The following is a 223,812-nucleotide window of genomic DNA, read 5'->3' as shown; positions in this document are numbered from 1 at the left end:
GCCAAGTTTTTAAATCTTTCTTAAAGGCTGACAGGGTGGATGCTTGCCTGATCTCCCTGGGAAGGGAGTTCCAGAGCTGAGGGGCCATCACGGAGAAGGCCCTCTCCCTCGTCCCCACAAGCCCCACTTGCGACAGAGGTGTCCACAGCACCTGGTATTCCTTGGTGGTCTCCCATCGAGGTGGGATCCAGTGCCTTGTTGTTGTTGTTGTTGTTGTTGTGTAATCAATAGAGAAGTTCCAATCTCAGTGGTGTGCCTTTAAGTCCTGCCTCACTTCTGGTGACCCAGAAGTGAGATCTTGGAGTTCTCATGGACAACAAGTTAAACATGAGCTTACAATGTGATGCGGCAGCGAAAAAAGCCAATGGGATTCTGGCCTGCATCAATAGGGGTATAGCGTCTAGATCCAGGGAAGTCATGCCCCCCCTCTATTCTGCTTTGGTCAGGCCACACCTGGAATACTGTGTCCAATTTTGGGCACCGCAGTTGAAGGGAGATGTTGACAAGCTGGAAAGCATCCAGAGGAGGGCAACTAAAATGATCAAGGGTCTGGAGAACAAACCCTATGAGGAGCGGCTTAAAGTGCTGGGTATGTTTAGCCTGCAAAAGAGATGGCTGAGAGGAGACATGATAGCCATATGCAAATATGTGAGGGGAAGTCATAGGGAGGAGGGAGCAAGCTTGTTTTCTGCTGCCCTGGAGATTAGGACGCGGAACAATGGCTTCAAACTACAGGAAAGGAAATTCCACCTGAACATCAGGAAGAACTTCCTCACTGTGAGGGCTGTTCGGCAGTGGAACACACTCCCCTGGAGTGTGGTGGAGGCTCCTTCTTTGGAGGCTTTTAAGCAGAGGCTGGATGGCCATCTGTCCGGAGTGCTTTGAATGAGATTTTCCTGCTTCTTGCAGGGGGTTGGACTGGATGGCCCCTGAGGTCTCTTCCAACTCTACAATTCTATGACCCAAAGGGCGGACCTATAATGAGTTTTTTGCTCCCCGTTATTTGGCACTGGGGGCCCAATCCACTTTGCCTGGCGAGGAAGAAGAGGGGGTCAGGAAGCAGGAGAAGCCCCTGACTTCTCTTCAGTGTCCCATTTGGAGAAGGGCAGGAGGGAGGGAGGGGGAGGGAGCACCCCTGCCTTCCTCTGGGGCGGGAGAGAGAGAGAGAGAGAGAGAGGAAAGGGGGCGCCAAGGGTGCTCAGGCGGGGCTCCTTCAGGTGGGGCCTGGGGGCGAGGCTCTGCCGCCGAGGAGAAAGGAAGGCGGGAAGGCGGGAGGCGGCGCTGGTGGGACAGACTCGGGCGGGTGGGCGGAGGGGGGCGGGCGCCGTTGGCTGCCTCCGGGGGAAGGCTGAGCAGGCGCCCATTTCCTCCAGCCCGCTTTGGCCGCCCCGCCAGCATCCTCCGCCAGCCTTTGCAGCGGGCAAGGAAGGCAAGGCAAGGCGACGAGACCTGCGGATCTCCAGCCTCACCGCCCCCGGCTCCCGCGCCCTCCTCCTCCTCCCTCGTTTTCGGCGCAACAGGACGAAGAGTGGCGGCTCTGAGGCCAGCTGCCCATCTCCACTCCTGCCTCCCCCGAAAGGGCAGCGTCCTGGGTGAGTGGCCGGCTCCTTCCCGCCTTTTTCTGCCTCCTCCATGGAGAGGGGGGCTCAGGGCGGGTTGGCCAGGTTTGCAAGGCGAAGGTTCCTCCTCAGCTGCGGCGGCGGAAGGAAGCCCCCCCGAGCTCCCTTTCTGTCAGTGCGAGCCCCCTCTCCCTCCCTCCCTCCCTCCCGAGCGCATGGTGCTCCGTGTGCTCTCCTCAAGTTGCTCCCCCTGAGCTTAGTGTGGGGTTTGGTGCCCAGGTTGGAAGGGTTTGCCTCAATGCCTTCTGCCTCCCTCTCCCTCCCTGATCCAGGCTGCAAAGAGCCATGACCGCGGAAAAGAGCCTCCCCATCATCAACGGGAAGCCCGAGGATGCCCTGGACCCCGAGGCCTCCAGCACCAACTTGGTCCACAGCAACGACAAGAAGGTGCACGAGCGGGGCCACTGGAACAACAAGGTGGAGTTCGTGCTCTCCGTGGCCGGGGAGATCATCGGGCTGGGCAACGTCTGGCGCTTCCCCTACCTCTGCTACAAAAATGGAGGAGGTAAGATGGCACCTCGCCCAAAGGAAGATCTTGCACGTGCCCTGGGGCTGCCCAGGCAAACAAAAGCCACGCGTTTAATCCGAGGAAAGGAGGTTTCAGGACAGGGTCAGGATTGGTGAGGTGTGGGAATGATCTGCCCACCACCCAGTCAGTAGGAAAGCAGTTCCTACTTTTTTTTTGTATGTGTGTGTCAGGAGCGACTTGAGAAACTGCAAGTCGCTTCTGGTGTGAGAGAATTGGCCGTCTGCAAGGAGGTTGCTCAGGGGACGCTCTGATGTTTGCTGTTTTAGCATCCTGTGGGAGAATTCTCTCATTTCCCCTCATGGAGAGCTAGAGCTGACAGATAGGAGCTCATCCACTTTCCCTGGATTCGAACTGCCAACCTTTTGGGCAGTAGTCCTTCTGGCACAAGGGTTTAACCCACTGCGCCATCTGGGACATCATTTGATGGGAGCTGGCTTCTCTCATGACCTTACATAGGGAGCTAGAGCTAACAGCCTTTCAGTCAGCAGTCCTGCCAGCACAAGAATTTAACCCACTGTGCCACTGGGGGCTCCATCTGGATGTTGACCAATAGAAGCTTAGCCTCTATGGACTCAGTGGGGCTGGAGATATCTGACACCTCTGGGAGTATGGCTTTGCTTTAAAAGGGTGAGATCAATTTTAGCTCTAAAATTAATGTTCTACAGCTTGCAACTGAAGAATATTGTAAATCTGAGACAACATCTGAAAGAAAATTTATCATAGTCTTTTCAAAGAACAGACTAAATATTTCTCTTGGCAGGAGTATATTCCTCACATTGAGAGTGGACAAGAAAAAAGATGGATATTGGCTTGCCCTATGTGTAAACAAAACATGTTGAAGCCCCCAGGGATTTGATAAAAGATTGCCTGGACTCTAGGGGGTTTTGCCTGCAATATATTTGGTAGTCTTTGAAGTTCAAGTGAGCTTTTCAATCTAGGTTTTACTAAAATGCCTCTCATACTGGCACGTGTGATATGTTTCATACTCTGTTTAATGGTAGTTATGGAGATGTATGCCTACTTTCTCACAGTGTAGTAGAAGCATATTTATTTGGTGCCGTGGTTATGAGAACAGGGTTCAGCTTGGAAACCCACTGGGTGACCTTGGGTAAGACACATTCTTTCATCCTCAGAGGGAGGCAAAAGCAAAACCCCTTTGCATACATCATGCTTGGAAAACCCCATGATAGGGTTGGCTTAGGGTCGCCGTAAGTCAGAAATGACTTAGAGGCACACAACAACAAATGCTGCTAAGTTCATTAAGACTTTTATTTATTTATTTATTTATTTACAGTATTTATATTCCGCCCTTCTCACCCCGAAGGGGACTCAGGGCGGATCACATTACACATATAAGGCAAACATTCAATGCCTTAACATAGAACAAAGACAAGACAAACACGGGGCTCCGAGCTGGCCTCGAACTCATGATCTCTTGGTCAGAGTGATTTGTTGCAGCTGGTTGCTCAACAGCCTGCGCCACAGCCCGGCCTCCTACAGACTTAGTCTGTAGGAGGAGCATTTGGAACAGAAGTTCTTTTTAACTTTCATGAGGGAGAGGTATGTTTCAGATCTGGAGATGTTGTGGGATTTTCCAGAGCTTCTTGAAGTGTATTAGCCAATTCTTGAACACACAAATGAAATTATTTAAGATTTATACATCCATGCCTCTCAAAAAGGAAAGTTCCAGGCAAAGACAAGGAAAAAAGGGTGATCAAGTCTCATGACTGATGGCTTTAATTTTCCACCTGCAAATGACTTTACACTACTTTATGTACTATTTCCATAAAAAACCTAGAAAACCACGGAGAGTGGTATTGAATCTATCATTCCATATTTTAAAGAATTCGCTTATACTAAAGGCATTTCTCCTTTTGACAAATTATGTATCTTGGAGCATATCATTTTAGTACAACTCTCTCCAAAATCACTCTCTTCAAACTTCAAATACTCTCCTTGTACAAGTATGCTATCAATCTCAAATTTGTCAGGCTTTATCTCTCAAAAAATGATCTATGCCAGTAACTTTCATTGATTCTGCCAAGAAGTAAAAAAGTTATAGATGTTTTGAAAAACCACAACCTCCCCTAATTTGTAAAGCCATTAAGCATAGAAATCCCTGCAGTAATTTGTTTGATATTTGGCGATCTTCACACTTCACATTAGCAAGGACAGTGTGATATATGTTGATTCCCTCAGCCCTATGGTATACCTTATATTATATATACATCTAGAAATGTTAGTCAAAAATCAATCTTACCTGGGTCAACTTATTAATGAGTCAGTGTGCGGATAGTTTAGCTTTTATCAAAAAATGAACCATTCTCTTTCTCTTCTCTGAGTGGTGAAAGGAAAGAGCTTAATCCATCTCAGGAAAACATAAAAGAAATAATGACTCCTTTACCCTCTCCACTGGTAATAATAATAATAACTACTTTATTTTTGTACCCTGCCTCCATCTCCCTGAAGGGACTTGGGGCAGCTTACGTGGGGCCAAGCCCAGGTACTCACAATAAACAGAGGATAAAAACACATCAAAATAAAAGTGCAAAATTATACACATTAACATAGTAAATTAAAATAGTGACCATAGTATAGTTAAACATAATTTAGACATCAGACTAATTGTCATAAAAACGAGCTGGGCCGAAGTGCGCAGAGTGAATGTTGGAATGTAAACTCAGGGGATGAGGTAGATGACTAAAGTGCTACAATCAATAAGGATGGGGTGGGCACTGGAGCTATTTCCAACTGAAGGAATAGAATAAAGTGCATCAGATAAAGTAATGGTCATTGGTTAATAATACAGTAGAATCCCACTTAACCGAGCTCTGCTAATCTGAGCGTCTGTATTATCCAAGGTGCCAGAGGAAGTTCCAATGCAAGATTTCTTCTCCCCACACCTCCCTTGTTTACTTTTGAGGGGCTCAAAGGCAGCGGACAGCAGGGCGGGTTCCATGCAGATGTCACGCCCAGGGCAACGAGAGCACTAAGAACCGACACACGGAGGCCAAAAACTAACTAATATCTTTATTATGGGAATATGTAAGAATAATAAAAACAAGTAGGAAATACAGTCCAATAAAAGACCTTTCAGGAAAGGTCAGAAATAGTCCAAAATTATATTGTCCAATATTTTATATTAGAGTCCAAAGATGTAGCCCCAAACCGAAACACACTCTATTTGCAAGCAATAGAGTGGGGAAACGTCCAATTTTCTTCCAAAGTTCAAAGTAAGTCCACAGCAAAACTAGAAACAAGGCTTGATACTAGGAGCAAGGTCCAAGGCTGGAACAAGGCAAGATAGTTCTTGAATACTTGGCTAGACAAGGCAAGGCAAGGAACTGGAGTTGCAGACTTTGCGAAGTCCACACTTGGCTGGAACCACGAAATCACTCCCGAAGTTGATCTGTTGACTCCGCACGGAATTCTTTGTGTCGGGCACTTTTATCCCGGTTTCATTTCTCTGCAAAGCAGGTGTCCTGAACTTCCTTTCCCCTCCAGATGCGTTCCTCCCTAGAATTTCCCAGGGGAACATGGCTAATTAACGTCTTGTTTAGCTGCTATTCTCAAGCTCCTCCGAACCTGCTCTTTCTCGCCCCTGCCCGCTGCGTAGGACTGTTTCCTGGGAAAAGGAGGGGAGGTAGTGGGAAAGGCTGGTCAAGGTCTTCCTTAATGGGCTCTCGGGTAGAAACATCAACAACAGGCATCTGGAAAGATTCCGGCTCTTGCTGAGCCGGCAAAAATCCCCTGTTTTCCTCCTCATCAGCCACAATGGCACTGGGCCCATGGGACATCACAGCAGAAGAGGGTGCGGAGCTGCAAGGAGGCCCGAGAGGAAGCCGCTGTGCGGAGGGAGCTCGAGAGAAGAAGAGGGAAAGGGAGGAGGACTTTTCTCTCCCTCTTCCTCCGGCTGGAAGATGCGAAGGAGGAGGAGGCAGCGGAGGGGGATGCAGAGGCAGCCATGAACGCGGCGGCTTCCTCCCGGGCCTTGCAGCTCCATGCCCTCTTCTGTATGGAGCCCACCCTTCTGTCCACCACCTCAGAGCAGTTGGTGGGAGCCTTTGAGCTCCTCAAAGGTAAACAAGGAAGGCGTGAGAGGAAGAAATCTTCCCCTCACCTTCTCCGTGGCTTGGCCCAGCCCCCAGCTTGGATAATAGCCCCCCCCCCATTATCCATCAAATTCAGTTATCCAAGATTGGGCCCACCCGTTTAACTCGGTTAAGCGGGGCTCTACTGTAATAATAATGGTAATAATAATAATAATAATAATAATAATAATAATAATAATAATAATAATTTTATTCATATCCCACCACCATCTCCCAGAGAGACTTGAGACAGCTCACAAAACACTCAAGGTGTGACACAAAATACAACAAGTGCAAAACAAAACATAGACAATAAACAGTCAACACAAAATCATAAATTCAGTGTACCCCCTGGTAAAAACAATAAAATACAGCAATTGCTGTAGATAAAACAGCAGTTATCAATCTCTGAATTGTAAAGTGCTAAAAAAAGTCAATGGTCCTTGTATGTATTATAAGAGAGTCTAAACATGATATAAGGCTTGTCGGAAAAGCCAGGTCTTTAATTGTGTGCAGAAGGTTTGGAGGATAGGGGCTAGCCTGGTTCTGGCTTTTTTAAATGCTTGGATGAAAAAATGGCAGTGGTGACCAAGGCAGCTTGCCCTCTCAGTCAGCATTGGTGTTTTTCAATAATTCAATAGTTTTCAATAATTTTGGCTACAAAATCTGCTTTCAACTTTTACATGAGTATATATGGTAGGTACAGGCCACGTTCACTCAGTGAGTGTCATGGCTCAGCAGGGACTTGAACCTCAGTATCAAATATCTCTGTCCAACACTTTAGTTATGATATCATACAGGATTTTGTATGGCAGTAGTGAGATAAATTTATCTGTCAGCCACAATCCAGTACAGAACTTAGTTTGATATATAAACCCAAGAATTCCTCAGGCCATAATGTTTACAGAAAGGAAACCACTGAATATTTAGAGCACTCAGTGTTGCTTCTTGGAGACAGAGGTCAGAATATATTTGAGTTAAATTTTCTATTCCTCCTTTTAAAAGTAAACTATGCCATATATTAAAATTGCTTTGGAAACTGTTTCAGCACTGTTTTGCTCTGTGAGTACTCCTGTTTGAAAAAAAAATCAAAGCTGTCTTGGGTGTGCAGAATTAGTAGCATGTGGCTTTGGATCTTGGCCAGAAATGCTAAATGAGATGGACTGCCATACTGTCATAGCATGACAGTGCTTACATTAGTAATGGAAGAAGGAAGGCAGAGTAGATTGTGAGCCAAAGAAGGGACATGTGTACTGAAATAAAGTTGAGCACGTGGAGCTATGAGACAGAATGAAATGTTACTCGCGGTAGAGCTGTAGTGGAAATGAGATCCATGAAAATAAATTACATGCTATAGACATCGAATGCACTCCAAAAATACAGTATTGTATTTTTTTTTCTTTAATTCATCTCCAACTTACAACACCCTTAAGCCAAACTTATTATGGAGTTGTCTTTGCAAGATCTGTTTAAGTCTGGCACTCAAACCCCTACATCGCACTGGCTTCCAATGTGCTTGTTGTTGTTGTTGTTGTTGTTGTTGTTGTTGTGTACCATCAAGTCATTTTCATCAAGTCATTTCCAGCTTATGTTCAGAAACCTTTGCCTTCCTCTGAATCTGGGAGAGCGTGGCTTGCCCAAGGTCACCCAGTAAGTTTCTGTGGCCACATGGGGATCTGAATTCCAGAGTCCTGGCCTAGCAGCCTAACCATTTCACCAGACTGGTTCTCCCTAACATTACATTTATCATCTTACTTGTGAAGATTTACTTCTAAGTAAACAGAATCTTAGAGTTTAGACCACACAAGCTATCCAGTCCAACTCCCTACGTGGAGGAAAGTACAATCAAAGCACCCCGAGGCAGTGAGGTTTACTGTTAACAACTCTTACAGTCAGGAAGTTCTTCCTAATGTTCAGATGGAATCCCCTTTCTTGTAATTTGAATTCCAAATGCACTGATTTGAATGTGATTTCCTGCTTCTTGGCAGGGGGTTGGACTGGATGGCCTATGAGGACTTTTCCAACTCTATTATTCTATGATTCTATCTTCAAGAGATAGAAGTTATGCAATTATATGCTAGTGGTTTGTCATATGGTAACCAGTTTGGGTTGTGACATGTTCAAATGTAGGAGCAGTCAGGATTTCATCAGGTGTGTCCATGCATTTGGAGACACTTGTCATATCTTTTTCTATTGGGGCCTCAGATTTTTAAACAAATATATTTATCCAGCCCTGCAAGCACTGAAAATGTTTAGATATCGCCAAAAGACACTGAACTCATGAGACAAGTATACCAAGCAGTACTGATAATGCCTTTCTTTATTCTTGAGTTTTCTGCCAACTGTGGCGGGCCACAGTCTTACTTGTTTTTGGAATGAAAACCACCAAAATAATTTGCTGCTTTTGGTTTGCTACAGTACCAAAAAGTTGAGTGTATTTATTTATTTATTTATTTACAGTATTTATATTCCGCCCTTCTCACCCCGAAGGGGACTCAGGGCGGATCACATTATAACACACATAAGGCAATCATTCAATGCCCATAAACACATCAAACAGAGACAGAGAGAGACACGCAGAGGCAAGTTAACCTTCTTCTGAGGGGATGTTCGATTCTGGCCACAGGGGGGAGCAGCTGCTTCATCATCCACACTGACGGCACTTCCTCATACCAGGTCGTAAATTAGTTAATCTTGCCTCCCCACTTTTTATAAGTGGTACCTTATCTCCTACTTGATAGATGCAACTATCTTTCGGGTTGCTAGGTCAGCAACGAGCAGGGGCTATTTTTTTTTTATTTTTAATTGACGGGTGCTCACCCCGCCACGGGCTGGCCTCGAACTCATGACCTCATGGTCAGAGTGATTTAAGGCAGCTGCTCAACAGCTGCGCCACAGCCCGGCCCCGGAGTGTAGGTATCTTTGCTTTTCTGTGTTGCCTTCTGTTGCTACAGAGTGTCAGAACAGCAAGACATTAACTCTTCTGGTCTAGCCATAATTCTTGTAAGTTACTCTTAGTCTGTTTCTCAAACTGTTTTTATTATGACAGTGAAGAAATTGGGCACATCATTTTTATGCTAGTTGGGTAACCAAACCTTCCTCTTCCAAATTTAGGATTGTGTTGTCGAAGGCTTTCATGGCCAGATTCACAGGGTTGTTGTGTGTTTTCTGGGCTGTCTGGCCAAGTTCCAGAAGTATTATCTCTTGATGTTTTGCCCACATCTATGGCAGGCATCCTCAGAGGTTGTGAGGTACCTCTGAGGATGCCTGCCATAGATGTGGGCGAAACGTCAGGAGAGTATACTTCTGGAACATGGCCATACAGCCCAGAAAACACAAAACAACCCTGAAATTTAGGATTGTCAGGCTAAAATGAGGAATAGCATATTCTCTGTAAATTATGGCACTCTTAGTTATTTATTTGACTTTCTAAGCACATTTTTAGTACCTAGTTCAATATTTACCCATAATTTCTGTTCCCAACAGTTTTAAATCTAGGAAGCATTAGATTCATGGATTTTTTTTTTGTAATTTTACCAGCAACAGAATCTGGCCCCATTATCATAGTTCAAATCAGTTATTGAATGAAAAACTGAGTTTCAGAAATATCTGGTGAACTAGATTTCATCATAGAAAGCATTTATATTTATGTGACACAATTCATACATGTTCTTCTTCATGTGAATATTGTAACATGATTGTTGATAATGTTTGACTGTGGTCAAAATACACAATTTTGCTAGCATATTTGAAGAAAGCATACAGAAATATCTTTTAGACATGAAAACCAATCCCAAGGATGCAGAGATACGGCTTTTGTAAAATAGCTGAAAATACCTTTAAATGTCATGATAGTATTAGATGTGTTTCCAGTAAGTGTAAAGCAGAATCAAGCCTGAAGAGATGTGTGTACTTTTTGGCATTCTTTCAAAGATTTTACTTCCTTGATCTTTATCATTATTTTATAATTACCGTATTTAATTATCCACTCTGAATTGTAAAATTTCCACATGTTTCTTCACGTTTTTGGTTGTTCTTTGGCTGAACTCCCTCCCTTCATTTCTTTCTTTCTTTCCTTTGCTTTATATCCCACCTTATCTCCCTCACTGAGGGACTCAAAGCAGCCAACACTCAACAACAATTTGATGTTGTTAAACGTAATACAATACTAATAGAAAATACATAAACTTGCAAACACAAGAATTAAAACAGCAATCTATAAAACATTTATCCCCTTTTCAGTAGGTTTTTTTGTGATTAGATGGTATAGCTTGAGAAATCTCTAACAATAGCTTTCAGCCAGGACTCATTGTAGGTTCTTCCAAAAAAGAAACCAAGAATGGAAAGGATAATGTAAAAAAGATATCTGTGTAGTACTATTATGCTTGTTTTTGGAAAAGTAAGCTGATGATGCAGTTGTATATAAATGTGATTCCCTGTAATAGCATTTGATGTTTGGAAAGCTGTTACTATTTTTGCTAAGACCTGCTGATATATGTGATAGATATGAAGCCGATGCAGTATTATCAAATATGGAACCAAATCCACTGTCTAGCTACTGCGTGCTGTTTATTTTCCAAAATCTTTTTTTTAAATGATATGTTTAAAATAGTGGCTCAGTGTGTTAAAGCGCTGAGCTGCTGAACTTGCAGACCAAAAGGTCCCAGGTTCAAATCCGGGGAGCAGAGTGAGCGCCCGCTGTTAGCTCCAGCTTCTGCCAACCTAGCAGTTCGAAAACATGCAACTGCTCCACCAAACAAGGAGCCTCCACCATATATTGCTGTTATTACATGTATAGTTTATAGGACTCAATTAAGATAATTTTATTTTCAAAGCTGTTTATTTTCATAGTTAAATAATGATATGGCATGTGTCATGAACATAAAAGTGACTATAAGAACATTTAATAGTTTCCTTTGAAGTTAGCCAACTAGCTTCCATGATCAACAATTGAATATTAGTAGATTTTCATATGAAAATTAAACTAGCTTTTCATAATTCACCTGAACTAGTTATGCTTTTGTTAAATTTTTCATAATACACATTTGAAGTTGCTCTACTTCTTCTTCTTTAGTATACTGGAACATGTGCTACATTGGTTATCTGGATGCCATTTTTAAAATGTGACTTTTAAACAGAAAATACACAATTAAAGAACAACATTTACACAATGAACTACATAATTTCTCTCACCAACATACAGTTCTGCTCTAGCTAAATGTAAATCTAAACTACAGACATATAATCATAAATTAGCTTTAAAAGAGGGGTTCCTGCTCCCCTTTGTCAGTTTCTCTACAGTTTGACATTTTTTCTTCCACTTTATATTCAACAAGTTATTTACTTCTGCTTGTTTTTACATTAACAAATTGACATCCCAATTGTTTATATCTCTAAACTTGTACATGAAGGCTTTTTCTATCTCTCATATATTTATTGATAGAAAAATTCCCATTCTTCTAAAAATGTGTTCAGCAATTTATCCTTCAACAAAACTGTGAACTGGTGCATTTCTATTAGCTTCTACTTGACTGGCCAAGCTTTTATAGTTGGTTTTTTTTATTGTTGAGCATATATAATTCTTGCCACTGTTAACATTTACTGCAGTTCCAAACTCATCTTCCCTTTTTTATTTGATCGTCCAACATTCTTAGTAATAAGAGTTCTGTTTGAGGTTCATTTTTAAGAATTTCTTGGATTACTTCAAGAAATTTGTCTCCAATTTCTTTTTACATGTCCACTACATATGGTAATAGGAACCCTCATGAACTTCATATTTCTTACATTAATTATTTGATCCGTTACACCTTTTTAATATTGGGAGCTGTGGTAAATGCTAAACATCATTTTGTAAACATTATATTTAAGATTATTAGATAACATAAATTTTAGTTCTTTCCACCAGTTTCTCCTCATTTCTCTAATTCTGTGTTATAGCCAAAATTCTTTGCAAAACAAAAGATGCTTTAATTATTTTTCCATTTACATTTTCAATAAAAACTAGTACATTTCAATAGAAACTAATATATTTTACCAATTAAGTTATCATCACGAGCACATAACTGTAACTCAAAACTTCTCTTTTGCTCAAACCCAAATAGTTTTAAATCCATTTTATATCCCTCCCACAATTGCCTGTACCAGATCATATTCCATTCCTGTCCCTCATTTGGATTTTAGGTTGGCCATTTTCCCATTACAATCAATCTTGATGTATTGACCATCTTTCATTGTCATTTTTGTCTATTTTGTAAAATTATTCCTGTACTGATATACATAGCAGAGTTTTGGAACATTATCCAGATTTATATTAACCTCAAATTGTCAACGGAACTCTCCAGACATAATGATTAGCAAAATCTGAATTTATATTAGCTTTCTCAAAGTATAAGTACACATGCCAGTCAAATATCAGATTATGTCCCTCTAAATTTAACAATTTTCCTTCTTCCAGTGTTATGCAACCTTTTGTCCATGACAGATAGCATGCTGCAAACTACGTCTACAGGTCCAGCAATCATAAACCCCTTCTTTTCCAAATATCTTGTAATACCTTAAACTTTATTTTTGATTCTCTCCCTGCCATATGAATTTTGTTAAATCTTTTTGCCAATTCTTAGATACCTTGTCATTCACTATTATTGGGATCATTCGGAACAGAAATAGCATTTACAGTAGGATATTAATTTTAATTGATGCAGAACATCCAAGTAATGATACCTGTAAATCCTGTTTAATTTCTCCCCAGATTTTATTGTAGTTATTCCAGAATAAAACTGATTTTACATCAACAATGATGAGAGCATTGTTTTTTTTAGGAACTAGTAGCATATTTGTGCTCATTGGTACAAATGGTTGTTTGTTCCTTTATTGGAAATTTTGTGGGCTGGCAGCCAATGGATTGTGAACTGCACTGGTTTAGTAACCATTAAATATGACTTGTCTAGAACTATGAATGTATACCTGAAATAAAACTTGCATCTTTTTTTAAAAACAACTAGTTCTAATCCTTATTCAATGCTTGCTTTCTAGGTGCTTTTCTCATACCCTACGTGGTTTTCTTTATTTGCTGTGGAATACCAGTGTTTTTCCTGGAAACTGCATTGGGACAATTCACAAGTGAAGGAGGAATTACTTGCTGGAGAAAAGTGTGCCCATTGTTTGAAGGTACACATTCTTTTTCTCTTTCATGTCTGGTGCATAAATCAATGTATAGATATTGATACGTGGAAAGCAGAATTTATGAGTTTTGAAAATATTTTGCCAAACAGCTGAATATTATTATTATCACCAACAAATATATGTAGCTTATTAATTTCAAAGTGCCACCTTTTCTTATTGATGTCTATTAAGTCTTGTTTTGTATTTACTCTGACACTATACCACATGACTGACCCAGAATGCAGAACGTCAGATCAGCCTGGGGAAGTCTGTATAGCAAGTCCTAACTGCTCTCTTTCTATTCCTGTTGGATTGGTGACCACCAGCTGCAAAATGGCTGTTGGCCAGTGTTCATCATGTGGAGTGACATTGGCCAGGCCAACATGGAGTGACATGGGCGAGGGGAGGGAGAAACTAAGGAATTGCCCCCTCCTTTCCCCTTCCCTTCTCTGATTCTCTATGCACCCTGGCTGGGGGCTCCATTGTTTCCAATACAAAAGTAGCCTAGGAGTTTGGTTATTTCTGGGATTTTGAGGCAACCCATGGGTTGCTCTGGAACGCCATTTCTTAACATGGTTCTAAGCTGTGTTAACTTGAATCAGCTCTGTGTATCATATATATGACACAGAACTAATTTGCATCCCCTTCATGGTTAGGTGTTCCTGTAAATGTGACCTTGGTCTTATCCTATTTTCTGCTTCTGTAGCACTGAGGTTAGGAACATGAGATGATTCATATTTACTTCAACCATGACTTTATTAATGGCCTCAGGTATGCCAATGTACTTCTTCTCATCCCATCTGGTTATGAGGATTATGATGTAACATATCTCACAAATATCTGTTAGTTAAATAATGAAGATATTTTGAAAATTTAGGAAAGCAAACTTTGCTTTTACACTACACTGCTTTGGTTCCTGCTATTTCATGGATTTTCAGGATCTCTTCAGCGCTCACATGAGTTGCTTACCATTTTATTTGAGAGACTCAATTTTATTGCACCTTTACTATTATATTTTACTATATAATGGGGTTGAGCACCCACAGATTTTGGTATCTATGGGGGCTTCTGGGACCAAACTCCATTGGATATCAAAACCTCATTGCATGCTTTTATAGTATCTTGTCTTGGCCTTTAAGGAATCCAGGGCCCTTTCAGACAGGGCCTATATCCCAGGATCTGATCCCAGATTTTCTGTTTTAAATTGGATTATATGTGTCCCCACTGCCAGATAATCTGAAATAAACAGAAAACCTGGGATCAAATCCTGGGATATAGGGCCTGTGTGAAAGGGCTCCCAATCTCCAACAAAAATGTATACACTTAACCCATTTTGTAATTTTGATATTTAATAATCCTTGCTGTGTTTCCTATGTTTCCTATGTTAACAAATATATTTTGAGGATATTCACATCAGCTTTAAAGACTAGAAAGTGAATTGTGTTTCTAAGAATTAAAATCTTAATTCAATTCAGTCATTCATCTTTGAAGTGTATTCCTAGTATGCCTTAGAAGAACTAATGTGGTCTATCTTTTTTCTTTTTCAGGTATTGGATATGCTACCCAGGTTATTGAGGCACACTTGAATGTTTATTACATCATCATTCTAGCATGGGCTATCTTTTATCTGTTCAACTGCTTTACTACTGAGCTTCCTTGGGCAACCTGTGGGCATGAATGGAATACTGGTATGGAAACAATAACACTATCTCTTTAAATGCAGAGTAATTTTAAATGATTGACATCACAGGGTATAATGGTGGAAATGAATTTCATTGTTCAAATCTGTGGCACAACATGTAAAAATACTGAAATATCGATTGTAAGATTTATTATTGATTTATTAATGAATGTCCATATTTTTATACATTTTACTTCACCATTTGTTTAACATTTTTGTTGCAATATAAATATTGTGTTTGATAATAGTTATCATAGACTGTCTGTTTAGGATCAAATTTTTCCCTTCCCTTTAAAAAAATGGCACTGCAACATATTTCTTTATTGTTTATTACTTTGACAATTGAAAAGGTATATTTACATTTTTCATGTTTGGTGTTGTAAGAATTCAATTTAATTGATACCAAGTCATAAAAAATGTTAAGGCAGCTGAAAATTAATAACAATATACACCAACATGTAAAATCATATACTAACTTAAAAGCAATATTTTAACAGAAATTTTCACAGATATACATAGGTAGCTAGAACTTGTGTGAATATAAAAATAAAGGTTTTCACACATTCATTCAGATTACATGTGGCCCCCAAGTTCCGAACAAGATGGGTTCTGTAGGTTTTAAAGTTTAATTTGAATGTAAGTTGGAACAAGTACATTTTAAGTATAACTCCAGCCAAATATGTGTGTGTGTGTGTGTGTGTGTGTGTGTGTGTGTGTACATAGCTTTTAATAGCATAGAGAAGGGTTAACACTCCTGTGTTGTTTGTTTTGCTGTCTGAGCCCCTGTTCAGAAGATTTCACCTCCCCGTGACAACTGAATTTTGAAAATTTGCCTTGTTATGGAAACAAGGATTGGTTAGAAAAGCATCAGTGGAAACACCCATGATAACTCTTTTGGGAGTGAACTTCCCTTCAGAGGGGTAGATTTCTCTCACTTCCTGTTGTTTCACCTCTGTTCTTAATGATGAGTCATTTGTTAAGTCAAATGTTGTAACTCGGGGACTGCTTGTACATCATTTTTTTCTCTTTCACTTGTAGCCTTTGTGGTAGCTCTCATTTTTATGAATTTCCCTGAATTTAGATATTATTTTTTTTGTTGCTCCAGATAAAGACCTGGCAGAAGAGATATATCCTTCTGTAAAAGACCCCATACATATTTCTCTGGCAAATGTTAATTTTTCTTTGTGTCTAAATAGGAGATAATTTGTATCCTAGTATAAGAATTTTGAAATATATGCACAGTTTGTCAGTAACATTCAGCATCATAAATGAATTGGTTGATTGCATTTGAAATGTTAAGAAAATATCTTAAATGAGATAGATTCTTCATATGATCTCTATAATACTTTTATTTTGGTAAGAATAGTAATCACTTCTCTCTATTTTTGTATTCACTGAACAACTCTAGATTTTTGTTCAGTTCTCTAAAGTTTTGGTAAATTAAATGTCTTGCGCACTGTCCATTTGAGATGATCGCGGTGTGTTGTGTGCTTTTTGGCATCTGCAAAGAAAAGCATAGCCAGTATTAAACACTCTCCAAATGTTATGTGTCAGCTCAACAATGGAGAATGGCTTTGATCTCTTTCCACTATTTTGTCTGATGCCAGAGATTACAGTATGCCAAATGGTAGCTTTCTCACTTGCCATATTAAGGCTATTATGTAGTGACTGCTTGTAGAAAATGATTCCTTGGCCAGTGATAGGCACTGGGAATTCAGCTGCATTCAGCCATTTGACACACAGTGATTGCTGTAATTCTCTACAATGAGAGTAACTCAAAGTCTATTTCTGCTGTTAATTTTAAGAAAAGCAAATTGTAAGGGGAAAAACATATCTGTGGAAAATCACTGTGAATTTGTAGCCACATTTTTCAAAATTAAAGTGAATTTAAAGAATAAAACAAATATCATAACATTTTTTCTTTGTTCTTTTACAGAGCATTGTGTGGAATTTCAAAAACTTAACATCAGCAATTGCACTCAACAACATTTGAAGAATGCTACTTCTCCAGTCATGGAATTTTGGGAGTAAGTCAAAATCAGCTTTAGTTTTTAATAGCATTCATTTTTTTTTTTTGAAAAAAATGTAATTCATTCCTGATTTGAATGAAATTATGCACTGATTAGCAAGATTTCAGACTTCTGATGTTAACATTCTATGTGAAATTGAAAATTATGGTATTAAAAACTTCTACACTTTTGTAGTATGTGCATACAGTCCTAATCAACTTATTATTATTTTTCTGGGCATATCACAGTAAACAGTTACAAATTACTTTCCAGAATTCTGGCTTATTGTAAAACGTGTTGGTACTTGATATTTCCCACTTGGCAAAATAAGTAGTGATCCTTGTATTTGTTTGTTAAATCTTTGTCTTTGTTAAGCTTTGTGTAAGTGGTTTTTTTAGTTTTCCTTTTTCCTGATAAGGCAGACCCATGGGTACTGAGTGCTTTTGAGAGTGACCATTAAAAAGAAACAATAAGACAACATTGCAATGAAATTAAACTATTAATTATATTAAAAGTATACGTACTAAAATGATTTAAAACATTCAGCTTTCATTCAAACATTCAGTTCTAAAAGCCTTTTTGAATTAAAAAATGTTTTTAGATGAAAGGATAGCATGGAGGAGCCCAGGCTAACTTCCTTAGAGGGGGAATTCCAAGTGCAAGGGCAGTTACTGAGAATGCTTTTTTGGTGTTCTCAGCAGTTGTAGTGGGGCTAAGAGGAGGGCCTCTTCTGTAGATTTCAGGATCTGTATAGCTTTTATGAGGAGATTGTGGCAAATGTACACTGGCCTAATGGCCCAGGCCTGATCCAGTGTGGTGTATAGAGGGTTGGCTAGAATGAATTAGACAGGCATCTTCCTGCCCAGCCACTGTGGAGGCGCCAATCATGATTTGGCATTGCTGGGTGGCTACCCTTACTCTCTCCTGCTATTTTCTATGTCATGTGCTCTCTGGGCATAACATGGGATCTGTCAGGCGGTCAGATGAGGTGACGGGGCAACTAGAGGGAGAGAGGAGGAATTTCCCCCTTCCCCTACCTATTGTGGATTACCCCATTATCCTTACTGACAGCATTGGCCGACTGGTAGGACCCATGTTGCAGCCAGAGATGTTTGTGACATGGAGAACTGGAGAGAACAGTAAATTTAGGGGAACTAGGATGGCTGTGAAAACAGTTGTGGCTGTTTCCAACTTGGAACCAGCCCAACTGCTTACATGGGCCCAGAGTTGGGGGATGCTTGGAATTTTGATCCAAAATTCAGATTATTCCCTGATTTTGGTTAATGCAGGAGAAGGCTACATTAAGGTGGTCTTGCTCTGTGTTATCCTGGATCAGCTCTGTGTGTTGTTTGGCCATCTTAGAGCTTATCCACAGCCCGTCTGCACTAAATGCTCAGTATAGATGTGACCATGGTCAGATGGTCTGACCCAGAGTTGTATAAGATTTTTAGGTGATAATCAGCTATCTGAATTTTGTCCAGAAACAGATTGAAAGGCTATGGAACTGTTGGAGTTGAGGAGTTGTTTGATCAATGTAACCAGGCCAAGTTGAGGAGTACAGTGTTCCCTCACTACTTTGTGGTAGTGAGCCCAAAGGAGCCCAAGCGGCAATGGGAGGAGAAGGAGGCGATTTATCAACACACGATTGGTTGATAAAGACCTAAAATAGTGTATAACTACTAAAATAATGTATAAATATTAAAATAAATATAGCGTCCCTACTTTGCAGATTTTCACTTATTGCGGGTGGTCCTGGAACCTAACCCTCGCAATAAGTGAGGGAATACTGTACACCAAAACTATGAACTTGAGCTTATAGGGCAGTGGTTCTCAACCTGTAGGTCCCCAGGTGTTTTGGCCTACAATTCCCAGAAATACCAGCCAGTTTACCAGCTGTTAGGATTTCTGGGAGTTGAAGGCCAAAACACTGTTATAGTGGGAGTGTAGAGTCCATCCAGCACAGTCTTATTCCTATTCCTTGATCTATACACAGGGATGAGCACACTTGATAAAGAGGGATAAACATATTGTACATACTTCCATGCAGTAAACATGAAGTATGTAGTATTCTGTGAATCTGCTTGTAAAATACAGTTCTAGTCCAAATGCAAGCTGAAGAAAGAACAGTCATGTCTATTTTGACTATTTTGGTTACTTTCAGGAAGATTCATTCATGACAATGTATGTTTGAAAGATAGGGATTACTTTCCTAGAAGCACATTTTTGAGGTGATGATCTTAGATGAGCTAGTTATAAAATTATAGATATATGACAGTAAAAAATTAACCAATAAATAAAAATGTCAGGCAATGGTTTAAAATAATTGTTACTTTCTTCTATGGCTTTTTGTAATCTTTCCTCTTTCCTTCTCAGAATGTATTTTAGTTGCTTTTTAAATTTGGAAATGATTTATACTAAAGCTTCAAGACTTTCTTTGCTTGGTTCAGAGTTGGGCATGAGCTGTTGTGTTATCTATAGGTGATAAGAAAGGTTAATTTCACCTCATTTAAAAATCATTAGGAGAAGGACAGACAAGAATTTTATTACATGTACTTTTATTTCTGGACATTCGTTGCTAAGGATTTTATATGTAGTGTTATATTTGCCAGATTTTGGGAGATGAAATTCACATGCTCAAATTGAGTGGAGCTTCTGTTATCAGTTTGTCCCTCTGCAGTTGTTTACAGCTTTGTGTGTCACAGAACACTTACTCTATATCTTTGGGGGGTGGGGGATTACTTATACAGTTGTGTGTGTAACTGGTGTTGGAAAATGTGTTAATTAGTTACACAGTTTGCTATGAGTAGCTTCAACCAGGTTATGAAATAAGCTGTAATCATTCTGCCCAAGTGTTCAGCGTGATGGTGATTGTTGTAAATGGCAATAATTATGCTAATTTTTGTTGTCTGGGCAATTTATTTGCAATAAGTTGATATCCTGTGAAGACCTAAATCACTGCAGCATTTATTTGGTTAGAACTAATTTGTATGAGAGAGCTACTAAGTTCACTTCTTAAATGATTGATGAGAAATGCAAGCTCCCATTTCAGCAAATGTTAACCAGGTTCTCTGTGATTTTTACCCCTTTAGTCATGTTGTGTTCAGTAGATATAATTCTCAGAGCAAAGGAGGTATCTTATATTCAGAGAGCCGCATGTGATGGAATGTTGACCTTGTGTAAATGCCACAGAAATACAGACAAAGGGGTTAGGGAGCAAATTTAATTCTTGCTGAAAGGCAAACGCAGATGGTCTTATGAAATGCACAATAGCCACCTGTAAATACTGACTCGATCTATACTACCATATAATGCAGTTTGAAATCACATTATATTGTCATCGTATGTCCATACAATTCTGTTTAAATACATTGAACTATATTCTATGCATTTACACTGACCATATAATGCAGTTTGAAACTGAATTATGTGGCAGTATAGATCCAGCCAAAAGGCCCACTGCAATTTTAGTGGCAGTCAATACACATAGAATCATAGAATAGTAGAGTTGGAAGAGACTTCATGGGTCGTCCAGTCCAACCCCCCTGCCAAGTAGCAGGAAATCGCATTCAAAGCACCTCTTGTTTGCTGGTTGCCTGAGACCTCTGGTTGCTTGAGTTCTGGTTAAGTAAAAGTCTACTGTAATCTCTAATGTTTTCCGTTGTTAATGAGGCTTTATTTACCATTGTTGCTATGCCACTTCCCATAATCTGTTCTTTACTGAAGGACTCATTGATATCTAGAGAGTAACGGTAAGTTCAGTTGTTTCTAATACATTTCACATCAGCAGCCTTTTCAGAGGTAAACATTAACATTCACTGTAGTGGTTTGGAAAAGCTGGGAGCAGAGTCCTCACTGCTTCGTTGGGCTGAACCTGATTCAGCCACATTAGACAATGACCTTTATCTTTGTTGTTTTTCATCACCATAGTGGTGGACACAGAACTCCAGAAAGCTTCTGGTCATAGATTGGCATATTTATAGATGTAAAGTTCTATATTGGACTTGTTTTAATATTTTTGCTTCAAATTATGTTTATTTAAACTATGATCTGATTAATTAGCTTTTTAATGTGATGCTTGTTGTCTTAACTGTTGATTTTATGATGTTATGCGATTTGCTGGGCTTGGCCCCATGTGAGCCGCTCCGAATCCCCATTGGGGAGATGGAGGGAGCATATAAAAATAAAGTTATTATTATTATATAGAAATCCCCCTCCTCTCTCCATGTTATGCTGACTGGCAAAAGTGCCAAGTGAGGGCCAAGAGCTCTCTAGAACTCTGTGGCTGCTACCATGGCAATGAAAAACAACAGAGGTGAGTGGCATCCCATTATCCCCACATTGCAGAGCATGGCAAAAGTACAATAGTGGCTCTGGCCTGTGTGAACAGTTGAGCTGGTTCTGAATTAGAACTGGTCCAGTTGTTCAGATGCACACCAAAGCTGCTCTGCAGTTTCAGGGAATCTCCTAAGAATTCCCTGACTTTAGCTTGCATGTTAAGTGGCTTTGTCCCACATTGGAGGTGTGTCATGCAGACACCACAGAGCGACTTGTGCCATGTAGATGTCATGAAGTGATATCTCACCCACTTCATAGTATGTGACTTATGTAGACAGGCCCTTACTTAAAGATGCTAAAAGAATTAGCTTTGTAAACATGTAACAACTTTTACAGACAATACATGCCTTTTTATTTATTTATTTATTTCCATCATTTATATGCTGCCCTTCTCACCCGAAGGGACTCAGGGCGGCTCACAATCTGGCATAATTCAGTGCCACTATACAGTACAAAGAAATAAAACATGAGCAATTAAAACCATTAAACAATTTAACATAGTACAATAAATAAGTTTAAAACGGTACAATATAAAATACTTAAATATAAATTAAGATACTTAAAAATACTTTTTTGATATCTAGAAAAATGGAGGAAGACAGCATAGGGTTATAGAGTAAATATATTTTTTGAAATTCATAGTCCAGTGATTTGTAATGAGGTTTCACGTAAATATTGGAATATGAAAGAGGAGAAATGTCCTGATTCCAAGCAGGAAAAATTTGATTCACTGTCAAAGCAGTTAACTGCTCAAAGCAGTTAATCTGCATTCTGAAACTGGATTATATGGCAGTATAGCTCCAGCCTTTTACTTTATATAGCCAGATTAATTTTCTTATAATTGCCATGACTGTTCAATGATCTTGTAGTTTGTATCTCAGAACTAATATGTTGTTGAATGTAGAATATTACTTTTTAGAAGTAATTTATCCACGACTCATTACAATGTTTTAAAAGAATTCCTCACTACTGTTTACAGTGTTTGAAAAATTATATCTTTTGTTACTTGTTGAATTGTCTATTTTTGTTTTGTGAAAACAACTCTCAGCATTATTGAGAGAGTGTCATAGACAACAAATAATTGTTGTCAAAATGCCTTGTAAAACACCTAAAATGCCCTTAAAGATAACATTAAAAAGTAACTAAAACATTGTGCATCAAGCTAGTAAACTAGCTTTATTCCCCCTCATTTTGTTATATTTGAAAAGTAACTTCATTGCATCTTTGTTACAAAATAGCATGCAGCAGCTAACTTCTCTGAATCCCTTTCGGGGTTGCAATAGAGTGGGATAAAAATTCAGCAAATAAAAATTACTTCTAGCTTTTCCCTTCCAAGCTCTGGAGTTAAGGAGGCAAAGAGCGTACTTTCTATCAGATCTTTCAGGCTCCCTTAGTTATACAGGACATAAGAGCTGATCGGTGTACAAAGACCAGAATGACACTTGCCATTCCACATAAAAGCCTTCTCTCAGATTATCTCTGGCATCCTAGGTGCTTCAGCATAGTGGTGGAAGAGGTATTTTGAATGTTAATGTTTCTGGCTTACCAGATGCTGTACTTGGTGAGGTTCACACTCTCTTGAAAAGTGAGCATTTATGGGATGGAAGGGGATCTTCTACCAAGTGAATGGATGCAGCTGAGGGAACCCCTTGATACAATTTCTACTTAATGGCTCCATGCAAGTAATTTATCATGGTCTGGAAATAGAATTCACTTCTTTTTAGAAAAGGATTTGGGTAAATGGAGGTGACATGATTGTGAGGCTGTTCCCAATTCAATAGCCCCCTTTGTTAGCTAAGCAGCAATCCAGACCTCACCAAAAGAAGACTTAGTTGTTAGCCTGCCATTCATGTAGGAAGTGGTATATACAGTAGAGTCTCACTTATCCAAGCTAAACGGGCCGGCAGAACGTTGGATAAGCGAATATGTTGGATAATAAGGAGGGATTAAGGAAAAGCCTATTAAACATCAAATTAGGTTATGATTTTACAAATTAAGCACCAAAACATCATGTTATACAACAAATTTGACAGAAAAAGTAGTTCAATACGCAGTAATGCTATGTAGTAATTACTGTATTTACGAATTTAGCACCAAAATATCACGATGTATTGAAAACATTGACTACAAAACTGCGTTGGATAATCCAGAACGTTGGATAAGTGAGACTCTACTGTACTTCATGTTTTCAATTATGGTCCAATGAGAAAAAGCAAAGTCAAAGAGTTTTTTTCTGCTTCAATTGCAGTTATTTCATTGTACAAATAACTGTAGGAGACACATTGATACTAATCCTCCAATTCTATAAAAAGTAATTGGCAATGTTGGGCCTAATCCTGGTGCACTTATTTATTTACATCATTTATTTATTTATTTACATCACTTTTACCCTGCCCTTCTCACCCATAGGAACTCAGGGCGGCTTACAACAGTCGGCAATTTACATTGTCCAGAACACATTCAATAAAACAATAACAAAATTAATAAACATTACAACAATACCACATCAATTAAAAACTCTATTAAATTCTATTAAAACATGAATGATAAAATTTTAAAATGCATATGTAGTTACTCACTCATCTAGTTTATTTCTGGACTGGGCCTTTAGTGTCTTCAGTTTGAAGAACATTGTCCTGGGCTAGACTCTTCAGTTTGTGTTTAGCACACAGGCCGCCATGTGAAAACATTATTTTATTTGCAGGCACACAGTCTGAGCATTTGCCCTGAAACCACAGACTTTGCTGATTTTGTGTGAGGGAACTGAAGAGGGTAGAGCTACCTTATAATCATGAGAAATGAATGATAAGTTACAATATATTAAGAGATGAAATATAATTCCGGTTCCAGCCCAGCTTACCTGTCCAAATGTATCTTCCTCTATTATACACCTTGGAGGCTAAGATCACCAGGGGAGGCCCTGCTCTCGGTCCCACCACCTTCGCAAGCATGACTGGTGGGGACGAGAGACAGGGCCTTCTCAGTGGTGGCCCCTCATCTATGGAACTCCTTCCCTAATGAAATTAGATTGGTCCCCTCCCTCGTGGCTTTCAAAAAACACTAAAACATGGCTTTGGGACCAGGCTTTTGGTCAATAATGGGAGCAGTGCAACAATAGACTATAAATGATGACCTGGACTGGCCATGGATTATGTGATTTTAATTCTTATTTAAAAGTTATGTTTTAATTGGTTGGTTTTAATGTTTGTTTATTCATTAATGTACATGCCCCATTGAACTGTTGCCTTTGCAAGGCTGCCTTGAATCCCCTTTGAGGTTGAGAAAGGCGAGATACAAGTATGGTAAATAAATAAAGAAATAAAAAGATATACTCCAAATAATATGCGGGCTCTTCATTAGTTCTTTACACAGTGTCATTTTTAATGAACAAACATAGAAGATTATTTGGCAAAATGATTTGCTCATTCAGAAAATGACACTGAAATAACTGATGAGTGCTACTGGAAGGAAATGAATAAAAAGTACAAAATCTGTCTCTTTATTTCTGCTGAGTTTTTAAAAAAATTCCATCCCCTGGTTTGGGAAATATGCACAGAGTATCTTGGATGGTACAGAATCAAAGGTATTTTCTGACTTTCTTTGCCCATTCTCTTACCATAAAAGCAGGGAGACACCTTCAGCCAACATTGGGGTAAAGTGCTAATGATTACAGTACTGTGAATGACATACTCCTGACTCAGCATCCCAAACTACTGTAGCTGGAGATCCTGAACTTCAAGATGACTTTTTTATTGCCAGTCACTACTCGCAATAAAACAGAAATAGAAATGTCCAGATGGAGCTGCAGAGGCGGAATTTGATGCCTGTATGGGAAAACTTCAGGGTTTTTTCAGTTCTGCTCATGAAATAGAAGCATGCTCAGGATCTAAGCCCTGAGCAAATGTCATCTATAAAGCTACTCAGTTGAAGCCTAGTGATTTTGAAACACCGGCCAGAAGTCATGTTAGGACTACTGCATGCATCAACATTCCTTAGGTGCGTGGAGTCTTTTTGGGGGGCAGTTCAGTGGTTGGCATTCCCATTGTGTCAGTGCAAAGCCCACAGGCCACTTCCAATCTACTTTAAAGCCCCAAAGGTACATTATACAGGCTTTCCATGCTGCAGTTTGACCAGTCAGGATTGGAGAAACATCTGGCAATACCAGAGGCGCAATGATTGCAGAAACACTGAGCTCTCCAAAGGACCTCAGCAGAACTCAGAGCTGAAAACATTGTGCATCCCAGAATGAGGACGTGCCAGACTTTCTCCAATCCTAGCTGTTTAAATTGCAGCACAGAAGGCCTGTGTGAGGCTGCTTTAGGGCTTTAAAAGTTGGTGTTGGAGGTATATGGGCCATTATGTTGGATCAAAGCCTATATCTTTTTCCTATACAGTAGAGTCTCACTTATCCAACACTCGCTTATCCAACGTTCCGGATTATCCAACACATTTTTGTAGTCAATGTTTTCAATACATTGTGATATTTTTGTGCTAAATTCATAAATACAGTAATTACTACATAGCATTACTGTGTATTAAACTACTTTTTCTGTCAAATCTGTTGTATAACATGATGTTTTGATGCTTAATTTGTAAAATCATAACCTAATTTGATGTTTAATAGGCTTTTCCTTAATCCCCCCTTATTATCCAACATATTCGCTTATCCAACATTCTGCCGGCCCGTTTATGTTGGATAAGTGAGACTCTACTGCAGGGGTCCTCAAACTTTTTAAGTGGAGGGCCGGTTAATGGTCTCTCAGATGTTGAGGGGCCAAATTATCATTTGGAAAAAAAACAAAAACAAATTCCTATACACACTGCACATGCCTTATTTGTAGTGCAAAAAACACCCAACAACATTTATTTATTTGTTTATTTACTGCATTTATACCCCACTCTATCTCACCCCAAAGGGGACTCAGAGTGGCTTACAAGTTTTATGTACATACAATATATTATATTATTAGCAGAGCACAATATCAGCATTATATATTACTACTAGCTGTGCCCGGCCACGCGTTGCTGTGGCTTTTTTTTAGTGATGTTGGTCAATCTACATTGGGTTTTATTTTTGTTGTGACCGTCAACAAAAATTATACAGTATTATTTATTCATTTATTACATTAAAGACATATGATAGGATATTACGCTATAACATATACGACTATTTCACAATATTAGTAGTAATATATATATATATATATATATATATATATATATATATTGTTTTGTTATTAGTATTATATTGTAGTGTATTATAATATTATTAGCAGTATTATATGTATATACAATGTATTGTATTATATATGTATTGTATTATTATATATATTAATATATTGCAAATTGGCCCCAGAGTACGGAATGGCCTTGTAGTTTCAAAGCTTGGGTGGTTCCGTGTGTTAGAGGGGGGGAATGCTTTGTTGGGAGGTGCTAGGTGGTCCTGATTGTTTCCTGGATGGAATTTGTGTGTTTTCAGACTGTTGTTGTTTATTTACTGTGCTGAGATGAGAGAGTGATGAGTACGGAATGGCCTTGTAGGTTCAAAGTGTGGGTGGTTTCCTGTGTGAAGGGGGGAATCCTTTGGTGGGAGGTGTTAGATGGCCCTGATTGTTTCCTGGATGGAATAGCTGTGTTTTTAGAGTGTTGATCTTTATTTACTGTCCTGAGATGATATTGTTGTGTATTATTGTACCACAGTAATTATTTCATATTACAGTAGAATCTCACCCAACATTCGTTTATGCAATGTTTTGGATTATGCAATGGAGTCTGCCTTTTAATAGTCAATGTTTTTGGAGTGAGTGTTTTTAATGTATTGTGATATTTTGGTGGTAAATTTGCAAATACAGTAATTACTACAATAGCATTACTGCGCATGGAACTACTTTTTGTGTCAAATTTGTTGTATAACATGATGTTTTGGTGTTTAATTTGTATAATGATGACCTAATTCGATGTGTAATTGGTTTTCCTGAATCCCTTCTTATTATCCAACATATTTATTTATGCAACGTTCTGCCGGCTTGTTTATGTTGGATAAGTGAGATTCTAGTGTATATTTATAATGTGATATTATTTGTTTAGAAGTGGATTATATGAGGCGCCTTCTGTTATAACAATAATAATTATTATAGTCTTGAATGATTATCATTGTGATAAAAATAATAACTACTTATTATTAGTTGTTATTATATTGTTGAATGATTATCAATGTTATAATAATAATTATTAATTTGTGAATGATTATTACTATAATAATAATAATAATTTTCTATTATTACGATTTGTTAATACATTGTTGAATGATTGTCAGTGTTATAATAATAAGAACTGACTATTATTATGAATTATTATGTTCTCGAATGATTATCAGTATTATACTAATAATAAATTAGTATTATTATTGGTGATTATTACATTCTTAACTGATGATCAGTTATTATATTAATAATTATTACAGGGAAGGGAAAGGTGAGGGCGATAGGGTTTGAGAGGGGAAAAAGGGGGGCTTCTGAGGCATTGGAGGGGTTGTAATTTGTGGGTGAGAACAACAACAACAATAACAACAACAGAAAAGGGGGAAGCTCAGCCTGGGCCAACTTGGGCCTTCCCTTGACTTGTTTTGGGCGCCAACTTCCACCCTTCCTGGCCTGAGGCTCTTTCCTTTTCCCCATCAGCCGTTTAACCGGGTGAGGGGGAAAAGGAAGGGCCCTGAGGCCAGGAAGGGCGGGGGTTGGCACCCCAAACAACTCGAGGGGAGGTCCAGGCCTGCTCGAGGGCCGTGCCCTCCTCTTCCCCCCTCACCTTGAAGAGCTTGAAGACAACCGAGAAGGGAGGAGGAGGAGAGAGGGTGAGGCGGGGGGGGGCTCCGCGGGGCCTTCCTCGCATTGGGGGGAGGGGAGAGGGGCGGGAGGAGGGGGCCTGAACGGCAACCGGGGCCCTCCATGGGCCCTGAGGGGGGGGGAGATTGAGGGGGAGAGGGCAGAGAGCGACGTGAGGCCCGCACGCCTCCCAGCGCGGCCTCCTCCATCCCGCGCCCAGCAAGGAATCGGCCTCCCTGCCTTCCTTCCTTCAGCTCTGAGGCGAGGTGTGTGTGTGCGCGCGCGGGAAGGGATGGGGGGGTGCGCGCAGGCGCATATCGCCTGTTGCAGTTTTTGGCCGTTTGTGGCCCTGTGATTGTGTTTGGCATATAAATCTTACTGGAGCCGCGCGAGCGCCATAAAGGTTTGAAGCATGGTGTTTTTGCGCATGCGTACCTAGTTTTGGCATTTTTTGGTGTTGTGATAGTGTTTTATGTGTAAATTTGTTGTATCTTACTGGAGGCGGGGATGATGGATTGCGTTGCCAATTTTCGAGTTTGGGGGGGCTGTAGATTTGTTGTTTTGTCCATCGCCGTGATGCCATCACTCTTTTATATATATAGATAATAATAATAATAATAACTATATTTTTATACCCTGCCCCATCTCCCCAAGGGGACTCGGGGCGGCTTACATGGGGCCAAGCCCAGGCAACAAACAATATAAAACTCAGCAATAAAAAACAAATCATAAACAAATAAAATCACATATACCAATAAACAATAAACACACTTTGATAAAAACCTGGGTTGGCTCCTAAAAAGGGTTGTGGGCCAGAAAAGTTTTATACAGTACAGAATAGGAAAGAGGTACATACTATATTGTTCTATACTAATATACTATAATATTATTAGTAATATTACATGTAATATATAATATATAATTAATATTATTATATTACTAGCTATACCTGGCCACGCGTTGCTGTGGCTAGGACTTTATTTTTCTTTTCTTTTTGTTGTATGAACGTAAAGGCGTGAATGAGAGGTTGTGCTATCAATTTTCGAGGTTGTGGGGCGTTTAGTTTAGTTGTTTTGTCCGGTGCCGTGATTCCATTACCCTTTTTTATATATATAGATACAATATTATTACATTGTATTATTATTATTATTAGCCGCCCTGAGTCCCCTATTGGGTGAGAAGGGCAGGATAGAAATACTGTAATAAATAAATAAATATTGTATTGTATTACATCATAATATTATTATCAATACTATATGTATACACAATATATTATTACCATAGCACAATATTAGTAAATGAAAGAACAATACTATATTTAAAAATAAAAACAGTTTTAACCAACAGAAACCTATCAGGATTTCCATGGAAATGTGGGCCTGCTTCTGACCAATGAGATAGTCAAGTTCAGTAGGAATGTTGTTGTCGTGTGCCTTCAAGTCACTTCAGACTTTGGGCAAGCCTAAGTCTAAAACTGAGAGCGGGGGCCAGGTAAATGACCTTGGAGGGCCGCATCCGGCCCCCGGGCCTTAGTTTGGGGACCCCTGCTCTACTGTATAGGGAAATAGGATATTTCCAATTGTCTGGACTCAAGCTGTATAAAGTTTTAAAGGTAAAAAGTAGCATTTTGAATTGTTCCCCCAAACAACCAGAAAAGTTGTTACATTGTATGTGTGTACCACATGGTCCCTGTTTCTAAACCCAGTTATTTTCTCTGAAATGAGTATGCTTCATCCCATAGAAAGGACTAATTCATTTATACATTTCATCTAATTATGCGAAAATTAGAACTTAAATATCCTTGTTGATTTTCAGCAGTACAGATATTTGAATAAGGCAGCAATCTCCCTCACAGTGATTCACAAGTTAATTCAGGCTACAAATTGAAGCAACCCTCTGACTGAGTCTATGAGCATTTTTTGAGCACATTCTATTTAAAATTATTTAGAATTAATTAACGGGATGACAGTGGACGTGCTAATAACTTGTTGTTGCTTGTCGTGTTTAATAGAATTTCTTGTCACTAGTCTTAATAGAAACAGCAGGTCTCTTGTCTATCTTCTTGACTGGCACATTTTCTGAGCTTTCTATCAGGCTGGGAAAATAGTTTTTGTTGAAGGATGGATTTTCTTGCTGCCAGGCAATCTTAGTGGATTTTCAGTCGCTGTTGCTTGTTTCTGTAAAGTTTAGAGCTCTACAATTCTTTGGAGAGTACCTTCTCTATGTCTCATCACCATCTAGAGCTGTTTTGGTGGGATTAAGGGGAGGGACTCCTCAGTGACTGCTCCTAGTCTTTGGAACTCCCTTCGTAGAGAGACCAAAATGGCCCCATCCTTAGGCTTCCATCAGCAAGTTACAACATTTTTATGTCAGACTTTTTAAAAACTGATTGGGATGTACATTTAATGCTGTGCTGTATAGTTTGATAGTCTGCATAATTTTAATGAATTTTAATATTTATTTTTTAACTTTATAAATTGCTTAATTGCTTTCAATTAGCTTTCATATTTATCCTTTTATCATTTTTATACAGTTTTTTAATCTACATTGTTTTTAAAAATAGCTTCTTCTAGTCTAGTGGTTCCCAAACATTTTTGGGCTACTGCAGCCTTTCCAGAAAATATATGACTCAGTGCCCCCTGGAAAGGGGGGCGTGGCTCCTGCTCAAGAGGGCAGGGCTGAGCCTCCCCTAGTCCAAGATGCAGGGCTGGGAGGGGAGGGGGAGGTGGGCGGGGCCACAAATGGGTGGCCAGGACTGGGATGGGCAGAGTTATGAGCTCTGAGGCAGGGTTGAGCTTCTATCCCTTTCCTGCGGCACCTGCCAGGACACAGGAGGCAGGGCTAGAGGAGGGGGCAAGGCCTCTTCCTAAGTGTTCTAACAAGCATCTCAGGGGAGGTATACAGAGGCTCAGTCCTGTCTCACACTATTGGGAAGAGCCCTCCCCCCCCAGCCCCACCCTTTAGTCCTAAAAGGCCTCTCAGGAGTGGTATTGAGGCTCAGCCCTGTCTCGGGCTCTTAGAAGGAGGCCCCCCTCATTCCCTAGCTCCGCCCTCTGTGTCCCAACAAGAGCCTCAGGAGAGGTATAGATTCTCAGCCCTGTCTCGGGCTCTTGGGAAGAAGCCACGCCCAATCCTCTAGCTCCAGCTCCTGTGTATCCTAACAGGCGCCTCAGTGGCTCGGCCCTGTCTCCGGCACTTAGGAAGAGGCCCTGCCCGTCCTCTGGCCCTGCCCCCCATGTCCTAATAGGTGCCATCACTGCCCCCCTGGATCGCTCCAGCACCCACCGGCAGGCGGTAGTGCCCACTTTGGGAATCACTGTTCTAGTCCCATTACAGGACTAGAAACAGGATAGAAGTTCATCATTATTTTGCTACTGTCATTGTTATTAGGATTCCTTCTTCAGATGTTTGTTGACTTATTTACCTTGAGAAAAAGTAGAAGAAATGTATAGAAGGGTCTGCTTCAATATTTTTTTGGTGAAAATCACCACTTTGAGTTGTGGTCAAAAATGGACCACAGCTAACAGAGCTGCTGAAACAAGGGGGTTGTGTGCTTCCTGTAGCTGGCCGCAGTTAGCAGTCTGGCTGCACCTCTTTGGACCAATTGAAGCTTCCAAACACTTTTCAAAGGCAGCCTCATATAAATCAGAATCCCAGCATTGCTAGTAAATCTGCTGTTCTTGTTTAGTTTGAGACTTCTAGCAAAGTATTACACAAATGTTTTGAGTAAATAAATGCATGTGTTGGCAAGGATGAGCGGTCCAAATGTCCTCTTTAATTTTGACAGTTCTTGTATCTGCTTTGGACAGAATGGTTGTGTACATACATCTTTTTATCTCTGAGAGCTGCTCAACATGTCTTTCCTCCTGTTGCATGCAAGATGTTGCAAGCCAAGTGCTGAACAACTCTCTGTTTTTTTATTAGAATTTTAAAAAGCTGCCCCAGCTTGACTTCTGTATTACTATATCCAACTCTTTTCAAAGCCCGCTTTCCTGCTGTGATGTATTCACAAGAGGAGGAGAAAATGAAGGTGCATAAAGGCTCATTGACTCTTCAGTCCTGCTCCATATGCACACTTTTGCATGTTCCCTTTCATGCAAAATAAAATAACTTTTATTCTATTATGTTATTTTAAATGTTTATAGGTGTACTACATATTTTATATTTGCTTAGGAGGGAAGAACTGCTATTTTATTTAGAAATAGATTTATCTGTTAGACCACATTATATTCTCTGTTTCACTAAAGGCAAAGCATGATAAGTAAAAATTTATTCCATTTTTGTGGTGGGGGAATTCCACTATACATAGCATAGCTGTGCAGAAGTTTTGGATTAAGTTTGAACCAAATAGTTTTCATCTAACCAGTTCTGGTACACCCCAAAGAAAAGCATGAGTTTTGCTAAGGCAGCCAGGTCTGCTGCTGGACTCTACAAAAAACTTCATTGGTGAGTGGGACGTCAGAATGATGGGTGTAAAAAAATGGATATTTTAGGAGAAGGAGTGGGATTGAGTCACTAACAGGTCCACCTTCTAATAGTTTGACATGTTTTATGAATGGCTTTCTAGTTGCAGTGCTTTTAGGAGATGGATGTGAGGTACATAAAATATATAGGCATTCACTCTAATCCTGCATTTTGTTATGTTTTTCTAAAACAACAAGAAGTGATTTAATTTTTTAGTCCAGAGTTATGATGTAAAATTGAGGTAGCAGCATCAGAACTTGCCAGAATTATTGGGCTCAAATGACATAACTGTTGTTTCCATATCTGATCCATATAACTATCACAAACTGAGCATTTGAGTTTGGTGTCTCAATTAGTACTTTTGTGCCACTACAATTTAAAAAATAAACTGTATAGATACAGTATGTAACCATTGAAGCTCCTGTCATGGTCAGATAGAAGCAAAAGTTTTTGGAGGTCCCTATCATCTTAGTACAACAGTGGACAAAATGGAAGTCCTCAATTTTAGCAGTTATTAACACTTCAGTGTACTCTTTCTCTAGTAAAAAGTTTGCTGTCAATATGGTGCACACCTCCTATACAACATCTTTACCTATTTTTCAACACTTCCATCTGGGAGGGAGGGACATTTTTGGCAATCCATGATATTTTTTGCAATTCTAGAAGATTTCAAAGGCAAAAAATATTCCTGCAGAAGGTCAGAGGTGTAGATATGGATAGATATTTCTACAAATATGATCTCTCAGTTAAAAAGAGAACAGTTTTTTATTTGCATTTATTTCCGCTTTCAGTGTGGTTCCTGCACCTAACCTGAGTGTATGTGGAGGATTGACTGTATTTACATCTGCATTTAATTTTTTGTTATTATTTTTTCCTATGCCAGGCTTGGGATAGGAATAAAATCAGATACTAAACTTGTATTACTAATGGGTTAATCATGAAGGAATTTAGGTTTTGGTATGCTTTGTCCTTATGCTACCCAAATACATTACCCATCCTGTTGTTCAGACCTATTCTAGTGGTTTTTCCATTGTTTCTTCACAAGTAGAGCTAATCTACCAGAGAAGGATTCAGCTGGCATGTGTGGAACATTTGGCTGAAATGGGGCACATCTACTCTGCACTTAATGCGAAACACCTCTGAGTCAGTGCTATGGGAGCCAAACCATGCACAGAACTGATCTGAGTAATGCAGGGCAAGGTCACCTTTTGTGACCTTGAGCCAACTTTGTTAATCAAAGTTGTGAGTTGCTCCAAGTATTGTCCTAGAATTCATAGGGCAAACTGCAACTTTGAGCTCATATAAACCAGGTTGGATTGGGCACAACTGTTTACATGGCCACCACATTTCCCCCAGGATTGGATGGCCTAGGGACAGCAGATGACACTCAACATCCCCTTGTGCCCTTCTTGTTGCAGAGAGTGTCACCTGGTGTGGTCTGCATCTTCTTAGTGATGCTACCTCCTACAGATATCTTTGAAAGTTTATTACTACATTTGTATGCTGACACTGTGAGCTTTTACATAATGTCCCTTTCATACATAGCTGGATTCCTTCTATCTGTACCTAGTATTTCTCTATTCCTGGTGGTTGGATTGGAATGAAATAACTTCTGCCATTTGCTACTCTCCCTTAAACTTCCCATACAATTTGCTTCAAAAGATTGGAGGGATTCTCCTGCATCGCATGGACATGAACATGGAAAAATAAAGGGAACCCTTCAAGTGGTTTTCCTTCCTTCCACTGAATGTGTTGAACAAATGATGGGTAGAAGCAGCTATTTTTCTCCATGTCCTATAACAATAGGACTTAGGTAGAAGTACTTATTTTTCCCTATAAAGCTGTTTAGAGAGAAAGAGAAAATTCCAACTGTAGTACTATGTAAAGGGTCTGGTTAAAACAGTGTGGTTCTAGAAGTAATCCCTGCAAACTTCATCCTCAGATGAATTGTAACAAAAGGACAACTTGCATGGTGCTATAAAATAGTTAATAGGCACAACAGGACTTTCCCAAATAGTGTGAATGTGTTATTTCACTTCTCCAGAGCATGAAACAATGTGGTGAGCACTTTAGTACATTCCTTTCTACGAAATGCTGGCAGTGATTAAACCTCTTGCTATTCAGGAGTGTGCTACAGACAGCCGTACATGCTGGAAAGCCTTGTTAAAGAATCCTTTCCCAGGAAAATGCAGTGTACTCCAAGCCCATGGGAAATGTAATGCTGCGGCTATTTGCTCTAAATAAGCACACTTGTAGAAGATGAGGTAAATGCACCTTGGTGTTTCTAAAGTGCCAGTCTTATGGATTCAGGTGAATAAGTTTTAACACAGTGGGGTTTTATAAGAACCTCAGCGTCTGTAAGTTATTAGTATTGAACAATGTTGGTATAACTGTCATAAGGTCCTCATCTTATTCGTACCATCTTAACATATATTAATGTTGAATTTTAGTGTATGATTGGATCATATAGGTGGGCTTTCAAATAACCTGGATGCAATGTAGGCTATTTGAATTTACTTAAATGTTGAAGTACAACTGTAACTTAAAACAATAACATAAATTGTTTCACAATGATCAGTGGAGATCTTAGTTTATGGGCATGATCATATGCAAAGTTCTTTAGATACCCCTGTCTCAAACAAGTTTATTGAACACAAATGTTTTCTTTAAAAAACAGAATTGTACTGTAATTTCAGCTTTGCCTAGGGTAAATTGCATTCATCCAACCTAGAATTAAGCAATGCTTAATTGAGGACCATTAATGAAATATTAATGACATACTATTTCTTAAACAATTATTATTTATTATTTTTTCCTTTGACTTGAGGTCAATCACATTTTATTGATTAGCCCATCGGCTGTATCAAAGCATTTCACACATAGACATACATACAACATACAACCCGCAATATTACTTATTATTATAATTCACATCTTGTCTTTCAAAACTGATGTTCAACAGACACTGCATTTTGTAGCAGATGTCTAGATGGCTTTTTAAAAATAATACACTTACCATTTATTTATTTATTTACAGTATTTATATTCTGTCCTTCTCACCCCGAAGGGGACTCAGGGCGGATCACATTATACACACATAGGGCAAACATTCAATGCTCATAAACACATCAAACAGAGACCGAGACAGACAGATGCAGAGGCAATTTAACCTTCTCCTGAGGGGATGTTCGATTCTGGCCACAGGGGGGAGCAGCTGCTTCATCATCCACTCTGACGGCACTTCCTCATTTCAGGTCGTAAATTAGTTAAACTTGCCTCCCCACTTTTTTTTATAAGTGGTACCTTATTTCCTACTTGATAGATGCAACTATCTTTCGGGTTGCCAGGTCAGCAACGAGCAGGGGCTATTTTTTATTTTTAATTGACAGGTGCTCACCCCACTACGGGCTGGCCTCGAACTCATGACCTCATGGTCAGAGTGATTTATTGCAGCTGCTCAACAGCCTGCGCCACAGCCCGGCCCCTATCCATTTTATCCATTTTTGGACACAATTCAGAGTGCTGGTTATGACCTAGAAAATCTAATTGGTTCAGGGTTATTTAATTAATTTGTCCTATAAGAGCCTGTTTCAGTGCAGGACTCTTTCCCAGTTCTTTTAAAGAGGCTTCTGTAAGGTAAAGGTAAAGGCACCAGTAGGAGGTTGTAGTTCCTTCACTGTCAACTGTGCTCCAGGATTGCCGCAATATTATTATAAACACCAGCAAAATTACTCCAAAGTCAGTTTGAATTAACTGTTTTAATTTAATTCAGATCTCCAAGCAAAATATAACTTTTTAAAACTAGAAAATGATAAAACATATTTATTTGGGCTTTGTGGAGTTGGAGATGCAGAAAATGTATGCAGGATGTCCTGCGTTATCGTCTTGAGATCTAGTAAAAGTGCAGGAAACAGGATCCTCCTAAGATCATGTCTTTATGCTCTCTGGAGGATTCTGACAGGAGATTTTGAAGCAATTTTTGCTTTGTATATTCAGGAACAAAACCTGAATTTCCCACAGGCTCATGACAGATGTTGTTTTCAATCATTCATATCTTGAACATTTCCCCTCATAAGTGTGTATGTGTTTATTTCTCACTTGAAAAGTCTCCAGTGGTTTGGGATGATTCATATGCATTTAGAATGATTGGCAAGCATTTAGAAATACCGGTTTAATCACTGATCCCATTTCCTACCACCTTAATTATTTCCTCCAAGTAAAACAAATCAACAACCAAATAGATGTCTTAATTTTGGAAGGGAAAGAAATTAGCAGGCAATAAATCAGTAGCCCCAGGATCCCAGGCAAGAAATGACACTGCATATTCATTGTTGAGGAGTAAGAGCATCTATCGTGTGTTGAGGGAACCCTCTCTGCTACTTGCGATTTGTCTTTTCTAATATAAATGCATTTTTGCTCAGTGAAAAGAAAATATCTATGGAATGAAATACAGTTCACAGATGAATTAGAGATGCCTAAGAGTTAAGGAAGGGCCTGCTCAAGGTGGTAAATTAGGATTGGAGGTACAGCAGCTAATTCAGTCGCCTTCATTTCCCCAGGGACAATTGCCATCTAGCCTAAAACAGGCAATCGTGAGACCAGTGCTGAAGAAGGCGTCCCTTGATTCCTCTGTTTTGAACAACTACTGGCCAATTTCTAATCTCTCCTTTTTGGGCAAGGTTCTGGAGTAAGTGGTGGCTTCTCAGATCCAGGGATTCTTGGATTATCTTGATCCACTGCAGTCTGGTTTCAGGCCTGGTCATGACAAGGAGATGGCTTCGGTTGCCTTGATGGATAACCTCTGCAGAGAACTAAACAGGGGATTGTGTCGTTGTTGGTTCTCTTGGACATCATAGCAGCTTTTGATACTCGTCAACCATGGTATCCTACTGAGATGACTCTCTGGAATGGGTCTTGGGGGCACTGCTTTGCAGTGGCTCCACTCCTTCCTGGAGGATCGTACCCAGTTGGTGACACTGGGATACACCTGCTCAGACCTCTGGTCATTGACCTGTGGGGTCACGCAATGTTCCATTGCATCTCTTATGTTTTTTAATATTACATGAAACTGCTAATGAGGTCATCCAGAGTTTTGGAGTTCTGAGCCATCTCTATGCAGATGACACTCAGCTCTCTTACTCTTTTCCACCAAATTCCAAGGAAGACCCCCGGATCCTGGACCAGTGTCTGTCCACTGTGGTGGACTGGATGAGGGCTAACAAGCTGATGCTTAATCCAGACAAGACAGAGGTCCTCCTGGTCAGTCGCATGGTTGATTGGGACATAGGGTGGCTACCTGTGCTTGATGGGGTTACACTCCCCCTGAAGACACAGACCCGCAGTCTGGGGTCCTCCTTGACTCAGCACTGATGCTTGATGCTCAGGTGTCTGTGATGGCCGGGAGGGTCTTTGCACAGTTAAAACTTGTGTGACAGCTGCAATCGTACTCGAGAAGCCTGACTTGGCCATGGTGGTCCATGCCTTGGTTACATCTAGATTGGATTACTGCAACTTACTCTTCATGGGGCTGCCTTTGAAGATGGCCCCGAAACTGCAAGTGGTGCAAAGGTCAGCAGCCAGGTTGTTAACTGGAACTAATTGTAGGGAACAGAGGACACCTCTACTAAAGCAGCTCCACTGACTGCCAACATCATAATTCAAAGTGCAGGTTATTGCCTACAAAGCCCTAAACGGTTCGGGCCCTGCCTATCTTCACCACTGTATCTTCTCCTATGAACTGGCGTGGGCTTTAAGATCTGCCGGGGAGGACCTTTTCTAGGTCCCACAACCGTCACAAGCACAGTTGGTAGGGATGAGAGAGAGGGCTTTCTCAGTGGTTGTCCCCTGGCTCTGGAACTCCCTCCCCAGGTAAATTAGATTATCCCCCACTCTGTCCACCTTCCGCAAGGACTTGAAAACCTGGATGTTCCAGAGTGCCTTTGAATCACGGTTTTAGTCCATGATCAGGTCTGCCCAGCCCTCAGTGCTGGCCCTATAGTCTGTGTTTTGCACAAGTCCTTGCCCTGTCATCTTGAATTTGATCATGCCCACCATGTACTGGTTTACTGGTTGTTGATGTTGGTTGATCTATTTTTATGATGTTTTTACTCTGCTGATTTTAATTATTTTAATTAGATAGTTTATGTGTTATTATGTTTTAATTTCTGTTTTAGTGTGTAATCTTTCTTTATGCTGGACTTGGTCCCTATGTAAACCACCCTGAGTCCCTTCAGGGAGATGGTGGCAGCAGGGCCATACCCGAGGGGCGGGGTGGTGGTTGAGGGTTCAAACCTCTCGAAAGGATTCAACCCCCCCCCCCCCGAAACCTGGTTTACTTATGAATTTTCACTGGTTCATAAGTTATGAGTAATTATGAGTAACCAAGTTTATTTTAACCTGACACATTTGGGGGGGGGGGGTTGAACTCCCCCCCCCCCCCCCCACTATGGCCCTGGTGTGTTGGAATATAAAAATAAAATTATGATGATGATGATGATTGTGATGTACTACAGTGATCCTCTAATATCAGAAATGTACACAGAGCTTAATCATTTTTAAAGAGATACTTTAAAACTTATATCTCATCAGTATTTGATATTTGAAATCTTTAAGAATATTAATTTGTTAACAAACATGTGGTTAAAAGCACAGAAAAGAAATGTAGAAGGAAATCAGACTGAGTAACAAGTGATAGCATGGGAGCAAGTTGAGAAATGAAAAATGTTTTGTACTAGTTGGACTTGTACTGGGAAGACCATGGTTTATATTCTTACTACCTGTGAAGCCCATTGGGAGACCTTCAGCCAATATATGTTTTAAGTCTAAACTACTTCACAGGGTTGTTTTGGGCTATAATGAGAAACTGTGCATGCCACCTTGACCTTCTTGGCCAAAACCTGGAAGACAGTTATATATTGGGGCGTAAAATTCATCAAAAACCTGCCCTGTTTTCGGTCCCATTTTTGCTCCATCCCATTTCATTTCTTGGGAAGTTCCAGAAATTGGGAGGAGAGAGGGAAAATACCATTTTGTGATCAATCAGCTGGAAGTTTCATTTTCTCTCCGGGAAGATCCAGCCCATTGGCATCAATGGGAGAAATGGCAGGGCTCCTCTTTCCATCATTTCTATGGCTGTCGGGACAAAAATGGCAATGCTTGGAGGACACATTTATGACTGAAAGTCCCCCCCACCCCCCACCCCGCCAAGTTTCAGAACATTTGGGTCATCCACTGACTTTTAGGATTTTTAAAAAAATTCTATAAATAAAGTGTCTTTTAAAAAGAAGTAGCAGCATCCCCCCCCCCCCCCCCAAGATGTTTTTTGAATTTTGGTGGGCGTGGGAGGATCGCATTAATCAATACCACCTTTGCCTCTGCCTCTCCCACTCCCACTGGCTTTTGCTCACCTCAAAGGACCCTGGACCCTTGACTCAGCAGAACCACCTACACCATGGCCATGCCTCTTTATAATTGTTATTATTATAATTATATATTTATATTTACTAAATTAAATTATATTTATTATATATATATATTCCTATATTTATTATGTGTAAGAGTGTGCACGCGCGCTGCAGAACCTTTGCTAGCACACACAAAAAAATCAGAAAAATAGGGGAAAGGGTAACAGATTTGTTTGGACGCCTTCAGTAAAAGTGTGAGAGGGCCTGTGATATGGGCCCTGAGACAATCATTTTTAAAATAGGGCACTTAGTCTGTGAATTATTTATATATAACCAAAAGTAAGTGTACAAGACAGTATAATATATTTAATCTTATTCATTTAGGGAAGTGTAATTTTTAATCAATGAGTGACATAAGCTTTTTTCTTGGAGACTGTGGTGTATCAATCTTTTCTTCCATTGTATGAAGTTGTATTGTTTTGTACAGTAGACCATCCATTTTATATGCTAAAAGGCTGAAAATGTGATCCTTTCCTGCACTGTTGTATTTCACCTGCTCAAATGGGAAAGAGGAAGTGTATTGACCATGACTGATGGATAGAGTTAGAAAATGGGCATGGTGGGCATAATGCCCGCAAACCTTTAAGAACAGAACTGGCTAGGCTTCTGTCATGGTTCAGAGCAGCCAGAAACCCAGCAGGGGAGCTGAGGGGAAGGAATTAGGCAACTGCTGTGTTGTGCCTGCTGAGAGAAATCACTCCTAGACCCTATGTGAGCCTCCTTTCTCTTTCTTCCGTGTATTATTTGCATAAAGATTTTATGGGGTATTGTACTTTATGAATTAATTATATGTTCTGTGTCTTGTGCCAATGGCGCCCTAACAGAAAGAGGGGAAACTGTACTTAAAGAAAGACAAAGATTCTCGCCTCTCTTGTTTTGGAAAGCTTGGGATCCTGTTTAAAGTGAGTGACAGAATGCATCTTTGAACAGGAGAACTGAAAAGCTAAATAGGCACTGTAAATTTCATGCCTTGTTCTTTCACTTCCTCAATCAACTTGAAAACCAAAGCTGTGATTTAGATGCCCTATTGCTGCAAAAAGATTTATGGTGGTTTGTTTTGTTTCTATACTCAGATTATTATAGGATAGTCCACCAAGCCACTGGTTAATAGGATTTTATTTGTACTCTCTTTTTTTAACAGCAGTGATGGGCTGGCAATATGAGCATTTCAGGGCTCAGCATACATTAACTGGTGTCATAGGTCATTTCATGAAAAAATTTAATTAGTACAAAAATGCCTTTCTAACTATTTTTTAATTGAAGAAGATGTCTAAGTGCTACAATACTCAAGGGCTATCACATTAATTCTTAAAATGTGTGAAAAATATTTCCATTCACTGCTGTTCACAATGTTGCTAAAGTGTCAGTAACTGAATTAGCATCATTGTATCAAAGCAAAGATAGGGAAATAAAATTGGCCTTGAGGCTGAATTCCAAGTTGGAAAGTGAGTTTTTGAGTAGAGTTCAGTCATGGTGCAGGTCAGACTTTGAGGTCAGGAATCATGTTGAAGGGAAGCAAATTAAATTTGGCAGGAGATACATTGACTTTGCAGTAATCCCCAGTCTCTTTTATGGAGAGAAAAAGGGGGGTATAAATAAACATCATCATCATCAACAACAACAACAACAGTTTTTAAGCTTGCAAATCTGTGCTCAAATTTCCACATGTATAAATGAGCATCTATATCGTAGAATTTATGCAATTTGATACCACTTGAACTGCCATGAGTCACTGATATGGGAACATAGGAGTTGTATAGTTTGGTGAGGCATCAGCATTCTTTGGCAGAGCAGGCTAAAAACATTGCAAAACTCCCATAAGTCCATAGCATTGACCCCTGGCAGTTCAAGTGGGATCAGCCAGACTACATTAAATCTACAGCTTAGAAACACTCTTAGTCAGTATTGGTGCAATGCCCATCAGCTTTAGCCAGCATGATCAGTAGTCAAATAGAATGGGCATTGTATATCACGAATGCCAGGGCTCTGCCAGTATGCAGGCAGAGGTGAACCAAACCAAACACCCAGCTGGTGTCAAACAATTTAATTAAAGCAGCATTTACTGTCTGATTGTTTTCATAGTCCAAATACAAAACATAAAGATAGCATTCAGCCACAGGTTATAAAGACTGATAGCAAATGCCGATGCAGGTTCAGATGGACATCGTAGTCAAATATCCAGTACTCAAATTCCAAGAGTTCCATGATTAAAGTCCAAGGATCAAGAGTCTATATTGTAGTCAATAGCCAGTCTAGAGATTAAAGGTTCCAGGAGACAGTTCAGAATACCAAAATTCCACAAACCTGGGGGGGAAACCAGCAACATCCACAGCCAAATAGGACAAATACTTTTCACCGAAGATTGATCTCCAGGCTATCTCCTTATATCCAGTAACACCCAACTACAACCTATCTCTTGCATGCCTCCACCCCTAATTGCTTTCACCTGTAATTCTTACTTACATAATACTCAGCCCTTTATAACTAAGACTTACATTAACTCCTTCCATCATCAACTACTAGGCCTGACATAACCAACCACCATCAACTGCAGAACATGATACAGAACATGACATTGTAGGCCAGATGTTTGGAGGGAATCTCACAAGGAAAGGCTAACACCAAAAAATTTTAAGGGTGCTCCCATACAGTGCCAAAATGTGGATTTTAAAGAGGGGATAAACAAACCCAGGACCTCCGAGCAGATCCCCTGTCAGTCCCGGGCTTTCTTCCCCGTCCATCCTCACAGCACTTCTGTGTCTTGGGATGAAGTGGAGGGTGGATGGGGGACATCTGCAGGAAGTTTTTTTTAAAAAAAATCACTCAATTATGCACTGATCCTCACATACACACATATCTCAATATAAAGACCTAAAGATTCCCATTTGCGCATATAAGCATCAGAACACAACGGTGGGATATATATTTTTTAAAAAATCCACCTCATTTCCCTCTTTCCCAACTGCTTATTCACAATATATTTAATATTATAAAGTTTAAAATAAATACTTTCAGAGACCTCTAATGGCTCTCCACTTCTTTGGCAGAGGAGGCAAAAGACCTTGCAAAACTCCCATATGTCCATAGCATTGACCCGTGGCAGTTCAAGTGGGATCACTTGACCCCTGACAGTTCAACCAGCTAGAAATCAACTGTGTCTGTGTGGGAGCCCAAACAGCTGATCAGCTGACCAACATGGGATGGGAATCAGACTCCAAAGGTGGTAAAGAGGGAAATCTCAAACTTTAGATGACTGCAGGGCTACACAATCATGGGAAAATACCTTTTTAAAACCCAGAACCAGAATAAAAGAGGATTTTTTTGAAATTAGTTTTCCCTGCATTGCTGAGTGCACATTTAACGCAAATGACCCCCCCCCCCTTTTAACCTGTTCTCTCCCAGATTGTAGCTAGCTTCTGTGTGAAAGGGCCGTAAAATAAATCCCACAATGGTGGCATACAGGACCTGCTCCTGCTTTCAGTTCTGTGGCATAGCTTTTTCTTTGGATTCATATTGCACGCATATGCATTGATCAAATCTTTCAAAAAGTGATATTGTTGTGTTGCCGAACTCTAATACTATGGTCAAATAATACAGAAAAACACTATTTCTGCTCAGTGAAAAATACATTCTGATATCATCCAAATATAATGACATAAATAATAATTTGTTGCATGTTACACCATCTATAATGGTTAAATTAGTGGTTCTCAACCTGGGGTCCCCAAATGTTTTTGGCCTACAATTCCCAGAAATCCCAGCCAGTTTAGGATTTTAGTTGTAAGAGTTTCTGTGAGTCAAAGGCCAAAACATCTGAGGACCCCCAGGTTGAGAATCACTGGATTAAATACAAGCAGGAAAAAAACTAATGAAGTGGTAGAAGCAATGAAAAGCTATTTCTGTGTGTATATGAGATTTGTACTTCTTTTAAAATGCAATAAAATGGAAAAATGATATACATATTCCACTTTAGTCTTTTTTAAAAAAAATCAAGAATCCCAAAATGTAGGAAGAAATCTAAATATGGAAAATTCTGGAAAGTCAGTATATCAGGCCCGTGGTATTCAGTGGAATTTGGTTAAAGCCCCCACCTCCATGGATACCAAAATCCATAAATGCTCAATTTTCATTATATTCAATGTTGTAGTAAAATGATGCATTTTATATAAAACATTTAAAATGGCAAAAACAAGGTTTTCTTTAGAGATTAATTTTTTGGGGGGAGGAAGGATAGTTTTAAGCCATGAGTAGCTGAATCTGTACATGCAGAATCTGTGGATACGAAGGACACACAGTGTTTCATAACCTGGGGTCCCGAGATGTTTTTGGCCTTCAACTCCCAGAAATCATAACAGCTGGAAACTGGCTGGGATTTCTGAGAGTTATAGGCCAAAAACATCTGGGGACCCCAGGTTATGAACCACTGAACTAGAATAACCCCTCTAGAAGTAATATTAGGGGCAGGTTATGTAAGAGAGAAGATCAACATCTGCACATTATATTTTAGTACTAGGCCTATTCTTGTCTTTCCCCTGCCCATAAGATCTTATAAAAGGCATAATTCAGAGTAAGGGTTTGTTTGCTTTTTCTCAGTTCTGTAATAACTATGAACCATTTTATTTGTGACCGACACTAAGTACTTCCAAATTATTATGAAAAAGGTGCCTTTATATTTCCTTGTGGCTAATATATATTTGCTATTATATTTTTTGCTTTAGTTATAACCAAAATGGCTATAGTTTTACAGCACTGTGTAAAAGTTGCCAGTTTTTTCCGATGAAAAATATTCTATACCATATGTTATAGGCCATATTTCATAGGAAACAATTGGCAAAACCACTTCAGAGTATTTTTGCCAATGGAAACCCTATGAAAAAATCATGGGGTCACCATAAGTACACCACAAGTGAAGATATATGTATACAGTAAAATGCAAAACCAAGTATTTTTCCTATAATAATTTTTTAAAAATTATTATAACATTATTTACATAATTATCAAGTATTAATTGCTTCTGTTTAAAAATAATCAGAACCTGGTTGTAGTGTTTTTCTTTCTGGCAGTTTTTGATGCCTTCTCATCCCCAAATACAGAGGCTACATAAAACAGTCCAAACACTCTTTCAATACAACATGCTGTGTTCTAAGTCAGGGAGGTGAGGTTTTTTATATATGTCTTTCACAGATGATTCTTTTAAGAATTCTCAAAACACTGCACAGTATTCAGTAACCTCATTCTCTTTTCTTTCATGCAGAAGAATCAAGTAAAGATACTGTTCCTGACCTCTCACCATTTCAGATTGCTAAATGAAACTGAAATATTTCAACAGTTCACTTCAGAAATCTCATTGCTAATGTAGTAGCACTTGAAACACTTCAGAGTTATAGTGGCTCTGGCCCCTTCCATACTACCCCTGTATCCCAGGATCTGATCCCAGGTTATCTTTGAACTGGATCATAGAAGTCTACACTGCCAGATAAATAATCCCCAATAATAATAAACTGAATTTGAAGTGTGGATCATCTATTAAACAGAAATGCAGCTGCTTTTTGTATTAATATTCCAAGCTCAGACATAAGATCTACGTAGATAAAATGACCACCTACAATTAGGTGGATTGTTTGGAGACTAAACTACAGTGTTGATTTTCTTTACATGACAGCAGTTAAGTATTTATTTTCCTCTTTGTCTTGGTCATTCTACTGATATTCACTTTTGTTTTGTTTTGTTAGGGCTCTAACAGCTAATGGGTCTGTGTTTTATTTTAGACGCAGAGTGCTGGCCATATCAAATGGAATTGAACACATTGGAAATCTTCGTTGGGAGCTGGCGCTCTGTCTACTGGCTGCCTGGACTATCTGCTACTTTTGCATTTGGAAAGGAACAAAGTCCACTGGCAAGGTAAAAGTGGTGCTTTGGAATATTATCTAAGGGTATGGTATATTGCCATTGTCACTTAATAGTAGCCAGTAACTGTTCTGTTAGCATAATCAAATTATCTCTTTTTTCTTTTTCATGGACCTGTATTTGGGGAGGGGGTGAATACTTGAGTATGTACATACAGAGTCTTAGAATCATAGAATTGGAAGGGGAGCCATGGCCCAATCCTCTGTTGAATGTAGCATCTCCAGTACTGTCCAGTTTCTTTCTGAAGATTTTTTGAGAAGAAGACCCCCTATCACTTTCCTAGGCAATTGGTTCCATTTCAAAAACATCCTTATCAAGGAATTCCTTCTAATTTTAAGTGAAATCTGCCCTCCAATAACTTAAAACCAACAGATCTGGTTCAAATCCTCTCAAACAGCCAAATACAAGTGTTCTCCCTCTTCTTTATGGCAGCGTATGAGGTATTTAAAGAGTAATTGTGCTGCTGTTCAATCTTCTTTAGACCAACTGAATATGCCCAGTTCCATCAAAATGTTTTGTTCTCCATACTTACTATCACCCTCATTACCCTTTGCTGAATGCACTTTAAATCTACTATTTCTGCTTAAAAGCTAAAATTCATTCATCCAGTTGAGAACTGACTAGCATAGAATATAGGAAGATTATTATTTCCCTTTACTTGCAAATGATACAGGCTAAGATAGCATCTGACTTCTTTGCTGCATCTTCACACTGCTGGTTCATTTTCATCTTATAATCAACAATAATTCCAAAGTATTTTTCCCATGTAGTAGTGGTAAGCCAAGTACACCCCTTACACAAATCCTGTGTAATGTACCTGTGCATTTGGTTTTTTTTGTGCCCAAAATATGGAAGTTTGTATTTGCCTCTGTGGATTTTCATTTTATTAATTTCAGTCTAGTTTTCTAGTTTTCAAGGTCTTTTAGAATTTTATTCCTAACTTCCCCTGTATTAGCTACCACTCTTAGTTTCATATTATTTGCAAATTTATTAAGTATTTCTTGAAGGAGAAAAGTGAAGTCCTACCACAAATTAAGAGATGGCTGAGTATGGTGGAACGAGTGTTCATCAAAAATGTGGGAAAATTGATTTTTGACAAAGGAGAAGAAATGTGTGATAATAACATGGAATTTTTAAGTGGAAATGATATTGAGTTCAAGCACATAGGATCTTTTAAACCTTCCAAGGAAGGACTAGCAGAAAAGATAACAGAGTTACTCAAAAGAATGAAAGTATGCATGGAAAAGGATTATAACATTCCATCTGAGTTGTGGCCAGAAGCTTTGCATGCAGCCAATTTCATAGTTAATAATCTATGATGTGATTGCATAAAAGAAACCCTATTCAGAAAGATGTACAATAGACCTCCGAACTTGAAATATCTAAAAATATTTGGTCAGTATGCAAATGTAGTCATGCCACCTGATCAGAGAGCAAAAAGGGAACCCAAGTGGCGCAGGATACATTTTATCGAGTGCTTCTGTAATAAAATGAAATTTCATAGTTTAATTGGAAAAGTGAAATTTTTAAAAGTTGCATATTTTGACAAAGATGCTGATTAGGATAGAGTGCACTTGAATAAGGAGGTTCTGAAGGATGTCAGAGAAAGGACAGAAATAAGAGAAAGTTCTACAACTGGAGGGGTGAATGTTCCTGAATCAAAAGTTCAGAAACAGTTAGTCAAAGAGTAGAAACGTTTAGCTTTTGAGAAAGGAAAGACACAAACACTCATAAAACAGGTGTCAGACCCCTGGCAGCAGGGCACCAAGAACCATACACGGAGGCCAATCTCTATCTAATATCTTTATTAAGGAAATATATAAAAGTAATAAAAACAAGTGAAGAATATAGTTCAGAAGCAGACTTTTCAAATGAGGTCAAATATAGTCCAAAAATGTATTGTCCAATAAATGATATTAGAGTTCAAAGTTTAAATCCAATACCGAAACACACACTATTGCCAAGCAATAGTGTGGGGAAATGCCAGAGTCTTAGAAGTCCAAGGAAGCTTGACAACAAGGCTGGAAATAGTCTTGGTTCTTTAACAAGGTCCGTGACTAGAAACAAGGCAAACAGTGAATCTTGGAACAAGGTCCATGACTAGAAACAAGGCAAACTGTGAATCTTGGAACAAGGTCCGTGGATAACAGCAAGGCAAGGCAGTACTTGAATTCTTGATCCGGGAAGCAAGGAACTGGGGTTACGAAGTCCACACACGATCTCACTCCTGAAGCAGCTCTGTTGACTCCGCAAGGATTCTCCCGCGTCAGGCACCTATATTGGGGTCTCGTTTTCCCGCCAACAATCTCTTTCCCTAGAGAACGGGGAAGCGAAACCCAACTTTGTCCAGATGCAAGACTCCTTAGAATTTCCCAAGGGAAGCAGGTCTAATCAGCCTGTTGTTTGGCTGCAATCCGTAAACTCCTGCGATTCTGTTCCCTGACTCCTCTGTCAGCACAATAGGATTCTCTCCTAGGGAACGGAGGCGAGGAATGTCCAAGGTCTGTTTTACTGAATTCTTGGTTACAAACATCAACATCTGGCAGGTGAAAAGACTCTGGCTCTTGTTGAACCGGCGAAAACCCCATGTTTTCGTCTTCATCTGCCTTGATGGCACTAGGAACAGGACTACAAGGCCCATGAGGCATCACAACAGGTGACACCACAAAAGACACAGCAAGCTACAACACCCAAGTCTTCCATTAAGAAAGAGCTGAAATGGAGGGGGCTAGCTGGACTGTCCACAATGGTGACCTAGCAGATTTGCCACTACCTAGAATCCCCAGACAGGTTCAGAAGAGAGGGAAACTTAAATATCATTTAGCAACAAAGGCATATTGTGTTGTAGCGAAAAATGAAGGGGGACGAGTGCTCAGAGGGAGAATGCCTGAGTGTCACAGTGTGAAACAGTGAAAATGATAGTTTCAACAAGAAGGACAATAGTGAAATGTGTTTTATGATTGAAATGTGATTTTAAGAGTATTTGCATGATCAATGATACAGATGGGACATACAGTGAATCAAAAGATGAATAACGTGTAAGAGTGAAATAGATTTCCATTAGGCAGTTGAGAAAACATCCAACAGGTACACATTTTGGGAAGCATATCAGACACAAAGGAGTCAAAAAATGTTGATTTTTTAAAAATCAAAATTGTTTATGTTGTGAGTTTAAAATGTGTTTAAAAATGAAGACATGCAAAATGATTGTAATAATAAAGATGCATTGAAAGATTGTGAATGTAACAATGTGAATGCAAGAAGTTGTTGAAGAAGTAACATTAATAGTAGTCTGTGGAACTCCATGAGACAAAGTTAACAATGTGATTTAGGAATTAATAGAAATTATACAAAATGTGTTTGAAATGTTAACAAAGGGTTCGTGATATGTTAATCCTAGTATGTTTAAACTAACACAATGTTTCAGGAGGGGATTGCCAGTATGTAATGTTATCTGGTGTGAAAATTGCTTATAGTTTAAACAGTATGATTTAAGTAATGCAAGGGTTAAAACAGTAGAGATGTGCAGAATAGGTAGAGTGCCATTTTTGGAGTTTCTTGTACTGAGCGGAAAAGAAGCTTGTGCAGTTTGTTTCGTCCAGCGGGTTAAGATGTGATCGGACATGACCGGAGATTGTGCTGTATATTTTGTAAATGAAGATAAAGTACTGCTTTTCGTTGAAAGCTGAATGGATGAAGTTTGGTGTTTATTCAACTTTTGCCTTCAAGAATTTCCTTGCAAGGTCAAAGCAGCTGATATAAGAACAGTGATTTATCACAACTTCCTGATAAGAACAATCGAGTAATTTCATCAGAAATGGATGGAATAATGTCTTGTTCAGGAGTATATTTATTATAGGATCAAGCTGGCTGTGCTATTTCATCTAGGTTTTAATAACCAAGAAGAAATGTTGAGCAACAGCTGGTAGGTTGCCCATCTTCAAGTACTATGTCTGCATTGTAGACTGAAATGGCAAAAAGTCAAATTAAAATGTTATTCAAAAACTCATCAGTCTGATTTTAAAATCAATCAGCTATATTTACACTTGACCAAAATAAATGAATAAAGTTATACATTCTGTATAATTTATAAAATCATAGTCATAGTCATGTGTAGAGTTTCTTGAGTTGCCTCTGTTAGAGTTATAAACACAAAAGATATTCTTTTGCAAGAAGCCCTCATTTGATTGGATGCTACCATTATTTATCTGAAATTATGTTGCTACTAATGAATTTCAGCACAACAGTACTACACTGCAAACTATGTTGATAGTTCCTACAGTGTGATATTTCAAACTACTACAGATGGAAATACAGTGATAGAGAATTCTTTGCATATCCCCTATACATTAGAAAAGATACTAATGGAAACCTTCTGTAACTATGACCACAACTGTGCAAAGATGCATTCTGCTAATTTCACCAGTTTTTTCAAAATAATTTTGAACATATTTGTGCCATGTGTACAGGGATTGAGATAAGAAGTGTGACTGGATTATTGATTTGATGGGTTGTTTTAAGATTTCTATTTTTGTGATCAGAATTGTTATATTTTCTGCGTTATAAATCTGTTTGTTGTATGAAAAAACTCCACTGATAGGATTGAGGAAAAGGTATGGGCTTGTTGTGGAGTCTTTCAACTGTTCATCCTGTATTTTGTAAAGGGCTTTTGCTCAGAAGCACATTTAATGCTACACCAAATAAACCAAGAGTCCTTTGTCTTAATTTTCAGTGAACCAGGACCTGTATTCAATCCAACTTGGTTTATTTGGTGTAGCATTGAATGTGCTTCTGAGAAATAGCCCTTTACAAAATACAGGGTGAACAGCTGAACGACTTTACAAAAAGCCCATACCTTTTTCCTCAATCCTGTCAGTGGAATTTTTAAAATATATTTTTATTGAAGTTTTACCTTATAAAATAGAGTAAATTAAAATCGAAAGAGGGAGAACATTTGATTGTATAGAAAGTAGGAAAACTGAGATTTAAAAAGGATCAAAAAGGGAGAGAGAGAAAAAAAACCAAAAACAAAGCTAAAATGTCCATATTTATATAAAAAAGAAAAAAATCTGAACAAATGGCGATATAAAAATGCAAAAGTACTTGGCAAAGAAACACACCAAAAAGCAAAAGCAAAAAGCATTAGCACTGGCATTAAACACTTCGAAAAAAATTGCTAGGTTAGAAGCAGCTGACATTGGTAATGTAGATCTACTCAACCAGACTAACCAAACAGGCCAGTCTGTTATTTGTACTACTTACTACTCTGTTGTTACTTTCCATTTTTTTTCAATATTTTTTTGGCATTGGTAAGAGCACTGCTTCTTAAACTGTAACTTGCCTCTTGTTATATTACTTTTGAAATTTAACTTAATGAAAACTTGCTATCTTTAAAGTTAAACAGTTACAATAAGTATGTCATATGTTAATTCCCAGCTCTGTTTTTTTTCCTATCTAATTCCTTAAACCAAAAACAGTATTCTAGATATAAAGATAGAAAAGTAATTTAAGAGATATTGATTGATTTATTTCATGTCAAAAGCATTGCATAATAAATAAGTTTAAAAGTGATGAAATAAAGGAATCATAAGCAGCTAAATAGTTTTAGACCAAAATCGGGCAACAGCGACCATGTTATCGGTAGCTTTAAACAACTCCTCCTCCGTACATGATACAGGACATTGTAGGCAAGCATACATACATGGAGTTGTTTGTTCTGCTCCACAGCCGCACAAGGTGGAGGATTCCTCCAGGTAGTGCCATCTTGCCAAGTTGTCTTTTGATCTGCCCACTCCACTTCTGAGTCTATTTAGGGACTTCCAAGTTGCCCATTCTTGGTTTGCCCCTGGAGGCAGACCCTCATGGGGGGGGGGCATCCAGTTGGAATTGCCTGGTCTAGCTGCCCTGAGGGATACTCTTGCTGTTGCTGGAAGAACGTTAAGAGGAGTGATAGTCATGCAATGGATGGCTTTCACAATGTTTGATCTTATTTCTCTCACAGTTAGCAGCAACTTCCCATTGCACATTAGGGGGCAATGCCAGCTAACTTGTAGAGTTTATCAACAGGTGTAGGTTTAAGGCATCCTGTGATTATTCTGCATGTTTCGGTCAGTGCTATATCCACCTGCTTCGCATGGGCAGACTTGTGTCAGACAGGACAGGCGTACTCAGCAGCTGAGAAAGACAAGGCCAGGGCTTATGTTCTTATTAATTGTAGGTCTGCACCCCATGCACTGCCAGTCAGTTTTCACAGGATGTTATTACGTGCAGCTACTTTGTGCTTGGTGTTTATGCAGTGTTTCCTATATGTTAGTGTTCGATCTAAGGTGACACCAAGATATTTAGGATGGAAACAGTGTTTGAACACTTGGCCTTCCCAAGGAATTTTCAGTTTCCTGTTGGCTTCACGGTTACGTAGGTGGAAAGCACACACTTGTGTTTTGGCAGGGTTAGGTTTCAGGTGGTTATCTTTGTAGTAGCTGGAAAGATCTTTTAAGGCATTAGTGAGTTGGTTTTCAACTGTTTCAAAATCTTTTGCTTGTGTTGTTAGGCCAAGGTCATCAGCATATATAAAGCTCTTTGTAAGTGGTGGTAGTGGCTGATCATTCGTGAAGATGTTAAACAAGGTTGGTGCAAGAACGCTGCCTTGGGGTAAACCATTCTTCTGCCTCCTCCATCTGCTTTTCCTGGCCTGAAATTCCACATAGAAACTGCGGTTTTCCAGGAGGGTCTGGACAGTTTTTGCAAAGTCCTGGGAAGACGTTATGCAGCATTTTTTGATGTTGCACCATGTCATAGGCTGCCATAAGGTCCACAAAAACTGTTCCCGTAATGCAGATATTGATAGAAAAACAGGAAAAATAGCGTAAGATTTACTGATAAAGTTACCTTGAAGATAATCTCTGACATGAATTACAGTCATCCTTCCATATCCATGGTTTCTGTATGTATGGATTTGTGGCTTGCAAATATTAAAAATAGAATCAAAAATAAAAATCTTGCAATTTGTATAAGGGAGACCATTTTAACAATTTTACTATACCACTGTATATAATTGGGTTTAAGCACACATTGATTTTGGTATCCATGGGGTAGGAGATACCAAGGGCTCACTGTACAGCCATTCCACACTATTGTTATGAGGATGTAGCCAATTTACCACTTGGTAGCTGCCTTTCTGTTGATGATACTCTGCAGATGTAGCTGGGGTGATCCTAATAATAATAATAATAATAATAATAATAACTCAGCCGCTATCAGGACCTCAAGATTGAACTTCAAAGACTCTGGCAGAAACCAGAGTCTTTGAACACCGGTGGTCCCGGTGGTGATCGGCACACTGGGTGCCGTGCCAAAAGATCTCAGCCAGCATTTGGAAACAACAGACATTGACAAAATTACGATCTGCCAACTGCAAAAGGCCACCCTACTGGGATCTGCACGCATCATCCGAAAATACATCACACAGTCGTAGACACTTGGGAAGTGTTCGACTTGTGATTTTGTGATACGAAATCCAGCATATCTATCTTGTTTGTCGTGTCATAATAAAATAATAATAATAATAACAACAACAACTTTATTTTTGTATACCGCCTCCATCTCCTCCAACGGGGACTCAGAGTGGCTCACATGGGGACCAGGCCCAATCAATACATTTAACATCATAGAGTCATCAATTATACAGCAACATCATAATAAAAACAATTTTAACAGGTTGTGATTAAAAACATCATTAAAAACACAAAATAATTAACAGTCATCACATGCCAGTAAAAGGTCCAATAGGACATGAATGGGCAACAACCAAATTGGTAAAAGTGTCTATATCAGATAGGACGTACATGAAAGGTACAAAAGGGAAAGATGAATTCTGAGGTGGAAATCAGCTTTAAAGTGACCAAGCAAATTTTAATATAGATAAGGACCAGAATTATAACGGGCATGTTTAATCTAATGCATGACCAAACATCCATGTTTTTAGCTGTTTCTGAAAGACGGTGAGGGTCGATGCTAACCTAAACTCCCTGGGGAGGGAATTCCAGAGCCAGGGAGCCACCACAGAGAAGGCCTTCTCTTGCATCCCCACCAACCGCATTTGCGAAGGGGGAGGAAGTGAGAGAAGGGCCTCCTCAGAGGATCTAAGCGATCACACAGCTTTGTAGGGGAAGATGCAGTCACGAAGATAGGCCGCTCCCGAACCATTTAGGGCTTTATAGGTAAGCACCTGCACTTCGAATTGGGACCGGAAACTTAATGGCAGCCAGTGGAGCTGTTTAAACAGAGGGGTAGACCTCTCTTTGTAACTAGCTCCAATTTACAATCTGGCTGCAGATCTTTGAACTAATTGTAGTTTCTGAGCCGTCTTCAAAGGCAGCCCCACATAGAGTGCATTACAGTAGTCCATTCTAGAGGTAACTAAGGCGTGGACCAATCTGAGCAAATCAGACTTCTCGAGATACGGACGCAGCTGGCACACAAGCTTTAATTGTGCGAAGGCCCTCCCAGCCGCCACTGACACCTGAGCATCAAGTTTCAGCGCTGAGTCTAGGAGGACCCCCAGACTGCGGACCTGCGCCTTCGGTGGGAGTGTGACCCCGTCAAGCACAGGTTGCCACCCTATAGCCCGATCGGTCGAGTGACTGACCAAGAGGACCTCTGTCTTGTCAGGATTAAGTTTCAGCCTCTTAGCCCTCATCCAATCCATCACAGCGGCCAGGCATTGGTCCAGGACCCGAGGTGCTTCCTTGGAGTTGGTGGAAAAGAGTAGTAGAGTTGGGTGTCATCTGCGTAGAGATAGCACCCTCTCCAAAACTCCAGATGACCTCACCCAGCGGTTTCATGTAGATGTTGACTAGCATAGGAGAGAGAATAGAACCTTGTGGGACCTCACAGGTCAAAGGCCAGGGGTCCAAGCAGGTATCTCCCAGCTGGGTATGATCCTCCAGGAAGGAGCGGAGCCACAGCAAAGCAGTGCCCCCAATACCCATTCTGGAGAGTCGACCCAGAAGGATACCATCGTCGATGATATCGAAAGCCGCTGAGATGTCCAAGAGAACCAACAGGGACACACTCCCCCTGTCAAGTTCTCTGCGGAGGTCATCCACCAAGGCGACCAAAGCTGTCTCGGTGCTGTGACCAGGCCTGAAGCCAGACTGCGATGGATCTAGATAGCTGGTCTCGTCGACAAAACCCTGGAGCTGTGTGGCAACCACCAACTCTAGAATCTTGCCCAAGAAATGGAGATTGGAGATTGGGCGGTAGTTGTTTAAAACCATAGGATCAAGAGACGTCTTCTTCAGGCAAAGCCTTACTATTGCCTGTTTAAGGCTCGATTGCATATGTCCCTGATCAAATGAAGCATTAATGATTCCAACAGACCAATCTACCAATTCCGCACTGGCAAGTTTAATAATCCAGGAAGGGCAAGGGTCCAGAGCGCAGGTGGTTGCCCTCACAGCCCCAAGGATCTTCCCGACATCATCGGGCTGAACAGGCTGAAACGAATCCATCAAAACCAGACAAGCAGCTGCCTCGGTTACCTCTTTTGGTACTGTAACCAACCCAGCGTCTAAGTTGGAGCGTATCTGAGCGACTTTGTCTGCCAAATGATGTGCGAAATCGCAACATCGAGTTGCTGGGTGGTCGGGAACCCCCTCCCCCTCATGAGGATGGAGAAGTTCCCCGACCACCCAAAACAACTCAGCAGGTCTATTTGTTGCAGACGTGATGCGGGCAGTCGAGAAAATTTTCTGGCTGCCTTCATCACTGTGGAGTAGGCGCTAAGTGAGGCTCTAGCCCATGTTCGGTCAGGTACACTATGAGTCGTCCACCAGCGGCACTCTAGCCTCCTCAGAGAACCAAGGAGCTGGCTTGAGTTTGCAAGATGAGAGGGGACGTTCAGGAGCAATCGTGTTCACTGCCCTGGCCATCTCAGTATTATAGAGCTCGACCAGGGCATCAACAGGATCATCAGCCTTCATGACAGGTAATTCCCCAAGAGCCATCAGGAGTCCATCAGGATCCATAAGCCTCCTGGGGTGGACCATTTTAATAGGTCCTCCACTCCCGTGGAGGTTTGAGGTCACGGTTAGTCTAAAACTGACCAGGTGATGATCGGTCCATCACAATGGAAGAATATTTTGCTCTTCCACACCAACCATATTCCTGTCCGCAATGACAAAAGATATAAATCTTTATAACCCAGCATAACCTTTAAAATTACAGACTCACTTTTAGCCCAGGATTAGGTGCTTGAGTAGGGCATAAGTTCAGAATTCAGCAATGTGACATAAAGAATTACATACTTTATTTGGGATGTTTCCAAGACAAATTATGAACTCATTTGACATTTTGAAACATCATCACTTAGCTTTTACACTATTCCACCCAGCAAAGCAGACCAAAAATTAACCTTAAGAAATATGGAGGGACACAAATACTCTGGGATGCAGGAAAGACGGTAATGCGCTGTTACTTTATGCAACATTCAGCATGGAAGAAAAAACAAAGAAACATAAAGGAAAAGGAGTTAGAGGAAAAGATAACAAGGATGGAAAAACAACTAAAGAACAACCCAGAAATGGAAGAACTAAAATGCAACTTAGAAGCCCTACAAAAACAAAGAGAAATGTGGGAACAAGAAGAAAGAGCAAAGCAATTAAAATTCCTCAAACAATTCCATTTTAATAATGCAAACAAACCAGGAAAGTGGTTAACAAGAAAATTGAGAAGGAAAAAAAAGAAAGGACTTATATTAACTCAATAATAACAAATGAGACAAACTACACCTCAGAAGAAGAAATCCTCAATCAATTCAGATCTTACTACAACAAACTGTATAGACAAGAAGATACAGACGAAGAAAAACTCTCACAATTCCTGGACCAACAAAAAATAATGAAAAGTACAAATGACCAGAAAAGGGTCATTATACTATAAGACCTTCGAAGTAACCCTCATGCCACATTTAAAGAAGATTATGAATCAAGTAATGACAGATCGCAAACTCCCACAGTCTTGGCAAGAGGCCACAATCACTATGATACATAAAGAAAACACATTGGAAACAAATGTAAAAAATTATAGGCCCATCTCTCTGTTAAATGTTGACTATAAATTATTTGCAAATATACTGGCAAGTAGAATGAAAATTTTCTTAGAGAAATGGATTAAAGAAGAACAGACAGGGTTTTTACCAAACAGAAGAATAAGCGACAATGTAAGAACTATCTTGAACCTAATAGAATACTACGATGTAACCAAACAAAAAGAAGTTCTTTTCCTCTCGTTAGACATAGAAAAGTCATTTGACAATGTCAATTGGTCTTTTCTCAAAGCTATGTTAAAGAAAATTGAAATAGGAACAGAGATCCAAAATGCAATAGAAACGATATACAACATACAGGAAGCCAAAATTATAATAAACGGACTAGAATCAACAAAAATTATGATACAAAAGGGTACCAGACAAGGGTGCCCTCTTTCTCCCTTCCTGTTTATAACTGTTCTGGAAGTACTACTCAATAGCATAAGAGAAGATAAATATCTGAAGGGCGCAGAAATTCAAGGTCAAAATTACAAGCTGAGGGCCTTCGCGGATGACATGATATGTGTTATTGAAGAGCCGATAAGCAAGGTGAACAGTTGGTTTAAAAAAAAATCAGGGAATTTGGGGTCATGACAGGACTGAAGCTAAACTTAGAGAAAACCCAGGCAATGACGAAAAATATTTCTAAAGAAAAACAGAAGATACTTACTGATATAACAGGCCTAAAGATTACTACAAAAATAAAATATTTGGGCATTATTATAGCAACTAAAAACAATCATTTGCAACAAAATAACTATGAGCCCAAGTGGAAAGAAATCAAGAAAGACCTAGAAAACTGGAATGACCTGTGATTATCCCTATTAGGAAGAATCGCGACAATCAAGACATATGTCCTTCCAAAGCTACTTTACCTCTTTCAGAACCTTCCTATCATTCGGACACAGAAACCCTTTTTAGATTGGCAAAGAGACATTTCTAAATTTTTATGGCAAACAAGAAAACCGAGAATAAAAATAAAAAATCTGACGGACGACAGAACAAGAGGAGGGATGAATATCCCCGATCTACACTTATACTATGAATCTTGCACTATAACATGGTTCAGAGATTGGTTATTTTTAAAGAATAAGAAAATTCTAAATTTAGAGGGTTTTGACTTAAAATCCGGTTGGCACTTTTATATTTGGCACAATCAAGACAAAAAGGAGAAGAAAATCTTTGGAAATCATTTTATAAGAACTCAACCAAACAAGATTTGGGAAAAATACAAGATCAGGATGTTTCTGAAAACTCCAATGTGGTTATCACTAGAAATAATTCAGAAGGGACCCCAAAGAAATTTCGTCTGGCCAACATATAAAGATATCTTGATAAGACAAGGAAACGAATATATTTTAAAAACACAAGAAGAAGCCCTGAAACCATACAGTAACCCAACATGGCTTCACTACAGGCAATTAAAAGAACAATACAAGAAGGATAAACAAGAAGGATTTATGGAGAAAGACTCAGAATGGGAAAAAATTTTGGAATCCGAAAATAAGACAATCACAAAGATTTATAAGAAACTTCTGGAATGGAACATGGAGACAGAGCAAGTTAAGGAAAACATGGTGCAATGGGCCAGAGACGTAGGAAGACCAATTAGTTTTGAAAATTGGGAAAAGATCTGGAAGAAAAATATAAAATACACATATGCCACAGATTTAAAAGAAAACCAATACAAAATGATTTATAGGTGGTATATCACTCCGAAGAAATTAAGCCATTACAATAAAAACGTTGAAATAAAATGCTGGAAATGCCAAGGGCATGAGGGTAGCTCCTGCCCCGAAACAAAAAAATATTGGAAAGAAATCCACAAAGAATGCACAAAAATAATGAAAAAGAAATTCCTAATGAGACAAGAATTATATCTATTGGGTATAACGAATTCGAAGTTTGACACGAATGAGGAAAAGATTCTAAATTATCTGGTCATAGGAGCTAGGATTGTATTTGCCAAAGTATGGAGGCAGGACCAGACCCCTTCAATCAATCATTGGATATCAAAGATTTGGGAAATAAGAAATATGGATAGGCTGACTTTTCTGATGAAGAAACACTATGGGAAACCGATTAAAGAAACAGACTGGTTGATATTCGAAGAATACATAAAAAAAGACAAAATTAGTCTGAGAAAAGGGGAAAAGAAATTTCCTCAAGATAAATAAGAAACAATCAACCAAGGGCATAAAAACGACGCCAAATCCTCCACGAATAGAAGACTATACTGTACCAGATGGAACCCGGACAGACCATATAGATCCTCTCCCCTTTCCTTCCCCTTACCCTTTTTCTCCACCCTCCACCCACCCCGATCCCATCCTTTACCCCCCCTACCCAATCCCCCCTTTTTCACCACTACAATCCCCACGCCCAAGCTTTTAAAGTATATTCTAAAACCATCAATAAAAATGATTTAAAAAAAGAAATATGGAGGGAAAATCAGTTCCAGTTCCTGTACATTTGCTTTAGTTCTCATTTACATGACAGGTTTACCTAAAGAGACCTCGTGCATGCATTCCAGTAAATAAATAAATGTAGGACCATGAACACTTGTTGGATCAGTACTACTACTACTACTACTACTACTACTACTGCAACTAATGCAATAAGAAATATTGCTTAAATGACAACCTGTTCAAGGTGGATCACATTACACCTGCAATTTCCTGACAGTTTGGCATTTGTATGAATGTGGTGAGTGACAAACTGGAAGTGTTGTTGTTGTTGTGAGTGAATAATTCATCTCATTTATAATCTGCAATGCTATTGGCAGGCACAAGAGAACTAACACCATTTCACAAAGCAGTTGCAATAAATCAAGGATGGGCAACTACTGGAAAGTGCAAGGGCCAACCTTTCCTCCCTATGGTGGAGCCACACAGCTTAACATTTACCAACATTTCTTCCACTCCCAGCATTTAACAGATCCGGTACCAAATTGTCTTAAAGCAACATGAACTAGAGTTCTAAGCATTTAAACATTTTTGTTGTTTTCTTTTATACAATGGCTATCTGGGCTACCTTGCGTACTATCTTTTCATATTTTTATTTTGATATTGGCTTTTAAATAAAACAAAAAGAGGGAGAGATGTTGTGAGCCAGAATCCTTTGTCAGTTGCAGGATATAGTAGCAAAAGACAATGTTGTATCCACCCTTTTGATTAAAATTCCAAAATTGTAAATAGCCTCATGGATTCAGCTGGAACTATGACAGTAGAAAGCACAAGATACCTCTGCTGCCACTTCTTCTGGCTTCTTCTCCAAACATTATTTTTCTCCTTTTTGTGCTAGTAGTACTATTTAGAGAAGAATGAAAGACAAGAAAATCTCCCAAGTGATACAGAAGTAAGCAAGGATGGCTCATATAGTTCCCAAGCAGAGCCTGTGTATATTCTGCCTTCTAGTTCTCCAGTAGTTCCATCAGAAGGAGTTAAGTTTTCCCTGCCAGCAGTTAAGACTCAGTCAGTAGTTCCACAGAGAATTTTTTTCAATAGTAGACTACATAAAGGCTCTAATGGATTCAATGAGGCATAAAGAAAGTGTAAAAGGACAGCAGAAGAAAATAAAAGAGAAAGATGTGCGAAAAAAGGAGAAAGGAACTGAGCCCCATTGTAAGGCCCCAGGAAAAGGAACTAAGCAGCAATGATTATATCTCCTGAAGTGTCTTTTGTTTCAGCTTGAAGTAATAGCAGAGAATAGTCCTTCATAGTGAGACTTTAACATGCAGCTCAAGATTTATCTCTGTATTCAGAGGAGGAAAGTAGAACGTTCATGCAGTGCATGCAGAGTTTTAGCCTCCCAGCCTCTTCACTCTGAAGTTTTAAAACATTCATTTTCTTCCTTTAACACATTGCCGAGCATTTAAGGACATCTCTCAACTACTTGCTGTAGAAATCAGTGCACCAGGCTGGAACATGTTTTTTCAGGCAATAGTAAACTTTATATGCCCCCAGCCCAAAACTTCTATTTTGCAGGAAGCTGACTGTAAATGGCATACAATTTTTGAGACTAGATTAAATATTTGTCTGATAATCACGAAAAGCAATGCAGATTAATCTTTAAAGTTTCACAGGATATATTTTACTGTAAAAACTTAGGGTAGTCTGGAGGTCACCTCTATATAATGTGTATGTTAAATAATGTTTCTGAATGATGATGGGTGAGAGTAGAGTCATACTGCACACAAATATTAGTCAGTCCCAGTTATCCAAGTATTGTAATTATTTGATTATTTTACTTTTTCAACAGTATATCAATGCCTTTATGCTGCCCTAGTTTAGCAGGGACAGCCTTGATCAAGTCTTTGTAATCTCACATTTTTCCACTGTCTTTTACAAGTCTCACTTATGCTCGACTTAGCAGGAAGGAGTGGAAAACTTGATCCCTTCCAGGAGACTACAGCCAAAGCAAACTTCTGCAACTTCTCTTCATTAATAACTTCCTTGTTAATAATGTTTGCCAGGTTGACCATACTCTGATGTTGCTTGGCTACATGTACCTCAGTTTTGATCTGTGAAATGTTAATGGCCATAAAGTTTCAATTTTAAGAATGTGGTTTCTGGGGGAAAGGAGGTGAAGTAAAATTTAGAGCTATGGCCTGTGGATAGGAGGATCTGTGCCTGGTGAGTGTTTCAGATCAGAGAATACACTCACCAGGCGAAGACAAGTGACAGAGGCTTATTTTCAATCTGGCCAGAAAGGATGCAAGTAAGGTTGATGCCAAAATATACAAGCATAGACATAAATACAGACAGCATGGATTTTTAAGCAGTTCAGTTTCCATTCAAGCTTACCGCTCCATCCCCAGTTAGGGGGAGAGAAGAGGCCGGCTTGGGCCCTCTCTCTGATTGGCTGGGCTAAACTGATTTCACTGGTTCCAGTTGGGGATTCCCTCCCAGCTGGGAGGGGATGGCTGTGGTTTCTGACAGCATAATCAGTTGTGGGGGACGCCCTTCTAGGAGAAAACAACCCTGGAAATTTCCCGTGACAATGTTTGGAGGGCTTAGTGGGCTTCTGGCTAGCATAATGGTCCAGCTTTGGGTGATAAAGATGGGTTTATGATAGTCAAGTGTCTGGTGTCCCTGAAATAAAGGATAGTGATCTCTGCCATTAGGGTCCAGACTTGGATGTATGTTGTGAGTCCTTGTCTTTATGCTTGGCAGTCTCTTAGCCCATAAGAGTACACACACCTGGGGCTTATCTCTGATAGGTGCCATGCAAAATTGTGGGGCAGTCTGCCAGGACTGGGAATTCGCCTGGGACACAGCTGGACATTCCTGGGCTCTTATAGCCCCCTGCTAGGTCAGGCAGAGGTGATGATCTTCTGTGCTTATTGGGATACATTTCATATACTTTATATAGAATAGACAGAGGCGAGGATACAAAGCAGACACAAAAAATCAAATTCAGATTCATTTTATTAAGGGTTGAAACAATATCCAAGGGGGTCAGGAGCTGCGTTAAGTCGCTGTATCAAAATAGTGATATAATGGCAAAGATGAAAAATGCATATTAATGTCCTCTTGCCCTTGGGTGGGGGGTGCCATATTCAACAACAGGGGCAAGGCACATGTTTATTTGTCTCTTCACACTGGTCATAGGTTTACAGACTTTGCCATGTTACTTTGAATATTCTAAGTGAGAAATATTCTAATATCTACAATTTTGTATATCAGTAGTGCTTCAACACATAATCATAATTGTTGTTTGTAAAATTCCTTTGCAGTTGTAACATACTATTTAGAGACAGAGTGATTGAAACAGCAGATGTTATAACTATGGCAGCATCATTTTAAAAATGAACTAGCCTTTTACTAATGCTTTACCTTCAGGAATTTTAAAAGATGTCTTTTAAATTGAAATAGGATATTAAACTGATCTCAGCAGGTCATATCATCTCAACCTTAGTTGAGGATATGGTAAATCACTGTCAATGCACTTGGTTTAGTGATATCTGATATCTTGTTTTAGATTTTCGAAATAGCATTTCATGATAAAAATAATTATAAGGAGATTTTGGTGCTTATTTTCTTTTGTATATAGAATAAACTTGTAAAGATAAACTTGTAAAGACTCATTATTTTGCTCTTTTTTGAAAAATAATTTAAGTTCTTTATTACCTGTTTTTTAAACAATGTCACATTTGTCATATGTTAATTATAAATTATTTCAAAATGCATCATTTTTACAAGAATTTTTACAAAATATTGAAATACAGTCTACAAAAATGCTTAAAATATGGCTTTGATAGACCAAAAAAGAAAGCATTTGATACCTGTAATGGTAAAAAAAAAAAAATCAACGGCATCATGTTTGCTATTTTTAAAAAATAACATCTTTTTGCCCTTGTTATTCCAAAAAAGCGACACATTGCAAGCAATATCTTTCTGTGTGAATGCTAATGAGTATTTCTTTAAAGGAATATTTAAACAGGCAAGGAATACCTGTAGCAGAAGAGATGAATGAGCTTACATGCAAGTTGAATATCAGGGATTCTGAAATAATGCCTCACATTATTCCAAATAGACTTGTTCATAAGGATGAAGAAGACAATAGGAAGCCAGGAAGGCAGGCAGCAAAATTGCTGATGGGCAGAGGGGAAGGACGCAAGGCTGTCGAAGAGCCTGGGCTTCACCCTTGCTGCTCAGCCCTTCTAGGAAGGCAGGCAGGGGATGGGCCAACCAGTGAAGTGGATACTCAGCCTCTACCTTGGGCTTCAGGGCAGCCCTTTGTGGGCTGCATCCAACACATGAGTTGTATGTTGTGCAGGTGTGATCTATAGTGTAGAAATAATGTAGTTTGACACCACCTTAATTGCCATGGCTGAATGCTATGGAATCATTGGCATTGTAGTTTTACAATATCTTTACCAAAGAATGATGCTAGAAATCCATAGTATTGAACCATGGTAATTAAAGTGGTATTGTATTAATTCTACCATGTAGATTTACCCTATATCATGATAGGGTTGTGTGAAAGTACTTTCGGGAACTAACTGATTTCTTTGTAACTTATTTATTTTATTTATTTATTTACAGTATTTATATTTCGCCCTTATCACCCCGAAGGGGACTCAGGGCGGATTACAATGAACACATATATGGCAAACATTCAATGCCAACAGACAAACAACATATATAGACAGACACAGAGGCATGTAACTTTTTTTTCAGCTTCACGATTCCGGCCACAGGGGGAGCTGCTGCTTCACTGTCCACTAGTGGCTGTACTTCCTCATTTTTTCCTCATGTTTTGCTGGCCATTTTATGATGTTGTAAATTAGTTAAATTAGCCTCCCACATAAAGTGTACCTAAATTTCCCAATTGACAGATGCAACTGTCTTTCGGGGCTGCATAGGTCAACAGCAAGCCGGGCTATTTAATGGTCGGGGGCTTAACCCGACCTGGTCTTCGAACTCATGACCTCTCGGTCAGTAGTGATTTATTGCAGCTGGTTACTAGCCAGCTGCGCCACAGCCTGGCCCATGTGACTTTGGTGACTTTGACTGAATCTGCCCACTCCAAGTAGCCAGTGGATCTTTAAAATATAAAATATAAAGAAGTATAAAGCTAAGCTTTGCCTGAGCAACACAGTCTTTTTGACTTCTGGCATGTATTTGTATATTTTGTTCTGCTGCTGTTCTTTTGTTATTCCTACATTTTGGCTTGTCTTTGAGGTTTAGTTTAGTCTTCAAACTCAATTTCTGCATGAGCCTTTGTTCTTTCCTCCTGGATTATCTTCAGACTTTCACTGATCATTTTGTTTGCCCAATGGCTTTTATTCCCTACTTTCCTCTGATTGATTCTTGTGGCTTAGCTCTGACAATTGGAATATCAAGGTTTGCTGAACTATTAAAGAAAGAAAAATCCCAGTACAATAGGCCAAGGAGAACTGGTGTGCTGAGGTGCTACAAGAACGCTAATCATAGAATCATAGCATAGAGTTGGAAGAGGCTACAATGGTTATCCAGTCCAACTGCTTGCCATGCAGGAACTGAATGGAAGTGTGGGCAGGTAACAGTAGGAGACTGGATGGAACACTCATCTTAAAGACATTTATTATAAAGTTCTGTGTACTTGTTCAAGTTGGATTTTAAATGGCCACAATTAATAGGGAGGAACACTTGCAGTTTCTGAACTACCTCCCTGTGTCTTGTGAACCTTTCTTGAAGCTGAGAGCACAAAAATGTCAGAAATGAGATATACACATTTTGCTTATAATATGCCATTGGTGTTGGTGAACTTGCTTGGATGTTGCTTTAACAAGTCTGCCTTGAACAGATGTGAGGAATCCTCACTTCTCCTCCCATAGACTCCACCACTGATCTTACTGCTTCAAAGATCTCCTGAAATTCTTTCACAGATCATGTACGCATCTCCCTGGCATTTTCTGAGAGTCTGTCAACATGTTGCAGACTACAGAAAATGTCCACATCTATTCTTTGTAATGTTTTGCTAAGCTGAAGAGATGACAGAAGCTTTCTCATGATGTGTATGGTTACTACAAATTCAGCATTCAGTACAGCTAAAAGGTGTCCAGCTTGGGAAGAAGTCTCACTGTGGTAGAGAAGCCTTTCTTTTAGTTCTTCAAATGTTCTCACCACCATACTGTACACTTCAACAAAATCTAAAACTGCATCATGTTACTCAACCCAACGGGTTTCACAAAGTGGCAGCAGGTTGTTTGCTCATGTTTCAGGGAAACAGTCTTTTATATTTTTCTTCAACAATTCCAGTCTGATATATAATGGTCTGAAGAAATTGCACACAGCTGATATTATTCCTTGGTAGTTTCTGACACTTGGAATCCTGTAAGTCTTTGCTAATGTTAGATTTAGTGAGTGAGCACTGCAGTGGATGTAGACAGCCTTTGGATATTTATGTGATATAATTGTCTGTGCACCATTAACATGCCCTCTTATATTAGCAGTTAATAATAATAATAACTTTATTTTTATACCCCGCCCCATCTCCCCGAAGGGACTTGGGGTGGCTTACATGGGGCCTAGCCCGATAAAACAATATCAGTAACACGACTATAAAACAATTATACCAGTAAAACATCAATAGCAATAAAGCAATCGTTAAAATCGGCAAGAAGCATACGAAAAACATACAATATTAAAACAGGACACTAATTCATAAAATCTAGAACAGAATGTGCCGGTAGAAATGAACAATAAAGTGCAAAATAGCATTGGCAACATCTCGAAATGGGGGCTATTATAAAATGGGCAGATGGATCAGTCCAACATCAAATTAGGTATCAAAGGCCTTTTGGAAGAGCCAGGTTTTTAAGCTCCTATGAAAGGAGAGGAGGGTAGGGGCCTGCCTGATCTCTCTAGGAAGAGAGTTCCAACATAACCCTGTCCACACAAATATTGCAAATTTCCAATGTTTTCAAAATAATGCCTGCAAGTTCTTCGGCTGTCATATCACTTATCTTCACAAACCCAATAAAGTCTTCTCTATTCATGCAGCTTCAATATCAACCAAGAGCGATAACTGTTCTGAAACTCGCATCCAAAGTTTTATCTGCCAAAACAGTGATGCATTGCATCTTTCAATTTTTTTTATTGTCATCATTGTTTATTGGATCATTCTGTATTTAGGACTAGTATGCTGGGCATTCATAGCAGCAGATTCAATATGAATTTTCAGATCAGTGTCTCCTGATCTGGCACAAGATCTCAACAAGGCCCGGAAATTACTATCATTGTGCAAAGGTTCATCACAGATAATAGCTCCTGAATCATTGCTCCCTCTTATATAATATAATACAACTTTATTTCTATCCCACCCTATCTCCCGAAAGGGATTCAAGGTGATTTACAACAAAAATTGACAAACATTCAATGCCAAGAAAAACATAGCAAAACACAGTTTTTGTCGGCTACAAAGGACAATAATTTCCATAGTCTCTTTCTGTTTTCTTCTGCTTTCATGTTATTTCCTTTATTATAATTCTGTGTTACATCAAGACATTTCCCACTGTGAAATAGTAAGATGTTTTCAGCCACGCACAAGTTATTCTGATGGTACTCTGTTTTTTGGTGTCCACTGAAGACTTGGTTTGCATTTTTCATTTGCAGAAATGATTTAGTATCCAATGCACTAAGCTGCTGATGACCTCCAAACACCACACAATACTTATAGAGTATACTTTCTATATAAAATGAGTAGCCTAACCAGGGAAATCTGTTGAAGCATTGGGGCTGAAAATTTAGATGCCTCTTCTTATCCACCGGAAATATATATTCTGGATTTTGTACTAATTGAAATTTCATACATACTGTTGTCAAGCCAGGCATTACCCATTCTGTATCTTTGCATTTCATTTTTTCTGCCTAAGTGTAGTATCTTACATTTGTCCTTGTTGAAATTCATTTTGTTAGTTTTGGTCCAGCTCTAATCTGTTAAGGCCATTTTGAATTCTAATCCTGTCATTTGGAGTATTAGCTATCCCTCCTAATTTGGTGTTATCTGCAAACTTGACATGCATGACCTCTAAACCTTCACCCAAGTCATTAATAAAGATATTGAACAGTACTGGGCCCAGGACTGAAATTTGCGGTACTCCACCAGTCACTTATTTCCAGGATGAAGAGGAACCATTGATGAGCACCTTTTGGGTTTGGTTGCTTAACCAATTACAGATCCACCTAATAGTAGAATTGTCTATCCCACATTTGACTAGTTTGCTTGCAAGAAGATCAATATTATTTTATTTTTAGAAACTACATAAAAATACCTTAAATCTGGTACCGAGTTATTCAAAAATACTTGGTAGTTTAGGTGAAATTAAAGTATAAACCTTTAAGACAAGCACAAATTATCATAGTTATTATATACCAGGAAACATCGTAAATTGTATTTAAATTTAAGTTTTTCTTATGGAGTTTAACCCAGGGAGTCTGATTCTGATGTCAGTTTTGGTGGATTGTGTTATCTTCACATTGAAAATATTGATTAAATATCCATGATATCAAAATTTGGTCTCTTTCACTATGTCAACTATTGCTATTGTAATATAAATTGGCGGAAAAGTAGGTAATGATAGTGTGACTAAATTAACAAAATTTGGTTGAGATAGTGCTTGTAGTTCTGGAGGAACTCTAATTTTTGCTTCTCATGGCACAAGGATTTAATCAGTTAAAATTTATGATTAAAAAAAACCAGGTGTTTTTAAACCTGAAAAATGGTAGAGGGGAGGGTTGAACCTGCAGCCCAACCCCCACCCCCACCACCCCCCTTGGCTATGGGCTTGAGTCCAACACATTTGAAGGGAAATGGTAGGGAAGACTGATATGCAGTTTTTAGAAAGAGCATTTCAGGAGAAAGACGCCTTGTACAGATTGCTTCTCATTTCAAAACCTGTGTTGAATTGCAGACACAGACAGCACTACTTTGCTTTCTCTTTATATCCCCTTCTGTATACAGCTCAAGGAAAGTGTTCTGTGTTACTTTCTTCTTTTTCTTTGCTGTTTCATTTTGAACCAGCCATTAATACTAAGGGTCCTTAAGGAGGCTGGGATGGCTCCCTCCTTGCTCTCCTTCTATCAGCAGATTGAAACAATCTTATGCTATTGCACTAACTGGGATGAGCTGAACATAGTGTGTTGTGCAGTTTCGTGCTTTTTTACAGACTTTTAAAAATGAATTTAAAAGGTTTTAACTTTATAAATAATTTATTTGTCTTTTACATAACTTTTATATTTGTAAAAAAAAAAAAAAAGGTAAAGGTTTCCCCTGACGTTAAGTCTAGTCATGTCTGGCTGGGGGTTGGTGCTAATCTCCATTTCTAAGCCAAAGAGCTGCCGTTGTCCATAGACACCTCCAAGGTCATGTGGCCGGCATGATTGCATGGCGCACCGTTACCTTCCCGCCTGAGCGGAACCTATTGATCTACTCACATTGGCATGTTTTCAAACTGCTAGGTTGGCAGAAGCTGGAGCAACAGTGGGTGCTCACTCCGCTCCCGGGATTTGAACCTGGGACCTTTCGGTCTGCAAGTTCAGCAGCTCAGTGCTTTAACACACTTTGCCACCGGGGCTCCTTTTCATTAATGTTTTTGTATGACCATCATTGGAGGAAAGATGAAATATAAACAAATACAATTTAAAAAATACCAGTTACAGAAATTTTTCTGTGGGGTTTGCTTAGCAGTCTGGGAGCAAATCTGTGGGGTTTACTGTTGAGAAGTTATGTAGATATATTTTATCCAGTATTTTTAGATGCTTACAGAATCTTAAGAGTGGATTGCTCTATTCATTCAGAAAATGAGGGTATTTTTATATTATTGTACAACACTTTTGACTAGACCCCTTCAAAGAATGCTTAGCTGCATGTGTGTATGACTTGATATGTGCCTGCTGGAAAAAAAGGACAGATCAGAATGTACTGTGAATGGAAGTGCAAATACCAATACTAATACTAATACAAATAATAATAACAACTTTACTTTTATATCCCATCTCCATCTCCCCAAAGGGATTCAGGGTGGCTTGCATGGAGACAAGCCTGATCCAACAAAAATTAAAACTAAACATAGATTAAAACATATCTCAATAAAGTCAACAACAATACAACAAGACAATAACAAAAACAGCACCATCAGCAGCCAATAGTCTGAGCAGTAATGGGTACTGAAATTCGGGGGGAAGGGAATTTTGCAATAGAATTTCAGAACAGGGCTGGTGGGCAAAAATGCAAGGGACAATAATAAATTAGAAGTAAAAGAGCAATGTCAGTTTAAAATGCTAAACCTATAGGAGGAAGGACAAGGATAAAGCGTGGGAACTGCTGGTAGATATAGTTGGGGGCCGAATATCTGTGAACTTCTTAATTGAAAGCACAATGGAACATCCACGTTTTTAGCTCTTTATGAAACATGGACAGTGTGGGTGCCAGTCTAATCTCCCTGGGAAGAAAGTTCCAGAGCCGGGAGGGGGGCACCACAGAGAAGGCCCTCATCTCCACCAAATGTGCTTGAGATGGAGGTGGGAGCAAAAGAAGCGCCTCCTCTGCAGATCTTACAGCCTGAATGGGTTCGTAGGGGAAGATGTGATCAAGAAGATAGGTCCCAAACCATTTAGGGCTTTGTAGGTAATTACCTGCACCTTGAATTGAGACCGGAAACTTATTAGCAGCCAGTGGAGCTGTTTAAACAGGGGGATTGACCGCTCCCTGTAGTTCGCTCCATTTAACAACCTAGCCGCCAACCTTTGTACCAACTGCAATGTTTGAGCTGTCTTCAAAGGCAGCCCCATGTAGAGTGCATTACAGTAGTCCAATCTAGAGGTAACAAAGGCATGGATTACCATGGCCAAGTCAGACTTCACAAGGTATGGACACAGTTGGTGCACAAGCTTTAATTGTGCAAAGGCAATGGCAAGGTCACCACTGATAACTGATCATCAAGCATCAGTGCTGAGTCCAGGAGGACCCCCAGACTGCAAACCTGCATCCTTAGAGGGAGTGTAACCCCATTGAGCACAGGTTGCTATCCTATATCCCAATTGGCCATATGACTGGAGGACCCCTGACTTGTCAGGATTAAGCTTCAGTCTGTTATCCCTCATCCAGTCCATCACAGCAGCCAGGCACTGGTCCAGGATCCGGGGGGCTTTCTTGGAGTTTGGTGGACAAGAGTAGTAGAGTTGTGTGTTATCCGCATAGAGATGGCACCGAACTTCAAAACTCTGGATGACCTCACCCAGCAGTTTCATGTAGATGTTAAAGAGCATAGGAGATAGAATATAATCTTGTGGGACCCCACAGGTCAAAGGCCAGGGGTCCAAGCAGAAATCTCCCAGATTGGGATGTGGCTTTCAGCAGTTTAAATATATCAGAACATAAGATTCGTTATATATTTTTTAATTAAAAACATTTAAATGCTTTTTGAAATAGATGCTGGATATATTTGATTACTCCTTTGGTGTGTCTAGTAAATAATCACAGGGGAAATGACACAAGAAAAATTGACTTATTTGCTAAAGAGGCAGATGGTGTGCATGGAATCATACAGAACACGGAATTTTCTTCTTGATCTGTTGTCATTTCAGATGCTTTGTTAAAGCTATCTAGGTTGCGCTGTTGGACATTTCCCAGTGCATGAAATCAAGTATAATCTGCTCAAAAATAACATATAATACATGTAACATTTCAAAAGAACAGGTGCATAGCTTCTATTATAATTTTATTTTGATGGTGATATGATAGGACTAGTACTGAAATGAGCGGAGAAATCACACTGTAAGGTAGTGGTGTTAGGGAAAAAAGTGCTAAATGTGTTTGGGCATAATATAAAGCTGGGCAACAGAGTGAAGTTGTCTATAGTTTGCTCCATTTTCTTGATTTCTTCTTGATTCGAAGTTGAAGTGATGTACTATGTGAGCATTGAGCTGACAAGTGTGTTATAGTGGCAGCATGACTTCTATTTTTAACTTTTCACCAGTTCTAAGTGCTTCCAATTTTCAACTCGTTCCTCTTGAGGTTTGTCAAACTTCTGTAATTTTGCACTGCAGTTAAAGTTGCTGCATTGCAAACTGTTCACCGTGATTTCTAAATGAAATAACCTAGAAGACTACAGTTAATGTAATGACTCTTGTAGTTTAAACACAGACAGGCTACATGTTTGTTTTGGTTCCTCAGCAAAGACATTGACATTGGGTGATGTGGAAGAGCTATTTTGGGCATTGACATGCAAATTAACACACTAAGCAATTAGAGGCAATTAAAACTCTACCTAGTGTAATTGGAAACTGTTTTGTTCTAATTTTATTCAGAGAAGCTTGACATGTTGGGGAAAAGAAACCAAGTGCATGAAGCTTCCATTGCTTATTGAGATGTACACTGTCCAAGAATGGAACAATCATCCACCATAGCAGTAAATCTTAGCTTGAAATCCCAGGTCATTAAGTGGAAAATCAAAGAGCAGTACTCGGACTTAAGGTGGGGATAAGGCAATAAGTTCAGACAAGTGGATGTAGTGAGCAGACTCAGGTTAAATGCATTTTAGATAATGTGAAATAAACATGTACTGTAGAGAAACTGCACCATTACTGGTACTGATCCTGATCAGGAGTGGAAGATACTTCATCTGTGTATGACTAATGGGAGAGTGACCTATAGTTTCCCCACAGCACAAGACTTTATCACATGAAGGAGGCAAATCTCCATAGAAGCAGATTGTCACCTTTGGTATTGATCCCTATTAGTCTTGTGCATTTGTATAAAATTGCTATCCATTTTTGTTTGTCCCATTCGTATGGCCCCATTTCCATTTCTGTCCGCCACTTCCAAAAACGGCACCCATCCGAATGAGCTTTTTCATTCCACCATCCAAAAAGATGAATACTTTCATTCAATTGGCGGCTATGGGTGGGCTGCCCAGGCTACCCTTCCCCTCAGTTTTAGGGCTAGAGGGGTGAAAATCTCTATACATGGAGTGGACATTGACTACTTTTAGCCCACCAACTCTTACAACATTTGGGTCTTTCCCGAATTTTAGGGATTTTTTTTCTTTCTGAAAAGGATATCCCCTTTAAAACATTCTCTCTTTTCTCCACTCCCCCCCCCCCCCCTCTAACTTCTCCATCAGCTGCAGCAGCAGGGAGGCAGGGCACCATTCCTTCCTGCCAAATGTCAGAAATGCTCCACACACCACACACACAGCCCAGTCCCTAGCCCCACTATTTCACTTCTGCAATATAACAACACCAAGCAACTTTTCCCAAGCTTTTGGAGCAGCAGCAGCAAGCATTGGCAAGCATAATCCCCTTATTTTACAAACACTGATCTGCAGGGGGAAAAGAAAGAATCTGAGCAGCTAGCTAAGAGAGATCCCCTTCTCCCCAAAGCCCCCTGCATGTGCGCCAGTGCCAAGCCTGGCACAACCCATTCTCACCCCTTCCAAACTCCAGTCCCTTCCCTTTAAATAAAAATAAAATTAAAAGATTTAAATCAAAAGATGCCAAGCAGCCAAGAAAAGGCAGGAATAAATCTTTTTCTGCTGCAAGTGCAGCAGGCAGGAGGGAGCAGCAGCAGCACCTGGCTGCTCGGAAAGAAACGCCCGCAGTGAGCTCTTTGGGGGCAGTTGCCCCATTAAATACTCACCATGCTGGTGACATCACTATGTTCAGTTCCTCTGATTGGCCCAAACTGGGCTCAGAGGAAAACAGGAAATGCTCCCAGGGCTGCATATTGGGAATGCCATGTGGCCCAAAAAGCAGCCCAGCAAACAGCTTTTGTGCTGCTTTCTCTTTTGTTTCACTGCTTTTTCTGTTTGGCATGGGGTCTCTCGTATCATGCCATACAAATGAATGACACGAAACAAAAACATGAATCAAACAAATGAGATGAATTTCAGGCCTGTGACTAGTCCCTATCACATAAGGCTATGTGTATTTTGTTGCTAGTCTGCCTCCTCATGATAAACCTATTTTATTTATTTATTTATTTACTTACTTACAATATTTATATTCCGCCCTTCTCACCCCGAAGGGGACTCAGGGCAGATCACAATGTACATATATATGGCAAACATCCAATGCCATTAGACCAACAACACACAAACAGACAGGCAGACAGACACAGAGGCTATTTAACTTCCCAGTTTCTGGCTTTGTGAAGGTATGCTCGATTCCAGCCACAGGAGGAGCTGCTGCTTCATCATCCACTGTGACAATGAGTCCTTTTGATGGAGTACTTCCTCATCCGATGTTGTAAACCAGTTAAACTAGCCTCCACGCATAAGCTGTCCCTAAATTTTCCTACTTGATAGATGCAACTGTCTTTCGGGTTGCTTAGGTCAACAACGAGCAGGGCTATTTTTTATTTTAATTGTCAGGTGCTCACTCCAACACGGGCTGGCCTCAAACTCATGACCTCTTAGTCATAGGGATTTATTGCAGCTGGCTACTAAGCAGCCTGCGCCACAGCCTGGCCCATCAATAGTCACAAATCATGCCACGTTACCATCATGTAGCTTGTGTGATGGGGCTGTTCTACTTCTTTGCTGGCATGCCAGGATGCCAAAGGATGGTGCCAAAGTGATGCCAAATGGTGGGATTCACCTCATCTCCCATTCTCTCCTCTTCTCTTTCCCTCACCATTCCCAAAACAGTAATATTTTGATTTTAAGTTTTATTGGTAATTTTAGGAGTAAACTCAGCTGGAATTATAAAATTCCCTTGAAATATTTTTTAAACTTTACAGTGTAAGTGCTGAAGGGTAGAGTTTACAAGGTTAGGTGGAAATATGACAGTGGAACCACAGATAACAAATATGCACAATTCTACCCTTTTAGGATGACCTTGTGTCAACCAAGCATTACTTTGTGTCAGTGTTCAAAATGTTTAGTCAATACATGTGAATATTTCTTGTTTGTAATTATTGTCAAGTCAGCTTTGACTTATGGAAACCCTATGAATGAAAGCTTTCCAAGTTACCTTGTCATCAGCTTCTGTCTTGCAAGCAGCTCTCTCCAAGTACGACATTTCAAATAGATACGAAAAACCTGTTAATCCTATTATACATCAATTAAAACTTTTGTCATTTTTAAAATTACTTTTTTAATATTAATATAATTTCTAGTGAACGTTAATGGACTTGATTTTCAGTTCAGTAAGCAAATGTATGCCATTTTGCATGGATATTTTTCAGTTTCTGAAGACCAAAAGTGTTTACAAGGTCCTTGGAGGAGTGAAACAAATGAACTTTGCCCTTAGTGACTGAGTAAAAGTTAATCATAAGGGTAATGATAAATGCCTCACTGAAGAAAGGATATTATTTCAGCTTACTAAAAATAAGCATGTGTAAAATGTTCTTGCCAGGCTCTTACCAATATATTTGAGTTTAACAAAGATCCATATTCTTCACTGCAGGGAACACAAATGTTGGAATGGGGAAAATAATTGTCATAGGTGAAAAAATGTGTGATAGCAGAAAAATATACATATGTTGGTCCAGATGCATGAGTGTATGGTAGACTTTACAGTCCATTCTCAGTCTTTTGTTTCTTAGATCAGAGAATATCTGTATGCCAATTCAATTGTGTTTTTTCTTTCCAGTTGCATCTATGCCTTTAGTGTTAAGCATTTATTATTTCAAGGAGAAGAAAAGGGGTGTTCTGAAGTAGGAACATTCAAGATAAAATCAATTAATTTTCTTGTGTGGAGTTTGTTTCCAAAATGTACCAAATCCACAAAAGAAAGAAAGAAAAGAAATGCCAAAAAACAAACAAACAAACAAACAAACAAACAAACAAACAAACGTGTTGTCGAAGGCTTTCATGGCCGGGATCACAGGGTTGTTGTATGTCTTTCGGACTGTGTGGCCATGTTCCAGAAGTATTCTCTCCTGACGTTTCGCCCACATCTATGGCAGGCATCCTCAGAGGTTGTGAGGTATGGACCCCCCGAGAGTTATAGGCAGAGGCACATTGTTGGCTAGTAGTAGAATATTATGTACAAATCAAAACTATCAAAATGTGTCAAATCCCTTTGGTACAAGGCTTGGAAAATTGCATTTATTGCAAAAGAATGCACAACCTCGGCACATTTATTTATTCCTATAAATTTTCTTCATATTGATTTGGTACCTTTTGAAAACAAGCTCCACAAATGTATTATCTCTTGTGGAACCATTTTTATTCCATTTATTCCCTCTCCTAAATTTTGTTAGACTAGCACAATAATTCAGATATTTTGTGATAAACTCCAAATCTCCTGACCCATTCAAACCATCCAACCATGGCTGTTTTGATATGCAGTGTGCTGCCCAGAAGTGTAGTTTAAAAAGATGTATAAAAATATTGAGGGAAAACAGACTCTACAGAGAATTGTAGCTCCTTTATATGTCAGTGCAGAAAGTTTAAAAACCTATTGCACTTTTAAAAAAATGAGTATGTATAAAAGTTGGGTTTGGCAGCTATGGTAAGACATTCAGCTAGATTCTGGACTTGACAGTAAAAGGGTTTGGAAGATGGATTAGTTTTTTATATAATGAAGTTACTACATCACAATAATACACTTTTTCCCCTCCATTAATAGAAAGCTTGCCCTTGCCTTCCTCTGAGGCTGAGTGACTATGTCTTTCCCAAGGCCATTCAGACTCTATCTACACTGACCATTTAATGCAGTTTCTCAAACCAGAATTGAAAGAACTGTGCAGATGATTACATAGGAAATCCTGGAATCAGTTTGAGGCCCAGATGGTGATTACACAAACCACAAAACATTGATGCACAATAAGGGTTTTGTGTGTTTGTGGGAGTTTGCTGTCTGGCCACTTCAGTTAGAAGCTGGTTTCAAACTGCATTAAATGGCCAGTGTAGATGGAGCCCCAGTGGGTTTCCATGGTTGAGCTAGACTTTGAACCTTTTACCCTGGAGTCACCTAGTCCAACATTCAAATACTACATCTTGCTGTGGTTTTCAATGGATGGTGTTGTGATTTTTATCTTCTTTTATATACAGGATTTTTAGCCCTTTTAATCGAGTATTGCTTTTAATGTGATGGCTTAATCAATTTTTTTATTGTTTCTTAGTATTGTAATTGATTTTTGCTGTGTTCTGTTTTGGTTTGTGCTGTAAACTGCCTTGAGTTCTGCAATGGGAGGCAGGTGAAAGAAGAAATTATGTAAAACATTTATAGCAAATTAATCTTGCATTGGTTGAACTTTCTTTGCATTTTACAAAGGTAGTCACATGGTAGCTAGCCTACAAATAGTTCTTTCTGATTTCTGTTTGTTTATTTGATGGCATGCAGTGGTTCAGTTTTACTCTTTTTCTTCATTAAAACTTCCACAATTAAGAACTAGGTTAAAAGATGAGAACCACTTTATTTCAGTAATCTGTACACAGTTTATCTCAAGAGCATAATTGTTGTACATAATAAGATCAATATTCATCAACATGTTCATCCATTCATCCAATGCTTCTAACACACAACACAGACCAATATGCTGCGTAGCACATGCAGCTGTAAGACCAAAAAGTGTCCCATTCCGCAGAAGATATAACTTCAATAAAGCTAACTGGACAAAGTTTACAGAGACCTTAGAAGCTGCTATTTCTGATATAGAACCTTCTACAGAAAATTATGACCTGTTTGTAGAAGCTGTGAAAAGATCCTCAAGGCTCTCAATCCCTAATAATAATAATAATAATAATAATAATAATTTTATTCTTATATCCCGCCCCATCTCCCCGAGGGGACTCGGGGCAGCTCACAACAATAATAAAAACAGTGACAAATTACACATTGTAAAATCAAACATGAAAAGCAGTCATACAATCAATACATACATCACATGTTAAAAACAAGGAGATAAAACAGTTCTAGGCCGAAATAGAGGGCTTCTGTAGCTTCGTGGCAGAAGTACTCAGCAAGGTATTAATAATCATGGCAGAACACTCTCTAATTAAATTAAATGGGCAGACAAATCAACCCCCAAAAATTAGTCGTCGAAGGCCCTCTGGAAAAGCCAGGTTTTAAGGCTTTTTCGAAAGGCAAGGAGGGTGGGGGCCTGTCTAATCTCCCTCGGGAGTGAGTTCCAGAGGCGGGGGGCCACAGCGGAGAAGGCCCTCTCTCTCATCCCCACCAGCCGCAACTGCGAAGGTGGTGGGAGCGAGAGGAGGGCCTCCCCCGAAGAGCGAAGAGATTGTGCAGGTTCATAGGGGGAGATGCGGTCTCTAAGGTAGGTGGGTCCCAAACCGTTTAGGGCTTTGTAGGTGATAACCTGCACCTTGAATTGGGCCCGGAAAACAAACGGCAGCCAATGGAGCTCCTTAAACAGAGGCGTAGAACGCGCCCTGTAGTTTGTTCCTGTTAGAAGCCTGGCTGCCGAGCGCTGAACTAATTGCAGTTTCCGGGCCGTCTTCAAAGGCAGCCCCACGTAGAGCGCATTCCAATAATCCAGTCTAGAGGTAACTAAGGCGTGGACCACCGTAGTCAGATCAGACTTCTCGAAGTATGGTCGCAGCTGGCGCACAAGTTTTAATTGTGCAAAGGCCCTCCCGGCCATGGCCAACACCTGGGCCTCAAGCGTCAGCCCCGAATCCAGGAGGACCCCCAAGCTGCGGACCTGCACCTGCAACCCCGTCAAGCACAGGTTGCCACCCAATACCCCGATCAGACATACGACTGACTTGGAGGACCTCTGTCTTGTCAGGATTAAGTCTCAGCTTGTTCACCCTCATCCAGGCCAACACAGCGGCCAGGCACTGGTCCAGAATCCGAGGGGCTTCCTTGGATTTAGGTGGAAAAGAGTAGTAAAGTTGGGTGTCATCCGCGTAGAGATGGCACCTCACTCCAAAACTCCGGATGACCTCTCCCAGCGGTTTCATGTAGATGTTAAAAAGCATTGGGGACAAAATAGAACCTTGCGGGACCCCACAGGTCAAAGGCCAGGGGTCCGAGCAGGTGTCCCCCAGCTTCACCATTTGGGAACGCCCCTCCAGGAAGGACTGGAGCCACTGGAGTGCAGTACCCCCAAGGCCCATCCCAGAGAGCCGTCCCAGAAGGATACCATGGTCGATGGTATCGAAAGCCGCTGAGATGTCCAAGAGAACCAGCAGGGTCACACTCCCCCTGTCCAGTTCCCTGCGGAGGTCATCCACCAAGGCGACCAAAGCCGTCTCGGTACTGAACCCAGGCCTGAAGCCAGACTGTGATTGGTCCAGAAAATCTGCATCCTCCAAGAATCCCTGTAGCTGCGAGGCAGCCACCCGCTCCAAGACCTTGCCCAAAAATGGAAGGTTAGAGATTGGTCTGTAATTGCCTAGGTTGGTCAAATCCAGAGAGGCCTTCTTCAGGATAGGCCTAACCACAACTTGCTTTAGGCTAGATGGAAATTTACCCTGTGATAACGAAGCATTAATTATAGGCATAAACCAATCAACTAACCCGCCACTGGCCTGTTTTAAAAGCCAAGATGGGCAAGGATCCAGGGCACAGGTGGCCGCCCTCACAGCCCCGAGGATCTTGTCCACATCATCAGGTTGCACAAGCTGAAACGAATCCCACAAGATCGAACAGACAGATGCCTCGGTTACCTCACCTGGCAATGCTTCAAGGCCGACGTCCAAGTCAGAACGGATCTGAGCGACTTTGTCTGCAAAATAGTGAGCGAACTCGCTGCACCGAGTTGCCGAGAAGTCGGGTGGCCCCCCGCCCCCAGGAGGGTGGAGGAGCTCCCCAACAACCCGAAACAACTCCGAGGGTCTGTTATTTGCAGACGCGATGCGGGCAGTCGAGAAAGCCTTCCTGGCTGCTCGCAACGCCACGGAATAGGACCTAATAGCGGCCTTCGACCGTGTTCGGTCAGAGCCGTCCTGAGTTTTCCGCCAGCGGCACTCTAGTCTCCTTCTCGCACGTTTCATCTCTGCCAGCTCCCCAGTAAACCAGGGGGCCGGGGTAACTCCATGCTGCGAGAGGGGACGTTCAGGGGCGATCATGTCTATTGCCCTAGTCATCTCACTGTTGTAGCGAGCGACCAAGGCATCGAAAGAATCGTCAGCCTCCATGGCAGACAGAACCCCAAGAGACGTCAGGAATCCCTTGGGATCCATTAGCCTCCTGGGGCTGACCATCTTAATCGGTCCACCACCCCTGCGGAGGTTTGAGGGCGCGGTGAGTCTTAGACTAACCAGATGGTGGTCAGACCATGACAATGGAAGAATAATTTGCTCTTCCACTCTGACCAACTTGTCGCCCGCAACAAAAACCAGGTCGAGTGTATGTCCAGCTTGATGAGTGGGACCCGATATTACTTGGGACAGTCCCATGGTCGTCATGGCGGCCATGAAGTCCTGAGCTGCACCTGTCAAGGTGGCCTCAGCATGGATGTTGAAGTCACCCAGAACCATGAGGCGCTGGGAACCCAGCACCACCCTAGAGACCACCTCTGCAAGCTCAGGCAGGGAGACTGCTGTGTCGCGGAGTGGACGGTACACTAGCAGAATCCCCAAACTGTCCCGGGTACCCACCCTCAAGTGGAGACATTCGAACCCAGCGGATTGCGGAACGGCGCATCTGACCAGGGCGATGGACTGCCGAAAGACCACCGCAACCCCACCTCCCCGCCCTCCAGGCCTGGCCTGCTGGTGCACCCCGAAACCCGGAGGACAAAGCTGGGTAAGATTTACCCCACCCAGCTCATCCAACCAGGTCTCGGTGATGCAAGCCAGATCCGCCCGCTCATCCAGTATTAGGTCCTGGATAATTGAAGATTTCCCATTAACGGATCTGGCATTAAGCAGCAGTACCTTCAGCCTGGAGGGGCTGCCATGGGGACTACCACACCTATCCTTCTCCAGGGTCGCAAGACATCTGTTGCGCTTCTCCCTGGGAAACCGTTGACCGCACAACCTCCTCCCCCACACGACCTCGATGGAACCTTCCCCCTCCCGGTCCCCACCCCCCAGGGATCCCAGTTCAATGGGAGCATTATTAGCCAGGCCTAGTCAACTCCTGAGATCCGAGCTGTTGCAATGACTTCCATCCGGACAAGTGTCTAGAGGAAAAGGCGGGAAAAGCTTATCAGAGGGGGAAGATCTCTCAAGCTGGCATGGTAGGGACGTAGGTGGCAGGGAATATGGGTAGGGAATGGACATAGAATGGGTAGGTGAATCAGAGAAACTAATCACTTTGGGAGGGGACCCACAAGGAGAGGTCAACAGCCTGTTGCCTCTAGCCCCAATAGAGGCTCGTGTATGTAAGGGCAGATTGGTTATTAAAGGTCGAATTACGGAGTCCACAACAACCTTCCTGAGTGTGATACCACGTGAACTCAACCAGTATCTAAAAGCCCACAACTCATTTCTAATTTGTCTATCCTCAAGAGTGATAATAAGGCCTACTGAGTGGTCGGGAGACTGGAACCCCTTGTGGAGCCAGGTGATGGTCTTGATCTTAATATCTGAAAGGCTCCTTGACAGTATACAAGCCATAGATCTCCGAATCAATCTCTTTGTATTCCATCTACTCTTATTCCATTGGTTATCTTTAATTTCGAGTGCAAGTTGTTCCGTTAGATAAAAAAGGTCGTCCGGGCACTCTACGTCAGAAGGCAAAGGGTCCGTCTTTGGTGTAGTGTTCACAATAAGCTTTGATGCACTCAGGTCTATGTCCCTATCCCCAAACCCGCCCTGTCCATCTTGATCAGCGAGGAAGTCTTCCCTTCCCTCAATTAGTCCATTCTCCAGTTTTTTCGCCTTAGAATACTTTTGCTGCTTGGGCCCTCCCGCCTCACCCACCCCTGAAAGCCAACTGACCTCCGATCGATTGTAATCTGTAAAGTTCTCCACTCCTGGAGCATCATATTGGGTAGAGTTCTTTGCCAGTAATAAAATCCCTTTCAGGAGATGGTCGATTTTGTCGTTTAAGGTTGCTAATTAGGACAAAACGAGGCTGAAAGATCTGCCCATAAGATGACACAGTTGTGATGTTTCATAGTTCCCAAAAATATCTTCTTGGAACATTTCTACTAGTCAAATTATCCCTCCTTACTGAGGACAACTGTCAATTTGATCTTGCAGGCAGTGACGGCTCATAGAGTCAAATAGAGCCGCGACTTATATCGGACCCAGCCTTTAGTGCTGCCCCCTCCGGCCGACCCAGTAGTTGGAAAATGGGCCACCGGCTCTGGCGCGGCCTTCTGAGTCAAAGAACGCTTAAAAGAGGTTGCCCGGTCCGGCCCGACCTCCAAGGCTACTGGAAAAGCTAATAAAAGGCTGGAAGACTGAAAAAGGCCACCCGGTCCGGCGTGGCCTCTCGAGTCAGGGAAAGGCCGAAGGGGCAGGAAGGAGGGGAGCCGCCCAGTCCGGCGCGGCCTCCACTACTGGAAAGAAGGCCAAAGGAGGCCACCCCGTCTGGCGTGATCTCCAAAGAAGCCGACGAGGAAACAGGAGAAAAACCAACCAATTCGGCTAAGAAAGGCGGATAAGGCCGCCTGGTTTGGTGCGGCCTCCAAGGTCCAGAGGTCCAAGGTCCAGAGGAGAGCTGAGGCGAGATGAATGAGGCCGCCCGGTTCAGCGCGGTCTCCTGACCACCGTAACTTCAGGCAAATTTCTAAGGGAGCGGGTTCCCGATGGAAGACAGTTCACTGAGAGTGCAGCTCCTCTGACCCAGGCTACAGGCTCGTTGCCCTCCGGTCCGGCAGGGCAGCGGCAGATGGCAAGTAAAGAGGTAGCGGTAATGCTGCTCCAACTGGCCCAAGCTGAGGGCTCACAGCCCTCCGGTCCGGCAAAGCAGTGGCAAATAGTAGATGGCTGAGACAACCTTAGGCAAGTTCTAACAAGTTCTGGCAAGTTCTGAGGGAGCTATTTCCTCGCCACCAGTTGGATGGTAATGGTGGCGATACTCAACCTTCTTCCCTCTGATCAGTCTCTTTGGGGATCTCCTCGCTTCCCTAGTGGGGGCGCACCGGGGCCCAGTCAAGCGGAGCAGAGGTAGGAATAAGGTGGAAATAAGGAAGGAGGGTGAAAAGGCCACTAGGCTGGAGAATGGTGGCCAACAGCTCCCTTCAGATCTTCCTCCTCTCCCCTCTTGCTTTGCAGCTCTCTTGTGCCACTCTCCTCCACCCCCGACCCCCAGATTGAAAGGGTGAGATTTGGGGTTTAGGTGGGAGAGGCCAGTAGCCAGTAATTGGAGAGAGAAGCGTATACCAAGTGGCTGATAGCAGGCAACTCCTTGCAATAATAACTAACAGCACAACAGCGGCAGTGTCCTTGAAGACGCCAGGGCTTGCCAATGGAACCGCTCGTCCCTCTCTCTCCTCCTTTGAAGTAGAGGTTGGGGAATAGGGCAAACCTTTTAAAGTCTTTAAGTTGTTAATTACCTCGGTAGCCGGGTTGTTGACAGGGTAAGGAACTGATAGAGCAGCCTTGCTGTAAATCACGCTGATGGAACGGTGTGTGGCATTGCTCTTCTCTTCTCTCCCTCTTTCATTTTAATCTCTTCCTCACCCAGCTCCACACCTTCTTTGACTCTATAGCTTAGGACTCCCCTCTGGTGACCTCCGTCACCCTCAGGTTTCAAGCCCAATTTATAGCTCAGAGAGGTGTCAAAAGAGCAATAGTTTTATAGCTTTTTAAAACAAACTCACGGAGCCCCGCAGAGAATCAGCCTGCCTTGCCGCCATCTAGAGGCTGTCGCACAAGCTACCTATCAGGCCTAAACAAAGAATCGCTAAATCAGCTACAGGAATATCTCAGACTATTTCAAGAGAATCCATACAGTGATGGGACTATAGCAGCAGGCCAAAAACTATCTACAGCCTTAGCGAATGCTAAGAAAGACCGTTGGATAGAGCTGCTTGAGAACCTTGACATGTCCAAGAGTAGCCGAAAAGCCTGGCAACTGCTGAGACGCCTGGATAGTGACCCTCTGGTCAACCATGGACACGCAAACGTGACACCAGACCAGATAGCTCACCAGCTAATTCAGAATGGGAAAACCAACCACAGTAGAATAAAGATGAAAATCAACAGGGTGCCAGAACTTGAAACCCACCAGTTGTCTTCTCCTCTAAACCTGAAAGAACTCAGAGAAGCCATCAAGCAATGTAAGACTGGGAAAGCACCTGGCCTAGATGACCTGATGATGGAGCAAATCAAACACTTGGGTCCCAAAGCTGAAAACTGGCTTTTGAAATTCTACAATCAATGCTTGGCACACAAACAGATTCCCAGAGCATGGAGGAAAACTAAGATCATTGCCATTTTAAAACCTGGTAAAGATGCCTCCAATGCCAGGAACTACCAACCAATCTCCCTCTTATGTCATCTATATAAAGTCTATGAGAAGATGCTATTAAATCGACTAGGACCTGTTATCAAACCCAAGCTTATTGCACAACAAGCAGGTTTCAGACCAGGGAAAAACTGTACAAATCAAATTCTTCATCTGACTGATCATATCGAGGAAGGCTATGAGAAAGGCTGCATCACGGGAACAGTTTTTGTGGACCTTACGGCAGCCTATGACACGGTGCAACATAGAAAAATGCTGCATAAAGTCTACCATATCACCAGGGACTTTGATTTTACAAAAACTGTCCAGACCCTCCTAGAAAACCGCAGCTTCTATGTGGAGTTTCAGGGCCAGAAAAGCAGATGGAGGAGGCAAAAGAATGGTTTACCCCAAGGCAGCGGTCTTGCACCGACCTTATTTAATATCTTCACGAACAATCAGCCACAACCACCACTCACAAATAGCTTTATATATGCTGATGACCTTGGCCTTACAACACAAGTGAAAGATTTTGAAACAGTTGAAAACCAACTCACTAATGCCTTGAAAGACCTCTCCAGCTACTACAAAGAGAACCACCTGAAGCCTAGCCCAGCCAAGACACAAGTGTGTGCTTTCCACCAACGTAACCGCGAAGCCAACAGGAAACTGAAAGTTACTTGGGAAGGCCAAGAGCTTGAACACTGTTTCCATCCTAAATATCTTGGTGTCACCTTAGATCAAACACTAACATATAGGAAACACTGCATGAACACCAAGCACAAAGTAGCTGCACGCAACAACATCCTGCGGAAACTGACTGGCAGCGCATGGGGTGCAGACCCACAAGTAGTAAGAACATCAGCCCTGGCCTTGTCTTTCTCAGCTGCAGAGTACGCCTGTCCTGTCTGGCAAAAGTCTGCCCATGCGAAGCAAGTGGACATAGCACTAAATGAAACATGCAGAATCATCACGGGATGCCTTAAACCTACATCTGTTGATAAACTCTACAAGTTAGCTGGCATTGCCCCTCCTGACGTGCGATGGGAAGTTGCTGCTAACGGTGAGAGAAAAAAGGTCGAACATTGTGAAAGCCACCCACTGCATGATTATCAGCCTCCTCCCACCAGACTTAAATCAAGGAAGGGCTTCATGAGAACCACCACTCCTCTTGATGTTCCTCCAGCAGCAGCAAGGGTGTCCCTCTGGGCAGCTAAACCTGGCAATTGCAACTGGATGGCCCCCCTCGAGGGTCTTCCTCCTGGGGCAAACCAAGAATGGGCAACTTGGAAGTCCCTGAACAGACTCAGAAGCAGAGTGGGCAGATCTAAAGACAACTTGGCGAGGTGGCACTACCTGGAGGAATCCTCCACCTTGTGTGACTGTGGAGCAGAACAAACAACTCCGCATATCTATGCTTACCCACAATGCCCTGCCTCATGCATGGAGGAGGAGTTGTTTAAAGCTACGGACAATGCAGTTGCTGTTGCCCGCTTTTGGTCTAAAACTATTTAGTTTTTTGTGATTTCCTCTATTTTTTCCCCATCATTTTTAAAATGTATTTGTTATGCAATGCTTTTGACACGAAATAAATAAATAAAAATCAACATGTTATCTCATTTGTGAAATACCATTCAACATTATTTATATTAGAGCGAGACTAGAGTTTGAATCTCCATTCAGCCATAGAAACATATATGGTGTTCTTGGACAAGTTATTACCTAAGAGGAAGGCAAAGCCTAATCTGCTCTGAACAAATCTTGTGTCCCCCCCCAGACACTCCATGATGGGTTTACCTTAGAGTTGCCATACGTTGGAAGGATTTGAAGCACACAACAGCAACAATTCATATTTACTCCAACAACAAGTGCCTTGCCAGATGAACTTCAGAGATATTTTATAGTCCCTGATTAAATGTTTGGTATTTGAAAGTAGGGCTGGAAAGATTGCTGTCTGAAATCACCTGAAAAGAAACATAGAACATAATTAATATAAAAAGGACATGCAAATAAATATACTTCAAGTTAGTGTGAAAATGTAAAATAAAATTCTTGCAAAATTTAAGAATTTATCACACCTCGCCACAACATAGAAACTATTCATTATCTTCTAGTGATGCAGCTTTTACTTCTTGAAGGGATTGGGTGTGTCTTTGAGCATTCCTTCTTGATGTTTTAAAAAAGTGCTTTTAGGATGTTTTAAAGATGTTTTTTAAAGATGTTTTAAAGATGTTTTTTAAATTGTTGATTTTAGCCGGTTCTTGTAAGCCGCTCCGAGCCCTAGGGGAGTGGCGGCATATAAGTTTGAAAAATAAATAAATAAATAAATCATACAAGAAGAGTAGACTCCTAATAGAATGTAGCCTCCTGGATTTTTTAAGTCAGGTTTTCAACTCCTCTTACTGTATTAGAATGTGCATGCATGGTAAAATAATTTTAAACCACCCTAAACTGAATTTGTTTATTTACAGTACACTTTATTTGTTTATTTACAGTATACTTCTAACCCCAAGATCCTAAACCAAATCAGACCAAACCGTTAGGCCTCAGGAAGAGTCTAGTATCAAATTGTTGGAAAATAAAGTCCAGCTTTGTTTGACATCTAAGATGCTAAAATGTCAGTGGCAAGCCCTTACAAAAATGTGGGGAAAACACAGGATGTGTTTCTGGATTGTACAACAAAAACCAATTTGATGGCCTCTAGGATAGAGGCCAGGAAGCTTTGCGATTAGGCACCAAATGTGAAAATGCTGCAGGGTGTACAGGCCTGATGAATTTGAACATGCCTCTTCAATTTGTCTGGTGTTAGAAATATCTTCCTAAACTCTTCCTAAAATGTGAAACAAACACAGAAGAGGCACAGTTCTGAATTTCCATTCTTTAAACAGTGGCTTACAGCAGAAATGCTTATGGAGCTTGAAAACCTGGCTCTTCACTCAGGCCTTTGGATAAAGATTGCTCATCCCCATAACAATCCTGTATCCACGACCATTTTCGTACGGGTTGCACTTTTTACCTTTGTCAACTTGATATAGACACAGGGTCTATTCCCATCCCAATTTGTACTTCCAAGAATTTGCAGCACTTATCAGTTACCTCGTGTTTACAATATTTATATGGTGCACTTTATCCAGTCTATTTTACAACCTCTCCATTTTAATCCATGTTTTTATTAAGTTTTTGTCATTTACTTTATTGGTTAATGTTTAAATTTTTAATTGTACGTGTTTCTTGTCTATTGTTGTGTTTTAAATTGTTATTGTTTTTATTCGGGTTTGGCCCCATCTAAGCCGCCCTGAGTCCCCTTTGGGGAGATAGAGGCGGGATATAAAAATAAAGTTGTTATTATTATTGTTATTATTATTATTATTATTATTATTATTATTATTATTATTATTATTATTATTATTATTGTATGACACAGCAAACAAGATAGATATGCTGGATTTCGTATCACAAAATCACAAGTCGAACACTTCCCAAGTGTCTAGGACTGTGTGATGTATTTTCGGATGATGCGCGCAGATCCCAGTAGGGTGGCCTTTTGCAGTTGGCAGATCGTAATTTTGTCAATGTCTGTTGTTTCCAAATGCCGGCTGAGATCTTTTGGCACAGCACCCAATGTGCCCATCACCACCGGGACCACCTGTACTGGTTTCTGCCAGAGTCTTTGAAGTTCAATCTTGAGGTCCTGATAGCGGCTGAATTTTTCCTGTTGTTTTTCATCAATGCGACTGTCACCTGAGTTGGCAACATCAATGATCCAAACCTTTTTCTTTTCCACAACTGTGATGTCTGGTGTGTTGTGTTCAGAAGTCCCACAGTATCTGTGTGCTCATTTTCCAATACTTTTGCAGGTTTGTGATCCCACCAGTTCTTTACTGCTGGGAGGTGGTATATGTTCCAATGAATCATTTGGGCCACATAGTTGTGCCTCTGTTTGTAGTCTGACTGTGCGATATTCTTACAGCAGCTGAGGATATGATCAATGGTTTCATCGGTTTCCTTGCACAGTCTGCATTTTGGGTCATCAGCTGATTTTTCGATCTTGGCCTTAATTGCATTTTTTCTGATGGCTTGCTCCAGGGCTGCAAGGATCAGGCCTTCTGCCTCCTTCTTCAGCTCTAATTTGTAGTGCGGTTTTCTTGTACTGGTTTTTTGTCTGCTGTGCTTTGAGGAGTTTCTGATTTTTGACTTCAATCAAAGCAGGTTCTTCACTTTGCTTTACATATTCTGCCAGGGCATGTTCTTCTTCTTTGACTGCTTGTTTTACTTGCAAGAGTCCTCTGCCTCCTGATCTTCTAGGCAGATATAGCCGGTCAACATCACTGTGAGGGTGCAGAGAATGATGAATGGTCATGAGTTTTCTTGTTTTTCTGTCCAAATTGTCCAGTTCCGCCTGTGTCCAATTTATAATGCCAGCAGTATATCTTATGACAGGTATGGCCCAGGTGTTTATGGCCTTGATGGTGTTGCCTCCATTGAGCTTGCTTTGGATAATTTTTCTGACCCTTTGTGTGTATTCTTTGCTGACCACAATTTTCACATGTTCATGCTTGATGTTGTTGTTGTTGTTATTATATTATTATTATTATTATTATTATTATTATTATTATTATTATTATTATTGAAAGCCAACAAGAAAAATGCAAGAAAAAGAACATCCCACCATTCATATTCCCCAGCCTACTGCTTCTGATTCTGGAAAACATAAGCCTTGCATAGTTGTCATTAACTGTAGTCTTTTCATTTATAAGCTTGAACTGAAGCTATATATACTATGCAGTGCTTTGTATTTTTGAAAGACTAACTGCAACCTAATTCCTATAATAATGTGACATATATTCCTTTGTGTTATTTTCTTCATAGGTTGTATATGTAACTGCTACATTTCCTTACATCATGCTTTTGATTCTGCTGATTCGAGGAGTAACACTACCTGGAGCTTCTGAAGGGATAAAATTCTACTTGTACCCTGACTTATCTCGACTTTCTGACCCACAGGTAAGAACCAGTTACAAAAAACTTAATTAACAGGAATGTAACCAATTTTGTGCATTGTGCTTTTCTTTGACTTCTATATTTTCTTTGATTTCAAAGTTTTCTTTGATATCCAGTGGATAGTATTTTTCAGTTCCAATATAGCAGTAGGGCCAATTTTAAAACATTTAATTTAATTGCACTTTTTATTTCCAAAGCTGAGTTATGAAACTTTCAGAATTGAATCATAGCTGCATAAGCCAGCTATTAGATGATACTTATTAGTTGGTGTCCTTTCATATAATGAAGCTACTTCACCTCCCTTTCCCTTACTCAATTTTGCAGCCATCTCTAAATTGTGCATGGGATTTTTGAAGCAATAAATTAATGTTTGAACAAATGAATCTTCATGTAGTAGAGTATTTGGAAGGGGAAATGGTGGGAGATGTGAATAAATGAGTGACAGAACAAGAATGGTGATCCTGTTTTGAATTCACTGGAACATGTAGCTAATATTGCAGTTGGAAAACTGGAGAGAAGGCAAGCTAGGATGGAAGCTTCTTTATATAATTTCTGTCCCATCACTTTTGTCAGGTCAGACTGGCTAATATTCTCTAGGTCTGTTATTGGCAATGATACAAAGTTTAGATGTAGCTCATAAAAAAGATCAATATTCAAGTTTTCTTTTCAAAGAAATACCATTTTTTCCCCTTTTTCCAATTTTAAACTGTGGTAGGCAATTAGGGAAGTATATCAGTATAACATATACTAATATTTTCATCCATTAGGCTTTATCTGAAATCAATATAGTGTTTGCTTCCTTGTATTTCATATTCAGAGGGATTTTCCTACCCTCCTTTATGATTATAAAATCATAGCTTCATGGGCCATTGAGTAACACTGTTTGGTGCAGGTAAAGTATCCCCATGAGATAGCTGTCCAGCCTCTTTTTGAATACATCCAAAGGAGGAGACCCCACCACCTCTCTAAGCAATTAATTTCATTGCTGAAACTATAATTTTAAGTATACCTAAATAACAACAACTACTACTACTACTACTACTACTTTATTCTTATATGCTGCCCCATTTCCCCAAAGGGACTCGAGATGGCTTACATAACAAGTCCAGTTATGCAACAATAAAATACAACAACATAAGATAATAATAATAATAATAATAATAATAATAATAATAACTTTATTTTTATACCCCGCCCCATCTCCCCGAAGGGACTCGGGCGGCTTACATGGGGCCTTGCCCGATAAAACAATCAAATATCAAAACACAGCAATAAAACAGTTATCCAATAAAAACATCAATTACAGTAAAAACAATCGTTGAAATCAACATAAAACATACAATATTAACACTGGAGACTAATTCATAGAACCCAGGCAATGTGCAACATGTGCCGAAATGGGCCGAAATGGGGAAGGTAATTTCACAGTTAAAATGGACAAAGTGCAATATAGCATTGGCAACACCTCAAGAATGAGGCTATTATAAAATGGGCAGATCGATCAGTCCAACACCAGATTAAGTATCAAAGGCCTTTTGAAAGAGCCAGGTTTTTAAGCTCCTACGGAAGGAGAGGAGGGTGGGGGCCTGCCTGATCTCTCTAGGAAGCGAGTTCCAAAGCCGGGGGGCCACGACGGAGAAGGCCCTCTCTCTCGTCCCCACCAACCGCGACTGCGAGGGTGGTGGGAGCGAGAGGAGGGCCTCCCCCGACGAGCGAAGAGAACGTGCGGGTTCGTAGGGGGAGATGCGGTCTCTAAGGTAGGTGGGTCCCAAACCGTTTAGGGCTTTGTAGGTGATAACCTGCACCTTGAATTGGGCCCGGAAAGTAAACGGCAGCCAGTGGAGCTCCTTAAACAGAGGCGTTGAACGTGCCCTGTAATTCGCTCCAGTTAGAAGCCTGGCTGCCGATCGCTGTACTAGTTGTAATTTCCGGGCCGTCTTCAAAGGCAGCCCCACGTAGAGCGCATTGCAATAGTCCAGTCTAGAGGTAACTAAGGCATGGACCACCATGGTCAGATCAGGCTTCTCGAGGTATGGTCGCAGCTGGCGCACAAGTTTTAGTTGTGCAAAGGCCCTCCTGGCCACGGCCGACACCTGAGCCTCAAGCGTCAGCCCCGAATCCAGGAGAACCCCCAAGCTGCGGGCCTGCGCCTTCAAAATACATTCAGTTTCGATGAATTAATACATACAAACATACAAAAACATAAAAGCATAAACCCAACAGCAACCAATAACTAATAACCAATCACCAGCACAATGGGCATGTTCAAAAATTGGAGGCAAGGCAATAAATTATACATGTGCAATATATTGCAAGGTCACTAATAAGATGGGCCAGTAATGAAGTGCAGTGCTTGGGTATAGGTGGAGGCACATTGAAATAACCAGGTTTCAGGTCTTTCAAAAATGTGGCCAAGGTAGGGGCTAATCTAAAGTGTTGAAAGTAGCATGTTCTATTATGGTCTAACTGCTTTATTATGTTTCAATTGTTATTTTTTAATTGTGTCTACTTCTTTTATCCCATTCTGAATCTCCAATGGGGAGAAAAGCGGGATATAATTAATTAATTAATTAATTAATACTTTCAATGAGTTACTTCTAATATTAATTTGAAATTTATCCTCCGTAACTTAAAACTATTAGACTTGGTTTTTGTCTCTGAGCAGTAGAAATCAGGCCTGTTTCCTTGTGACAGTTCTTAAGGGAGTGGTTCTCAACCTGGGGTCCAGGGATGTCTTCACAAAATTTTATGATTTTTTTTGCAGTTAAATCTAAATGATAACCCATAAAACATGGAATTTGAGAGAAAAGTTATTGTTGTTGTTTTTGTTGTTGTTCCGTTTATGATTACGTTCATACGTTTAATTACTATTAATACGAAGTACCAGTAGATGTAGTAGCAGGATAATTAGTGTTATTACTATTACTGTCTATTAATGTTTCTGCTATCACTACTACTATTATTAAATTAAGTATTATTAATGTTGATTGTTACGAGTCAGATGCCAGCCAATATAAATAACTCAGTTTATTGCAAAAAAAAACAACACAAAAGAGCCTAAGAAGCAACTAAAAAAGGGCTCAAAACACTTTCTCTTCAGTGTGAAGTAACAATGTCAAAAAAGAACTCGAAAAACCCAAACTCAGGATATAATCTGGATTATCCTGGGAAATAATCCAGATTAAAACAAACTTAGTTGAAAAGGCTGGGAACTCGCTCCACCTGCTGGTTGAAGCTAAACAAACACAGGAAAGCTACCAGCAATTACCCACAGTGTCCAACGGCCACACAATGCCCCAAAACGTAGTTAAAGCTAAACTGCATCGTAAAGAAGAAGTCACAGCCGCCACATCCAGTCCGTGTCATCAGGGAGAAGTCACGGTCATTGAGTTCCAGTCCAAGTCATCAGGGAGAAGTCACAGTCACCGAATTCCAGTCCAAGTCGTCAGGAAGAAGTCACAGTCATCGAATTCCAGTCCAAGGTAAACACAAAGAGCCAAAGCGACGGAGACAAGCCGGCAGCTAATGCATAAAACCAACACAGGACAATCCAGCGCAAACCCACACAATGCCAGCCCCCATTGCCACTAAAAACCCTGGTTAACATTTACGTCCCAAAGCAGTTTTCCAAACACGTCTTCTGAAACAGCTCCCAAAAGCGCCCAACAAACACCTTGCCGATTGAAAGGCCACATTAGCAACAAACTTACTTTTATTTACAAATCCTCCTCAGAACTTGAGCAAGCTAACGTCCCATCCACAGCTGAACCTTGGTGCTGCAAATCCTCATCAGAGCTGGAGCCGCCCAATGCTCCATCTCCAGCTGCTACCCCTCTACAATCTCTCCAGCCAGTCCACCTTCTATCCAAACCCATAACTCCCCAGGATCCATCTGTATCTTCTCTGTGCTATCCCTCAAATGTTCCACTGCTTGTGGGTTCCTCAAGAATCTCCCAGAGCTTCTGAATCTTAGTCCAATCCATCATTTCACTCCCAGAGTCTGGCATCCCATCCTCCTGATTCCCAGCCCCATAATCCCCTTCAAAGCCCTCAAACGTATCATCATCAGTGGGCTCCATAAGTATTTCCCGGATTCTCTTCCTTTGTTGCTCCTCATCAGAGTCTTGCTCATGAGCAATTTTCCTGCCTCTTCTAATACAACTAGTAGGATCTCTACTCGAAGACTCCATCACAACACTGATACTTATTTTTAAATTCTTTCACTGAAGAGATATCTTCAAAGTTCATATCAGTGTGATGGATTTGTCATACTGGATTACTCAGTTTTTCAGTAGTCTGATTTTATTTTTATTTTTAAAGAACAATAAGATTGATTACTGGAAAAATACCAACTTTTTTATAATACTGCAATTTTCATATAAAGTAAAGGATTATCATTATGATCCTTATGGATTGTATTGGTTTTACTGTAAGCCTCTTTGGGATATAGGGCCTATCTGGAAGGGCCCCTTTTTGCCTTTCTTTGAACCTACTCTAGTGTGTTTATTTCATTCTTGAAATGCAGTGTTCATAACTAAATGCTGAATTTCAAATGAGGCCCTGCCAATACAGAATATATTGAGATTGTGTTGCAGCCCAACCACCTTTGTGAACCCTTTTCACCCATAATGAAGAGCTGTTTATTTATTTACTCAATTTATATCCCACCCTTCTCACCCCAAAGGGGACTCAAAGCAGCCTTACAAAAAAGCAGTAATTTGATGCCATAATTAGCCCAAATGTATCCTAGCCAACAGGAATCAATCAATTAATTAGAAGTTTATTAAAGAAAGGAGTGTTCTATAGAAAAAAATAGTTCAAAAATACATTCCAAGGTAAAAATTACAAAAAATATTTCCAAGGTATGTGCAAAAGGCAAAAGCGAAAGTGTATCCAAAATAGTAACTCCAAAAGTTATTCCAAAATATATGTTATAGTCAGAGTTCTTGAGGCAGCAATAAACGAAGTCCCACACTGACAGTAAAGCCAAAATTCACAAAACCTAGACCAAGAACTGTATCCAAATGAGTTTCCCCAATCCCAAACAAGAAAACAAAACATGAAAGCAAAGCCAGAATCTCTGATCACGAAACACAAGGAAAAGGTGAAATTATTCTGAAAATGCAAAGTTGCTCTTACATAGAGTAATCCAGGGGGTTAGTTTAAGAAACTGAATTGGTTTCCATAGACACTATTTATCTAACACCTGGAATCCCTCTGTTTACATTTCAAATGCTGAGAAAACTTTAATTGCCTCTGCCTGGAACTATCTCACCATAACTGAAGGTGCTGAGTTATGGGCAACAATCCAGCATCTTCCATCTCCCTCACATCTTTCCCAAGGTCAGAGGGAGCCTCTGGAAGCAGATCCTCTGGCTGCGTTTCATGTGAAACATCCTCACCAAAAGCAGATCTCTCTGTAAAGTCATTCTCATAATCCAAGGAAGAACTACTTTCTCCCTGAGGCACTACAGACATGGTGGGCTCCAGGCTCCAATTCAGGAGCACAAGGCCCTACCAGAGGCCCCCCCCCCCTCCTCCTCAGACCAGACCTCAACAGACTGTTACTTCCATTGATTTTAAAATTATGCTTCTGTTAATGCAGATGAAGATAGCATTTCCCCACTGCTGGGTCATTTTCAGCATGTGATCCTTGGAAAGTCCAAAGGTTCCTTTCACATGTAGTACTACTGAGCCATGTATCCCACATCCTATACAGTGCAAACATGTCAAGAGTCAGACGCCAGTTAACATACAAAACAGAGTTTATTCCGAAGATAAGCCAGAAAATAACATAAACACAGGAAATATCCTTGAAACACTTCACTTTTCAGTGTTTCGAGAGTAGATTGGACAATAATAACTCAAAAACGAGTCACGCTAATTTCCCATGCTGGCATTCAATAAAAAACTAAATAACGCTTCAATTCAGCTTTGGAAAACAAATAGAGTTAATTGCTGGAAAATAAACAAACTAGAAAAGCAATAAAGCTGCTTCCACAGTGCAGATAAGCCGAAAGCCTCAAAGGGATGATGAATAGCGTCGTCAGAAGAATCCAAGGTCAGGTCAGGAGGCAGCAGAAATTCTGAAAGACAAACCAATAGTCAGAAGCCGGGAGTAGCCATCAGTCAGAGGGAGTAGACAGAAGCCAGGTCAAATTCAATCCAAAGAGGGTGCAGTCCACGATAAGACACAGGTCCACGATAAGACCTGTCCACGATAAGACACAGCGAGAGCCAAGCTAGGTGATATCAGCAGATTCAAATCATAGTCCAAGTCCAGTCTTCATGGAAACACAGAGATCCCAATGGCGCCTCAGCAACACCTTGCCACACGCAAAGTGCAGTGGCCAAACATTCCCATTTTATTCCCCTTCCTCCTGGGTGACCAAACACTCACACCCAAACACCAGGTGTCCCAAATCTACTCAGAGTCTGAACTCCACACAGCTAAAGCTCGTGGATCTGGAGTACCTAGCAATTCGTCGGAGTCCCAATCATCCTGCCCACACTTAGCCCCATGAACACTTAAAGAACCATCCTCCCTTCTCCAAGCATCCCAATTGGGATCAGCTCCTGCAGAAACCCCAGGTTCAGAAGTATCCATAGGCCCCAAATCCCCAGACATCTCCGGTGGCTGTGCCCATTCAGTGCCCGCTTCCCCAGCCACCACCTGTTCCTCAGCATCCATCTCCCCATCTGAATCTTCCTCAGAAGATCCCCCATATAGCTCTCTAAGTCGCTTCCTGCGCAACTCCTCCAGTGAACCCTCATCACGAGGGTTTTTTCTTCCTCTTCGAATTCCATCACCATCAACCATCATCCCCGAAGGCGCAGTCACAACAAAACATGTAAACTTAATTTGATGAACTCCTTTTGAATATGAGCCTGTTTTAAAATATTGGTGCATTCAGAAAATATAATGTGTTGTAGTAATAGTGATTTTTAATAGAGAGGAATGCAAAAAGTAATTGAAAGTGGACAAGAATTCTGAGGATTCCTTGTTTTTTAATTGTTGTTTTAAAAATCATGCTATAGAAGACCAAATAGAACTTTTCCAAGTTTCTGTTGAAATGCATTACTTTCTGTTCTTTATTTAACAGAGTATTTTTAGTAGCCTGATGATGGACCTTCAGAAAGAGGATTGCACTGAAAACGTGCAACAGAATATATTTAATGTTGAAATGGAACATCACATAAATATTTATTGTTTGGCTCATATCCAGTACAATTGTTCTGTCAAATCAACTTTATGTGATTTTGCAACTTCAGGAAGGAAGGAACTTGGGAGAGTGTTTTTCTTTTATTATAATCTTTCTATTGTGCTTGGTTGCCACTTTTAATTGGTTTCAGCAGTAGATTAATCAACTCATTATTTAATGTATTTATTGGTGGAGTTCAACTTCAATTGGTGAGGCCAAATTTTAACAGACTGGGCTGTGAATATAGGTTTGAGTCCTCCTTGGGGTAGAGAAAGGCAAAATAAGGAAAATAATAAATAAATAAATAAATAAATAAATAAATAAATAGGCATGCTTTTATTGTGCTATGTTAAAATAATAGGGAAGAAAGAAAATATTTAAAATTACTTTATTAAGGATGAATAGCAACCATTCTTACATATATAAACTGTGATTTATCTTATACTTTTATCAGATTTTCAGAGGTGCCTTTATTGAACTTTTGGTAATAATCCTTATTTAAATGTATTCAGTTCAACAATTGTTTAAAAAGCAGATGATGATTTACTGTTTGATTACACTAATTTGATTTGATTCTTTTGTATTCCTCTTGTTTATTGCTATTCTTAATGTGTTTCTAAAGAAAAGTTAAGTTGTCATTTTTGTGCTTTTTAAAAAACAAATAAGCGGCACATTTATCATCTGAATAAGAAAAGTGTTTCCATAAATAAACAAACAAGCTAAAAACAAATACCAATTAGTCTTAAATTGGGTATTATTTCAAAAATAAATACTTAGGAGTAATTATAAGACTTTGGATCCCATCCAATCATGGATTCCTATAAAACAACTAATGCTTTTCAATGTCATATTGGAAAGATTTTTAAAAAACCTTTGACAGGTGCCAAGCTATTTCCACAACTTCCATATTGTGTATAGTCACAGGCATACAAAAATGTAAGGCTCTGCCTTAACATATTCTTTCATCTCTCTCTCTCTCTTTCTCTCTCTCTCTCTCTCTGATGTAATACAGTGATTATGCTGCAGCATTATCATCAATTTGTAGAAGTACTCTACTTGCACTTTGTTTGCACTTTAAACTTTGTCATGGTCTCACATTCCTCCCTTCCTTATATGGATATTTTCAGCTGGATTCCAGGCTGCTCTTCTATGGATGGAAGGATCCAGTAGAGACTTCTATGAATGGAAATGAAAGGGAGGAGAAATGTTATTGATTCCCTTTTTTCACTATACCTCTTAAGCTGTTCTAGAAGAACACCCCCCTCCCCCCCACACACACACACTTTGAATCAAATATTTAGGGAATGCAAGGCAGTACACAATTCTAATCTTTGTAATACACAACTCCATGTGGCAGGCAAATTCATATTGCTTGAACATACTATGACCTTGGCTCAAGCAAGGTTGCAAGACAGAAAGAACTTTGGTTGCCTTGATAGATAGCATACTAAGACTCTTTCATTCTTTAACACTATGACTTTAATATCCTACGGTATCCTGTGATTTTCAGTTTAAGGAATAGAGTTCACCAGACTATGAAGCTCATTATTGCATAGGATGTTCCCATGACAATTAAAGTGGAATCATTACCCTATAATTGTATATTGTAAAATAATCCTGGTTAAAAGGAGTATGTTTCTATTCATTCTGTCTGTTTCAAATACAACCAACATCAGTTTCTGATCTTTTTTGGCTAATGTGGGACTTGGTGGCATATTGACTATTAGTTTATTGATTTCTATCATGCTTGGTACCATTCTCTTTACTTTTTAATACCTACATGAATTTGCTGGGGAGGTGAGTTGATTGCAGCCTGAGTTCTAGAGGAACTTTGTCTTTTTTTCAATGCCAAGGATATTGAATGCAGAGAGCGACTGCATGTTAATAAATGCTGGGTTAATAAAGCATTTCCAATTAGAAGGCAAAGAAACAAACTGTGTATGTCAACGAGAGAAGGGATCCTCTATCTATGGTCATGTTGCCTTTCTCCTTTCTTCTTAATAGTACATAATTGAAAGGTGAACATTAAAAAATCCATGGTGGATCAGTGTGCACATATTATGCTTCTTTAACAGAAGTGATAATTTGACCGACTATTTTTGTAGTGATTGAAAGTGCGTAATTTTTTAAATAGGGAAGTGAATTGTCTTCGCCTGTTTTTATTCTTTGTGCACTTTAAAACATTTGTAATATTTACAGGTGTATTCTCGTTAATTAGCAATCCAATTATATCTTTTTGTTTGTCTGAATCTTGCTGTTGTGTTTCAAGCAGTATTACAAGGTAGCATTACATAGGTCTGCAGTCAGAACAGCCATTTAAATGCAATTGTCTTTATTGTTAAAGTACGGGTGCACAGGAGCCCTTTCCAAAGAACTTGTTAAAGAACTTGCTCAGCACTTGGGTGAAATCCAATTGGGACTATCCATTGACAGAAAAAGAATCCACGGAAACCAGCACTTTTTGTCTGATCATGAAAACAGTATGTGCAAATGGACTGAATTCATCAATAGTGCTAATTCGTTAACTATAAATTTACAAGATGTTTTTAAATGCATATTTGCTCTACTGATTTTACTTTGCAAAGACTTGCTTTGTTACCATGACGATTCCCTAGTTCTCTATTTGTTTTTGAAGCACAGACTAGCTTTTAAAAAGTGGTTTATTCACTACAACTTCAAGAATGTTCTTGGACATATGTAAGATCTGTCAGTGGTATATCCTCATGTAAGGCACACAAACTCAGGCTGGATCTACACTGCCATATAATTCAGATTATCACAGCAGACTATCCAGATTTTATGTGGTAATGTAGATGGGGCCTCACTAGGTGAACTTGGCCAATCACATTCTCTCAACCTTAGAGGAAGGCAAAGGCAACACCCCCCCTCCCCACCAAACAAATCTTGCTGGAGAAAAGGAGCAGAGAATTTTGTGTACAGAGTAGTTTTTTGAAGACAAATTTCTGTATTTTGTTCCTTTGTCTGAAATATATTAATCTCTATGATAAATACTAACATATCAGCTAAGGCACACTATTTCAGCTACAAAAACAATATAATAGTGTAAAATGCATATTTTCTTCATATATACATGTACATGCCCTCCAGGAGAAAGGATTTCATAGATCATAGAATTATAGAGTTGAAAGAGTTCACAAGGACCATCTAGTCCAGCCCCCTGCCATACAGAAATACACAGCTATACATGCTTAGTACATGTAGCTGGCAAAACTGCATTCATTTTCTTTTTTTTCCTTTTTTTGGGTCTGATGTTTATTAAATACATTACCATTGGTACTTTGTTCCATAATCTTCAGATCACTCAGGGACAGATTGGCTTAAAAAGGTTATTTCTTAGGGAAAAAATGCAAAAGACTCGCAAATTAAAGCTAAAATACTTATTACATACACCTCTGAATAATCCATTGACTTATGTTTACAAAGAATGTATTTCAGTCAATATTTCAGTCAAACTGCATTCATTTTCAATGTCATGAATTAAATACTCAGCTTTTTAAGGCACTGTTATGCTATGTTAGAAATCATTATGAAAAATAGTGTGTTTGTGTGTATTTTCTTTGGGCACTTCCAAACAGTGCCGAAATACACATTTTAAAACTAAGGCAAAAAATTCCAGGAACAGACAGCAGGTGCGCACACAGGTCTGTCAGCCTCGGGAAATGCTCCCCTGCCATGCTCACGTCTTCCTTTGAAGTGTATCAAGATGAAGGGTGGACGAGGGACATCCATCTGAAGTTTGTTTGTTTTTTAAAATCCTCATCATGCATTGGACCTCATATGCACACATATGAAAATCTTAATGTACACATATACGGATTTCTTATCTCTCACTTCACCAAATTATTAATTCAAGCTCCGTTTAATATGATAAAGATCAAAAGAACAGAGTTCTTTTAATACGTTTCCTTTCACTACCTGTGTGTTTGTGGCTCCATTTTTTGACAGCCTGATCAGCTGATCAGCTGTTTTGGGCTTTTAAAGTGCCCATGTTCACTGGAGCAGTTCACATAGGGGAAAGGGAAGGAAAGCATGTGTTTGGCATGACCGCAGAGATATATAGTCATGAAGATGCACATCTTTTTGGATGGAATCGGGTTTTAAGCGCACCTTTCTAACACATGCTTTTTAGCTGATAACCCAGTTCCATCAGCACTTCGTTGAGATGTCATGTAACTCCCCCTCCACCTTTTATCCCAGTTACTTCCTAGTTTTTAGCCAGGAAATGCCCTTGGTCGCTGTAGGGAGGGAGTTCCAAAGGCTGGGAGCAGCCATCAAAAAGGTCCTCTCCCTTGTTCCCTCAAAACATACTTGATTTTTTAAATCGTGTCAGAAACAACTTGAGAACATACTTCAAGTTGCTTCTGGTGTGAGAGAATTGGCCATCTACAGAAACGTTGCCCAGGGGATGCCCGGTTGTGTTACCATCCTGCTTGGAGGCTTCTCTCATGTCCCCGCAAATTATAGGTGACAAGAACTCATCCCATCTCGCAGCTTTGAACCGGCAACTTTCAGGTTAGCAACCCAACCTTCAGGTCAACAGTCCAGCTGAACATACTTGGTAGGGTGGCGAAACAGAGAAAAGGCCCTCCCCAGATGATGTTAGTGTTCTCAAAGGCTCATAGAAAGAAATATTGTTCTTTAAATACCCTGGACCCAAGCTGTATAGGTCAAAACCAGCACTTTAAATTGTGCCCAGAAACACGTTGGCAGCCAGTGGAGCTGCTGTAACAGGGAAGTTGTATACTCCCTAGAAAGAGCATTAACATGTACACAGCCTCTAGTTCTCTTTTAATGTTACACAATATCTATACTTCAGCTAAATACTGTATTATATATATATATGTGTGTGTGTGTGTGTGTCTGTCTGTCTGTCTGTCTGTCTGTCTGTCTATCTATCTATCTATCTATCTATCTCTAGGTGAAATAAAATAAAGTGCTTGCTGCTTGATATGCAAAATAAACCTGAGGTCATTGACAGGAAGGAATTGGCTGGTGGACTAGAATTAGAATAAGGACAAATGCTGCCCCCTCCTCCATCTGGTAGTTGACCGCCTGATTCTTGCTCACAGCAGAAAATGCTGAGTTCAGAATACCTTGTTTTGCTAAGATATATGTCTACAGAGTTTTCTTAAAGGGAATGTTTTGACATTGTATGTGTTCAGTAGACCGTCTTCACACATGAGGATATCATGCATTTTCAAGCAATGGAGTCATTTAGCAGAAGAGTACATTTTCGTGTTTCTCAAGTTGCTTTATTTAGCAATGTCAAAACATTTCCTTTCAAAAACTCAATTTAATTGAATATCAACATGTTTTGAAAGCAGCAATGCCACCTTGAGGTAAAGATCAGTTAAAACAATCTGAACCATACAATGGGGTTTTCAAAATGGCACAAAAACGCTTCTTTCATTTTACTTTGATAGGATATTACTTGTGCTACTGTCTGTCAATAAGAATGGTATTGTTTACTATTTTTTTTAGTTTTATATGTATTTTGTAGAAATATGTTTTAATACGTATCTTGTGTAGAAATACATTTTAATATTTGTATTTGTGGTATTTTAACAACGTTTAAGTGTTTTAATTATTTTGTCACTCGCCTTGAGCCACAAGGAGAAGTGGGTAAGAAATAAAATTATTATCATCTTCAACCTTAGTAAAATAGTTATATTTGGTTCAATGTGCATTGTTTAGTCATATGACAGTAGGTATCTTTTTATTTCCATTCTCCTACGGAAAATGGAAACCTCAGCAATACTTGTCCATTTTTTAAAGTTGAAAATGCAGAAACAATGTTACTACTATATGGGTAATAAAAATGGAGAAAAGTCAGATCTTAAATATTAAAGTTTGTTCCACGTAAAATAGTAAATTGTGATAAAGATTACCTCCTTTACAAATTAAATGTATAACTTTTTAAATTTTTAGTAAGATAAACAGCATAACTGGCAACCTTTCCTCAGTGGCAGAAATGGCTGGCAGGCACATGTTCTGCTTCCATGAATACTACTTGTATCACCATTTTCTTCAACTTCATTTTGTTTTGCAACACTGTGCTTCATTTTGCAAAATAAAAGTGTGTTTCTCTGCTGCTTTTGGTACAACTACGATTTGTGTATAATTGCATTCATGATTTATTGAATAATCATGCATGATGTGTATAAATGAAGACAACTGCTATCACAATTTGTTTAAAAGCAAGTTACATTTAGAGCCCAAATTATGCAAAGGTGATTCAGATTACCTGTATGAGTGATGACCTAGGACTTCAGACACAGAGCTGGATTCAGAACCATAGCATACTTCTTCTTCTTCTTCTTCTTCTTATTATTATTATTATTATTATTATTATTACTATTAATAGTAATAATAATTTGCATCTGTTATTTGCTTCTCACAACTCAGCTCTAGTCACCACAAAATTAAAATGTATTATCGTAAAATTAGAAGTGTGCGAAACACCAAAAATCCGCTTTGTTTGTATTTACAAAATTTGGGCGACCCCTGTTTAGATTCTAAAGTGTTTTGAAAAATTAGTAAGGGGCCCATGTCATATCTAATATGAAGTTCTGAAAATTTTATTAGTTTTTCATTAAATTATTCACTCATTCACACCAATGGGGACACTTCTGGGACTCCTCATTTTTATGGCTATCAGGATTAAACTTGCTACAACTGTAACACATATTTACCACTGTAACCCCCTCCCCAACTAAGTTTCAGAACATTTACTAATCCACTGATTTATAGGAAATTTTATGAACTTAAAAAAAACCTACAAGAGCTATCCCCTTGAATTTCTCTATAATGACATAACATAAACAGGGCACAATCCCCCACCCCCACGTTTCAGAAAGATTTGCACACCTACTGATTTTTAGGGAATTTTAAATGTTTTGCGCTCTCTCTCTCTCTCTCTCTCTCTCTCTCTCTCTCCTAACTCCACTAAACTCAGACACCGGGGAAGGGGGGAGATGCTCTGCAGATTTCAGAAAACATGAAAGTACACACACAGCACTTTGCATTGTATTGAATCAAACTTCTAAAACCAACTGAAAGCAAGAAGACTTGACTAGAATTAAAATAGTCTAAGAAAATAAAAAAGCAGTTTGTAGAATTTTAAATTAAAGAAATCCAAAGGGGGAAAACTGAACCCCTCCCAAATGAATCCTAAACGTAACACTCCCACTCACATACGCACAAAGAAAAGGGATTCTAAAAGGATTCTAAACTTGGCTGAGGCAATCCTAAAAGGAATCCTAAGCTAAGGCAAACTAATCTTACATGGCACACATCGCTACTGAGCTTAATAGCACATGGTTATAACAACTACCTAAAATTACCTCAAATTATACCTAGCTTTGCTATTCCTAAGCAAACTTTGAAAAGGCAGGATAATGTGTATTTGATTGGACTCAAGGGGGCGTGGGTATAGTTTAGCTTTCTGTCTTTTCCATTCAATCATATCTCTCACAGTAATGTTCCTAAAATGATCATGAAACAAAAAAAAATCAAAATACTGTATAAAATAGCAAATTGGATATTCTAGTTGTAGGCTATTCTTCGTATTTCAGCCCATTTTGATATGCCTATGATATATGTTGATATATGTCAGGGGTCCCCGAACTTTTTAAACAAGGGCCAAGTCCATGGTCCCTCAGACTGTTGGAGGGCCGGACTAGAGTTTTTTTTAAAAAAAACTATGAACAAATTCCTATGCACTCTGCACATGCCTCATTTTGAAGTAAAAACAAAACGGGAACAAATACAGCCTTGATGTTAATAATAACAACAACAACAACAACAACAACAACAACAACAACAACAACAACAACAACAAAGAGGGTTGGAAGAGAGCCCTTAGGCCACTGAGTCCAGCCTCAGCACAAGCAAAGAAACCCTGACAGATGGCCACCCAGCCTCAAATTTAATAATAATAATAATAATAATAATAATAATAATAATAATAATAATAATAAAGAAGGTTAGAAAAGACCCCTTGGGCCATTGAGTCTAAGAAGAGACCCCTTGGGCCATTTAGCCCAACCCCCTTCTGCCCTTGTGCTGTGGAGGCCAGATAAATGGCTTTGATGGGCCGCATCCGGCCCCCGGGCCTTAGTTTGGGGACCCCTGATATATGTTATAAAAAGTCTTCTAGCTAATTGCTGTAATTGTTTATTTGAGGCTTGTTTTTCTGCATTTTAAGGCTGCATCCCTACATGACTCCAAATTTTCTGTCAGTTTTGACAACCCCAACAATCCTCATTGTTTTCTTAGGCATGTGTATGGAAAGATACATCCATTTGCCATATGCTTTATTTCGAAGAAGGCTATTGCAAATCACCTGTTTTCAATAGCCTTCCTCTAAATAAAGCATACAGCAAATGACTATTTTCATACACATGATGTTACCTTACATACATTTATATTCAAGCTTTCTAAGCGACTCTTTGAAGATATATTTTGACTGTGATTATTGGATTTTCAGGTGGAAACTATATTTACCTCATGTCAGTTATGAAGATTAGTTGAAACAACTCCACATTCCCAGGAGTCACAATATCTATTCCTTGGCAATTATTACGTAGTATCATGTTAGAATATGTCTTCAAAATTATTGTTTAATTTACTATTTTATGCCCAGAGGTTGCTATCATTCCATATCAGTGGTTCCCCTCAGAACCATTGGGGCTCCATGAAGCATACTGAGGGGATCCGTGATTCCTTCCTCTTTCCTTTTCCTCCTCCTTTTCCTCCTCCTCCAAGCTTTCCCTCCTCATTCTTGCTCCTTCCCCACTTCACTAGCTGCCAAAAGCCCCATTTCCTCTCCCCAAAAGTCTTTCCCCCTGTCTCTTTCACAAAAGCCTTTTTTCCTCACCTCTCTCACCCTAAAAGCCCTTTTCCCTTTATCCCCCTTGCCCCCAAGAGCCTTTTTCTTCACTGCCCAGATTATTTCCCTCTTGCCTTGCTTGCTTCCAAACCCTACTTTTCTCCCACTACTCAGGAGGGGGTTTGATTGTGCTTTTCCTGAATGGCAGAAGGGAGTTGAACTGGATGGCCTCTGCAGTTTCTGCTATTTTTGTTGTTGTTGCTGCTGTTGATATTGTTGTTACTACTACCGTGTTTCCCCGAAAATAAGACAGTGTCTTATATTAATTTTTGCTCCCAAAGATGTGCTAGGTCTTATTTTTAGGTGATGTCTTAGTTTTCCATGAAGAAGAATTCACATTTAATGTTGAACAAAAAAATGAACATTTATTATATACTTTACAGTAGTTGTCATCACAAACCAGCATAACCAGACAAACTGTGAATCCTATTAATAATTTCTTGTTACTACCATTATTTCCATGTATAACACTCTATGATACGTACATTTACCAATCCTGAATGCTCTGGTTCGGCGGGCATGCTTCCAAACAAAAACTTTGCTAGGTCTTACTTTCGGGGAGGCCTTATATTTAGCAATTCAGCAAAACCTCTACTAGGGATGTCTTATTTTAGGGGAAACAGGGTACTACTACTACTACTACTACTACTACAAAGGCTGGGTGGTCATCTTTTAATTGTACTTTTCTTGTATGGCAGAAAGGGTTGTATTGGATGATCCCTGGGGTCTTCCACTGAAATACTGTTAAGTTTATGTTGGTTAAAATTATTCTTCATTTTAAATATTGTATTGTTTTTTCCTTATTTTTACACTACAAATGAGATATGTGCTTGTGTGCATAGGAATTTGTTCATTCTTCCAATTAGTTCACACCAACACTCTCCATCAGTTGAAAAGGTTTGCCCATGCCTGATGTATATACATTATATTTAATCTAATATTTAATATATAAACATTTATTTGGGCTCCACGAGAAACCTTTGCTTCAAAAAGGACTCCACTGCTGAAAAAGATTGAGAACCCTTGTTTTATAGTTTCTTGTGGTTTTCATTTTTCTTAGTACAATACATTGGGTTATGTATATTTTGCTGGCTATTTGCCTGAAGTATTTCTTTCTTTTCCTTTTGTTCCTTTTTGTGAGATATCTTCCTTAATCTTAATATACAACTGCTAAGTAAAAATGTTTTGTCAAAAATATTTAGCCTCTGCCAGATTTTCACCATACAGTAGGGGTAGGGGTTTGTGAATCAAGTAGTATTAGGGTAATAACAGATGCTAAAATTGAGATAAATGGTAACATTTCTCAGCAGATGAAATAGTACTGGCAGTCCCTGTCCTGCCTCCGTGCGTAACTAAGTAAACTGGAAGGCACCATAGCACAAAGGACAGATTGGAGACTGTATTTGACAAATTAAAATGTTTTATTAATAAACAAATTGAACTTCTTTTCCCCTTGGTTGCCACTATAAAGTCTCTGTGGGGAAAGGAAGTCTATGCAGTCCTAGTTCTCCAATCTTCTTTGTTTCTGAATGGTTATTGCTATATGGTATAAAGTCTTGACGTGACTGGATTCTATGTATCATTAATACAATGTTGACATGACTTTATATCACTGTATTATTTGGCTCTTTAATTTAATACAGTTCCGACATGACGTGAATTCCAGTGCATTTTCAACCTTCCTATGCTTCCTTCCAGTGCTAAACACTAACTGACAAAAATAACTGTCATTTCAAAGCTAGCAGAAGCCGAGGCTAAGCTCCGCCCCTTCAGAACCTTAAAGAGGCAGGGCAGTAGGTTGAGAACCTTTTGGTGGCATGACAGTCCCCAAGTTGCGAACGAAGTATGTTCTGTAGGTTTGTTCTTAAGCTGATGCAACCACACACACACATACATACACACATGTACAGGATAGCATAGGGAAGTGGGATCAACACCCCTTTGGCATTTACTTTGCTGTCTGTACCCCTGATCAGAAGATTTCACCTCACTTTCTGTGCCTATGATAATTGGATTTTGAAAAATGTAGCTTCTCTTAGAGAGAAGGATTGGTGATAAAGCTTCAATGGAGACACCTTTTCCCTATGAAAACTCTTTCAGGTGTGAATTTCTCTTTTTAGGTGCAGATTTCTCTCACTTTCTTATGTCTCAGCCATGTCCTTAACTATGAGTCATTTGTAAATCAGATGTTTGTAACTCAGAGACGTCTATATATTGGGTTCTCAGATGTTAAGTCTTACTTTGTTAGAGGAAAAGCAGCAAGCTCTTTCAAAGTAGATACTCTTTCAGTTTATAGACGATCGGACGTGGATCTAACAATGGAGTGCAGTGAAAACTTGATTTATGAGGGTCCCAAGTTGCGAGCTTTTTGACTTATGACCCGTCGCAAGCCCAATTTTTGATTGGACATGCGAACCAGATCCGAATTACAAGCCCTTTCAAAGATGGCAGCTGCGCTGGGAGACTGAGGCGGAGAGAAAATGGCCAGAGTGTTGACTGGTCCATCCACCTGCTGAGGAACCCTGCTATCACTTGGGCCTGGAGTAGGCCATGCAAGGCCAAAGAAGGAATTTGAGGAGAGGCTCCGTGGCTGTCAGAACCCTGGCAACAGGGCACCAATAACCTTACACAGAGGCCAGTCTCTATCTAATATCTTTATTAAAGAAATATATAAAATCAATAAAAACAAGTGAAGAATATAGTTCAGAAGCAGACCTTTCAAATGAGGTCAAATATAGTCCAAAAATGTATTGTCCACTAAATGATATTAGAGTTCAAAGTTTTAATCCACTTGACCGAAACACACACTTTGTCAAGCAATAGTGTGGGGAAATAGCAGAGTCCTAGAGTCCAACGAAGCTTGACAACAAGGCTGGAAATAAACTTGATTCTTGACTAGATCCGTGACTGGAGACAAGGCAAAACATGAAGCATGAAGCAGGGTTCGTGGTAAAACCGCGAGGCAGGACAAGGCTTGAAGCTTGATCCGGGAAGCAAGGAACTGGGATTACGAAGTCCACACACGATCTCTCTCCTGAAGCTGATCAATTGACTCCGCAAAGAATCCCTTGCGCCAAACACCTATATTGGGTCTCGTTTTCCCGCCAACAGAACTCTTTCCCTAGAGAACGAGAAGCGAAACCCAACTCTGTCCAGATGTGTGACTCCTTAGAATTTCCCAAGGGAAGCAGGCCTAATCAGCCATTTGTTTGGCAGCGATGCATAAACTCCTCCGTTGAGCTTCTCTGACTCCCCTTTCTCTGGAATAAGATTCTTTCCTGGGAAACGGAGGGGAGTTCTGCCCAAGGCCTGTTTGGCTGAATTCTTGAGGGCAAACATCAACATCCTGCAGGTGAAGGGACTCCGGCTCTTGCTGAACCGGCGAAAACCCCATGTTTTCCTCTTCGTCTGCCACAATAGTACTAGGAACAGGACTACAAGGCCCATGAGTCCTCACAGTGGCATTGCGAAGAGCCAGAAATGGCCCCAAAGGCAGGCCAAGCTTGCAGGGAGGGGGAGAAAAAGAAAGGGAGGGGCATTTAGAGGTCTCCTTTCTCTCCATCTTTGCCTCTGAAGGGCAGATGGTGATGGGGAGGCTGAGAGGGAGTCAGTCGGGAGAGGTGGGAGGAAGGAAGGGGCCTTGGTGTGGGTGACTGGAGGTTTCATTTCTCTCTGTCTCTGCTTCTGAAGGGCAGGCAGTGGCATGGAGGTTGAGAGGGAACTGCTCAAGGGAGGGAAGGGCCTTGGTGTGGGTGACTGGAGGCCTCCTTTCTCTCTGTCTCTGCCTCTGAAAGGCGGACAGCAGCAGGGAGGCCAAGAGGGAGCCGTTCAGGGAAAGAGAGAGGAAGGAAGGGCCTTGGCAAATGGGTTTAATTTGTTTTCTGGTCAAGCTCTGGAAGAGATTAGTAGCATTTCAATTGAGAAATTTGCTTTAACATACGAGTAAATTGAGTTAGGAGGTTGGTCACAGAACAAATTAAACTCATGTGTCAAGGTATCACTGTATATGGTTTTGACTACAATTGAAATGAAAGTAACAGAATAGTGAACAAAGCCAAAGGCTGAAGAAAGCACACTGGTGATTATGAGTCAAAGAAAAGGGGAGGTATTAAAGGAAATATAAATTCCTACTACATTTTAGCCAATACTTTAAGGTCGAGATAGGAATGGATGGGGGATTAATGAGTACCTGGAATGATTCATGGCTTGCAGAAGATTTACCAATAAACTGCTAAATGTTATATGACTAATCTGGACCTGGTGGACTGAAATGCCAGATTTCTGAAAGATTAAAATATATAGCTTGTGTCAGTGAGAACCAACACATTATTTCCCCTGTGTCATACACATTCACAGAAGAGAGGAAGTGTTTGATGAAATTCTGCTGCTCATGTTGTGTGTGAAGAAATACTAAAGTGAGACTTTTAAAAAGGGAGCAACATTAGTGGAAACTGTGATTTCCTGAACCAGAATTTGTAAACATATTATGCCAATTTTATGATAGGAAAGGAACTATCCATTGCAACCTAATGGATAATTCTCACCATGTAATATTAGTATCTGTGGATATTTTTTTTTTTTAGAATGTCAAATTTAGTCTTCTTGTCACTCAGTTTGAATCTAAGACTGTTGAATTTGGATGAACAACTTTTGTTGTTGGGCTACAGAAATGAATAGTCCTAGACCTGATGAGATGGATCATATTCTTGGATTGATAGAGTTAGCTCAGAGGTTTGAAGTAAAACTTTTCTAATCATGGGGACCATTTAATAACTCCATCAATAGCATGGTTCAATGCTATAGAATCATGGGAGTTGTAGTTTGGTGAGGCACCAACACTTTTGGGCAGAGAAGTCTAAAACGACAATTCATCCTCCCACCCCTCCCTTGTCATCCTGTCATGACTTACACACCGGATTGGCCCTGGAATAACGGGTGAGTGTAAATCCTTTCTCTACAAGTACACATTTTGAATTTTGGGTGTCCCTCATGGTGCAATGGATTAAACCCTTGTACCAGCAGGACCGCTGACCTACAGGTTGGCGGTTTGAATCTGGAGAGAACAGGTGAGTTCCCTCTGTCAGCTCCATCCCCCTGTGCAGGGACATGAAAGACCCTTCCCATAAGGATGGTAAAACATCAAACATCCGGACATCCCCCGGGTAATGTCCTTGCAGACAGGCAATTTTCTTACACCAGAAGTAACTTGCAATTTCTCAAGTCGCTCCTTACACAATATATATTAATTTTGAGTTCTCAATACTTTCTCTTGTTCCTTTCTTATGGATTGCCACATGATGCTCCCCCAAACACAGGTTCCATTTTCTTGATATCTTTATCTTTTTTCTGTTTAGTGTTGTAAAATAGGAACAAGTATTTTGTTCTTCAAAAATAAAATGGATTTCACACACATTAGTAAAGGAAGACCAGTTCTTATGGGGCAAAACCAATCGCTTGACAGTACATTTTGCAGATTTTTTTTTCATTTGTTTACAAGTGTTGTTCTTTTGAAATCTTCATTATTGCACCTGTATTTGTGTCATAGCCTTTTAAACTATTTTGCACCTTTAAACAACCTATACACTTTCAAAATCTGATTGTGTTCCATGGATAAGATTTTGGTATGCTCTCAGTATTTCTTTAAAATTTCATCAGGCAGCTAGCAGCACACTCACTAAGGTCAGTTGCCTGTCAAAGTAGATCAGTGACTCTATAGCTAAACCAAACGCAAGCTCTTCCCAGAGGAATGGTTCAGATTGTTTTTGTGATCTGAAATGAACCTTTCACTGTTTAGAAAAAGTGGAGAAAAGAACTAACTGCCAATAGGTACTAGAAGTTCTTCAAGTGTTTGGGCTTTATAGCCTAGTCCCTTTTATTTACACATTATCTTCCAGTTCCCCAAAGAAATGCTGGCTGTACCCCAAATTGTTCCCTTCAAAGAGTAAATGATGAGCATCCCTTTTATGTCATAAATAAAAAATCATTTTCAGTTTTATTTTGTAGGTCATGGTAAGACCTATATACCATGCAATTATACATACCAACTATGCTGGGGAAAAGGAGAGAGATGTACCAGCAGTACATTGCTTTGAAAAATACATGCATGTGTGTATATGCTTTCTGTAGAGGATATGCTGAAGCGCTTCTTTAGTATACAGGCCCGGTTCTTCATTGAGGCCCATGAAGCCGCCGCTTCGGGCGCAGCCCTTCCTGGGCGCACTCGAAGTGGCGGTGGTGGTGGCGGCGACCATTGGGGCGCTCACCATGGAAGAAGGAAGTATTTTGTATTCTCATGAAATCTCGCGAGAATACCAAGTACTTCCTTGTTCCATGGCGAGCAACCCAATGGTCGCCACCGCCGCTGCAGGTAAGTTTGGGGTGGGGGGGCGTAATTTCGGGGGGGGGGCTAGGTTTGCTTACATACTGAGAAAACCTAGGGCCACTCCTGTTAGTATAAGCAGTTGAAGTTCCTGTTGTTACTTGCATGGGGCCACTAAAGTTGATAGGATGGAGTGCAAATTAGTGCTGACAGAGCAGTCCATATGTCTTCTTAAAAAATAAATACTCTTGTTCACAGTGGGACCTACAGAAAGTATGTGTAGGTTTTCAGCTCTGTGGTGCAGCATCATACATGTCTACTTAGAAGTGTGTAGCAACACATACATTGTAGTATGTATTATTTCAGCTCCTAACTTTTGGAGGTGTTTCAGCCTACCTCCTCACCCCCTGAGAAGGCTTCCACTCAATCAGACACATTGATGATTCCCATTTTGTATGCTGTGTATGAAGAGTGTCCATGCTCTCTTATTCAGACTGATATCTATCTAAAGAGAGTGACAGAACTAGAGGTGGAATATTGGGTAGTGTGGGATGTGCTAACCTGTCCCCTCCTTCACATGTTTGGCAAATCCAGATAACTGCATATTCCTCAAGTGAAAGACCCCCTGAGGTTTCTTTTCCTAGACTCCGTTGTTCAGACTACTGACTTTGTACATTGGTTGGCACCACAAAAACATGACACAAGTGTGACTTTTCTTGCAAGTAAGAATTTGCTTCATTTAAATCAGAGCTAGGCTCTTGCTAATCATGCCTGGTCAAATTAGCATTTAAATATGTTCAAAGTATTCTTAGCTATGGTGCTTGCCTCTGGAGGCAGTAATGAATAAACAACAAAAACAAAAACCTTTGAGTATTTAGGTCCTTCTCTCCCTCAGTTCTCAGAATGAAACACTGTATTCATTGGCATCTGTAAGCAACATTAGCAGAAGGTAGAAGAGGGACTGCTTAGCAACTCACAGAAATCCCAAAGAGAGGTGGAAAGGAAGTGATTTTTGTGTAATTATTCACTACTACAAAAGCTGTTGTCAGGTAGACACTAGAAACATAGCTGTTTTATTATTCTCCTAACCTACTTTTAATCTTTTGAGACTCATTCCTGTTAAAAGAGTGGAAAAGAAAGGACTTAATTCAGCCATTTTATGCCTAACTATTTAAGTTCTGTTTTCTCTCCTAATGAAGCCTTCTGCTTAGAGAACCACACTCCACCCTCTAGTGAAACATCAGAAACAAAAATAGCCCCGTCTCCAAATACAGCACATTTTCTGCTCTTTGTGTACACAGAGGAGTTCATATTTTGTTTTATTTCATTTCTCCTGTTTAATTACATTATTTAATGGTAACTGTAAAGGTAAAAGATTACACGTACACATAGCAATGAAAAGATTTAGATAGTTGTGGTAGAAGTTTTCAACATATTTATACTGGACTAGCTGTGCCCAGCCACGTGTTGCTGTGGCAAAGTATGGTGGTATGGGAAATAAAGTATTGAGGAATTTGTGTTAGTTAAGGTAAAGGGTAAAGGTTTTCCCCTGACATTAAGTCCAGTCGTGTCTGACTCTGGTTGTTGGTGCTCATCTGCATTTCTAAGCCGAAGAGCCGGCGTTGTCCGTAGACTCCTCCAGGGTCATGTGGGATGACTGCATGGAGTGCCATTACCTTCCCGCCGGAGCGGTACCTAGTGATTCACTCACATTTGCATGTTTTTGAACTTCTGGGTTGGCAGAAGCTGGGGCTAACAGTGGGGGCTCTCTCCGCTCCCCCAATACAAACCTGCGACCTTTCGGTCCAGAAGTTCAAAAGCTCAGCACTTTAACATGCTGCGCCATCAGGGGATATTATTTCCTAAAGGTTGTGAATATACAATATTTCTGATTTTTTTTTGTCTGTTGGAGACAAGTATGAATGCTGCAATTAGGGAAAATGATTAGGATGTAATGGCCTTGCTGCTTTAAAGCCTGGCTGTTTCCTCCCTGAGTGAATTTTTTGTTGGGAGGTGTTAGCTGACCCTGATTGTTTCCTGTCTGGAATTCCATTGTTTTCAGAGTGGTGTTCTTTGTGATATTTTATGTGCTTCTACTGTCTGTGTCCCTGAGAAAACAGAGGATTTGCCAGACTTTGGTGATGGGAATACTTTGTTGGGAGGTGTTAGCTGGCCCTGATGGTTTCCTGTGTGGAATTCCCCTGTTTTCAGACTGTTGTTCTTTATTTAGTGTTCTGATTTTAGAGATTGTATTGTTCTGTTTTATTATACCACAGTAATTTTTATATATTCTGATTTTAGTGTTTTTGAATACTTGGAGGCAGATTGTATTCATTTTCACGGTTCACAGCAATACAATAATAATAATAATGATGATGATGATGATGATGATGATGATGATAGTAATGATAGTAATAATAATGACTTTGGTAATACACACTGCTTCACTCCCTTCTCAGCTTCCTTTCTGGAAGAATCCTTTCTTGGGAGGTGTTAGCTGGCCCAGATTGTTTCCTTTGTGGAATTTCCAATTTCCCTGCTTTCAGAGTGTTGCTCTTTATTTACTGTCCTGGTTTTAAAGATTATATTGTTCTGTATTATTCTATCACACTAATTATTTCATATTAAAGTAGAATCTCACTTATCCAACATTCACTTATCCAATGTTCTGGATTATCCAACGCAGTCTGCCTTTTAGTAATCAATTTTTTTTAGTCAGTGTTTTAAATTCATTGTGATATTTTGGTGGTAAATTTGTAAATACAGTAATTACTACATAGCATTACTGCGCATGGAACTACTTTTTCTGTCAAATTTGTTGTATAACATGATGTTTTGGTGCTTAATTTGTATAATGATTATCTAATTTGATGTTTAATCGGCTTTTCCTGAATCCCTTCTTATTATCCAACATATTCACTTATCCAATGTTCTGCTGGCCTGTTTATGTTGGATAAATGAGACTCTACTGTATATTGATAATCTTATATTATCTGCTTAGAACTGAATTATATGAGGCCCCTTCTATACAGCTGTATAAAATGCACACTGAAGTGGATTATATGGCAGCGTGGAGTCAAGATAATCCAGTGCAAAGCAAATAATATAAGATTATAAATGGGTTATATAGCTGTGTGGAAGGGCCTTGAGTCTACACTGCCATACAATCCAGTGCAAATTAGATAATCTGTGGAAGAGGCCTAAGTGAGGCCTAACTCTGCCTGTCCCCTGGGCTGAGTGGGTTGCTTGGAGACCAAGTGGGTGGAGCTTAGCCTTCTAACTGGCAGCAATTGGATAAAAACAATTATTCCTCTCCCTCTAATTAGGACTTTATTTTTCTTTTCTTTTTATTGTATCAACTTAGAGGCGTGGATGATGGGTTGTGTTGTCAAATTTTGAGGTTGGGGGTCCTGTAGTTTTGTTGTTTTGTCCGCTGCCATGATTCCATCACTCTTTTTTGATAGATTATAACTTCGCTACATGTGTATTCACACTTTATTAATAATTACTGCAGTTTTATTCCACTTTAACTGTCAGCACTCCATTCCCTGGAATTTGTACTATAGGAAAGGTACTTAAATATGCTGCATTCTATATTTCTGTGACATTTTGGAGGATATGCAGTTTGAATATACATTAATTCTTTCATTTTGATTTTGAGTTTTGTTAGTATGTTTGTGTGTTGCATAAAGTAATGCTCTTGACATTATATTTCATATTATTATTATAGTATTGTGTTTGATCTCTTTTAATGATCCTCAAAGGCCAACATGTGTTTTCTTTTTTAAAGGATGTACAGAACTTGCATTTATTTCTAACTGAATCTGTATTCATTTTTAGAGATACAGTTATACACAAATTATACCCTGCTTTTTCAAAAATGGAAAGAAGACCCTCAAATCGTATTCAAGACTTATTGAAAGAAGGACTATTAATAATTAAGTAAACGTACTGTGATAGTATCTAAATGAAACACAGAAGTGACCCTTGCATCTTGTTTTTGTGGTGTTAACCAATGTATAAAATCATAACCAGAAGGCTAGTGTTGAGGATAAGAAACAGAAAGGCAACTTATTCAATTATCATCTAACTGTATGTTCTCCCAACATGAAAAAAAGGAAGTAGAGCCTAAGCAACAGGTCTTTAAAATTAAGTTTTTAAAAATTGAGACTGATTTTAATTGGTAAATTAATCAGCATAATTCAGGCAAATAGCATTTATACTACTGAGGAGGACAAATTGGAAATAGAGTAATTATAATAACAGACTATTTTCGGTATTTTGGTGCTTCTGGATTAGTGGGATAGGGAAATGTTTATTCATTTGTAAGTTTGCAAACTTTTCATCTCATCAGTTTTGTTAGTAGAAATAATTTCTATATTTACAATTACAGTGGCAATGTCTATCAAAAGCACACAGAGACAAAACTATTTTAATTGACAGACCAAAAGAGAGGTTGCTAGACGAATACATTCATGCATGACATTCTATAGTTGGAGATCCAATATCATGGTTTTAATGAACACAGTGAAAAGGAAAATCTGTTCGGAAAGTAATGTGATTTCCCCACCACCACATGTCTGTACTAGGTTATTTTGTCTTCTATCAAATCACTTTCCCTCTTAAAATTCTTGTCTTAGAATCATAGAGTTGGAATAGATCATATGGGCCATCCAGTCCTACACCCTGCCATTCAGGAAAAGCACAACCAAAGTACCCCTGACAGATGGCCATCCAGCCTCTGTTTAAAAGCTTCCAAGGAAGGAGTTTCCACCACACTCCAAGGCAGAGAGTTCCAGTATGGAGCAGCTTTTACAGTCAGGAAGTTCTTCCTAATGTTCAGGTGGAATCTGAACCCATTGCTTGGAGTCCTACCATTTCATCACAACAGGATTTTTGTCCTCTTACTTCTCTTTAGCCACAGAGCCTGCTGAATGCCATCACATAATGCAGGCCATGGCCCTGCCCCATTGATGGCTGAAGTGGCGAGGAAGCATCTTTTAAGTAGCTCTGATGGAGCTACTGCGGTTTTTGGCCTTTGGGGGAAGGGACAGGGTGCCAGTATGCCTTGCCTTGATGCCCCCATATGATGGAGAAGGAGGGAGGGTGTGAAGGTCGCTGTGAGGCACCACGTATGCCTTCCATTTTGCCGGTGATTGCTGGGGAAATGGAACAAACTCGAGGGGGTTGGGCATCAGTATGACGAGGTCCCTAGTCTTCAGGGCAGCAGAAAACTAGCCTGTCTCCTTTCCTTTCTTTGCTTATAACCTGGCTTTGTTTCTTCCTGTTTATTACACTGTGGTTTTATGATTTACATTGTTACACGCAGACTTGTTAGGCCCAATGAATTAAACTTTTGATGCTATGATCTCTGCTGTGCTAAAAAGCTGAGGAAATTAGTTTTGTAAGCTGGTATATTAGTTCTGCTGCTGGAGGGGGGCTCTCTTTTTGAATAAGCTTATGTTATATGATATTTTTAAAAACCTTTTTGACTTCTCTTCACATTTTAAGCTCCTGAAAATTAAAGCTAATTCTTTCAAAATCCACTGTGCTGAGGCTCTGGTTTCTCTCTACAGTAAATCCTTAGGGAATGGGAAGAGGAGGGGAGAAGGTATCATTGCTGCACTGTAACAGTTTGACTCTTATCAGACACCATTTCCTCTTCTTAGGCTTCAGGTTTTCACAGACATTCATAACTGTGAGTGGAAGCAGGAGATTGCCTGCCATCCTGTTAGCAAAGGGAAAAGTGTTGAGATGTTTCGGTTCCCTTTTGTAACAATGAGATAAGCAAGGATTTACATCCCTTCTCTTTCCTGAGGGTGGAATGGAGGAAATGAGACCTGTCACTTGATAATTTGGTGTGTCTTCCTTGCTAGAAACTCAGAGTATAGCAATTTCCTGATCCTTCAGACAGTAACTTGCAACCCTAAAAGAAAGGTATAAAACCCTTCCCATCTGCTACTATAGTTTATATTTACCCTGTTTTCCCCAAAATAAGACCTACCCTGAACATAAGACCTATCATAACTTTTAGCATTTCCGAGGATGCTTGAAATATAAGCCCTATTTCAAAAATAAGCCCTAGATATAGTTCATTAAAAATTCATTTTGGAAAAGTGAGACTACCCCTGAAAACATGCATTTTTGGAGCAAAAATTAATATAAGAGCCTATCTTTTTGGGGGGGAAACAGGATATCTATCTATCTATCTATCTATCTATCTATCTATCTATCTATCTATCTATCTATCTAGTGAAATAATAGAAAAGGATCGTGACACTTTTAAGAAAAGTCCCCAGATGTTTTTGGCCTACAACTCCCAGAAATCCCAGCCAGATTACCAGCTGTTAAGATTTCTGGGAGTTGAAGTCCACAAACCTCTGAGAACCACTGAGATACAACAACAGATACATATTTTGAAGTAACTTACGTCTATGAAAGCCTGTGCTAAAAAGTAAAGGTAAAGGTTTCCCCTTGACATTAATTCTAGTTGTGTCCGACTCTGGGGGGTGGTGCTGAACTCCATTTCTAAACTAAGGAGCCAGTGTTGTCCATAAACGTCTCCAAGGTCATGTGGCTGGCATGTTTGCATGGAACGCTGTTACCTTCCTGCTGTTCTATTGATATTTGCTAGGTTGGCAGAAGTTGGGGCTAACAGTGGGAGCTCATCCCAGTCCCCCGCTTCGAACCGCCGACCCTGCAGTCAGTAAGATAGCAGCTCAGCGGTTTAACCAGCTGTGCCATCGGGGGCTCCAAAATCTAAGCTACTAAGTAATTTTTTTCAGTTAGTCTCAAAGGTGCTACAAGATCCCTTGGCATACTGATCCAGATGAACTAGCTGTGTTTTTGAATTCTAATATAAATTATGGAGGTCAGTTAAACTAGCCATTTAAGGTAACATATACAGTAGTTTTGATCTTAGTCAACTGCTATTAGAAATACAAATAATATAAGGCATATTTACCTACAAATGTAGTGCTTTGCCTAAATTCAAAATTGGGCTAAGAATCACCTGAGTGTATAATCCTGGATGGTAAAGATGCTATTTTGAGTAGAGCATTGATTTTTCCACATGAGAGAGTAACAGGTAAATGTGACTTTTGAACTGTATGTTACAGTTTGCCTCACTTCAGCCTTCCAGCTGTGTTCTGACTTTATTGATTATGCAAGAACAGGGGTGGGATTTCTGGCACAACTACATAATGGTTGTGTGATATTATAATCTGTGTTACAATCTCTGTGCAATGTTACAATCAAATGAAAATGAGGCTGGTTTAAGAAGGTTCTTACATTTAATACCATCCATTCTCACTTTCTCTAATTTCAACTCAGTGGTTGTGAAGGGTCTTGCCACAACTGTGACAAATGTCTCCAAGGTTGCCTTTATTCTACACTCATTGTGATTTATTTAAAAACAGCCACAGAGTTGGGCAACACATTTACAGCAGAGTTGTGTATGATGAGATAATAGTGCAAATTGACAGAACTAATAAATAAACCTTGAAAGTGTGAATCTGAAAGCCAATGAAGACATGGATTGGTCATAAATAACTGGGTGTTGGGGAGGGAGAGGGAAAATACAGTATTTGGAACAGAAGCACTTCATGCTGCAGCATTTTATGACCTATTTTAAATTTCTTTTTGCCACGTAGTCACTATGGGCAGCTGTGATTACAAATAGCAATTTTATTTATCTCATGACAGCTAAAAGAATACAGGTTTCTGCTTAATGCATGTTGAGCATTTGAGTATATCCTTAAGAAAGTGTTCCTTCTGTTTGAAACAATGGTAACTGCTAGGAAGTGACACAGTTTAGTCCGTGTTTTTTTCATCACATGGCAATACTAGAAGGGAGGCCAGTCCAGTTGCCTTAGTAACAGCACTTTTCCCGGGAGTGAGAGAAGTGTGACTGTGTTTGATCTTCATGTTTATATACCTTGTAACCCAATCAGAATGGCCAGATAGCATTGTAATGTCATTCTGTTCGTCATATGATCCCTAAACTGGGTATGATTGTGTGGTCGAGAAGAAAATTGCTCCAAAGAAATAGCAGACAAGGAAAAGAATGGTTTTGAAAAGCCATGAAAAGTAAAAGCAGCATTTCTCTATTTTTCTCTTTTGGCTTAACAAATATCTGCAAAGGAGCATTTCCTCCATCACTGTTGCAATCATTCAGTCTTGTACAATTAGTCAAGGGTGTACTTTCCAAAAGGGCAATAATAAATAGAACTATATCATGCCAGTTCTTTATTGCAAAACATGTATTAAACTGGATAATAGTTTTAAAAGTTTATCAGCTCCAGATCTGAAACTAATTAAGCTTTTTCAGTATGAAATGATCTTTTAATCAGGAATAATAATAGCTTCTCTACATTTTCCTCTATTATTTTAAATTTTGTGCAACTGGATGCCTTTAAGCCATCTCTGTTCAAATCATGGTACCAGCTCTCATAGTAGAAAGATTTAAAACATCAATCATGTACTTTGCAGCAATTATAGAAATGTATAGGAATTCCCTGTAAATAGCTTTTGATCTATAATGTTTTCAGTGGTAAATGTTTTGGAGGAGGGATTATTTCCAAGAGGGGATTGATAGTACATCTTTATCTGTGCCTTCACTCATAGCATCCCAAACAAACATGACATCTTCATGTTGTAGCGGAACCTTTGTGCTCCGGTCCTTGTTTGAGCGCAGTGGAGGAATGGAGACGGACAACTGAAGGAATTCCAAGAAAGCAGTTTTATTTCGCTAATAGCCACTAGGGTTCCCCCTAGCACAAAGTAAGTGCTTCTCCAGGGGAACCCCCAGTGACGGGCTGAGAAAATATTTATACACACTACAGGGTTCGGGTTATGCCCGCCCACAAGCAAATTCATTGGCTTAGAGTTGTGACGCTGCCCAATCAGTGCTGACCAGCAGGCCGGCTGCACTCTTTCTGTGCCGTGCTCACAAATCATTCAGAGCGCCTGCGTACGCATGCGCTGTTTGTTTATCTTTAGCTTTCATTTCTTCAGAAACACGTGATTTCCCAGAAATCACATGTTTCTGTGAGCTTATGCACCCGGGTCGCTAGCCGTTGCCATCTCTGCCCATATATGGCATTTCCTGGGGTTCTTTAACCTCCCGCCTCACTCCCCCATTTTCTTTTTGCGAAGCGCATGTACAAAAGCTGAAGCAAAGCATTATGGTTCCATCCAATCCCGCTTGGCTTGGAGTATGGCTATCTTTTTTTCAGGTAAGGATTGTGTGACACACCTAGTACACATTTGCATCATTATTGGAGTGCAGCACATAACTATGAGAACAATGAACAATCCTAAAATCCCTACCAACAATATGTTCTTCAACCATTCTATTGAGGGTAACCAGCTAGTCACCCAGGAGAAGGGAGACCAACCTTCTATCTCCTGGACATTATTGTAAATTAACTTTTGTAATGACTCGATGTCATCTTCAATAGTACTATTCAAGTTATGAAATTTCACTACACAACGCCCTCTAACCATGGCGCATAACCCCCCCCTGGCCGCCAGTAGGTAGTCAAGGGCCAACTTATGCTGTAGGGCCATCTGGCTGATTTCTTCTACTTCAGACTGGATTTCCCGGAAAATTTTACCAGTGGCATTTATGGACTTTTCAAGGCGGCAAGTCAGGCCTAGAACACTTCTACGATTTGCTTGAGCTACAATCCCTGGGTAAGCACCCAGGGTCAACAAGCCTGTGATCAGGCCTCCTCCTACACGGGAGGCTTCTGAACCTGACAGGGCCTTGTTAATAATGACCTCATCCGAGCATTCTGGTCCTAGAGGGCCTGTTTGCACAATGTCCCGTTTCAGGCGCTGATGCCTTTTGTGTAAGACCTGAACTGGGAATGTCAAATAACCCACACCGACACACTGGTAGTTGCCGGGGTGATAATTTGTGGCCCATTTATCAAAGAAAAACCATAGATTTGGATCCCTAATTTGCCATAACGGACAGAGGCTTTTACCTAGGCTCAGTTGGGTTAATTGTTGCAGTATGTTCATATAAGATTTTAGGCCCTCAATAGAATCATTCACACTAAATGTGGGATAATCTGGATACATGCTAGCCCACTCGGTTGCGGTTAGATTTAATCGTGAGACATAAGATGTATTAAATCGTCCATGTAGATAGAACCGGTCTCGACAATGGGAATAATTGCCTAATCGGGAAAAGAACGCCTGCCTAGTTCCCCAGTGTTTCCACTCAGAATTCCATATTCCCGATCCTCCACAACAGAAGCACAAACCCCTGGTGGAGGTATGGTATCTAAACCGTCGAAACCGAGTTTTATTTATCTTTTGCGGTATGCTAGAAAACACGGTAGGTGGACCCTCCTGAGCCTTGGACAATCCCTCCAACACAATCTGTGGTTCATCAATTAAATCGGGAAGAAATGAAAAATCTCCTACGGTGAGGGGGTGTTCATATATTAATGCTACCTCTTTCCCGTGCTGCTCAAACATATAATTGGCATGTTCTTTTATCCAATTCCCATGTGCTCTTTTTCCAAAAGAGAGAATAAAACTCAGCACAAATAATATACCAAACACAGTGCGCTTTCCTCCCCTCCTCATAACTTGTCTCCCACTTTTTCCTCTCAAAATGTCTAGCCACCATCTCCCGGAGAGCGCCTTTGTTGGGCCATGCTGCGACATACTTGACCACCGACGCTCCGTTGCACCCGAAGGGATCAGCTTCATGGCCTTGTTGACCCCTTAGGGAGTTGCCGGATGATCCTGAGTCTCAGGTCCTCACCAGGAACTCGCTCCGTCCGCCACTCCTCAGGTGCTAGTTTTACACGGGTGTAATGTATCCACGGCTTAATCTCCTTCACCTTCACTGCAGTGGGGGTAGACAGGAGCACAACATAGGGTCCTCGCCACTTGGGTCCCAATGGCTCAATCTTCCAATCCTTGACCAGAACCTCGTCACCTGGTGAAAAACAATGTAGAGGTGTGGTAGGGAATGGTGGGTTCAATTCAGAAATGTATTTTTCTAACTGCTGCATTTGTCTGCCCAAAGCCTGAACCTGGGCCAATGTCTGTTTCTCTCCTATGAGGTGTTGCTCAGCTCCTGTCTCTAAGGCTCCCTTCAAGTTCAAAGGGGGTCGTCCATAGAGTCTTTCAAAAGGGGAGAGTCCTGTCCGTTTGTGTGGTGTACATCTGATTCCTAATAATGCCATGGGCAAAACCACCGTCCACGGCAATCCTGTCTCTTGGCAAAGTTTCCCAAGCTGAGCCTTTAATGTCCTATTCATTCTTTCCACTTTTCCAGAAGATTGGGGTCTATATGCACAATGTAACTTCCATTTTATGCCCAAAATTCTACATAATCCTTGCACAGCCTGTTGAATATATGCGGGGCCATTATCTGATCCAATTTCTAAGGGTATGCCAAATCTGGGAATAACATCTTTCATTAGAGCTCTTGACACCTCTACAGCCTTCTCAGTCCTTGTAGGGTAAGCCTCCACCCATCCTGTGTATGTGTCCACGAACACCAGTAAATATTTGTATCCTTTGTATGGGGGCATTTCTGTATCGAATGCAAAAGAATGCATCCTTTAAATCCAATACAGTAAACCATTTGGCAAATGCTGGTACTAGACTCATCATGATGTATGGATTTGGCACTACCGGGGTTAGGGGAACGGTGACTTGATTTACAGCCCGCAAATCTTGAACTGGGCGATATTCTCCTTGTCCTCCTGGTTTCTTGACTGGGAGCAGGGGCGTGTTCCATGGGGAACTGCATGGTACCAATATCCCATGCTGCAGAAGTCGCTCTAGATGCTTTCTGATCCCCTGCACTGCCTCTCGACTGACGGGATACTGTGGCTTACATATGGGTCCCATTCCTCTTTTCACTTCCACCACCACCGGCGGAACATATTTAGCTAATCCTGGAGGATTATCTTCTGCCCACACTAAAGGAGTCTCATGCCATGGCCATTGTATTTCTTCAGTAAAAATCCTAACTTGAAACAGTCTCCATTCCTCTTCCATGGGAAATGATAGCTCCATTTGTCCATTCTTCATGAACTGGAGTTGTGCTTGTAATTTTGATAAAATGTCCCTTCCCAATAAAGGGACTGGGCAGTCTGGGAGATATAACATCTTATGCTTGACCTGATGTCCGGCCAGATTGCAGGTGCGTTCCTTAAGGAAGGGGCACTTCTGGGTCTTCCCAGACACCCCTATTACTTTCGTAGTTTCCCGAGTTGGTGGACTAATTTTTGTATTTACTACTGATTTTTCGGCACCTGTGTCCACTAAAAAGTCCAATTGTTGGTCCCCGATTTCAAGTGTGACCATCGGCTCCCCGGGGTCCAACAAAACAAGAGCCTGGCTTCCTCATTCCTCTCCTCCATCCATATCTTCCCATTCTTCTTCCATCACAGCTGCTGCAGCTATCACCTCTCTTGCAGGAAAAGGTACGTAGTTCCCACGTCCTCTTCCCCTTCCTGGGTTTCTTCCTCTCTCAGGCCTTCCTCTTTCTCTCGGTCCTTCCTGACTTCCTTCTCTTCCTTCTGGGCATTCACCTTTCCAGTGTCCAAACTTCTTACATTTAGCACATTGGTCTCGACCTAACCTCCGAGGGGGCCCTCTTCTTCCTCCTTGTCCCCCTCTGGCATATCCTCCTCTTCCTCTCTGTCCACTTGCACTTTGTTCCATCATGGTAACTAATGCTTGGTATTCCTGCTTCTTCTTCCTGTCCTTCTTCTCTTCTTCTACCTGGTCCCTCGCCATATAAACTTGATCTGCGAGTGCCAACAATTCATTCATAGTCTTTCCTAGAAATCCTGGTTGCTTTTGAATCTTTCTCCGGATGTCAGGAGCCGCTTGACTGATAAAAGACTGTTGAATCGCCCTCCTACCGTTTTCATCCTCCAAATTATATGGGCTATACTTTCTATATGCTGCCTCCAGCCTTTCCAAAAAGGCTGTTGGTGACTCAGATTTTTCCTGTACCACTCCCTGAATTTTTACAATGTTGACGGGTCGCGGCGGGCCCCTCTTTACCGCTTCTACCAATATACGCTGGAATCCTCTCAGTCTCTGCAAATGTCCTTCTTCTGCGGTGTCCCATTGGGGATCTATTTCCACAGGAAACCTCTGTGCTCCCCACTCGGCTGCATCACCATCTTGTGGGGCACCAACCTGGGCTATGGCTACCCCATTATTCAACACTGCTCTTCTCTCCTCTGATGTGAACAACATATTCAACAATTGTCTGCAATCTTGCCAGGTGGGATTATGGGTTGCCATAATCCCTTCCAATAGCCTAGCCATAGCTTGGGGTTCTTCACTATAAGGTGGAGTATTATTTTTCCAATTCAAAATGTCACTACTACTGAAAGGCACTACCTGGTATGCTTGAACTATCTCATTCCTGTTGTTTATCACAGGCACCGTTCTCAAGGGCATCTGGAGGGCCGGTCCGGTCGGTGAATCACCAGGCCACACCGGAGCTCCATGTCTCCGAGTTTGTGCCGGAGAAGCATCACTGGGCATCCGTTGTGACTTCTTCTTTTCCTTTGTTTCCTCCTGATATTTTTCTAGGCTAGGATAGTGTTTCTTGGCCGCTTCGGTTGACTCCGAAGAGTAGGGTGGGGGTCTCGTTCCTAGTGTAGGTGCACCGGGGGCTGTTCCCTGGGGTGGGGGGGGCGGTGGCAAGGGTGGCGGCAATAATTCCTGTTGTCTAGCCTGTACACTCAACTGTAAATCTGGGTAGTCCTCCTCATTGGATTGGAAAACTTCCTTCTTTTTCCCCTCCTTCTTCACCACCATACATTTGCCATTCCTGCACTGTCGAACCCAACCTGGATCTTCTCTAACTACCCGTTCCCACGTAGCAATATAGACCCACTGGTTCGGATGATTCACAGCACAATATTCTTCCACTGTTCGGATCAGTTTCAGATCCCACGTTCCTTCTACTTGCCAACCTAAACCAAACTCTGGCCATTCTCCCTGACACAAATTCCTCAGTCTATAATCTCTCAGGTCCCTTGGATTCCCTGCTACGGCTCTGCTAGCAAAAGAGCCAAAATTATCTAAGATGCATTGTAAGGGAGTGGAGCTCTTTGAATTTTTCCCTCCCATCCTGCCTAATAGAGGGGACTGTCCTGGCCTGGGCACCCGGCCACTCAATGGCATGCGTCAGGAAACACAAGACAGAACCCCTTTCTACCTCCCTGGGAACTTTTTTTTGTCCCTCCCAGCGCTGGCGTTCCCTTAATATCTCATGCAAACCCCTATACTTGCCAGATTTCTGTAGACGTCGGACCAACCTTCGCCCCTGGGCTTTTTTCCCTGGATCCTTTTCCTCCTAGCCGGTTTCTGTGGAACCTCGCTGATGTTGCAGCTCTCACCGTCAGTCGGCGTTGGCATCAGAGGCAAGCACCGTAGCCGGTCTTGTAATATTCAGGGGCCCCTTCTCGTCTCACGGTAGTTGCCTCAGGCCCCCACCGCTGAGTTGAGGCCGTCCCGCCAACGGGATCCGTCTCCAATCTCCTGGCCCGTCTTATAGGAAATCACGTCGGGGTCACCAGAAAATGTAGCGGAACCTTTGTGCTCCGGTCCTTGTTTGAGCGCAGTGGAGGAATGGAGACGGACAACTGAAGGAATTCCAAGAAAGCAGTTTTATTTCGCTAATGGCCACTAGGGTTCCCCCTAGCACAAAGTAAGTGCTTCTCCAGGGGAACCCCCAGTGACGGGCTGAGAAAATATTTATACACACTACAGGGTTCGGGTTATGCCCGCCCACAAGCAAATTCATTGGCTTAGAGTTGTGACGCTGCCCAATCAGTGCTGACCAGCAGGCCGGCTGCACTCTTTCTGTGCCGTGCTCACAAATCATTCAGAGCGCCTGCGTACGCATGCGCTGTTTGTTTATCTTTAGCTTTCATTTCTTCAGAAACACGTGATTTCCCAGAAATCACATGTTTCTGTGAGCTTATGCACCCGGGTCGCTAGCCGTTGCCATCTCTGCCCATATATGGCATTTCCTGGGGTTCTTTAACCTCCCGCCTCAATGTAAGAATGCTACCTTCTTTATATTGCTTCTTAAATGTTTGAGACTGTTATATTTTTATTGCTGTAATCACCACAATGAATCATTGATTTTCCTTTGTTATCAGATATAATTTCAGCAATCTGATAGTCACAGATGGTTAATATTGGTTGCAAAATATGGAGCCAGAATACCTTGTAGCTAATATTTTATTATCATCAGAGATAATACTTTGTCTTTTTCAAGCTCTTCATTACATTCAATAAAGCTCTAGTTCTAGCTTTGTAAATTCAGATTTATTACCATTATTCATTTATTTTAAGTGTCTATGACTTCAATTTTCTGAGACAAATATCATATACGTTTTATCTGTTTGTGGTTAAAACTGTGACAAAAATGCTATATTGCTACCCTATTAGAAAATCAGGAAGGAAACTCAGATAATGGGAAAGATGGAGGTGGATGTGAGGGCATTTCTGTCAATGCAGACTTTCCCTTCCTCTCTTCTCTGTGAACTTCCACATCTATTCTGAAGAATCCATTAACTATTTTTTAAAAAATGAAGAGGTGGAACACAGGTATCTTAGGGGTATATATTTTCCTCTGTATGGACTTGTAGTGTATAACTGGAGTTGATTCCCAAGATAGATAGCCTTCAAACCCATCAAGGGCCTAAGCCAGAGTAACAAAAATCCTGATAATCCTATTATTAGTTCCAATTAGAACAGATCTGTTGAATCACTTAGATTTACCTATCTGTTGACTCGCCATTCTACAATTGATTGATGCCTCTACTGTAGTTCTAATTAACCAATAGGATTTCTGTGATCATAACACTCTTTCTTTCTGTCTCCCTCTCTGAAAGTAAGAACTAGAAATTAAATATCCTGCCCGAGTATTCTCAAATTGAAATTTTCAGACAGATAACAATGTGATAGTTTAAAATAGCAACCTAAACTCAACATTGCACTAGTGCTGTAACACAAGTGTGACAGAATATTCTCTCCTTTCCTCTTCCCTGCATAATTTGGTGCTCTACAAATGTCTATTTCTGAGGGTTTCCTATCTGTGAGGGTTTTATGAGGTGTATGGGAATTATATTGCAGGGGTGGGGGTCATTTTCTCCTATGTCTGCTAAAGGAGAGACATCTCCAATTGGATTTGGGTTGTAGTATGCAATATAGGCAGTTGCCAAGTTACGAACAAAATAGGTTCTGTAGGTTTGTTCTTAAGTCGAATGTTTATGTAAGTTAGAACAGGTTTGATTTTTAGTGTAACTCCAGCTATGTGTGTGTGTGTGTGTTTTGGATAGCACAGGGAAGGGTTTGCTGTCTGTGCCCCTGTTCAGAAGATTTCACCTCACTTTCTGTCCCCATCTCAGGATTTTGAAAAAAAAATGGCTTGTTGTGGGAACAAGGATTAGTGAGAAAGCTTCAGTTGAGACACCGTTTCCCCATGAGAATTTTCTATCCTAGGGGTAGATTTGTCTCACTTTCTGTTGTCTCACACCCATTCTTGACTATGAGTCATTTGTAAGTTGGATGCTTGTAACTTGAGGACTGCCTATATGTAATAGAAGCAACAATTTCATAAAAATCATCACAATAGTGTGTGTTATCAAAATGAAAAATGCAGACAATAGATCTTTTGCACTGTTACTAAGATTTCTTTAGAGGCAGTATTGCAATCTGAAAGCTGCTTTAAGGCTGCTTGTACCACATGTCTATGTTTTGTGTTTTTCTTTTTATTCTTCAGGGATTTTTGCACATTTTAAAATCTAATCCTTATAGATACACGGGTAATATGAACACATAATTAAATTAATAAAATATCAGAACTATGAAGTCACAATGAAAACAGAAGAAAAGCAGCAAGTGCAATAAAATGTAACAATCTAGCCAATTCAAATGCTTTTATTACAAAATGATTTTTATCAGACACCAGAAGAATGTTTGGTATGTTTGCAGGTGTTTTCAGTTGCCTTAGATAGCATTTGGCTTTTTAAGGGCCCTCCCACACAGCCATATAACCCAGAATATCAAGGCAGATAATCCACAATATCTGCTTTGAACTGGAATATCTGAGTCCACACTGCCATATAATTCAGTTTAATGTGGATTTTATAGAATTGTGTGGAAGGGGCCTAATCTGTCAAAAGATTTTACCTATGCATTTTCTTGTTTCTGAGTGATCTTAGTGATATAATGAGCTATATTTTATTCATCATGACTGCAGTGAAATGATTTATTTCATGTTGCAAAATTAAATGTGAAGTTAATGGTGCTTCTAAACACAAATGCTACTTCCTTTCAACAGCATCTGAGAATAGTTGTGTTTTCATGGTTTTGATTTCTATTATGATTAAATTAAACCCACTTTTTTGCACGAAATATTGTATTACGACATTTTCACAGATGATTTACTACCAAACTAATGAAATTGCTGCCTTTGAGGAATATTTTGGTAATTGTAATGACTTCTCTAACCAAGAGAATTGCAACTAACTAATTGGGGTTTTATTTGTTTGTTTTAAATTTTAAGTTTGAACAGCTGACACCTGTGACATATTACATAATGACTTTGGCAGTCCTCGGATTTCCAAAAGTAATTTGCCATGAAGTGTGGAAGCTTTTGATTGACACAATAAGTTACTTGAGTACACAGAAATCGGCTTCATAGTTTTGATTTTTCTTAAACTATAGCCATAACTTTTATATTGCATTTTTAATTAACTGAGTATCAGTTATATAGATTGTATGTTTTTAAATTTTACTGAGTTGTCCCCCCCTTTTTTTTTTTACATTATCTTGAAGTGATGGGGCAGGTTTTTGAAAATGAATATTTGTGAAGTAGTATTTGTACTGATATCACAATATTATGATAATAAAAATTCTTCTGTATTTGGAACAGTGTATACAATTCTGTATATTTCACCCTAAAAATAATACCACAGATACTCAAAATGGCGGAGAAGCTATCTTATCTATCCTATAATGATACAACCTTTCTCAGTTAGAAAAAAAATAAAGTGAGAGACAACAGAAGAATATAAGCCTATACATGCCATGGAGAATATAAAATAATATATATAAAAGGACAGCAACATTCCTATATTCATTGTGTGTGTGTGTGTGTGTGTGTGTTCCTTACAATATCTTGTTTATATGACACTATGACTTAGGTCAGATATTACGGTCAAATTGTGATTGGAATGTGATTGTAGCTATGACTCAAGCTCATGTTCCTCCTTTTTCTCTGCACATGTCCAAGTTTCCTCCTGCACTTCTTGGTTCACAGTAACCATAGTTTGCAGTGACACTGACATAGAACAAGTCAAGTTAAACTCATACCATATGGTGCCTTGAATCCAAAGTTATAGAGTCATTTACCCCATCTGAATAGCATGACAAATTGCAGTTGTCATAAACTAGGAGGTTGGGAAAACTGGAACATGCAAGGCAGTAAAGACAGAGGATATTCATAATTGTAAAACATTGGCTTCATGGCATGATGATGATTTGGCTGTGATGACTGAACCACCTTAGTGTGAAAAAACATCTGTGCATTTGTGTTTGGACTAGCAAAATAAATATGAGTCTACCTAGAGGAGATTGTTTTATGATGTTACGCATCTGCTGAGCAAAGTCCATAATATATTTTACTGTGTTCCATCCCAAATTTATCAATTCCATTCCTGGGGAACTGCATTATCCCTGTAGTCTAAGGAAACACTGTTTGATTATAATAAGAGGTGTTCTGTGTATTGTGATTTTGCTTTTGTTACTGCCATCAATTGAATGCTGCCTGTAACCTCAGTGTTTGATTGCTTCTTTTTAAAATTCTTAAAAATTTAAAATTTAATGGGTTTAACTTTGTTTTGTTTTAACCTTTACTGTAAGCTTCAATCTCATATTGGGAGAAATGTGGAATACATAATTAAATTACATTACTAGATAGTTTTTTATCCTGCATTACATTTGAACTTAGGTCTACGTACAAGGCTCTTGGAAGAATGGAATTGAGTAGCTATATATTTTAAGCTTGTATAATGTGAATTTATTAATTACTGTTAATCATTTTAGATGTGTTGTTGATTTTTATTGATTGTATTTGGGCATTGAGTTTTGCCAGTTGTTGTAAGCCGCCTTAAATCCCCTCGGGTGAGAAAGGCAGGATAAAAATGTTGTAAATAAATAAATAAATAAATAAATAAAAATCTTTTCTCTCTATGTGTCTCCAAAAAGTCAGTATCATCCAATAAAACTCACTAAATTCAAGACAAGTAGCTAATCAAAAATCAAATAATTAATTTATGGATTATTGCAGTTGCCACAGCAATTATTTCTTAGATGATTTTAAAAAGTTATCCATTAAAAATATATCTATCAATGGCAACTCAAACTTGCATTGTAAAAACCTCTAATAGACCTTCAAATACTTTAATTCACTGATATGAAACACAACACTCCATTCAAAAGGACTAAAAGAGATTGCACTGGAACATCAGTGTCTGTACTTAACCAAAATGCTTTCAGTTGTGAGCCGCTTTGAATCTCCATATGGAAAGGAAAAGCAGGATATTAATAATAATTATTATTAATAATAATAATTTATTATTAATAATAATAATAACAAAATCTATCTATCTTGTTTGCTGTGTCATACAATAATAATAATAATAATAATAATAATAATAATAATAATAATAATAATAATAATAATAATAGAATTGATATCAAGCTTTTGAAAGAACCACATGAATTATGTTTCTATATTTGGAAGGGGTTATGTAGAGGATTTCAAAAATTTCACAGAACAGTTCATTTTATACATGCAAATACACATATGCACTTTCAATTTAATATATCAGAAGTTCATTTAATTGATTTGACAGTGAAAAAAGGCAAGGGATCAAATGTCTAGAGATTTTAATCAAAAATTAACTCCAAGAGCCCAAAAATTAACCCCAACCCCAAGGGTTAACCGCTTTGAGTCCCCTTGGAGAGCAAGGTGCAGGATATAAATAAGTTATTATTATTAATATTATTATTAATATTAATAATGGAGCCTCCAGATGGCGTAGTGGACTATGTGACTTGAAGGTTGGGTTGCTGACCTGAATGCTGCCAGGTTCGAATCCCAGCCGGGGAAAGTGCGGATGAACTCTCTCTATCAGCTCCAACACCATGCGGGGACATGAGACAAACCTCCCACAAGGATGGTTAAAAAAAAAAAAAAACAAAATCAAAAAACATCCGGGCGTCCCCTGGGCAATATCCTTGCAGATGGCCAAGTCTCTCACTCAAGTTGCTCCTGACACGAAAAAAAATATTATTAATAATGTGAGTACTGTAACTTAATCTTTATATTTTTAAAAAAGGAACCATCTTCTCTGTGTGATGAAAAGCAAGAGCTTAGTTGAGCCTAAAAGAAGCACAGACCCCCTCTACTCTGTCCTTTGTAGTGCTACTTCTGGCCTTATTCTGGTCCATTGTGATGCCATGTGGGTGGGATTGGTGCTTTTTCCTCTCCATGGAATGATCCTGGCCTTGGTTTATCCATGGGCCATATCAAAATTCATAATTTTGGCCCCAAAGCCTGCCCTCAATGTATACATGAGGTTGGCTTATACATGAACACAGTATGCCACGATATAAAGAAAAAAACTACAGATATATTTTGAAAAGCCTAGAATTGTCAGAGATATTGTGGCAATACTAACTTTAGGGAATATTTTAAAAATGCCCACAAACAGGTGTAGTCAGCACCTGCTCTCAAATTCATTAATAATTCCAACAATATATATTAAATCCATTGTTTGATAAAATGCATTTTTAAATTAAGGGGGGGGGGTAATTGGAGGCATTGACAATTTGAGGCCATTTTAAATAGCCATTCATTTAATGATTCAAAACTATTGATTTATATTAAAGATTAATGTACTGAATTGATTTTCTACTTTTTTTACTCCATATGCCCTGCTGATCTGTAGCAATTTCAATTATTAATTACTACATGCTTAACTTAGAGTTACTGGTACCAAGACAACTGTAAGTACAACAACTTCTTCAAAAACATGACCCTTGATTAAATCATAGAATCTTAATGCCTCCTGTTCTTTTTACCCTCTTAAACAATTCAGAAAGGTCATTGTTACATTCACTGGTGCAATGAGCAAAAGATCTCAATGAACAAACTTGTATTTTTCCTCAACCGATAGAAACTCTCCTTTGTTGTCCACTGAAGAAATAGTTTTCAATAATAGATGAATTTTTCCTACATGGAAGCCACAAGGCTGTATCAACTAATGAAGTTCTAAGTTACTAAGGGCTTGTCTACATGAGTTTAATAACCCATATTGCTGTACAGTTGCTCCTGATTGTCTTCATGAACTTCCAGTCCTTATTAGAGGTAAACCAGGTTAATCAAGTTTATTCCCATATTAAGACAAATCAGAGGATGCATTGGAGTTTGGCTGCAGAGTAACCCTGCAGCTTTGTCATAATGTGGGCCAGTCCACTATCCACAAGGACTACCACTGACAGCCCCTTTTCCCTGCACTAATCACACAGGGAAAGGGGATAGATTGAGTCCATGTTGCCACCATCACTGCTGCCAGAGAGCTCCATGAGAGCTCTTGGTTGCTGTGTGCACCCCATTCTGACATCAGCAGAGTCCCCCGCACAACCAAGAAGGAGAAGGGAGATTGGTTCCAGCCTGAGTATTATGAGCTTTATGGCTTTTTCCTTAATACGTCTACTTTGGTTTGAAATACATACTGAGATTCTGTGAATTTCCTGACAGCATTCTTCTTATCAAATATCTAAAATCTATTTTTACATGTGCTTGTTATGTGACTTAAATTATTTTCTTGTGAACATTTCATTTGCTGGATTTCATGAGATTTTCCAAGAGGTCCTCAGTTTAAAGATACAGTGCACAATTACTAGGAATAATTATAAATCCCATTGGCTATTATGATAATTAGCCTGCAAGTCACACAATTCCTGCAGTAGTAAAAGATAAAACCAAACTCTCAGAATAAAAAAAAATAGTTTCTCATCTGTTTAAAGCAAATGTGAATGTTGCAATGTGCATGTTGAATGTTGAATAGCATTGAGCAGCCATGGAACTGCAAAGTCAGTCAGTGAGGATATCCGCAGAGGTAGCCTGGCCTTTGTTGCCTAGAGGCATCCTCTGTTTGGGAGGTGTTAACTGGCCCTTGATTGCTTGTTGTCTGGTGTTCTCCTGTTTCTGAGTGGTGTTCATTATTTACTGTCTTGATTCTGGTGTTTTTTAATACTGGTAACCGTATTTCGTTCATGTTCATGGTTTCATCTTTTCTGTTGTAATTGTCCACATGCTTCTGGATTTCAATGGCTTCTTTGTGTATTCTGACATGATAGTTATCAGAATGGTCCCAGCATTTCTGTACTCTCAAATAATATTTAGTGTCTAGGTTGGTTTATCATGTTCTCTGCTATAGCTGACTTCTCTGATTGAATTAGTCTGCAGTGCCTTTCGTGTTTTTTTATTCCTGTTTGACCAGTGGTCCCTATGTAGACTTGTCCACAGCTGCACAATATATGGTAGACTCCTGCAGTGTCTTGCTAATTGCAACATTCAGACTTGCTTTAAACAGATAAGGGTTCTTTCTCCCACCCTGGGCATTTCACAGGTATATATACACTCCATTTGCCTCACTGTCAACAGAACCTCTGAAGATGCCAGCCACAGATGCAGGTGAAACTTTAGAGAGAATGGAACTGGAACATGGCCATACAGCCCGAAAAACTCACAGCAACCCAGTGATTCTTGCCACGAAAGTCTTCGACAATACAATGAATGTCACTGTTTCCCTCATCCTGGAGGATCTTTGCTACTCTTCTGCTTCTAACTTGCCTCAAACCTATTCATTTATCTGCACGACCCCATTCTCTCAGTCTTTGCTGCATCTCCCTGCCTTTTTCACCATGTGACACCACAATTCCCTCATCGTGCCTACCTCTCTTGCTCCTTTCATGCTTTTCACTGAATCTCTCACCCTTCCTTCCCTCCTTGCTCTTCTCTCTTATTCTTGCAATGCTTCTCCTTATGTCCTTGCTTCTTGCTTTCTGCTTCTTGTGCTAGTTATTTTCCTATCTCCTCCTTTGTTTCACATCACATGTTGATTTTTAAAAGCTAAAATTATAGTGTATAATGACAAACTATTGTGAAACCATAGGATGCAATGTAACCCTCAATTGCTCCTTGTTCTCTGCTGCTCATACTGCTTACTCTCTCATCTCTCCTTCTCTCTCCCTTGCACATCTCACAACTTCACAGTGGCCCTCTTGCTTGCTTCTTTCAATCAGGGGCTAGAAAATTTTTACTTTATAAAAATTAAAGTTTGGAATCTGGGCCAAACGTTGATCCAAACAGGCATGCCTAGAATCTGGGAGACATGCCTAAAATATGCAATACAACAACTTTACCTGCTACCCACTATGCAAACATACTTTTGAATCTCAGCCCTCTTATCTTGCACAAGAATCTCACTGTGTCAGGAAAAGTCCCTTTACTCCTGACTGAATATATTTTCTTCTGAATGCACTTAGGAGTACAATGTTCCTCACTACTTTGCGGTTTAGTTTTTGCAGATTTGCTGTATCGTGGTTTTTCAATAAACCTAAATAGTCTAAAAGACTATTAAAAATCATAAAAAAATTACAATTTACAGCCTAATGAAGGGAGGAAGGAGAAGCCAAAGGGAGAGAAAATGAGCCCAAGCGGCAATGGGAGGAAAAGGAGGCAATTTATCAACACAGGATTTGTCGATAAAGACTTAAAATAGTGTATAACTACTAAAATAATATATAAACATTAAAATAAATAATAGTATCCCTACTTCACAGATTTTCACTTATTGCGGGTGGTCCTGGAACCTAACCCCAGCGATAAGTGAGGGAACACTGTAGTAGTTGAAAAGAAAAAAAATAGGTATTACAAAATTCTCAGAATTTAAAGTAGAATTTATGACAAAAAGTGGGGGGGGGAGAGAAAAAGTGCTGGTTCTCGCTGAGGATGATGATGGCAAGAAGAAGGGGCTATATTCATCAAGGAAAGCTAATAATTTCTGTTCCCTTTCTTTGTTAAATATATATTTTGCAACTTAATGTACCTGACAAATTAGGTATCACTGGGGAATCTGACATAATCTCTAGAAATAATTTGTAAAAAAATATATCTAGATGTTTCTCAAAGATAAAACAATGTTGTTTATTTTCCTTTCCTATTCCTGTATCTTCTACTTGCAGGTTTGGGTGGATGCTGGAACACAGATATTTTTCTCCTATGCCATCTGTCTGGGATGCTTGACAGCCCTAGGGAGCTACAACAACTATAATAATAACTGTTACAGGTAAAATGCAGCTACTGTATCTGTCATCTGTCTGTCTATCAGATTAGGGTCTAGCCTAGCAAAAATGAATTTGTGTGCAGAACACATAGACAGGACTAGTAATATTTAGAGATGTATTCACTCACACTTTTGTACATAAGTGCATACAGGCACACTGTTTGAGTGCAGTGATAGGTAACATACAAACATTCATGATAACTCATCATAATCTGAGCTTGCTAGAGGTGCTGGGAGTTAAAATCTGACACTATCTAGAAGTCCAGAAATGGCCCACTCCTATTTTAGCATGTTGAGGACTTAGATAACCACACAATGAGATATTTAGATACATTTTGAAGTTTCTTGTAATTTGTTGTGAATTGGAATTAAGGATTTTAATTTGTTATCAATTACATTTGTAACAATACATGTTGATCTATAGAAAATGTGCTGATGCTCCATTTGAAGGATGCATTCAGTGTGACACATGCAGTGTACAGCTTAAGATGCACTATTCACAACAGTATCCTATTGAACAGATTTGGGGAGTGGCAATGGGAGTTGCAGGAGACAGGAAAGAAAAAAAAAGCCCCTCTTCATGAGTTGAAGATGACTCACATAACACCAAATGTAGCCTACTATAACTAGCATACATGCATGAATTTCTTATCATTTTCACAAATGACCTAATTCAGGTTATATAGCAAACTCTGTTTCTGCATACAGGAGATACATAATTAAAGTCAGCATCATGCTGGTGGGATGTCTTGGGCTTAGATTTTGCACTTCTCTACAAATTGTTTGTTCCTCAGCAACAAATGATATATTCATGCTTTAGTTCTTTATTGTTGCATCTGAAATTACATTGGAATCATACATTTTGGGCTGAAATGCATACAATTCTCTTTGAAGCATGCTAATTGTGTATGTGTAAAGTAAATGTTAATGGAAAGAACAAGAGTCAAGCCTGTTTCATAACGCTTGACTCTTGTGAATATAAAGTTAATGTCACACAGCAGCTCTTTGCCAGAACACTTAAGAGCTGCTGTGTGACATTAACTTTATATTCATGCAGAGAGAATTTGAGAATAGATCTTTGGCTCCCCCTAGTGTATACTTATCTCTGGCTGTAAAGTATTGTATCCAAAAATCATAGAGCTGCAAGGGATGCTAACACTGTTCATATTAATATGTTCTCTTTTATTATTAATCTTTCTTTCTCTATCCTACCCGTCCACCTAACTGCTGTTTTACAAAATTAAATGATTATCTCTTAGTTGATTTGGCTCAGGTGATCAGTTTATATATTTTTTTGTTTTAAAAATGACAGATTAACAATCTGTAAGTGTATAATCATAATAGCCATGTCTTGCTAAAGATTATCAAATACCATATTGCACATCTTATGAGTATATTATTATTTTTAAATCAAATTTATTTTTTGAAAAAAATATTGATTTTTATATTAAAATATAGTATTATAGTGCCATACTGTTTAATGGATTTAATGTCGGGATTATGCTTCAGTTTGTTCGCCCTCATCCAGACCATCACAGTTGCCAGACACTGGTCCAGTATCCAAGGGACTTCCTTGGATTTCTGTGTGTGTGTGTGTGTGTGTGTGTGTGTGTGTGTGAGAGAGAGAGAGAGAGAGAGAGAGAGAGAGAGAGAGAGAGAGAGAGAGAGAGAGAGAGAGAGAAAGGGAAAATTCCTAGAAAAATGTGTAGGCAAAATAAAGAAATGTCAAAGTTACAGACTACAGAGATGACCAAAAGTTTAATAGCTTTTCTACTTACTCTGTGATACAAATTTAGCAAGCATGTTCCATAAGCAGGAGGGGGATCTCTATGGATTACCTTCACAATATAGACATTCAGTTGCAATGGACAGCATATAATTATTCAAATTGAAAACTATGCAGTAGTATTTATATTGACCATAAACAAAATACAATAGCTATGCTGTGATGATAACTTTTTATAGACCAAACAGGAGGTATAGTACACCAGCGTTTACACAGTCCAGCTAGCCTGAGACTGCATTGGCTTCACTGGACTGTCCCCTCACCTTCTGTGTTGCTATTGCCACATTCATCTGGTGATAAAGCTCCATGTGAGTTCCTGGATGTCATGGACACCCTATGTTGTCCAGGAAGGAGGGAGCTAATCTCCAATTTCTTCCTGGTCACGTGGGTATCTTTGCTAATGTTAGCATGGGGTGCCCTGGGTGGCTGGGAGTACTGATGGTAGTGGAATGGTGACAGTATGTCCTCTCTTTTTTTCCATATCCTGAAGCATCCCATTACTTTTCCTGAAGCGGGAAAAAATAGGATTAATGCTGTTTATCTTTTTCACCAGAAGTGAAGGAATGTTGTGAAAACAGTCTGGAGCTCCAGTTTGCATGTCTGTGTAGATAAACATTGAGACAACAACAACAATAATAATAATAACAACAACAACTATTTTTGTACCCCACCTCCATCTCCCTGAAGGGACTCGGGGCAGCTAACATGGGGCCAAGCCCAAGCTATTACAATAAAACAAAATAAATACATACACTACAACACACACTACAACATCCAGTAAAAATGCTTATACAATACAACATAGTGAAACAAAACATAATAACAATAACATAATAAAACAGAGTATAAAAACAGTATAAAAATTTAAATGAGGGCGAGCTGGGCCAAAGTGCGAGGAGAGAAATACATCAGAAAAACAATTGACACTGGGATGGGACCTGACATGGGAACTGGGTATTCATTCTTCAAAAGTACACTGGAAAAGCCAAGTTTTTAAACTTTCCTAAAACTGCCAGAGTGGGTGCTTGCCTAATCTCCCTGGGAAGTGAATTCCAGAGCCAAGGGGCCACCACGGAGAAGGCCTTCTCCCTCGTCCCCACAAGCCGCACTTTTGATGGGGGCGGGAGTGAGAGGAGGGCCTCCCCCGAAGATCGAAGGGATTGCGCAGGTTCGTAGGGGGAAATGCAATCACGAAGGTAGACAGGTCCCAAACTGTTCAGGGCTTTGTAGGTGATAATCTGCACCTTGAATTGGAGTTCAAGCCAATGGAGTTCCTTAAACAGGGGGGTTGACCGCTCCCTGTAATTTGGTCCATAGAATCATAGAATCATAGAATAGTAGAGTTGGAAGAGACCTCAAGGGCCATCTAGTCCAACCCCCCGCTAAGAAGCAGGAAATCGCATTCAAAGCACCCCCGACAGATGGCCATCCAGCCTCTGCTTAAAAGCCTCCAAAGAAGGAGCCTCCACCACGGCCCGGGGGAGAGTTCCACTGCCGAACAGCCCTCACAGTGAGGAAGTTCTTCCTGATGTTCAGGTGGAATCTCCTTTCCTGTAGTTTGAAGCCATTGTTCCGTGTCCTAGTCTGCAGGGCAGCAGAAAATAAGCTTGCTCCCTCCTCCCTATGACTTCCCCTCACATATTTGTACATGGCTATCATGTCTCCTCTCAGCCTTCTCTTCTGCAGGCTAAACATGCCCAGCTCTTTAAGCCTCTCCTCATAGGGCTTGTTCTCCAGACCCTTAATCATTTTAGTTGCCCTCCTCTGGACGCTTTCCAGCTTGTCAGCATTTCCCTTCATCTGCGGTGCCCAAAACTGGACACAGTATTCCAGGTGTGGTCTGACCAAGGCAGAATAGAGGGGGAGCATGACTTCCCTGGATCTAGACGTTATTCCCCTATTGATGCAGGCCAAAATCCCATTGGCTTTTTTAGCTGCCGCATCACATTGTAGGCTCATGTTTAACTTGTTGTCCACGAGGACTCCAAGATCTTTTTCGCACACACTGCTGTCAAGCCAGGCGTCCCCCATTCTGTATCTTTGATTTCCATTTTTTCTGCCGAAGTGAAGTATCTTGCATTTGTCCCTGTTGAACTTCATTTTGTTAGTTTCGGCCCATCTCTCTAGTCTGTCAAGATCGTTTTGAATTCTGCTCCTGTCTTCTGGAGTGTTAGCTATCCCTCCGAGTTTGGTGTCATCTGCAAACTTGATGATCGTGCCTTCTAACCCTTCGTCTAAGTCGTTAATAAAGATGTTGAACAGAACCGGGCCCAGGACGGAGCCCTGCGGCACTCCACTTGTCACTTCTTTCCATGATGAAGACGACGCATTGGTGAGCACCCTTTGGGTTCGTTCGCTTAGCCAATTACAGATCCACCTAACCGTAGTTTTGTCTAGCCCACATTTTACTAGTTTGTTTGCCAGAAGGTCGTGGGGGACTTTGTCGAAGGCCTTACTGAAATCTAGATTAGTTAGATTAGTTAGTAATCTGGCTGCCGATCGCTGGACCAATTGAAGTTTCCAGGCTATCTTCAAGGACAGCCCCACATAGGGTGCATAAAGGCCCTCCTGGCCACCACCGACACCTGAGCATCAAGTGTCAGTGCTGAATCCAGGAGGACCCCTAGACTGTGGACCTGTGTCTTCAGTGCGAGTGCGACCCCATTGATCACAGGTTGTCACCTTATACCCTGATCTGACGTACAACTGACCTGGAGGACCTCTGTCTTGTCGGGATTACACTTCAGTTTGTTCTCCCTCATCCAGCCCATCACAGCAGCCATACACTGGTCCAGTATCCAAGGGACTTCCTTGGATTTTGGTGGAAAGGAGTAGTAGAGTTGGGTGTCATCTGCGTAGAGATGGCACCAAACTCCAAAACTCAGTATGACCTCTCCCAGCAGTCTCATGTAGATGTTCAAAAGCATGGGGGACAGGATGGAACCTTGCAGGACCCAACAGGTCAATGGCCAGGGGTCCGAGCAGGTGTTCCCCAGCTTCACCAACTGGGAATGGCCCTCCAGGAAGGACTGGAGACACAGCAAAGCCATGCCCCCAAGGCCCATTCCTGTGATGACCCATGGGCCTTGTAGTCCTGCACAGGACATTGTAATTCCTGATGAAGATGAAAACTTGGGTTTTTTACCTTCCCAGTCTGAACTGGATTCCTCTCAGCCAGATCTTTCCCAGGCAGATCTGGGAACCTTGCACCTGCAAGAAAGTTGTCTCCCAGAAGTATGTCAAACAAGCCTAGAGCCTACTTCTCCCGTATTCTTGCGCCGGGAGTTTTGTAAACAACAGAGAAGTTTGGATTCAGCTTCGCGCAGGAGTGCGAGGATTGCAGCTAAGAATGTGGCCAATTAAGACTGCTTCTCGTGAGAATCTTTGGGGAGTCTCACATCTGGTCTCAGAGTTAGCTTTCGGTTCTGATTCCCAGAGAACTGCTTCGGCGGGAAAGCTAGACTCTATTTAGGTGTTTTACCCGCGTAGTAACTTCGCGGAGTCAATTTCGTCAGCCTACGGAGCGGGTCGTGTCTGGACAGCGCGCTCCGATTCAAGCCTCGCTCTCGCTCAAGCCTTGCCTTGCTATCCAGCCTTCGCCTTGCTTCCCAGCCTTTGTTTACCTACGGACTTTGCCTTGTTTCCCAGAACCAATCCTTGCCTTGTACCACGGATTTTACCAAGTTATCCCACGGACCTTGTTCTTGTTCCTAGTTACCTTGTTCCACGTTCAAGCCTTGTTTCCAGTATCAAGTTATTTCCTAGCCTCGCTCAAGTTTCATGGACTAAAGGACCTTGTCATCTCCCCTCACTTTGCTTGGCAAAGTGAGTGTTTCGGTTATTGGATTACAACTTTGGACCTTAATATTTCTTATTGGACATTGCTTTTTTGGACTAATTCTGACCTTTCCTGAAAGGTCTAATTCTGGACTATTTTCTACACTTGTTTTTATTAACTTTATATATTCCTACAATAAAGATATTAGATAGATTCTGGCCTCTGTGTATGGTTATTGGTGCTCTGCAGCCTGGGTCGTGACAGTTTGACTCCGCCACCCTAAGCACCAATTAACCTCGGCCAGAATGTCTACCGGAGTCGTACCTGGGCCGAGCGGCCAGCCGATTACCTACACCATCGACAAGGAAGAGGTGGACCGAATCCGTGATAAGCTCAATGCACAGGATGGAGAAATAAGGGGTTTGAAGGAACGCGGTGTTCGTCTTCCGGCCATGGCGTTGCCAACCAAGTTTACTGGAGAAGCTTCTAAGGTTCATGTCTTCCGTCGCCAATGTCAAGCTTATCTGGAGGCCCGTGCTGCCGAGTTTCCCCAAGAAGACATCAAAGTGGCATGGGTTTACAGTCTTCTAGACGGGCCAGCGGCCAGCTGGGCGACGGCACTGTTCGACCAAACCTCTCCACACCTGTGATGACCCATGGGCCTTGTAGTCCTGCTCAGGACATTGTAATTCCTGATGAAGATGAAAACTTGGGTTTTTTACCTTCCCAGTCTGAACTGGATTCCTCTCTGCCAGATCTTTCCCAGGCAGATCTGGGAACCTTGCACCTGCAAGAAAGTTGTCTCCCAAAAGTATGTCAAACAAGCCCAGAGCCTACTTCTCCCGTATTCTTGCGCCGGGAGTTTTGTAAACAACAGAGAAGTTTGGATTCAGCTTCGCGCAGGAGTGCGCGGATTGCAGCTAAGAATGTGGCCAATTAAGACTGCTTCTCGTGAGAATCTTTGGGGAGTCTCACATCTGGTCTCAGAGTTAGCTTTCGGTTCTGATTCCCAGAGAACTGCTTCGGCGGGAAGCTAGACTCTATTTAGGTGTTTTACCCGCGTAGTAACTTCGCGGAGTCAATTCGTCAGCCTACGGAGCGAGTTGTGTCTGGACAGCGCGCTCCGGTTCAAGCCTCGCTCCTGCTCAAGCCTTGCCTTGCTATCCAGCCTTCGCCTTGCTTCCCAGCCTTTGTTTATCTACGGACTTTGCCTTGTTTCCCAGGATCAATCCTTGCCTTGTTCCACGGATTTATCAAGTTATTCCACGGACCTTGTTCTTGTTCTTAGTTACCTTGTTCCACGTTCAAGCCTTGTTTCAAGTATCAAGTTATTTCCTAGCCTCGCTCAAGTTTCATGGACTAAAGGACCTTGTCATCTCCCCTCACTTTGCTTGGCAAAGTGAGTGTTTCGGTTATTGGATTACAACTTTGGACCTTAATATTTCTTATTGGACATTGCTTTTTTGGACTAATTCTGACCTTTCCTGGAAGGTCTTATTCTGGACTATTTTCTACACTTGTTTTTATTAACTTTATATATTCCTACAATAAAGATATTAGATAGATTCTGGCCTCTGTGTATGGTTATTGGTGCTCTGCAGCCTGGGTCGTGACAGTTTGACTCCGCCACCCTAAGCACCAATTAACCTCGGCCAGAATGTCTACCGGAACCGTACCTGGGCCGAGCGGCCAGCCGATTACCTACACCATCGACAAGGAAGAGGTGGACCGAATCCGTGATAAGCTCAATGCACAGGATGGAGAAATAAGGGGTTTGAAGGAACGCGGAGTTCGTCTTCCGGCCATGGCGTTGCCAACCAAGTTTACTGGAGAAGCTTCTAAGGTTCATGTCTTCCGTCGCCAATGTCAAGCTTATCTGGAGGCCCGTGCTGCCGAGTTTCCCCAAGAAGACATCAAAGTGGCATGGGTTTACAGTCTTCTAGACGGGCCAGCGGCCAGCTGGGCGACGGCACTGTTCGACCAAGCCTCTCCACACCTAAGATCAGCGCAACACTTCTTGGACCACCTCAAGGAGACTTGGGGAATCGAGGACAATTTGGAGGCAGCCGGTCACAAACTCCGTCGCCTTTTCCAAGGAGACAGACCTATGTCTCAGTATATAGCCGAGTTCCGAGTGCTGGCCCACAACACCGGCTGGAACGATGTAGCCCTCAGGGGACAATTCCGGGAGGGTCTCAACATTGAAATGCTGGAAGAAATCTCCAAGGTGGATCCTCCCCAGACCCTCGAGGCACTCATTGATCAATGTTTACGGGCTGAAGTCATGATTGCCAACAGGAAACAGTGGGTTCGAGGCCAGGGCAGTAGAGCCGGGGCAAAACCCCCCGCTCCCGCCAGCGTTCAGCCACGTCCGGTGTGGAGACCCCCACCGCCAACCCCATACCCCAGAGGAGGCGAGGAGGTGCCGATGCAGTTGGGCAATGTGCGTCCCAGACTAGATGCCGCCGAGAAGGCCCGTCGTCAACGCTTAAACCTCTGCTGGTACTGCGGGAACGGGGGCCACTTCGCCAGAGAGTGCCCAGCCAAAGGGAAGCCTGCCGCCCGTCTTGCGGCGGCGTCCTCCACGGAGACGAAGGCGTCTGAGCCGACTGGCACACAGCCGGCGGGGGAAGCCAACGACCGGGTGTAGAGGGGCTCGCCAACCCGGTCAAAAAATCCATCCAAGAGCCGCCAACCGGGGTCCTGTTCCTTCTCGTGGTCACATTATGGTCAGCAAAAAGGGGACCCGTCATGATCCACGCCATGATAGACTCTGGAGCTACCAACAATTTCATCGATAGAGAGTATGCCGACTCTCTGGGATTACAATATCATGATTTCAAGAATGCCCGTGTGGTGCAAGCCATAGACGGCCGTCCCCTCAAGACGGGCCCCGTAAGTCAGTGGTCGGAACCCACCAGGATGTGGATAAGGGAACATATGGAAGAGATTTCCTTCTTTGTTACCGAGGTCCCCCATTTCCCTGTGATTTTGGGAATTCCATGGCTGACTCTCCACGACCCTAACATCTCCTGGTCCAACAGAGAACTGCAGTTTGCTTCACCGTACTGCCAAAACCATTGCCTCGTAGCCAAGGTATGCCATGCCACAGACACCGAGCCCATCATCACCTTGCCAAAGAAGTACTCCGAGTATTGGGATGTATTCAATGAGAAAGAAGCCGAAAAATTACCCCCACATAGACCTTATGACTGTGCCATTGACTTGGTGGAGGGGGCCCCGATCCCGCGAGGGCATCTCTACTCCCTGACTGAACCAGAGCAAGAAGCTCTCAGGGAATTCCTAGAGACAAACCTTCGCAAGGGATTCATCAGACCCTCTCAATCCCCAGCCGCCTCCCCAGTGATGTTTGTGAAGAAGAAGTCAGGGGAACTACGCTTGGTGGTGGACTACAGAGCATTGAACAATATCACCAAGCGGAACAGCTATCCCCTGCCTTTAATCTCGGATCTACTGGATCGGCTTCGAGGAGCCAAGGTTTACACCAAGCTGGATCTTCGGGGGGCTTACAACTTAGTTCGCATCAGGGAAGGGGACGAGTGGAAGACCGCCTTCCAGACCAAATTCGGATTATTTGAGTCCCGAGTTATGAATTTCGGTTTATGCGGAGCCCCCGCAACGTTCCAGCATTTTGTCAATGACATTTTTCAGGACTATCTAGACAGGTTCTTGATAATCTACCTGGACGATTTTTTGGTGTTTTCCAGATCACAATCAGAACATGAGAACCACGTCAAAATGGTGTTACAACGATTGCGGGATCATGGACTTTATGCCAAGCTGGAAAAATGCGCTTTTGATCTACAAGAGGTAGATTTCCTTGGTTACCGCATCTCGCCTCTAGGGCTTTCCATGGATCCAGCCAAAGTTTCAGCAGTATTGGAATGGCGGGCGCCAACTAACAAGAAAGAGGTGCAGCGTTTCTTGGGGTTCGCGAACTACTACCGCAAGTTCATTCCAGATTTTGCCCGCTGGTCCGACCCCATCACTAGCTGCATCCGTGGAAAGCAGCCTTTCCGCTGGACTGATCAAGCAGAGAAAGGGTTCCAGCAACTAAAGAAACTATTCACCTCCCAGCCAATTCTACAGCACCCAAATCCTGGAACCCCTTTTGTGGTGCAAGCGGACGCCTCTGATGTGGCAATTGGGGCTGTACTCTTACAACCGGTGGGAGATCACCTCCACCCCTGTGCCTTTTATTCTCGTCAACTAACCACACCAGAGAGGAATTACACCATTTGGGAAAAAGAACTACTGTCCATAAAGGCAGCCTTTGAAACTTGGAGACATTGGCTAGAAGGGGCCAAATTTCCCATTGAAGTCCACACTGATCATCGTAATCTAGAACATCTAAGAACTGCCCGCAAACTAAATCAGAGGCAGCAACGTTGGGCTTTATTCTTTGAACGTTTCAACTTCCAGATCCATTATGTGACCCCAGCCCAAACCAAGCAAGCAGACGCCCTGTCACGTAAACCGGAATACGCTGCAGGACGCAAGGAGACCTTTGAATCCCAACTGCTACAACCTGAGAACTTTGCCACGCTCACGGTGGGGAACACCAAATCCATTCCCATTGGTTCAACTTCCCCTACTCCAGGACCCATCTGTGCTCAAGAAATCAGGGCTAGTCAGCAAGCAGATGCCTGGGCGCAGGACCAACTTCGCCAAGGTCTGCATTTCCCCTTTTCGCTTAAAGATGGGCTGCTCTGCTATAGAAATCATGTCTATATCCCACCCGGACCGGGCAGGGAAAAAGCGCTTCGTCTGTGTCATGACTGCAAACCAGCAGGACACTTCGGACTATTTAAAACTATGCATTTGATCCTAAGGGATTTTTGGTGGCCCAAGATCCGCAAGGATGTGGAAAAATATGTCAACACCTGCCCAGTATGCCAGCGCTCCAAGATACGAAGGGAGAAGCCCTCAGGGCTTTTACACCCCCTTCCTACCCCATCTCGCCCATGGGAAATAATTTCCGCGGATTTCATCACTGACCTACCACCTTCCTGTGGATTCACCACGATCTTAGTGGTGGTGGACCTATTCACCAAGTTAGCCCATTTCATTCCCTGCGAAGGCCTCCCCACGGCCAAGGAAACTGCGGATCTATTTCTTCAACATGTCTTCAGACTACATGGATTGCCCAAGAGTTTAGTCACAGACCGTGGATCTCAATTCACCTCTCGTTTTTGGAAGGCACTACAAAAACTATTGGGCATAGACTCTCGCTTATCTTCAGCTCATCATCCCCAAACAGATGGGCAAACGGAGCGCACCAATGCCACTTTGGAGCAGTATCTTCGCTGTTATGTAAACTATCAACAGGACAATTGGGCTTCTCTGTTACCACTGTCTGAGTTTGCCTACAACAATGGAGTTCAAGCTTCTACAAAAGAAACGCCGTTCTTTGCAAACTACGGCTTCCATCCACGTTTCTTTCCCCCTGTCATTGAAACTTCAGAGGTTCCCGCAGCAGAGGATTGGCTGCAGGAACTCACAGCGGTGCAACAACTTTTGCTCCAGCAACTGGACCAAGCCAAGGGGGACTATAAACGCCACGCTGACAAACATCGCCAGCCGGGCCCCGAAATCAAGGTAGGAGATCGGGTTTTCCTGTCCACTCGCTTTCTGCCCTCCCACCGCCCTTGCCGGAAGTTAGATGCCCGTTTCATTGGCCCCTATCCAGTGGTGGCGCAATTAAACCCCGTGACTTTCAAACTCCAACTTCCGCGTTCAATGCGCATTCACCCAGTGTTTCACCGTTCCCTGCTCCTTCCGGCGGATGGTGTGCGTCCTGATACAGACCAACCGGCCCCCCCTCCTGTTTTGATGAATGGGGAGGAGGAGTTCGAGGTTGAGGACATTTTGGATTCTCGCTTTCACCGCCGCCGCCTACAATATCTCATTGACTGGGTGGGTTTTGGCCCTGAGGAACGCTCCTGGGAAGACGCCTCCACAGTCCATGCTCCTGATCTAACCCGTCGCTTTCATCAGACCTATCCCACCAAACCGCGACCTCGCGCCTCGGGGAGAGGGCCCCAGTTTGGGAGGGGCCTTGAGGAGGGGGATAGTGTGATGACCCATGGGCCTTGTAGTCCTGCTCAGGACATTGTAATTCCTGATGAAGATGAAAACTTGGGTTTTTTACCTTCCCAGTCTGAACTGGATTCCTCTCTGCCAGATCTTTCCCAGGCAGATCTGGGAACCTTGCACCTGCAAGAAAGTTGTCTCCCAGAAGTATGTCAAACAAGCCCAGAGCCTACTTCTCCCGTATTCTTGCGCCGGGAGTTTTGTAAACAACAGAGAAGTTTGGATTCAGCTTCGCGCAGGAGTGCGCGGATTGCAGCTAAGAATGTGGCCAATTAAGACTGCTTCTCGTGAGAATCTTTGGGGAGTCTCACATCTGGTCTCAGAGTTAGCTTTCGGTTCTGATTCCCAGAGAACTGCTTCGGCGGGAAGCTAGACTCTATTTAGGTGTTTTACCCGCGTAGTAACTTCGCGGAGTCAATTCGTCAGCCTACGGAGCGAGTTGTGTCTGGACAGCGCGCTCCGGTTCAAGCCTCGCTCCTGCTCAAGCCTTGCCTTGCTATCCAGCCTTCGCCTTGCTTCCCAGCCTTTGTTTATCTACGGACTTTGCCTTGTTTCCCAGGATCAATCCTTGCCTTGTTCCACGGATTTATCAAGTTATTCCACGGACCTTGTTCTTGTTCTTAGTTACCTTGTTCCACGTTCAAGCCTTGTTTCAAGTATCAAGTTATTTCCTAGCCTCGCTCAAGTTTCATGGACTAAAGGACCTTGTCATCTCCCCTCACTTTGCTTGGCAAAGTGAGTGTTTCGGTTATTGGATTACAACTTTGGACCTTAATATTTCTTATTGGACATTGCTTTTTTGGACTAATTCTGACCTTTCCTGGAAGGTCTAATTCTGGACTATTTTCTACACTTGTTTTTATTAACTTTATATATTCCTACAATAAAGATATTAGATAGATTCTGGCCTCTGTGTATGGTTATTGGTGCTCTGCAGCCTGGGTCGTGACAACACCTAAGATCAGCGCAACACTTCTTGGACCACCTCAAGGAGACTTGGGGAATCGAGGACAATTTGGAGGCAGCCGGTCACAAACTCCGTCGCCTTTTCCAAGGAGACAGACCTATGTCTCAGTATATAGCCGAGTTCCGAGTGCTGGCCCACAACACCGGCTGGAACGATGTAGCCCTCAGGGGACAATTCCGGGAGGGTCTCAACATTGAAATGCTGGAAGAAATCTCCAAGGTGGATCCTCCCCAGACCCTCGAGGCACTCATTGATCAATGTTTACGGGCTGAAGTCATGATTGCCAACAGGAACCAGTGGGTTCGAGGCCAGGGCAGTAGAGCCGGGGCAAAACCCCCCGCTCCCGCCAGCGTACAGCCACGTCCGGTGTGGAGACCCCCACCGCCAACCCCATACCCCAGAGGAGGCGAGGAGGTGCCGATGCAGTTGGGCAATGTGCGTCCCAGACTAGATGCCGCCGAGAAGGCCCGTCGTCAACGCTTAAACCTCTGCTGGTACTGCGGGAACGGGGGCCACTTCGCCAGAGAGTGCCCAGCCAAAGGGAAGCCTGCCGCCCGTCTTGCGGCGGCGTCCTCCATGGAGACGAAGGCGTCTGAGCCGACTGGCACACAGCCGGCGGGGGAAGCCAACGACCGGGTGTAGAGAGGCTCGCCAACCCGGTCAAAAAATCCATCCAAGAGCCGCCAACCGGGGTCCTGTTCCTTCTCGTGGTCACATTATGGTCAGCAAAAAGGGGACCCGTCATGATCCACGCCATGATAGACTCTGGAGCTACCAACAATTTCATCGATAGAGAGTATGCCGACTCTCTGGGATTACAATATCATGATTTCAAGAATGCCCGTGTGGTGCAAGCCATAGACGGCCGTCCCCTCAAGACGGGCCCCGTAAGTCAGTGGTCGGAACCCACCAGGATGTGGATAAGGGAACATATGGAAGAGATTTCCTTCTTTGTTACCGAGGTCCCCCATTTCCCTGTGATTTTGGGAATTCCATGGCTGACTCTCCACGACCCTAACATCTCCTGGTCCAACAGAGAACTGCAGTTTGCTTCACCGTACTGCCAAAACCATTGTCTCGTAGCCAAGGTATGCCATGCCACAGGCACCGAGCCCATCATCACCTTGCCAAAGAAGTACTCCGAGTATTGGGATGTATTCAATGAGAAAGAAGCCGAAAAATTACCCCCACATAGACCTTATGACTGTGCCATTGACTTGGTGGAGGGGGCCCCGATCCCGCGAGGGCATCTCTACTCCCTGACTGAACCAGAGCAAGAAGCTCTCAGGGAATTCCTAGAGACAAACCTTCGCAAGGGATTCATCAGACCCTCTCAATCCCCAGCCGCCTCCCCAGTGATGTTTGTGAAGAAGAAGTCAGGGGAACTACGCTTGGTGGTGGACTACAGAGCATTGAACAATATCACCAAGCGGAACAGCTATCCCCTGCCCTTAATCTCGGATCTACTGGATCGGCTTCGAGGAGCCAAGGTTTACACCAAGCTGGATCTTCGGGGGGCTTACAACTTAGTTCGCATCAGGGAAGGGGACGAGTGGAAGACCGCCTTCCAGACCAAATTCGGATTATTCGAGTCCCGAGTTATGAATTTCGGTTTATGCGGAGCCCCCGCAACGTTCCAGCATTTTGTCAATGACATTTTTCAGGACTATCTAGACAGGTTCTTGATAATCTACCTGGACGATTTTTTGGTGTTTTCCAGATCACAATCAGAACATGAGAACCACGTCAAAATGGTGTTACAACGATTGCGGGATCATGGACTTTATGCCAAGCTGGAAAAATGCGCTTTTGATCTACAAGAGGTAGATTTCCTTGGTTACCGCATCTCGCCTCTAGGGCTTTCCATGGATCCAGCCAAAGTTTCAGCAGTATTGGAATGGCGGGCGCCAACTAACAAGAAAGAGGTGCAGCGTTTCTTGGGGTTCGCGAACTACTACCGCAAGTTCATTCCAGATTTTGCCCGCTGGTCCGACCCCATCACTAGCTGCATCCGTGGAAAGCAGCCTTTCCGCTGGACTGATCAAGCAGAGAAAGGGTTCCAGCAACTAAAGAAACTATTCACCTCCCAGCCAATTCTACAGCACCCAAATCCTGGAACCCCTTTTGTGGTGCAAGCGGACGCCTCTGATGTGGCAATTGGGGCTGTACTCTTACAACCGGTGGGAGATCACCTCCACCCCTGTGCCTTTTATTCTCGTCAACTAACCACACCAGAGAGGAATTACACCATTTGGGAAAAAGAACTACTGGCCATAAAGGCAGCCTTTGAAACTTGGAGACATTGGCTAGAAGGGGCCAAATTTCCCATTGAAGTCCACACTGATCATCGTAATCTAGAACATCTAAGAACTGCCCGCAAACTAAATCAGAGGCAGCAACGTTGGGCTTTATTCTTTGAACGTTTCAACTTCCAGATCCATTATGTGACCCCAGCCCAAACCAAGCAAGCAGACGCCCTGTCACGTAAACCGGAATACGCTGCAGGACGCAAGGAGACCTTTGAATCCCAACTGCTACAACCTGAGAACTTTGCCACGCTCACGGTGGGGAACACCAAATCCATTTCCATTGGTTCAACTTCCCCTACTCCAGGACCCATCTGTGCTCAAGAAATCAGGGCTAGTCAGCAAGCAGATGCCTGGGCGCAGGACCAACTTCGCCAAGGTCTGCATTTCCCCTTTTCGCTTAAAGATGGGCTGCTCTGCTATAGAAATCATGTTTATATCCCACCCGGACCGGGCAGGGAAAAAGCGCTTCGTCTGTGTCATGACTGCAAACCAGCAGGACACTTCGGACTATTTAAAACTATGCATTTGATCCTAAGGGATTTTTGGTGGCCCAAGATCCGCAAGGATGTGGAAAAATATGTCAACACCTGCCCAGTATGCCAGCGCTCCAAGATACGAAGGGAGAAGCCCTCAGGGCTTTTACACCCCCTTCCTACCCCATCTCGCCCATGGGAAATAATTTCTGCGGATTTCATCACTGACCTACCACCTTCCTGTGGATTCACCACGATCTTAGTAGTGGTGGACCTATTCACCAAGTTAGCCCATTTCATTCCCTGCGAAGGCCTCCCCACGGCCAAGGAAACTGCGGATCTATTTCTTCAACATGTTTTCAGACTACATGGATTGCCCAAGAGTTTAGTCACAGACCGTGGATCTCAATTCACCTCTCGTTTTTGGAAGGCACTACAAAAACTATTGGGCATAGACTCTCGCTTGTCTTCAGCTCATCATCCCCAAACAGATGGGCAAACGGAGCGCACCAATGCCACTTTGGAGCAGTATCTTCGCTGTTATGTAAACTATCAACAGGACAATTGGGCTTCTCTGTTACCACTGTCTGAGTTTGCCTACAACAATGGAGTTCAAGCTTCTACAAAAGAAACGCCGTTCTTTGCAAACTACGGCTTCCATCCACGTTTCTTTCCCCCTGTCATTGAAACTTCAGAGGTTCCCGCAGCAGAGGATTGGCTGCAGGAACTCACAGCGGTGCAACAACTTTTGCTCCAGCAACTGGACCAAGCCAAGGAGGACTATAAACGCCACGCTGACAAACATCGCCAGCCGGGCCCCGAAATCAAGGTAGGAGATCGGGTCTTCCTGTCCACTCGCTTTCTGCCCTCCCACCGCCCTTGCCGGAAGTTAGATGCCCGTTTCATTGGTCCCTATCCAGTGGTGGCGCAATTAAACCCCGTGACTTTCAAACTCCAACTTCCGCGTTCAATGCGCATTCACCCAGTGTTTCACCGTTCCCTGCTCCTTCCGGCGGATGGTGTGCGACCTGATACAGACCAACCGGCCCCCCCTCCTGTTTTGATGAATGGGGAGGAGGAGTTCGAGGTTGAGGACATTTTGGATTCTCGCTTTCACCGCCGCCGCCTACAATATCTCATTGACTGGGTGGGTTTTGGCCCTGAGGAACGCTCTTGGGAAGACGCCTCCACAGTCCATGCTCCTGATCTAACCCGTCGCTTTCATCAGACCTATCCCACCAAACCACGACCTCGCGCCTCGGGGAGAGGGCCCCAGTTTGGGAGGGGCCTTGAGGAGGGGGATAGTGTGATGACCCATGGGCCTTGTAGTCCTGCACAGGACATTGTAATTCCTGATGAAGATGAAAACTTGGGTTTTTTACCTTCCCAGTCTGAACTGGATTCCTCTCAGCCAGATCTTTCCCAGGCAGATCTGGGAACCTTGCACCTGCAAGAAAGTTGTCTCCCAGAAGTATGTCAAACAAGCCTAGAGCCTACTTCTCCCGTATTCTTGCGCCGGGAGTTTTGTAAACAACAGAGAAGTTTGGATTCAGCTTCGCGCAGGAGTGCGAGGATTGCAGCTAAGAATGTGGCCAATTAAGACTGCTTCTCGTGAGAATCTTTGGGGAGTCTCACATCTGGTCTCAGAGTTAGCTTTCGGTTCTGATTCCCAGAGAACTGCTTCGGCGGGAAAGCTAGACTCTATTTAGGTGTTTTACCCGCGTAGTAACTTCGCGGAGTCAATTTCGTCAGCCTACGGAGCGGGTCGTGTCTGGACAGCGCGCTCCGATTCAAGCCTCGCTCTCGCTCAAGCCTTGCCTTGCTATCCAGCCTTCGCCTTGCTTCCCAGCCTTTGTTTACCTACGGACTTTGCCTTGTTTCCCAGAACCAATCCTTGCCTTGTACCACGGATTTTACCAAGTTATCCCACGGACCTTGTTCTTGTTCCTAGTTACCTTGTTCCACGTTCAAGCCTTGTTTCCAGTATCAAGTTATTTCCTAGCCTCGCTCAAGTTTCATGGACTAAAGGACCTTGTCATCTCCCCTCACTTTGCTTGGCAAAGTGAGTGTTTCGGTTATTGGATTACAACTTTGGACCTTAATATTTCTTATTGGACATTGCTTTTTTGGACTAATTCTGACCTTTCCTGAAAGGTCTAATTCTGGACTATTTTCTACACTTGTTTTTATTAACTTTATATATTCCTACAATAAAGATATTAGATAGATTCTGGCCTCTGTGTATGGTTATTGGTGCTCTGCAGCCTGGGTCGTGACAATTCCAGAGTGTCGTCCCAGAAGAATTCCATGATCAATGGTATCGAAAGCCACCGAAATGTCCAGGAGAACCAGCAGGGTCACACTCCCCCTGTCCAGTTCTCTGTGGAGGTCATTGACCAAGGCGACCAAAGCCGTCTTGGTACTGTACCCAGGTCTGAAGCCAGACTGTGATTGGTCTAGAAAATAGGTGACATCCAAGAATCTCTGGAGTTGAGAGGTGACCACCCACTCCAGAACCTTGCCCAAAAAAGAGAGGTTAGCGATTGTCTGAAGTTACTTAAAACGGTGGAATCAAGGGAGGCCTTCTTCAGAACTGGCCTCACTATAGCTTGTTTAAGGCATGATGGAAATTTCCCTTGAACCAATGAGGCATTTATTATAGTCACAAACCACTCTACTAACCCACCTCTGGCCAAGAAGGGCAAGGGTGGAGGAGCTCCCTGACAACCCGAAACAACTCCGATGATCTATTAGTTGACGACGCTATGGGGGCAGTCGAAAAAGCCTTCCTGGTTGCCCACAAAGCCGCAGAGTAGGCCTTAATTGCAGCTCTAGCTTGTTTGGAGATGCCATGAATTTTCCTCCAGAGGCACTCTAGTCTTCTCACACACTTCACTGCTGCCAGTTCCTCTGAAAACCAAGGAGCCGGAGTAACTCTATGGAGTAATGAGAGGTGACATTCAGGGGGGATTGTGTCTATCGCCCTGGTCACTTTGCTATTATCACAATCAACCAAGGCATCAACAGGATCGTCAGCCTCCATGGCAGGAAGATCCTCAAGAGACCTTAGGAGTCCATCTGGATCCATAAGTCTCCTGAGGTGGACCATCTTAATCAGTCCACCACCCCTGCGGAGGTTTGAGGTCACAGTGAGTCTTAAGCCGATCAGATGGTGGTTAGACAATGGAAGAATATTTTGCTCTCCCACTCTGACTGTTCCACCGTCTGTAACAAAAATTAGGTTGAGTGTATGTCCTGCCTGGTGCATGGGTCCAGATATTACCTGGGACAGCCCCATGGTCGTCATGGCAGCCATGGAGTCTTGAACTGCACCTGTTAACGTGGCCTCTGCATAGATGTTAAAAAGTCCTGCATGACAGATGTTTTGTCATTGATGGATCTGGCATTTAACAGCAGAACCTTCAGTCCAGGGGGTTTGTCATGAAGGCTACCACGCCCATCCTTCTCCAGGGTCCCAAGAACTTTATTGCGCTTCTCCCTGGGATGATAACCACCATTCCTCCTCCCCCACACAACCTCAATGGTTCCCCCCCCCGGCTCAGTCCCCCCCCCCCCCGGAGATAGTCTGGATGTAACTAGCATTTTGGGACACTAGGCAGCTCTCCAGAGGCGGAGAGCCACATAGGATTCTGTCTTGACTGATAGTTGAAGATGTTTCTTGTGGTATTGAAAGACGGGAGTCGTCAGAGGTATTGGGTAGTGCAGATGCCCTGCCTGTCCCCAAAATGTCCTCTCTGATGAATGGGAAACTAGTTGCTGTGAAATGTAGATAGGAAATGTTATTCATCTATTTTATTGCCTTTATTGCAAGTGACATCACAGCATTATTTGCTGGGGCTGTGGCGCAGACGGGAGAGCAATGAGTCACTGACCAGGAGGTCATAAGTTCGAGGCCCGCTCGGAGCTATGTTGTTCGTCTTTGTCCTGTGTTAAAAAGGCATTGAATGTTTGCCTAATATGTGTAATGTGATCCGCCCTGAGTCCTCTTCGGGGTGAGAAGGGCGGAATATAAATGATGTAAATAAATAAATAAATTATTTTTGAGGTAGGCAGGAATCTGAACTTCAGACTACAGAGATTCTCTCCGTAACATCTCTAAAAGCTATATGTAGGCCTCCAACAATATCACTTTTCTTTCCTTGCATGATTTTTACACTCTTGCCTAATTGCAACTCCAAATAAAAATCCAGTCAGCATTGAAAGCAATCATTAATATTTTTCTGCCTTTCAGTTGGCTTAATAATGGTATCAACACAATGTTTTTGGAGTAAGAATATAATTAATCAAATTTACATATCCAAACTACATTTTTAATTTTCCCCACCCTACATGTGGCATTTATTGGAGTGACCAAATCCTGACTTTATAAACCAAGATTTGAGGAAATACCTACTGTATATACCCATGTATAAGTTTGTACATTTTAGTCAAAAACCAGTCCAAAAAACTTGGAGCTTAACTCTCATTTTAAAAAGAGCTGCTTGGTAAAAGGCAAGAATTTAGTTCTTCCTGGGAGAACCTGAAAGAAGCCCCAACCCCTTCTGCTCTCCAACCCAGCCCTGTTTCGGCTTTTTTTTTAATGCCTGTGTGGGAAAAATGGTAGTGGTGGTGAAGGTCGGGGAGCTTTCCCCTCTCTGCGTAATGACCATGGATCATATCAAAATCCATGGATCATATCAAAATCCATAATTTGGTCCTCCAAACCTGCCCTTGACTTATATCTGAGATCAGCTTGTACACAAGTATATACAATAAACACAGTCCCTTTGCTGCTGTATGTGAAAAACTTGGCCATTATCTTGATTTAGATTTTGAAAGCATATTTCCCCGTAAACTTGAGACTTTTCATAGCTAAATCATGCTGTCCCCAATTAAGCTGTAGCCTACAAATGTTACCAGTTGTTGAACATATTTCACTGAATAATAAAATATGCAGCATTCACGTTTCTTTAGCAGCTGTTCCGTTCATAACATGACACCAGTGCTTTGATGTTAAGGCTGAAGTGCTTTATCATGGGACTGAAGAATATTCTTATCTGAAGTTTGAAAACAGATTTCAGTATATTCAGGGGCAGTGGGAGCTAATTTAAGGCAGCAAGCAAATCTTACAACTCCCACATAGTACTGCAAGTGAAACAAGCAATTTTCAAAAGGTGCCACAATTTCCAATCACTGCTTTGGGGAAGCCTTCCAGGCTTTTGCTCACACACAGGCCTCAAAGCAATATGGGTATGTATGTGTATACCAGATAAGTCACTACTTTGGTTCTTCCAATAAGGATATGTGTGTGACCTCATAGGAAGATTCACATTAGATCAGATTAATCAATTCTGTTTGCACACAGGCAGGATATTAGTACAACTACCTATTTTATGTTCCTCACCATCTAATCTACAGTGGCATGTTGCCTTAGATCGGGGGTGTCCAAACTTTTTGCAAAGGGGGCCAGATATGGTGAGGTGGAAATGTGTGGGGGCCTACCATTCAGCCTGAGATTCTTTGAATCATTAACATTGAATGCGAATAAACTATTTTATGATTTTTTTTTACTGCAAATGGCATACTTTTCCCTTTTTTTCACACAGAACACAAATAAATCTAAACAAGTTTTTACCAAAACGACTCTGCCTTTAAAAATTGAAGACCACATAAAATGAAGAAAAAGTCTGTCTAGAAAAAAATACTTTTAGGAAGATTAAACATATGTAGGTTCATTTGAAACATTACATATTATTCACGTTAAATGCTCCTACTCACCGTAAACTTCTAAATTTGATTGTTAATTGAAAAACAAAAGAATAAATGATACGCAGATTGAAAAGATTCAGTGTATATTCAAAACTGTGATTTTGATCATTACAAAAAATTCAATTCACTGAGCTTTTTTCTACATGTATATTTTATACTGTAGTCAACAGTGTTGGCAGGCCGCATATTACTAATTTTTATGACAGAGGCTGCGGGTCAGTGGAAATTTGAACACGGACCGTAATTGGCCCCTGGGCCGGACTTTGGGCATCCCTGCCTTAGATATATAAAGAACTTGTGATGACGACTCATTATCTTTCATATATTTGTTCAATCTACCTATGAAGTTAATGACCATCTTTGCACCATGTAGTGAGAGCCAGCATAGTGTAGTGGTTTAAGTGTTGTACTAGGACTTTGAGACACCTGGGATTGACTCCCCGTTCAGTCATGGACACTCACTTGACAACCTTTGAGCTTTAGAGGAAGGATCGTGATAGGTTAGAGTCAACCCGAAGGCATATAAGAACATACCTGAGATATCAGTAAATCCAGTAATTTAAATATGTGCTGTCCATCATGAATCTCCCACCATGCCGTGGGTTAATCTGAATTTTAATGTTATCGGACAAGGAGAAAACATGATATACCTCTATCATGTCCTTACTTTTTCACAGCTACGCTTTTCTGTGATTTGTATCAAGCCTTATAAAAGTTAATTATATCATTTAAATATTCAAAAAGTTTTAAATATTCATTAATTTCAAACATGTGATTTATTAAGGAATTACAGTCCATCTCAACATCTTCGCCTCTCCTCACCACTGCTGTTTGGCTTTCTAGCTGTGGTGTCAGTGTTCTCACTGAGAGATTTCTGAATGTTTTTTTGTTTCCAGATTTTTATTTATCTTGTTGCTAACCTTAATAGCGAAGGATGAACGAAAGAGCGAACTTCCTGTTTTGAGATATAGATATGTGATGTCTCCTCTTCAGACTTTTCTCTTAATGAAAATGCTCCAGCTTCCTGTGGTTGGAGGAGCTTAAGGACTTGTTAAATCAACTGCTTTTGAATGAAGTCTAAGGGTGTATCCACCCTGTAGAATGAATGCAGTTTGACGCCACTTTGACTACCGTGACTCAGTGCTGTGGAATAGATTTATAAGGTTAGTTTCCCTCTTTCCATAGCACTGAGCCATTGCAGTTAAAGTGGGGTCAAACTGCATTCATTCTACAGTATAGAATTAGATGCACTCTAGGTTTCCTGGTTTTTCTAATAATTAGTACCAAATATTAATTGAGTTGAAATAATCACATAAAATAAAGTTACAATTGTAAACTAAATAATTACTGTATTCTTTATTCACAGAGACTGCATTATGCTGTGTTGTTTGAACAGTGGCACGAGCTTTGTCGCTGGTTTTGCTATCTTTTCTGTCCTTGGCTTTATGGCATATGAACAGGGGGTGCCCATAGCAGAAGTTGCAGAATCAGGTATGTTAGAAAATCATGTTTCCTATTAATCAGCTCTGGCTTATGTCCTTCTGTATTAACATGGTGGAGTGGAGGACTGAGTGGGATTTTTTAAATCTGTGTGGAAAATGTTTTCTTAAGTGCAGAAAACTGAAAGTCATCTGTGAAATTGTTATTCAGTTTGACAAAAGAAATTAGTCAAAAATTATATTTCTTAATTTAAGAAGCAGAGTGCTCTTTCAAAATTAAAAATTCTTGGGTTTTTAATATATTTTACAACAGTGATTAGGATGAATCTACATCAGGGATTCTTAAACTTTTGTAGCCATGGAGCCCTTTTTAAAGTTTCTTATGGAGCCCCAATAAATGTTTATGTAAAATACATTTATCAGGCATGGACAAACTTTGCATTTTTAAATTTGACAGGTGGGCCAGGCCAGTGGCAGATGGATAGAGAATGTTTGTGTGAACTAATTGAAAAAAAAATGAACAAATTCCTATGCACACTGCACATATCTCGTTCGTAGTGTAAAAAGAAGAAGAAGAAAGATCAATAAAATATTCAAAATGAAGAACAATTTTAACCAACATAAACTTAACAGTATTTCAGTGGAAAACCAGGGGCTATCCGGTTCAACTCCCTTCTGCCATGGAATAAAAACACAAATCAAATGTCGCCAACAGATAGCCATTCAGTCTTTGTTGTAGTACTAGCACTAGCAGTAGTAGCAATAATAACAATAACAACAACAACAATAATAGCATTAACCCCAGGGATCATCAAATCAAATCCCATTTGGCGGTGGGGGAGCAACCAGCTGACCGGTGCCTCCTTCCCCACCACTGCACACTTGGAAGAGGGGGAGAAGGAGAATGGGGGGAGGAGAAAGGAAGCATGAAACCTTGAAATTTCTACTAAGATATAATTCAAAGTGCTGACTTTAGCCTATAAAGCCCTAAACAGTCTGGCCCAATTTACCTTTACTTTAATTAATTTAAAAGAAGATATTCTTAGCAATTTAACATAATTAGGGATTAGTAATGCTTGCCGTTACTGTAGGTATATAGAAAATACAAACCCAAAATACATTTTTGCTCCTGGTGGCTTGCCATCTTGAAAGGAGCATTGGGGGGGGGGGGGAGGTGTGCTGGCTTTCATTGTTTATGATAGTAGCACACAATTGAAGATTTCAATATTTTCAGCATTTGAATGTGAGTTTATATTTAAATATGTTTTTAATGTAGTCTGTAACATTCTGTCCGTATGAGACTTTTTCTGTCCAAATTCTCTTTATTTGATTATTATAAAATTTTAGTTTTCATTTTTTTTCCTTATCAGATGTCAAAAACTGAGATGTGTGTGCTTAATTTGCAGCTCTCTCTCCCTCCCTTTCTCCCCCCTCTCTCTCCCCCCCTATCTCTCTCTTGCTCTCTCTCTCTCTTTCTCTCTCTTAGTGTGCAGTTAAAGCTCTTGTATTTAAATTTTCATTCATATGCTAAATAATATAAAGTATATACCAGTTAAAGCCTACATTTGATTTCTAGTCCTACCTAGAGTGTGGGATTGCACCAGAATCAATGTGATGGTAAATTTTGGTTTAAAAAATCTTTCTTTTCCTCTCTCTCTTTTTCTCTCTTTTCTCTCTTCTTTTGCTGTTCACTTACTTTTTCTTTTTCCCATTTTTCCTCTTTTTCTATATATTACTATAATACTTGTAATTTTATTATATGTGGAAAGTAAGCAATAAAGATGATTTTGAAAAATATGATTCATTGGGTAACTTTAGTTGAGACTAGCAGATTTAAAACAGTAAAATAATGTTGGGCTTGATTAAAAAATCTATTGCATTTATTTTCTTTTTTCAGGACCTGGACTAGCTTTTATTGCTTATCCAAAAGCTGTGACAATGATGCCTCTTTCTCCATTATGGGCAACATTATTTTTCATGATGCTCATATTCCTTGGATTAGACAGTCAGGTATGGATTGAAAGTTAATTTTACATAAACATAGCCTGATGTCATTGAATAGTTGTTCTGATGAGTTTACAACAGCAGGTGATAATTAAACCAGAATGACAGTCAGATAGCTTTCCTTCCACTGTGTAGGAAACAGTCAAGGGAGAATAGTTTATGCCAATCACAAAAATGTGGTAGTAGTCAGGGAAGATCTTTAAAGGATGAACCAGAGTGGAAGGGGGGCAAAATACATACTCCAAAATCCAGAAGATTTCAAATGTAAATACCATGTATCTTTCACTCCCCAGTCCTACATTTCTGCTCCTTGTGCTATTTTGACTGAAAGTGTTCGACTTATTTATTTATTTATTTATTTATTTATTTATTTACAGCATTTATACCCCGCCCTTCTCACCCGAGGGGACTCAGGGCGGCTTACAAAAATTGGCAAAATTTAATGCCCAAATTGCAATCATAAAAACAAAACAATATAAACAGATCTGTTAATAACATTGTTAAAACACATTATAAAAACCTTAAAAACATATATATAATTAATTCCAAAATGGACTTCCAATTTATACCTGAAGTCTGACTTGCTAATGCTCTTTAGAAAACCATTCCTTCTATCCTCAACTTCCCTTCCACATGCAAATTGTGTATAATGCAAGTGTGCTTTGCACAGATTTAATAGCACTGTGAACCCAATAGAAGTACCACAAGATACTATAATGATACAGCTATGACAGACATAGACAAACTTTGTCCCTCCGGGTGTTTTGGACTTCAACTCCCACAATTCCTATGTGTGGCAGGGGACAGAAAACCAGAATAGGCATTCTTTATTTGTGAATACTGGAGTGACTGTGTGATACAATAGTAGCTTTAGATTTGACAGGGGAAATTTGCACTGAAATCTCTCCTGAGCATTGAAATTCTTTGCCTTGGGCCAGTTGCCGCCTAGCCAATTATTTTTATAGTAGGCTTTATATTATAGATAAGACTCTGCTGTGGAGCTTCAACACTGAGGGAAATCATTCAGAACTGCTATGCAAGCAGCTCTTGCTAGGTATTTGAAGAATGCTAGAAGGAACAATCCAATCCCTCAAATAGTGCTCTGTCTCAGTGCCAGCAAACATATGTCATATGTGTGATAAATTGAAAGCACAGAGGAATATATTTGACATAACTTTGAAACAAGACTGGGCTATAAATTATGGAGAAAGTGTACCCTGGCATGTGCTATAGAAATGATAGATATGTAATGTTGTATCCTTTCTCTCCTGCCTTTCTTTTGCCCAGTTTGTGTGTGTTGAAAGTCTTGTGACAGCTGTAGTGGATATGTATCCAAAGGTTTTCCGGAGGGGATATAGACGAGAACTGTTGATTCTTGCTCTTTCAATCGTGTCCTTTTTCCTTGGTCTAATAATGTTAACAGAGGTAAGCAAAGATGTATTTGCATTCAGAACTGTGTTTCAGTATTTGAGGCCTGATAAATATTGGAATAATAAAATGTTGATTAAATGTTGCAAAGTGATAAAAGAAAATATTTGACAATAAATGTAAACATTTATGGTCAAAGGATCAATAGAATTGTATGGAATGAACTTGTATCTAATACAACACATGTCTATATAAATATTTTGTACCTGCTACTAATTGAAGTGGGGATGCCAAAAGGGTCATATGTTTTATTTGGCTGCGGTAAATATATAGGCTTTTTAAAATAAAGGAAATACGGTATTATACATGTCATATTTGCAAAACAAACAAAACCCATTATAATTAACTGGTGAAACAGTGGCATTCTGATTCTAGACACTAGTATGTTAACACTTAAATTTGTAAATCATATTTGCGTGAGGTTAATTATTGATTTGGTGTACTCAGAGTAAAAGGAGCCTCGGTGGTGAAGTGTGTTAAAGCACTGAGCTGCTGAACTTGCAGACCGAAAGGTCCCAGGTTCAAACCCGGGGGTGGTGTGAGCGGCCGCTGTTAGCTCCAGCTTCTACCAACCTAGCAGTTGGAAAACATGCCAATGTGAGTAGATCAATAGGTACTGCTTTGGCGGGAAGGTAATGGCACGCAATGCAGTCATGCCGGCCACATGACCTTGGAGGTGTCTACGGACAATGCCGGCTCTTCGGCTTAGAAATGGAGATGAGACCAACCCCCAGAGTCAGACATGGCTGGACTTAACGTCAGGGGAAACCTTTACCTACACTCAGAATAAGAATATTTTCTTGGGAAAAAATAATAGTACAGGCCGTTCCCAAGTCTTGAACAAGATCAGTTCTGTAGGCTTGTTCTTAAGTTGAATTTGTATATACGTCAGAACAGGTACATTTTAAAATATAACTCCGGCCAAATAAATAAATATTAGCCTTGGATAGCATAGGGAAGGGTTAACACCCCCGTGGGGTTTGTTTTGCTTTCTGCGCCCCTGTTCAGAAGATTTCACCTCACTTTCCTTCCCTATGATAATTGGAATTTGGAAACAATAATCGGTAATAAAGCTTCAGTGGAAGCACCTTTTCCTCATGAGTGAATTTCCCTTTCAAGAGGTAAATTCCTTTCACTTCCTGTTGTCTCACCCCCATTCTTAACTATGAGTCAGATGTAATTAGATGTTTGTAACTTAAGGACTGCCTGTATTGTATGAATGTTCTCTTAAAGATAATGGTTAGTTTTGGTATTGCTGATGCAGATTTGTAACCTGGTATTATGTAACTGCTCTGCATTACATGAAATTATATAAATTGCCACCACAGGCCATTTTAAGGGTCAGACGCTGGAATAGGTAAAGGATGTCCATCCATCTGCGAATCAGAGCTCAATTGACCTCCTTCTGCTGAAATTGGCACAAGCCCTTGAACCAGGATATTTATTTATTTACATTATTTATTTACAGCATTTGTACCCCGCCCTTCTCACCCAAGGGGACTCAGGGTGGATATTTGTCACAACCTCTATCCTTTTTGAAAGGGAGATGGAAACATCCTCTTCTTTGTACAAATCTCCTTCACTCAATCCAGCTGCTGACTCTTAAGAATGGTTGAAAAGTGGGGTTAGACTAAACTAACTAGCCAATGTAGAATATCAGCAAATATTTAATAGTTACACCAAGTGGCACTCAGAGACAGATAAATGCGATGTTGAGCTTAACTCTGGCAGAACTAATGCATAGAGATGAAAAAGTTCATCTTATCTTACCTTGGGGAAAATCTGAATATTTTAATTCTTATAGGTGAGAATGAAGTAGGCAAAGATTTACATGAGGTTTGATTACTGATAGAGTTATCTGTCTGGTGGGTTCTAATAAAATAGTTTCAATACATATGGTTTAGTTCCTACAAAGTTATAGTCAATTCCTGATACCATTTATTTTAATTCTTCTTTGCATTGAACAGGTGAATTTCTATTTTTCATATTCCTTAAGTTCAAAAAATATTTGGGCTTCAAATTGGCAGTGTTGCTTGATGGTGACTGAACAGCTCTATTGCACTAGATAGACACAATCTGATTGTTATTTTTTGTGCTGATGCAGCAATTTCTGATGGGTTGTGGATGAAAGATCATGATTTTATTTCATAATGCATGTCTTCTCCTCCTTCTTGTACTGCTGATTGGTAGAGTACAATAGTCATATCTACTCTGACATAACTCTGCAAGGAATATCTAATTGCAGTATGCTTTCTTAGCCACCAAATGGCACTGTTGTGCTACATTCCATCATGTAAAGTTTATCTTTCCAAAATGTCTCTATAGTGAACTGAACTTGGGGTAAAGCAATTCATTTCTTCAGAGTGTACTCTTTAGTGCATAGTTTCTTGGGATCACTTTAAAACAATGCTGATGGGTCTTTGCTGCACATTGAATTTCACCCTCAGTAGACCATTGCAGAGCCAAGAACTAGGCCATCTCTCAAGATGACCTCCATAATTGTCTCAGAAAATAAATGGTACCATTAAGATGTCTCTGTGTAGAACTTACAGGTGAAAGTAATTTTGATTAAGAGTATTTCCAGGTCTTTCGCCATTTATGTTCTCATCAGATGTAGTTGTGCCAAGCAAAATTCTGTCAAAATGCTTTGTTTTATTGTGCAAGAAACTGATGTTAGTACCTTAAGGGCACTAGCACATCTGTAAGATAACCTCAGGAATCCAAGGGGACATTTTATGTTCCATTTGGTCCAGCTCTGGTAGATGATTTCTCAGTTTACTATCCATGGTTTTATTCATATTCATAAAACAGAGAATCTGGATTTTTATATATATTACATACTTGGGAAAAAATCCCAAATGATTTCTTCCTGAGAGCATGAATAGCATTGCATTGTAAAAGGCTTTACAGTGATTTGGAACATAGAGAGTTAACATAAATATGCTAGGCAATTGGAAACACATTTCAAAAGGAAGTGATTTCACTTCTCAGCAGTCATTCACAAACCTTATAACATTATGTTACATAAAACACAGACACACATGTAATTTGGACACCAATATCCTCAGAGTTTACTGATTTTCCACACTATCGAATAATGGTTTTTATCATAGAGTATATGCAAACTATGTAATGAAATTCATTTTTTAATAAAAAATAAATAAATTCTGTACCTAATGTTTGAGGTACATTGCAGTTTAAATACATGTAAACCGAAATAGAAAAATTGTTTCTATTTAGAAAAAATATCTAAATCGAAAAACTTAATTCCGTGACACTAAATAGAGCTACGTTAAAAAGGAGGGAGGGAAGGGAATAAGAAAAGGAAACGTGGTAGCACGTTTAAGATTGGCAGGATTTTATTTTAGCATGAGCTTTGGTAGAAATCAGTTTATTTCTTTACATGTAGTACCAAGTGGTATTAAGGCCTCAGGCAAAAGAGCGTATTTCTATATTTGTGGGAGTAGGGTAAAATGTAATCATGTTCAGAGATATGTAAATCATATTTCTTGCAATACATTTTCAAAAAGCTGTGAGTGAGGTGATTAACTTTTTAACTGTTTCTCTTTTAGGGTGGAATGTATGTTTTCCAGTTGTTTGACTCCTATGCAGCCAGTGGGATGTGCCTTCTTTTTGTTGCCATATTTGAATGTGTCTGCATCGGCTGGTTTTATGGTGAGTCAGGATTTCCTGATACAACATACAAAAAAGAAAAAAATAAGTTTGAATGGAATCTGATCCTTTTATTGGAATGTATTAAATCTTTGAGAGGAGGATTTCAACTTATCTTCTACAAATACATCTTCTACCTCTTATTGTGAGGCTTTTCCTGACAGTCACAGATCCAAAAATGTCATTAGAATGAATTCATTATCATGTTGCTCCATCACTCCAGAAACAATGAGAGTATCAACATCAACAATATTCATTTTGTGTTAATTTTGTTTTGTGCAGGAAGCGATCGTTTTTATGACAACATTGAAGATATGATTGGATACAGACCACTGCCATTGATTAAATGGTGCTGGAAGTTGCTCACTCCTGGAATCTGCGCCGTAAGCATAAAGCAGTGATTAATATGGCTATAATATTCTTGTCAAGATCTTTACTCTGTTTTATTTTGCAGAAATAGGCAGGCCTGAGAGGGAATAAACCTTTTTTTAAAGAAAGTATATCTATTAATTGTGCAAAATGATTTAATATTTTCCTATCTTGTTTTTTTTAAAAAAAAACACACACAAACATTGGTTAAAAGATGTGATAAATGAAAAACTGGTAATATCTAATTTCTGCTCCTTTAAATATGATCACACATTGATCACTCATTGGATATAGGTGTACTTGGCACAATTAAAGATAATTAAGTTTTGATTTCTCAAAAAGAAAGGGCTAACATCTAAATGCATATCTATAAGCTGCTGAATATTTTTGGCACTCATTCCTCCTTTGATTTTTTTTATTCTTCATTTAAAATTTTTAACAAGGGATCTTTCAAAACACTGTGGAAAGTATGCAGCTGGGTTGATACTGAACCAGCAATTTACCTTGTGTGTGGCATAAACATTTAGTCTCCAGTCAACCCTAGTTATAGGTATTTGTTGTATAACTACTAGTGGTGTTTATTTGGGACATACCTTGTTCCATTTCATGTCCCGGCTTTTGGTGGGGCCCTGTTCCATTTTAATCTAACCTCCCCAAATTGGGAGGTCAGACATTTCTTTTGTTTTGTCTTCCAGGCCAAAAGATCTGTTTTCTTTCGGCCCACAGCACCCGGGCCTACGGGTGCAGGCTTTGGGACTATTCACCTGGGCCTTGCAAGGCCTGCAGCCGAGTGCCGAATAAGGACCGCTCCTTACTCTGCAATCGGCTGCAGCAAGACCAGTGAGGCCCAGCTGATTGCCAAGTAAGGAGCGCTCCTTACTCTGCAATTGGCTGCAGGCCCAGTGAGGCCCAGGTGCGTAGACCCAAAGCCTTCACCTATAGGCCTAGGAGCTTTGGGCCTACACACCTGGGCCTTACAGGGCCTGCAACAGATCAATCCAAAAAGCAGGCTTGGAGCCGATACCAGCTCCTGCCTGCCTTTCATTTTGAGTTGGTTTTCGTTTCAGAGGGGGCCTTTCCATTTCATGCTATCAGAATGGACGGTACGAAACAGAAACACAAATTAAACAAAAGGAACTAATACTGCATACATCTCTAATAACTACCTATTTATGTGGCCCTTAACTGAGGGCGAATTAGGATTTAAACATGAAATAGGATTTGACTCTATAAACATGTGCATGTCAAAAAGCCAAAAATTCCCTGTTTTCTGGGTTTCTTCATAGCTTAGCATAGCTTTCATTGACATTTAGGAATGGAGTTTGGTTTTATTTTGTTTTATTTTTCTCCCAAGCACAAATAATATGCTTATTTCTTTTTAGGGAATATTCATCTTTTTCTTGGTGAAATACAAGCCACTGAAGTACAACAACATATATACGTATCCAGATTGGGGTTATGGTATTGGATGGATGATGGCTCTCTCCTCTATGGTTTGCATTCCTTTGTGGATCTGTATTCAGCTGTGGAAGACGGAAGGAACCATCTTAGAGGTGAGTAAGTGGTGGGAAACAAGCCACATTGAGTTGTGTCTGTAGTGTTTTGTTTACACTCAGTAAGAATTTATTACAGATATGTTGGTTTCACTATCCCTGGAGTTTGGAGCCTGATTCAGGCATTTGGATATGGGCCCAGTCCAGATCAATCCAGGTTTAATCTATTCTGATCTAAACCCTGAATCCAAATCAAAATACATTGTCCTTTACCTTAACACTGAAATATTTTAAAGGCTGTAACTTTAAAAAAATTCACATATCTCCAGATTGAGGACTCCAAATAGAGGAATAACCCAACCTTGTTTTGTGCCAGATATTTGTGAAGTATGCAGTTTTCCAAAAAGAAATGGAGAAGGAAGGGAGGGAGGGAGGGAGGAAAATTTATTCTTAAAAGCTGGTGTTGCCCACTCAGTCTTTGGCATTTTTACACACTGTGCTGGTGCTGTCCCCCTACAGTATCAGTCCACTAAAAGCTTGTTTACACTGGCCAGTCCAGAAGCCAATACCTGAACATCCCCATGATATCTAGATACTTCTGGCCCATAATGCAGTATAAAAATAGTTTTAACTCTTGTTAGCAGGAGTTAGGAAATACTCAGGTCCATGTATGTAATGTGATCTTACTTTCATTCAAATGGATTGATAGCCCATTTCAGTAATAACCAATGAGGAGGGAAATAATCATTTTAGTCTGCAGAGATGGCAACATAAGTAGAAGTATAATTTACAGCTGTTTAAAGTGGAAATATACATGCATGTGATCATTGTCTTGATTCTGTGGTTGTGTGTGTATGTGTGTGTGAGAGAGAGGGGGGGGAGGGTGTGTCACAGAAATAATTAATCTCTTCTGGGTTTTTTTATTTCTTTTTCAGAGGTTCAGAAAACTGATTGTGGCCAGCCCAGACCTGAAAATGAGAGGAAAGCTTGGAGCTGGCCTATATGCTGCTACAGTAAATGACTATGATGCCAAACTGAAAGGTGATGGTAACATTTCAGCCATCACAGAAAAAGAGACGCACTTCTGAAATAAATTTATTTTGAATATTTTTGTATAAATAAAGTAAATAAATGAAATACTTCACTTAATTATAGAGGCCAGCTTGTTTTGCACAACTTTATTAACAAGTTAATTTTAAAGTGAACTTGTATACTTGTTTAAAAGTGATTTTAATTATTATATAAGTAATGATTATATATATATATAAATATAAATATAAAAATGAAATAGAATTCTTTGTTAGTGATGACTTGTAATATGGTGATTTCAGTACATATTTTATAGATCCCAGAAGGATCTATATAATGTGTTGTAAAACTTTTATACTTTGGGGTTTTTTTAAAGGCATGATGTTGTATAGCTGTACACTTTCTAATTTGTAAACATTTCAGACCATTTCAGCTTCTATTGTATGTATATAAAGGGAATCACAATGTCCTTATGTTAATATCCAAGGGAATTGTCTTCAGACGTGTACCTTTCTGAATTTAAACCTCTTTGTCTAAATATTTCCCTTGACTGTCAAATAGGTTTGCTATGTACCACTGGAAACAAACCCCGAAAGTTCATATGCTTGTATTCTCAAAATAGAAACTGCCCAAGTAAACTTTCATATTTGGCAAATATGTTCTCCTACATTTTGAAGCAATGTCTTTGTGACCTCTCAGTATCTAATATCCAATTAGGACACTGGATCAAATATAAATAATTGTGCTGGAATAATATGTCTTGAACAGCAGCTTCCACATTGAAGGGAGGTCACTTTTGAGGCATTGAGATATCAGGGCGCAGTTTCAAGGGAAAAGGCAGGGCTGTTTTCAACAATGTTTCAAATTATCAATAAGGATAGCAAATAACAGCCAATATCCTTCATCACCACCTTGGTTCTGAATGCTTAATGTAAGTAAAGTCTCCTGGCCTGGCCACCTCCAAACCTACCTTAGCAGCCAGCAACTACATCAAGTGTTTAACTGGCCATCTCGGTGCAGGAGGGTGATTTACGCAGCTCTCACTCATGAGAAAATTAAGAGGCAACAAACAGGAGCCCCACCATGATTTCCTTCTTGCAGCCTCGTTCACTGATGGGCGGAGTCCAGAAATGTCATCTTCCTGTATCTCAATAATCAGCTGGAAATACTTGATGCAACTGCTGGCTGTTAATATAGATGTGGGTGGTATACTATGTTACTTGGTATGGTGTAGTTATAAATCCTGAATTCTAGGTTACATATCCATACATTCAATGCAGAATGCCAGCCAGCATTGTTTACTGAATAAGTGAAGGAGGAAAATCTCATTACTTCAAGAAAATGGAAGAACTGTATCTATCCTCTAGATTTTCTGTTATTCCATACCTTGTCATTACAGATGTAGAAATGTGGTGAAAAGAATTACTATTTTGCTGGGAGACGGGACTCACTACAGAAACTATACTTATACATAAAGTAGATATCAACACAGTCACTTCAATATATCTTTGCTGCCCAGGTGCTGTTTCATGGAATTTTAAAAATATTCACATTTATTTTTTCCTCAGTTGATAACACTACTTGCATAAAATATCTCATTGCTCCAGGTTTGTAGGAGGCAATAAAATTGTGTATTGCATGCAACATTGGACTGACAAAAAACTGATATAGTCTGATTTCAATGCCTTTTCCAATGCTACTGAAAACAGATATCTTTCAAAGTACTGATGACTGTGATAGTAATAATATGTAGCATATATATGATGTTTTAATTAACACATCCTTGGACATCATATTGTTTTTCTTTAATATCTGTCATATCTACCAGTATTCAGAATAAATTAGAATCATTTAGAGGCATTAAAGAGTTGTGGGAAACTCCATTAGACCACAAATCAATCTGGTATATCATAGGTGTAATAGATCACATAGGCTAAAATTATTAGAAAGTTAAGCCACATCCTTCTACTTTTTACTGGCAAATATATATACAGTAGAGTCTCACTTATCCAAGCTAAACGGGCCGGCAGAAGCTTGGATAAGCGAATATCTTGGATAATAAGGAGGGATTAAGGAAAAGCCTATTAAACATCAAATTAGGTTATGATTTTACAAATTAAGCACCAAAACATCATGTTTTACAACAAATTTGTCAGAAAAAGCAGTTCAATACGCAGTAATGTTATGTTGCAATTACTGTATTTATGAATTTAGCACCAAAATATCACGATATATTGAAAACATTGACTACAAAAATGGCTTGGATAATCCAGAAACTTGGATAAACAAGGCTTGGATAAGTGAGACTCTACTGTTTATATATTTTGTAATTGTTGCACTGAACAAGTTGAGTATTACTTATCTGGTATTCCAAAATACTCCTGAATCCAAAATTGTTCACAGGGATGATTGAAATAATCATACCTTTCCTTTCTGGTGGTTCAGTGTATACAAACTTCATCTCATGCACAAAATTATTAAAATAATGTGTATAAAATTATCTTCAGGCTGTGTGTATAAGGTTTATATGAAGCATAAATGAATTTCATGTTTCAACTTGGGTCCCATATCCAAGATACCTCATGTGTAATCAAGTATTGCAAAATTTGGGGGGGGGGGGGGGTGACACATGGGACACTTCTGTTCCTAAGCATTTCAAATAAGAAATGTCCAATTTGTATTTTCATTTAGGAAAAGTGTGTTTATGTCCAATTTTAAAAGTGGGAAATGAGACAAAGAGCTGCAGCTAGCTCCTGAGTTCAAAGGATTTGCTTAGTTTGGTTGTTGTTTCATTTCAATTTGAAACATGAGGACCCCCACTCCAAAAAACTAATCTGTGTTGCACTAGATGTAAGAATCATGAGGATGGGATTTGGATGAGTACTATGTGAACTAAGCTACTTCTACACATTCTTTCACTCCTGTTTACTCCAAATGCTCTTGCCAGCAGTTGATTTCAGGCAGGAAAGAGGGCTTATATAGCCCTTCAAATGTTGGACTGACAGATCTAGATGGCATAGCTAGTGGAGAGATAAGCAAGATTTTACTGGCCACATGATTCCATCCCTAGATATAAGGTATAAAGTCTTGTTGCTCCTATTGTAAAATGACTGTGAGTCAAAAATACTTGTCATTGCAGATAACCTAGAAATCTACCATTAGATCTAAGTCAACCTACCCGCTCTGGTTTTTATAGACTAGGCTAAACTGTGGTATTTCTCACTCAGGCTACAGTCAACTTTCAAAGTGAACTTTTATCAGTATGCATGGCACACCCCACCATGTAGAGGTGGACATAATCAAAATGCCAGTTTTCACAGTTTTTCTAGCAACAATCTAAAATAGCATGTCACTGAAAAATAGCATGTCACAGCTAAGGTGTGTCTTAAGTCAGGTGTTTTATTAGGATCAAATATAGAAATGCATTAGTGTTCATGAAAGAGAGCGCCATGTATTGACATGCATAATGACATGAATACTGAAAACTACCCACAATCAGTGTGTCATGTACACATTCCAAGATGCCCTGGGTCACCCTGAATCTCACCTGTTAAATGAACATCTAATTGTTCAGGTTATAAAAAATGGGGGGGGGGGCTTTGATTGTTCCATCCTTTCTATCTATAGAAAGCGCAGTCAGAAATGAGAAAAAAAAACAGTCAAACTTTGACATCTATATGCATGATTTGTTTTTCTTGAATTTTGTAGATATAACTTGTCAAATATATACCAATTAAATGTTTATTAATCAATTGCTAGAAACATCATACTGTCATTTTTGAGGTATGGAATATAATAAGTGCCCGTTATATCAAAAGAAAGCCAAACTGTTAGTTTGTAAGACAGGCTGTACTCTTTATCCCGGAATATCCACATTCTGTCATTTTAGTATTATTATTATTATTATTTTATTGTATGACACAGCAAACAAGATAGATATGCTGGATTTCGTTTCACAAAATCACAAGTCGAACACTTCCCAAGTGTCTAGGACTGTGTGATGTATTTTCGGATGATGCGTGCGGATCCCACCACGTCAAGGTGGCACCTGCAGGGGAGGGGGATGATGATGATGATTATTATTATTATTATTATTATTATTATTATTATTATTATTATTATTATTATGTTTGGGGAATTGCTAAAAAGAAATCTATTCTGATGTATCAGCATTATATACCTATATAAAGTACTTTTAAGTAATCTCATTCACTGAAGCTGTTTATGCATGTTTCCCAAAATACAGTGATGTGTTGCAGTATGCAATGTTTATCATGTCACAATACAGTAATTTCAGGTGGACATTCTCATTTCAGTGAAAGAAACTCTTTGTCCAGTCCTATGTCACTGAGCACTCAGTTCCACCATATTGAATGGGCCTCCCTATCAAATAAGCATAGTTACAATTTCGGTTTTTCTCTGTTGCTGGTGAATTTGAATTGTCATGTATGGAATATTGTACTCCATGTATCCCATGAGGTACTGTTTGTGGAATATGATTCCTTCTCTGCTGCTATGAACTATTTCATCAATAGCTTTATACACATACATGTGGTTTGGCATGGTCTAAAGCAGTGTTTCTAATTTGCTGTGCTTGTAAATGTGCAGATTTACTACTTGATCCATTTAACACTTGTACTTAATTTTTGTAATGTATTGGGGTAAAGGGAAGGGAGTTTGGTTCAAACTCCCTAACTAGTTCTGTTTTTTTTTATTTTGTTTTGTTTTTCTGAAACAAAATGTGAAGACAAACAGCAATGATATTATGATGACTTATTTTGATATGCAATAGGAAACAATAATGCCCCTTTATGACATATATGCAGTATTATTCAAAAGTAAAGAAGAGCCCAGACTTATGTACTGTTTTACACAAAGAAAGATTTTATTTGGTATTCAAGGAAGCACAACATTTTTCTGCTTACTCCTTTATAAAAAAAAAAAAAATGGGTAAACATTCCAGGCTTGGTGTACTGTGGCTGATGTATTTTTCACTTGACTTATATTACTATCCCTATATAGTTGTAACCGTATCTGTTACAGAAATGGAACTGAGCATTTATATTTTACAAGCAGATAAGCTGCATTTATAACAACAGCACATATAACAGATTTTGGGTAAAGTGGTGGTATAGCAAGTTATTTTTGACATTATATTGCTACTGATGTTCTGAAATCTATTTCTGGCACAAGGTTAGTTTATCCCTCTCCCACAGTACTGATGGGGGTCTTACAATCCTATCCCTTCCCTTGAAAAGGCAACACATATCAGACACAAGACTTCTGCTTTAGAGTCTTTGGGAATCTGCAGCAAGGTTTTGCAGAAGTTGGAAGAATTAACATTATGCATTGCCATGAAAGCAGGACCCTAGCTCAGGAAAAGGGAGGAAAATACAAGAAGTAAGCAATTGTCTCTGCACATTGTGCCATCAAGAAAGATTTGGGCTTTTTAGACCACGAGGAAGGACTTCTGAGAAGGAATTGTTGCACTTCACAGTAGCTTGAAAGTATTTGTTCAGAGTCTTGCAAATTTAATTGGAGAGGACTTTAAACTGAACTATATAGGAAGGGAGACAATATTCCAGTATACAAGGGGACACTAAGTACTAGAGACATTAACCTCATGATACCAGGTGAATTAAGTCAACAGTACAAAAACCCCAACATTGGGGAGAAAAAAAAGCACAAGGAATCAGCTAGAGAGTATATCTAATGGTCTTAAATGTATCTGTTCTAATGTTCATGATAAGTACATAAATTAGAGGAATGTGAAATGTTAAGGGAACTAAGTTTTAATAAGCATCACTAAAATCTAGAAGGACAATGCTCACTTGAATAGGGTAATAAACCTAATCTAAGTAATATTCTCTTTTCTCATAAACGTAATCCAAGGAATATTGTGATGTTTTAAAAGGTAGTGGATGTCCTTATTAATCTGTCCTTATTTTAATAAAAGAAGATTCTCCACTCTCTAGCAATTCTTACAGATGAATCACTTTTTCCTGCATTCTGCCACGAGTGAGTAACACACAAAGAAGGCAGAGTTAGAGGCAAGCCATGCTCAAAAGAGCAGGCTACAGATATTCACACAGACACCCCCAAGGGGCAGCTCTAACTTGGGCTCTCAGTGTTAATGTGGGCTTGAACTTTGTTCTAGTCACTTACTTGCCACCGTCATGAAGGCTGGCACTTCACTGAGTCACAAGCAGGCAGTGTCAAAACCAAGAACAGGCAAGGCAATGGAACTGCAGCCCAAATTAACCAAGCAGCCCTGGCATGTCTAATCTTAGCATGTTGAAAACGCTATGCAGTTGGAATGTGGATTTCAATAATATTTTTATGATATTTTGCTCACCCCACCCCCACAAACACACAAAACAAGGATGTATCAAACTTTTGATAATCATACAGGAAACAAGTGAAAAAACCTTTTCCCCAGAACTTCTTTTATTTTATTTCATGTCAAAAGCACTGCATAATAAATAAATTTAAAAGTGATGAAAGAAAGGTAATCAAAAGCACCTATGTAGTTTTAGACCAAAAGTGGGCAACAGCGACCGCATTGTCCGTAGCTTTAAACAACTCCTCCATACATAAGGCTGGACATTGTGGGCAAGCATACACATGCGGAGTTGTTTGTTCTGCTCCACAGTCACACAAGGTGGAGGATTCCTCCAGGTAGTGCCATCTTGCCAGGTTGTCTTTTGATCTGCCCACTCTGCTTTTGAGTCTGTTTAGGGACTTCCAAGTTGCCCATTTTTTGCCCCTGGAGGAAGACCCTCATTGGGGGGGGGGGCATCCAGTTGGAATTGCCTGGATTAGCTGCCCAGAGGGACACTCTTGCTGTTACTGGAGGAACATTAAGAGTAGTGGAGGTTCTCATGAAGCCCTTCCTTGATATGAGTCTGGTGGGAGGAGGCTGATAGTCATGCAATGGGTGGCTTTCACAATGTTCAACCTTATTTCTCTCACAGTGGCAACTTCCCGTTGCACATCAGGAGGGGCAATGCCGGCTAACTTGTAGAGTTTATCAACAGGTGTAGGTTTAAGGCAGCCTGTGATTATTCTGCATGTTTCGTTCAGTGCTGTGTCCACCTGTTTCGCATGGAACTAACCAGAACTAACCCCTGCTCTTGCTATAAACCACTGATTTCCATCCCTGCAATTCTGCTACACTTCAGTGCCGGCATCTTATTGCTCACCCAAATGACCAGAACGTTTTGACTTAATTTTTAAATTATTATTAAATACCTAAATCTTATTTATTTGCTTGCCCAAAACAACCAGATTTCATCATCTGATGCATAAGTGACAATGGCTGGAATCCTGTTGGGCAGTTATGAATATGTAACCAACATTTACACATTTGTATCTGCTATGTATTCACAATCCCTATATAGCCTCTAATTTAGGAACTATATATAGACCATGAAAGTCCTCCAGATCACTTACTGGTAAGAGTAATCCATTCCCCTGTCAGTTGAGAAGTAACTTCCTGATGTTCCCATATTTTGTCTCATGAACAACCCTAACCCTGTCTCAAAGAGGATATGTGGCAGAGATAACTCTTTCAGAAGTGAATTTCCCTTCTGAAGAATAGATTCATCTAACTTCCTGTTGTCTCAACCCCATTCCTAACTATGAGTCATTTGTAAGTCAGATGTTTGTAACTCAGTTAAACTGCATAATATATGTGCGTAGATGGGGCTTCAGTTAAATAGGGTGGCAGGTCAGGCAATGCAATAGTTACCTTTCATGACTCTGGGAAGGGAAGCCTTTACTGTTTAACGGGGAAGTTCTTACTGCTAGACATAGCAATATGGCTCAACATCTCTGGCACACAGTCCAATTTATATAAATGGTTGATCACAGAGATAAAACCAATTGACCATACTTCTTTAGGAATCTTTCTCGATTTACCTTTATTCTGTGCATACAATAACCAGATCTTCTTTCATACTATACATGTATAGCACTGTAATTCAACTTTAGCTGGGTTCCTGGAATTTGTAGTTTAGAAAGAAGTAGACAAATCACAGAATTCAATAGAATATCAAAGATACACCATCTATCTGTCTGTATGATGATGATGATGATGATGATGATGATGATGATTTTCATGTTTTTTCCATGGATGAATGGCACTTTGTATGGACATTTCAATCAGCAACAATTGTTCCACAGCTGCTCAATATTTACCATTTTAGAGATTAATACTGCACTAATTTTCTATCGTTAGATTGGCTCTGGGAAGTATTTTGAAGGAGCAAAAGCAATCAGGGATCATTGACTGTCTTCTGTGCTAGTGTGATGTCTTTCAGCACTCACAGACCTTTTCCACAGCTGCTTTCCTCGGGGTCGATCAGAAGTCAAATCCATAACCATGACTTACCATGTAGTGCATTATCCCAGAGCAAAAACACAGCAGTTCAGCTAATTGGGTTTAGCTCCCTCCCCTTCTCCTTGACTTTGCTTTGAGAAGAACTATGAGCCTGCTGTGGAAAGGCATGGTTTCTGTATCATTAGGTGGCAGCAAATGCCAGCAGAAAATAATTGGTTCCACCCTGGAGCAAGCGAGTTGGGCCAGTGGGAGAATGAGCATTCATTTAGTTCAGCTCATGTTTTCCTCAGGACAGAAAAGGTGTTAAGGAGTCTGTGGGCATTCAGAGGGAACTAATGTAGACATTAGGCTGCCTCTTATCCCCCTGTTGAGAAACATTTTCAGAGCTGCCACTGCAGTGGTATACAAATTCATTCCCACAAACTTAAGTGGATCATTACACTTGTGAAAGGGAAAAGGGGAACCTGGCTAAACCTAGGTGGAGAGGTGGCTTGGAAAGTTGGCGGATGATGACCTGGCTGTTTGCTTTCAGAAGGCCAAAGGCTCAGCAGAGGACAATCTGCATCAAAGCTCAAGAATTTATCAGCATGGCTAAGGGATTCTGGGAGTTGCAGAATAACAAAAAGTTTGTTTTTCCAAACTCTGCTCTGCATATTGGGCCCAAAGGTATTATTATGGAACTGTTATGTAACTTTGACTTCTATTGTTTCTTTCTGCTGGTGTGTATTTGTATTGTTTCTTTGCTTATTCATTTTTTCATCTTAGAAGCATTCCAGATAAAGCCTGCTATTCTAGTCGCAGGGTGTTGTGTTCAATTGTAAGCATAAATGGCATGCTAATGAAAATTCTCTTTTTATTTCTTTGCCCTTGGGCTTTGAGTTTAGGTCCTCAGGCACATGATCAATGAAGCTTAATGACAAGCACTCTTTGCTGAAGAATACTCTTGCATCTCAGATGTAACTGTAGGAAATTCCTTAACATTTCCCAGAAATCCACTTTCAGTTTGGAGAAGCAAGAACAGGCCCTTTAAACAATCAGTTGAAGTAGTCCTCTAATGTCAGCATCAGTTCAATTGCATTCATGACTTCTTTGCAATCAGCTAATCATTAACCTTACATAAGCAATTTAGCACTTAAATAAACATCTCTCTCTGAATTAGAATATTTTCACATTCATTAGGTATCACCCTATATATAATTCGTTGTAATACTGATTTTGTGTAAGTTAGTGGCAACTTTTACACATGGTCTGTAAGTTCATATAGAAGAATTTGCTCCTGAAATTTAAAATTGCACATAGTAATATGGATCAAGAAAAAGAAGTTGAAAAAAATGCATACTAATTTAATAGTTGTGTGGCAGCAGTGAGAATAGTGACTATAATATTTCTTTGAGACAACGATGTTGTATAGTCAAACCTCTGTAGTCATAAATCTATATAATCCTTTGGGTTGCTGTGAGTCTTTCGAGCTGTATGACCATGTTCCAGAAGCTTTGTCTCCTGACATTTCACCCACATCTGTGGCAGGCATCCTCAGAGGTTGTGAGGTATGATATCTCACAATCTCTGAGAATGCCTGCCACAGATGTGGACGAAACTGAAATGCTGCGCAATGTAGCCCACTTGCTTCATAGTTTAATCAACCATGCCATCTGCTTTTGCTTCTGTGCAAAACTTGGCAATCAATTGGCTACTCGATCTCTGTGAATCACATAATTACCTCTCAGAAAAGTTAGAAGTGGGGTGGGAAAGGTTTAAAACACAGGATTTTGTTTTTTCTTATTTCTTCCACATACCTAGATACCAACCAGAATGATGTAACTTAGCACAATTTAAGTAATATAAATGTTATGGATTTTAGAAAGAGTATATTATGTTAGGGTTTTTTTTATACTGGGATAAACGCGCCTCTCCCCAATGGCTTTGTCACAAGGATATTCTCTGTAACAAGAAATACATCTGTATTCTTTACGAATTTCACACTGAAAGGCAATCACCATGCAGTTTTTGAATAGAGAGTTGATTTGCAATCATAAAGTGGCTCTCCTATCATTACTTCCCATAAACAACAGCATGAGAGGAGAGCTATTTAAAATTCCATATCAACTTTGCATTTTTTGACAAGACTATGCATTGATACTGACATGCAAGGAGACAGTGTGATAGCAGTGTGGATGTTCCAACCGCATTGATGATGTGGTCATATTTACCAATGCCAGTTTTACAGCAGCAGCCCCTGACTCACACACGAAGAGCTGAGGGCAAGGTTTGGCATTTGTTACACATGTGCTGCAGCTTGACTGCTTCATTAATCTTTCTTTATGTAGATACACATTTTGAGTCTGCCATAGGTTATATTTGGAGAATGCATCAACATGATCATTTGGGAAGGTTTGTTTGGGGAGAAACATATATAACATTACAAGCAGATGTCAGCTAGAATTCTGTATTGAATTATGAATCTGTAACAACTTGATATTCCATAACACTACATAGACTTAATCTTGGGACTATTGCCACAATCATAACTGCCCTCTTCAACCCACTTTAGTATCCAAGAGCCACACCAAGCAAAGGAGCATTGTCCAGCTGGGGCACAAGAAGGATGACATATTCATCCCCTTCCCATTTGGGAGGAAGGAAGCAATGGGAGAAGAACCATTACAGTGATAAATATAGAATCATAGAGTTGGAAGAGACCCCAAGGACCTTCCAGTCCAACCCTCTTCTATACAGGGAAGAATAAAGAAACTCCAACAGATAGCCATCCAGCCTCTGCTTAAAAACCTATGTTCCTGAGGGTTACAGCCCTGCCATCCAGGATACAGCTATAATGAGGGGGATGCAAAAGAAGGCATTGGTTCTCCCCTATGAAATCTTCTTCCAGATTCCATTTTGTTTACATTACTGAATTCTTCAATCTGTTCTGCTCATGTTCCCTAGGAAATTTTGCCTGATCCTTTCCTTTGAATGTTTGAATTGTATTTCTAAATGCTATTTGAAATTTTAAATTATTGCAGTGCTAGAAATTTTGAAACTTGATAAAATTTCATTGGGAAACATAATTCTCATTTGGAAGGCAGAGCCCTTCCCTGCCCCATGGATACACCTCTAATATTTTTGCTGTGACCTCACTCTCTGCATTTCACCTCCAGTCACATGCACTATATGATCATAGATACTCCAAGGATGCACTTCACTATCTCTCCTTCTTCTGAATATCCCATTCCTTCATTTACCAGCCAGCATATCTTGGCCGTTTACTTCTTACCTTCCTTCAGACAGCCTCTTAATCTCTAACCAAATCAAAAGGTGAAAGGACTGTTTTGAGCATGGATGTTGAGAACTGAAAGGGACGTCCTTTGCCTGACTTCTAATACCTTTATTTTCTGTTTATAGCATAATAATAATAATAACTTTATTTTTGTACCCCGCCTCCATCTCCTTACATATGCTTACATATGGCACAATATGCCTTAAAACAATGCATAAAATAAACACACTATACAATCAAGATAAAACCAACAGCATATAAAACAATAATTTAAACTCAAAACAGCGCCCAGTTACCTATGATGAGAATTGTCGTAACTGTGTAAGAGAGATAACTAATTATGAGATTAAGTCTCCATATTCTAATTTATTTATTTTCTGATGTTTTGGAGATCTTTGCTAGAGAGATCTTTTTAACAAATTTGTTTGAGATTGTGACAATGAGAGAGTTATCAGGCTACTAAATGTGATGTCCTTTGTTTGTATGGGGGAGGTCTATCTGTTTTATCATCTTTAGTGTGTTTATGTTTCTCATCTTTAGTGTGTTTATGTGCTTGATAGACCTTAGACTTACTTTACTTTTAAGTTGCCATGGTTTAGGATGTAGAAGTGTGTGTAGGGATTAAAAGAGTGATCACAGCAAATAGCACATCTTAATAGATTGCTTTGCTGGGAGATATTCTTCATTTGTTTCCTAATTTGTTCACATTTAGATTGTGTTTGATGAGCTTGCCTGCCTGCTTTTGAATCTGCATTTTCAGCTTGTTCATTAGTTGTAGAGCTTGCTAATTGTGAGATCTTCACTTGCCCTTGAACCTGTCTACATTTTAATTTCTGTTTTGTTGAGAGCACTAAGGGTATACTGTATATCAGGGGTTCTCAAACTGTGCTCTTTGGAGCCCTTGGGACTCTGTGAGTGATAGGGAAGGGGCTCTGACACCAAGCTGTTTCCTGCCACCTCCTCTTTACTCCTACTTCTCCTCCCCCTCAGAAATGCAGGGAAATTAATGTTTGGAGCTGCCAAAACAACAGTAGTAGCAGCAGGAGTGTCTTCCCGAGGCACAGATCCTTCCTCCCCTGCCTCCCTCTCTGCCCAGACTCTTTTCCTTGTCCTCCGGACCCCCCCCCCCCCCCGCTTCCAAACCCTCTTTCCCTCCCACCACTCAGGGGGTGCTTTGATTGTGCTTTTACTGCATGGCAAAAGGGGGCTGGACTGGATGGCCCCTGGGGTTTTCCACTGAAATACTGCTAAGTTTATGTTGGATAAAATTGGATAAATGGGATATGTGCAGTGCACACAGGAATTTGTTCATGTTTCTTTCAGTTAGTTCACACAAGCACTCTCCATCCATTTGCCACTGGCCCAGCCTGTCTGTCAAATTTTACAATGCAGTGAGGCCCCTATGTCCAGAAGTTTATCCATGTCTGATATATACACTATAATGTAATATAATATATAATATATAAACATTTATTGGGGCTCCAGGACATACTTTTTCTTCAAAAAGGGCTCCATGGCTGAAAAGGTTTGTGAACCCCTGCTGTATATCCTTACTGCTTATAGGTAAAGGTTTCCCCTGATGTTAAGTCCAGTCATGTCCGACTCTGGGGGTTGGTGCTCATCTCCATTTCTAAGCCGAAGAGCCGGAGTTGTCCATAGACATCTCCAAGGTCATGTGGCTGGCATGACTGCATGGAATGCCATTACCTTCCTGCCAGAGCAGTACCTATTGATCTACTCACATTTGCATGTTTTCTAACTGCTAGGTTGGCAGAAGCTGGAGCTAACAGTGGGTGCTCACTCTGCTCCCCGGATTTGAACCTGGGGCCTTTCGGTCTGCAAGTTCAGCAGCTCAGCGCTTTAACACACGGAGCCACCAGAGGCTCCACCTTACTGCTTATGCACTGAAGTAAATGGAAGAATCCATCATGTTAAAACAACAGCTCCAATTAGTAGCACAATACAGTAGGTTATTTTATGGGGTAGTTGAGGGAAATATTACTCTCTTGCCTTTTAATTTTGTCACCCGTTTGTCATGCTAGAGAATCAAAATGAGCTATCTTAGTGTTGTGGTTGTTTTCTGCTTATGTGTTGAAGCAAGTTGAAAAATCCAAAATGTTGAAATACCAGCTATAACAGCTAACACAATCTAATACTCCTGTGGCATTTGCATCTGACCCCAAACTTTTTCTTGCTGAATCATTATTTCTGTAGAAAAATGACTGTTTCTGAATGTCTGCCTGCCTGTTTGCATAGATGCATTCCTCTGTGTAGATATGGAGAGGAGTGACTGTAATTAGTAGATCATTTCTCCATCCATCAGGGAGGAGGAGGTAGGATAGCAAAGATAAAGTTGTCTATCTCTCAGCCTCACTGTCTCTCTGGTCACCAGCCAGGTTGCAATACAAAGGTCCACGGAGTAGAATGCTAGATAATGCACAATTATCATCCATTACACCAATAAACTTTTCCTAAATTAATCAAATTTTGCCAATGAATTTGATGAGAGCAAAATTAGGTCTTGGGTTTTCATCCTTATCCACATTGTGCTTTTGATGGATGAACACTGCAAATGTTCAGAAATAAGAAGTCATCAACAGCTTCAGGACAAATGCAGAAGTCAATCACAAATGAGTGATTTATGAGGCTGAAAAGAGGAACAAATGAGGACACCAGCAAAGCGAAGCTAAAAAGGCAGAGGAAGAATTGACAGAAATATGACTTCATGTTCCTTTGCATAGTGCCTGCTAATCAAATGCAGTCTTTTTTTTTTTATAAAAGCCCTATAAAGAACTATAAAATCTTGGCATTGAATCATTCTATCCATATATACAGTCAGCCCCCATATTCACTGTGATTAAAAATGCAGGACTCCCACAACAGTGGAAAAAACACAAATAAAAAACCACTTTTTTTAGTTGAGAGATCTCTCTAAGAATTTCCAGTCTCTCCACCATGACTCTATGGTCAATTACCAGCAGTCGTTGACTATAGAGTTGCACTGGCTGACTTATAGATTCCAAGAGAGAATATTTTAATCAAATCCATGAATAATCAAACCTACAAAATTAAGTCAAGTCAGCTTTATTTATACCCTGTCCCACCTCCCCTTGAGGACTCAGGGCGGCTTAAAACAGCATATTCTTATCATACTATCCTGTGCTAGGATATTTGTGCTAAAGGAATGCACACACTGCCAATAATTTTGGCGTGAACTCGCTTTCTGCAATTCACATCTAGCCTCATGTACTATATGAACATAGATACACCTGGGCTCCAAGGCTGCAATTTCCTAATATGAAGAAAGAAGTGTGTGACACTGAAAGCTCAACCTATGCTAAATGGATCCGTCTTAAATGTGCCACAGTTTTTGTTATAGAACCTGACACTTGATTCTAAAGAAAAGAAAGAAAAAAGAGATTTATGGAAGAAAATGTTCTCCTCTTCTTACTTCCCACAACCATATCTTCCTCTTCCTTCAGCTTCTTATGACCTCTTGTCAAATTGTTCAAGAGGATTTTGCAACTCTCCAGAGAAGTAGTAGAGACAGAAAGGTTTCTTTCCACAAATGTCCTGCTGTTCAGTTACCTTTGTATGTTTACCTCTGATTACTATGATTTATCATTATCACAATAACTACTTTATTCTTCACACAACTTGAATACATGCATAGTGGTAAAATTGCTCATATAAGACAATGACCAAGGACTACTGCTTAAAGATTATACTAATAATGTGTTAAGTTCCAACCTCTCTTTGGGATATTACTGGTTGTCTGCTTTATGTTAATCTTTGCTTGTCAGCTTTGTGTTCATTAAGATTATTAATTAGCAAGTGTCTCTGCTCCTAGCTTTGGTTTCCTCTTTTTCTAATTTAAAAACATTTTAGTCCACTAATGTAACCAACTCTAATGGTTTGTACTGAAGGTTGTTTTAGACCTTCCTGGTGAAACAGCCCTGATAGTGTGATGCCCCATGGGCCTCGGAGTTGTGACTCCAGCGCCATCATGGATCATGATGATGAAAACATGGGTTTTTTGCCGTCTCAGCAAGAGACGGAGCCATTCCAGATGCCTGTTGTGGATAATTCTTGCCAAGAACCTATTAAAACAGACCTTGGACAGATTCTTCCCAGCGCTCCCCCCCCCCCTTTGCGAGAAGGGAATTTTATCAGGTGAGCCGTTTCCAAAGAGAACATACGAGGAGAAGTGAGAGATTAGCCGCCAGACAAGGCCTTAATTAGCTAAGTTTCTCCTGGGAATTTGCAGGGAGGAATGCATCTGGATGAAGATGTGTTTCGCTTCTCTTTCCCTTGGGAAAGGAAGCTCTGGACACCTGCTCTGCAGGAAGATTAAAGTTCTTTATAAGTTCCCCGCACTGGTGAGACCGTTGCGGAGTCAACAGATCAGCCTAAGGATTAACTTCGGTTCCAGCCTAGTGTGGACTGCGTTTAAGTCTACTACCCTCAGTTCCTTTGTGCCTTGCCGTGTTCCGTGACCCATCTCGTCGTGTTTCCCAGCCTTGCATCTTGTGCCAAGTATCCAGCCTTGTCTCCAGCTCCCTGCCTTAGACTCACGTAAAACCTCAGAAAGAACTTTGGACGTTTTTCCCCACCCTAACTGCTTGGAGTTAGAGTGTGTTTCGAATTACAACTTTGAACTCTAATATAATATACTGGACAAGATATTTCTGGACTATATTTGACCTTTCCTGAAAGGTCTATTGCTGAACTATATTCTCTGCTTGTTTTCATTCTACTATAATATTTCCTTAATAAAGATATTAGATTGTTATTGGCCTCCGTGTGTTGGTTCTTAGTGCTCCGCTGCCAGGGCGTGACAGATAGAAGGCTATTGGATTTAACAAAGTCTTCTATCTGTAAAACAAGGAGGGAATCTAGATTTCCCAACTTACACTTCTCTCTTGCAGCTCCAAGCCTGCAGTGTTTGAAGAGACGATAGATTCATGTGCAAAATTCCGCCCCTGTAGCTCACCTGAAATTTCCCCATCACCCCCAGACCTTCCTCCATTTTTAAAACAAAATGGGAAAATAGTCCTACTGTGTTTTAACAGATCTGATTTTATGTTTGAAATGTATATTTTAATTCATAATGTATTTTAATAGTTTTAACTTTTTTATGTGCTGTTTTATATTGGTTTGTATGGGCATCTAATTGTTGCCACTGTTGTAAGCCATCCTGAGTCCCTTCGGGTGAGAAGGGCGGGATATAAATGTGAGAAATAAATAAATAAATTTAAGACAGATTCACTTAATGTGCAACATAGTAATCCAGCCTAGAGATCACCAGGGCATGAATCACAGAAGAAAGTCTGTCACCCCCACAGACTTGTAAAATGTAGTTCTGAGTTTTTCCAACCCACCCAAACCCAAGGTAACTCACTAGATCCTTCTGAAAGACAACAGCCTGACCTAAGACCATTTGCAATTTTATATTCAATCACAATAATTCTAGAACTCTTGTACTAGAAGCTGAAATCCCCTGCTTACAGTAGTTGCGTTCTTAGAGGGGATTCTTTGCACGCCTTAGAACATCTCAAGCTAGTGATGAAAATCCATAGGAGATAATGTCTGATAATTACTGACCTTCAGTTCAACCAGTGGCCTGGAAATGAAAAGGGCATGGATCTCATTACAAAGCTCTTTAAAAAAAACCCCACCATCTCAGTCTAATATAAATTGATCCACCAGTTTGATAAATGTTAAAAGGCTATTCAATAACAACCCTGCAGCCCCATTTATTTAAAAATAACCAACTGAACTCTTCTCAATATACATTTAATACCTTTTGAGAAATAAATCTTTATGCTATGCAGAGAACCATGTTATAGACACAGAAGTCTGTCAACCTGAGGCTGAGATCCTCTGCTCATGCAACTCTGTGTCCTCCACCACTCCAACAGCCTTGGGGGAAAGAGAAAGGACAGAACTATCCAACACTTTCTTTGCCTCAGTCTTCTCCAAAAGAAAAACAGTGCTCAATGTGAGGAAAATGTGTATGTGCAGCACAGAATAGGTAGAGGCAGTAAAGGAATGCCTGGCTAATCTAAATGAATTCAAGTCTCCAGTGACAGGTGAACTGCATCAAAGGGTCTTAAAAGAACTAGCAGAAGGAATCCCAGATCCACTGGCAAACATCTTTGAGAATTCCTGGAGAACAGGAGAAATTCCAGCTGACTGGAAGACAACAAATATTGTCACAATCTTAAAACATGAGGAGAATCAATTACCATCCAAGCAGTCTGACATCAATACCAGGAAAAGCTCTAGAACATATCTTTAAATAGTCAGTCTGTAAACATTTATAAAGGGTCAACATAAGATTCTTTTTAAAAAGTAACGCTATACTAATCTTATCTCCTTTGTTTTTTTTTTTTTGGATAAAGTTGCTAGATGAAGGGAATGTTGTAGATGTATCATATCTTGATATCAGCCAGACTTTTGATTGGTCCTAGATATCATGATCCTCCAGTTGAAAGCCTCCTGTATTTTCCTATAGATTCTTCCATTCCCCCTTCTCCATAAAATCCATTTTGGAAGAAAAGATGGGGTTTCATACACTGTTTTCTGAATTATTTCATTAGGAAACCCATCCCTGCTCTATGACACCAGCTGGAAGAAAAATGATTGGATGAAAAAGACATAGCTAAGGGATGAAACTTTGTATATTTATTAGAATATATACAGATTGAAAATCTACTTCACATATTTTATGAGTACTACTGTATTTTAGACATTTTAATTCTACTCCTCAATCAAGAAGCAGATTGCATACAATTGATTAAAAAACAAACAACTCCTGCTTGCCTGGCAGCCACAAAAATGGCATAGAAAGAGAGAGTTGAGAGGACAAATGGTGGTGGAAGAACCGTGCAGTCTTTTAGAATTACTGGTGGAACCTGTTTTGTTCTACCTCATCTTCCTCTTCCTCTGTCTGCCAAGAGAGCTGCTGATAGAAACCGTGTAATACCAAAGGATATGTGCATGCCTATTTATTTTTTACAATTTGTCTAACCATTAGCCATAGCTGGGATATGTTGCTTGCTAATGGATCTTGACCTGAACAACTGCCTCTCCTCTGGATTGTCCACCATGTTGTAGGTAAACTAGTCAAGCTCATTTTTATCTGTGTCCTTTCAAAACATCACTCCACAAGTAACATAAAGTTTACATTAATAACATGGAAGATAGCCTGTGTGGTGTAGTAGTATGGACATTAGACTTGGATTCTAGATACTAGGGTTCAAATCCCCGTTCAGTCTTGGAAACCTGCTGGGTGACCTTGGACAAATCATACTGTCTCAAGTAATAGCAACCCCCCTCTAAAGATCTTGCCAAGCAGGTCCTATGATAGGTTTGCCATAGGGTTACTACAAATGATTTGAAGACTCACAATGACAAGATGACATTCACACTGTACTACAATAGTCAAAGAACAAGAAACCAGACTGGAAATGCATGAACTGAACAGTTACCTGATTATTAAGAATTTTTTAAAAAGTTCTGTCAGGGTGGCTAAGTCTGTAATCCTATTTATTCAGACTGGGGAGTAAGCCTTCACTGAAAGCATTGGCATTTATTTCTGTCTTGCCTTAAATGAACTCTCCAAGGTGCTGAAAGTTATCACCCAAATATGCTCAGGATGTTGGATAGTTTACTTAGAGTCTAGAACAGTGGTATTTAAATTATGATCAGTCAGGTGTTTGTAACTTCGGATGCCAGAAATTTCCTAATATTAGTCATAATGGCTGGAACTTTCAGGAGCCCAAGTTCAAAATATTACCAGTCTAGAATAGAAAGAAGAGAGTTGGGGAGGGGTGGCCTGTAGTTAAGAAAAGGTGTGGTCACCCTCAGCCCAATGAATCTTTAAAATTACTGGGAGTTCTGGAGAAAATTTACTGAACTCAGGCTGATTCAGCCTTGGTCACCCTGATGGATTATCATTAGCAAGAGAGAGGCAGGGAAGTGCAACCTCTTTTTTGCCTTTTGCCCAACCGTGGTATCTTTGAAGACCATCTCAGTGGATTGGGAGTTGGAAACATTAATCATCAAGATTTCTTGTAAGTGGGAACTTCTTACAAATATATTATCTTCTCTCATAGATCCATTTGAAGACAAACTTGAGGAACTTGGTATGTTTAGCTTGGAGAAGAGAAGACTAAGGTGTCATATAGCAGATAGGGCAAGGTTCTTTTCTGATACTCCAGAGGCTGGAACACAAACCAGTGGATTCAAATCACAAGGAAATAGATTTAACTCAAACATTAGAAAGAATGTTTTGATAATAAGAGCTTTTCAATAGTGGAACAGACTACCTCAGATGACTGTGATGTGTTCACAATCTCTAGAGGTCTTTGAAAAGGGGTTGGATGGTCAGCTTTCAGGAATGCTTTGGTTGTGAGGCAAATATTTATCATTCTATAATCCTTGAAGGCATCTGGAGAAGCCTTCCTAATGATACTCAGCCATCTGGTACAGGGTATTTATGGTGGCATACATTTAATGAAGCATTCCTCTGATATGAAAGAAAATCCAACAATCCTCATTTTAAAAGATAAAAGTTTTCCCCTGACATTAAGTTTAGTTGTGTCTGACTTTGGGGGTTGGTGCTCATCTCCATTTCTAAGCCAAAGAGCCGCCGTTGTCCGTAGACACCTTCAAGGTCATGTGGACAGCATGACTCCATGGAGCGCCGTTACCTTCTCACCAGAGCGGTACCTATTGATCTATTCACATTTGCATGTTTTCGAACTGCTAGGTTGGCAGAAGCTGGGGCTAACAGTGGGAGCTCACCCTGCTCCCCTGATTTGAACTGCCAACTTATCAGCAAGTTCAGCAGCTCAGCAGTTTTATCCCATTGCCCACTGGGGGCTCTTATTTTCATTTTAGGGCAAGCCTATTTTTCCAGTTGTAGTTCAGCCTTACCATCCATTTGGCAAGTAGTTGAAATCCCATGTCTTGATTTTACATATTGTTTTATGTCATGCATTTTGAAATTTATATACACAGCTTTGAAATCTTCAGGTTATATAGATTTGTAAATACACAAATAAGGCTTTTTCTTTTGCTTTTTTTTTTTACTAAAATTGGTCCAGTGGCTGATTTTGTATGTGCAATTTGTAACTAAAGTGCAAATGGGCTGGGAGTCTACATGAAAATGAAAGAGGTGAAAATGGTTAATCAAGATGGATGACTCTTTCTCCTAGCTAAGTACAAAAGCAAGAAGCAAATTGGTAGTAGATTTCAAGCAAATAAAAGAAATCAGGTGTGTATTCTGTTTCTTTTACTGCCAGTGGAGATTGTGAAGGCTGGTATTGGAACTAAATTCTAAAAGCAGTGAAAAAGATTACTTCAAAAAAAGGTCCATGAAAGGCAGCTTGCCAACCTGACCTTCCTTTAAATAAACTCTCAAAGGGCGTTGATAAAATACCCTGTTTCCACTTTCTTGTATACTTCCTATGTATTTTGAATGTATCGGCATGAATCTTCACAATATGTATCACATTTAGTAGTTACCAATATCATAAAATGGAATAAAAGCCACCACTATAAATTCAGTTTAAGTGCTTTGATCTGAAAATAGGGTTGGCTCCAAACATTTTGCTCCATTAAAAAAATGTATTTCCCATTCTGCATTCTACCATTCTGCATCCACGATCCAACCCAGTCTCGCATTGAATGTTTACTTCATCATGAGCAAGGATCCAAATCCAATTCAGCCAGTGGGTTGACACTGCTAAACTTCCTTGGAAGAAAGTTTCAAGGAATACAGTAAAAAACAAGAAGCAACTTGACTCTGTAGAAATAGAATTAGAAGGTTCCACAGTTGTCTACTGCAATGTTTGTGCAATATTTGTCTTCTTGCCAGAAGTCCTCACTAACAACACCTGAAGCAAGTGCAAATTGGTAGTTCTCTTGGAAGAGAAGGTCAATGCACTACAGCTACATGTTGAGTCCCTTCAATACATCAAGAACATGAGGACGTGCTGGGTACAACTCAGGGGGAATTGATCTTACATAACCAGCAAGTAGGAATTGCCAAGGTAAACAAAGAGGCCTGCAACAAGGAGGAAACACCCTGGAGTAAAATCAGTCAGGAGCAGAACATATAGAAGAACCTCTCAAACTATGCAATTACCTCCTACATCTTCATGAGAATAGAAGCAGTGTAGACACTCAAACAGGAAAGAAACAACAAGGGATGTCAGAGGGCAAGGAAGGAGTCATGGTAACTACAAACACAACAAGACAAAAAGAAAGGTGGTTCAGGACTCATTGCTCAGGGGTACAAAAGCACCTGTGTAATAGCCTGACAAGATGAATCAAGAGGTATGCTGTCTTTCTGATGCATGTATATGGGATGTCACTGACAACTTGCCAAAACTCATCAAGAATACAGATTAGTACCCTTTTCTTCTTATTCATATGGGTACCATAACATGGCCAAGAACATCTGACAGCAGATCACCTCAGACTATGAAACTTTAGGCAGGAAGTTGAAGAGGTTTGAGGCACAGGTGGTATTTTAAAAATAATTCTGCCAGTGAAGGACAGGATTACGCAAAGATAGGAAGACCTCATGAAGATTGTCTTTGTAGCAACATGGCAGGTCTTTAGCCAATGGGGATTTAGAGATGATAGGTCAAACATTGTCCCCACAGAGGAGAAGCTGAGAGAGGGAATGGGATCCATGGAAAAATAGACAGCAAACAAATAGGTGAGAACAAACAAAGCTTCCGATATTATTCATATACCAGTGTACAGAGTTTGGGAAACAAACAAATGAGCTTGAAGTCCAGCCTCTTGCCTTCAGTTCTGATTAACGACTGAGCCAAGGTGTGGGGAATCTTGAATTATTTCAATGTCTTCATTGCTCACTTTGAATTTATGCAAACTATGTGTGGTCATTCATTTTTCTTTTCTTAATGTTTAACTGTAAACCTGTCTTTGTATTTTTTCCTTTGACCATAAATAGTTATAATCAATTATGCAAATATAAACACAGCTATTTTGTGTGTGTGTGTGTGTGTATTTGTACAGTCCCATGTGCTTGTTTGCTTTCTCAGAATGTGTTTATTTGGGGACATAGTGATATGCATATTTTTATTCAGATTTAAAAAATCTCAATTGCTCTTGTCCTTGCTTATCAACACAAGTGGCTGACATTTACATCAATAATAAAATGCAACACTACTGTAAAAGAGAAAACTGCATTCGACCTCTGTATTAGAGGTGTTGCTTTTTCCTTCAAATGACACAGTCCTGCAGCGAGGATGAATAAATTCTGAGTCAACATCCACCCTCATTACACACTTGCAAGGCTGACTTGCTAAATTAGAATAGATCCCATTGGACTCCATGGGACTTACCTTTGAGTGGATATTGAGGATCCCACTTAAGTGCCACTGATATCAATGAGAGGATTGGGTGTGAAAGTGTTTCTTACCAAAACCAATGGGGATTGTTTTTAAAATAAAGAATGCATATCACTGTCCCAGATTTTGCTTCATACCTATGATTGTATCAATCAGAATTTGCCTTTCAGTTGACTGGAATAAACTACTTTGTGAAAAGATTGTGCAGTATTAGGCTCAAGGCGGGAAATTAACAAGAGTTGACATTATCAGAGCCACTCTTTTGCTTACAGCAAGTATAAATGATGCATTTTCAGTATCTCAGGCTTAATTCATTCAGACATTAAGCTAGTGAAAAAGGCTTTCCCTAACAATGGCACACACTATGTTTTTGAACAAAGACCTCCAAAGCTGACAATAGCAAGATACTCTTATCATTTTAATGTATAATTGTCTAGCCATTGATGGAAAATAGTGCCTGATTTTTTCATTTGCTTGCATTCTAGAATAGCTCTTGCTAAATGCCTCCATGTTGATTTCAACCTAGAGTCACCTCATCCTAGTGTTTTCTTGGCAAATTTAATCAAAAGATTTGCTAATGCAAAAGAGTGGGTCTGAGTAAACCTCGGCCACCCAGTGGGTTTCCACAGCTAAAGGAGATTTGAATCCTTTTCTCCTGGAGTCCTAGCCCAACACATTCAAATGACAACACCCCTATCCTTCAAATGAGTGTAACTCTACATTTGATGACACCCTGTATTGCCTTTGTTGGGCACAAGCAAAATCTGAATTAACAGCACAATTAATAACTTTAAAATAAGTTCAATAGTTGCCAGTGGTCCTTATTTCCATGTAGGTAGTTATATATAGGTTGAAGCCTGTATCTTTGCAATTGATATTCACTGACAAACTATGGAGTAAGGAGACTGGTTGCATTCAGTTTAATTTCAAATCACATGGAGGCTTCACTCCTGAACATGCACAATGGAGCTATCATGGGGAACCTTCAGTGTTCAAGAAATTGTTGGGCTGATTGTTGGGCACTGTTGGTCAGGCTACTTGGGGATGATAGGAATTAAAGTTCAACAATGTGTTAGAGAGCTGAAGGTTCTTCAGACTTTGCACATTTTCTCTTACATTCTGAATTCGTTTTGAACATCCAAGGGATTATTTGAAACACTACAAGGATTGCACTTTTCTCTTCTCTTGTACTTGGGGATCTGGAGTATGACAACCGTCAGGAATTGGGAACAAGAGGTTAAGATTAAAACACAAACAGGATCACAAGATATTCCAGAGGACAAGGTCAGAGAGCAAAAACAAAGACACAAGTTCCCCCAGAGCTCAGGTGGGGACTGTTCAATAATGGTACAGTCAGTGAAGCTTTGATGGAGCTAGACACAAAGTAAGGTTACTCAGGAACTTATTATATGAAGATTTACCTTCAACAAAGTTAAATATGGAGGATGTAGCTCTCCTTCTTATTTTTAATCACTAGTATATTTTTGTATATTTATTGTAGTTAAATGTTACTACTAAGGGACTTTGTTTTGAAGAGTGGCAAGGGAAGAAGGGCATGCATTATCCAATGTTTCTGTAGTAAAATTGATAAACTAACAATATTAACTATTAGGTGTCTGATACAATCTCATCTTGGTTATGCTGTAATCTGCTATAATCTAAAGTAGAATTCTGTGCATTTTCTACATCTTAAATTATTTTAACTCAAAGGCACTTAATTCTCTTATTGTAATTATTATTATATTTATTTATACTCTGCTTTATCTCCCCCAAAGGGTATTCAAAGTGGATTAACATAAAAGCATTAGCACAGCAATTTAAAATATACAAATATACCAACATCAAAACAGGATTAAATATAAGCAGTCTTTTAGAAAATCCCAGTTAAAAACCATTACAACTAATTCAAAGTTAAAAACCACAGCACCCCCTGAATTGATCTTAAACACCTTCATCTTTTAAAGCCTGTCTGAATGAAAAAGTTTTAGCCTGTCACCAGAAGGACAGCAGGGAGGGGGCCATTCTGTTTTCCCTGGGCAAGGAGTTCCAGAGTCTGGGGGCAGCCACCGAGAAGGAAGGCCCACGCTCTCACTCCCATCAATGGAGCTTGAGGTGAAGGTGGGACCAAGAGAAGGGCCTCTTCTAAAGATCTCGGGATCCGGGCATATTGGTACAAGCGGATTCAGTTAGCCAAATAGCCTGGACCTGAACCATCTGGGCAGGGGCAGTTCAACCGGTAGGCAAATTATGCGGCTGCTGAAGGCACCATCCTCTGGGGGAGCAGTTGAGGTGCCTCCAAGTGCCCTAAGTCTAATGAGCAGCTCCTTTTTTTTGTCTTTTTTGTCTTTTTTCCCCTCCTCGCTGGGAGCAGGCACACCCTTCGGGCACGCCTCACTTTCCCCCTCCCAGGTGTGCGCATGTGTGCATGCATGCGCGTGCGCCCCCACCTTCTCCTCCCAGGCTCGCGTAATGGTCAGAGATGTGCTCCATTTCCCCCCTATCTTCTTCTTCTTTGCCCCCTCCCCCCCTTTTTAAAATTATCAACTGAAGAAAAGGTGCCATTGCACTGCTTCCTCCCCCTCTCCTCCTCCCCACGTGCGTGGGCACCCACAGGTAAGCACACGCGCACGCGCGCACTCGCTCAAGGCGGGGAAGAAAGGGGGAGGGGGAGGCCTGCTCATGCACTCGCGGCCGGAGGGAAAACTCTGACCATTACACAAGCCTGGAACAGAAAGAAAGAAAGAGCTCGGCTTCCTCCTGATCCATCTCCCTGCCCTGCTTTAAGCGAAGGAGTTGGAGGGAAGCCTGCTCTTGCAGTGGTTTTGCAAGCGCGGGCAAGCAAGCCAGCAAACTCCAGGCCTCCTTGTTGGAGGAGAGGGGAAGGGAGGGGCATGCGGAACGTGCGTGTGCTTAGACTCTCTCTCTCTCTTTGTCGCCACCACTGCAGCCCAAACTCTTCAGGGCACCACCCCTTCAGGGCATCCTCAGAGGTTGTGAGGTTTTTTGGAAACTAGTCAAGGGAGATTTATATACTTGTGAAAGGACCAGTGTAGGAGAAAGAACTCTTATCTGTTGGATGCAAGTGTGATTAATCACCGTGATTAGCATTGAAAAACCTTGCATCTTCAAGACCTGGCCGATACCTGCCTGAGGAAACAGAAAGGAGGAAACCATGGGAATGAACAAAATGTGGCTACCAGTATTTAAAAACTCTAGAATCAGGACAGTAAATAAAGAACAACACTAAAAAAAACAGGGGAGTTCCAGACAGGAAACAATCAGGGCCAGTTAACACCTCCCAACAAAGGATTCTCCCAGGCAGGAAGCAGCCAGGCTTTGAAGGTACAAGGCCATTCAATGCTAGTCAAGCTGGCCAATGGCAACATTCACACTTACCTCCAACAGATAAGAGTTCTTTCTTCCACCCTGGACATTATATAGATATAGATCCACAGCTATTTCTTTAGGCAGCAAGGGCTGAAGTTTTTACAGTTTTAACTTCCAACAATGTTTTTACTGATAGTTTATTTTATGCAATTCCATCTTTATTTGCAGTCAATTTGTAAATAATAATAGCCAATGTTTTTGTAATCAATGTTTTCAATACACTGCAATGTTTGGTGCCAAATTTGTAAATATAGTAATTCCTACATAACATTACCATGTATTGAACTGCATTTTCTGCCATTTTGTTGTAAAACATGATGTTTTTTCATTGAAAAACTATAGCAAAATGTGATGCAGGATGATGTCCCACAAAAACCAGAAATTTTTGTCGATTAATAAACTTTCCCCATGTTTTTATGATACAGTAGAGTCTCGCTTATCCAACATGAATGGGCCGGGAGAATGTTGGATAAGCGAAAATGTTGGGTAATAAGGAAGGATTAAGGAAAAGCCTATTAAAAATCAAATTACATTATGATTTTACAAATTAAGCACCAAAACATTATGTTTTGCAACAAGTCTGCCATTTGTTTGGGAGTGTGGCTGCACACCTCTACCTTCTACCTTTTATTTTTTAGTGATTGGTTTGGGGGGGGGGGAACACACCAAAATGCTGTTCGTTTATACTTGAAAATTACCTAGGGCTGGCCCTGCATCTGGGGCTTTAAAGGTCATAACTAGCACTTTGAAGTGTGCCTGGAAACAGACTGGCAGCCAGTGGAGCTGCTTCAACAGGGGAGTTGTCCACTCCCTGCAGCCAGCCCCAGTGAGCAACCTGGCTGCAGCCCTTTGGACCAGCTGAAGTTTCTGAACACTCTTCGGAGGCAGCCCCACATAGAGTGCATTGCAGTAATCCAGATGGGATGTAACTAAGGTATGTACCTCCTTGGCCAGATCTGGCTTCTCTGACTGCCTTGTAGCCTTTGTATTACCTCTGAATTCACACTCAGTGACGTTCAATTCACTGCATTTAAAAGTATGATTACAAAAAAGAGGTTTTCTTGATTATTTGTTTTATGTAACCATTCTATATTAGGAGATTCTTGATTGCTTCCTTGATTACAAGCTTGATTGTATTCTTTGGTTCTTGTGACTCAGAAAAAGGGGTCAGACTTTGGCCTTGAAAAACACACTTTGGAACCTTTGTCTCCCAAGTTTCCAAAAAGAGCTACACCTATGTACATTTTCTGAGGTGAGGTAGTGGGAAAATTTATTTAGCATGGAAAGGTCACATGCAAATAAATGTGATGAGGATGAAAGGTCCCTTGTGACCTATCCTACAAAGAGTGCTTCTTGTCAAATGCTGAAATTACTTTTTGAACTTTGAGTCGTTTTCAATGAGTGAATGGAGTCTGTGTTTCTATCCTGTGTTCTATGTGTTATCAGCTTTTCCTGTGGCATCTAATCAGGCCTGTCTTATGTTGTCACAATAATCTTCTACAGCTTTCCCCTTGAATTCATTATTTGATTCCCAAATCCCTCCGCATCAGATCAGCATTACAGTTTTTGACACCTTGAATGTTCTGCTGGAACGGTTGTGCATAACATGGCCCTGTTGGAAAACATGCCTCACTGAGCCACATTCACAACTATTCAAAGCTCTTCTTTCAAAACTTCTGTAGAATAAAAGCCATTGCATTCAGTTTTCTTGATCTTCATAAATGTTTGTTCAGCAATCATTATTTTGATCTATTCAGCATACTTAATTAAGGGTGAATGCTAAGAATTTAAAGTCATCAAATAGACTAAGCTACTATCCCTATATGGAGTTCATTTTACTATGAATACAAAATAAAATTATTGGATTTGAATTTTCATATGGAACAATCCATTGTTCCCTTTTCAATATGACTAAAGGAACAGAACAAATCTTCCCTTGTGGAAATATCCGCAGACATACAGTGGCAATGTCTTTTAGGAGAATATAAACATACTCATGCATGCATTTGAAAAGCATATGTGACTAAAAACTTCTATATCAAAACACACACTAATAAAATATTGAGTCAAGACAAAATGCATACATTTCAAATGTACTTTTGAAAAGTGAATACAAAGTCAGTAGAACAAGAAAGAAAAAGGAAACTGTAGAATTTCTGCGAGAAGTTGGTGAAATTGGTGAAATGCTAACAGGGGACAGGGAAAAGGCAGAGCTGTTCAACACCTTCTTTGCCTCAGTTTTCTCCCAAAAGGAGATTGGGGTTCAACCTGAGCGGACAATGTAACCCAAAATAAGTAAAGAAGTAGTCCAGGAATACCTGGCAACTCTAAATGAATTCAAGTTTCCAAAACCAGATGAATTATATCAAAGAGTATATGAAAGAACTAGCAGAAGTTATTTCAGAACCACTGGCAATAATCGTAGAATTCTTAGAGAACAGGAGAAGTCCCAGCAGGCAAATTTTGTCCCCATCTTCAAAAGGGGAAAAAAGAGGGCCCAAACAATTACCGTCCAGTCAGTCTGAAATCAATACCGGGAAAGATTCTGGAGCAGATGATTAAGGAGATAGATAGTCTGCAATCACTTAAAAACAAATGCTGTGATTACTAAAAGTCAACATGGATTTCTCTTTTTAAAAATTAATTTTTAATATCAGAATATACAGTTAACAATTTTTCCAAAAATGTAACAATAAAGAAGCAATATCTATAATGGGAAAGTACATGGTAATTTGAAAAAGAAATATACATATATTGAACCTCTTAATACAACTTTTACATCATTAAACATATTACCATTTTGCATACTCTAATCTAAAATAACAATGAACATAACAACAACCTGCTACCCATCTAGTTTTCAACTTTCCCCTCTTTAAACATATTATGTTTATAGTTCTATTACAATTTTCTATCCATTTATGTATATTCTATTTTATTGTTATTCCCATACCTCCCCTTAATTTTTTGTGGCACATGGATTTCTCAAAAATAAGTCATGCCAGACTAATCTTATCTCTTTTTCGATAGAGTTACACGCTTAGTAGATGTAGGGAATGCTGTAAATGTAGCATATCTTGATTTTAGTAAGGCCTTCGACAAGGACCCCCTTGAACCTTTTGCAAACAAACTAGTCAAATGTGGGCTAGGCAATACTACTATTAGGTGGATCTGTAATTGGTTAAGCTACCGAACCCAAAGGGTATAGTGTCTAGATCAAAGGAAGTCATGATGCCTCTGTAGTAGGTCTTGGTTAGACCTCACCTGGAATGCTGTGTCCAATTCTGGGAACCACTGCTCAAAGGATATATTGAGAAGCTGGAAGGTGTCCAGAAGACAGTGACTAAAATGATTAAAGGTCTGGAGACCATTCCATATGAGGAGCATCTTAAAGAACTGGATATAGGGTGAAGGTTGAGAGGAGACATGATAGCCATGTATAAATATGTGAAAGGGTATCATAAGGAAGAGAGAGCAGACTTGTTTTCTGCTGCCCTTGAAACTAGGACTAGGAGCAATGGGTTCAAATTACAGGAAAAGAGATTTCACTTGAAATTTAGGAAGAACTTCCTGAATTCCTATAAGAGCTATTCAACAGTGGAACTCTCTGCCCCGGAGTGTGGTAGAAGCTCTTTCCTTGGAAATTTTTTCAACAAAGGCTGGATGGCCATCTGTCAGGGATACTTTGATTGTGCTTTTCCTGTATGGCAGGGGTTTGTACTAGATGACTCATGTGATCTCTTCCAACTCTATTATTATTATTGAATGGCCTGGCTAATCACTAGCAGCAATATATCTCTACCAACCAAAAGGTTGGCACTGCAGTTCAAAGCCCAGGTCAGTGTGAGACTCAGCCTTCAGCCCAGCTCACTGTCCACCTAAGCAGTTCAAAAACAGCTATGAGCTGTGAATAGAGCTTAGGCATTGCTTAAGCGAGTAGGTATTTTACAATACCATAAAAGGTAAAATGCCAGCGATCAAAGAACAGGATGAAAGTTTGTGATCAAGGGCTCATCGACATAGTCGACAGCATTCCTCCTGTGGCCAAAATCGAGCACAACTTCCAGGATGCCAAAGTTTGAAAAATGCCGACATAATATTTCTATCTGTTATCTCTCCTGTATATCTAACAGCACTGAATGTTTCCCCTGTATATGTTGTGTGATCCACCCAGAGTCAGTGGGCAGTGGAAAAAGGTAACACAACATTAAAACAGGATTAAATAGACTAGGCTTATTATAACTTCTCCTAATACTAGTAGATAAAGAAAGAGTCAGCCTCACCCCTCTAAGTTTCCACATATTTAGTGTTTTTAAGACTGAAAAAGACTCTGCATATGAAGTCAACTGTGTGAAGTGTTCCACTCCAGGTGGAAAAGAGCACCATAAAGTCTATTGTTCAAACCAGCCACACAAAGCACCGAAACACATGACTCATGGGGACTTGGCCTCTGTAATTAATAACCTCCATTGTATGGCACCGAAATTGATAAAAGCGTTTGCTAACTAGAAAATTTCTAGAGATTATTTCTAGAGAACCTAGAAAAAAAATCAGTCAAGTCAGACAACAATCCTGCCTCAGCCCACTCCTCATTCCATACCCAAGCAGATAAATTTTGAATTTAACATACATGTGTGACAGATCCATTAATGAAAAGCCAGAATTGATTAAAATTCTATATTTCATGCATATTCCACAACTAATCCAGGTTATACAATATCAAACATTGTGGGGTTTTCCCTGCTGATTTGCAGAATCTGTGAATAGCTTACCAGTCCTCTGAGGATATCAGGGTAAACCAGTTTTGGAAGCCGTTGTTTGGTTTGCTTCTTATCTTATTTTGCCTGAGCTGGGTTTGCCCCAACCTGAATTGTTTCTGGTAAAACGGGACACAGCATGCTCAGCATTCACTAATGGAGCATGAAATCCTACCTGCAATCAATGTGAATCCAGGACTAAATGTAAGCTATCAATCAGGTCCAAAAGCAGCCTGTTTCATTGCACATTTCCAATTGTTTTCATTTTTGTTTGCACCATTCACATCACTCTTATCATCCAAGGATGGGTGAGCTTAGATTACATACTATGTGCACTGTCTTGGGTGTTGTATTTATCCTGCTGCTATCCTTTTTTCATAAGACACTTCGATTTTATATGAATAACCTTTTCAATCAGGTCTGCTAATTTAGATAAGAAATCAAAGGGATCTTCCCCCGCACCCTATCTTTAGAACATTCAGTAAAAATGTAGATTGTCAATTCCTATGCATTTCATTATTTTTTCCTGGAAGGGTGGGGTAGCCGTCTTCTTTAGCCCTCATAATAACCAGCCTTTCCCTTCTTATTGATTCTGATCACACATCCTCCCTAAAGTGCAGAATTCAGACTGCTCTTTTGCTGCTCCCTTGGATGGATCACACTCTCTCTCACACTGCCTGTCTAACCGTTCAAGGGAGGACATTGTTCCCTGACTTATAAGACTGTAGTTTTAAGTCATGGGAAAGCATTGACACCTGTGGTTGGTGCAAAATGATAGAATGACCCTGATATGGGAATATGTGGGGTGGGTGTACCAAGATTGTGTGTGTGTATATGTGTGTTTGTGTGTGTTATTAAAATAAAATTGAGTTTATGAAGGCAGCAATCTTATCCACAATTCCCCTCAAATAAACCCCATTGAACTCATGGGCTTACTTTTGAAAAGTCATGATTGAATAGTTAAATCTGAAATTGTACTGTAATATATTTATAGGGAATAATATAATATTTGTTTAGTAAATAAGTAAAGGGCTCTTTAGATTTATGTAACTCTCATGATATGTCCACTAGCAGAAAGAGAGGCTGGAATGCCAGGAACCAGTTCAGAGCCTCAATTAGTCCAGGTTTTGTTTTGTCTTATGAAGCACCTGGGCCTTTCTGTGTTCGTAGAGCAGCCATCCAACACCTGGGCCAAGATCCTGCTGAGAAATAGTGTAGTAGTTAGAGATGTGCACAGTATTTGTTTCATCTGTTTGATTCGTCTATTTGTTTAGTATCGTCCATTCGGATGAAACGAAAGATGCCATTTTCAGATGAAACAAAAGGTGACACGAAAGAGAAAGCTGAAAGGAGAACGGAGCTGGGCACATACCATATCTAAAACAATGTTTAACAGTGATGGTGGCATAACATAAAGGAGATTTCAGTATAGTAATACAGTAGGATTAAAAATGTGAGTTGGAAGTGCAACATAAGCATGTGTGTGTGAATCCATCACCACATTACGAATCCTAACAGCAGGCATGCTGTGAAGCAGCTGTGTGTGTTTTGGAACCTGAGATATTTGTTGACATAAAATGAACTAGATAACATAGTGTTGCATTTGAAAAGAAGTGGGAAGCAGATGAATGAAGCATATTATTCCAGCACATCCCCCCCCTCAGCTTCAAAATGCATCCCGCCAATACCATCTCACAACAGCAAAGACATAAGCTTCATTGTCTTTTGGGTAGGAGGAAAAGGCCCCATGAGTGTCTTTTAGTGAGGAAGCAGCATGCACTGAAATGCAAATAATTAAGCAACTCGTTCATGCTCAAAATCCATATTTACCAACCTATCCACCCAGACAGCATCCTCATCAAAATATGCTTGAATAGAGAACAGATCTAGGAATTGATGCACGTAATGAAGAAACATGCACTGAACCTATGAAATATTATTTACTGGAGAAATAGGTAGGGAGCTGAAGGCATGTTCCATATGCTGCAGGGACCTTCAGAGTATCACACCCAACATGCACTTCTCTTCTTTGCAGAAATTCACATGTTGTGGTCCTCAGTGCAGGTTTTCTTACTGATCACCAGGAATAGACAAACAGGTGCAGCATGTTATTTTCCTTGCTAGTTCATACCTTGTAGAGCTTCTGCAAGATGATAAAACCACAACAGAGTTGTGAAGCTAGTGTGTGTTGAGCAAAGCATTGTGAAAAGGTGCACAAAAAACCTTCACAACATAGTACCTTCAGGAACTCCACATAACTTGGAGATGCTATAAAATAGGCAACAGTTCACAGAATTTCCAGCGAGAGTTGTTTGTGGCTACGCTGGCTGGGACATTCTGGAAACTGTAGCCCAAGAACAGTAATTTATGCAGGCTCTGAAGCAGCTAAATGTCCTGTCTTTCTTTTTTATTAGAACATGGAACTGAACAGAGGGTAACAATGTAGAAAATCTCTCAATCCCATGAGCTTGTAAGTGCTGTTTGAAGCTTATTGAGAGAGGCTGAAACTTTTATGAATTGCTGGAAGTGCCAAAATTTAGAAAGGATTTCAGACTCCCACTGCTGAGAGAAGATGAAATTGAAGCTGGTCAGCTTTTACTTCTGTCACAAGGGTCAATAAAACTAGAAAACTGGAACACTCCCCCAACAATGATACATATCTGAACGTGTCTAAAACTGAAATTATTTTCCCCCAGAGATGTTGCAGTAGGATTGCTTGAAAATACTGGAGAGACTTCACTAGTATAGAACACAGCTCAGCATGCAGTTTCTTTCCCTGCCAGTTACAACAGAAGAAGACACTGAATAGAAACTGACATAAAGTGATCTGTCTGTTTTAAAATGTAATTCCAATCCACCCATGTACTTTACTCCTCTAAAAGCTTTTTAAATCCATTCATTGGATTTGAATTTTACTCCTGATATAAAAATTCAGTATGTGCTGTTCACACTCATGGACTTTAACAGCCTGCCGGAACCACCTTTCAGGAGTAGCAGTATTAGGCATGCTTCACTAGGTAGCAGAGCTCTGAAGTCTCCAATTTATTGCTTCATAGCACAAGGTGTGACTGGAAACCTCAATATTCAAGCAAATGCAAAACTCTGGATTTAGTTTTCATGGGCATTTCTGCTTGTTGCATTTTTAGAAAATGTTATTTCAGTGTCTTGAAATGTGCTTAAGTAATACGAATTGCTATTACAACTTCCAGTAGATGGGGGGAGGCAAATATTTCCTGGCCCTCACTGCCACACTCCAAGAGACTCTTGAGGTAAGACACATGGTCTATATCCTCCAACTTTCCTGATTTGGCAAGGACAGCCCCACTTAAATCTGCAGTCCCACTTTTTTATCTGCCTATAAAATGTCTGTTTTCCTCCTCTTCCTTTCTCCCTTTGTCCTTAGCTTACTTCAATTGCTTTAAACTGAGTTCAGACTACAGTTCAAAAGTGGTTTGCACTCTATTTTCTGGGGGGAGGAGAGGAAGGGGTGGAATTTTGCCCTTCCCAGTCCATTCTGGCAAAAGCAAATTGCTGCAGTTTCTCTTGGCATGCATGGTTTCTCTCAGTAATAACTTTTACCATCTATTCTTGATCACACTTTGATGTTTCTGCTGCTGTGTTTTCATCCATGAAATGCTGGAAAGTATCTAAACCACCTGATTCTTATGCTGACAGAAAGCTCTTTCAGTTATATTACTAATATTGTGGTTGCAGCAAGAAGACTGTCCAGTGGTGTTCTTTTCGAGCAGACATCTAGCAATATGCCAGAGTGAATGGAGAATGGGTGACCTTAAAGATGCACACCACATATAAAGACACTTATGTTCAATGCATAGCCTTCAATTTAAGACATATGTATTTTTAATACAGTAGAGTCTCACTTATCCAACATTCGCCTATCCAACGTTCTGGATTATCCAACGCAATTTGTCTCCCGCCCCGATCCACAGCTCTTTCTTTAGGCAGCAAGGATTGAACTTTTTATGGATTTAATTTCTGACAATGTTCTACTGTAAATTTATTTTATGCAACTCTCTTTATTTGCAGTCAATTTTTTAGTAGCCAATTTTTTTTATTCAATGTTTTCAATATATTGCGATGTTTTGGTGCTAAATTCATAAATATAGCAATTACTACATAATGTTACAATGTTTTGGACTGCTTTTTCTGTTGATTTGTTGTAAAACAAGATGTCTTTGGTGCTTAATTTGTAAAATCATAATGTAGCTGCTCTGAGTCCCCTCGGGGAGAAGGGCGGGGTATAAATGCATGTAATAAATAAATAAATAAATGTAATTTGACATTTAATAGGCTTTTCCTTAATCCCTCCTTATCATCCAACATTCTGCCAGCCCGTTTATGTTGGATAAGTGAGATTCTACTGTAATAAATAATAAATAAATAAATTTATTTGTATTCTGCCCTATCTCCCCAAGGGGACTCAGGGCGGATTCCAACGTACAAATGGCAAACATTCAATGCCTCCATAAAACAAACAGATTCTGACCTAAAATCCTGGAAAATTCCACATATGAAAATAATAAAACTTAACATTATATTGAAACCTAACATCAGTAAATTAAACCTAACATGAATAAATAAAAATACACGTAGACAAACAAAATTATATAATGACATAAGAATCTGAATAAACATCCATTATTAAATTACAACATCCAACTAGCATTCACAAAATGGTGTGGATTGGTTGTGTAGTTGGAAAATGGCCATTGGGCTGGCATGGACGAAGAGAGCCCAGATATGGAATAGTTCTCAACAAGGGCCCCAGAAATGATCACTCATTCCCTCTCTGTATGATAGTGAGCAATAATGGGTCTTCAATTGTTTTTTAAAGGAGAGGAGGGAGGGGCCCCACTTTATTTCTTTAGGGAGGGAGTTTCAGAGGTGGGGGGCGAGCACGGAGAAGGCCATTTCTCTCGTTCCCACCAGCCACACTTGAGATGCCCAGGCTGGTTTGTAAGAGGAGATGCGATCAGCCAAGTAGCCTGGACCCAAACCGTTTAGGGCTTTAAAGGTGATAACCAGCACTTTGTATTTAGCCTGGAAGCAGAACGGGCTAAATAGAGATATTTCTAAATATTAGATATTTCTAAAAATAGTTTTTTAAAATATTTTCCCCCAAAATTTTAAAAGTAGTTTTTTAAAATCCATCATACCTTTCCTTCTGATAAGCTATTTTGTTGTTGTTGTTGTACCTTCAAATCATTTCTGACTTACAGTGACCTTAAAGTGACTCTATCAAGAACTTTTGGTCTTTTTAAAACTAGGACCTGATTTAATTTGATTTCCAAAATCTTTCCTGGGCTTAAACTAAAAGTATGTCAAAACTGCCATGATTCATAATTGCCATTTTTGGTATTTTTTAACAAAGGTAAAAACAATAAAAACAGGGCTGTGGCACTGGGGGGCGGGGAGGAATACTGTGTGGTTACTCAAGATAGTATGAAGCAGTGATGACTAAGAAGAACATCCATATAAGCAATGTAATGAATCCTTTTCAGTCTTAATTTGAATGCAGCTGTCCAAGATACTTTATTTGGTATACATTGTTATTGTGATATATGAGAAAAACAGCAGCAACAACATACAATTCAATGATCAAAATATAAGTATTATTTTCCCTGTCTTGCCACCTCTCCTTTCCCACCTGTGACTTCCGATACCACACCAAATAGAACTAGTATCTAACAAACATCTGCTCTTATCATTACATTAATAAATCTCCCACTCAAAATCTATTTTTGTCTTCTTTTTTAAAATACCCAAAGGCCAGTCTCCATTTTCTAGGGAATTCATCTTTGTTTCCTCCCCTTATACCATTGGAAATCTTGGCCATTTGGGTAAATTCAACTAGTTTTTTTCTCCAGTCCTTAATAAGTAGTTCTTTTCCCCCCTTCCAAGATTTCACTATAATGATTCTCACAGCCACATAACTATATTGGCAAACTTCTACATCTTCTTTGCCAATTCTCTCCTGAAACAAACCCAATAAGGAAATTTCTGGGTTTTTCTTAATCTTCTTAGTAATCTTTTTGTTGGTTTCTTTAGTCACCTTTTTCCAAAACTTTTTAACCACCAAACATGGAGTAAGGTGCCTTTCTGTGTTTTGCATCTCCAACATTTCCCCCTTTGGGATTTATCAATTTTAGCCATTAATTAAAGAGTTATATAACTTCTATAGAACATTTTATACATGTTTTCTGTGATAGAACCCACTATTGAAAATTCAAATCCTTTTTCCCCCTAAGTATTCCCAATTATCCAAATCTGTATTTTTCCCTAAGTCTCTGGACCAGGAAATCATTACTGTTTTTATTTTATTGTTATACTCTAGAATATATTTGTGTAACCTGGAAATCAATCCTTTGTTTTCTTTCTGTAAAATATTTTCCAACTCCAATTTCTTTTTAGCAAACCCAATTTTATTGTCTTTCCTAAATATATCTTGTAACCAATGATAACGAAACCAGTCATTTATCCCTAACTCTTAGCTCCCTTTTAGTTTCCATTGTCCTTTTTCTTCAAGTGGACAGATCTACTTGAGATGTCCAAGTTACTGAACCATTTTCCCAAAATAGATTCCATGCCTTATATACTTTGCGAAAGTTTGAAATAAATTTAAAACAGATGTACCGGTGCAATAACATTGGAGTCACCAGCAGCCTCTCCTCTGAAGACCCTTCAGGACAATGCTTTCAGCCTGATGGTTGTCTCTGAGAATCTTTCTATAGGAAGGGATTAGTTTGGGTTTCTGAATCCAACAGCCATTGCCCCAGAGCATGGCACTGGGTGTCACATTTGGTGTAATTCCTTCTCAGCAGCCATGACCCCACCAGGGAGATGCAAGTGACTTTAATGGCAAAGAGCCACTACCTGGGTTGTGGTTGGAAAGGGTGCACAGTCCTTCAACCCTCCTGATCCATTAAGTGAGCCAAAATGTTTTATGAAGATTGCCATCTTCTAACCAAAATGACAGTCTAATACTTTTCAGACTAGTACTTTAACTTAACTCTTTCCAATTAGGCAAGCTGACAGAATGACCTGGATCCTATTGGTGGTCCCAATTAAAATAGATCTATTAGATCAATGGGATCTAAATGTACTCACTCATCCTTTAACAGTTGATTCAGTTGATTTATATCAGACTCTCAACTACATCTGAAAGAGTCTTTACTGGTCCTTTCGGTAGGTACTTGGAAGTTAAAACAGAATTACAAGGTGAAAAAAATGGTGATGGGAATCTACAGAAATCACTCTCTAGGATTATCATGTAGCAGCTCTCAATTTTTTAGACCACAATCCAGTTGTACTCCATTTGAAAGGCAACCCCCCCCCCTTTCAGTTGGAGACTGCATGAATCTATATTTTAAAAAGACTATAAAGAGTACTTGGAAAACAACTTGGATAAATGTACTGAGAATGGGACACCAATAAAGCTGTGATGAGAGGCTTTTTATACAACAATCTTTGGAACAAAAAAAGAAAGAAAAGAAATGAGAGAAACAGCACCAGAAAATAACACAGGATATAAAAAGAAGGGGGAAAAATTAAGAAGACTCAAAACAAGTCAAATAATCTGCAAAATAAAAAAGATATTTTAGGCATTGAGGTCAATGTTAACAGTAAAAGAAATTGGAAAAAATATTATTATTGAGATATAAACATTTGAATTAGAAAATAAACCTGGAAAATGTCTGGCTTACAAACTAAGCAAAGAAAGAAGAAAGCTATATCAAAAACATACAACAACGAAAAGTTAATTACAGAAACTAATAAGAGTTTTTGAAAAAAAAATATTGAAACCCATTTTTAAAAGACCAAATCTCTGTAAAGATATGTGATCACTAGGAATCTCTAAGCCTCTAGGGTGACTCTACGGTATGCTGGGAATTGAAGTCAGATAATTTAATAGCATAATAACAGACTTCCAGATGTTGTTGGTGGCAAATTAAGGTGACAACATACAAGGCAACAATATTTATTTTCTAGGCTTCCATTTCCCATTTAAAGAGCTCTGTATTGCTGGTGCCCTGCAGACAAAGTGTGTTCTATTTTTTTCCTAAAATCAAAGTTAGTATCTAAACAGCAGGTTTTGAGAAAGTCCTTTCCAAAAAATAGTGGCTATTTCTTTGCTTCATGTACTTTATTGCTAACACCACACCTTTTATAGATAGCTTTGTAGAAGTTTTAAAAGATACTATCTAGGACCATAGCTGTATATTAGATGAATTCTGGTGATAATAATTCTAGTTAAGCAATCAATTACACCTAATTTCAAATCACACCAGCATTTGACTTTGACTCTTGAGACCAGGGTTCAATTCCCGCCTGGAATTAGAAACCTACTGGGTAACTCTTGGAAGGTCACATTCTCTCAGCCTCAGGGGGAAGCAGAAGCAATCCCCTTCTGAACAAATCTTACCAAGAAAACCCCATGATAGATTCACCTTAATAATAATAATAATAAAACTTTATTTATACCCCGCCACCATCTCCCCAACGGGGACTCGGGGCGGCTAACATGGGGCCACGCCCAGAGCGATACAATATAATAACATATAAAAACAACATATCATAACATAATTAAAAGCAATACAATAGATGATAATAGACATTACATCAAGAAATAAAAAAAAACCAAAACAAAAAACAGTAAAACAGTAAAACAAGGGCAGGCCGCATGGACACGAGGATAAAACTCGGAGTGACAGGGACAGAGGGGGTACTCCACTGTGGACAGGGACACATGAAAGTAGGGCAGTCTAGAAGATAAATGCTGAGGGGGGAGTAACACAGAAATATATAGCAAAATTACCCACCGAAAGCACAGCAGAAGAGCCATGTTTTCAAATCTTTCCTAAAAGCTAACAGAGTGGGAGCTTGCCTGATCTCAGTGGGCAGTGAATTCCATAGTCAGGGGGCCACAGCGGAAAAGGCCCTCTCCCTTGTACTCACAAGGCAGGCCTGGGATATAGACAGTGGTGATAAAAGGGCCTCCCCGGATGATCGCAAAGATCGGGCAGGTTTATGGTAGGAGATACGGTCACGGAGGTAGGTGGGTCCCAAACCGTTCAGGGCTTTATAGATGATGGTCTGCACCTTGAATTGGGACCGGAAAATGAATGGCAGCCAGTGGAGCTCCTTAAACAAGGGAGTGGATCTCTCCCTGTAACTTGCCCCCGTTATTAATCTTAAGGTTACCAGAAGTCAGAATCAACCTGAAGGCATACAGCAAAAACATTCCATTTGTTCATTCACAGTACTTGTTTAAATCAAAAGCAGGTCTACTACAAAACAAAGCAGAACACGCTCTATTAGATGCTGTGGAGTGATTTCTCTGCAGACAGTGCAACTGTTATTTCCTGTTTCCTGGGACACTTTCCTAGACATGAATTATTCTGCTTAAGACTCAGAAGAGATTAGTTGGTTTGGCAGTTTCACTGTATTTTTAGCAGAGATCAGGAGCAGATAATTAAAGAGCCACATAAGATAAAGATTATGTATTTAATAATAAAAAGTAGGCAGTCCAGGCAAGCAAGAAATGTAGATTCTAATGCACTTTATCTATTTACGAATTTGTTACTCATAATGTGCACCTTGCTTATCCACTATTGCAACCTCATTGTTTTTAATTTGATTCTGTGTTGTGTTTTTTTGCCTATTGTGTATATTTTATTATTGGTTTTTGTTTTTGTCCTTTGATGTTTTATATTTTATCATTGCTTGTATTTTTATTTTGCTGTAAGCTGCCCCGGGTCCCCTTCGGGGGAGATGGAGGCAGGATATAAATAAACTTATTATTATTATTATTATTATTATTATTATTATTATTATTATTATTATTATTATTATTATTAGAGAGACATGTGCCAAACCACAAATTGGCCAATGTAATTAAGAACCCCCCCCCTTTTTAAAGTATACTTTAGATCAATGGTGGGAACTATGTGGAATGGATGGCTTGATGGACAAGTGACAGACAGACTGGTAAAGAAGAAAGACATTTTTGACAAGCTGACTTTATAAATTGAAAAACCCACAAGCCTAATTATGGTGATGGGGGTTGACTCTTAAGACAAACTCATAGCCAATCAGCTTCTAACCTTCAGCTGTTTTTTCTGTCAGTAGTCATTTAGGAACTTTTATATATTCCTTAATTGCTGTTTCCACATCTTAAACATTATTTCCAACTCAGACCTTGGAAACAATGCATTGTGAAGTAATGTGTTTGCTGCCCAACCATGGTAATGAAGAGACTATGCATACAGATTGTGTGGAAATGGGTTGCTTTATTTAAACCATAAAACTATTTAACTTTTAACCTGAGAACTGCAAAGAGAACCAAGGGAGGTTGGGAGCAACCTGGCATTGGAACAGCCAACAAGGCAGATGGTTTCACTCTGACCTCATCCTGGACTTTCCCTTGGTGAAATACTTGAGTCCCAAGGTATTTCCAAAAGTTGGGTGCTCCCTGGCTGGCTGTCTACTGGGCAGTTGTGCTCACATGCCCCAAAAATGCAGTGTCAGAGTTTTTCCCTTCACCAAATGGTGGCCATAGGTATTTGATGATGATGATGATGATGATAACAATAATCTTTTATTTCTACCCTGCAACCATCTCCCATAGGGACTCGGGGCAGCTTACAAATAGCACACAATGGTACCACACAACATATAAAATACAATATATCAACATTAAAACCAATAGCACATTTAAAACTATACATATAAAATTAGCAAGGAGCCCCCAGATGGCGTAGTGGACTAAGTGACTTGAAGGTTGGGTTGCTGACCTGAAAGCTGCCAGGTTCGAATCCCACCTGGGGAGAGTGTGGATGAGCTCCCTCTATCAGCTCCAGCTCCATGCGGGGACATGAGAGAAGCCTCCCACAAGGATGGTAAAAACATCAAAACATCCGGGCGTCCCCTGGGCAACGTCCTTGCAGACGGCCAATTCTCTCACTCCAGAAGCAACTCCGGTTGCTCCTGACATGAAAAAAAAAAAGCAAGGGCCATAGAGTCAATAATATGACAAAGTATGGGTAAAAATCTTAAATTTTACTTCTCATGCTATATGCTTAGTCCCTACTGCACTTAGCCCCTATCCTTCTGTGGCCATCCATGATGCAGATATCCTAAGAATAACCTAAGTGTCTAATAAGTGAATGCCATCAACTCTGTAAAATGTGGCAAAAATGGCCCATCCCCTTCATTAAAACATTTCATCCTACTCTGGACTCAACCTCCTTATTCCCTCCACACTTGTTGAGGTAAAATGACTAAAAACATTGTGTTAATACTAAACTAGGGGACCACATCATCTTCATGTCATAAATACTTTTACTAGCAAGAAGAGGTGATGTGCCATTTCATAGAAAATGAAGAAGGGGTATAATTCATTACTTTTCAGAAGAATCGGAATGAGAATTTCTGGTAATAATAATAATAATAATAATAATAATAATAATAATAATAATAATAACTTTATTTTTATACCCTGCCCCATCTATCCGAAGGGACTCGGGGCGGCTTACATGGGGCCTTGCTCGATAAAACAATCAAATATCAAAACACAGCAATAAAAAAGTTATCCAATAAAAACATCAATTACAATAAAAACAATCATTAAAATCAACATAAAACATACAATATTAACACTGGAGACTAATTCATTGTATTTTTTTCCTAGACAAGAAAGAGGAAGAGGTGAAGCAAAAAAAAAAAAAGCAAGAGATAACTGGAGGAACATTTGAGGGTTGTGGAGGGTAATGTGGGGTGGGAAGCAGTCAACCTATTCCCCACCTGGTGTGCTACTTTATTCTTAGAAGCCCCACAACATTTTCATAGATTTGGAAGAGGCAGCCATTTAGTGGCCACAGGAAATGAAATAATCCTGAGTGCCAACTTTGAAGCCGGAAGTTCTATTCTGGTCTGTCTTGTTCACAATTCCCTCAGACAGTCAGGCTCAAACTGTGTGTGTGGTTTGTGGGAGCTCTTCCACTTTATATTGTCTTCTTGCCACTAGTTCAGCAATCACATGGTTCACCTTGCTTGTTTTATTGAATTTTGCTCCATATTCTTTGTGAGATTGGTGTAGGTGTGAGAGACTGATGAAGGACAAGGGATCAGAGAAAAGAAAGGAGAACAAAAAAAGTGTGTTTGAGTTTTATAACATAAAGGAGAAAAGAGAAAACAGTCCAATGGCAGCAAAAATGAGTTGAGACGAAATGAACTGATGCTCAAAGACTCTGATGGGTAACACTGACTTGTCTGGCCTCAGTCTTTGTGTATACCTTGTGGAAAAGGAGGAAAAAGAGAGAGAGATGGAGAGAAAAACTGGTTAGCTCAGGCCCAAATAAGAAAAAAAGTGAAATAAGAAAGTGAAGGGAGTGAACACTAAGGAGAGTAAGCCCTGCTGACTATACGGGACTTAAATCAGAAGTAGTGAAGGAGAGGGGAGGATGGTTGTGTTTGTCATTTCCCAAGTTTTAGGTTTCTATGACTACATCTTTCATCATTGTGAGCTAATGATTAACCACAATTAATACTCTTAAAATAGTGATGTTTGCCATTTGACAAGCTGGAATGTGTCCAGAGGAGGACGACTAAAATGATCAAAGGTCTGGAGAACAAGCCCTATGAGGAGTGGCTTAAAGAGGTGGGCATGTTTAGCCTGCAAAAGAGAAGGCTGAGAGGAGACATGATGGCCATGTATAAATATGTGAGGGGAAGTCATAGGGAGGAGGGAGCAAGCTTATTTTCTGTTGCCCTGGAGACTAGGACACGGACAATGGCTTCAAACTACAGGAAAGGAGATTCCACCTGAACATCAGGAAGAACTTCCTCACTGTGAGAGCTGTTTGGCAGTGGAACTCTCTTTCTGCCCCGGACTGTGGTGGAGGCTCTTTCTTTGGAGGCTTTTAAGCAGAGGCTGAATGACCATCTGTCAGGGGTGTTTTGAATGTGATTTCCTGCTTCTTGGCAGGGGGTTGGACTGAATGGCTCATGAGGTCTCTTCCAACTTTATAATTCTATGATTTATTTGTGAAAATATTGGGAAATATGACATTTGAATGCTGTTGTGAAAGTTAAGTAACCTTGTCAGTTTTCTTTCATCCACATCCAAGTCTTTTGTTGTAGTTATTTGAGATTACATAATTGAGACTGGTCATTGCTGAATGAACAGTGCTCACTGCTCCTATTTCCTCACTGCCTGCTCTGTGGCTACCTCAAGTGGTCCCTCTGCCCCCTCCCTTCGTTTGACTGCAGATGCTATATTTTTCCTTCCCCTAAAGATATAAAGTTGAAAACTTGAGATGTCTATTTCTTACTTTCCAGGTTTGCTCCAGATGGATGAAACTGAAAAGAAGATAGGCAATTTTTGAACTTGTCATGCTGAGAAAAGAAATTATTTGTGAATTTTATTTCATTTGAAGTCAACAAATAAATGCCTATATACACTCTCCTGATGCTCCTGTCAGTACCTTAGAAGCATTGCTAGGCAGACATTGTCAGATATAGTGATGTTTATTTCTGGACTCCTAGAAAACTAGTTTATATCAGACTATTTGTCAAAATGATTTGTGGGCTCTTGTTAAGGCACTGGGATCAGTACCAAATCCCACAGGTCTTCATCTGAACAACATTTTGTAGTTTTGCTTTCTGTATAAACATAGGCTTCCTTTGAAAGTTTCTCTGTCAACAAATAACAGAAAGAATACATAATACTTGCTGGAGAAAATTGTATGAATTTCTTTTCCATATCCTCATAAGATCTTACTGATGTACATTGCTAGTAGGAATGGAAAGAATATTCATAATTTGTCCCCAGGTCAAAACATGGGTTTCTAGAGCAGCGGTTCTCAACCTGGGGTCCACAGATGTTTTTTGCCTGCAACTCCCAGAAATTTCAGCCAGTTTACCAGCTGTTAGGATTTCTCAGAGTTGAAGGCCAAAAACATCTGGGAACCCCACTGTTCTAGAGGTCAGGAAATCCTTTTGGGAAGAAACCACCTAGGTATATTTTCATTTTTATTTCTGTGCAGGAAACAGTTTTTGCATAAAAATCCTAACATAATTTTCTTTGCAGAATAATTCCTCTTCAAAATCTTTGCTTGTGAGAAAATGAGGCAAATGCAGTAGAGGAAAATTTGTTTTTTTTTCTCCTGCAGTGGATACAAAACTACTATTAACTTTCATCCCCATATGAAAGGATAAAATAGTTAAGGATTTGTACTGTATACCAAATCTCATCAAAAGCTAAGCAGAATCAGGCCTGGCCAGAACCAAGGAATCCTAGGGTAAGGAAAAGTCTGCCTGAATGCTGAAAAGCTGCTGTCAACTGGAACTGATGGCACTAGTCTAAATGGACAAAAGGTCTGACTCAATAATAAGGTAACTCCTATGTTCCTAGCCAACAGCACATGCCATTATTATCACAGGATCTTCTGGCTATGAACGTTTCCTGCCTCTACCACCGACATACATTTGACAATAAGGTGAAATTGTCTAAATTTGTCTTGGCATCCACTCATGTAAGGCACATATTGCCCTGAGTTTTACCTTATGATCACTGATTACATTGCAATGTGTCTGAAAAAACATCATGTTTTTGTGGTATAAGCTTTCATGGGATCCACTTCAGGAGATGCACAAAATGTAGCTTCCTTTTAGGTTATACCTATGTTGTAAAAAGGTGGGGAATCGGAAAAGTTTGATGTGTCCTCATGATCTATTGTGTCCAGCCCCTTCCTCAGTGCAGAATCTCCAGTTAAAACAACCCTAGCAGATAGACAGCTTTCCAGCACCTTTTAATGACATCCAGACAAGGGGAAGGAAGGTGAAGGTAGAAAATGCCAGAAGGAGATCAAGACCAACAACACATATTAGCAGATTAATAACAAATAAAGAGTAATACGTCCCTCACACTTTTCAATGTATTATATGTACTAGTTGTATTTTGCCTTAACTATCATTATTTTAATTACGCTAAAGCTATACCTAAATCAGTCAAATAATGTTAATATAAAACCACAATGTAATCTTCTGCTATAATGTCATCATAGTATACTAGATGCTGAAATGCTGTTAGTAGCAGTCCAACAGCATTTGGAGAGCCATATGATTCCCACCTCTGGCCTGAATTTATTGTTAATACCAACTAGCATGGATCCAATAAATCAATGGTAATTCAATACACGAATGCTTATATATGAGTCCAATTAATTCAATGGGTGGACACTGGAGCATGAAAACATTCCAGTCCAGATAAAATGCCTTGGTGCTTATCCACCTACATACAAGATTCTCTCCCCGAGAGTGCTTCTTAGATCTGTGCCAAATTATGTTCTGAACTTTGGATCTCTATTTTATGTTTGGATAAAACTCAGAGTGCATTTGACACTCTATGTCTTTGAGCTCATTGCTACCAGAGTTGAACTAGAGGAATCCAGAGCAACCCTGTGATAATTGGGGGGGGGGGGGGATTCATCATTGCTAATTGCCCAACAGAAGAATGTGTTTTGTACTGTTTGAGAAATTCATGTTTCAAAGAAAATACATAGCATTACAGACCAGTATCTGTGGTTCTATTTATCCATGTCCAACAAAATATGCCTTCTTCTAGGTACTTTTGCTGGAAGTCCTTCATTTCATTAGAGTTCCTATTATCCATGGTTTCACATATCCACATGAAGTCCAGGAACATATCCTCCATGAATATAGTGCAGTGATAAGATTCTTATGAAATCTCTATAGGATTTATTCTGTCCAGAATAATGAGGTTTTCCTGGGTAAAAAAGTGCAAAAAAAAGTATTTCCTGCACAAGAACACCAGCACAGTTTAGGGTGCAATCAAACTTACTGAAAAGTCCCAGATTTTGTTCCTTGTCCTTCTGATTTTACACTGGGTTAAAATAAACTGATCTATGGCTCTGGTATAAAAGATCTCTAATCATAATGGAAGCTGACAGAAAATATACTACATGTATGGATCTCTAAACTGAAATCAGAAAGAACAAGAACGAATCTGGACATTTTTGGATTTTTAAATCTATCTGGCTTTGCCCATTACTCCCTGGGAGATTTTGCAAAATGCAAACACTTATTGAGATCTATGTAATGGTGAGAAAATCCAGAGACTTCAGGCTTGTTTATATTGGCAAAAAGAAAAAAAAAACATATTCACTGCAAAAGGACACACTGAATGTCCCCAATAAATACCGCAAATGAGTATCATGGTGGTGGTTTGTTTGCTTTTCTTTTCTGGAAACTTCAGAGTTTTGGGGGACTACAGGGCAGTCTGGGCACCATTACAATGGAGTGTCCTCCCACACAACCAGCAAGATGTTCTACATAATGTCTAGGTGGAATTTCTTTTTCTGGAGTTCAAATCCATTTCTCTATGCCCTAGTTTCTAAAGCAGCAGAAAACAAGCTTGCTTCATCTTCAATATGCTAGCTTTTCAAATATTTAAACATGGTTACCATGGACCTCATCATAAAGGTCCATGGATTCGGCATGCATCATGGCAAATTCATGGTGTCCCGGTGAGAGGTGTGGAGAACCTTTCACTCCGTCCCCATTGTCTACCTTACTTTGACCCCCATCTCATGTGGTGAAACGTAACTGCCCGTCTTCTCCCCATTGCTCCTAAGGCAATATGGGAAGCCTCCTGTGTTGCCACCATGGTGGAATATGCTGCTTGCTCTCTTCTCTCAGAATGGAGCCTAGCTGAAAGTCCCTATGCATCGTACAATGGGCTCCATATTGATAATGGAGGGCAATTGGTGAGGTTGTCTGTTTAATCTTAACCTTGATAGCCAGTTGCTAAGCCATTCCTCATAGGGCATGGTTTCCCGATCTTCTACCATTTTGGCTGCCTTCCTCTGGACACATTCCACCTTGTCAATATTCTTGTTCTATACAATCTTTGAGCTGGTGTGGCATAGTGCTTGAGATGCCGGAGTAAGGCTTCAGGATACAAATGTCCGAATCCCCACTCAATCAGGGAACTCACTGTGTGACCTTGGCAAGCCACATTCTCCTACCTCAGAAGAAGACAGTGGTAAACTTTCTTTGAATAAATCCTACCAAAACCCTCTGTCCTTTATTTTAAGTGGGAATCCCACCAGAGGACAACAGTGTAGGTCAAAGGCCCACCAAGCTTTGTCCTTCAACACCATGCTGCTCCTTCCAGCATCTGTTCCAGAGGTACATCTTAACTAATAGGAGCTCCAGCTCTACTGATGCTTAATAACATTTTAGAACAGTCACTACAACCAAAAGATTTGGATACCCATGGATAGACTTATATAAAAGATTATTATTTTACACATACATTCAAATGTCATACATTTTGCTCCTTACAGGATATGACATCCAGTCAGTTTCAATTTACCTCAGAACTAAGGAACATTAGAAGGTAAGAACCATTCTAATATAAGCCAGATAGGGTTAGAACAGGGGTCCTCCTATCAATGCTCTGCAAGAAAGACCCTAACTGAAGGCACGGCTAGCTAAAGCTAAAAGAGCAGTCTGTTCTTCGCAATCACCTCGTTGCTGCAGACATTTATTCAATTGATGGGGACATTCAATCATTGCCTTCAGTTTCTTTCGACACTCTAAACATTTTGAATTGTTCTTTGAATGCTTTGGATTTCATAACTTCCCATTTACAGATGAACCCAGAGTCTACTGGTGACTTTCCACAGAATAATACGGAAATAACTATTTCCTTTAATAATTCATCTATACTGTAGAATTAATGTAGGTTTAGAACATTTTAGCTACCATGTCTCATTTACATATAACCCTGGAATTTGTAGTTTTGTGGGGAACCTGCACTCTTTGGCAAAGAAGGTCAAATATCTTGTAAAATAACAACTCCCATACTGCATTAATTATACAGTGTAGATGTGCCGTAAGTTCCTCTTTCTCTGCAGCCTTTGGTTTATTTATTTTGTGTCAAAAGCATTGCATAAATAAATAAGTACAAAACTGATAAAATAAAGAGAGCACAAGCAGCAAAATAATTTTAGACCAAAAACAGGCAATAGCGACTGCTTTGTCTGTAGCTTTAAACAATTCTTTCTCTATGCATGAGGCAGGGCATTGTAGGCAAGCATACAGATGTTTGTTCTGCTCCACAATTACACAAAGTGGAGGATTCTTCTAGGTAGTGCCATTTTGCCAGGTTGTCTTTTGATCTGCCAGTTCCACTTCTGAGTCTGTTCAGAGACTTCCAAGTTGCCATTCTTGGTTTGCCCCTAGAAAAAGACCCTCGTAAGGGGCCATCCAATTGGAATTTCCTGAATTTTCTGCCCACAGAATGTTGCTGGAGGAACATTAAAAGGGGTGGTGGTTCTCATGAAGCTTTTCCTTGATTTAAGTCTACTGGGAGGAGGCTAATAGCCATACAGTAGGTGGCTTTCACAGTGTCAATCTTATTTCTCTTGCAATTGGCAGCAACTTCCTGTCACACATCAGTGGGGCAGGAGGGGGCAATGCCAGTTAGCTTATAAAGTCTATCAACAGGTGTAAGTTTAAGTCATCCTGTGACTATTCTACATGTTTCATTCAGTGCTGTATTAGCTTTTGGTCACATTATGGGTCTTTGCCTACTTGTAGCCACAAGACCACATTTGCAGACTCACTCCTCCCAAGTTTCTATATACATTTAAAAATGAGAGATATTTTTTTACCCAGAAATAGCTAATAGTGAGCCAAGACTTGGGGACACATGCCATGGTCCATTTTTCAATGTGTTGTTTCCCTTCACATTTTTGAAGCATGTACAAGAAGGAAGGAAGGAAGGAAGGAAGGAAGGAAGGAAGGAAGGAAGGAAGGAAGGAAGGAAGGAAGGAGGAAGGAATCATAGCCAATTTTCTTTCTCCAGTGATAGACAATGGGTGGCATAAACCTGCTCCTTGTCATCAGCTCCTGATTAAAAATTGAGTCTTTGGAATCAGCCCAGGCAGAGTAGGACCATTTTCTGCAATGTCTGGAACTGACATTTCTATTAGACAACAAGATGTTTCAAAAGTACTGAATACAAATGTTTTTGCTATGGTTATCCAAATCATACCACATAACTTTTACACCCTTCCATTGCCACAGCTTTCCTCCCCAACCACATTATGTAAACAAGAGGTTCAATATTTTACAGTGGCTCCTCCCCCCCCCCCCCCACACACACACATACATTCTAGTTTTGTTACATTATTAATAAGTAAACTGATGGGCCAGATAACACTTGTTATTATATCTTTTTCAGGGTGCATCTACACTGTAGAATTATATCAGTTTGACCCACTTTAACTGCCATGGTTCAGTGCTATGAATCCTAGGATTTGTAGTTTAGTGAGGCACCAGATCTCTTTGGGAGAGAAAGCTAAAGGCATTGCTAAACTACAAAGCAGCCAAAAATGCTGTGTTCTTTAGTAAACCACTGAAAATGCATGTTTACAGATCCTGTGGACAAGTCAGCATTTCCAGCCCTCCATCCAATCAGAGTGGTTCCAAAGATTTGTGCTCCGAGCATCAGTTTCCTAGCAACCAGGAAGGCAATCCAAGTGCATAGCATTTTGCATGCTATACCCTCTTTGTAAATGCCCATCCGGGGCTTGCATGCACTGCTATTTTTGTTTGGCTTTATTTGTTTATTTGGGAGAAGGTTGCAGGGGCAAAATGCATATTAAAAATAGGGACAGAAGGCACCTGGAGGTCAGCCTGCCAAATGGAGGCAAGACCCCTCAGGCACACCTTTGCAAATTAGAATTTATGGGAGTTCGTTTACAAGGGTCGCATTATCTACAGAGAGACCCACAGATCTTTCTGTGCAGTGGTGCATCACCATCATCTAAATATTTCTCTATGTTAGGTTTTCGTTACTGAATAAATAATTTTCTTCTTTGCTGCATTTATATAGAAATATACATTTCAGCTGATTACATGTCGACAGTATCTGTAAGCATGCATTTAGCATAGTTTACAAGAGAATGCAGCACTGCTGTAAAATTGATGCTGGTGCTGTGATGCCTGAGTAGTGTTCTACAAATATCATGACATACTACCTGCTCTGAGAGATGGGAGTAGGAGAAATTGTGTTGGGTGTGTGTGTACTTTTTTATCTGTTTACATCCTGTCATCCATCTAAAGATTTCAGAGACACATACAATAAAATCAAGTGGACTAACTTAAAACAATGTGAAAATAAAATGGTTTTTAAAAGGTTAAAAATAAATTTAGCAAGTAATAAGAAGACTGATCAACAAATTAAAATAATTTAAAACCCTGCATGTGTGGATCTATATACAGCCAATGAGACCCCAAAGGTAAAAACCCATGTTTTTTCTTGGCACCGAAAGGAGCAAGTGTTAAGATTGGGAGGAGTCTTAGATATGTCACTGAAAACCCAATGGCCTGGAGTGTCTGGGACCATTTTCTGTTAATCCACCAGCTGCAGCCTTTCCTGGAAGTTGATAAGATATCAATAGCAAATACTGAACTGGTAACTTTCTAAGCAGACTACTGCAATGTTCCCTGTGTAGGGCTACCCTTGAAGATTTCAGAAACTGCAACTAATGTACAATGTATGCTAATGTATGCTTTGGGTATAAAACATTGTGGGAGGATGTGAGGGAGGACCTTCTTTGCTGTGGTATACTTTCCCAGTGGAAGCCTATTCAGCCCTAAAGTTGACATCATTCCAACATTGAGCACACATATACGTTTTATTTTATTTTTTTTGCAACTAATGGCTTTATTCAATCTGCATATACAATTGGTTTTAAACTTATTATAGGACTTCATCCCATGCCATAAGTAAAGCATTGGGGATCATTGTTTTCCCCTAAATTTTACAATGCTCCATTGAAATTAAACAAATGATTTTCCTACCCACATCACATGTTTTCCTTCAGTCAGCTTTCTTTTCAAATTATCTGTTTGCCTTCTCATTACACGGGAGACATTCTCCTCCTACTGTCTCCTCCCGTTTTCTTTTATTTGAAGAAATTCTCTGTGTTTGTTCTCGTGAAAGTATTTTTGAACACAAGATCTTCTATTCTATATTACAATGTATAAGTACCGATACCTCTCAATTCAAAAGGTAACTTTATTGAATTTAAATTGTTTTAAAAAGATATAAATTACCATTCCTTCCTTCTTGGTTCTAAAGATTATGGTGAAAGAAAGGGTTCTATATTGCCTATCTCAGCTTCTCCCTCCATAATGACAACATCATTATCTTTACAAGTGGACAACAGGGAATTCCCATCACATGTTGCATTTTGTGTTTTTACACGTCTCTACATGGGAAATTAGAAAAGAAGTAATTTGCCAATCTACTTAGGAAGCATATAAAAAATACACGTTAGCGAAATACCTGGAACCCACGATATGAGCTTGCATCATGTGATGGGTTCCGTAGGTAGCCGTTTCTTAAATGTGTAGAAACGCTAAATTTATTGCGTGTGATGAAGTCCATAAATGATCATATTCGTATCACACCTCAGTCATGGAATTTCACTGTGTAAACTTAGACAAGTTGGAGTCTTCCAGCCACAGTGAAAGGCAAAGGTTAATGCGCTCTGAACAGTTCTGATTATGGCAACTCTATGAGAAGGTTGCCATAATCAGAATTAACTCGAAGGCACAAACAAAAACAATTATTGAATATATTTTGATGACTTAATTATCTGTTGCTACTTTAAAATTTTGTATTGTTTAACATTGCTTAAATTGAATGCATTGTATTGAGAGCATTTGATATAAAACAAAATATCAGTATTTTAAGTCAGCTAACTTAATATAGTAATAAGACAAGATATGTCTATTTAATTTATTCATATTTATACTTACGATGTTATCCCATGGACAGAAAGGAAGAAGGGGAAGTGGATGAAAGTGGGGGAATGATTATTAATAGTGGGCATGCAACCTGTCCCAGTAAGATCCATCTTCAAGGATGGGCAGCCATCCCATGACATTTCCCTGCTATCTTCTGCTTCCTGCCACTGTCTTCTATTAGGATTTGGGGAACACCCAACTCCTGAAAACCAACTTTTCTCTGTGTATTTTCATACTGGTGAGATGGATTTCAACACTCAGCCACCGGAAGTGGCTGTGCATCCATTACACCAGTGTATGAAGATGGTGAGAAAACGGGGGAAATTTAGGGTGAGATAAGGTCCCTAGTCCTACAACTGGTATCATAGGGTATGGAACAACCTTTGTAATGTAAACTGAGACTATTCATATAGTGTGTGGAATTTTTTATTTTATATATGCACGTAAATGTATATCTAAAATACATAGGTCTGAATTAAACTGTGTAGACACAAATTGAAGATGCTGTTAAATGACAACTCAGTACTTATACAGCCCATTAATTCAATAGGTCAATGTGAGTTTTTGCTCACAGTAGGATTTAGTTCATGGATTTAAATTGCTATAGATAGGCAGAGGAATGTTGAAATACATATTACTTTCCCTATATAATACTTGAGAAAGCAAATGCAAATATCTGTATCTATAAGTGTTTGAAATGCAAATTTCTGCATCCAGAAGCATGAACCAGTGATATGCATGAATCAGGAGATAAAAATATATTTCTAAACTTTAAAAAGCATGAGAAGCCAACTTTCTATGATTGAATATAATTAATGAGGAGACTGTTCACATTTAGTATGGTACTTGCTATATTGAGTTGCAAAAGGTCCAGGATTCATTGTATAGGTCAGAGTAGATTAAGAACTTGAAAGAAAAAGAAGATCCACAATAATCCCAGGCTATGTAATACATACATACCTTAGGCGTGAAAGATTCTTGTATTCAGAGAGAACCATTTGTCTGACAGCTGAATAGAGTAGCGATGACTACTGTGCTCTACTGAAATGCAGCACATGCCATTCAAACTTTGTTTATAACTGCATTTAAAAGTTGCACATCCTAATATTCTGCACCTGAAGTTTTAAGCACTCATGAGCCAGAAGCACATTTAGCTATACATTTTACTTTCTTTTCACCCAAAGAAAGCTACATTGTCTCTAGTCCTTACACCAGATTTTTAAAAAATACCTTAAGAAATTTTATTGATTTTGATCACAGTTTTACAGTTAAATGAAAATATTATATTATCTGGTTCACACATGTCTTTTATTCAGTTATCATATTAAACATACTGAGTTTTATACAGAAAGTATACAATTACAATTGTATGTGTACACAGATGCAACCCAGTACATTATGAAACATTTATAAAATGTAACTAAAATTATAGCAATTTTGTCCTAGGATATATTTACACAGTACAATTAAATCAGTTTAATACTACTTTAATAACTCCATCCTACATTACAAATCCATAGGCTCCTTGGATTTGTGATGTAGAAAGAAACTTAGAATTATCTGCTAGAAATAGTCACTCTCATGAACTGTTGCACTAGAGCAGTGGTTCTCAACCTGTGGGTTCCCAGATGTTTTGGCCTCCAACTCCCAGAAATCCTAACAGCTAGTAAACTGTCTGGGATTTCTGGGAGTTATAGGCCAAAACACCTGGGAACCCACAGTTTGAGAACCACTACACTAGAGCTTTCTAGAAGTGAACTCAAAGCACTGTATCAAACCTATATATCACAGGATTCCATAAGATGCAGGCACTGTAGTTAGAGTAGTATCAAACTGCTATAATTGTGTTATTTGGATAAGGCACTAGTCTACACAAGCTCAAAAACTCGAAGTGGTTGACGTCAGTCCTGGATATCTACATAACATGCAGAGACTCCTGTTCCTTATTGCAAATTAAACCTGCTTAAACTACTTTAGCCCCATGTAAAGGAAAGTCAAAGAATGCTGTAGAGTATGGGCAAAACTCCAGAGCAGTCCCACACAATATAGATAGGCTCTCATGACAGGCTCTCATGTAGACTTGTCAACTGTCCACATAGGCTGCAACCGCCACTTCATTTTCCTTTTGCTTGTGGGACGTATCAGGCTGTATTGCCCCCATCACCATTGGTAGATGGCCAAAAAATCTCTGAAAAAGGTCCTGGCTTATGCAGATGCCGTCTTCCGGCACCAGCAAGGACACCTATGTGACCCAGTAGAATGAGGAGCAATCAAGTCCCTGTTCTTTCTGGTTGCATGTAGATCTCTGCTGATATCAGCATGGGGTGCCCGTGATGGCCAGGAACTTTTCCTGAGGTCTGCAGTCATC

At 40.2% G+C, this 223,812-nt stretch overlaps 1 protein-coding gene across 1 annotated transcript; it reads left to right on the top strand.

Annotated features, from left to right (window-relative positions):
* Positions 1–1,329: 1,329 nt before the first annotated feature.
* slc6a11 (solute carrier family 6 member 11) lies at positions 1,330–173,382 on the top strand. The gene is made up of 15 exons (XM_003217667.4): positions 1,330–1,592; positions 1,892–2,124; positions 13,272–13,406; positions 14,948–15,088; positions 17,018–17,108; positions 45,945–46,077; positions 88,789–88,923; positions 135,692–135,795; positions 158,355–158,479; positions 160,325–160,437; positions 161,719–161,856; positions 165,432–165,534; positions 165,814–165,914; positions 167,283–167,453; positions 168,329–173,382. Exons 2-15 carry the CDS (start codon positions 1,905–1,907, stop codon positions 168,479–168,481), a joined length of 1,863 nt encoding a protein of 620 aa, XP_003217715.1. The 5' UTR covers positions 1,330–1,592; positions 1,892–1,904; the 3' UTR covers positions 168,482–173,382.
* The last annotated feature ends 50,430 nt before the right edge of the window (positions 173,383–223,812 follow it).

Source organism: Anolis carolinensis, chromosome 2 (genome assembly GCF_035594765.1).
Source record: "Anolis carolinensis isolate JA03-04 chromosome 2, rAnoCar3.1.pri, whole genome shotgun sequence".
NCBI lineage: Eukaryota > Metazoa > Chordata > Lepidosauria > Squamata > Dactyloidae > Anolis > Anolis carolinensis.
This window is presented reverse-complemented; position numbering and strand designations above follow the sequence as displayed.

Coding starts and splice junctions, on each gene's coding strand:
- slc6a11 (XM_003217667.4), top strand. CDS start 1,905: ATGACCGCGGAAAAGAGCCTCCCCATCATCAACGGGAAGCCCGAGGAT. Junction 17,109..45,944: donor CCAGTCATGGAATTTTGGGA/GTAAGTCAAAAT, acceptor GTTTTATTTTAG/ACGCAGAGTGCTGGCCATAT. Junction 165,915..167,282: donor TCACTCCTGGAATCTGCGCC/GTAAGCATAAAG, acceptor ATTTCTTTTTAG/GGAATATTCATCTTTTTCTT.